At 38.6% G+C, this 224,448-nt stretch overlaps 1 protein-coding gene across 5 annotated transcripts; it reads left to right on the forward strand.

The window, feature by feature from the left end:
- Nucleotides 1-9,767: 9,767 nt before the first annotated feature.
- Arid5b (AT-rich interaction domain 5B) lies at nucleotides 9,768-184,592 on the forward strand. Of its 5 annotated transcripts, XM_074078952.1 has the most exons (10): nucleotides 9,768-9,916; nucleotides 10,352-10,606; nucleotides 39,670-39,895; nucleotides 96,257-96,487; nucleotides 142,663-142,775; nucleotides 148,586-148,790; nucleotides 150,690-150,742; nucleotides 159,869-159,966; nucleotides 174,940-175,138; nucleotides 178,499-184,592. In XM_074078952.1, exons 1-10 carry the CDS (start codon nucleotides 9,896-9,898, stop codon nucleotides 180,662-180,664), a joined length of 3,567 nt encoding a protein of 1,188 aa, XP_073935053.1. In that variant the 5' UTR covers nucleotides 9,768-9,895; the 3' UTR covers nucleotides 180,665-184,592. The 5 variants fall into 5 exon arrangements, with proteins under 5 accessions (XP_073935053.1, XP_073935054.1, XP_073935055.1 ...); XM_074078953.1 differs by lacking the exons at nucleotides 9,768-9,916; nucleotides 10,352-10,606 and adding an exon at nucleotides 11,470-11,569; XM_074078954.1 differs by lacking the exons at nucleotides 9,768-9,916; nucleotides 10,352-10,606 and adding an exon at nucleotides 11,638-11,849.
- Nucleotides 184,593-224,448: the final 39,856 nt, after the last annotated feature.

The following is a 224,448-nucleotide window of genomic DNA, read 5'->3' on the forward strand; positions in this document are numbered from 1 at the left end:
GAGGTATTTATACTAAGTAGTGGACTAAGCTAGAGATGGTTTTGACAGCGGAAACCATGATACAACTCTTATTATTTCCAATGCAAAAAGAATTGAACTATTAATGTGATGTTCTGGTTGAGAATTTAAACTCTCAAAAAATCTGGAAATTCAAAGTCATGGTACCCATAGCAACCATAACTCTGCCCCTTGCATGCCCAGTGTGGAGTATTTTGTATTGCAGTGCATGCTGTGAAATCTATGCCTAAATGTGCTATATAGCAGAGTTACAGTTGCTGTGGGAACTGTAACTTTGAATTGCCTGCCTTTTGTGTCATTAAACTTTCAGCTGAAGTATTGCATTAAAAGGAGTTTTTTTTTTCTTCCACTGCATTTCCTCATTTAAAAAAAATTGATTGGACATTTTTTTTAAAGATATAAATGATGTTAGAATCAAATGGCAGGATAATGCATTCTAGTTTCCCAGATATATGCATAGATATAGCATTAGCAAATTACCACATTTACATATTTCAACCTGCAATAACAAGTCATAAAATAATCTTCTATTTATATAGCACCTTTAATCCTGAAGGGTCCCATCACACACACAGACACACAGTAACCGAACCACATTGGACAAGAAAACTCAATAAATATTTAACAACACCCAACAAAATTATACAGTGCTTTAGGACAAGCAGCAAGGAAGAAAGGCCTTGTCATCTAGGAGCCGGAACACAGCCCAAGGAGTGAGAAATCTGGCGCTCCATCATTCCTACTTTTGTGGCAGTGTGAGCTCTCTCACTGACACTGAGCCCATGATCTGAATCTCTCTCAACTCTGGCTATTCCATTTTCTCTGTTTACTAAGGCAGTACTTCTCTGGCCAACAGCAAGAAGACTTCAGAAGGTCATTTGGTTGAGCCTACTCCTCTTAGTGAATGAATGCGCCTCTGTGTTCTGAAACAGGAGTCCACAAACTTCTACTACAAAGGGCAAGACAGTAAATATTTTAGACTTTGAGAGCCATTCACTCTCTTTTGCAACTATTCAACTCTGCCATTTCAGTGCAAACCAGCCATAGACAATACATAAATGGATAAGCATTGGTGCATTCCAATAAAACTTATTTATGGACACTGAGATTTGAATTTCATATGATTTTTATATGTCACAAAATATTATTATTCTACTGAATCTTTAATCATTTAAAACATGTTTGTAGTCCATAGGCAGCATAAAAGTAGGTAGTGGGCTATGTAGTTTACTAACCACTTCTCTACAAGTTTGGGCTGCTTGACATGCTCAAAGCTAACTTTAGACAGTGGTGGATTTATAAATATGTAACAATAGTTCCTCACCTGAAAAAGTATGCATGAATTATTTATATATGCATATGTGTGTATATATGAATGTGTACATTTGAATCTAACTAGATACATATATATACATACAGTGTGTTCATGTATATACATATAGTGTGTTCATAAGTATACATTTTGTTGATATATAGGAAGTATAGCATAAATGTACAAATGATAAAATGTACTGCAATCTTCATTGTAAGTCCATCTGGCCAATTTATTCTCATAGAATGCTTTTGTTACTCTTTGCTGGACTCTGATGTACATACCTAAACTATGAACACAATGAATAAATGAATGTAGTCCCAATATGAATGTCTGTTATTATTTTTATTTTGATTAAGGAATTCAAAACAAAAGTGAAAACACAATGTATCTAGCATTTCAATCTTTCATAAATGACACCAGCAACTTCCTTGCTGATTTTAGATGACAACTTTCAAATATATCTCCTCAATTTTTATACTAGTCACAAAAAATTGACAACAGACTTTATTATACTTTTAAGGTTTTTTTTTTTTTGTGGTATTGGTGTTTGGACTTGTGCTTGCTATGCAGGTGCTGTTACCACTTGAGTCACTCCACTAGCCCTTTTTTGTGTTGGGTTATTTTCAAGATAGGACCACACAAACTATTTTTGAGGGACTGGCTTCTAACCACAATCCTCCTGATCTCTGCTTCATGAGTAACTAGGATTATAGGTGTGAGCCACCAGTGCCCAGCTACACTTTTAAATTTAATCTGTGTATTAGTCAAGTTTCTTTGGAGAAGCAGAACCACATATATGTGAGTGTGTGTGTGTGTGTGTGTGTGTGTGTGTGTGTGTAGGGAGAGAGAGGGAGAGAGAGAGGTTTTCTTTTAGGTACTGGGATTTGAATTCAGGGTCTCACACTTGCAAAGCAAGTGCTCTAGCACTTGAGCCACGCCCCCAGTCTTTTTTGGCTTTATTTTTGCCCCAGGATGGGTCTCAGACCTCCGTCTTCCTACTTATATCTCTTACATAGCTGGGATCACAGGTATGTGCCACCTCATCCAGCTTGTTGATTGAGATGGGGTCCTGCTAACTTTTTTCCCAGGTCTACCTCAAACCATGATCCTCCCTATCTCCACTTCCCATGTATTTGAGATTACAGCAATGCACCACTGCATCCAGCCAGAGCCTGATTTTGATTTATTATTAAGAATTGGTTCCCCTGATTGACTATGGATGCCAAGAAGTTCCAACACCTACAGTCTTTAAGCTGGACACCCAGCAGAGTTGATGTGTACTTATGGTCTGAGTCCAAAGATCTTTTGAGTACCAGGGGAGCCAATGTTTCAGTTTGAATCTTAAGGTCTAAAAAGCCTGCTTCTGTTTGGGTGAGGCCCATCCCCCTTAGGGAGAAAACTCTGTTTTAGTAAGTCCACTGAATGAAATGTTAATCTCATTCAAAAACTCCTTCAAAGACACACCCGGAATAATGTTTAACCAAATACATGGGCACCCCATGACCCCAACAAGTCAACATATAAAATTATCCATCGCAATCTACAGTATTATCATTTTCTCATGACTTTCTGTGTTAGTGTTCTGTTGCCATGATAAATACAAGAGATAAACAATTTAAAGGAGGAAAATTTTGTTGTGGTTTACAGTTTCAGTCCATGGTTGCTTGATTCATTGCTTTGGGCCTGAGGTGAGGCCAAATATCATGGCGGAGAGTATGGAGTGGAGCAAAGCTTCTCACCTCATGACAACTGGGAAGCAGAGAGGGAGAGGAGCCAGGGACAAGATATGCCCTTCAAAGGCACACTCCCAGTGACCCTACTTCTCCAACAAGGCCCACCTCCTATGTCTCCATCACCTCCCCAACATGCCATCAAATTCACTCCATCAATGGACTAATCCATAGATGAAGTCAGAATCCTCACCATCCAATCACCTCCCCAAAGCCCTATCAGCTGGCATCCAAACCTTGAATGCAAGGAACTTTTTTTTTCTTTTTGGAGGGGGGTGGATTTCAGATTCAAACCACACACTTTCTTAAGTCAAAACTATCAAAGAAGCAAAAAAAATTACAGTCTGATTTGTGATGTTTGGTGAGTTGCAATGGTCTAAACACTTTCACTGCCACGAATTTTCAAGCTACCAATGTAATGTCAATGGATGCAGAAGAGCTTTGCAGGAGGAGCATGCTATTACAAGGTACTGTGAACACAAGACTACAAAAGCCGTAAATAGTCCTGACTGTAGATAACAGTAAAATGTAGCAAAATAATTAGAAAGTGATGGCTTTGAGTATGTATTACCTTTGTTTTTAATATAATTTAATTGTGAGTTCATATAATTTAATGTTTAATAATAGATGTGCTTAATAGCCTGCTTGCAAAATTCCTAAAAATACAGTAATCAGCTCTGGGAAGTCCATGGAATGAGTTCCGACATACCCTGAGAACAACCGTGTGTAAGCCCTGAGAGATTCATCTGGTCCCCGCCCTTCTTTGTGGAAACCCCACCCACTTTCATTTTGGTCAAAGCATATTGAAGATGAGGACTGAAACCTCTTCACTATTCTTCCTGGTATTATGATTTTTCTGAAGTACCCAGATCTCTTTATACTCTTAGTGAATTACCACATTTACATATTTCACCCTACAATAACAACTCATAAAATTACCGGTTTGTGACATGGCCAAATGTAGGTGGAGGTAGCCGAGGGACTTGCTGGTGCTCCCATGGGGTTTGGTCGACGACCCAACACTGGGGTGCAGCCACATGCAGATGACCAGTCTGGATAATTCTGCCACAATTATCTGAGAAATTCCAACAAAGCCAGAATTAGGGTTTGAGTTTGGCAGATAATTATAGCTATAGCTAAAGAGACATAGAAAATCAGTGAAGAATGGCTCCCTTGACTTTCAGTCTAGTGATTTACCTACAGTACCCACTCTGCTTTTAAATAATGAGTTACTTGATGCTTGTCAAGTAATTTTAAGTTGTAAATCACCAAATACAAGTCATTATTAACATCCACTTGAAACTGCACAGAGAAATTTTTACTAGGCAATATACAGTCCTCCAGTGCAGCCAAGACTTCATGTCTGTACACTTTTTTTTCTTTTTTTTTTTTACAATCAGGTATGGCAAGGTGTTTTAATAAACTTAACTGGCTGGGACCTCTGTTTTTAGTATGATCTAAGATAGCTGTTCGAGCAATTTCTTTAATGCCATACTGGGGATGAGTTTGATCAAATTATTTATTAATATGTGGATCATAAGTGAAGAAGCCTATGAGTCACAACTTCCCTTTCTGCCAGCACCCTGCCCTTTGAGATGGAATGGTGCAGAATTCCAGAAAGAGACAAGGTTACAATTTAGTTAAAAGTTGTATATGTGCCCCTGGAGTGCAGATGATTTTCTTTAAGGGGCTTAGTTATTTCCAAACTAAGTAACTCATAAATGTCAGGGACATTTAAAAGCAATGAATTGTTAAAATTAAGAGGTGTTTAGGTGTGTTTGTGACTGTGATGAGGGAGCAGGACTCAGTTTTAATTTACAAACAAATTAGAAAAAATAAACAGACTCAGCATTAGTATTGTAACTGGAAATAACTCGGGAAAATTTAATCCAACTTCCCTGAGAATACTTGATTAATCTCAGACCCAAGACGAAAATCAAGATAAGACAAGTTTCCATCTGTATTGAGGGCAGAGGAACTTGGGGTTTCCAGTGCCCACAAAGGGTATCACATGACCCTTCTCTGGGGGTTCCCTTTCTCCAAGTTTTCTGCGTCACTCTTGGGTCTGGCTCCAAGTCCATGAGAAATCTGTTCACATCCTAGTCCTTCAGAAGCTGCCAGCGTTTTCAGCGGGGACTTGGGCTAGCGTCCCCACTCCCACCACAGCCCAGGAGGCCTATAACAAATAGAAGCCCCCGATTTGAGGTGTAGCTCAACCTTTGACCACTAGAGGTCTCCTGGAAAGCAATGACCCGTGTAACCCGGTTTATCCTCTTTCAAACCAATAGACTTGTTGCACAGAGACTTGGCGAGCCTGCTCTGCGGGAGGCCGCCTTATTAATATCACCACCCACCCCCGCGATCATGATGGCGCCAGGCTTGGAGGCTTGGAACCAGGCGGTGGCTGACCCTTAGACAGCGCTGATTTTAATCCACAAATTAATCTGCGCATTCTAGGGCGACCCCCTCCAACCCTACTTCTTGACCAATCTAAAGGGGAGAACGCCCCTAACTCGAGGTTTCCAGGTGGGCAGCGCGGAGACCTTCCGACTTCCAAACCGTGACAGACTAGCCAAGGGACCAGTGTTCAGAATCGCCTAGTATCAATCAGGTCCACCAACAGGCAGAATCTACGCCCCCGCTTTGCCCCACTCATCCCCTGCTGTCCCCCACTCCTTCTTTCCCTTTTGCGTCGGGATGGTCAAAGTGGCCTGGGCTCTAACCCGTGAGAGGACATCAGAGAATCATTCCCTGTCCCTGTTCTCATCTGTGTGGTATTTTCTAGAAAAATTAGCAGCGACTAGCCGGAAGAGGGAAGAAAAAAAGGGGGGAGGGGGCAATGAGGGGGAGCACGCAAGGAAACAGCCAGGTTGAATTCCCAGTCTTTATCAAGCAATTCGTTCACCAATGAAAGAAAGCTGCAGTGGCAGATTCGAGCCACATGCGGTAGTGTGTAGCAATTAGTAGATAAAATGCTGACTAAAGTGCTAAAACATGAAGTATTACTGTAGCCAAGGTCAAAAATGCTTCAGTTGTCTTTTGCAATTTGGGGGAGGGGAGGCCCAGGGGTTCGCAGAGAGATTTGCATTTTCGAAATGGTCGCCTTCTTTCCTCAAACTATACTTTTTTTTTTTATGATCCTGTTTATTATAGTCCAAGCTGCCTAATTATGTCACTGCTGGTTTTTGCAACTAACTTAATCCTCCTGATCCTTTATGAACCGATTCACAGACACTGAATAATGTGTTTCTGCTCCTCCACCCCCTTGGATGGTTTTCCTTTTTTTTTTTTTAACCTTCTAAATATATCAGATAACTTTAAACAGAGAGTTGGATTTTTGTCTAATAAAGTAGTAAGAATATAGATGTGTAGGTATGGGTCACTATGTTTCAGCACAAGAAAGAGCCCAGAAATAGCGGGTCATATAAACAGATACTGCTTTCCCCCTCCTCTTTTATACACAGTGAGTTCCAGCTACAAGCTTTTTTATAGATAAATAAAGCAGTTGCTTTCATGATAACTGTCTTGAATGGATTGTCTTCTTACAACATTCAATCTGTTTATGAGTATTTACTTTACATTAGCCCAGGGACCCTGCACTGCAGGAGTTTGCCTCTATTCCCCTGGGTGTCGGTGTCTCAAGTCTTACATCTGCTCTGTGATTGATGGAGCCTTGAATCCACGTTATTACTCTCTCACAAGCAGAAATCAAACAGGCTATTAACTACATTACTTCAAAGAACTGTTTCAATACAATCTCCTTATCTTAATTGAAACTTTCTTTGTATGGATATTTGCTACACAGATAATTTACAGGTGCCTATCAAGCATCACATTAAAGAAGAGGTAAAATAGAGGAGGGGGGCTTGAGGGGGGAACCACTATTGTGATCTGTAAATTTAAAAGCCATTCACAGTATTGGATTGAGGTTTGATTTATTCGATTTATTATGTTCGTGGGACTGGTGCTCACAGTATTGTCAAAAAAGGGGGAAGATACCCTTGTGATTCAATTTTGAAATTTAGCATTCATCTGATTACTAAAATGCAGATATTCAAAAATATTCAGACTGACTGAGGCCCCTGCAATTGTTAACATCTCAAAAAACCTTATCTGAAAGATTAGGCAGCATACAGCCTGGTGCAGAGTCTACCTTGAAGAGACAGAAAAAGGTTTCTAATTAGAGGAAGGTGGTTACAGACACTTAAAGACTTACAGCACCAAAGACAGTAGAAGTTGCTTAAATGCTGTTAAGAGCTGTGTATTTTTTAAGAGAGAGATTTAATATCTAATCGAGGGATCCCCTCAGGCATTTTGTTGAGGTTTCCTGTAAAAATGCTACTGCATTGGTCATACAGGAAACTGACTCAGAGTCCATCTCAAATAAGATCTTGTCAAAATACTGCAACTCAAGTTTTTAAATATAAGATTTCTTGAACTGAATGTATATATTTACGCTAACAGGACAGAGATGAACAGAAGCCTGAGGCGTATATTATGTATTTTTGGAAAAAAAATGTTAAGTGCCCTTCAGTCAAGTCCATTCATATGTTAAAAATGAATAAAATGGGTTATTCTAATCAAACATCTTCAGTATACATCATAAAGTTAAAAAGAGAGAGAGAGGAGGAGGAGAGGGCTGTAATTTCTCTTTGTAACCCATGTTTATAAAATAGGAAGATCAGATGAAATTTCAAAGAAGATAATTAAAGAGTGATGTACAAGTCATAATTTGGCTAATGCAAAAGATGGGAGACTGTAAATTGTTACATTGTCCTCCTCCAAGGCGCAGAGTTGTGATATTACTTTAAATTATTAAAATAGTTTTCGACTGCTTTCAGAATACGGGTCTTTGGCATGGACTTTTATTACTTATTGTAATTGGAGGATCTGCCATTTTCTTTGGTTTATCTCTGTGTATATAGAAACGAGATAGATCTTGCCTTTTATTACTTCCCCATGTTCTGAATCAAAAATGTGGTTTAGATAATGTTAAGTGCCCTAATTCTTACTGCAGCGGACGCAGACATTATGGAAAAGCATAAAAACACACACAGGGTCTTTCCACCTCAAGTCACTGAATATGAGGCATTTGTGCTCTGCCGAGTGTATTAACTTCAGCCATGTGAATATAATTTTCATTAAAGTAATCCTGTTTCAACTAGATGCTGTGACTAGAGGTGAAACGTTGCGAAAGCGTTAAAAATAGCTTACTAGTAATTTCAACATCCTGTAATTTTATCACAGATCAAGTTTCAACTGTCATACTATACAGACCTTATTCCCCATATAGTACATGTTTACTTTTTTAGCATGCCAGACCCACTTTGGAAAGATTGGTGCCAATATAATAAAATCGCACGGGGGGGCGGGGGAGTGCTGGAAGAGTGGGAGGAGAGCGGGGAAGGGGTGGGGGAACGCGGGGGAAGCGAGTACACCATTTTACATCAACACTGCGAAAATGCAATCTAGCCTGGCGGAGGACCGGCAGCTGGGTCGGAGCGAGCGAGGGCTTTGCAGTCTGCCTGTTCCTTGTTCTGTCGCTCTTAAGTTTCTCTGTGTTTGCATAATAGCCGTGCATGCAAACCTCGCAATGCTCCAGGGCTCCAGAACAATAAATACACACATTTAAAGCCTTTATTGTCTTACGGTTCATGCCCCCGGTTTTCAACAGCTTAATTTCTGGTTGTATTTAACTAGTTTGCAAATGGATTTTTTCAGTTTCAAACTGTTATTGAGGAAGCTCCCCTCCCCTTTTTTTTTTGGGCGGGGGAGGGGTGGGGGTGGGGTAGTAGTCGGTATATTATTCCTGTAGCGCTGGGTTATATAAACACATTATCATTTGAGAGCGCCCTTGGCGTCCATCAGCAGTGTAAACACGTACTAGTGTATATACTTCAAAATTAAAGAATGCACACGCAGAACCCGGAGCCTGAATTCATATTCCGAGCAGACTCGCTGCTCGCATTTATTGATTTATCATGCATCGTTTATTGTTCCAGTCCCTAAATGCAGTCGCTGTCCGTTCAATATTATTTGCAAAATCCTGAGATGTGTGTGCTTTGCTCAGTTGTCTTTCTGTTCTTTTTTTTTTTTTGCTGAGTATTTTTTTGCGAAGCGAACAAATGCATTAATATTTATATGTTTATATAATCGATAACCCACTTTTCCTTTCCATGTAAATAGGCATCAAAAGATAATTTAACAGATTAGTTCTCGAAAACATGGCAGTGAGGAAGCGTAATTTAACTATCAAACAAATCTACATGTCTAATAACAGCAAATCTGCTAAGGAGCATTAGAGAGAGGAGCAGCGCCCCGGAATCTCTGCAGGAAATGTTCTTTATATTAGACATATACAAGCAGGTCCTGTCAGATACACAGAGGAGCTCTCTACCCCTGGTCTCCTCCAAAAATCTCATCACAGCATTCTCTTAGACAGGGGCAGTTGGAAAGAGAAACATCTCATATTTGCACACTTTCAGGGTGGATTTTATTTTTTTACAATCTTCTTATCTCTTTTTTGCCTTGATCCATTCGCTTCCCGCCGAGATTGCACGTAGCCTTTCTCCCGATTATGAATTTGATCAACCCATATTTGGAAGGAAACCCACCTAGTTTTGACAGTACTTGAAAATTGAGTGGTCAGAGAAATATTAGGACATATTTTTAATCATTTTGGTGCCGAAGGGGAAGCAAGAGCTCAGTTTTATATTGAGACATTACGGCAGCTGAAGGCAGAGAATGTTTTTCCCTGCCAGGACCTGATGCAATCCATTCAAGCCAACAAGTTTGGAGAGAATGTTGAGTTCAATCAATTCAGAACGTCGAGATGGAGCCCAACTCACTCCAGGTATTTCGCTCTCCTCCGCTCCTCCGATCCCGGCACCCACAGGCACCCCCCAGCCCTCCAGCTCATCCACACCTCAGCACCCACCCACACCTCCCACAAACTTTTCACCAAACTTTTACCCTCTGCATCCCCCCAAATAATTTTTATTGTTTAAAAATATCCCCGCACTGATCATACATACATAAATGTAATTTTACCGCCTCCGATGGGGAGGTAGGGAGGGGTGGCTGTGGGGAGGGGGACCTGGAGTTTTTTTTTTTTTTTTTTAAGGGAGGCAGAAAATTTGTGGGCTCTATGATTTTTCCACCCAGTGTTATATCTGTGGGTTCGTCTGTATTAAGAGTGTGGATGTCTGTGTGTAAATCTGTCTGGGAATAGATGTTTGTTCTGATGGCTACATTATTTATTTGGTGCCTTTTTTTTTTTCCCCTGCAGTGGGTCGGCTCACCGTGTGGCTTGCACGGACCTTACATTTTCTACAAGGCTTTTCAATTCCACCTTGAAGGCAAACCAAGAATTTTGTCCCTTGGCGACTTTTTCTTTGTAAGATGTACGCCAAAGGATCCGATTTGCATAGCGGAGCTCCAGCTGTTGTGGGAAGAAAGGACCAGCCGGCAACTTTTATCCAGCTCTAAACTTTATTTTCTCCCCGAAGACACTCCCCAGGGCAGAAATAGCGACCATGGCGAGGTGGTAAACCTATCTCTCCCTCTCTTCTTTCTTTATTATTTTTCCCCCTAGTAATGCTTATTACAGGGCAAGCTTGAAAATACTGTATTCACTTCTGCAGGCGAGCAGGATCGACTTCTTTTTTAAAGGGGTAGCGCCACTAGCTGGGGCTGGAGTATTTTGCCATTGTCAGAGTTTGGCTGTCAGCTTTACAAAGAGGATCCAACTGCTGATTTTAGTCAAGATCAAATAACTTGTTCGAGAAGGGTTTTGTTCAGGGGTGTGTGCGCGCGCGTGCGTGTGGTGTGTGTGTGTGTGTGTGTGTGTGATTGCTAGCTCTTATCCTGTTACCGCCGCTTAAACATCACATTATTTTTTATATTTTTTTGCTTTTTGAAAATTTACCTTCGTGTCTGGCTCGGTCGGGGCTGGGTGGATTTCTTTCGATGGGTTTCGATATTGTTCACGTTTTTTTTTTTTTAAGTAAGTATTTGATATGTTTAAGAGGGCGGAAATTACGAAATGGAGGCAGAATGAGATCAAAAGCTATTGAGTTGGCAAAGACGTGTTGAATAAAGTGATAAATGACAGGTACTGGAATAATACATTCAAATAACTTGCAGATCTGCCCGGGCGGATTTCAAAGCGGTCGTGTAACCGGCACAAACACGTTAAGCATTAACAACTATCTCTCGCCCACTCCCCCTCCCTCCCTCCCTCCCCCCCCCCCCAGCCATTTGATGTTCTAGTTTTCAATTACTCCACGCAAAGTGGACGTCTTCCAGCGCGATCTTCGGGGGTGTGTGGGACAGGGCGGGGGGCGGGCGGGAGGGCAGAGGGGTGTGTGCTCCCCCACTGGCCTGCGAGTCCGGGCCCTTGGTGCCCAGACGGCACTCTCGCGGAGGGCGGGGAGGGACCGAGCCTCCCGGCACGTTTCTGGGCGGCCTCGGGGGCGCTCGCCGCGCTCCCGGGAGGACGCCGGAGGTGAGCCCGCTGTCACCGGGCGCCGGGGCGGCCGCCTCCCTTAGGCTATGACATTTCATGTGTGACCGCAGTTCTGTGGGCTCCCCTTGTCAGCTGGCGGACCTCAGCGCCGTGGTACCTATCGGGGGAACTATTTTGGGGAGTCTGTGCCCAGGCGCAGCGGGGAGGGAGGGCGCACCTCCGCCTGGCAAGGCTTTGTGTTGCCAAAGCGAGAGCAGGGTAAATCAAACTGAGACTTTTGAGGGCAGCTCGCTCGGTGCCAGGCTCGCGAGCTTTCGAGGTAGGTCTAAGGATCTTTTTGTTAAATGAATGGTTCCCCCGTTTTAACTCATCCCGGGGCTGGGAGCTGCCAGTCCTTGCAGAAATCCTTGATCTGCTGATAGAGTTGATTGTACTTTTGGCCTCGCCGGCTCACTCTCACCCCCTGCCCCCCACGCCCCCAGGATCGAATTACCCATCAGTGGTCTATGCGGGTTAATTACTGGAGTTCTTCAAAACGTTAGCCCTGGAATCTGCCGTTTCGGAAATAAGCCCCTCCCACCTCCCCGCACACACCCCTCCCCCGCCCTCTCCCGGCAGCTTTGGGTTTTAAACGTTCATATTTCCCTTAGTCCGCCTGAAATTTTATAAAGGTGTTGTTTGGAAATACTGTGAAAAAAAAAAAATCCTGCAGCCTACCAACAGGTTGAGCTCTTTTCCCCTCCTAAGGTCTCTCTCGGCCCCCTCCCCCGACCCAACTTTCCTGCGCAGCTGTCTTCCTTCCCCTCCCCCTCCTGATTTCTTATTATTTGCTTTTCAAATTTATTACTTCAACATGGCCTGTGATCTGGAAAAGGGAAGGATTAAATATCCAGAAAAGAACTGGTGCCTAATAGACTTCTGACTAAACCCAGTAGGAAATTATTCAGTATTTTATGGGATATTTTGTGGTCACTTTTTTTTTAAATTAAAATTGAAATATTTTTTAAAGACCCCAAATTGACCCTACTGGGTCCAGTTGGTGTAAGTAAATAGCTAATTCTTATTTAAGAATAAAAGCTACATCCACCAAAGATTACATCTGTTAGAATTGTTGACTGAATAGATACATTGTTAAATACACGATTTCCTTTTAATTGTTCATTATGGGGAATTGGAAGTGAACCATTGTAATGATCTACGCATTTCGTCACTGCTATATGAGCCATACCTGCGAAAATTAATCTTGCCACTTAAAAGTAAACTCTAGGGGGTTTGCGGAGGTAGATGGCTCTATTTATAATCCTCAGCTGCATATACATCGTCTCATATTATGCATGATTTGTTTTTTAATGCTAACACGGATGGTAATTAGCTGTATGATTATACTTGTATATTTCATTAGGACTTTGGCTGATGTCATTGTGAATTATTCAGCCATATTAAAACAATTTTCAATTGAGATAATGACACGCCTCAAAATTATGCAAATGCAGACTGCATTGTGCAAAATAATTATGACAAATGTAAAGCAGGTAGAAAGTTTCCCAATGCAGATCGGCTTTCCATCCTAGTGATGTCATTTCCCCCCTGGCCTAAGTTAGTCATTCATTAGCAGAGTAGCAGCAGCAGGCTCCTGGAGGAGAGGCTACAGAAACCAGCATTTACTGCTGGCACCTAGAGGGGGCAACAGGGCCCTCTCATTAAGAAATTTGCTTTGTTTTCACTTACTCCATTAACTTGTTTATATACACTGAAATGGTTTTTATTATTGATTTTAAATAGTTTTGAATGATGCATTTGCCATTTGCAATATGTAACTGAAAGAGAAAGGTTTCTTGGTGATATGCACTGTTTCTTGGAGAAAATGTTCAGCACATTTAATCAGCCAATGCAGTTTATTTTAAGTAACCAAATGGAGGTTAATAATTTCGATTGAGTTGACATCAGCATCCATCTCAAAAGGACAGACAGGACTCAGTATGCTTTTTTTGGTTTAAAAGAATCAGTGTGCCTTTTTATGATGTCTTGAAATGTAAAAGACGTCATTTCTAAAAGCAGGAAAATGAGCATTGTGCAAGTTTAGAAATAGCGTCCCTGTGTGGTTTGCTGTGATTTGCAGAGGACTTTTTTTTGGAGCGTTTTCTCATTGAACCTCGTATTCATTGTATACCCATTTTATAGATAGGGACATGGAAAGGTTTTGTTGTTTGCCAAAGGTTGCCTTACTAGCACCCGGTCCTCCTTAATCTTTAAGGTTGTCCCATCTTCCACCAGTGAAACCAGAGATTGGCTGCACATTAGATTCTAGAAACATATACTGACATGGGCAGTCCCTTGTACATTTTAAAACTATGATTAGTCACTGCTTTGCCACTGTCTCCAGATACTTGGGCAGCAAAAACATTCTTATTCTATAAAGCCCAGCTAATTGTAGCCAGTGGTATACAGCAGTTATAGCTTAAGTTATTAATCATCATTAACAACTTACTATTAACTTTAATAATGATGGTGATGATTTGCATGCTTATATATACCACTGCCATCGTACATTTTCAGTGCTGGCAAGTGGTATTGGAAGTTTCCAACATGAGGTGCATTTCGAATCTACAACTTACTATTCATTTGACCTTAAACGATCATAAATACTTTGAGCCCCAGTTTTCTCAGCTGCACAATGGGAACAATAGTAAGAGGAAACTTGTGAAGATCAAGAAGTATTATGAGGGTAAAAGCGCTGTGTATATTGTAAAGTACTTAAAGAGAAAGGGGTTATGATTATAGTGGTCTTTGTTCTGGACAGTCTTACTTTTATACAAAATAACAATGCATAATAACTTCTGGGTCTACATGGAGGTCCTTGGACCTAATCATGATACTGTCTTAAATTACCATGAAAGTGCATAGCAGGGCCATGTGCAAGGAGTTAAGTGTCTTTGGTAATTACCCACAATTGCCACATTCAGTCAGTAGCTCTTGAGAGGAGAAAAATGGCAAAGTAGGCGGGTAATTGGTTCTGTTACTGGGTAACTTCTGATTACATTCATTTTCAAATTGCCAAGTGCTTAATCTATTGGCAATATGCTCTCTTAAAATAGGTGGATGTGCAAGCTTGAATTTCAGCCTGACCAGTGAAGGCTTGGGTTTTAAAGGAGAGTTTGCTGTTTACCTGGAAGTGTGGAAGTGGGTGTCTAGGAGAATGCTGCCAGGGAGTCAAGATCAAGCGTCCCCTGAGTGTTTTATTAGATTTTAGCATGCATTCAATATTTCTAACAGTATTTAGCTATTGCCATCCAGTATAAGCCATCCAGTATACCATACCAACCAGTATGAACCCTGAATAGCCACTAGTTAAAAATGGGCAAAAATGCATATTCTGGGGTCCCCTATTGAAATTAACGCAATTAGAATCTCTGGAATTTGGTCAAGGGTTCTAAATTTTAAATATTTTAGACAGTCCCACTCTAGCTCTGTGATCTTCGGCAAGTTCTGAGGCATTCTTTTTGGTGCCTCAGTTTTGTCATCTATAAAGTGGAACTACAGTATTTACTTCCAAGGATCTTTTTAAGGACTAAACAAGTTAATATGTGAAAAGTACGTACAACAAAAGTTGACATATAGTAGATACTTTCATAATGACTGTTATTAATGTTAGTATTGTTCTACTGAAGTTTGAGAACACTACTCAGACTTTCTTGCCTCTGTATGTTTGGTTTAGCTGTGTTGCCAAAATGGAAAGTTTCTTAAGAATTTTCATTTTCCTACTAAAGTATGTTGTCAACTGGATCAGCAGGATTTTTCCTTTAAAGATTGCCTAATTTGATCATATCTGGGATTAGGCAGACATATTCTGGAATCTAGTTTGGCCTTTCCCTTCTCTTTGCACAGTCCCTCAGTCTCGGTCTATCCATAAGCTGATTTTTTTGAGACTTTTCTGAGACCCTTTAACTGACCTCACTGTTTTTAAACTATAATAACTTTTCTGAGCCTCAGTTTCTTCATCTACACAATGGATTTAATGATCTCTGCTGACAAATTTGAGATAATAATGAAAAGATCCTGGTACCTACCATAGTACCTATGACAACTCAATCAATAGTTGCAGTGATATTAGTTATTATGTATTAATAATCATTTTAAACTAAGAGAAGGAACGTCTTTATCCTGTACCTGGCAAGGCCTTTAGAACTAGGATAAAAATTAAAGAATTCCATAGTAGACTATGGCAAGGGTCATAGAACTAAGACCGGAAGGCCAAGTATGACTTATTACATGTTTTTGTACATAAATTTTTATTGGAATGTAGCCACACTCATTTGTTTTGTTTATACTTCTTAGTGACAACAACAGTTAGTAAGTAGTTTTAATGGTAACCTTGTTATCAACAAAATGGAAATATTTACTATGTGGCCTGATCCTTTACAAAAAGTTTGCTGGCCTCTGGCCTCTGGCCCATAGGGCTGATCTGAAAGAAGGTACCTGGTTATGTACTTGTTTCTTTCCTCCTCCTTCTCTTCCTTCTTCTTTTTAACAGGGAATGAAGCCAAAGCCTTGCACATGCATGTGCTTTTCCACTAGCTATATACCTCAGCCCCTGCCCCTGTTTCTCTTTCTGACTTGGGTTTAGAGCAAGATCTAGTAATATAAGAACTTACCATTTATATCATATCATTAATACATACATATATATAAACTCTGTTTCAATATTAAGGCAAGGATGTTAAAATTTGAAAATGAGTACTTTGATGGCTAAGACTTAAACTCTAGCCAGTATTGGTATTGTCTAGCTTGAGTTAATCGTAAACTACTTGTTGAGTGCTAACCTACATGTTCGCACTCTGCTGGGTGAAGAGATGAATGCAAAACAGTTGGTGATTTGGCAACTTTTCTCAAGAAAAGTTTATCAATCTTAATAAAGAGATGAGATCAACACATATTTAAAAATATAAAAACAATATAAGATGCTCTGTCACATGTGAGTAAATTGTGCCAACAATACATGTAATATATGTTCAAAGGAAGGCTCATTATTGACATGTTTTTGGAAAAACAATTGATTTAATTTCTCAGATGTTGATTAAGGAGCTACACTCTGCTGCACACGTGGATACAAAGATAGAGGAGAATGGCTCTTGCCCTCAGGGAGCTCACAGGTTATTACTGGAACCTCATAGACAGACACTAGTCAGAAAAGCCACCAGACTTTCCATCTGTGCTCCTTAGTTAAAACTGAGATTAATTAAGATCACTCTTTATTTGTAATGTTTCATGATCTATGTGGAAACGAGAAAGCACTGTCTTTATGTTTGAATTCTCATTCACTGGATATACATTTATAAAGCATTTACTGTATGCCAGAGCCTGCTGTAGTCCTAGGGATACAGCATGACCAAGACAGACAAGAGTCTGTTCTCAGGAAGCCCACAGTCAAGTGGCAGCTTTTTACCTTTCATGTTCTTGGCACATCCTGCCTTATGGCATAGTTACTTGAGTTCTTTTCCTTTGCCTTTCCTTGTTCACGTAAGAGTCCCCTGCAGTATTGAGTGGAGAATGACTGAACAATGAAACTGAAAGTCTTTTTGCCCAGAGTCTGCCTTCTGTAAGCTTGGTAGAATTTCTTTCTGGCAGAGGGCCTATGATGGTTCACTCACCTCTGGGCTTAACCTAGAACCCCATCATACACTCTTCCCTTTTCTTCTAAATTTCCTAGCCATTTTGCACCATAGAATGTGAAAACATGTGAGTTAGTATTTCTAGTAGCACTCACCAAAGAAATGAGTAAGTATTTGGTAGTGAATGGTAGGCTGGAGTCACCATTTCTATCTCTTTGGGTTTTGTCCTAGTCTTCAGCAATCAGCTCATTAAAATTTTGAAGTGGCAACCTATGAAATTAAGACTCCTGGAAAGAAGATTGTGCCCTTCCTGAATGTTGGTTGACAGTTCATGGAAGCCAGCATGTTATTCAGGCTGATGATCTTAACTAGGACACATGTTTAATAGTGACTCAAAATTGTAAGCAATTAAAACCTCTCTTGACATTTAGACTGTCAGGCACATTCTGAGGAAATGTTATTTTTATGAAGTACAAGAGTCCATACGTGTAAATACTTCGTTATTAATTATTAATAAAGCACAACCATTGTTCATCGTGGCATCGAGTGATATATGACTCAAGCTCATTTATCAAAGTCTAGTTTTAACCAATATCCAGAATATAATTGCTCAAAGCAAATGCATTCACTTGTCATTTTTTATAGCCAGAGTAGTTGGATATTTGCCATCTTCTACTCAGAATAATATTGTAGCTAATGATTACTCGTTGGCTTGGCTTTTATAGGAATTTAAAACAAATTTATCGATTGTTGGCTTAAGGATTCATTTGCCTCTCAGAGATGTGCTTATGGATTCCTGCGTTTCTTAGAGCATGTGGTCCTGTGCCCTTGCACAAGGATGGAGATTTTTTCAGGCACACTGTTACCCTTGCTGTCTTGCTGGAGATTAGAACCTGGGCCTTGTCCCTCAGAGTATACGACTCCCGTCCTGGACTGTGAGCATCAGTATTGACAACACATCACAAGCATGCAGATGGTGCTGATTATTGAAAGGGTGCTTTAGCATCATGTTAATGGCATCAATCTCCCTCAGACACTTGCGAAAATTAATTCGGCTTTTAAAATCAGATGCACTGTTAGTAGCGTTAAAGATGGATATTTGACATTTCTCAAGCAGACTAGGATGGGTGGTTTAATTATGTGAATTTTCTGTAGGGTCTTTGGGGCTGTATGCAGACATAGTGGCGTATGTCCTTGTGCACATGACCGTCGAGTTTACAGTCTCATCTCTACCCCTGTGCCCCAATAAGAAAGAACAGGTGGCAAAGGCCACATGTTGCTAGTCAATCTAGTGACCCCATAAACATGCCCCCCTTCCTTTGTCATGACTGCCAGCACACCAGGGCTATGAAACACCCCTTTTCCCCATAGTTGAGTTCTAAGCCTGATCCATGGCACTAAACATTAAACTCTTGTCTTTGAGAATAATAGGCTTTGCTTTCTACACCCTCAAGCATGTTGAGCTACTGTGCAAGCTGGAAAATAAAAATGTTCTAATTGTGTCTTTTAAATAAGCATAGGAGTGAATTAATTAGACCATATTTTGTCTTTAGTTGCTTAGTTACACAATAGTATTCCTGAGCACGAGTAAGATAAATTGGCTCTTTTTGTGCTGCTTGTCCCTTAATCATAATTACTGTATTGCTTAGGAGAGTAAAGCATACATAGATTTTGAATTTTTTATTAATAGTCAAAAATATGCATATGATATATAAAGTATATGCTGTTCAACCTGTTTTCTATGCTTTTATGTGGGATGAAGTTTTATTGTGGTGGTAACATTTGCATTAGTTGCTCAAAGATGTAGTTCTGGGAAATACATAATTGAAATGTTTTTGAACTGCTTTTTCTGGCCTTTTCAATCTTATTCAAAATAATAGTGCCTCCAGTGCTAGAGCAGTCATTCTCATTTGATTTAACATCTTTCTTTGCACTGCATGCATGGCACCCAGTTTTAACCCTGCAGCGCCTAGAAGAGGTTCTGTGATTCATAGGTCTCCAGCATCAGGCCTTATGCATTTTGACTGACACTGTAGGGGTTAAGGGGCGAAGGGATCAGAAGAGCACCCACATTCTGTGGCCATCACTCCAATGCTATTAACCCTTGGCACACTTCCTTATTCCTTAGGGAAGATGCCAGGGTAAGAGATTGCAAGAATTTGTTGTAGCTTGAGTGGAACAACTGTCTCTGTGCCGGCCTTCTGGACTCTTGCAAAATGAGATAATGTTAACAAGGACTTTGAGTTTCTAACCCCAATCCCCAACCTCTGCCAAAGAGGGAAACAAGACTGAGACAGCTTGATATAGTTATTGAACAATAGGAGAGTCTGGCTTAAGATCCAGGATACAGGCTTAGTAAATGTATGTGAAAACTGACCCCATTGTTCTGTTATGTTTGAAAAGCAAGTAAATTATTTACAGATATTTGCTAATTAAAGCACATGTTGTTTCACCAGCCCTAAAGAACACAGTATAACTGGAGACAAAGAACTGAGTGCAGATAATTTAAACTCACTCATTCTGTGTATTCTTTTAAAGGGAACCAGTATATTTTTAAAATATGTTTATGTAGAGTGGGAGAAACAGAAAGATGTTGGTCAAAGAATATAGATCTTAAATCATAAAATGGATAAGGTTTGGGGTTCTCAGCCATAGCACAGTGACTATAGCTAATAATTCTGCATTAAATATTTGAAATTTGTTGAAAGAGTAGATCTTGAGCATTCTCACTGCCCCCAAAATGGTGACTATGTGAAGTGATGGCTGGTAACATTTCACATGTATGTATATATTAAATCATTGTGGCATATACCTTAAATATATATATTTATACAATTTTTATTTGACAATATACCTCAATAAATCTGGAAAAAATAATATATGCGTACACACATAATTCAGTGTGTATATGTACATTTGGTTTCTTTATCCCTTCTAGGGAAAGCTCACATGCTACAGAGGTAACAGGCCAAGTCACCATTCTGCTGTTTTGTCACTAGGCTTGCCCTAATCTCCCCATGGAATATTTTGATAGAATACTATTTCCCTTTGGTTCAACTTTTGCTTACCATTATCTAGCTGGAGTTCACCTCAAAGTACCATTGGAAATGAAGCAAATTAGCTACATACTGTATCAGCGAATAAAAATTCTTTCATTCACTCATAAAATCCTTAGACTTTCCTCCATGATAAGCTCAGTGTTTTTGTTTTCCTTTTTCTACTTCTTCTTCTTCTTTTGTGACTATCCAACTTTGGCAAGCTTTGGGTCAGGTCAGAAACTTGTGTTGTGGACAAAAAGGCTGATGATACCAGGCAACAGAAGGTCATGCAAAGAAGGTCAATAATGTTCTAAGAGACCTGGCTGGAACAATGCCTTATCCATTGGTAAAGCCCATCCCTCTGCCTGTGCCCTCTGAAGATATTTTTGGTTTTAAGCATGAGTAGCCTGAGGTCCTTTGGCCTTGTTGATCAAGTTGATCTACAAGAATTGCCATGGTTATTTAAGAAAAAAAAGCTCATGTCTAATTTGCAATGGAGATTTTAATAGAATCACAGGATATATGAGACTGAAGACAGCGAGTCCAGCTCCTTTAATTTATAGGTTCAGATCCTAAAACCTTAGGCATATGCTCAGAGCTAGCAAGTGACAGAGGTAGAGCTAGAACCTAGAAGCCTGGGGCACAACAGTCTAGTCTGTTGCTTTGGGGAAGGAGCTACTCTCTTAAAATTAGGCTCTGAAGAAATTGGGCACGTGTTTCCCATGGACGTGCTTAGGGCAGGTCATACCAGGGGATGGTGCACCAAAGGATATCACCTGATAAAACCACTATGGAGAATGTAGACTTCACTGGGGCAACAAGATATTTACCACTGGGCCAGTAGTTCCACAGAAACCAGGCTTGATATCCACGATTCCCAAATGGACTTCCCCATCCTTTCCTTCATTTCCATAATCTTTCCTGAAACCTTGATGGCCCTGGGATAGGGATATTTAGATTGACCTAGTGAAAACTTTGTGTAAAGGTGGCAATCTTGATGATGAATGAAATTGGCATTTATGTCAACAACATGTGGTACTCCTGGCTGATTCTATTCATTCAGAAACATTTATGGAGTGCCTAGTATTGGGTCCATTGTCTGCACTAGAGATATAATAGTGAACATAGTGACTAGATGGCAGACAAAGATTTTCCATTGTTATAGATCTTATTTACTGTCCACTGTAAGAGGAAAGAAGTAATTTGACTGATTTTTCCAAAGTGGATGGTAAACCATCTCCACAGATCTTAGTCTTAGAACCACATTCATGCTTCATTCTAGAATGATGTCCCTTCTCTATGTATTCACAAGCCAGAGAAAACATCCTAGCTTTCTGTTTTCCAAAACCACCTGTCAAAGTTTCACCCACAGTGCTTTCAATGAAGTCAAAGTCAAAACATTTTCATTTGTAGAGTAACTATTATGTATCAGGCATTGCATATATATTAATACATAACTTAAATATAAATAAAATCTCATTTAATCCTCAGATTTTTTGTAAGGTTGGTAGTATTCTGACAATTCCATACATTATAGGTGATGTACCTAGGGCCACGAAGGTTGTGTAACTCACTCCAGGTCACATATAGGTGAAACTTAGACCCAGGATTGAATCCTGGGTTCTCCGTGAACTTGCCAGAACCAGTGGGTGATGTTCACAGGTGTCTCCTTATTACCTCCTACAATTTTAGCATATACTGGGAACTCTGAATATTGAGACTTTCATTATACCCTGACCAACTCTTTATTTGAACCTTTAGGAACTTGCAGTCACATTGGCAGTGACTTATACAAAGATAAATCAATAGTAATACTGTGCACATGTGGAATACAATTTAAAGGGCTCTTAGATCCCAGTGGGCTCCTTTCTTAAACTGCATGCAAGAGGAGTCTTAACCTTACCCTCCTCCAGAGTGCCCACTTATGTGCAGCACAGTGCTGGGCCCTGGAAAGACAGAAGTGGGAAACCAGGCAGGTTCTGCCCCATGCAGCACACACATGGTTAGTCAAACTATTCCAAATAAAGGAAAAATTTTGCGGCATGGACAGAGGAATGAAAGGAAAAATTTTGTGGCATGGACAGAGGGATAAAGGGACAACACATGTTCCTACACAGGTATCTTTTGTCAGGAGGGTGTGAGGAGGTGTTTTCGAAGACGTCCCATTTGAATTGAGATCTAAATGGATTATGAGGTGAAGACTGGAGGTTTCTAGCCAAGGCATGGAGGTAGGAACAGCCTCCCTGCAGGATGGTTTTTGGGCTGGGCCTGGCAGTAAGTCTATGACAAGGTTGGAGATGCCCACTGATGCCCTCTGGTGATGTCTATTGTTGTCCATATCATCTAGACTCCTACATAACTTCCTCAGGGCTGATATACATTGTTTGGCTGTGGAGATGGTGGCAAACCAAGGCCCAGATACCACCAATTCTAGCTTGCTGAGTATTTTTACAAATAAAGTTTTATTAGTATACAGCTGCGCCTGCAGCTTTCACATTATCATGTTAGAGTAGTTGCAACAGAGCCTAGTTGACGCACAGAGCCTAAAATGTTTACTATTTGGCCCTTCACAGAAGACATTTGTTAACTCCTCATCTGAAATAATGTTATTAAAGTTAATAGTAAAACTAGGTGCTGACAGCTTTCTATGTGACCTTTTACTTACTCCTTACAACAACGGCACCATGAAGGTTCTAGTATCATCTTCTATTTGCAGAGGGGCATTCTGAGAAAATAGGCAAATTGTCCTGGTTTCCAACTGCATCCATCAGGTAAATGACAGAGATGCAGATGACAGAAACATTGTGCTGTCTGGTTACAAGTACAGGAAACAGGTGGCACCAGAAAAGGGCTGGTCAAATTAGTTTGGGTTTCTCTCTAGGAAGTATTCATTTTTCAAGGCCTTATTTGAAAGCCTTTTCCTATCTGGGTATGATGGTGCCGACTATAATCCCAGCATGCGCTCAGGAAGTTGAGGCAGGAGGATTGAAAGCTTGATGCCAACCTGGGTAGATAGCAAAACCTTGTCTCAAAAACTTAAAAAGAAAAAAGCCATTTCCTCCATGAGGCCTTCCATTTGCTATTTTGGGGAAAATAACTATGGGAGCACATGTGCAAGTGCACTGGGCTAGGTAGGTGGGGTCAGTGAGTGAGGCTACTCAGGTGTGGAAGACAGTATGATATTTGGGAGAACTGGGGACTACGTGACTTGCTTGAGGCAAGTCTCTAAAATGCTGCTCTGCAAGCTATGCCAGGTAGGAATGTCCCTTGACATTGCCAAATCTCTTCATTTTTTGAGAGAAGCCAGAAATCCAGATTTTTGTGTAATTTTTGTTGTCCATTCAATCCAATTCTTAAAACACTCTCCATGGTCCAAACAAAACAAGTCTTCAGTCCAAATGTAGCCCACAGGCTACTACCCTGCAGTCTCTAGAGCAAAGCTTTGGACTGTTACAATTTTTAAAATATTCTCATATTTGGCCCATTTTCTGTAATTAAAGCTGAAAGAGTGCCAGGCATGGTGGTGCATGTCTATAATCCCAGTACTCAGGAGGCAGAGGCTGGAGGATTAAGAGTTCTAGGCCACCCTGAACTACACCCAGATCCTATCTCAAAAAGCAAAGGGCTGCCTGTCACCAGTGACTCACGTCTATAATCCTAGCTACTTGGGAGGCTGAGATCAAGAGGATTGTAGTTTGGGGCCAAACTGGGCAAATAGTTCATGAGACCCCATTTCCAAAATAACCAGGGAAAAATGGCCTGAATGTGTGGCTCAAGCAGTAGAGCACCTGCTTTGCAAGTGCAGAGTCTTGAGTTCAAACCACAGTCTCACAAAAAAGAGAAAAAAAGCCCCAACAACAAGAGAACAAGGACAGGGCATGAGGATGTAACTCAGCATAGATCATTTGTCTGGCATGCATAAGGTTCTGGGTTCAATCCCCAGTACTGGGAAAAAAAGAAATGCAAAAAGAACCTGTTGACCCTAAAAGACTAGCAGAGAAAGGGGTGGGGGCAGCCGGGGAGTTTAAAGCAGTCACCATTCTCTGTAGGCAGGTTCCAGAGTTTGGAGGGACAGCAGAAGTGGATGTGGGAAGAAAAAGAAAAAGCTTGTCTTTGCTCTGAAACCCACATTTAAGAACAGAACAAGATGAGATGGGGAAAGAAAGAATATGAGTGTGTAGATGGCCTTCAGCCAACCTGGAAGATACTCTAGAGATGGGGAGTTTGGGGAAGAGAGAGCCTGTGAAATACCAGGGCTTTCAAGGGTAGAAATGTCTGATGGATTAAGTGAGAGACAGGGAAATCCTAGTCAGAAGGGAAGCCGTAGGTAAGTAGGAAGGAAGGACATATAAATGACAGATATGGTTGGATTTGGTAAGAGAACATGGCACTAGTAGGAAACAAGGTAGACTGAGGCCAGACCTCCTGGAGTCTAGAATGTTGTTTGGACTTGAATCTGAAGGCTGTGCTGATTAATATTTCACATCTGTGTTATTCAGTTCCTAGTTATAATATAAACTCATAATGTTGACACCTGTTAGAACAGAGTATGAATATTTACTCTGCCAGTCATAACTGTGTGTTATTTTGGCCAACTTGTTTCATGTCCCTGGTGCCTTAGTTTCCCATCTGTGAAATGGGTTAGTGTTGTTGGACTGAGGATGTCAAATGAGGCATATAAAAGAATGGACAACCAAACCAGGACCTGGCTTATTCCAGGCCTTCACCAGATGCTAGTTACCCATCTTCTCTTCTTGGTCAGGGATCAAATCCTAACTTTTGAAGTCTGCTGTGGTGCTAGACAACATGTTAATAGCCCCTTAATAAGTAATTTATTGGTTGAGTCATCAGACTATTGTTTGAAAAGCAGTAACTAAAAAAATTATCATTTTCAATACAGTTAAACCTGGTTCTTCATCTATTCCATGAGAGTTTTATTGGTTAGTTTCAAGTTTTCGATCCATGTTTGAGGTTTCCAGTGACTGAGATGCAAACAAACACAAACTCATTCTGTTCTGTCCCCCTGAACCACTGAGCTCTTAAAGAGTCTTTATTTTGTGGAGCCTAGGAAAGCCCCCTTTTTGTGTGTGCACTTGTACTTGCAGAGGCATGGTGGGAACAAAATACCAAGAGCCAAGGGAAATTTGGAAGGAGGGTACAAACTCAAAACATTCATGAAATTCAAACTATTGTCAGAGGAAGAGACAGCCAATCAACAAGGCCCTCAAGAAAGAAATCTCAAGTAAACTATGTGAAAACCTGTCTCAAGACCACGTACAATATTGGTGCAGCTGTGGTGCTATGCCCCCTTGCCTAGTTGCCTGCCATTTTCTTTCCTTTTAAATGGCATCCTAATAAATCTTTGTTTGTTCCTACTCTACCATCTGTGTAAATTCTTTTACCAACCTGTGGCTCCAAAATCCATGATAATCTCTGCTATTAGCCACAACAAAATAAAATAAGATGGGAGGATGATGGAGTCAGAGAGAAAACCTGCATTCCAGATGTTCCTCTTCAATTTGTCAAACATGCTTCAAACCTGTTGTTCTCAAGTCCTCCCACCCTGCCCTTTCATGATGCAACCACCAGGAAACCTGGTGCTGATCTGCTGAATGTGCAAACATTGAAATTTACTTTAAATACATCCACTTTTTCTCCCTTTGAAAAAGTCCCTCCTGTTTCCTACTCTTAAAAAATCCCTAATTTGTAAATTTGTTGCATTCCCTTACCACTTCCTCCTCCTCCTCCTCCTTTTTCTCCTCCCCTTTCCCTCCCACCCTCCTCCTCTTCTTTTTTTTGGTGGTGGTGGGGGGTATATTTCAGTCTGACTCTTTTAAAGATGCCAAAAGCATCAGAGAAAGGATGTAAAGGAAGGGTCCTAGCCAAAATGGCTGGGAGATGTTAGGAGAAGGGTCTTCAAAATAGAGACTGCCTGCTGGGCCGTTAAATCCTTTTGCTCTGGGTTAATCCCACAGTGTATATCAGATTTAGAATTCATATGAACAGTGCTGCAGTACTGTCTCCTCACCGAGTTATTCCGAAATACATGGGTTAGAAATACAGAAAGTAATTGAATTTTCTATGCCTTACGTGAAAGAATCTGTTCAATCCTTGTGTCTAGTGAATATTCTCCATAATTAGTCTAATTGTGTTGTGTGCTCTTAAGGGCTGAATATGTGTTCAGCAACAATGTGTTAGGTTGTAAAATATGGATCCCTGACTCTCTGGGCAGGCAAAACAGAAGGTTCTAGTAAAAAGGCTGTGTATGTTTTTCTATTGCAAAGTCTATGAGTCATATAAAATGGTAGTGTCTTTTAAAATTATCAACAGGCTCTGCTCCCCACCCAACACCCCACTTATACCATAGGACATTTCTCACTCCATTTTTGATGCTACTAGACCAGCAATTCAATAGACAGCAAAGCAGGTGTTCAAATCACTCCTGACATCCAGAATTCCTTAAAGGACCCCTTGGAGAAGCAGAGTGAAAACATTCTCAGCATGTCAGAATATTGAGATATATCTCAGTTGCCTTAATTTTTTTCTGTGGGGAGTGGGGGGGGTGCTTACTTTTAAAGGCTTTTCTCTCCCTTCCTCCTTCCCTCCCTCCTCCTCCTTGCCCCCCCCTCTTTTTTTTAGCTCCCCAGCCCTTTCTAGTTTATTCTTTTCATAGGGTCTTGCATTTTTGCTGAGGATTGGCCTCCCACAATCCTCATAGCTGGAATTATAGTCATGATTCACCATGCCCAGTTTATTTTTTGAGATAGTCTGACTAATTTTTTTTTGCCAAGGTTGGTCTCAAACCTCCATCCCCCCCATATCTGCTCCAGCATAACTGCGATTACAGCCATATGCCACCATGCCTGGCTCTATTTTTAAGTATGGGCCTTTTGAATGCAGGCTTTCTTTCAATTAAAGCCAACCAATATTTATTAGTATGCACTAAGATGCTATAGGGGAACATAAAGAGAGGAATGAGATTGGCGCTTTTCTCTCCTGCTGCTAATAGGAAGCAAAACATGTACACATTAACCTTATTTGCCCAAACTACATTTAGCTTTGCCCCTTCCATCTGGTAAAGTATACATTCATATTGTTAAATACTTCTTGGAAATGTCTATGGGCATCCCCAGAATAAAAAAACTCTTGAATCAAGCAGTTGATTTAGAAGTTAGGCAGATACATGAAGCATTTCTCTATTGGCTTCTTCTATTCTTGGCACAAGGTAATCTACTTTTTAGGCCTTGTTAAAACAAACTTTCATTGTCATACAGTAGTATGTAGACATGTTCCATGTTAAAGATTGGTTTATTATTAGGTATCTATTGTTGCATAACCAATCACTCCAAATTTGATGTCTTAGAACAACACTTACTCTTTTCAGTGTCTGTGGATCAAGGGTGTGAGTATGACTTGATTTGGCTTTGGTGTCCAGTGTCAGGCTGGGCTGTTGTCTTCTCAAAGCTCTTGGGGGTGGAGGGAAATCTTCCAGCTCATGATCTTGCTGGCTGACAGGTCTAGCCTTTGGAGCTGTTGGTCTGGATCTCCCTCCATCCCTGGCTGTGCCACATGTTCACCTCTTTAGGGCCACTCAGACATGGCAGCTGTCTCTCTTCAGAATGTGAGGAGCAAGATGGCAGCCACAGTCCTTGCGTAAAGTTAATCTCACAAGTGGCAGCTCATCACTTTTGCCTAATTTTGTTTGTTGAAAGTGAGACGTTGTCTCCAGCCAACACTGAAGGGAGAAAATTACACAAGGGTCTGGGGACAAGGTGGCAGGGTCCTTGGGGGTTGTCTTAGAGGTGACCTACTACCACCAGCAACAGAATCGATCACTGAAGAGCACAGCTCATCTGATGAGAGTTGAAACGTATTCTTACTCTGGCTTGCTGTTTTTTCTTCCCTTTTATTGTTATTATGCAGTCTCCTTGGGCAGTTCCTCCCCCAAGCACCTCCCCCTTCTCTGGGCATATAATTACAGATGACATACACAGTAGACAGCAGATTGCTTTAATCTTTTAAGGATTTGTTAGTCTTACAGCATGTCAACAAGCCATATTTAGTCTTTTTTAAACCTAATGTCTTGATCAATGAATTTGGAGAGTTTTGCTGGAAAGGGCATTGTGTCTGATATGATGATAAATGTGCAGAGAAAAGGGGAGGGCAGAGTCTGTAGCTGGTGTAAACAAGGCTCCTTGATGCATAAGAAAACAGAAATGTTTCATGCATAAGTAGTTGACATGGGGCATTAAATCAAGTTGGTATTTAGAGAAAATCTAAAAAAATATCAGATAAGATGGATTTTTGTTTTGATTTGTGTCTCTAATGAGTATATCTATAGGAACTAAGCATCTCATTGCCCTTCAACCTTGCTCATATGTCAGGAGAGCAGCTGGCCTGCCATCTTTTAAATTCTGTGGAAATTAGCTGTTTCATGGGAAAACTGATCTATTTCTCTTTCAGGAACGGTGCAGCTTGGTATTCAACAAAGTGTTCAAAACATACATACTAGACATTCAAGGTTTGAAGAAAAGTGGAGTTAAATAGATTCTGGTCTATTTTTAATAATGGAAATTAATTCATAGGATAGTGCCCAATGAAATTTAATGTGAACTTAGAGAAGAGGGGCACAGCTTCAAACTGAGGAAACTGCCTCAAGTATAAAATGCATGCATGGACATGTTGTTTGCTTTTCCTGTTTTTCTTTTTTGGTTCTTGAATTTGATAACGTACCACATGCCTTTGTGTGCTATGTTCCCTCCGCGAATACCTTCCCGAACTGGCCACTTAATTTAAACCATCTCTAGTTCTGTCTCTTGCTTCCTCCGTTTGCCTCTTTTAGTATTTTGAATGTTTTATTGTTGTTTTGTTTTGTTTGTTGTTTCTAGAAGTATTAATAACAAATATTAATAAATTAATAATAAATACTGAGCACCAACTATGTGCCAGGCATTGGGGCTACAGCCAGGAATAAAGGAGACAAAAATCCTTATACTCCTGGTGCTTACAATAATATTTGTGTGTGTGAACTGGGGGAGAGGGAGAGGGACAGAGAGCTGGTTTAAAAAAAAAGAACTGAAGCAAAAGAAAGCTTGGCATGGTTGCTCAAGCCTGTAATCCCAGCTACTTGGGAGGCAGAGATCAGGAGGATCATAGTTCAAGGCCAACCCAAGCAAAAAGTTTAGGCAACCCCATGTCAACCAATAAAAGCTAAGTGTGGTGACACCTCCTGTCATTCTAGTTAAGTCAGGAAGCATAAATAGAAGGATTGAGGTCCAGATCAGACTGGGCATAAAGCAAGATCCTATCTCAAAAATAACCAATGCAAAAAGAGCTGCTGGAGTGGCTCACGTGGTCCTCTGACAAAGAACTAGAAAGAGAGTAGCTTCCCAGGCAAGCAATACGAGGCTCTGGGCGCTACGTGTTTCTGAAGAGCAGTACCCGTGTCTTATTCATCTGTATCTCTCCTTGGCTGGTACTTACCCCAGTGCCTGGCACAGAGCAGAAAGTCAATACAAGTTAATTGGATCAGATTGAATTGAGTTGGGGAAAAGCTAGAGCAAAATCTCTCCTGACAATGTGGGATGAAGTGCAGTTTCAGAATGCTCCCTGAAAGGTGGCAGGGATTACATCTTGTAGATTCCCTTCTGTGACTTTTTCACAATGCCCAGTGGCATTCATTCATTCACTCATTCACTCCCAGGCTATTCCTACCTGTTGGTGTACAGAGTGTTGGACATAGGAAACCAGAGAAGTTTTCAACCCCACCTTTAGGAAGTTTATTTTAAAAAAAACTTTGGCTTTATTCTTGGATAAACCTCCCTGAAGTTGCAAAAGAGTTCGAATCAGGTGGTTGTAGTCGTTTGGGTCCATCCTTTGTGTTGGCCCCACACCACAGTCTTTGAACAGGAATAGAAAGGTCACCAACTGTGGTTGCAAATTGCCTTTTGCGTTAATCCTGGCTTATTCAAAAACACTCAATATTTTTCCAAACTGAATTTAGGACTTTTGATTGAAGCCTGAATCATTTACCATTGCAGAATATATCACTAGTATAGGAAAAACTAGAACTTAAAAATACAAAGCCCCTTTAAGCAATCCAATGTAGGATAATTGCATTATTAAATAAAGCTGTGGGTCTCCAACTAGTCCACTGCCATTGTACATGGAAGGATAATAATGTGAACTGTGCTAAGTGAACAGAGCAGGAAAACATGTCTAACAAGAGGGAGCAGGTCTAAATCATATGTTTATATTTAAACAGGCTACACAAAAAGGAAGTTTGCTTAGTTTCTACATTAAAGTGTTTTAAATGGGCTAGGCTTTCTGTGGTTCTCTGTGAAGACTGTTCTCCTCATTAAAGACAATGGTATATCAAGACTCTGTGCCAGGTCACCAATAGTCTATAATAATTCAGACAGCTTGCACTGTGATTTTCACATACCAACAAGAGCAAAGAGTTTTCTACTTCCTTTGAGTATTTTTGGAATATTGGTCCTGCTAAACTGTGTGCCTGCATAGAAGGTTAAGTGCTGCAAAGTTGTGTTTTAAAAGAAAAATTGCAAAAAAAGACCAGGAGATGTTAAAGTAATGGCTTGGAGTCATTTGGCATAATAGAACAGCTGGATTAGGTGGTGGATGAGTTTGAGTTTTATTGTTATTGTTTTTGCTTGGAGAGAGTGTTCTTATAGGTAGCTCAACTGAGCTTGAACACTGGAGTTGGGCTCATTTATCTTCTTTTGTTAATGTTTTAATAGCCGGAGCTAAGTATTTGGGTGCCAAGCTAGTTCTTATTATGGCAACCTGAATGCAGTTAAAAAAATAGACTGTGGAGTTAACACCCCATTAATTTGGCCAAAGGAAATGTAACCACACTCAGTCAGTGAATTAAGGCATCTTTTCTACATATTGAATGCTTGCTGTTCAAAGAGGAATATCTAGAATGCTAGGATACAATTTCTTGCTCTCTGTGTAAATTGTTTTTTATTTTAGGAGATAAAAGGTGCATTTGTGTTAAGTCCAAGAAGAAACAAGTGGAACTAGGAATTAATGAGAGGATAATTCTCGGGCTTTTTAGGGAGATGGTACCCTGGTCAGGGAAGTAGGCTGCAGCCTAACAGGTTTTAGATTAACATGTATTAAAAATGTATTTAGGAACATAAAATATTTAGGATTTTTGAATTACTTGTTTGATACGCAAATGCCGTTGGCTGTACCGTGAAAGATGGTCACATTACATTTGACAAATCGTGCCTCAGAGCAGTCTTCTGTTTGCTTATTCCCTTTAATTGTGCCAGGATGGATTTCCAAAATTTATTGGGCCACTGGCTTCACCCAAATGTCTGGCAAGGGGGATGGAAAAGGTTGAAGAGGAGGGGCTGGCTTGGGAAATTGGAACCCAATAAACTCATGAGTCTCCATGGCAAATCTGTTTCATCACATTAAGGAAGTCACATTAAATCAAGTATGTGCCCCATTAGCACATATTTGAGGGGCTATCTTCCCTTCACATTTTAACATTTAACCGTACCTGTAATCTTACTTTGTGAGGAAGATACTATAACAATTAAAAACCTAATCCTTTTTGTTGTGCAGTGACAAATCCCACCCATCCTATTGAATTGGGAAATGAGGAAAGGTTAATCTGCGCCCAGGATGGGACAAGGGTGGAGTATAACCTCCAAAAGGGCTTCAGAGGCTCATTTCCCAAAAAGACAATGAGATTACCAAGCAGGTATCTGGTTCCACTTCAGTTTTCTCATCTGTGAAATGGGTTAAAGAACACCTACCTCAGAGTCCTTTAGAGGATTAGATGAAATAATATCTGTTACATTATTGTCTAGCTCAAGTAAGGCATCTCAGTGTTTTCCACTACTGTGCTCTTGAGAGCTGAGGAGGGTGAGAAGCCCAGGTATTCTTAATAGTCTCTGGCCAAACTTTCCCTTGGAGATATTTTCCATTGTTATTTCTAGGCAAAGCATTAAGAATTGCTAAAAACACACACACTTAACTCAGAGGGGCCAATTGAATACCACTCTGTCCTCCACTGCACTTCCTCATTTCGCATTCGAGTGATATTATATAATAACACTGCGAGTCACTACTTATTCAGTACCTACTCTGTGTTGACCATTGTACTATAACAACCACAATACCCTAACGACCTCATGAGGTCTTTTGTTCTATGTAACTCATTTTTAGAAGAGACCTTGGAAAGTCCTAAGATTGACATGAACCTTAAATGCATTAAATTGAATTTAGGTCAAACTCAGTTATCCCTTATTATCTCCCAACTTGTAACCTCCAGAGTTGGTGAACCATTACTGTTGTATCCATTAATTAGCTCCATCGTGGTCTTTGGGTCTTTGGGAAGTACAGGGGAAAATAGAAGATAAGTAAGGGTACCTGCCCTTAAAAAGTATTTGCAGTCTGGGTGTTTATTGTGGAAAGCAGGATTATGTAATTCAGCAGCAAATACTACCAAGCGCATTCTAAAACTCTGAGATGTTCATGGAAGACTGAGGTAATTTTGCAATGCTTTCCTGTCCTCATTCCCTCCCCTCCCTGCTAATGCCTCCGGTATTGTATGTTCACTGTCCTTGGAACTCAGTTCATTGTAGCTCTGCTCAGCAATGTTCAGTTGTTGCTATTATGTGGTATGATAGTAAAGGTTCCATCCACGTTCTCTCTCCTGAGAGAAATGATGTATTAGTAAAAACATAAATTCAGCTGTGTGTAACAGAAACTGATAATTACGGTTGTTTAAACAGTTTGGGAGTTCAAAATCTCTCTCCTGTTGCAGCCTATAGGGAGATGGTTCAGAGCTAGAATGGTTGTTAGGGACCAGGTTCCTTCTATCTGTTCCTCATTTTTGTGGTCCAAAGCCATATTCATTCCATTTGAGGGCATGACCTGGAAGGTGCACATTTCACTAATACATACCATGGGTCATAACTTGGTCACAAGGCTGTATCTAGCTGTAAAGGAAGCCAAGAAATGGTGTTTTAAGTCTGTACACAGCAAGTTAGCAGTTTATCACTACAGAAGAAAGGAAGAATAGATCTTGGGAAAAGTTAGCCAAAGCTGGAGAATGTTAAATTCCTCTTAGGCCAAGTAAGTATTTTTTTTTTACAAATAGCCAAATGGTCTGTACAGTTACACAGAGTTTGCATTGACCCTGAGATGATCTAAATTGGTAAAAGGGACTGGGGTCTGGATGAAACAAACTTTGGAAGGTAGTTAGGGGCTTTAGAGGTGAGCATGAGACTCTCCACGAAGAATGATTTCTTCAAGGAGAGCTACATAGAGGAAGATGATCTAGACCTAGAGTTCATCTCAGTGTATATGAGTCACACATTTTTCCTGTTGGAGATGAAATAAGAAAGAAGACAAATTGAACAAAGCAAAGAAATGTGAAAGTGGTAGATGGTAAGTCAGTGTTCTCCAGGATCTCCTGCACATCTGAGCATCTTTTGAGAAAAGGCATTGATTCCCTTTGTTTTGGGCTATCTTTTCAAACACATTTGTATACTGAACAGCTTTGGAAGACAAAAACACTGTCTTGCTCCAGAACATAGAGCAAGTACCTATTATCTGGTCTTTAAGATTTGGGTTCCCTAAGCTCAAGGCTCTTCTCCTGTAATGCACATCAACGTATAAGCAGCCATCATCTATCTACCTTTGTGTCTTCTTTTAGGAACTGGGTATTAGAGAACCAGTACAAATGGTGGTACACTGGTCATTTATATTACTATGAGTAATAAACCCTCCTTTTTCTCTACCCAATTTGCATGGCCTCTACCAGCTCTCATAAAAACTGCAGCAGGTGAACTTGTAAGTTTGCTAGTTAGTAGAGTGAAATCACAGACCCTTCTCAGCTCTTAATAGGAGGGAGAATTTCAAGTCAAACACTACAAAGGAAAATAAGTCTTGGTTTAATCATGCAATATAGTCAGTGGTTAGCAGGGGTTCTTAAACTTTTATGGATTCAGAACACTTTATACTAAAGTTACGGAGGATTCAATAAATTTTTATTTATGTGAGTTATCTATTAGTATTTACTGTAGTAGAAATTAAAACTGAGAAAGTATTCATTTAAAATAAGCGTATGACATTCACATCTTAAAAAGTGAACCTTGTCATTACCTTAAACAAAACTAAGTCAAAATGGATCATGCTTCTAAATGTAAAAGTATAAAACTTCTGCATGAAAACACAGAAAGTGTTTGTGACTTGGGATTAGGCAGAGTCCATATATAAAAGCAAAAAAACACATATATAAAAGAAAAAAGTTGACTAAAAGGTCTTAATCAAATTGAAAACTTTTGTTTTGTGAAAGACACTGTTACAAGAATGCTACAAAGTAGGAGGATGAATTTTCAAGCCACATATCTGACAAGACTTGAATCCAGAAATTATAAGAACTCTTAAAACTCAACAGTAAGAAAACAAATAACCCAGTTTTTAAAACCGGCAAAAGATTTAAACACACAATTTATCAGAAAATATATACAGATGGCAAATTTGCACCTAATAATGCACCTTGGCATTATTGGTCGTTAGGGAAATTAAAACTAACAACATGATTAGCGTTTACTATGTATACATTAGAATGGCAACTGTTAAATAACAGTGCCAGTATCAAGTGATAACAGTGACAATATCAAGTGTTGGCAAGGATAAGGAGCAACTGAAACTCTGGCACCTTGTTGTTGGGAATATAAAATGGTACAGCCACTCCAGGAAAAAAAGTTGAACAGTTTCTATAGCATTGACTACACACCTAGCATGTGACTCAGCAGTCCTTCTTGGTGTTTAGAGAATTAAAAATGCATGTTCACACAGAAAAACTTGTTCATCGGAGTTTATAGCAGTTTGTTTGTAATCACCAAAATTGAGACAGACCAGATGTTCAGAATCATTGAAGGATAAACAAAGTATTATAGCCATCCAGACTTTGAAATACTCCTTAGCAGTAAAAAGCAACAAAACTGTTGATACATGTTATGCCCAGTGCAAGAAGCTGTTGCAAAAGGTTTCATACAGCATGATTCAATACAGCAGGAGCAAAGCAGTTGTGGGAAGTTGGTGGGGGCTGAGAGAGAGAGTGATGATTAAGAAATAATATGAGGGGCTTTAGCCAGTGAAAGACTGGTCTGTGTCTGATGATTATGGTCATAGTGGATATATGAATCTGTCTTCACATTCTATCACGGAAATGTACCAGGCATGGTGGTGCATGCCTGTAATCACAACACCTGGGAGGCTGAAGCAGGGGGATTGTGACTTCGAGAGCCTGGGCTACATAGTGAGACACCTTCCTCAAAAAATTCTGTTAATCTTAAATAAATAATGTAACAAACATATTTTTTGAGAAACAGTTCATGGAACTGTATACCAAAACTGACATGTTACTGTAAGTTAATTTTTTTAATAAAATAAAAATAACAGCATAAAAACATTATGATATGTAACACTTTTTATGAATATTAACTATATTCTCAAAACCAAAATCATTAATGAAAACAGTGGCATACTTGCATAGTTTTTGCACATTTCTTTACAGTCTAACTTAATAGAGAGTTGGAGTCTCATATCTGCTTCTGCATTTGCTCTGTTGTGATATCACATTATAGTCTCTGGAAAACCCCTCTATACACTTGAAAGAGAATGACAATGAAAAAATAAAAGCCAGTAACATATTAGTAAGATTGTCATCACTGTTTGAACTCGTGGACCACTTGAAGTGGCCTCAGGAATTTCCCAGGGTTCCTGAACTGTACTTTGAGAATCACTGATACAATGCATTACCCAATTTTCAGTCACTGTCATAGTAACTTGACCATTTTTTGTTCCACAGCCACGTTTTCTGTGTTTACTTATGACTTTGTCCAACTGATTCATTTATAAATTTTTTTCTGTATCTCTTGAAAATACAAAAGTAGTACCATTTTCCCATAAACAGAATGACCACATAAATAAACATAAATAAGCAACAAGAAAGTTAAGATACATACACACACACACACACACACACACACACACACACACTATAATTTGCCTGTGAACAATCTAAACTAATCTCTTCATGACACACTTTGGAAAACAACAATGTAGAAAAGTAATGACAGATAGCTAACTCTGATACATTACTTCATTTGTGTTAACCTGTTGAATCCTGGCAATTATTATAAGAGGTAGTTCATATCATTATCCTCTTTTGTTTTTCTTTTTACAAACATAAAATAAGTTGAAGCACGAGGATGCTGCCCAGTGGTTCTGTGGGATACAAATTCCAGTGCTGGGATTTGAACCCTGCACTCTGGCTGCAGAGTTCTAAGATACTGGGTTAGCAGATAGAAAACCTGGATTCTCATCAAACTTCTGCCATAAGTACCCCTATGACATGTCACTGAATCTCAATGCCCTTGTCAATAACACAAGAGAGGTGCTATAAATTGAAACATCTGGTGCCTATGCAGGGGCCAAGGCTGGTCACAGAAAAGTGGACTGAATATAGTGTAGTAGAGAGTGGTGGGGAGTTCACATTTTGTCTAAAAAAAGCTTCTGCTACTCAGTTTCAAGTGGTTTTTGTTGTTGGTTTTGGTTGTTCCTCTTTTTCTTTTTCTTTTATAAGAGAAGATTGAAGTCTGGTTATTTTTGTATAAAATTTCCAATTTTTACAACACTCAGAGGGGCAAGCCATCACATGGCTGGTTTGTGACTTCTTGACTAGATTATCTCCTCTGAGTTAGAGGGTTTATGACTAAATGAACAATTTTTGTACAGTGGTAGAAACAAAATCCAAATTACAGAAATACTGTAAAACAATGATGAAAGGGGATAAGGACTTAGTGTCTTAACATAGCCTACATAAATATTGATCAAAAGCTGGGTTAATTGAAAAGTCAAGGTACATTAATAGAATAACAAAGTGTATTTCTTTGTGTTCCTTTTGTGCTGTATTAAAGTAAATCAGCAATATTTATCCAGTGCTAATTCTCCGTTTGCCAAGACCCAATGTAATCTTATTGAAATTCTTTTCTTAGACATACAGACTTGCCCAAGAATGCTATGTATTAGGAATTTTGGTCAGCACTTGCTCAGAATAGTAAATACAAACATGATTTATGCCATTGTGTGTACAAAGTAATGTTTCCTGAGACATTTTCTATATATATGTTGGCTATTTTTTGGGGGGAGGGGTGGTTTGGTTTGTTGTTTCCCCTTCTTCTGCTTATCAGATTTCCTTTTAAATCCTGGTGTTTGACAATGTTCCAGGACCAATTTCTCTCCAAATCCACAGCAAAATGTATTGGTGGTTTCACAATTAATCCCAACTCACATTTTTGGTTTACATGTTTAAATGAGTTCTTGCATTTGTTTCTCTCTCTCTCTCTCTCTCTCTCTCTCTCTCTCTGTGTGTGTGTGTGTGTGTGTGTGTGTGTGTGTGTGTGTTTCAGAGAGAAGAGAAGCAAGGACAAAATCTATAGACTGAATCTTGAACGATGAGTTTATTCATCAATTACATCAGAAGGATTGTATTTTCTCTTGGTTAATAAACTATTTGTTTGGCAGATGTTGTAAGCCAGCCAGAGCTAGTCATACCATTTCTTGGAAAAGATCTGAAGCAACTGGTAATTGAAATGATAATCATTTGATCATACAGCTATTTGAAAATAACACTCATCTCCAAACTTGTCTATTCTAGGAAACTTTATTTGGTCAAAATGTTGCCAAATTCCATCTTTACTAACGTTGAGACCCATATACCATGTTACTTTATTATTTTCTAGTATATTCTAAACTGGATTTCTGGTATGCCCTGTCCAGAAGCTGCTCCCATATGCTTTGAAACAATACCCAGCCTGAATTTTTATTCTGACATTTAATAATCACCATGTAATAGCTATAAAATGCATGACAACTACAGATCTTTTATTTCAAGAGGATGGTGTGGTGAGTCTGGGTGAAATCATCCCTTGAAATGGTACTTTGTAATATGCCCCATTGTTTATAAAGTGTTGAAATTTTTTCTTGAGCAGAGGATGAAAACACATTTTCCACTGTGTTTCTCCTTTACTGGAAGATCATACTTGATCATGATAAGGATTCCATTACCAAAGTTTTAATTTTCATTTTTGATAGAGTATTTGTTATGTTGCTGCTACCTAACAAATTTTCTTCTTAGAAGCAGCTTGGAACTGGCTGAGGAAAGCTGAAATTTTAGATCCTACCTTAAAAACAAAACAAAACAAAACTAAGTCCAGGGCTTCTTGTATGAAAATTATCTTAATAAACTCTTTTTTGTTTGAATTGGAAGATTGTGTGGGAGGAGGGGTGTGAGCTTCATGTGTGTAGGTGGGGGAAAGAGGAAGGAGTCATGTTAAGTAGCAAAATTGGCCAAAATCAGTTGTTGGATTCCTTTTGTTTAATAGCTTAGGGACATCTTCCTGTTGTTGTTTTGTCAAAAATATTTCAAAGATTTTCTAAGCTTAGGGGTTTTCACAGCTAAGCTTTCTTTAGAAATGTGAAGTAAAAGAAATGAAAGAAGTCAGTTCAAGTTAAAATGTCAAATGCTTCAAATAATTTAACTTAAAACCCAGTGAGATGATCTTCGTAAACCTTTGTCCAAAGAATCTTTTTGTGAAGGGACCCTCCCTCTGTTCCACATTCAGATATCTATTAAATATCTCCCTGGATTAGTTCTGAGACAGAAAATTTGGTTGTTTCCTGGAAGCAATTAGAGATGCTTAAAATTCAAATTTATGATCCATAGGAGGAACTTAAGTTTCAACTAGTTTTCTTAGTTTCAAAGACTTTCTCCTCACTCACACTCTCACCCCCTACCCCATATGTATTAAAAGAAAAAACTAGCTCATTTCTCAACTTACAAAGTTTTTGAGAAACATGAGAATGTGAAAGTTTCTTTCAGTGGGAAGCGCATAACATTTATGAAGTATTTCTTTTGGGATTACATCACAGTTTTATTTAATTTTTAGGACAAAAGTTAAATTCAATATTTGTATATAAGCCAAGGGAAAATGTACCATAAACATAGGAATTTTGGGGTGAGTCAGAGTTCCAAGAATCCTAGATTTACTTAGGCCATTTATATGGAGACAGGCTAATCATTAGTCATCTAGCCTCGCTTATTACATCGCAATTAATTGTATCTAGAAATTAGCTTTTGCCCAAATGGTTAGATAGGTTAGAGTATGGTTTGCAACCAGCATTAAAGATTACTGTCAGAATTATTGCCCTATTTTTGGATACTTTCTAACTGTATAACAAATATGTCCTATAAATTATTCTTTAACTAACTTGCAGTGAAATGAAGTGAGTTATTGGAGATTTTCTGACCCTTATAGCCACAGACTGTCTGCTTCTAAGGTCAACCCACTCACATGGCATTTCTGCTGGGCTTTACTGAGAATGTATTATTTATCTCCAACCCATAAATAACATTTTTTGTTCATCCCACCTTTTGTAGGATGAAGTCATTGCTGTTTCTGAAAAGGTGATTGTGAAACTTGAAGACCTGGTTAAGTGGGTACATTCTGATTTCTCCAAGTGGAGATGTGGCCTTCGAGCTGGGCCAGTGAAAACTGAAGCTTTGGGAAGAAACGGACAGAAGGAAGCTCTGCTGAAGTACAGGCAGTCAACTCTCAACAGTGGACTCAACTTCAAAGATGTTCTCAAGGAAAAGGCTGACCTTGGTAAATATAATTTGTGCTTCTATATCCAATGTGTGGGCGTATGTAGTAACCCACTTCTGTTGCAGATTTTTCTGGAAACCCTGTCATTCATATATTTATATGAAATTATGTAAGGATTATATATTATATAAGGTATAATTATTTATAAGAAATTATATATTTGTATTATATATTTATATATAATTGTCCTCCTCTCAAAGGTGCCTAAGAATATGGATGAAGAGATGCCTGGGTGGGAAAAAAATAGATATTACCTGTTGGATTCACAGGGCCTTCAGTGTGATCCAACCCAGCAGAATCCTGTGCTGGGTGATCTGACATAGGCCTTAAACAACTTTCAGTGTGTTGTCAAGATATAAGACTTAATTAGGGCAACTAAAGTTGAATTAACAAAGAGTTTAAATATTTGCTCTAAGTAGACAGCACGACATCTGTTAACACCAAGCCAGAATTTCACGTTTTACATTGGGTAGAAAGCAAGGCAAGGAAGAGGGATGAGTCACTTAATGTGAAGCAAGAGAAGCTGGCAGCAGGGGAACTACAGGTTGGCAGCTATGGCATAGATTTCTAGGGCTTTTAGCATTCAGTGGTCATCATTGACTATATGGTTTTTTCCTTTCCTTCCTCCCCTCTCCCACTGTAAATTGAAAGAACTTGGGTTGTAGTATTACCCATTCTTGGGCTTTGGCTATTCTGATTAGTGTTTGAATACTAACTCTGACACTTAACTGTGAGGCATTAGGCAGATCATTTAACCTTTAAACCTCAGTTTCCACTTGTGAAAAATAGGGTCATGATAAAATAGCATCTAGCCTCATGATAGTAGCCAGGAGGGGCTCCGAAACTAATTCTGTTGCTTTAACATTTCTCCAGTGATTTTTGTGTCCTTTCCTTGTTCTTCTCCTTTTGTTTCTATCCCCCTGTGGCCTTGCCTGACTTACTCTTCTAGCATTGCTCAAGACCAAAGTTGTTGACCTCTGATTTAGACAAGTTATTTCCTCTTTAGGCAAAGAGGAACTTCACTTTTAACTTATTAAGGCATCTTTTTCTTTCATTCTAACACAATGCTGATTTTCATAGCCCTATTTTATGCCTTAATGTGACAACTTCCTGTTTTTTTAAACCTAGAACATAACTATTACAAGAAACCTAGACGATTTATTTTAATTGGCATAAAGAGACTGAATAACACCAGTGACTGACTGTGTCTTTCATGTGATTCTGGTTTGTGATGAGCTGTACTGTGTTTTGGGAATAGCATTAATATTTTCTTGCAATTTAACAGTCAACAGTTTCCTGGCTTCTTTTGGTAGATGTCAGACAGTAATATTTTGGACATGCCAGCCTGATTGTCATATGCACAATTAGAGAAAATTATTAAACTAGTGGTTTTCCTTCTAAAGCCAAGGAATTTTTTAATAGTCTCCTTATATATACTGCTGCACACCCCAATTTTGTGAACACACAATGACTACATTTATGACGTGTGAAAATACTGAATAATACATTGCATTGGTTGTATGGCTTTCCTAATGTATGTGCTCAGTTGTGTTACCGTTGTCTTATGTTTTCCTTAACAATTAAACCCTTTCTTTGTTTGATTTTTTTTTGAGTTATGGAATATACTGTTACTAATAAAAAATTAAACAGGAAATCCACAGGGGACAAAAGGATGTGTGGATGGTTAAGCTTGATGTCACACATATAAACAAGAGTATTTATAGCTGTGTTGTTTTGTATTTCAAATGGGTAGTTTATTAATGAGGACAAAAAGAAATCCAATTTCTTAATTTCATCAAAAGACTAAGAGATTTTGATCTTCTTGGATGCTAAAAGATATCTATAACTTACCTTTTTGCAATTGATTCCAGAAAACAAATGCGCTTATAATGAATATTTGAAGTATGCAGAAGTGGCTTGCCTAGAAAAATCTTGATTAGTGATTTTTAAGTCTAGTTTCTCATTAGATTTACTAGGGGAATTTACAAAACAATACTGATTACCAAAAGTCCAGCTTCCCCAGAGTCTTCTCTGTGGGACCAAGGCAAGGGCAAAGAATATCTACTGATAAAAACTTCTTGGGTGATTGGGACTTTTTTCTATTTTTGGTTTTATTTGGAAGACATCTTTACCATTAGTGCTGAGGAAGGAAAAATAATCAACAGGAGACTTGACTAGGAGGCTCTTCTTGGGCAAGAAACACACTATGTACCTTTTTCTCTTTTTTTAAATGTAAAATACCCCTTTAAGGATAGAATTGAGAGCCTCGAAATTCTACTCAGTTGGTATGAAGTGTGGGGAATTTGAGACAAATAGCTTTTGTAATTGGAATGCTCACCATGTTGTAATAATGTGGAAAGAGAAACAAAAACTTTCCTTAATGTAATGAGTTTCTATTATCTGTTTGATCTAAGGTTGGAAAATCCACATTGTCAGGATTTACATTGGGAGACAGGGGTGTCATTTGCTGTGCATGGATCCTGTCCCAGCAACTTTCTGTTCAGCCTCTTCCTTTCTCTGTGTATAACATCAAGATATTTGTTGTCTGTACTTTTCTTTCTACACAGTGGTTTTCTTATCTCTCTTTCTCTTGGTCACACTGAAACCACCTCCAATACCACATTGTTAATGGAAGTTCACACACTTATTAGGTTTTTCCTTCTGTAGAACCCTTCCAACTCTTCATTGTTCTTACCAAAGAAAGATGAACTGTGAGATTACTTAAGACCCTCCTCTTCCCCCCTCTCCCCCCGCCATGGAAGTAAGCAAAGAATGGAAAGATCTCACCTTTCTATAAAGTAAAACTTCAACATGCTATTTTTTTAAACTGACTTATTTCACTCTGCTTGAAAAAACTCACTAATAATGCAAGAATTAGATTGACTCTTAGAGATTGGATTTTAAAATATAAAAGCCAAAAGCTAATTAAAGAACTCTTCTGGCTGTGTTTGGGCAGAATAAATTCCCTTTAATCCCAGTTTGTGTCACCTCCTGTCTGTAAATAATATAAATAAATAAATAAATAATTTTTCAAAAAGAAACCAAGAATGTTCTCACAAAAGTGTGTCTGCCAATAAATTTGTACTCCACAAAGAAGAACTCTGCCCCAAATGGCAACTTCCAATAACTACTCTGATTCAAATCACAACTCTTTCCTCTCTGTGCAGTAGCACATTTGGATAATATTTGAGGATATCCTGTTTGTTTTTTAACAATATCTAGAGTTTTCATTTAATACTCTAAATGACTGCTGACTAAAACTGCAGGTTGGAATAGTGGAAAACTAATAATCTTAAAAACGCTTCTGAGATGTGACGAAGTACGTTCATTGTCTCCCTCCCTCTCTGCTCTTATTAAGAAAGTTCCATATGAAACCATGCAAATTGTGACTTCTTTGGGTGAGATGTTTTACCTTCCTTCAGACTGTTTCATAATGAAGTTTATTTTAAAGATGAAGAAAAATAACCGTGTTAAAATAGAAGGGTTAAGGACTGTATTATTCATAAGCATAATGAACACAAGAACCTGTTTTTCCAGAAGAATCGGGTTGATTAAATCATTCACTACACAAGCCTCTAGTTATTTATTTTTGTCTTTAGAATCACAGTACTTAGCTTTTGTAATAAAGTGAACTTGATACCCATATTTGATATGGCAGTTGGAAGTAGTCAAATGAAGAATTATTTCATTTTACAAAATTTTTAGCAACTAAGGAATATAATCATTATCAGTTAAACATGGCAAACTTGCATTTTTTTATTCCTTGGGCTATACTTTGAAAAAAATCAAATTATTTTCTATAACACTGCTTCTTACAGAGTTCCTTTAAGTGAAGTATGAAAGCTGCAGTGTAAGCTTTATTGGCCTATAAATATGTCATTATGTTCGGACCACATTTATATGCTTTGGATTGTTGTTTAAGCCAAGAAAATGTGTCTCTACAGGTTGGCTTTTTATTGAAACCCTTTGAGGCATACAACAAAATGCATTTTAGGCCAAGGTTATTAAAACAGCATTTTCATTTTTTTGCAGCATACTCATTGTCAATTATGCTGCCACAAACTGTCTGTGGATGGGCAGTTATGAATGGTTTCATCTTCAATGTGTCTTTAGAAAAAGAAATAAAAAGAGAGGAGTCTACACTGAAATCAAGAAGAGAGACTCAAGAGTTCCAGGGGAGGGAGGGATCTGCTTGAATTTAATAATAAACTTTCCCTAGCCCAATTCCTGTTTCTAAATCCTATCAAACAGAAAAAGTGCTTTCCTCTCTCCCTTCTGTTGCTGGGACTTTCCCTGTGCTTTTGGGAATAGACAACACAGTGGTGTTGAAAGAGCAGTGGAGGGATGTCAAGAGAATCTTTGGCCCTACCCATAGATCTGTCGCTCCCTGGATAAAGTCACTGTATATTTACACTTTCAGGTTCTTTAGTGCATGAAGTGGGCAATAATATGTACCTTGCCTTATGTCACTGGATTTTGAGGACATTAACTGAGAGTGAGTAGTTAATATTTGTGGGAGCATTTTTGATATTGAAGTCTAAGGTGGTATTTTCATTATATTATTATTATTAAAAGTATCGCAATAGAAGACAATTATTAAAGTCCTTCAAGTTCCTGTTATCTATCTAATGTATTATATGTAACTAATATATTATTTACATATTTTCAAGTAATGTATGATATATAACATTCTGTAGTATATAATTGATTATTTTATATATTTATATACATATTTATATTATATATTATATAACTTTTCTCCTAAAAACTCTATCAAAATAAGCTGATTCATATGTGGTCAGTTGTGTAAGTGACTTCTCAAGTACTCTTCATTAAAAATTGACTGTAGTCTTTGCTTAGAAATTCTTGAGGCTGTGTATCTCAAATGGTTGTTTGAGGTCACTTCTGAGTTAGACATGTCAAGCAGCTTTTTGGGGTGTGGCCAAGGAAAGATTCTCACCCTTCCTTGAACAAAACAGTATAAATGTTTCTAATAAGTGTGTTAAGATCCTGAAACATTAAAGAATTTAGTAGGATTGGAAACTGCTTCAACAATCCTTTCTTTCTTTCTTTCCTTCCTTCCCTCTTAAGTATAGTAAAGAGGTTTTTTTAAGCTTGGCATGGTTATACATGACTATAATCCCAGCACTCAGGAGGCTGAGGCAGGAAGATTATAAATTCAAGGCCAACTTAACCTACCTAAGATCCTGACTCAGAAAACAAACAGAGTCTTTTAAAAGTATTTACTGTTTATATTTTATCTTTAGTTGCTGAACTAACTAAACCATTTTCTTAACACTGAAACTTGAGAAGTTTCTTAGATGGTATATTGTTTGCAGCATTCAATTCATGAATATTTTGAGACATCCCTACAGAACAGCCTCCTCACTAAAACAAATTTATCCTCTATAATATTGTTAAGTTCAAAATTGAAAACAATTACATGTGGGGCTTATCAAAATTTTGTAAAGATGCTTTCCAAAGAACTTTCTCACAAGGTCCTCTGACAATATTTTGGTATTTATTATGATTCTTTAAAGCACAATTAACATTGGAGAAGTATGTTGTCCAGGTGCCGACATGGCACTTCAAGAGGTGACTCAGGCCATTGTGAAGTGACAACGAAGAGCATCTTAAACAGGAAAAAGTACACACTTCCAAAAATCTGCACCTGAAACATTTCAAATTTTTATAACTCCTTAGTAGCAGGGTATTTTCTAAGAACCTGGGAACCAATAGGCTTATAACTCATAAGAAATAATTCATTTTTACTTGAAAGTAAAGATTCGGCTTGGCCATTTAGTCAAATAGTTGAACATTGACCCGAAATAATGGTAGAACAAACCAGTAAAAGTGTCCCAAATAAGACATATTCATTTATGTTGTCTGCCCTTCACTATTCCTGCTACAAAGGAAGTCTTTGCAAAATATAACCCTGTCTGAACCAATCAGCAGTTGGTCATCGGCATTACTTTCCAGATATACTACCCATTTCTCCTGAAGGCTCGTTCCAGGTTGAAACCCTTTTATTTGGAATTTCTGTGAATCTGATGATTTTTCATTATTTATGGCAACAAAGAATTCTTTTTAGAATTCTAGGTTCATTTCCTCTTTTGATGACTGACTGCAGATAGACAATCAACTGATAAGTTATTTGTAGAATTTAGGAATCTATTCTTACTTTTAGAAGTAGAACGTGATAATGGAGCATTTAGAGCTGTATGTAGGTCAAGGTTATCAGTATAGAATTTAATGCATTGATAAGGAAAGAAACTCATGTTTTGGAGCTCTTCATAGAGTTACCAAGCTGGAAGTTCCCCAGGGACATTACTCCAGTTGATATTTCCTCCCTCTTTTCCTTAAAATGGTCTTCAGTTCTGTATTTGGCTTAACAATTCCAAATGTGAAAATTTTCAACTGTTCCCCAGAATGTGGTTTCAAAATCCCTCTATCATCCTGGTTCCTCATCTTAAGATATACTTTGGAAGATTTTACTGCACCAGTTTCCTTATTTATATTGTAGGGTCTCAGCTTTGTAAGAATCCTAGAACCAGAATAGGAGTAGCTTCCAGAGGAACCAGAGGTCACGGTATCCCCATCTTACATGATCAGAGCTCTAAGGAGCTGGCTTGACACATCCTTCAGATATGATGTGATACTAGCAAGCCTATTGACTCTTTCTTAGCACTGTATGGCAGAAAGGGGCAAATGTTATTTCACCACTATACCCCTTGAAGTTTAATTATCTGTTTTTGGTTTGCATTTTTGGTTTTTTGTTTGTTTTTTGCACAGCATTATTAAGTATAGACTATTATCTAGTGAACATCATTATTAATTAATATGACAGCCATCATGACTCAATATCAGTGCTGCTGTGCCTTTTAAACTCTGTAGTCTCTGTAATTGTATGATGCAGCATTTAAGGGTCAACTTGTGCAAATTGGTTTTTGCCTCAATAAAGATCCATGGTTGAGGAACAAGCTTGATGTCAAACTTGTTTAACCTACTCCAGCCAAACAAGGTGAAGATTGACAAGTCTGCACCACCTTCCCAAATGTGGTAGTTAAATCTGTACTTGAGCTGTTATTTTTTTTTTAAGTTTTTTTTTCTAGTGCTTTGTCTTGGATCAGGTACTTTATGGTCATTTCTATGATAAGACCATGACAGAGAAAGCAATCAACTCATACTTTTATTTTAGCTTCATTAATGAGAAATCTTAATTTCACACTGAACTGTCTATGGTAATATCCATCTTATGAGAAGGTAATCAATGATGAAAGAATGAATTCGGTTGTGATAGAATTCCCTTGCTATGGATGTCTTCAGTCTTTTGCTTTGTATCTTGGGTCTACTGGGAGAAAGACTTGGCTTCATACAAGCTCAGAAATTTCTGGACAAATCCCCAAATTTGGAGCAATGATTGGACTTGCCTTTGATGACAGGAATGGGTCTACTGTAAAGAATAAGTCCAGTTGGCCCACCATGATCTGTTAAATGTCTCTTGCAAAGGGCAACACTGACTGTTCAGTGTGCATCTTAATGAGATTTGACTCAACTGTTCCCCTTTCAGTTGGAGTGCCTGATATTTTTCTCCTTTTATTATAACAAAAACAAATGTTTTTGTTCACTTTCTGCCTCATTTCTAGCCACTGAATGCTTACTGAAGATAGGCCATTATTATAGCTGTTGTCATGCTAGCATCCATCACCTTGGAACGCACGGCACATACATCCTACATGTGAACTGATGTGGCTTTTCCAGAGGGTTTTGTGAGCAGATATTTGATTTGAGCATTTAGTCTTAATACTCTTTAGTATTGACACCAATTCCCCTGAACAGCTAGTTTATCTTTTACAGTACTTTAAATGTGAGGTTTTATTGCAAAACATTAATTTCCCTAAATGTCAAAGACTCAATCCTCTTCTCTCTTCCAATATTATGTGTTTTAAGTCTGTAGTTTTACAGGTCACTGCAGAGGAAAGCTGAGGTTTGGACTTTTTGCCCATTTCAATAAATATATTTATTTAGGACAGACTGGAATAATAGTGGGTTTTCAAAGGTTTGACAAAGTGCTTCATGCACAGTAGGGGCTAAGAAAGTATTGCTGCCTGTTTGGGTTTTCCTAGCTACCTAGCTCTGTGTGTTTTCATTTGGTATGCTGGCATGAAGTGATATTCTTCCCTAAAATTCCCGGGCTCTGCCTTGCCAGGAGCCCTCTTCCTTTGGATCACCTTCCTTGCATTTAAAAGTTTTAATAATTTCTACTATTTTTTCTACTTCTTACCTACTCAAAATACTGACTTTTGACTTAAAGAAACCCTCCCCCACCACACACTTTCTTTGATAATTCTCTGCCTACTGAATAAGATTACAAATGCCGTAGACAAGCATCCAGTGATCTGTGTAGTCAGTCCCAGCCACCATTTATTTTCTTTTTTATTAATAACTTTCATTGTTGTTACTTTTCTTCCTACCAAGATGATATTCATTTTGGAAATGTAGGCAATAGAGAAAAACAAAAAGCAAAATGATATAAGTTGCTTTTTTTTCCCCCTGCCTAGAAGTAAGTGCCGTTGGCATTGATACATGTGCCAGTGTGTATGTAGGCAAGAGTTCATATTCATACACTTTTTCCCCATAAAAATAAAATCTGGTTGGGAACCTGCTCCCATACCTAATTTTGTATGGATGTATTATGTTATGCCTCTAAGTTGTAAAACACTTTTTTTCTGGCTGCAGAATGTTTCACTATTGAGGTGTTTCATACTTGAACCAATTATTGTTGGACTTTTCAGTTGCTTCTGATTTCCACAAAGTCTGTGAAATTCTGGTAGCTGTAAATACATCCATGACTATTTCTTTATATGTTTGTAGGTGGAGGGATTACTAGCTCAAAGTGCACACAAAATTTGGAGACAGGCTATCCATCCTTATCCCCTGTCTCTTCTGTAAACTTTCTGTCTTAACCTAACTAGTCTGCCTGCTTAGTATTCTTTTTCTTTACCCATATACACCCACTGCCCTGCCTTCCAAACTCTCCCAGTGTGCTTTGAGTGGCTCAACTGATTCCACTCTTGGAATGCCCCTTCAAGGACTCTTACCTGTGGGAATTCTCCCTTTCCCTTAAGTCTCAGTTTAAGCTCCTGAATCCTTTCTTAGCCATGAAGCTCACAGGATTTATCCGGCTTTATTGAGCACTTATCTTATCATATGCAATGTTTCTACCACCTTGTTACTGCTATACTACTCTGTAACTACCAATACATACAGTATCTTTTTTTTTTTGATGTCTTAGTCTTATCTTCCCTGTAACAATCTTAGCTCTATAGTGTTGGTTCTCTAACTTCAAAGCTATACCTAGTAGACTAAGTAAACATGTGGCTTTTATGATCAGCCTTCTCTGAATTTTCTCACATTCTCTGTTCTTAATTTATTTGAGACACCTATGTGCATTGATGGTTGCTATGTTACTTCCTTTAGAGTACTTCCTAAGACATCTTCTAGTGGAGGGGTTGTCTCACTGGTATCTGGTGGGAAAAGTCACGTACTTGGGGTATTTGGTTGCCAGCTATGCTTAGCCTAATTAGTAGTCAAGTATCTGTCACTCATTCTGAAAAACTTTTTGGAGACATCGTTTTAAACATGCTTGAAGCTAGCTTGCTAGGCTGAGGATTGGTGTTGCTATAGAGGGGTGTGTGTGTGTGTGTGTGTGTGTGTGTGTGTGTGTGTGTACACATTTTATACATTAATACTGGCACTTGTTAATGTCTCTTTTCCTCAAGGGAATCTTTTTTCATCTTTCAGGATCATAGTAGAAGAGTAAACAAATCCAGACTGGACTTGTCCCACCTAATCTTTTTTTATTATTGACTTATTTGTAGTCTGTCTTTTTCTTAAGGTGACAGGTTGTTAAGGAGATGGTTTCAGCTCCACATCTCATGCTTTTTTTTCCAGGCAATTGTGCTGTTGTAATCCTTGCCTCCATTAAATGATTGCTTGCTAATAATGGTGGAAGATATTCTCCACCTTCCAACTACCATTCTACTTCTCTGGTTCACAAAGAAAGTATTTTATTAGGCCCTGCCAAAACAAAGCTTCATGCCTGGCCTATTCTCTCAATAAGAAATAAAACATTGTTTGCATAGTGGTTCTGATAATAAGGCAGAGTTCAAAGCATGATGAAACATATACTTTTCAAGCAGAGGAAAACCTATAGTTACCTGGATAATTACTTATCATGTGACAACTGTGTGTGTGTAGAAATACAAGCTTTTCACATGTGCAGCTTCTGTGTGGGTTTCATTTCATTCATTTATTCTTTCTTTTTTTTTTTTAAATTGAGAATGTTCATTTAGTTCCCATTGTTTTGTTTAAGTGTTTTCAAGTGAAGATTTGAAAGAATGAGCAAATATGGAAGCTCCCATTTGAAGGGAGCTTCTTTTTGACAACTGTTTTAGGCCTCACTAATCATTTTATTATAGTACAAAGATGACAGGCTTTAAAAGAAGACAGACCTGGATTCAAATCCTTGTTCCATAAAATATGTGATTTGAATGCTTTAATTCTGCTTTGATAGTTGATCTGTAAAACACACTTAGCAATATGTGTCTCACAGGAAAGGAGAGGTTAAATTTGATCATATGTGGTGGACATGAAGCACCCAGTGGGAGCACTTAGTCAACAATTTTAGTTTCCTTTTGCTTTCTTTTAGAACAGTAAACCTATAACGCTGCTTTCTTCTATCAAACTGTAATGCAGATAGTTACAAATAAAAAGAATACCAAAATACAGATAATAGTAGTATGTGATTTCTATTTAATTCATAAGCATAAGTTACCTATTATGAAGTATTGAATAATTCAGGATTAAATAAGTCACATTCTCAGTTCTCTAGACATCCAGAACACCTCCAGGGCTATTTTAAAGTGCTGTTAATGTGATTTTAAATCTTGTCTGCTAGAATTTACCTAAGTATATATGGTCTTGCAAGCCATCTGCTTTTTACTTACTCTGATCACTCTTAGATCATAATTAACAGCTGATCATAGTTGGTTAGAAATCTTTGTGCCAGAAATTCTGAGTGCACTTCAGAGGATCACATGTAAAACGTGTGTTACTGGCCTTCTCTGTTGCTTCTTTGACAATGAACTTGAAGTTCTTCCAGTTTACTGGACATGTATGGGTAGGTAATGTGAATATGCTGTGTGTTTGTGAGATGGGGTGGTTCAGACTTATCCTTGAGATGCTTAATTTTTCCAAAAGAAACCAAACCACACTGATGTGGCCATGCTTTTTGTGTTATTTCCTTTTGATGTTATAAGCAAGAATTCTCTATCTACGTTAGAATAGCTTGCACTATGCTGCAATAATAAACATCTCCAAAACCTTAATGGCCCATTTCTTGTTTAGGTACAGCTCATTTTAGTGTGCAGAATTCTACAGAAGAGACTTTTCCTTCTGTGATAGCTCTGCATTGGACCTACATGCCAACACCTGTTTCTATCCTCATGTAAAAAGAAGAGAAGAGTTGAGTACTGTTAATTAAATGTTTGTACTCACCAATAACATGCAGTAACATGCATCACTCCTACCGACATTTCATCAATCAATTAAACGGTTAATTTCATGGCCATGTCTTACTTCAAGGAGGCAGGAATATGTAATCCTGCAGCATTCTTGGAAGGAGGGGGGAATTTGATGTTAATATTAGCAATAACTGACACATGCATTTAGGATAATTATGAATATCATAGGGTCATAAAGTCTTAGAGATCAAATGAACCACAGATAATCTAGTTATAAGATTTCAATTATGACATCTTTCCTGCATTTACAGTCTTAAATGTCCTCTGCAGAAATCCTGACTTTTTTTTAACTTTAAATGATTGGGAATTCATTACTTCATGAGAAAGTCTTATTCTATCTTTGATCCATCATTTCATTAGATATTTTTACTTTTGATAAATTTGAATGCATAGTTTATATTATAAGCCATTGTATTCACAAATACAAATTCATTGTATTTTTGTTCCTCATTCTATTCTTACAGTAATACACATACAAATCAAAGTTTCCTTGCTGTTAATAACATTTCAAATATTTGAAAATATTTGGGAGGCCTTTTCACTACTCTGTCTCCATTCCCAACTTTTCCTTCTTCAGGATAAACACCAAGAGCCAAAATCCACAGTCTTTATGTGTTGTGATTTCTATTTCTATCACCTTTCTGGTGGCCCCTATTTAAAGAAACCTAAGTTTTCTCTGTCACCCTCAAAGTGTAACTGCATTTTTTTTCTATTTAAAGAAAAGATAGAGCCAGGTGTGGTGGTTCACACCTGTAATCTCAGCACTTGGGAGAAAAGGCAGAGAAGTAGGATGAAGAGTTCAAGGCCAGCTTGGCCTACATAGTGAGGTTCTATCTCAACAAAACAAAAAAATGCCCAAAAAACAGAAAAAAGAAAGTGATAATCTAATTTTTCCATTAATTTTACTTGTTATGCAATATATGTAAATTTAAGCCATGTAGAGATAAAAATACTTCTTTACCTCCTTTCCAGTTTCACTGCTCCCAACAGCTGGTGCTTATTCCTCCAGTTATCTCTCTCTGTATGTGTGTGTGAATAAATTGTGTTGCTAAGAAAGCACAATCTTTCTGTCTGAATTATTTTACAGCGTGCTTTGGTCAGTGTTTAAGAGTAGCTTTGCACTCTGCTGTCCAGTACAGTAGCCACTAGTCACTAATTAATACCTGTTGAACACTTGCAGTGTAGCTACTGGGATTGAGAATCTGAGTTTTAAATTTTATTTAACTTTAATTCAATTTAAAATTAAAAACTAAAGCAGTGTATGACCTTTTTTTATACATAACTTTATCATCTTAGTAGGACTACACATCGCTTTACTGAATATTTAGCATGCAAATTGGATGTATTGGCAGGGCAAAATATGTCCTAGAATTCAAAAATACAGTACAAAAAAGAGTAGAAATATCACTAATAATTTTTATATTGATCACATGTTGAAATATTTTATATAATTGAATGAAATAAGATATATTATTATAATAAATTTGACCTCATTATTTTTAATGTGGTTATGAGAAAACTTAAGCACATACATTTGGCTCACTTTATATTTATATTGGACACTGCTGATCTAGCAAGATTTGGACAGGTGCAATGTTCACCCTAATCATTTATTTTGAAGTGGTATCACTATTTTATACACTGAGTGCTTAATAAATAGCTAGGACATTCTATTTGGTGTGGAATGAATCCAGTACTTGTCCTTGGGACCTTACAATGTAGTAGGATGGATAGAATAAACTGTTATAAGGTAGAGTTCAGACAGTGCACAGATGATGGAATAAGTAAAGTACTCTGGGAGCCCAGATGGAGGTTCCAGAGAACTTTTCATGCCTGTGAGCAAACTAGTAAATGCTCAAAGAGCTGGAAATGTGACCCATTTCTTTGGCAGTAGTCTCATGTACCTGACTGTTGAATAAATGAGAGTCCCTATTTTGTGTGCTCTTTATATTTTGCCAGAATTTACTAGAATAGGAGAATCTCTTGGTCATCTCTGACTTAGATCTTGTTGGACAGCCTGTTCATCCCAGTAGGAACTTGGATATTGATCAAACTTGGCTTTCTAGGTGCAAGTGCTGTGCTTAATGTTAAATACTGACATTTTGTTGTCTCTGATAAAGATGTAGTGGTCCATATCAAGACTGTCAGGTTAGAAGAAATTGTGTATTATGTATTCCTTGTTGAAATCCTTACTATTCAAATTCCTAGAGCCAAAGCTTACAGCACTTCCTCCCAGAAAGTGTTCTGAGATATTGAAGGGACATAATTAAGCTTAAGTCTCTTTCTTCATTTATTTGGACTTGCAGAGTTTCATTTGTTTCAAAACTCTGAAGACATTTCATGCCTACCAATGACAGCTCTAGCAATGAAAGGCTATCAGTTGTATCTCAAAATGTTAAGTCATTTGTCTTTTCATTGCATGTCCTTGATTCATCACAGCAATATTTTCATATCATATTCTTAGGGTATAACCTACAAGCTAAGAAAAAAGTTAGCAATTTTTGATCACAAATGATAGAACTTTTCCATGAAAATGTCAACTTTCTGCCTACTTACATTATTCATGGTTGCAAATGGTGCTAGTGTGGTTAATCAAGTCAATTCATATAAAATAATTTCTCTCCAAGGCAATGTTAGTGGTTGATCTCATAAAAATCATAGAATTCAGCCTGGGAAGTACTTTCTAGCTGAGTAAGATTTCTGTCACGTCTCTGTCTTGGGAGTGAAGGTAAGGATGAAATAGAATCTAATCAATAGGCAGTGGGTTCAAGGTTTAGCAGGTAATTGTCATTCTTTCCCCACTCCCAAAAAACTACATCTTAGACTTCTTTTGGGAAATAACCTGAGTCATGGGCTCTTAATTAATAACTCGTGGGTAAATTTGCTGGAGGATGTCACACCTTCCCAAATTTGCATGCAGAATTCTTTATGTAATGTGTAAACATGTATTTCTCTTGGTAGATCGCTCATAGCATTCTTCTGACTTTAAGAGGAGTCCATAATGATAAAAAGTTTATGAAATATTTTTTAAGTATCCAAGTATCTCCCTAAGAAGCTACTCAGGCATTTCAGCTGTTTGATTTTCTGTATTTTTGTAGTCATCCATGCATGAGTGATAGTGAGGACTGTTGGCTTTACCTATTCTGTGCCTGTGGAGGGTGGCATAGACAGCTTGACGAGCTAAAGAACCGCAGAAAAATTTATATCCACAAAATTTGAATGATAGCTGAGGACATTCATGAACCCCCCTCCTTAAGTCTTTCCTTGTACTCTTGGTTAAGTACTGGTGGGTTGACTCCATTTAAGAGTACAAAACCATTATGCTATGAAGAGGAAAACCAAGGATGGTGTATGTCCACTCACAGTTGGGGAATTCTACTTTCAAGTGATAGGGTGTGTGGTTTTCATGCACAGGTGAGAAGAAAGGCATGCCTTTCTTATATTATATATTTTTCATTTATATTTTTAAATTATAAAACTTGACACCAGAAATGGACAATAGGCAGTACTTGTTTCCTACTGTCTCTATGGTCTGAGTATGCTGTGTACAAGTTATATGTTCTTATAGTTACATCCTCTTTAGAATGCTCAAAGGAGGCTTACAATCCTGGGAAGACCATGAAAATGTCTTTTCGGTAAGGTAGAACACCTTTATAATGGAAATATGTTTTCTGTGGCTTGATTTTTATATACCAGATTTCATAAAAAGAAGTCCACTTAAGGATGCTTTTGAAAGCGTGCTGCCTTTTTAAAAAACAGCAATGTGCTTATTTTGTGATCAATCATATGCTCAATATTATAAATATATATAAAACAATGAGTTTTTTTCTTTTACATGCAGAGTTTTTGGTCTGTATTTGGCCTTTTTCCTGAGAGCATGATGAAGCCTAAGAGGAAAAGCATTTTCTTTTTTTTTTCTTCTCTGATCAGGGCCCTATCTGCCATGTACTAGATTAAACTACTTGAAGGGAAAGGAATGGTGGTTTCCCCTCTTTTAATACAAAACATTATCTGGCATATTGTAGATGCTTATTACATGTATTGGATAAATGGATGGTAAGAGTCTACAAGTCTGACAGACCTGGCCTTGAAACCTGGATCCCCAAGTTCTAGCTTCTTTGGCAAGCTGCTGAATTTCAGTCTTGTCATCTCTAAAAGGCTATAAAAATTCTACCTCATGGACAAATTTTAATATTTGATAACATATTGAATTCCAGTGATTAAGACAATAGCAGGGATAGTAAAGCACTTGATAAATGATAGCATGATTAATGCTGAGACTTTAAATTAAGATACCCTAGACTTTATTCACTTATAAACCAACATGACAATATATTGGTAACTGATAATTTTATTTCCTTAGTTTTTCTTGGCATTAACAGCTTCTTTTACTTAAATAACTTTATTTTAAATAGGAAATTTTATATCACTACTGTAAATGGAAAAATCTGTATGATTTGCTATAAATAATGATGAAAATAAATACATAATTCCTAAAATTAAAAAATGTGTTTATCCATGCAGCACCTAAAATTGACTTGTGTGCTACCAGTGTATACCACACTTCAGTCACATCCTTTGAGGTTTTTCTCTTGGGCATGAGCCCAAACTAAGTTATTGATAGCAATGAGACCTTCTCAGGCCATGCAAGGCCTCAAGTCAACAGCAGGCTAGGAAGGGTTGGGTTCATTCCACTGAGTGAATGTATGGGCTCAGAATATATATTGTTTTCTGTATAATGGCCACTCAGATGTGAAGTCTGAAAACAACCCACCCTGAACCTGTCCCTTTGTGGGTCAGTCCCAGTGGACTTGGAGCACCAGGAAGTTAGACGCTATCGGTGCATTAGAATGATGACATACTTTCCTTTCCAGCCGCCTGGACTCTTGTAGATAGTTTCATACTCAGCTCCTGATTGGAGTTGGGGGCTCTATGATTCCCAGACTCTGGGAAGTTTATGAAAACTGATCATCATGGAGTGAGGAAAAGAGTAATTGTTATTACTACCTTTTATAGTTTGAATATGAAATGTCCTCCACAGGCTCATGTGTTGATTGCATGGTCCCCAGCTAGTGGTGTTATTTCAGAAAGTTCTGGAAACTTAGGAGGTGTGGCCTAGGTGGAGAAAGTAAGTCATTGGTCATGAGCCTATAAAGGTTATACCTGGTCCCTGATCCCTTCCTTACTCTCTGCTTCCTGGCTACCATGAGGTGAAGAAACTCTCCTGTCATGTGCTTCCACTGCAGTGACGTTCTGCCCAAGTGCATGTGACCAAGCAACCATGGACTAAATCCTCTGAAACCCTGAGCCAAAATAAATCCTTCCTTCCTCTTTCTGTCAAGTACTTTGGTCACAGGTATGCAAAAGTAACTAAAGCACTACCCCAAGTAGTTATTGCATAACCTTGCAAAACTGAATTCTGTTCTATAGAAATTTGCCTAGCCAAAGGTGAATCTTTCAGATTGGCTAGATTAGAACAAGTCCTTGCCTAAACACGGGGCTTTAAACTAAACAAAAGGAAATAAACACTGCTTTTAAAGGGAGTGTGCTTTAGCAGCACACAAAAAACAAAGGTGAAAACTCACATCTGTGTTGTGTTGCATAATTGATAAAAGCTGAAACCCCACTAGAACCAGCCTCATCATCCACACTACTCTCCTAATCTTTTAAACACATACAGCATGTTTGAGGAGGCTTGCTAATGACTCCGTGGGCATGTTGGTAGTCCAAATACTACATGTGGCTTGAGAAATGGGTCTGGATGCATTTGCCAGGCAATAAGATTCCAACAGTGTTTTGAAGGCTGTCTTCGATTTGACTGTGCTCCACTCTGTTAGACTGTGAAAGAAAACAATTCAGCCAAGCATTCTGCCATGGACTAGAAACACTACAGTTCTGAATACAAATATTATAAAGATAAATGAATCATTAAAACAATAGCAGCATAAAATACCTGACCCCCCCAAAAAAAACCTCAAGTTTTTACTAGAACAACTTTTTTCCCATTCATGAGCAGTAACTTAATCTATTGACTAATAGTATTCATTTATTTAAATTGCCAAAAAAAATTTTTGTCCTTAAAGGGATTGATAATTTTGATGTATAAGGTTACAAATACATGAAGAGGGGATTTGGAGATATCATAATAAACCATGAGAGATGCTAAAATGGTTTCTAATGTTAGTAGAATTTGAGAAATACTTAGAGCCATCTTTGTAGCACATCACTGGTTGGTTTTTAATTGGAGAGAATGTGTTATTGACACTTTATCAAACAAACAAACAAAAAAGGTGCAACTCCTTTCCATTAGGGCCAATGGGAGCATCCTGACTGAAAATAGGCCCTTAATTTGTATAATATATGACCATTTCAGCAAATAGGAAATATACTTAAAAATAAAACATTCCTTCCTGTCTCCTTATTAGTTCTCTGATTTCTCGTTTCTTTCCTTTGAATGAGTTTTCTGTAAGTGAAAAAAGACTGGAGATGTAGCTCAATTGGTAGAGTGCCTGCTTTGCAAGCACCTGCTTTGCAAATGCGAACCCCTGAGTTCAAACCCCAATCCCACCAAAAACAAAAAAAGAAAAAGACAACATTGAAAGGTCCTGGGTCTCTTTTCTCCTTGTCCCCAGATTGGCTGGTTTATCTCCTGTTTTCAGAGTCTGAAAAAAATAAAGCATTTTAGCCAGCATTCTGTTCCCCTCCCTATTATATCCTGGTTTGCTTATGGAGGAAAACTTGAAAGGGACACCAACCCACATGGTCCTGTGGGTTTGACTGGACCATAGCAAGAACAGCTTGTCAGGGAGGCAGCAAGAACAAGACTGAACCAGAACACAGCTTGAAGACTTCACAGCTGTGTCTCAAATGAAGATCCAGATGGACAGCTGATCTCCAGGCCAATGTCACTGCCTGCAGGACCAGGGTTGGTAGAGCATCCTATATTTGAGTAAGGAACAAGATAATTCCTTGGAAAGTTCATCATGCCCAAGAAAGCTCCACAGAAAAAGATGCATGGCGAGTGTTGGTGGAATATTGAGAACTGCTTGCTACATTTTAGCTTCACTCCTGATTTCTGAGCCTGTACTCTGGTGTCAGGAGATTCCAGTCGTCTTTGACCTCTGGCACTTCTTGAGCCCCTTCTGTTTGTACTCACTATATTGTATCTAACAAGGGACTGGGAAAGAAACGACCTGTGTGGCCAGCACACCTACAGCCTTTGGTGGTATTAACAGCAGTGAATTAAGGAGCTTACATGCAAGGATCCATGTGCCTGGGGTGAAAAACATTGCGAGCATCTCCCCAGGGTAATCGAATTTTGCACATTTCTGTAGTCCTTAAATCCTTCTTAGATTTACACCTTTCCTGATTGGTGGCAAATATAGAGTACAACTTAACGGATAATCAGATAGGGCTAGGGCAAGAGAGGCTGTGGAATCAGCACATTACCAACTGGAAGTCACAGGCAGGGACTAGTCAGAATGGACCCAGACCTCAGGGCTAGGCAGCAACTAGAGATCCCTGGTGCGTGCCAGGAGTTAGCTCTTCAGTGCCTAGACTGTGGGGTGTCCCCCATCTCTCAAAGCGGGATCCAAGAATGGGAGGAGAAACAAGAAGCCCTGGGAAAAGGAGATGGGACAGTGGCTATTTAGTAGCCAGCAGAGTCTTTGGTATTTTAACCTGGTGAGGCTGAAATGGTGTGGACTAGAGCAGGGCATCCCTCTTGTTCTGGGACAAGCAGTTAGCATGGGTTGATTTTGTTTAGATTCTGTTTGTAGCTTACTAAAATCCACTCTACAATGCTTAACTGAATAGTGCTCTTCAAAATGCACCAACTAAAAATAGTTTCATCTGCAGTGTGAGCATAGTTTCATATTTATACTAGCATATAAGGAACTGGATACTCCATTCTTTAAATAGCTTCACTCCAGCTCTGGAATACTCTGAGACGAAAATCTCTCCCAGTCAAACACCTTGTTTACATAGCCGTGTGTAAATACAAACAAGCTCCCTTTTTAAAATGCAGAAGAATATTAATTTGAGAGTTAATGGTGCTTTGGAGTAGTCTTTTTTGGGGGAGGGTGGAAGAAAAGGAGTTGAATAGGGAATAAATTTAAAATCCATTTAGTAAAAGATTTCTGAGACATCTACTGTGTTGAAATTTTTGTATTTTCCTAAATTTAATTCACACACATGGAAGTCGCGTGTGTGAATTTGGAGGGCCTTCTACCATCATATGTGAAGCCGGTTAGAATGAACGTTCTTAAGCTGAAAAATTTATGCTGCTGCAAATGCCCAACCGTAATAGAAATATAAGCCGAGATATACTTTTAACTTTTTCCACCAGCAAATGCTTTGGGGCCGGAAATAATTTGCCAGCAGGCAATGAATGTATTTTTGTTAGTCTTAGGGGGGTACTAATGGTTAGTCCCCATGAAGAAAAATGTGAAAATCACACACTAAAAGGTAAACATTACGAATGGATGGCTAATGATTAGCTGTTGCAGTCCAAAGGGGCAGGGTATTTTTTTTATAGTTTTATGACCCTTGCCCAGCCTTTATTGAAAGAACATTGTATATTCTGAGTTATATATTCCAATCTTATGCCTCCTTTGAACATCCTTCTTTAAAGGTAACAAGAAATATTCACGTTCTTTTGTACATTGTAGAAAGAGAAAGAATTTCTCACTCTAACATATACTGGTTTCAATTATATTAAAAAAGAGGGATGGTTGCTTTTAAAAATCTAGTTCATGAAGCCACTGAGTAGGAATAATAATACATCTTTAACCTTCAGCCACCTCTACTATCCTGAAAATTAGCAAATATTCAGGTCAATATGATGACTGTGGTAGGTAGAGGAATTCACATTCAGTTCATTCCTGCTATGGTATAGTCAAGATATCCTCTGAAGTGAATGGCTTTTGTGTATATAGGCTAATTCACCTATGCAAAATATTTTTTTTTCTCCTTGAAACAAAAATGGCTTTTTGGAGTTACTAGAGGCTTTAGTTTTACAGTTTAGATTAACTACTTTAGTAAATAAAAGAATGTCAATAGATCAATGGACACTAAAATGTTAACATAGGGTATGTGAGGAGCAGAAACATAAAGGCAACTTAAAATTAGATTTAAGACCATAATCTCAAAAAGGTAGGCCATGGGTTGTTTTTCATGGGCCATGAAAGTAAACGCTTTGGCTGAGCTACAGTTATGTATATTCTCTGGGAAACATTGAAAAGTCTTAATTTAAACATTACTTTCATTTTTCACCAGTGGGACTTTTCTAGATAAAAATCTAATCTCATTCTAAATCATCCTTTTAAAATGTTTTTTCCCATTACAAATGCAATATATTTTTATTGCAGAAAGTAGAGCTATGCAAAAAGAAGAAATAAAAACCGTTCATAGTCCCACTACCCAGAGGCTACCACTGCTAACAGTTTAATTCCAATTTACTGTTTTTCTTGATACTTAAATGCCCCTAGTTGTAAATATGTATCATTAAGTTCACAACAGTTTTTGGAGAACAGGAAACAATTTCATTCCAAGTATATAGATGATTTTAAGATATATACTGATTTCATAAAATTATAAAGTGGTAGATGGGGCATGGAGTGCAGGTTAGAATCTGTTTTAAAGGCCAGCCCTGAGCTTCCCTCATTGGAAACCATGTTTCTCCCTGAGTCTCAGATCCTCTAGTGTAAGACTCTCCTAGTCCGACACAATTCTTTCTAATCCCATTTTACCTCCATTGCAGTTTTCCTTCCATTGTCCTCCCAGTAATATTAAGCTTCCTTAACCTTATGCAACTATGCATTTTCTTTTTATGCTCCGAATTTTAGTAAGTTTTTTTTTAATGTTGTGCCAAATACTGTGGCTTAACCACATATATCCAAAGGGAGCAGTTCCTTTAAGGCACCCCACAAGGAAAAGGTATAGGTTCCTCTGCCACATGAAAACTTTCCAGATATCCTAAAGGCAGTTCTCTGTTGCTTTCAAGAGTTTCTGATGTCTTCTTGGCTCTTCTAACTTCTGACTTCTTAGATTTGAGCATTCTCTAACCTAGACTGTCCTTCACACCCCCCTTCTGACCACATGCATCAGTTGGTCAATATCCATTTAAAAATATCTGCAGACCATATATGTTGTCTATCCAATGTGCCATATAATGACTACTTATACATTCTTTATCATGAGCCAATATCTCTATGAATTCTGCCCTTGTTTTATTGTTGTTCACTAACAACACTCTCTATTGGCTCTATAGAAAATACTGTTAGCTAAGAAAATCAGGCCTTCTTTTTTCTTCAAAACTAAGTGTAAGACTGCATTTTCCCTTATTAGATTTAGTAGTATTAGCTTCAGGCCACATTTCAGCCTTTTAAGAGCTTTTTGCTCTTGACTTACATATACATTTGGATTTTATCTACTGTGTTGTTTGCAAGTTTGAAAAGTGTTCAATATCTTTATTCTAAAGTTGATTGAAACAGACAACCACCAAACAAATACATATCACTCTTATCATTTGGATAGTACCATATTGCCATTCGAATTTGTTTTTGAGGTATCTCTTCCTAATGTGATTCCATGCTAGGAATTATAGTTAGGAATTCCTAGTTAGTATTACAGGAAGAAGCTTATCTTGCTGGTCAATATTTGTATTATCCAGAGTTCTCAGTTCAGAGTAAATTTTTAATTGATCCATTGACCGTTAGTGAATCATCTTGCTTACCTTTCATCAACACCACAATTCTTTGTACTTGAACAAAGAGGAAATAAGTCATATGAGACACAGTAGATCCAGCTGGAGTTGGTTCACAGTGTCATGTACCTTAAAGCAAAAACTCCTTTTCTTGCACATGTGTTTTGTTATAGAATGAAAAGCAGAGCTGGTTGATGGATAAATGTTCATCTTTCAGCTAGATGATTTATACTGTGTAGACAAACTGCCCAAACATTTAACTCAGTTTTTCCCTTTCTGAGCAGATGTTTTGCTATAATATAGACACAGTCTCCACAGATACATTTCTGGCCTGAGATGTTAATGTCTCTGTTAATGTGTGTGCTGTTTACAATAGAAAGAATAATGCTGGCATTTTATTTCAACATAATGTTGGAAGTATAGCAGGATATTATAAAGGTGAGTTGGCCAGGCCTACAGAATAGTTCACCTAACCTTTAGGTTTGGACATGCTTGATGCCTGCTTGTACATTCTTATATTTATTTATTCGTTCATTGATTTATTCCATAGACAATTAAGAGACAATAATGTCCAAGCTCTATTAGACCTTAGCTCTTTAGAAAGATTATTAAAAATACTAATTTTCTTATTGTATAGCAATATTGGGGTTGACATATTCATGAAAATTACCTAGATAAGAATTAGTAGATCTGTAAATATACCTAATCTAATGTTCCACAACAATAATAAATTTAACATGGTAAGCCAGTACACACCCATTATATATATATGTATATATGTTCATGTGTGTATATACACATTTGTGTATACAAGTATATATACACAGAATGTAAACAGTAATTTCACCAAACAGTATTACTCACCCCTCTATAATTGATTCACACTGACATTCCCCTTTCCACTACAGTCTATTTCATTTTTTAAAAAATGCTAGTTGCAATTCACCTAATTGGTTTTATAATCCCACTAATGGGCCTGAAACCTCAGTTTGGAAAACACTGACCTAGAAGTAATCATTTTGAATGATGTCTTCTTTCTGGTTAAGCACACAATTTCCAAACTTAACTGTTGATGGGTCTGAATTTGGCTAATTGTTACTTAGGTTCTCCCAACCCTATAACAATCCTGACAAAATTTGTATTTCTTTTTTCCAAAGTCTAAAAGTAAACCCTTTCCATGTGTCCTATTTCTAAAGCACCACAACTGGTATGATTCTGTGCAATTTGTGGTAATCTAATATAAAATATTGTTATATGTTATTAAGCTGCTCCTGTCCAAAATGGAAGGAAAAAACCCATAAAACAAGTCCATTTATGATACAATGCCTTTGATTTTTTAAAATATATAGACAGGTTTGCTGTTCTTCCCATACACAGTATTTTTAAGGAATCCATCTTTTCGGCATTGTCTGAATCTGTGTATTACTCCTCAGTGAAGAAAGAGCAATAATTTCCTGCCTCTTCGCCCTGGACCTAAGAAAAACTGCTTTCAACATCCTAAAGACAAAGAAAAGCTTCTATTTATAGGCTTCATGTGGTTTCCAAAGTTTTAACCAAAGTGAATAGAACAATAATAAATTGCTTTCACATTTCTGCTCATAGAATTGTTTATTTAGCATTTTCTGTAAAACAAGAGACCTTCCATCCACATGAAAAGACTGTATTTTGATTGCCTAGGAGATTCAAAATGATTTCTAATCTTGCCACAACTGTCTTGTGCTGTATAAATGAAATGTTTCATTTTCAAAAAGACTGTCAGGATTTTCTGAAGACAGTTTCCTCCACTGCTCAGCAACATCCCCCCGCACCTTTAAAAATAAAGTGCTTTGCTTTGTGTTTTCCAAGAGAACAATGGCATTATTTTTTATATTGGAAGATATGATTTTCAACAACTCCTAAAATGCTTATTTGCTAGCAGTTTCTTTGTTTCATGAAGTTGCACATAGGAGTATCTTCTTTGATTCATTTATTACCAAGAGTTGCCAGTTTTGGGAGATGATCAAAGTAGATAGGAGCCCTCTGTATATGAGAATAGAATTGAACCTAAAATACATACACCATTATATTTTTTCAGGGTCAGGGTAATATCTACAAACAAGCAAACAAAATATTCCTTTCCTTCCTTGAAATAGTTCTTTTCTTAACTGGGCAAACCATACCAAGGGACCTGCTGTTTCACCAAGGTGTCAAAAAGTGAGGACCAAGTTGAGGTCACCAATCAGCCTTCCTTGACCCTGGGCTTAGCATTTTCAGATTATTTCCGTTCTCATATACCTGCATTGCCATGAAAGAGATACAGTGTTTTGTTGTTGTTTTTGTGGTGCCAGAGAGAGAACACAGGACATTGCACATGCTAGGTAAGTGCTGCACCACTGAGCTACAGCCCAACCTTGAAACTTAATTTTAAATGACATTTAACCTAACAAATTTTCACATGGGAATCATCATTTCCTATTATCTCACAATCAAAAAGTTTTGTATTTTCCCCACTCGTTTTATTCGGTGCTTTAATTTTGTTTAGGAATAGCTTTATTTTTATGATTTAAATTATTATTATTATTATTATTGATTTTTGAGACAGAGTCTCACTATGTAGCCCAGGCTGGCCCCGAACTCATGATCCTCCTGCGACAGTCTCTCAAATACTGGGATTAAAGGATTGCACTATCATGCTTGATATAGAAGCAGTTTTATGATTATTTTGGAAATATTTTTCTTTTTTGCCCTAAGGGTCATAATTTCCATGCTAAACTCTCTGAAAAGACTCCCTCTCTAACCGATAAATCCAATAAAGAGATTTTTTTCATAATTATATTTAAAGTGCAGAAAGAAGTCAAGTTTTTAAGCATATGGTGGCTTGTCACCACCAGAACAGTGACTAGCATTCCAACAGAGAAAACTATTTAGCCAGTCCATTAATTATGCTTTTATGATCAGGTCTCCAAGATGCATTTAATCAATATATTCTGCCTTGGTCAGCCATATTGAAAGAGTTGAAATCCTGAATTAAAATAGGAAATTCAAACATACTTATAAATGCCAATAACTTTTATTTAGAGTCAATAATTGATGAAAAAGCTCTTGCTTAAGTAAATTGACTTTGAGAAGAAGGATGAAAAAAGAAACATAAGTCATTCATTTTATAATTGTTCCTCCATGCTATGGACATTAGCCTTTGGCATCTGATCTTTAACCATAATGTATGGCTAGATATAGCCAGGGCCATGAGAGAATGCTAAGGTGAATTCAAATTGGGTAACACTTGAGAATTCAGTTAAAACAAAGCTGACTGTAATCTAAAACTCAACTGAAATATAGACAAAGGAATTGTTACTATAGATTAAACGTATGTCGAAGATATAGATGGATTATTGTGTCTGTTTCAGATGTAATTTCATGACTGAGAATTTACATTGAAGGAAAAATGGTCTGGATCCCATTAGCGAAGGTCCTGTTTTGCTGTCAGTTTAATTAAATGGAAACTGCTGGCAAGAGCTCTGGGGAGGTTGATAGAAGCAATACTATTTTGTATGTTGGAACAGGAAACTGTTAAGTCTTCCAGTTTGAAAAGGATACAAAAATGAAACCTGTGATTCATTTTTGTTTACAAACTCCCTCCTAGTTTACAATGACCTTAGTGATAAATTAACTGCCATAAGTTATATGTAGTGTGCAGGACAATGGCTTGATCCCAAGATATGAAATGCTAATCTCTAGTAAAGAAGTTAGAACTTATTTTTATGTGACTTTTCCCCTAAACAATGGATTCTTCAACAAAAGTAATTATTTCCTTTGGTTTATTTTTTCTGTTAGTAGATTGAGGGAGGGGGAGGTTAGTTAGTTGGCTTTTAATGTGTGTGTGTGTGTGTGTGTGTGTGTGTGTGCACGTGTGATTGCATGTGTATAAGAAAACAAAAGAAAGAAAGAAAAAAGAACAAAGAAAGAAGAGGGGGGAAAAGTAAAATAGAGACCCTGAAACAGTGATTTATCTGCTAAGTGTGTTTGGCATGCTGCCTTTTGGCTGGAGTTTTTTAGAGAAACATATTTGGTTTACTTTAATGGGCAAAAGCTCTGAACTCTATTCGTAGAAAAAAAAAGAGCATGTTTTCTTTTCCCTTTTTCAGTTCAGTTTATTATATCTTGACATTTTGTCTTGTAATTGAATAGTAATTCTGGATTTGGAGTAAAGAAGAAGGAAATTTAAGTCAGTCTTCCTCCTCCTCCTTATGTTTCAGAGAGAAGGACTAGCTGATCTCAAAGTTTTATCTCTTTGCACAGCCAGCCATTGAACTGGCACCAAAAACTAATGTTTAATTTTGCTGAAGCTCTGAAGCTGTCTTTGTACCTTGGACTGTACTGAGGCTTGTTGATCTGTTTGTTCCTCTTCTAATTATGCAAAGTCAGTAAGTGTTATTGAAAGAAAAATTTCAATCTCAGTTAAAAAATATAGGTAAGCATGAAGTGCTTACCAATATGATACTGCCAAGGTGGGTAAATGACATTATGCATTTGGCAAAACTCATGAAACTGTAAACATACAAAGTGAACCTGACATAAATTACTGACATTATTAATAATGTTTCAGTATTATTTTACCAATTATAAGAAGTGTACAAAACTAAATACATGGTGTTAATTTCAAATTGTTTTGGAAGAAGATTGAGAAGGGGGATGATGTTAGCTTGCTTTAAAAATGTGTGTGTATGTGTGTGTGTGTGTGTGTGTGTGTGTATAAGCAAAACAAGAGAGAAGGAAAAAGAAAGAAAAGAGGAATAATAAAAATAAAAAAGATTCATTAGTGGCATGTAAACCTAAATCTAATTTTTCCTTAATTTGGTGCAGCTATCTTATCATTGCTATTAATTGAGTGTATTTATTGGATTGTCATCATCTTTTGAGGTGTGTTGAGGGGAACTTGATCAGAGGTACAAAAACACAAAGTTAGGTATAGTATTTCAAAAAGGCATTAGCATATATTTGAACCATCCAACATTTGGGAGTTTATGTGGAGTTATTTTCCTTCTCTCTGTCCACATTTTTTCCTTAGTTTCTTTTAACTGTGTTTGTTTTGTTATGATAAGAGTAATGCATGCTTATCATGTTATGACAAATACAAGGCAACAGAAAGAAAAAGAAATTAAGTTAAGCCCATAATACCATCACATTGAAATAACTAGTGTTGATATTTACTATCATTCCAATTTTTTCTGCCTATATGTGAGTTTTTATTGTTTGTAAGAATATGGTGCCTCCAGTTTATATCATGCTTTAAAAAACTTAATGTGCTGCTTTAAACAACAGATATTCATTTGCAGCGTCATTTTTATTGATGGACTCCACCGTATTCCATTATGTGGAAGTATCATAATTTCATGGACTATTCTCCTATTGGACTTTGAGTTTTTCCCCAGCTTTGGATTATATAAACAGTTTGAAGTTATATCATTGTTTATATCATTAATTCTGTCCTTAAGATAAATTCCTAGAAGTGGAATTTGTAAGGTCAAAGTAGAATACTGAGGCCTCTGCTAGGTGTTGGTCAAATTGAGAACATTTTCAGTCGAATTGGGATATTGTAAATATTTAAAATCCTTCCATGCTTGGTATTGCTATAGCCATTGACATATGCATAAATTTCTCATCAAGTTTGAAAAGAAGTTGAGTGAACTTAGGTATAGGTAATCTTGGCTGACTTGTACTTTGTATGGACAACACAAAGATACACAGATACCCAGAATTCTAGCTCAAGCTTCTCAGACTATGATGAAGAAAGGCAACCCAGATCCAGCAGAACTCCTACCCTCCCTTCTTCACCTGCAAGAACCTCCCACAGTGCCTGTTTCAGAGCTCATATTTGTCCCAGGACTTCCTGTGGAGGAGACACAACCCCTGCCCTTTAGAATGTTCTAGCTCCATTCTCTCTCTGTGGGTATGGGGTGAGGGGGAGTGACTCTTATGCATTCTCCGAGTACTGACAGGTTAATATAGGGGACTCACTTTAGCAAACTGGTCAAGTGATAAGCTGGGACATCTGTGAAAGGGTTAACCTGAAAGTCTGTGCCAGCCAGTGATATCTTGATGATGTCACAATGATGACATCAGAGACTCCAGGGTGTTCATTATGAAATCACTCAAAACTGGTAATATTCATTCTGTTTTTAGGGGCTTTTGTGTGACAAAAACAAAGATAAAGTGATGTTTTAATAAAATAGGTCTACATTTGGGTTTCTGATAATCATTATTTTTAGTTATAGTTAAATTAATACACGTGTATACACACACTCACACACTCCTGCTGCCAGTGTGAAAAATGGGGGTGGGGAGCTGTTAATCATTGCTATTGATTTTCTGCTTGTACAATTTTATCTAGAAAGTATGATTTAGCAGCCATTGTGAGGCTGGGCTTTAAGGCCAATAAAAAGCTTTGGTTAGTCCTTAGAAAATAAAATGAGATGTTCAGGCAGCTAGTTTATTTTAATTTCTTTTCTTTTCCACTTCATGACAGTATTTCAAATAATTAGGTTGATTTATGATTACAGATAGCTTTAAGATGTAGGATGCTGTAACGGTGCAGGGACGGTTTATTGTATCTGGCCTTATCCAATTATAAAATTGAGTTTAGTCATGTAATGATTCTCTAACTAAAATATCAATCACAGCGAATGGACTTCGGCGATGTATATAGTGGGAGGCTATTTTGAGCTTCTCTCTTCCAGGCATCCTACATCTGAATGTGCTTACTTGGCTTTACTCCTTAGCATGTAAGAACACATGAAACTTTGGCTAAATTTAGCCTCCAAGTCTAATGCACATGCTTGGTGACAGCAAAGAGGGAGGCTTTGATGACGAGCAGGATATGATAGACTAGAGTAATTATTTCCGCAAGAAAATGAGCATCCTACATTATTTGTACAAATAACACAAAGTGATTATTTGGCTGTGCTGTTGTAATGAAACAATAAAGATCATATTTAATTTAAAACAGTATCCCCAGGGTCTTCCTTTTCTTTCAGAGCATTTTTTGGCTACTAAAACAAACTTGATTTGTTGCTACAGTTAACAACAGAATTTTAAGGGAGGAAGTAAGGGACAAAGAAGAGAAAAAGACAGAGAAAGAGAGAGAGGATGGCAGATCCCTTTCCATTAAATCTAGCATTCCAGAAATCATATGATAAAGGCATATGGGATAAAAATGTTGAAATAAGTCATATATTTCTCTTTTCTTTCCATATTGTTCACATAACCATTTATTTACAATAATTTGAGTAATCTCAGAGTTCCTCTTAAAGGCTTTTTTTGGCCTGGATAAAAAGTGCAGCTTTAAGATATTTCTCCTAAAATAAATTTGAGACGGTCTCATTTATAGTCAGCAGTGCCTTGATTACTTGCAGACACACTGGAAATTTACATGCGCTTTTCTCCTTTATAAAACACTGATCTGTTCATATCATTAGTTCCCTCATGACTAGTGCTTGGCTGCTTGCCAAGAGGTCTAAATCTGTAGTTGTAAATCGTGAGTTGAAATAGCAGAAAGTGGATTTGTAACTTAAAAAGTGTAAACAGTTTGGAAAATGAAGTAATTTTGGAGTGTGATTGATTGCCTTGTGATTGTACTTTAAATTAGCCTGGGGTCTCAGGGGCAGATATGTGCTCTAACTGCTTATTATACATTTTCAGTTTTCGAAGGAATAATAGCATTGTTGGTAGGCTTTTAAACAATGTATGCATCTCCTGGAGTGACCTTTTAGGAAATGAATAGTTTTATTGTGTGTCCATTACTTTGCCTGAAACAACATTTTTGAGTTATTAATTTGACTTGTTCTATAAATAAAGAATTCAAAATGCAAAGCAGCTGTGCAGCCAGAGCAGTCGATCACGCTTGGGCTTCAGAACCACTGTTTGAGATGGGAAATCCACAGAACAAATGGTTTTGTGGCTGATAAATTAATAATTTTTCTAAAGACTATGGTTACCAATGATTAACCCTTCGATACTGCAGAGGCCAAAAATTATTGTTAAGGAGGACAATCGATGAGTCAGCCTTCCAAAACACTGAAAGGAAATCTCAATGTGCTAAGCAACATAAATAGATAGGAAAAATAGCCCAATGGGAAGTTTGGGGACCGAATGTAGCAGCCATGACAGAGCAGAAAGACTTGGAGTTAGAAAGCCTGCGATCAGATGGCTGTTCCTCATTTACCCGCTGAATCATCCTCTGCAACTCACTGAGTCTCTGATCCTCCTTTTTCCTATCAATAAAATGGGCACAAGAATTCCAACCTCCCAAAATTGTTTTGCGATTCAAATGGAACAAAATATGAGAGGGTTTTCAAAGTATTAAATGCTCTATGTTGCATAAGTCTCCTCATTGTCACCCTCATCGTTATTACTACTATGGCTACTGTGTTGTTACAATACTGACTTTAATAACTTTGCTGGTCTATTAATATTGTGAATGGCTCATGAATGTATATTTTTGGGCAATAGTCTCATTTATTCACTCCGAACTCATAGGATCTAGAAATAATTTCTTGCATTGGCACTAGAATTTTAGTTTTTGTTTATGGAAACAATTTGCCCGATATAGCTCCTGCTTTGCATTTGTTTCTTCTTTCTTGTCTAACTCAACATTTGGGGGATATATTTTGTTCCCAGATTTAAAGATGAAAAATTTCAGTTCCTTAAGGATTATTAGAGCTTTTATTACATGTCAGGCAGAGCCTGTGTTAGACACCAGGGATACGGGGATGAAAGAGATGTAGGTCTTTGCTTTGTAAATATCTAAGCCTTTAGGTAGAACTTGCCAATATAACTTGCCTCAATTATGGAAACATTCTGTATGTATGCTTTCCAATTAAGACACAGTTACATGTGGCAATTTACCACCTGAAAAATGTCTAGGGTGGCAGAGAAACGGAATTTTTAATTTTTAATTTTTATATTTTAGTTAATCTAACTTTAAATAGTCACATACAGCTAGTCACTATTGTTCTGGACAACTCAGCTTCAGAGTAAAAATTAGCTGCCTTATTGCCAGGTTGGAAGGTAAAGCTGAGAAATTTGTTAAGCACATGCAAAAACTGTATCACCTAGGTCTCTGTTCTCTTTAGTGAAGCAGAATGCCAAAGCTCAAAAATTAGTGCTCAAACAATGCCAATGGGAAAAATACTGGGTGAATTGCTTTTTAGTGTGTATGTTGTTAAAACAAGAAATTGGTACATATTGATGAGGAAAATGAATAAAATAAACAGTGTTTAAACCCTGGTAAGTAGGCAAAGATGGTCACCCTGTTGATATAACAGTGCAGGCTGGGAGGAAGCCCCAGCCACACTAGAAGAAGAATGTTCATTTGGTGAATGGGAGGCAGTTTTATGCCCAGTGGTCACATTCATAGATTTACAGAGGTTGAGTTACAGAGTTAAATTACTCCCTAGATCTTAAATTATGTAGTACTAAATGTTTTCATTTTGAGTTATCCAAATTCATTCTTGTCCTTAGAACAGAAACTTTCAAAGGTCCTAGGCATGAAGTGTAGCCAGCCATGACTTAGAATGCTACCTGAGGCTGGAGTGGGTGTGGCCTGCTCCTAGGAGGTACTGCACCCAAATGTGTGCAAAGGGGTGAAGCATCTTTGCAAGCCATTGGGTTTCTCAAGTCCTTTCTTAGGTCCTAGTTAGTGGGTTTTCCTCTGCGAGAGGAAGCAGCTCTTGGCATTGTTATTTAAATACTTGTGGTGAAAAGTCTAATATTAGAGTGGGAAGAGAAGGACTTTGGACATCATGGAATTCAATCTCCTTACTTTGTTTTGATGTTTTAAATTCCACATTCCTGGTGAGCAATGTAGATCATCCAGAGGATTTCACAAGAGTAGATGGGAGAGATGGAGGAGGGGGTTGGTTTACATCTCACACTGCATACACACAGATGATTATCATCCTTACCACTCTTCTCTTTTCCCCTGTCTCTCCAAATGCCTACCAATTAGAGATCTCATTGCCAACCTTCTCCCTCACAGATCCCCTCTTTTCAGAAAACACTTGCTCTTCCCAGCTCTAGGTCCTCAGCAAGCAGGGGGCCCATCTTTAACCTGGTAGCCACAGCCTGCACAATCCTAGGGCCCCTGATATGTCTCCCTCTCCAACCCCATACTTTTCTATCTTTTAAAATCAGAACAAAACACAATGACCTTTTCAGTCAAAGAAAATGTCCTAAACTATTATATATATACACATATTTATTGTTAGTCTGTATCTATTACTAACTCATTCACAATTCCTTGACTTCTGGTTTGTCCTAAGTCAGACAACACTTGTCCCCAGTAATGTCTGTTGAAGTGGGTGGCCATAAAAAGTCCAGTAGCACACTCATGAGAAAGGCATTCCCCAAAAGATGATCAATTTTCTCTTTCTCCTCCGCCTCACGGTGTTTCAGGACAGTCAGCTCAACCTCCTTCCCTTTATGCCTGTCTTCTCAGGAGTGGTGAAAGACTTCTTCCTTTTCTTCCCACCACCATGGGGGTCTCAACACAGGTGAACAATGGGTTCTCATTGAGTGCTGTTCATGCCCCAGTGCTTGCCAGAAAAATTGATCTTTACTGATCAGGAAGAATTCCTTCCATATCCTGGATCTCAGTCTTGGTTTTTTATTGTATCTGAGGGTTCAACCTCTAGAGTGATGTTCTTGCTGTAAGGATTTATACAAGAATCTGCATCTTGGTGGTGGTTGCATGACAGATTTTGGGAAAGAAAGAAATCCCTACACTGACAGTGGTGTTTCTGGTGATGTCACTGAAGGTCATATGCCTTAGGCATATGACCACATAGATGCCTACTATATATTTGTCTTTCTATCAAGGTATTCTAAAATGTAATTTAAATATTTTTTTCTACACAAGAAGGGGCAAAGGTGCCTAGGGACCACCAAAAGTCACAAGTCAAGCTGACCTTACTTGGTCCCAGCTTTCCATAAGGCAAGGTCCCAGCATTGTTCAAAGCAGGAGGACCAAAGCCCAGATACCAGCAGAAGCTTGCACACCGCTGCAGGCAGTGGCAGGCTCACGGCTCCCTCCCTGTGCTGCTTCTTTCTAGGACATCACCATGATTTCTTCTTAAAACGATTTATTCTAGAGCTGATTTTTCCCAACCATAATGTAATTGTACTTTAATCAATAAAAAAATTTCCTGTGGAACAACTGGGAGGGGTAGAGAGAAGAGAGAAGCCCAGCAAATGTGAATTGTTGTTTATTTGTCTCTCTTAAACAATGTTCCACGTTAAACCAGCTGCAAATGAAATGAATTGTATTATAACCATCTTGGAAAAATAGCTGCTGATCTCATAAATTCATAGAGCTTCCTGCTTCAAGGGCCTCTCTTAAAGTAATAATAAGTGTTCACTTACGGGCAGTGTATAATTGCAAAACCAGAACGGGCCATTTTCTGCCTCCTCTGAGGTTAAAGGTTTTGTGCTGACCCTGAACAAGAATAGGGAGGGTCATGGCTACATGAACAGTGACTTGTGATCTCAGTTTCATATGGTCCCAAATCCCAGATGCCATCAGTGAGCTAATGGGTTGCTCCTCTGGGCATCTCTCCTGTCCAGAACATAGCTTGGTTCTCAGACTGGTTTTAGAGCCTCTACCCTGGCATCATGGGTTTATCTAAACAGAGTTTTCTCTATAATTTATAAGCAGTAGCTATATTCATGATCTCTTCAATCAGGCAGATCTGGGTTCCAGAGTGACCTTGAAAAAATTACACAGCCCCTCTCTCTAAGCCTCAATTTTCTCATCTTTAAAATGGAAGCAGTAAAGGATACGCCTCACATGGGCTACAGGATACGCCTCACATGGGCTACTACAGTGATGAAATAACACATTGAGGGCTTAGGGCTTGCCTGACTGTATAGTCAACAAAAGGCACTGTATTCTAGCCAGTAACTATATTCTAGTTATTAGTTAACTAATAACTGAGCACTCTGAGAAGTACCCTAAGGATTTCTGGTGGTTGTTATTTTCTGTTTTGGCACCAAGTATTATTATGACTGCAGTGTTAATAAACATCAGAAAGTGTTTGGCATTTTTCAAGCTGGACCATATCTTACCTGTCCAGGTGTGTGAGAGCTTCAGAGAAATTGTTTCCAAGTCAGTTGTGCTTAAATGTTGTCAAAAATGAAGCAAGTTCATCAAGTTCAAGATCTTGAAGCAATGTGTAGCCCTCAATGCAAGTCTCTTAACACCTGTCTGTTATATTGTGTGGGATATACTAGGATGCATTAAGCAGAAAAGAAACACCTGACCTTGAGTGTTACTAAACTCCATTATCCTTCTGTCAGATGCCCAAACAGAAGAGACGTTGGTCCCCACCAACCTGAATTTCTGAAGGCTTTCACTACCTGTCTTTTTATAGTCTTGTTGGAAACAAACAATATTTTAAACTGTTTTTCTTTTTGCAGGTTTAGAAATCTTATTTAAATCAATGTAATGAGACACTTTCAACAAAATACAATCATTCTCACTTCTCCATGTGTTGGAAGAAGCAGTATCACAGTTGGAGAGTGGGGGTTACATTGAACTAGTTATTTTCACACAAACTCACATCCTCGCTGTGTGTTCTGACTTGTCACAGTGTACCACAGAGGTGGGATGTTTTTGTGTCTGTACTAAGTAAATTATATTCTAGAAGAATTAAGAGGACTGTTATTTCAAGGTGATTTTCAAAAGAGTCAGAAACCTCAGGCCGAGCAGAATTGCTGGACTAGTTCTCTGCCCTTGTCTGAGAAAGACTGTTATCTATAACTTGAGAAAGACTGTTCTCCAGTTGTTAAGAAGGCTGCATTGACATGGAAATGTAAGTCCCCAATAAAGTGTGAGGGCTAGCAAAGCCAAGGGAGTTACCATTTTACTTTTCATAGCAAGGATGTATTATACATTAGTTCTGATCTTTTTTTTACTGAAAAGATAAAATTTATTAATAGTTTTATGACGGTTCAAGTCAGATGTTGTTACCAAATTTACATAAAAGAATGTTCCAATTTAAAACCTTTTGAATTTTGGCATTGTGGGTATGGGATTAGTGCCCTATAAATATACTCATCATAGAGTGATTCTGAGAAATAAATGACATACAAGAGGATGGATATACATGCATAAAACTAGGATGGGTTATAAATTGTTCCCCAAAATAATCTAAGTACAAGTGAGGAAAATCTTTGCTAAGCATAAATTTCCTTTCCTCATAGAGTTGTCAAGTAACCTGGAGGCACAAATGGAAAGGTGCAAAGATTCCCTGCTTCTTTCTTCCACTCAATATTCTGTTCAAATTTTTGCTCTCAGAGCCCTATGGGAGAAGCTAGGTAAGGAAGAGTGGGGGAAAGAGGTGACTATAAACAATGTTTTTTCTTAAAAAAAAAAAAAGCTCCACCTACTCTTTTTTCCCTCACTCCTTCTTCTGTCCTCTGTGCTCCCAGTGAAAAAGAAAGTGTTTTGTGTATTGCTTTCCAGGTTTTATGTATTTTTTATGATTTCATTTTATTTTATTTCGTTGTTGTTGTGCTGCATGTGAGTACATTGTAGCATGTACAAAGGTCCTTACAATGCATCAAATATATCATACTTGACTTTCCCACCTCCACTGCTCTCCTCCATCCCCCCTTCCCTAATTCCTGGAACAGTTAAAGCAGGTATCAGTTTTGCATTTACATACATGTGTATACATTGTTTGCACCATATTCATCCTCCTACCCCTTTCTCCACCATCTTTCCCCCTCCTCCCCCTGAGGTTGGTACCTGTAGTTCTGATCTTTTAAAAAGAATGTATGAACAATGTATATCTCACTTTTTTTAAAGTACGAACATCATCCCTTCATGGTTACCCATGAAGGAGTAACACCTTGATACTTAAAAAAGAGCATTCTAACCCAAGATATCACATGGAAGAAGTGTTACTAGAAGAGTCTCTTCAGCTAATCTGTGAATGACAACATTCACAGAATGACAGCATTGTCCCAGCTCTGAAGCCCCACTCTGTTAGAAGGGAGATTTGATAGGCCTTGGAAAACAGCAGCACTGGAATCTCCTTGTTTTTCAAAGCATGAACACACTTGATAAAAAGAAAGAACCACCCAAGGTGGTAAATTATATTCTTTATTAATTTAGAAACTGACTTGTTTAATGGAAAGAGCAAAGATGACTTTAAATAATCAGATAAATTGGGAGGTGGAAGGGTCTAATGGAACTCAGAGCTTCTTTCCTGGCTGCCTAAGACCATGTGTTGAGACTCCTTCAGACACTTTTAACTATGCTTGAAAGTCCTCTTAAGTTTCAAGATTTGTTACTGGAACAAAAAAGGGTGTTTTGGGTGTCCCACTTGGCTTGAAATAAGAACCTGAAAGCTTAACAGCCAGTAAAAAGAAAGGTGGGAAAGGTGAATGTTAATTTGAAGAAAACTCATAGCTCAGTGCCTGTATTTAAGTCCTTCCCTTTATTCCCCCAGGTAGACTTGAAGAATTGCAATGGCTTTGCTTTATAAGAATGAGAGAGAGGTGATTTTTCTGTCAGAGAAGGAGACAAACTTGGAATTTTTATAACATGTAATGTTTGCTGGTATTTAAGTATACTTTGGTGGTATCTTGGCTGGCGTTCAGCAACTGTTGAAATCATCCTGATTGTGAAGAGTTGCTAAATGGAGCTGTTAAATTGTGCTTTACAAATTGCATTTAGCTACAAAGTATTGGTTCAGTCTTGGCCTTGTGAATGATAACACTTATTATCTAGATGTTCTCTGTCCACATCCCACCTGAGGGAAAGTCAAATTGGGTTTGAATTTCAGTTGAGGCAAAATATATTAGTAATATCCTTCATCATTAAAAGAGACCTCAGCTGTGTACATCACCGAGTATGAAGTACTTGCCCTGTTGAAGATGTGGCAAGCCAAGTGCCAGAAATAAAAATGGAAAAGAAGCATTTAAATTGTACACAACACTGTTAATGTACTTGATTCCTTCTGCATGAACCTGGTCAAAATCCCAGTTTTTAACACTTCCTTTTGTTCTAGCTATTGCATTGACCGTAGTTTTTGGAATTTCAAAGTCAAAGATTAAATAAACATCTTTTTTTGTAATTAGGGCATAAACACTTCCAAATTGCTGAGCTTTGTGGTGTGCATGGCACTTCAATTCTTCATCCTTTGGACTCTGTAGCTCCTTTTGGGGCCACTAATCTCCTCCCCTGGAGTCTCATTGCTGTCTTCACCATCACCATATAAGATTGAGGGCTTCTTGAGGGTGGGCCCAGCCATGTTTAAGAGTGTAAATTCACAACTGAACAGTAACTGACCCTGGAAAGTTTGTTGAGTTATATTATGAAACATAGCATTATTTTTGCATATCTAGTTCATTAGATTTATGTTATCTTCCTGGGATCTTGCCTGCCAACACTGTCTGAAATGGCCTCATCATCCCTTAAAGGGACTTAATTGGGACAGTGACTGTGGTCTTCCCTAAATTTGGACCAGTGGAACTTACTCATGCTGGAGGGAGAGCTGAGGGAAGCCCCCATCAGCTGAGACAAAAGAAAAATGAAGGTCAGGGTTGAGGTCTAGCTCTCCTTCAATATATCCTCCTTTCTTAGTGCCTTCTGGATTTAATCTAAACCTTAATGCATGGCCCTGAGATCCTGTCACCTCTCCAGTGCTTAACCTGCACTGCATCCACAGCACTTTAATCCCAGCATCCTCATGGGTTCATGCCAGTATGGTCCTGGGGGACTGGAGGTGCTTCTTTCTACTTGTGAACTGTCAGCAGCAAGCAGACCTGGGCACTGGTCTGGCTCCATGCTCCAGGCTTCCGCAGAAGTGTGACTGTTGACAATTCACTTAATCTCTTTTTTGGCTTCATTTTCCCCATATGAAAAATGGAGCTAATGATAATAACCTATAATAATATCTACTGAGTGCCATTATCTAGAAGAGGAGAAGAGAATGTGTCAGTGACCAGTGACCCATACTGGGGAGGCTAGTGAGTGATGATATTTTTATTTGCCCGTATCCTTCAAAACTCACCTGTGAGCTTCATCTTCCTTAGGAAAACTTTCTTCATGCTCATTGGTACCAAGAATGACTCCTCGTTCTGACTCTTGTATACAAACAGTATACTCTTATTTGTATATTTGTTCCCATGAAAAGCTGTATATCCTGGAAGGGATGGGTGGTGGCTCTTTGGTCTTTGTCTTCCTGCCACCTGCTACCCTCTCTCCACAGGAAGTGCTCTTTTGGGTTACAGAAGTCAGTGCACGAATGGCTATTTTGACATTGAATGCTACCTTTTTGATGGTGTCAAGGGTGCAATTGTGTCATGAGAGTTGAGTGGTTTGTGGGTCTTTGTCCCAGGATCCAAAAATGAGGGTGATAGGAAGGGATAATGCTACTGGCTTCACTCAGCCTGCACTGTGCTTTTAAAGGGATTAAGAGTGGAGAGGTCTGCTGGTGAGGTGTTCTATGCCGTGCTCATTTCTGAGATTATCTTCCTTGGGAATCAGAACTAAGTCTTACTTGGGCGATGGTTTTACACATAAGGCTGGCAGAGGTTATTTAATGATAAAACCTGAAACCAGAAGTTTGCTTCTCTTTAGTTCATAAAATCACAAGGATTCTCAAAGTCACCAGTCCCCTGGAGGGTCTGTCAGAGTTGACTGGTAATAGCGTGAATCTCCCAGAGCCCTTCTCAGAGGTTTGGATTCACACAGAGGTGGCCAGAATATGATGGGAGTGTGTGGGATTTAGTGCCTGATGACCCAGCCCTGCCATCAGCTAGGTGACCTTGAAAAACACCATTCACCTACTGAGTGTTCCGTGTCCACAAGGATAAAGTGGACAGTATTCTCGACAGACCTCAGAGAGAGATTCTGGGAAGATCAAGTGATATTAAACATGTGAAGGGGCTTTTTAGATTCTGAAATGTTACATAGATGAGTGATTATATTGTACACAATAACCTATTATGGTTATACAGTGTTACACAGAGTATACACACAGGGAAGGGGATAGAAGAGAGTGGGACAGTTGCCATAATCATTTTGGTTCATATTATGTTCTCAAATGTGTTCAGAGAAACACTTACCTTGTTCAGGTGAGCTATAGAATAACAAAAATAAAAAAATGTGGTGGAAGACCTGAAAGCAGGAAGAAGAGGGTTTCATGCTAAAATGAATTCAGGAAAGGCAGCGATCCATCCCACATAGATTAAAATGATTATTAGCATGTTAAAGGGTCCAAGAACATACCTGAGTAACTTTTTGTTAAATTCAGTGCTGTCCATGCTGCAGTACCCTTTTTTCCCACATAATGCTTGGTAATATATTCTCTTTGCCCCCTAGGAGCCAATGTCCTTTGAATACTTTGGGAAGCAACCTGTAAGGCAAAAATGATAGGAAATATCTACTGAGTGTTATTATGCCCTACATTGGCCTAACTACTTTTCATTCTTTAACCCACTATTAAGTCCATTTTACAGACTAGGAACTCAAGGCTCTGACAGATGAACTTTCCCCAGGTCACATAGTTGGTTATTGGACCTTGGACTCTGCTCCCCTGTGGTTCACATATGCCTCCTTCTACACATGCTTCGACTTTGGGGCTCATGAGTTTCCAGGGTCTCAAAGCAATTGATCTTCAGGGTCATCATTATGCTGATACTGACAAGGAGCCAGACCATTAAAGCCAATATTATAGAATATGTGATTTTTATATGAGCAGCCTGCGTCAAAGAGATTTACCATACGACCAAGAGAAATGACTAATTCCCAAATTACTCTTCAGCACCTCCTGTGGCCCTATTCTAGGAGATCTGACCTCCTTTTCCACATGATCCATGTTTATACATCTTCTTTAGGACCTTTAAGATGCTCTGCAGTTGTCAACTGGTTTTCTGTTCTTGCATTATCACACTGCACCCAAAATCTGAATTTCACCATATTTTCCAATAGGTGCACTGGAACTACCTAAAGTCCTGTTGCAAAATCTGAATCCAGAGATTCAGCTCAAACATCCTTATTCAGTATGGCAGGTAGAGGACCCAGGAATCTCTACTCAGTGGTTCTGATGTGGTTGATCCACAGAAAGATGTCCTCTCTTGGTTTTCATTTAACTGCTGAGTGTGGGGACTTCTAACTGAGTTACCACTTGCCAGATGGGAACCATGGATCAGTATCACTCAAGATGGAGACAAGAAATAGATTTCCACTCAATTCAACTGAAGAGACTTTGACAACAGGAAAACTTACAGAGATAGGGTTATGTTGAAAAGAGCCAAGAAATGAATTTGAAACAAGAAGGATCAGTGACAGTTGGAAGCTGGTAGAGGAGACAGTGAAAATAAGGGCCATGGAAGAACTGCACTGGAGGGTTGAGCCATGCCTAAGCTGTGGAAGCTAAGAGGGAAGAAATCCCACACCACAACTTCTCTCTTCCCACGTCTGATTTCCTGCTGGTGTCTTCTGTTGGCTGAACCAAGCAAATGTTAGCCTGTGAGGGAGCCCAATGATACAAATTCTTCTCTTAGAGAGAATAAGTTATGGATTTGGGGGCAGGTGGACACCAAACTGAAAATCTAGAAAAAGACCAACATTAATTGAAAGTCTATCATGTGCTCCACTTGTCTCTAGGGTGTCAGGGATCCAGACACACTAAAGACTCAAATCCTGCCCTTCAAAGAACCTGTAGTCTGGAAGAGAGGACATAACATGAATAAGTAAGTCCAGTCAAATGTTAACAGAATAATCCTATCTTAAGAATTAAGCTGATACCAAAGATCTAAATAGGTTTTTGGAAGCAATAATATAGTCTCTAGAGCAAGGGCAAGCAGAGCCAGAGAGCAAATATTTTAGCCTTCTGGGTCATAAAGTGACTTTCATAAGTTCACAACTTTGTAAGTACACAACTGTGCCATTAGAGTACAAAAGCAGCCATAGACATATGTAAACGAATGGGCATGGCTGTTTTGCAATAAAACTTTATCTACAAAAACAGGCCTCAGGCTGGATTTAGCTCATAGTTTTCCAACCCTGTAATTGTAAACCATCTCACAGAAATGTCTGAGATATACCCAGAACAGGAATCGGTTACACTAGGAGCTCATGGTATAAAACCACAGAATTGTAACTGGAATTCATGTATTTGTTGCCAGCCATTTGTTTATTGTATATTTATGAGAAAAAAAGTAACTAGGCTAGACTATTAGAGATTAAGGCAAGGGGAACATTACCAGTGGAGATGATTTTCAGAGGATGACAGGTATTATGGGAATTGTGAATAAACCAGATTCATCCTCCTGCCTTACATCAGCTTATTCAGTACTAATACTGTGCAAAAAAGGAAGTCAAACAGAGCATATCCATATCATCAGCTTTCACTGATGTTCTTCCACGGTGCCCTATGAGAGCACATTAGAAGGTGCTGGAGTTTTTATATGACTGCATTGCCGTGAGATTGAATAGTGGTTTCAGTTTTCAGTAGGGTTTATAAGTATCTTTTTCAGATGTTAAACTAATTTTAGTATTGCACACACTAGAAAAAAAGAAAAAGAAAAATACCCATTCCGAACAACTGATCTTCTCCTGGCACCGTGACAAAAAACAGAGCAGATGGTTTGTGGAAATGACGCCAGATCAACTTGTAGCTAGCCAGAGCAAAATAGGTATAACCCAGAGGAGAGGACACTGACCAGATTTTATAGTGGAAGCTTTTAAAAAAAATTATTGTTTCACTTGGACTTGATTTTTGTTACAAGGTAGTAAGTAAAGATCTCTACTAATAGCAATACAGTTGCTGTCTGTTGGCCTTTGTTGGAGCCTTGGGTATCAAACTCCACTCCAGTGGCCTTTCCTCCTGTTGTAGTCTCTTCTCCTAGTTGTGTTTATCAATCTCTTTCTTCTTGAACTCCCAAACTGAAAAGCTCCTTGGGGACAGTGCCACACATCCAGGACAGCCCAATTTTTCTATTATCTAACACATAAGTCTTTAAAAAATTTCTTCTCTAGTAGACTCTCTTAAGTTTTGCTGTTCAATATGGTAGCCACTAGCCACATGTAGCTATTAAAACCTTGAACTGTAGCTTATCCAAATCAAGAGATGTTGTAAATGTCAAATGCACACTTGATTGCCAGCACTTACCTTAGCATGAAAAATAAAATGTAAGCTATATCACTAATAATTCTTTTTGCTCATCATATATTGAAATTACATTTTGGACTAGATTAAGACAAATTAATTTCACCTTTTTTTCTTTTTACTGTTTTAATGTTCTATATTTGTCTGATCATTTTTATTAAATATTAGTGCTAATCTAAAAGATTTTTGAAAACAGTATCTACACAACACTTTGCCCAATTTTCAGTGGACTTCTAATTTTTTTATCATGAGTTTGAATAAATCTCTGGTTAATAGGTAGAAAATGCTAAAGACGATAATGAATAAAATAAGATGGTGATTAGTCGTAAGTAGAGTAAACATTACATATGGTTTGATAAGATTTTAAATTTGAAAATGTGTATTTAATAAAGCATAGCAGCTCAAAAATAAATCATGTAAAACTTTTACCCATTGATTTATCCAATTTATGTCTAAAAAATCTAGTAGCTTTACAGAGCATTCTAGGTATATTTTAAGGGATCAGCATTACTAACCTATATTAGTCTGGCTTTTCTGAATTCAGAGCATCCTAGCACGGGTCAAAGTAATAATCTTACCCTTTGACAAAAATATGTGCAAGAAGAGAGATCAAAAGTCTCTGATTTGAGGCACCTCAATATATCTGTAAAAGAAGCTTCTCCAAAACGAGTGTTTTGATTTGGCTTTTGACTGGTCATAGTAAGACTAGGGATGGATGATGGGTAAAGGAGACTGAATACTGACTCATTCTTGGGCAGATAAATTAGGAATAATAAGATGCTCATTGAGGATCTGTCCCACCCCTGTGTAGGTTCCCCTCAGAATGTCTTGTGGGGTAAGGTAGGGTAGCCTCAGGGTAAGGATTCACTAGTTTGAACAGTGATTTAAGATGAGTCACTGGCAGAAGAAGGAGGCCTTTGCCCTCCCTTCCTTATTGAGCCACCCCAGAAACCTGTGATAAAATGAAAGAAAACAATGCAGTCATACCACTCTTGTCACCTTAGGGTATGAGCTCCCAGAATTCAATGCTGTTGTTTGGATATGGCTCAGAAGTTTGATGATGAGATTCAAATTCTCAAGTGGTGAGATTATGAGAGAGAGAGAGAGAGAGAGAGAGAGAGAGAGAAAGAGAAGAGTGTGAGAGTCAATAAAATGAAATGACTCCCTAAATTCATGAACTTTAATCTAAGAATGATCTAGCCATTGGGCTGTGGGGAAGATATTTTTCCTCAGATTTTTTTTTTTTTTGAGGGTTTTAGGAAGGGCTGTTGGTCCAGATCCTAGGGTGAAATAATGGCATGACTGCTCTTACTCTTTGATGGAAGGGTCGGATGTTTATTGCAACACTATATGTAGGCAATTGCATTTCTTAATTGTCTTAAAGGTCTGGGAGTGATACCAAGGAATTAGGACACTGATTCTGTACCCTCCAGGAACTTATAGTCTAGTTGCTGATTGGAGACTCCTATTTTAGTCCCAAGAAACAACAAAAGAATGCATCCACATGAAAAATACAGCACGAAATATATTTCTTCTTTCTTTATTGCATAAAATATACATGACATAGAATTAATCACTGTAGCCATTTTTAAGTATACAATTCAGTGGTGCTAAGTGCATTCATAGTATTGTGTAACTATCACCACTATCTATTTAGAGAACTTTTTCATCACTTCAAACAAAACTCTGTACCTATTAAGCAACAACTCATTCCTTCCAACACCACCCCCCACCCAGCACCTGGCGACCTCTATTCTACTTTCTGTCTCTGTGAATTCACATTCACTATTTGCCCTTCTATGTTAGGGTTATTTCACCTAAGTAACATTTTCAAGGTTTATCTATATTGTAGAGTATATCAGAATTTCATTCATTTTATGACTAAATAATATTCCTTTGTATAGATACACCACATTTTGTTTATATGTTCACCTGTTGATAGACACTTGGGTTGTTTCCACTTTTGGGCTATTGTAATAATGCTGCTATCAGCATTGGTGTATAACTGTCTGTCTTTATTTCCAGATCCTTTGGGTATATGCCTAAGAGTGGAATTACTGGCTTACATAATAAGTCAGCATTTAACTTTTTAAAAAAAATTTTAGCCAGGATTTATTTTAGTATAGCAGGATAAAATATGGGAGGGGGAGGAAAAGACGGAGAAACATTCCCCGTTTCCCATGCAGGAAATGGGAACAAAGACTCCAACATTTTACTTTTTAAGGAGATTCCAGACTCTTCCACCATGGCTAAATAATTTCATATTTTCAGCAATACATGAGGGTCCCAATTTTTCTACATCCTCACCAATACTAGGTACTTTTGGTTTGGGTTTTTATAATCACCATCCTGGTGGGCATGAACTAGTTTCTTATTGTGGTTTTGATTTGCATTTCCCTTGACCATTTTTCGTGTGCCATTTGTGTCTTTGGAGAAATCCCTAGTTTAGTCCTCTGGTATTTTTTAATTGGATTGTCTGTCTTTTTGTTATTGAGTTGCCAGACTTCGTTACATACTCTGAATATGAATTCCTTACCAGGTGTATGATTTGCAGGTATTTTCTCCTATTCTGTGTCTCTTTCCACTTTTTTGGTGGTGTCCTTTGGTGCATAGAAGTTTTAATTTTGATGAGGCTCAATTATCTATCTGTTGCTCTTACCTGTGTTTTTGTCATTAGGCCTAAGAAACCTTGTGGTAGCCAAGGTCATAAAAATGTTTCATTATCTTTTCTTTTAAGAAGTTTATTGTGTCAGCTCTTAAAATTGGGTTGTTGATTCAGTTTCAGCTAATTTTTATATATGGTATGAATAAAGGTCTACCTTCATTCTTTTTCCCAGGAATATGAATTTTCCTCAATACCATGGTACTCCTTTCAAAAGTCAATTGAACATAGATGTGAGGTGTTTCTTTTATTTTGTTTTGTTTTTTTCTGGATTCTCCATTCTTTTTCATTAGTCTATCTATATGCCACCAACATACTCTCGACACCGTAAACTTGTAGTAAGTTTTGAAATCTTGAATGGTGAGTCCTATGACTTTCTTATTTTCAGAATTGTTTTGTCTATTTGGTGGTCCCTCAAAATATGACACATATTTCCCTTCTTTTAAAAAAATTGCAGTTGAAAATACAGACAACCAAAGGAAAAAGTAAAAACTGCAGATAATCTTACAACCTAGAAGCACCCATTGTTAATTATTTTTAAGTATTTAACAGGACAGTATGGGATACCACTTCACAACCCATAGCATAGCTGTCCGAAAGACAATAATGAGTGTGGAGGAGGATGTGGAGTCATCAGAGCCCTCGTGCACTGCTGGTGGGAATCTAAATGGAATGGTTACTCCTCAAAAGAGTAGCCATAGAGTTACCACATGACCTGGCAACTCTACTCCTGGGTGTGTGCCCAAGAGAAATGAAACATGTTCTCACATGGAAACTTTTGCAGCATTATTCAGCACAGCTAAAAAGTGAAAACAACCTCACAGTCCATCAGTACATGAACAAATACATAAGGTGTTAGGTATCCATCCAAGGGAATATTATTCACTGTGGAAAAGAATAAAGCTTTCATGCATACTACAACATGGATGAACCTTGAAAACAATACACCAAGTGAACTGTGCCAGTCAGAAAAGATAATGTATGGGTAACACTAAGGGAAGGCCATGTATGGGAGGGATATGGCAAGGGAGGGAAACCAAAAACTTGTATGTGGTTGATGTGGTCATTGTACAAGAATGGATATAGAAATTTTAAACTGGCCAGGGCTACCATGGGAAAGGAACTAGGGAGAAGTGAAGAGGACTGGTAGAGATGAACTAATTGGGGTTGTAGTGCATATATGCATGGAAACAACACAAGGAATCTCCCTGCGTAGCTTTCTTTATCTCAAACTAGCAAAAACGCCATGTTTCTCTTATTATGTTTTCTCTTCTACGAAATCAGAGAACAGAAGGGTGGAACAGGTTGGGGGGTGTTGGCACCAGTGGGAGGAGGGAGATGGCAGGGAAAGGGGAGGAGGATGAATATGGTGTAAATAATGTATATACATATTTAAGTGCAAAATGATTCCATTGAAACTGTTCCAGGAATCAGGGGAGGGGGATGAAACAGAGGAGTGGAGGGGGTGAATTCAAGTAGGATATATTTGATACATTGTAAGAACCTTTGTAAATGCTACAATGTACCCCCACCCAGCACAACAATAATAAAAATCAAATAAACAAAAACATAATATACATGCATGAAAATGCCTTATAAAGAAACCCATTATTTTGTAACACTTTTAAAAATTAAAAATATGTATTTTTTAAATAATAAATGCCCATAATGAGCAAATCTATACAAACAGAAAGGAAATTATGACTGGTGGGGAATGTGGTGGCAAAAGGGTTCAGGATTACTTTTGGGGTAATAAAAATGTTCTAAGTTTGATTGTGGTGAGGGATGCACTTTAAAGGGATGAATTGTAGCTTCAGTAAGGCTATTAAAGAAAAGACATGAGTGTGAACATTTTATACCTTCCCTTTTAAAACTTAAAATGACAGGTATTTTTGCAAGACCTTAAGTGTTATTTAACTTGATTGAATTATTGTTGGTAGCTGGGCACTTTCATTGCAAGTTAGAAGTCCCTTATATTTCTACACATAGGAGTATCTGTGTGGATGTGTATGTAGGTGTTCAGGGTCCCTTCTAAGTGCTGGGCGCTGAATTGTAAACAGTCGTACATTGGCGTTTAGTTCTCTATGCACACTTCTTTCTGATATAAAAATATGTTGGTGATGATTAGATTTAGCCTAAATAGCGTTGACTATTTGTGAAATAATCATGGCCATGAAAGTCATGACAAATAGTGACTTGTCATTTTGTTAGTGCCCAAGTTTGGATCTCACATGCTGAGAAACTGATGTGTGGAAGTTAACCATTCAGCCATTGATCTGCCCAGTACGCACCTTAATTAAGTTTATTCATGAATTGGGGCTCAGGAGAATATCTCAAATGTCAAGGGTTTATATAGCTACTGCAGTAACAGAATCGTGATCCTGGCAATGATGGCAGACATAAGATACAATCTGAAAAATGAAAGCCACATAGATATTCCCCGGGCAAAGACAGCAGAAGTTATTTTAATTTTTTAAGGCTCGTACCGCTAATGATAGCCTGGTTTCTTCCTCTTACAATAACTTTGTCAAGGTAACCATAGGGACTGATTCAGGCTTACTGGTAGTTTCTTGTAAACCAAGAGGGGGCTTGAGTATAACTAAGTTCTAGCCTTACCTGAGTCACTATTAAATCAATCAGTAAAATAATCTCTGAGAAAACTTCAGAGTTTTGGAGTAGGAAAAATTTTTGTCTAGGCGCTGGCTTCCTGATATCTGTGGGTTCTTTATATTTTCTTCTGCAGCTCCTAAAACTGATTTATACTACAAATGACAACTGTAGCTTAACCTGTGTGGAGGGGAGGCAAGTTAAGGGTCAGGACTCTAGAATCACCCCTCACACGTGGATACAACTGTACCTACATGTATCAGTTTCATCATGAGGTCTCACTGTATACTTATTGCATGATTCCTGTCTTGTGTGACATCTAGATTTGAAGCAGATGAGCCATATGGAAATAAGATGCAAAATTCTCAAAATGACATCTACAGTGGCTCCTGAATGTGGCTTGTCATTCCACTGGCCTTTTGGGAGAACCTTGGAGGTGGAGCTGGCTGGCTTCCCAGTGACTTCATTTGTTACTCAGAGTGATAGCAGTGCTTAGTTTTAATTTAGTTTGTGTTGTTTTCTTTTTTGAGTGATGAAACAACAGCAAGAGCAAAGACTGATATTAACATGTCATTACATATTTTTATATTTGTGTGTCTATCTCTTTTAAGTGGCTTGCTTTTGGAAACAACTGGTTAGAACCTTGGTTTTGTATTTGAAATATTCTTTGTTCCATTTGAAACCACACACTGATATATTTTCCCACATTCTCTCTCTCTCTCTCTCTTTCTTTTTTAAGTTCTCCAGTGATGTTTTTGTTGCCCATCCTGGGAAGATCTGTGTTTCCATTTATCAAAACAAATGGCAAGCTGGGGACCATTTAAAGTAGTTTTTTTAGTTAATAAAGCCAATCTCCTTGTTCTGTTATGTTAAAAGTACATTATCTTTTTATTGCCAGTGCTGTATGGCTAGGTCTGTTTTTTGTCTTAGCAATCTCAGGCCTGCCTCGCTTGCTTACTGTGTAGAGAATTACAAAATCATTAAGGGAGGGGCAGCACCAGCTGACTTACAGTACAAACCATTTCTCAAAATAACCACAACAGTGCAATACTGATGTGTAATTTACGTCACAGTGTGTTTTCATGAAATAGTTTGTGGCATTTTCATTTCTATTCCGGATGGAATCTTGTTCTCTCTCCCTTTTAATCAGGCATTTAATTTATTTTTATTATTAATATTTTCCACTCCATGTCTTGGCATGCCTCCAATTTAACAGCTTTGATGAGGGGGGGAAAACACACACAGAAAAAATAAACCAACTTATCTTCCCCACCTGACTCTCTAACATCAGTTTAACTGCAAATGTATTTTCTTCTTTGATGTGTTCTAACTTCGAGTACTAAGTTTAATGCTTTAAGAGAGATTTAGAATAGATGGGCCACATTGCACATTTACACAGAGCTGTAACCACGAATTGATAAAGTTGATGTACAACTTTGGAATTTTAAACACTTTCAACCAATTCAAGCTATTTAGTCATATACCCTGCTGCAGTTTCCTTTTACAAATGTCTTTCTGTATAATGTCCTGTAATTAGAACAGGAAATCATTGAGTAACTGTAAGATGAATAAGAGCACTTAGACTGAAAGGAAAATTACCTTCCGAGAAATTATATTCTTTTTTTTTTCCCTGCATGTTACAATGTTGGTAATGATAGTAACAGCTGTAGCTACTCTTATCTGTAGAATTTTCATGCTTAGGTTTTCTGAAATTAAAAAAATCATTTTCAGTAATAATCAAAGATGAATGGACAGAAAGTAGGAAATGCCTAATTATGACAAATATTCAGTGTCACAACAGAGCAGCAATTAAATGGAAACTTCGGTGTAGTTGTCAATAGCAGTAAGAATTGGAATAGTGCCAGGTATATAAAGTTGATGCTTTTTCTTTGGTTGGTTGCTAGGAGCACAGTGAAAAGTATAAACCTTTGAGAAAGGAATGTCTAATGTAATAAAGTCACAGAAGGAAGCATAAATCATCATGAGAGCCTCTCATATTGACATTATTTTACTTAAATTGTTTCAAAACTAGACATCAAGTTTTATAACATGAGTAAATTCATATTTGCTTAGAAAGAAAACTAGACTGCTGTCTTTGGATCATAGGGGTCCTTATGTTTCAAACTTAGCTTTCATACATATTTGGAATCTTTTAAGTGAAAATCTTTAAATGCTTGTTTCTATTGGCATCAAAGTGCATTTACCCTAATACGATTAAGGGAACTAAAGGGCAAAATGCTTGGCAGGTTTTTCAGTTGAGGTAATTAGGTACAGGAAGGAACACGCATATTTTTTCCACCAGGTCTATAAAATCCTGGTGCGAAGGGTGTTTTAAAGAATTTTTTTTTAAGCTTACTGATGTTAGAAGTAGATTATAGTGGTTTTCAGTCAGCATAATAGTGTGATGTTTCCGAAGTAAGCCTCCCTTTCTCCCCCACCTCCCCAGAATGAAAAAGAAAGTTACATTTCTAAATTGTGTAAGAGATAAAAACAAATTTCTCCTCCAGAATTTGTGTTTTCAACCTCCTGTGCATTTGGCCACCATTAACTGTTTTTTTAAAAAAAGAAATAGCATTATGGATATTTGAAAGTCAATGCTCCATTAATTCATTGTGCTTGCTATTTCATGCATCTCTTTTTTGTACAAAGACAACTTGAGCAATGTGCTATTCAAAATGAATGCCTGCTCTTACCCTTTCCCCCATCACTACCCCACCCCCAGTCCCACTTTGAGGATTAAAGCAAGGGTATACAGTTACTGTTCAACAAGCCTGGGTGGAGGCTCATGTTATAATTACAGTTTCTCTGTGGAATTCTGTTTTGGAGTTTGAAAATATATAAATAAGTGAAAATTCGACATTAAGAGAGGTTAACAAAACGTGTAATTATGATATAAGCACAGGACTAGAGTAATTTGGGTTGAATATTAAAAGCAGTGTACTTTAGGTGTTAACTTTTAATAGGCGAAGTTCTTTCATTAAAGTTGAAATGAGTTTAGTTCTTTTGGATCTCTTATACCCTTTGAATATTTCATTTGAAAACAAGTATGTTCACATTTTTTTTGGTGGGGAGGAGGAATTGAGGAATGAGATGATTTTTAAAAGAATATCGTAGTTGTGGTTGAACATTTCAGTCTTGAGTCCCAGACTTTATTGCTGATCATTCTCAGTTGACTAAAATTGAGTCAACTGAGTACGTATAACTTGACCAACTACCACCAACTAGAGTGTATTAGAAGAATATTCCTTAGGGTAGTACTTTGATTTCTTTTCCTATGTGGGTGTGGCTGAAAGAAAATCTTTGTTTCAGGAACACTTTGTTTGTCTTTTTGCTAAACAAATGTGCAATTTATCCCTTCTTTATTCATTCTTAGATTTATCTGCTAGGCCTCTTATGAATTAGAAAGGGGAAAATGTCTGACATAGCATTTATTGGCAGCCCTTGTTTCATGGTTAACTGCGGAGGAGTATTTGTTTATGTGTACATGAAATACGGAAGGAGGAAAGGAGTAGCTGGCGAATTTAAATAAGAATTTCTGAAAAGGTTGTTTGGTTTTACTTGTTTCTCAGTGTACTAGGGCAAAATAAAACATGCCAGGTATTGAACAATTTAATATTTTGTAGCTGTGTTAGGAGGAAGTTAACTTAATGCAGAAGCTTATAGGAGGCAGTTATAGGATCATAGACATTTAGATCTGAAAAGCTTTCCACTAAGTCTTGGTTTTTTACTGTTTTATATACCTATTGCATTAAAGTGACCACACCTTGTCTTGAGAAAAAAAAAATGTCTCTGCAGTAAAATAAGCATAGCTGTCTAAACTACAGTGACTCAGAGTGTTTTTGCTCAGCGAAAATGTGACCCACACTGCCTCGTCCCTCCAGGTCTTGCCTTTCTTTTGCATCTTCTCTTTACTCTGTTACCTCATATTCTTTGTTAACTTAAATAAGAGTCCTGAGAGTCTCATGGCTTTCTCTGGTTTTGTAAATATGAAAGGCAGTTCCTCTAGGAATGGCTAATTATAAGGCTGGAATAAGGTTGGAAATGTGCCTCAGTCCAAACAATGCCAAAATTCTGGTCCAAATTGATAGTTCTGTTTATAAGCAAGAAAGTTATCATAATTTTTGTTGAGGGATCACCAAGTGTTGACACATTAGACCAGATCCCACCTAAGTATCTAGCCTCCTAATATGGGAAGAGTTTATTGAGAGGTAGGTGTACTAGGCTTGCAAAACATGAGGTTGGTGTTGTTTCCTATCACATGGGTAGAAAGTCAATACATGTGAAAAATGCATCAATAATGTTAAATCTCTATGATGAGAATTTCAGTGTTCCCCAATAATAACAAGTTTACTTAACCAGAGGAGAATAATTCTCTCTTATAACTGACTGAATTGTAGCTTTCTGTAAAACAGAAGTCTCATAGTCTCATATTTTACTTGCTCAAAGGCCATTATCCTCATTAATAATACTGTAAATTAGTTAAATCTTTATTATTATTTTTACTACTATTACTATTTGAGACATTTTGTGATAACAAAAAGTTCATCATACTTAGAGTTAAGATACTGGATTGCAGTCTTAACCTCCATCACTTTCTAGCTCTTAGAGATCTTGGACTAGTCACTTAGGTGTCTGAATTTCAGTTTTCTTACTGCTAAATTGGGGAATATTAACATGTAATGGTGCTGTGAATAGGGTTGTCATGAGGGAAAAAACATACATTTTTTGTAAAAGACCTTAGTAAACTTTACTGTTTTATTATTATCAGTACCAGAAGTAGCATTAAAACTTGCTCTGCTTTCTAAACAGGAAAATGGTTGCCCAGGAGCTGGGCAAAGGAAGGAAGTTAAGAAGGTGAAAATGGTTGATGTGCTCTCTATACAAGAATGAATATAGAATTTTTAAATCTGTTGAAATTACCATAAGTAGGAGACTAGGGTAGAAAGAAGAAAAATAGAAAAGATGAACCGATTCGGTTTATAATACATATAGACATGGAAATGTCACAAGGATGCTCCCTGTATAGCTGTCTTAAACAAACAAAAATGTCATTGTTTTCTTTTACAAAATTAGAGAACAGGAGAGCAGAACAGGGCCTACCTGGGAGTGTTAGTACCAGTGGCGGGGGGGTAGGGTGTGGGGAAAGGGTGAAGGGAGAGTGAATATAGTGCAAATACTGTATACACATGTATGTAAATGGAAAAATGATACATGTTGAAACTGTCCTAGGAATGGGGGAAGAGGGATAAAGGAAAATGGTGGATGGGGTGAATTCAAATATCATATATTTGATATATTGTAAGAACTTTTGTAAATGCTACAATGTACCCCCACCCAGTACAACAATAAAAAGAAAATGAAATTATCCAAGGAAAAACAAATAAACTTTCATAAAATTCACTGTTTTTTAATCACTAAAAAAAAGAAAATAGTCTCTCATGTTTTTAGCAGGTTTTTTTTCTTTCCATTTTCTGTCTTCTCTGACACCAGCAATAATCCTGAAAAAGTACAAGTAAAAGGAAGCTTAGTCCCGTGCTTGTTCTAGGTACTCAGGGGTTTCAAAGAGAAATACAAATAAGAAGATGTATCTGACAACTGTTTTATGTATGTCTGTATGTGTGTATATTCATATATATATATATATATATATATATATATATATATATATAAAACTATACCTGACAACTGTGTACATATATATTCACATATATATAACTGTACATTTATATATTTATGGGTATTATATAGACTATATTGTATACAATATATTACATATTGTACATAATACATATTACATGGAATATATAAATATATCTATGTGTCATGTAATATAAATATATAGTTTAAAGTATACTATATGTATATTTCAAAACCCAAGCTAAATAAGTTACTATATGTTTATGCAAAAAGCCAAACTAAGACTCAGAAATGCTGGTTTCAAAGTTTAGTGTGCATGAGCTAGCTTGGATGCTTGTTGTAAATGTAAATTGCTGACCCCCAACCTTAGAGATTCTGAGCCAGTCATCCTTGATGGCAGCCAGAGTCTGTCTTTTTAGAGGTGTTCTATGTGAGTCTGATGTAGGCAGTCCCAGGATAACTTTAGAGACACTGTATCCAGAATCAATGGATAGTGGTAGGACTCATTTCCATGACTTAGGAGTAGTGGGAACTTGCTGTCTTTCTTCCAACAAAGAGCAAAGGACTCATGATTTAGCTAGTGTTTCAAGAACTGTGTGAAGGAAAGTGGAATAAATGTTGTGAACTATGAGGAAACAAAATGAGACCATGTCTAAGTCCAAAAGATTTCCAGGGAGCTAACTCCATCCAGAGCAGAGAATTAGGAAGAGATGGTGTCATTGTGAAAAATGGTCAGAGAAAAACAGAAGAATGAAGGGACAAGGAAGAAAGTGAAGTAGATCCTAGTCCAGGTGACATCTTCTTCCATGAAACCAACTCTGTCAACTGTTCTTTCACCTTCATTCAACCCGAAAACATCATTTTCTTCCTTTTATTTTAAGAACCTTTGGAGAAACTGATGCAACTTTCCCCTTTCACAGAAAGCCAGTGGCACTCCAAAGTACAATTGTGGAATCATCAGGAATTTGCACAGCATTTACTGTGTATGGGACAGGGTATTAGGTCCTGAAGTAAGTTCTGGAAGTCCATGGTTACCTCCCTCTCCCTCAGTCATAACATCTTAAACAAATGTAGCATAGCATAGAGCCAGTGACATCGAGAACTACTTCTTGAGATAGCATTTATATACTATGGAGTTCTAACAATTGTTGGTGAACATTTCCACGAAAACTTTTTAACTAAAACAATCACAGATTTGAACCCTAAGGATCTCACATTGGTAGGTTTTGGGACATACATAAGCATCTCAAACCTATTTTTCATGTGAGGTCTTGCCTGCCATGTAAACATACTTCCTTTTCATTAAGTATGCCAGCTGATAAAGTAGCTGCCCACAAACCAGGCAGGAGTCTAAGAAATGTAAGCCATTAAAAGATACCATCTTGCAAGCAGTTAAACATCTCATTCATGGAGAAACCTCCAGCCTGAGGAACTAAGTGAACATAATTAGAAATACATCTGGGTATTGGCCCCCTATCTGAAGAGGTCACATGCACACCTTCCATTGGTACTGGTTATGTTCCATCATTATGTTCTGTCCTTACTCATTCATCTCCCACTGGTTACCAGATGGCCACGATAATGTCGGTATCCTTAACAACTGTCTTGTGCAATTCCCTGCAGCATGGGAAAGGCTCAAAATATTGAGTGGTTTCCCTTTGGATAAGCAAGTGACAAGTCTGGGAATTTCTTACAACTGTGCTGGTGATGTGGTTATGGAGAGTGATGGCAAAGTGGGTCATGGAGCCTAAATTCAGCTTGACATTGTGCAGGTGGCAGCTTACCAAGGGGGTGTTTGCCATTTCTCAGGCTTAAGATGAAGGAAAGATTTGTCTATATTGAATCTGGTTTTTGTAAATGAGCACAAAATATAGTGGGGTGTAAATAAGCATTGTGATCACTGTAAGAGGAAGGAAGATTCCCTAAATTTGCTGAAATATTTTCCTGAGTTAAGTTGGTTCTGATGGAACTCTCTCACAAGAGTGCTTGGGGAACCCTCTCAGCCTGGTTCCCTGAGATGTGCCAAGTTACCAGATGGATTCGGGGAACATTAAAAGATAGGGGGTATGGGTGTGGGGAGGGTAAAGAAGGTGGATGTATCAATCAAGTTGGAATAGATCATGCTGCAATAACAAATGGCTCCCAAATCATCATCATTAAAAGCATTAAGGTTTATTTTCTGCTTATGTGATGCATCTATTTTGGATCAACCAGGGGCCCTGCTCAATGTTATTTTTACTCCAAGACCCAGACTGGCAGAGTAGCTGCTATCTGAGCATTACAGATGGCCAGAACAAAGATAGAGAGAGACTGTGGTCGGTGGCACTCTGGCTGTTAAAGCAGCTACCACTTCTGTCATATTTCATTGGCCAAAACAAGTCATATGGCCCTTAGACTCCCAAAAGAGCATGAGCACAGCCTTTCTCAGGTCCATAAAGAGAATAGGAAATATTTGGTGAAGAGCACTAAGAATCCCCAGGGCAGGTGAAAATGCTTTTTGGATTCATGGACATCTCTTAAGGGTCAGATAACCTCTATAGAGGTCCCAAGCACTGAAAAAAGTATGAAATCTTATATAACCCAATATAAAAGCAATACAAAACTATAGAAATAAATGTGAAGAAACTCAACAATTTCTTCTTTTTCCTATTATGAAGACTTTAATGCCTAAAATAGATGTCAGATTCTCTTGAAACAGTTTTTTGTTGCTTGTTTTACTGCTCACTGGGGACACAAACATTGCTTAATATGTTTGAAGGGGATTCCTTCCCACTCCTCTTTTCTCCAAAAGGGGTTACACTGAGCCAGTAACATGAGGCTTTGGAAGGCGTGAGCTGGATTTGTGACATGGAACAGGAGGACACTTGGTGTTGTCAGACTGGAATAAAGATGAGCTGGGGTAAGGGCCTTGCTGGAGAGGACATCTTTAGTACAACACCAGAGGTGATCACTGAAAAAATGCCATTTGTTGAAGGGAATAATGGAAGTATTTTCTCATTTGTCTAGGGGAGGATGAGGAAGAATCGAACGTGATAGTTCTCAGCTATCCTCAATACTGCCGATACCGCTCTATGCTGAAGCGTATCCAGGATAAGCCATCTTCCATTCTAACAGACCAGTTTGCATTAGCCCTGGGGGGCATCGCGGTGGTCAGCAGGAACCCTCAGATCCTGTACTGTCGAGACACCTTTGATCACCCCACTCTCATAGAAAATGAGAGTATATGCGATGAATTTGGTGAGTCTTTCTTTTTCCCTACCTGAAACTTGTGCATGTGAATAGTTGTTTTCAGTTCTTATAAATAGCAGTGTGGCAGAGTGGAATTATTTTTACAAGCCTATGTGCTACCCCAGTCCTTCCATTCCCCCAAATTTCTGTACCATAAGGAGTCATTGCCTTCTTGGCAGACCCTATTTAACATTGGTAAAAGATTACTATGTAGAATTTGTTGTTCGATATAATCTGAAGCCAATTGGTTGACCTTGAAATTGAAACTTTCGTACAGGAATCCTTCATGTTCTTACTTTAGGGGCCTTAGATATACAAATAGTGATTTAAAAAAAATTTAGCGGATCACTCCATTTTATAAGGAACTGTCAAAATGCTCAGATTATAAACACTTCATTATTATAAAATGAATGGATGGATAGATAGTAGAATTTTTCACACACACACATACACACACACACACGTACATATAATGCCCACCAAAGATGGATATGTGTACACATATCCTTATCTGCATATCTGCACAGTTTAGTGGTCATGTGTCTCTAGAGACAGAAGGGCTGGGAAGAATATACCACATCTCAGTTTGGGAAACCTGGAATGGTGCAGTGTCTGATGGGAGGCAAGCCAAGACAGTTGTACTCTCATTTTCTCATCTTTGTTGAAGAGATTGTATCATATCAGTGGTTTTCCCAAACTGAGAATTCCTACACTTAACAGAGGCATGAAAAGCCCCCACCTCATGCTACCCTTTCTGGGAATCACCACCCTTGAGTAGAATGATGGACCCCTGCTGAATCCTTCATGGACACACCTGAATAAAGAAGAGGTTGAAGTTCCTTGCCTAGAATGGGCTATTTCTAGCCTGGGTCCCCAAGGATCCCTTGTTTGCAGATTATTCAAATTCTGTTTACTTTGCTCAGCCATTGTAGACCTTTGTGTGGTTTACAATGTTGCTCTCCAATTCCTTTCTTCAAGACACCAGCAACTCTGTTGGAGGGACTTTGTAAGAAGATATGTGTAAGAAGATGTGTGAGCAGAGGAGGAGCCAGGGTTGAAGGGATGGGATCTGATAACCCAAGCTGGGAAGGAAGGAGGGAAACAAAAAGATCTAAACTCCTTAGAGTCCAAAGGCCATGACTTGTGTTTTTGTTATAAATTGTTTTTTCAGATGTCTTTTACAACTTTGGCTTATCAAATGACTCAGTCTGTGAGAGGGTAATAATGTTTGTACAAGTATATTTTCCTTCTTAAAAGAAATATTTATTGTCATCTTTTTAATATTCAAATAATCTTTTTATTTTAACAGACAAATGTATCCAATTCATTTTTAAAATACCTTATCTTCAGATCAGCATTTACAGATCTCCGCTATTTAATACTTCAGTTTTTCTTCCATATCACCTACTCCCAAACTCTGTGTCCTGCTTGCTTCTCAAGAGAGCTCTAAATTCCTTACACAGAATAAAGCTAAAAGAATGCTTTCCTTCACTTAAGAATATTCAAAATTAGAGTTTCACAATGCAATATAATGAAAAAAGTGTTTTAACCTTTTGGATAATTTAAGAGTTATTAGTCATTGAGTTTCAAAGCTGTTACATCTAGAACTGGTAATAGAAAGAAGTTCCAATTCAACAATGATCACAATGGTTGTTAAGAGATACTAAATTAGTTTTAAATGTTCTCACAAACATAAGCATCTGACTTTTGAATGTTTTCTTGAACTTTCTTCTGGTATAGCTAATTCTAGTGCTGTCTTTCTTCTCCAGCCTCATACAGTGGAAGCTTTCTTTTGGAATAAAATTACCTTGAAAGAGCTTCTAGGGGGCTAGCTTAATAATTAGAATATTGAATTTTTTTAAAGTTAAATTTGTACTTCAAATAGTTTGTACTTAAAGTAGTTCATGTTAGCAAGTGAACAAACAAGCCTATTTTGACCCTATATGAGCAATTTCACCACATGCTTTTCCTACCTCCCACTTTTAGTTGAACATCTAAATTTCCAGAAAACATGCTTTTTAAACCTCCACTGGTTGCATTTGGGATCAACATGGGTTAAAGTGTTTGCTAAAAATGTGGCATTGGGTTTCTCCAATCAACTAACAGTTGGTAGAAGAACATAAATTTAATTAGTGACTAGCATTAAACAAATGTTCCTAATATTAAACACTGCCAGATGACTGAAACACTTCTGTCAGATTACCGAGAGTGCCAGGGGGCCCACAGATGAATTTTCTACACAGTATATATTCTGTACCACACGTTTGGTGACTTCAGTAATTGGTCAAATGTAATTTAGGTAACAGTATGCCTAGGCTGTAAAAATCAAATTTTATTAGCCATATCACCAGGTGGATGAATTGTAGAGCTGATGGCAAAGACTTTATGGCATCTAGCAGCTACACCTTTGACACATGAAATTCATAAATTGTCATAAAATACCTCCAAGGTCCTTCTCAAAAGGACAGTGTCTGTTTTCCTATGATTGAGCAATATTTATTTTATTAACTAATATACTTTTTGCTTTCTTCTATTAAATGGGATTATGGAGTGGGGTTGGGAGGGGTCACGTAAAAGATAAAATAAAACATGACCATTGCTTGTTTTGAGGGTTTAAATTCTAACTGGGGAAGACAGGATTAATGTACTTGAAAGGTTAACTAATGTTTCAAAAAAGTCAGTGATTGGGTATTCCGTGAGTGGCACAGAAAGCAGGTGGGGGGCGGCTAGAGACAGCAATCAGGGTAAGCAGTCAAGAAAAGCCTCATGGTAGAGTTACAACATAGAGGTTGGTTTTTTAAAAAAATTGTTGGAAAAGTGTAGATTGTTTAAAACCCATGTCCTGATTCTTCTTTTACTTGGTCAATTTTGGTTTCCACTGGGTTTGTTCTGCTTTTGGTCACTACCCTTAAGGTGGGTTTTATAAGTAGCCTGATATCCTCTCTACCAGTGGAACATGGATGTGAGCCAGTGAGCCCAGCCTGGGAGAGAATCCAGGCAGCAACTTTGAAACTGGAACTAGCTTTCTCTCTGGGATAGGGATCACCCTACAATTCGTTCTGGGTTAACTGCATTCCCTGAACTCATCTCTGAAAAGAGATTTTGCTCTTTGGGACAACCTTGCCCAACTGTCCAGACAGCTCCCTTGTCCCTGCTGTTTTTTAATGTTGTCCACTGAATAACAAGTTTAATTGAACAATAAAAGTAGACTTTTAAATCTACAACGACTCCCTGTAAATTAATTCTCCATGGAATTTTATGAAGCTGTTTAATGAAAAGTTTGATTAGAAACTATTAAAGAAAAATAGAAGAGATGAAATTTCATCATTTAATCCAATATTACAGTTGTGTCAGTTTGATTTTTATTTACATTGAAATATTCAGAATAGAGTAAATATATCCTGGTTTTAATTAACTATCCTCCTTCCTTGGGAAAGGTTATTTTAGGCTTGAAGGGTTTTGATAGCATACCATCTGCTTTCTTCACTGTATTTTATTCAAGTCTCTTCCTTGCTTGCAGCACTGTGCAATGTCTAAACCTATGACATAAGCATAAATTGAATCATATTAATGGTAGGTGATTGAAAAGCTTCAACCTCGATATCCTGTCCGCATTCTTCCATCTTGTCAGTTACACAGCTCCACAGGCAACGTGCTCTTTCTTAGCACAAGAGAATTGACTATTTTTAAAACTAAAGCATTGGATTCCCCATTAAATCATTGTGAAAACTCATTGTATTGTACGTGCAGTTAGAAAATAAGATTATAGTAACAATAAGCAGCAAGTGACATGAATGGGAATTTTTTCTTCATAAAAATCTGTACCCTATGCATAATTCCTGCCCCCTCCTGTCCTGTTAGAATCTCCTGATATTATGGTATTCTCCAACAATACTCAACCTGGCTTTTACCTCTTTTTGTAATAATTCTTCTGTAAAACACATACTGTCATTTATATTGTGTTATTGTCTTTGCTTTAGAGAAAATGCACACAGGCAAATATTTTGCCTATTTTTGCTGTTAGAACAAATACAGTGTCCACCATGTTGTAATGTGTGATGGTTACATTAATATCTCACAGACTGATTTTACAAGCGTGAGGTGTTGACAGCTAAATTCGAACAGAAGCACACGCAATGCAGTACATAAATGAATAACCTTAAGATACTGGCTCCTATTAGAGAGGTGTAAGGCCACCCAATATATGTAAGTGAGATGGAGTTGGATCTTAAAAGTAGGGGGACTAAATGGCTTAAGAAATGGTTGCCTGTTAAAAAAAGGTACATTTTATTTTGGACTGAGTTTTGAGTGGCAAGAAGATGTAAGTTGAAGTCATGCTTCTGTGTTTCTTGGAAATTGCAGGTGTCTTTGTGTGCTTTTTGCCCCAGGAATGGGATTGGGTTAAAGACAGGCTGTGTTCATTCATGGGCAAGCAGAGATGAGCTGTGCTGTCATCAGGTGTTTAGTCTATGTGGAACCACCATGAGCTCTATCTTCAGGGAGAAGGACTGGGCAATGTCAATATGAAGATATATATTCTGCTGTGGGGCTGGTAAAGAGGACAGCAGAGTGCAATAAAAAGAGTTCAGAATTCACAAACAAACAGGCCTCCTTTAAATCAGAGCTCAGCCATCCGATGATGGCTATGGACAAATGGTTTGAGGTCCCTCACTCACCCCATCTATAAAACTGGACAATCACAGCCAACTTGCAAGGCTCAGAATTTTCTGCTCCTTTGATTTAAAGAAAAATCATCTTGAGGAACAAAGATTCTCTACTGTTTCTATTGGGGTCTTAGGTTTGGGCACCTTGTATTCATTGGGAATGATTCTGTTCTTTGCATAACAAAAAAATTTAGTCCACTAAGGATCTTGGGTCCTGACCTGAAAAGCTGTCTACTTTTTACAATATGTTTTAAAGAAGCTTTTCTGACTCTACATTGAACTTTTCCTTTCTGTTTTTCATATTAGTTGAAATAATGACATTATAGACAAAAAAGGAACAAGCAAAACGGAGAAATGAGATGAGGGGACAAAACCTTGAATTTTCATGAAAGAAAACTCAAGACATACAAAATTATTTTGAAGCTTAAAGGCCGAGCTGTACTCTGCCTCTTCCCCTCTGAACATCACATGTTTTTCTGGAAATGAAAGGAAAGGCAGTTGTTTTGTTAAGGATCATGGGAATTTGTAAGTGAGTAAACATTTTTTTTTTAACCTTGCCAAAGTAGGTTTCATGGTCACTGTGGATCTTAATGATCAAATGGCTTTGTTCCTGGCTTCTGTCCATGTGCAGGCTTTCGCTACCTGTATATGGCACCCACCAATCTCCCAAGTGATAACAAGGTAGACATTTTTCTTTAATTGAAAGATAGCAGGAAAAGAGCTGTGTTTCTTGTCCATCGCTGTTTAAGCAGATGACCTTGACCTTCAGAGATCTCTTTGCCTCATCTTAGAGGTTTGCTATAAGTTTCATTTATCACTAGAGACTAGTCAAAGCAAGTCACTCTTGGTAACTGTCTCCTTGTTGCATTGTGCTAACAAAACAGCAACAAAGAGAAAGTTATGGTTGTGATACAACGTAGTGAGCCAAACCCAAATAAATCTGCTGTTAGAGGTATATCAGATGTGCTCCATGGTACTAGTGATGATTAACGTATGGGCTCAACTTCCAGGGCAGTAAGACAGAAGGAGGGCTTTAGAGCAGACTTCCTTGGATGGAGGCCTTGAAGCTTGGATACCAACTCTTTTGGAAATTAATGAAAAGAATTTTTATGTAGCCACTGTAAATTAATTTGTGGACTCATGATATATGGATTATAGGATTAGTGGACTTCTTTTCTATTTTTGGACCTTAAAAGGAGATTTTAAAATAACTCTGTACTCCTTTTGTAGCTGAGTAGACACAATGGGTTATTAAACACTCCTTGGACTTATGGGTAAAATAAACCCTTGTTCACCCCACAAGAAAGGATTTGTGTCTATATTGGCTAACATTTCACCTAGCATTCATCTAGAAAAGCAAGAAAGTCATATCCCATTACAATGACAAGATCAACATATTCCTCTCTGGTGAAACAAATATTTTTATCAATTATAAAAAAACACATATATACCATAGGAAAGAACTGAGTCATTAAAAAAATTCACAGGGTGGTGGGATGAGGTTCATGATAGGCTTGTATATTCTCCTTTTAAAAATCTTCTTCACACACAGAGATGCTCTCTGGTCTCCTTCATGCTATCTTGTCAGCAGAACTAGATTGATTCAAGTCCTTTCAACTGTGGTGAGGCTCTCTGACAATGCTCAGAGCCTAGCACAACACCTGACACAGTTATCTGCACGTGTTCATTCATTCATTCATCTATTCATTCACTTAACCAGTGTCTACTACTTACTTTTTCTGCAGTACTAGGATTTAACTCATGGCCTCATACTGGCCTACCACATGAACCACTCCACCAGCTCTATTACATACTCATTATTTGAGGCCAACTTCTGTTCTGGTCCCTCTGCACACCAGTTGTGATCAAGACAGAAATGTGCTGGCTCTTAAAGTGCTTACCTTGCAGTATGTGGAAAGGGGAAGGACAAGTATAAGATAAACCTCAACGGCACCTTAAAGAGTAGCCCTCACAAGCTTATTGTAAAGATTAAATTGGTAAGCACTGTTGGAGTACTCACTGTCAACTGAATCCTCTACCTCTTACATCACCCAATATGACTTAACTGCATATTGAGGGCTTAGTGGCTCCTCAGAAAACACCTACAAGATCAGAGCATGGTGGTTCAGTTTGAAGCCAACCCTGGCAAAAGTCAGTGACACACTATCTCATAAACAACCCAAGCAGGTACATGCCTGTAATCCCAGCTGTGCAGGAGATGGAGGTGGAGGATTCTGATCCAAGGGTGGCCAGAATAAAAATGCTAGACCCTATGTAAAAAAAACAACCTAAAGCAAAAAAAAGGACTGGGGGATTGGTTCAAGTGGTAAAGCACTTTCTTAGCAAACATGAAGCCCTGAGTTTAATTCCCAGTACTGAAAAAACGCGCACACACACACACACAAATTATTTTATACCTCTCTTCCAACTGCTGGGGAAAATGAGGTATGATTTGGTAATAAAAGTCATTGAACATCTTTTCAGCCCAGAAATCCTTGATGTCTGTCCCTCTGTGTGGAATGTGTTTCCCCTGGCTCTTTTTCATCATTTGGGCCTCAGATCAAATGTCTCCCCCCAGAGAAATGATCTCTGACCATCTCTCTTCCAAAGTCCAGCTTTATCCCATCACCCAGTGTGTTATTATCTTCTCATAACTCATCATTATCTGAAATTAGCTGTGATAATGGTTTATCTATGTGTTTACAGTCTGTCTCCCCACTCCCCCCATATACTACAACATAAACTCTTGGTAATGTAAGCAGTGAATTTTCTGTCTTGTTCATAACTGTGTGCCCAAAGGAACAGAACAGTGCTTGGCACATAGTGGATGTGTAATAAATGCTGTTTAAATGAATGACTAGATATGTGTATAGTGTGGCTATCCTTGCTCTCTCCCATGTGACAGACAGATAAGGACATTTTATCACAGCAACATGACATAATCAGTAAGTGGTCAAAGCGGGATTTGAACCCAGATTGTTTGACTCAACATCATGGTCTTGCCCCTTCCACTTGACTGCCTCTAGCTCAGATCCCACTCAGAATGAGCAGCCAGGATGCCTGACATCAGGCCAACTGGAAATGAATATCTGATCACCAGCCTTCTAAGTAAGGCGTACACAGTAGGGCCTGTGGGGTTTAATTGGACAGCTTAGTATATGTGGTTTGGTCGGGAAAGGAACTATGAAGATTCATACTCTGAAATACAACCAGTTGGAATCACGACACTGTGATGCTGGTTGCCACCCCCAACTCTCTGTTATTCTAGTCTCCTTGCTTCTGCCCTTGTCCTTTTCTCCCCACCCCTCAGCATACATTAACATTAATAGTACTAGGGGGTTTCATTGTGATCATTCCGTAGATGCATACAGTGTACTTGGAAAAAGTTCCAGCCTAACTGATCTCTTCCCTGCCCTACTTCCCATGGCTTCTTTCCCATCTAAGAAGCAGATATGAGGGAAGGGCTCTTTAAGAGCTAGAACTCTTTAGAGGGTCAGATAGTAAACAGCCCTGTGTTCCCATGGACTCTGTAAGACATGAAGTTTTCATGCTGACAGGACTTTCGTTATACACCTCTGTATAATTTTCTGCTTAGGACGCATTGGCTTTTCTAACTTTGGCATCCTTCTTTAATGAAAAAATTATAGACCTAATTTCAAAAAATGAAATGTATGCAGGCTTTCCTGCTTCTGTCACTTCTTTATTCTTGTAGCACATAAATCATTTCCCTTTTTAAAATTAAATTTTGCTTGCCATGATTTGGTAATGGGTTTTCAAAGGAGGCAGAGTAGCCAAGCTACTTGGCACAAGAGCCGGCTATACTGCCTACTCAGGAAATCTCATTGCTGGCTGGCATGGGCCATGATTCCATCATCTGGGCTTTACACACCCTTCAAAAGCTGCTTAGAGTTCTCTCTCTAACAATCTCTTCTCTGAATGGCCGTTTGGGTTGTCTAGTCACCATATTGGAGCACTAAAGAACAGATGGAATTTAGGCAGAAAAAGACAAGTACCTTCTTCTAATGCTCCTTGAGTACTTGTTCATTCATTGAGTGCTGACTGTTGAGGCAGAACTCTAGGCAGTGTTGGGATAATGGTCTAGAGACACTCAAAAATCAAGTGGTCATGGAGCAGTGGTCCACTACAAGTATTTGTGATCCTCTTCACAATCCCACATTTTACCCCTAAGTGACCTCACAAAGGTAAAGTGCTTCCACAGTGCTGCAGACCTAGCATGCTGCTGAAGTAGTTTTGCTAGACCCCCTCCACCTGCCAACACACACATTTAAGTCTGCTGACCCTAGTAGGCACAGTTTTCTGCCACAAAGTCAGAAGAGAATGGAGCCAGAAGTCTGGAGTTATTTTGAGGTTCAAAGGAGGTGAAATCTATCCAGACACCAGTGGCTTACGCCTATAATCCCAGCTACTTTCGAGGCTGAGATGGTGAGGAGTACAGTTCAAGACCAGTCTGGGCAAATAGTTTGTGAGACCCTCCCATCTCCAAAATAACTAGAGCAAAAGTGGACCAGAGATGTGACTCATGTAGTAGGGCACCTGTTTTGCAAGACTGAAGCCCTGAATTCAAACCCCAATCCCACCAAAAAAACCAAAAACAAAACAAAAAAGGAGATAATATCTGCTAAAATTTTTGAAAAGGAAAAGCTTTACCATGTTAGGGTCCCTATAAGGCATTCTGCTAAGGAAAGAGGTCAAATTAGACTTCAAGGATGCCTGAAAGAGGGTCCTGATTTCAAGGGAAGCCTCTTACGGGAAGTGGATCTCCAACTGAACCTTGAAGAATTTAAGAAGTAGGAAGTTATTTCAGGTGAGGAGGTGGAAACTACTCTAGACTTTGAAACTCAAAAGAAAGCAATTGTTTCCTCTGCCATTTTTAGATTTCAGTGTAGACAAAAAGCAGCCTCCACCTGAAAAACTTTTTTTTTTTTCTTTTCCTAGAAGATGTTACATTCCCCAGGGAGAGCATGTGCCCCTGAGTTCTTCTCTCAGGGACCCCATTGTGGTTGGGACCCAAGGGAGGCCTCCTACAAGAAAAATTAACTCGCCTCTGATTAAATTGGAGGTTTCCCTCAGGTCAGTAAGGAAGAAAAGGAGGGATGCAACCAGCTTTGCAGTAGGGGGTGAGGAGTGAAGTTCATGTTTGGTTTCCTGGCTCCACAAAGGGCAGATTATCGACTGGAAAATGGTTTCAGAATTACTATCTGTAACACGCCGCTCTTACTCATTACTCTTCTTAAATTGGGTTTGTGTGTGTATTGTTGTTCCTTCTGCCTTTATTGAAATTAACATCTTTATTTGCATTTTTCTCCCCTGAATTCTAAGCTCCTTGAAGGAGTAAGAATATGCCTTACTCATGTTTGTAACAACATATGTTTGTTGTCATGATATAAAAACTCTGCTAGATTCCAGAGGGCTTCAAACCTCCATCATCTTATCTCCTTTCTTAGATAAGTCAAGTATTTATTGACTTCAATCTTTCCACTTTAGCTCACTGTGGATTTAATTCTCAAGGGAAAGTGTCTAGCTCAAAGGGACCACGTTTTTCTCAGTACTTATATGTGTTTTCAAAACTCAGGGGCATTCTTAAATTGGTCAATATCTTTCGTGAAGACTGTTCATTTGTTATGAAACTTAAAAGACTCTGTAGGCTATACAACCTAGAAGGGTGCTCTTTTTGAGGAAGTCAAGTGGTATTCTTTTTTATTTACTTTTGTTCACTTTGTTTCTGCTTTTTGAGACAGGGTCTCAGTATGTAGACCAGGCTGGCCTCAAACTTGCAATCCTCCTACCTCAATCTCCTGAGTGCTGGGATTACAGGTGTCACCACCACCATTCTTAGTTTAGGACTAAGGGTAACCTGTGTCCAGAAGTCACCATATTGATCTTGCTGACCCTCAAGCTTACAGACATCATAATTCATTGTGGAAACCAACAATAGTGATAGGTCTACAAGTTTCAGGAACTGTCAGGTTCTAATTTAAATATGGGCCATATGAGCCAGGAACATAGGCTGGAATCATATCACTTTCTTCCTCTCAGTCCCATTGTGTCTTTTAAATAAGAGATTAAATATTTTAATAAGAATATTATATACACAGTACTGTAAACAGTACTTAATCACGTAGCAGAAACCTGCCACATTCCCAGAACATAGCCCTTTTAGAGAGAGGGCATCGGTACTGGCTGGTTCTTTTGAGTTTTTCTCAAGGTGGCAGGTTCCATGGTGTATAGAATGCATTCATCCCACAGGTCTTGAAACAAGAGAAGTTAGTATCTGTCATGATTGGAACAAACCTAAGGACTGTGGAGGAGCCTCCACTGGGTTGTACCTCTGACGCTCAGTGCCAGTGTCCTCTGCCTGAGCTCAGGATGCTGGTCTTGGTGATGCTGAGAGCTTGGTAACTGTCCCTTCCACCCTCAGCCTTGCCTTCCCCCTTCAGGGAGGAATATCCTGCAGGTGGAAGAGGCTCTGCGTACGTATCAAAGTGCCTTCTCCCATTCTTGCCCCTGCACAGCTCTGTAATAATGGGAACACAAAGGTCATCAACCCCGTTGGGCAGTTCAAGAAGATGACCAAGTGATTCAGTGGTTATATATCAGTGCAGGAATGGTCAGACCACAATGAGACTTGGGCACAACCACCTTCTTGACCTATCCTCCTAATGCCATCCCCCAAATGTGGCCCAGTACAAAAGCGCATACATGGCATCACAGCTGCCATGTGTGTTAGATTTTGTACAGCAAACCCTAGCTAACTAGACTCTTCCTTTAGCCAGATGCTCCCATTCTCATCTCCTTGGTACAATATTTCAAGAAGGATAAAAAAAGTAAACACTATAAAACAGCTCATATGTTTTGCAAAATATTTTTCTCATTATGAAATTATTTCCATCATGGAAAGTACTAGTATAATAATAATAATTGCCTCTCTTCTATGATCATGTGCCATATGTCAGGCCTTATGCTAAGCCCTATACATACATTAGCTTGCTTAATTCTTACAGCCTTACCATAAGGAAGCTCATGTTAACCAACCTCACAGGGAAGGAAAAATCAGCTAAGAAAGATTAAATAGGCCAAAAGTCACATTCGTAGAAAGTGGTCAAGCTGGATTCCAGTTGTGCTATCTGGCTTCAAAGCTGGAATGCTTATCCATTCTGATATTGTTTTCATAAATGTTATCAATAATCTCATCAATGTTAGCAATTTCCATCCAGTCTTTTTCCAAAGCATTTTTATTTGCTTGAGAACATTTATGTGAAATTTTATATCTTAAGATTTTAGTTGTTAAAAAATAAACATTTCCTCATGTTATTATAAATGTTTTCTGAATACCATTTTAATGCTTGCATAATATTGTATCAAGTGAATTTGTCAAAGTTTACATAATCTGTTTCTGGTAGTAGGTTAGATAATTTCTTTCGTCTTCTTTTTGTTACTGTTACATATGATGTATAGCTAACACTGTCATGAACATCTTTATACATAAAAGCATCCACATTTCGATGACTTCCTTAGGAAAAATTCTAGGAATCTCTTAGTGCCAGAATTACTTTCCTTTGCAGCCGCAGCAGAGCTAGCAGATTGTCAGAGCCTGCTATGGTTTTAGGTATCTCTTGAATCTTATGCAGCTATAGTGAAGACACAAGAATCCAAAAATTTGGTTCTTGGGGAAATTTGCCAGATTGCTAGAATAAGTGGGTAATGTCTTCTTACCAATATATTAATTGACAGATAAAAATTATATATTTATCAGTTTCATGTTGTTTTGAAACATCTTTACATTGTAGAAAAGCTAACACAAGCTAATTAACATATGCATTGCCTCACTTAGCAATTGCTGTTCTCCTAGCAATTTTAAAAAGTATAGTCACCATGTTGTATAATAGATCTCTTGAACTTATTCCTCCTATATGACTGAAATTTCCTATCCTTTGACCTACCTCTCTTAACCACTCCCTACCCTCATCCTTGATAATCATCATCTACTCTCTACTTAGTTTTTCTATGAGTGCAACTGTTTTAGATATGACCTAAAAGGGATATTATGTGATACTTGTCTTTCTGTGCCTGGCTTATTTCACTAACCATAATATCCCCTGGATTCATCCCTTGTTTCAAATGACAGAATTTCCTCACTTTTTTAAGACTGAATAGCATTCCATTGAGTATATGTACCATATTTTCAGTATCCATTTATTCACTAATGGACCCTTAGGTTGCTTCCATATCTTAGCTATTATGAATAATGTAGCAATGAACTTGGGAGTGTAGTTATCTCTTCAATGTAGTGATTTCATTTCCTTTGGGTATATACTCAGTGGTGGGATTGTTAGATCATATGATAACTCTATTTTAACTTTTTGAGGAGCCTGCATACTGTTTCCCATAATGATTGTACAAATTTCATCCTCTTGTCATCAATATTTTAATCATACCTTATGCACACTTAAGATTGAGACTTAGTGTGCTGCTGGAACACCTAGCACTGAAGTTGCTCATGGTAGTAATGGAGAATGAAAGCTGATAAAGTAATTTCCCCACCAACTCTTCCTTCCTTAGTTGCTTGAGCTCAGGTGTGTGGAGGAACTGTTGAGCTGCAGTGGGTGCAGACATGACTTAGAGCATGGTGAGAAGTAGCAATGGAAGGTAAGGGTCAATTCCTTAGGCAATTGCAGGCTCAGATAAAAGGCTTTGCCTTAGGTAAAAGTGTAGAACTGTGATTTTGGAGAGATATACCCTATGCCATTAATTATCGAGGAATTAAGGGGAAGAAAAACACCATGTACTAGAAAGGGCACTTGTCTGGGAGTCAGGAGAACTGAGTTCTGAATATGAACCTCATACCAAATAAGTTACTTCAACTCATTTCCTCTGTGGGTCCCATGTTAATATGGGAAATGAAATATTGGCTCGTGTTTTTGAGCATTTTGGATCTCAGGTCTCTTGAGAATCTGATGAAAGCTATGACTCTTCTCACCAAAATGTGCATGCAAACATAATCATTATAATAATGCCTTTGAACAATGTTACTAGCAAAAATTAACATATCAAGCAAATATAGACTGTTCTGCATGTATTTTTCAGGATTCACTGTGTATATGGAACCTTTGATTAAGAACCTCTGGCCGGGTGATCTTCGAGATCCTTTTCTGTTCTCAGCATTTGCATGCTGTCAGTGAAACAAGAAAAAAGGCATTTCTAATAATTCTTCATAAATGTTACACTTCGTTAAGTGTGGCTCATTTCCTGAGGATTCTGATTAATTAAAATATAATAATGACAGTAGCTCATACCTTTTATTGAGACTTTACCATGAGTCATATACTGTTAGATTCCTAAATATAGCTTTTGTTTCTAAGTTATCCAATACTGCTAGTTAAGTGCAGGAGATGGGATTGAAACCCTGACCTATGAGCTGCAAAATAGTGCTCTTAGAGCTTCTACTGTGCTGTTCTTTTTAGTACTTGGCTAACTACTAAATAGTTAACTATTAAATAGTGATTACAAGAATCTGACCTGTGTTCAAAATCTGCCCTGGGATTTTTGTAGATGTATAAAGCAATGCCCTTACAATGGAAACTGGATACATTTTCAAATTCACCTGCACACTTTTTATTTCTCCACCCCTGAAAACAGTCATTCACTTCACCTTATTGGACATCTGTGGGGCATCCACTGCTCACTGTTAGATGGAAGGCTTGGAGGATGACAAGGCTTCTGCCTTCCATAGGTTCAGCATTAGGACTGAGGTTCCATCACTGTGCATCGGGAGTCTGTTCTCCTAGGTCAGTGTGCTCTTTGCCATTATAGGGCAAACTACAACACACAGGTTGCATCAGCTCTAGACTTTTATTAGACTTTTTTTATAGACTTTCCATACTCATGTGTTTCTGTCTTATCTATGGCTGCTTTTGTGCTATGATGGCAGCTGAGTGTGACCCACACAGCTGGAAATATTTTCTCTCTCATCCTTTAGAGGATACTGTCTTGACTCCTATTGCAGACCAAAACATCATTTCTAAACATTTTTCTATGTATTTATTGTATTGCTGATACAATAAAAGTCATTGCTGATTATAATTATAAAACACCATTCTTCGCAAGATCACCAATTCTGGAGACATGAAATGTGCAAACATTGTCTTGCGATCGAAATTCCATACTTTATTCATAGTGATGTTGTAAGACACATTGTTTAAAAAACAACAAACTATAGATTGTCTCAAAGACAATTTTACTCATAAGCCACCAGTCTGTTGACTCACCATAAAATCTATAACAACAAGCCATGTGATGAGAACCAATGAATTAAAAAACAGCACTGGCGTTTTGGCATCTGTCTTCCCAAAAACTGTTGCTATTAATGTGTGGAAGAAATATTTTGGCATTGTCCTCTGATACTATTTTCAAATTCTGTTAGTATAAATATTTAGGGTGTTTCAGTACAGTGGCTTGTGTGGCACTAAAATTGTTAGTTCTTTTATCTTAGGACTGGAATATTTGAATAGTATGCCTGTTCTTAAAATGTGTTACAAGGCTGTATACAAAAGGCTTTGTCGTAGTTTGGAATGGGAAACTTCTCAGATGTTGCTTATGGTTAGATTCTCACCAGTCTGAAAAATATGCTAATTATATACAAGGCTCTGAGCAGAGAGAGTGAACTCAATATTACAGTTGTAAACTTCCTCAAAACAGAAACAGGACACCATGTAAGGGGAAGTGGCGATTAATGCGTAAACAGTATGTGCCTCACCAGTATACACAAGTTGTTTGTTATGTGTATACACAATTGTAGACTCTCATATACTGCCCAGACAGCATCTATATTCGCAAACACTAGTTATAGTGTTTTGTTTTGTTCTCTTTTTTCCCTTCAAAAATAGAAATTTAGAAATTCTAAGTCAGGTCACGTATTATTCGGCTAATTCATCTGCAGAGTAAGTTATTAATGACCCCAAATGTTGTTTATAGTGATTAGGTATTTTCAGTTGTGAAATAATATTTTCTTTTGTGTGTGTGCAAGTGATATTTCTTAATATTGCTACAGCATGTGAATAAAAGTTTGGTAGCAAAACAGTTTGCATGTCCAATGTAATTACTTCTAAGTGAGCTCTTCATTCTTCACATTTTTAGCTCTAATTGCTTTTTTTTCCCATATGTCTAAAAATAAATATTTGCAAGTTTTGCATTCTGCTACTCCTTGTAATACATAAAATATTTGTACACTGAGCAAAATTCACTGATAATGTTTGCAATGGGCTATTTAAAGAAAATAAGGTTTGTGTGGTAAGAGGAGATAAAATACCTTTTTATTAGAATAAATGCCAAAGAAAGCCATTTATCTTATTTTGAAATATTTTTAAAGGAGTGGCCAGATATTTGATCTCTGGGACAATTTAAATAGCTTCAGTTGGAAGAAAAAAATCCAGTGTCAAAAATAATGTTGTGTGACATAATGAGCGTTTAAAAAGATTTTTAGAAGATGGCAATTAATTTTTGATTATCAGGGACAGAGGCTCCACTCTGCAGATTATCCAAGTGCCTGACTTCCTGGGCAGGCCCCTTCTTCCTTCATTTGAGTTTATTCCAGCTCATTAGCACCTCCACCCCAAGGTTGGCAGAGAAAAGGAGAGGAAGAAAAAATGAAATCACTTCTGTTGCTCTTAATGGCCCTTGGAAAGTATGGATCATGAATGAAATAGAAACCAGTGGGAAGAATAGCTGTCGGACTTTCTGTGTTTTCTTTTATCCTTGTCTTCCTTCGTCAGCACAGGTAATCAATAGTTGGCTTAAAGACTTTCAAATGAACTCTATGTTGGAAAGCTTTACAGTTATAATGGCAATATCATTTATTCTCTTTACACTCGCAAAGACTGGGAAAATGCCCAAGAGGTAAATATTGCCTGGTCTCCATGTTGGCATGAGATGTGCTCCTGAGCTTTTTTTTTTTTTTTTTGTCCCAATGGCAGTTATACACAGAAGGTAACAATTTTTTTGTGCATTCAGATATAAACATCTGCTTGACCACCATATCTTGTGATTATGTCTTGTGATTCTGACCTGGTGATATTTTGCATTAATGGAAGTTGACAACTTCATTCTTCCTCATCATATTGGCGTCTACGTGTGTTGCTATATTTACAGCGCACCTAGAACAATCTGTGACCTAGGTTTGCTTTTATCGGGACAGCCGCTGGATTGATACCCCATCTCCAGGTTCTATGAGACGTGACAATAATGTAATCTTCAGTGTTTGCGGTAATCAGCCGTCTTTATGTTGTGTAGACTTTCAGGCAATCTGGCTACATGAGTCTCAAATTTCAGTCCCCCCTTTGGACCACCATGCAACCCAGAGCATTGGAGCTTTGTCTTGGAAGCTCCTTCCATCAATCAGAATACCAAATTTACATTGTTAGGGTCCCTGGAGGTGTTGGCGCTCTGGATGCAGCAATTATTGTGAATAAGAATCCTGCAGCTAGGGTGAGTGCCAACATTCCAAGTGCTAGCACAATGGAAAAGAGAAGTGGTTTATGTTAGAATATGGTCACATTCTTCTGATTAAACTCACTCAAAAAAGACAACATTGTAATATTTTCCAATGACTGTTTATCATGAATTACGTCAGCCTTCATTTAAATTGCTATTATTTCTCCTTAATGCTTCTTGGTGCCTGCGTGATTTACATTACTGGCAGTCCCGGGACTATGAAACAACCTTTCACAACCACCATACAATAGTAAAGAACATGGAGTTTTTTGTTGTTAATTATTACAGGACTCCTTTAACTTTTACAAAGTGACATAAAATATTGTTGAGGTATTTATGGTTCATGCTACTTTTACATGGATCTATTTTGCTTCTGGCTAGTTCTTAACTAAAGCAATCATTTGTGGTTATTAGGCCGCCGGAGATATTATGTCAGAACTGGTTTAAGAGTATTATTATGTATCACATGTCATACACTGCATGTCAGCACTTGAGGCTGTCTTGCAAAAAAAAAACAAATGTAATTTTAGTTTGTGCTCTTTTAGGGATTGGCGATTTGTAAGCTAACCTGAGTTCATTCGAAGGTGCCCCAAACCCTCTGGGATCCCGTCTCAGCCTTCCATCACATACTTTTAGTCTCTTTCCTGTGGATTTAAGACCTTTCCAAAGCCAACTTTTGCAAAGGTTTAATTCTGAGTGAAGATTTGCTTCAGAATTAGCAGTGACTGGTTAATTGCCCACGGCTGAGCTGGTTTTGATTTCCCCACTTTGTGGTTTTTCAGACAGGTTTTCCTAAACCTGTCCTGTAGTTCTGACCCTCTGATGGGAGGTCAGTCCCAGCTCCTAGAAAACCGTGCCTCCCATAGCCAAAGAAGACACCCCAGCCCTCTGTGGAGAAGTCTTGGGTGAAGGGAAATAGAAACACAAAGGATGGGAACATGTTTGAGTTTCCACAAAGCTACACTTCAAGCAAACTTTGTATTAATATGTCAGTTCCCTGGGTTCCAAATACTGTGCATATTTTCCAGTCCGTGCTTATTTAAAGCAAGAAAGGAAGGGCGTGCCAGAAAGTTTTACAAAGAATGAAAACACATTAATGACTCATGTGAACAATTACTGATTTTCTTACCATATAATTTCTTAATGACTATCAACCAAAATAATTTGCATGATAATATCCCCCACTCTCACCCTGAGTCTTTAAAAGCCATAAGATAGTGATCAAAGAATCTGTTTGATCAATAGTTGTTGAAATTTAACTCCTTAATTCCTAGTGGATTGATGGGACTGTATGGGATATCAGAGTAGTCACCTCAGACACCATGGCCAAAGGAGCTCTCCAGTGCAACAAGCAGCTTTGAAAAGAGCTTAGGGGCATTTTCTTTAGCTTGAATTCAAGGAGGAAATTGTGACTTTTATGAAACTTGCATAAATTTACATGTATCCTGTCAGAGTTTTAAAATTAGACAACATGCCTGAATGCCCTGGAAATGAGTCTGCCATCCAGATTTAGAGTGCTTTTAGCTTTTTTAATTAAAGACATTTCACAAGCCAACACCAGAGAAGAAGAGAATTAAGCATTACATAAGAATGTAGCAAAGTCTGAGATTTAATGAGTGAATATTATGAATTTATAAAGAAGATACAAGGTGTGAAAGGAAGAGTTATTGGGAGTTTTCTGCATTTTTCTAAAGTGGAAAAAATGGAAGAAGTGAAAAGGCCAAGCTGCCATTTGCTGTAGCCTTCGTTCTGGAACTGGTTCAAAGCTCGCAGAACTCACTGTGGGACTGTGATGCTTGTTAATGAGCGCTTGTGGCAGTGAACTGGGATCATGGGTTTGTCACATGAATATTATATATATATATATATATATATATATATATATATATATATACACATACACACACACACTCTGAAGAGAGAAGACAAGGGTTGTAAGAAACACAAAACATCATTCTCATGACCACATTTATCTAGAATTCTGTGCCAAATCCGGAAAGATTCATTTTGAATTCTTTAATAACTGCTGATAGTGAAATACAATTATTGAACATTGTTTTAGCTGCACATGTTATACCATTTAAAAAACTTAGACTAAATACTGTCAGCTCATGTTTGCTTTCCTAGCATGTTCTTCATTTATTGAGAAATTCAGAATGTAAAACATCTGGGAAAAACTTGGTGCATGCAGACATCTTTAAAATGTGTATATTTCAGAACTTCTTTCGTGTATTTATTTAGAAATATGGGGAAATTCTGTAAACATGTTCTGGAATATATGTAGCATTTGAATGTGAAAGAGAAAGTTGGCATAATTGAAAACCCAAATTTCATTTTCTATAAATATTACTGTGGCAGAGGAGTGGGTTTCTGAAATTAGAGAATCCAGATTACAGTTAGTGATATTTACTGAGAAGCATCTCCCTTTTCCCTGGACCAAATATGTGAACCAAAAAAATCCATTTTGGCCCCTTCTGGGTTGGGATGTGATGTTTGTGTCTAAATAAAGGACTTAATTTATTTCAGTATTTCAAGGCATGAGTTGGAGTTGTACAAACCCAATTGCATAGAAATAATAGAGAGCAACCAGAGGTCTATACCTTCGTGGTGTTAATAGTTCCTTGGTTCTGTTCAACAATTAGTCCATATATTTTATAGACCAGCCTTTAAGAAAGTGGCACCCATTAGCACAATCGCAGTCACTGAGAGCTGGGACAACTTAGAGAGGAACCAGAGAAGAGGAGTTACCAATGATTTACAAATGGATTCCTTTTGGGAAAAGTAGAAGACCCAGAATCACATAGCCTTTTCAGTTCTTCTAAATTTTATATTTTTGTAGGCATTTTGACAGCTGTATACCCCAGAGCTACCCTACTCTCCCATATATTAATTCACTTTATTCTTCATGATATGAGCAGAGTCTATACAATTGAATTTTCCAGTCCAGGGGCTGGACTAGAGGAGCTCTGAGATCCTTTTGACACCACTTTCTTGAGATGCAAAAAGCCTGGTTGTGGGGGAAGCTCTCTAGGTGCACATGGTTTTCCCAATAGGGGGCAGCCCTGCACTGTGTTAGCTCACTAAGGCCATGATGTCCTTAGAAATCCTCACCTCTACTTGTGTCTCCCAACTCCCATGATCCCTCACTTACCGCTTGCGTTCTGGACTTCATATGATTAGAAAACCATCATCAAAGAATTTTCATATGCTTTCTTGGACAGATATTCCCTGGGTCCTGTAAAGAACTGAAATGAAAGAACATAACTGAGAGTATATTTCCTGGCAAGCAAATTTACTCCAATTAAATGACAAACAAGCCATAGAAGTCCCTCAGTATGAACAACCTCCAGAGATCTATAACTGGAATTTAAGATTAAATTATTCATTGATTGGAGCACATGGAGCCAGTGTTACTAACTTCCCATGTTTCTCCTCCATCCTCACCCCACCCTCCTCCCCTTTCCCTCCTCCTCCTCCTCCTTCTTCAAACCTAAAGACAAATCAGAGAGACATGCTTCTGTCTCTTTCTCTGGCATGAACTTTCCATGCACAGGGACAAGTCTCCTGTACATTCTCCAGCACCTGGTTGGTATGGCAAAACCACCTGGTGGTTGAAATTAGACATTCAGAGAAAACTGTTGCACACTGTGCATTGTGGACAATTCTTACCTGTTTACCAAGGTAACATTTCTCTTTGGACATGATTTATTAGCAGATATTTGAACATTTGAAAGTAACAAAAGACTTACTAGAATACTTGGCGTTTTAATTTTTCCCCAGATTTGCTCCTTCAATTTAAGTTAGGGAATTTTTCCCTATATTCCCCTCTTCAGCCATCATTCATAGTATGTGATTGACTGGCCCCCAAAGAAGTATCACTGTCCTCAGAGATCCATGCATGTATGTATGACATAGAGTCCTTTTCAATCTTCTCACACTAAATTGACCAAATAGCATGTTTATAGACACATGGGCAGGTCATTGCCACATTTTGAGTCATATTCTTATACCAGAAGACTAAAGTAACACCGAGCTGAAAGAATTGTTATAATATAATTGTTATATTTGAAAAGGCACAGAGTCTAGGGATTTAGAGCAACTTGTCAAGTCAAGAGGCAACAGACTCTTGGTCAGATCCAGAATGAAAAGAAAAAGGAAATGAAGGATAGATAGATGCAACCCAGAACAAAAAGACAAGCAGCGACATAAGGTGTTAATCAAGAGAAGGAAAGCCTATTTATAAACTTAATAAAAATAATGCTTCTGGACAAAGTTAGGAAGGCTATTTCTGATCTCCTATTCAAGCCACAAATGTTTAATGCCCTGAACTATGTCCTAAATACATTGGAGACCACAGCCTATTAGGGATACTAAGTAAATCTATTTGAACTTCTTCATTAAAAAAATTTTGCATAGAAGAGTAAGGAGCTGACTGATGATGATTATGTGCAATTGAATAAAGATGATATTGGAGTCAGAGTGGTTAGGGCATCTTCCTGGGGAGTCATTAATTTCAAGGATGACATAGAGAGCTGAGGCATGTGTGTACTTTGGCACACTTGTCAGTAGCTTTGAACCTGATTAGACTTGAGGGGAACTGAGTCTCTCAGAGATGGCCGTCCATAGAGTTGATTTTATAGGCAGGGTGTTAGGATTAATAAAGACATGAGTTAAATGGCCTGCAGAACACAAAGCCACTGAGGTGAAACCTTTGGCTGGGAATTGCAAGGGCCTTATGGGTAATTTTTTACACCAATGCCCACTTCCATTTCAAATCACCCCAATAGCATTCAGGTGGCAAAAGCGATCCTTTTTGTTCCTCCAAGAGTCCTTAGTGGCCAGAGGGAAATGCTATTTATCACAGATGCAAAAACTGCTGTTGAAACTCATGGGAAAAAAATGTAAAGAAAGAGTCTGGAAAAAAGCAGTACCTGCTTCAACCACTGCCATTCTTCTTGCTCTCTAAGCATTGAGAGGCTAAGCTGGAGTCTTCTGGTGACCTCACAAATGAAGCCATCACTTCACCATTGCTATTATCTACTCACCTGTAAAAATAGTTTATAAGTATATACATAATTTAGGTTTTTCTGATGTTTGATCTCTTGCCTCGTTATTGTTTGAGTTACTTAACATTTTTGAGTTTTCTTATCTTATATAGAAGAATAATAACACCTGCTTCCTTATCCCATGGTTATCATAGGATTAACCAAGATTATGTGTGGAGAATGTTTGGTACTGGCCCCAATACGGTAGCCTTGAAATAATGGTAGTAATAGTTACGATCACGGTCACACAGAGATGAAACTGGTGGTATTGCTCCTCCTGCTTTTGAGTCTTCAATAAAGGTAAGAAGCTTCTTAGCACCATCTACACAAAGATATGGAAGACATCAATTGACATATCCATCCTGACTATACGAGTTTCTTCACTTTCAAGCCTTGGATTCCTTATGCCTAACATGAGGGTGACAATTCTCTCAGCACAAAGTCCCTATTCTTCCACCTCTTCTTCTTTCCGTCCCAGGCATCATTCATCATTTCAACATGTATTGAGGGAGAATTTATACATCAGGCACTGCCTTCATGAATTCTGCCATCTATTATAACTAACCATTCAGAGAGAGAGAAATGTAGAATTTAGGAGCCTTTTAATGTGACTAAAGCAGCACCACACTTGCTGGATTCGGGGCAGTCAGCTGCTATTGCACACGCACAGTGCCTGAGGTGTGACGGTGGCACCCCCACTCCTTTTTCTTTGAGGCTTTTTCAGAAAGGAGAGTGGAAGGAAACCTTTCTGTTGAGTTTATAATAGCAATTACAAGCTGATAAGGGCAAAGCATTCATCAAGCGCTCATACCTCCGGACTTTTATCTCTTTGGGTCAAATGTTTCCTGATTGATATTGACTACCATATCTTAAGCGACTTTGAGCAGATAAGAAGCTAGGAAAGAAATTCCTTTGAAGAAGATTTGACAAAATTATGCTCTCTGATTTTTTTCTTTCAGGAGAGAGATTAACTTCCCATTGTTTTTATTAAAGTGTACAAAAACTACCAAACCGTTGAATGGAAGACAGTCCACAAGGGTTCTCATGGACTGATACTGACTACATTCTAACCATATAGTAGCATTTATTTTGCTATTTGTTCCTGTTCTGCAACTGTTTTGAAAGAACTCTCAAAATACTGAGAATGACATGGCACCAAGATACTTAGGAATAGACAATTACCTAAAGAAAAGATAGCCATTGGTTACTATATATGAATGCCCTACTGGAAATAGTGTTGTAAGTGAAAGTCTTATGGGTTAAGTATAATTTATTCTCATAGACCATTATTTGTAGAGGCAATGTTTTAAATGTAGGGAGGGGAGGTTTCTGACCAAGGACCCAATATTCAGCCTTCAATTGAAATGACCATAAACATTGCGATTAATCAACTATGTACTCAATTATAAAGTGTATAATTACATTCTGAACAGTAAAAAGCTTCCTAAAGTGTATATAAATCAATTAAACTGGCAATACAGTAACCGATCACATAAAATTATATTTAATGAGATGTGTCATCTATCACAGTGTTTTCCACACACAGTTCTTATCTTACATCTTTGTGATTCATGCCTGCCTTATTTTTACTGCAACAAATTTCACAGTAAAGGAACCTCTTTATCTTAGCCATAGCATTCTATGACAATATTTTGGGCAGATTCACATGGGTATTTTTTAAAGAGAGTTTGGAGAGGGGAGATTTAGAGTCACCTCTAATGGCTTTTTGGAAAGGAGCTCTGGATTTGTCTGTCTGCCTTTATTTGGTATAAATTTCCCCACAACATGCTTGGACATTTGTACTTAAGTTATGGTCTTCCTGCTGTATCCACAGTTGGCAACTATTGCCTCAAAAGTAGCTAGATGACCTATGTTCACTTGTGTGCTTCCTGCAATAGCTGCTGGATGTTACAACAGAGGTGTAATTAGAAAAACATGCTAAATACAAATTACTCTTGATCAAGTAGCTGCATGTTGAGAAGTAGGAATAACTTGTGGCCATAATGTAGCTCCTGTATTTATACAAATCCTTCAAGTTTTATATGCATAGTCAAGTCATTCCATGAAAGCAGACCCAAGGTCAGTGGAACTGAAGCAAACAAAAAGCTCATTTGCATTTTTAACTCTGGCAAATTGGAGGAATTTCTAATATATTTTATATATTCCCAAATTGTATGACTTTCATTGAATGGAAGAGCAAGAGGAAGCTGAAGGTGTATCAAAAGACACACCAAAGACAATACTTTGGCCTTGAAAATTCCCATATGTGCCTGGGGATGGATGATAAGGAAGTAGCTGAGTAACTGCTAAGAGCTGGCTTTCTAATACAGTGGTGATGCCATTCGTGTACTGTCTTCTCTCACCACTTCAGTTGGGGTCAGATTCCAAGTGGCTTTTCATAAGCAGAATTAGACACATGGTGAATACTTACACCCAACTCCCAACAAAACCATGTAGAACAACTGCTGATTGGAGTGACCAGAAGGCCTTCTCCTCAGTGTCACTAGAGGTCCTGTGGTTTTTTGATCTTTCAGTTTTCTGTGTTACCTATTAGGGGATATGTGTGATAGGGACAATCAGTCTGTTCATTTATTTGTGTATCCAACTGACATTTGTTGATTACCAGCTACGTAATTGTGTGTAACCCCACATAAGGAAATAGGACTAGTATAGTAAAGAACACAACACAGTCACCCACATTCTAGTGTGGAGACCCTTGAATTACACAATTATAATAGCAAGTAAATCTGATGATATAGCTAAATGACTTCTTCATGTCAGATTTAGCAGACAGAGATAATATTCTTTAAATTTTTTGATTATTCCCTTGAACATTTTACTGGAACTAATGTAATTGAGGGACTGGCGAATTTTACAAGTGACTAATATATTAATCCCATTCTTCCCTTCTGCCTTGTGGGATTGTCAGTTCTGAGTCAGGGCTTAAAAATGGAGCTCGATGAGATTTGCTCTAAATACATTGACTAATACCAATTAAACCCCTAAACATCACACTCAAATTGATTGTGTCTCTTTCACTCCTTTTAAAGAACCAAAGATGTACCCAGTTAATAACCAGCTCCATGTCCTTAATAAAGAGCAGGCTAATTAAAAATTGTTTACTGGCTGAAAATGAATAAATGAAGAATCATATATTAAAATAAGCAACTTCAGTAGAAGGAGCTGAACATAGACTAGTGGAAATGAAAAGAGCAATTGTGAGCCTTTTGTCACCAAGGATGACACATACAAATGAAGAGTGGTGTCACAGTGACAAGATGATAAGGTAAGGAAGCTCTTGGCAGGGTGGACAACAAGGGTTAATGTCCATAATATAGAAGGAAAAACCAGGGAAGGAAGCAGCCTGTATTTCTTGTCTTTCTCCCTCCATCTGTCCTGGTCCTGCCTATCCATCAAGCCCCATCTTGCCCCCAGTCCTATGCCAGCCCCCTTGGATCTATCTCCTGAAGGCCTGAATATGAAGGGCCTTGCGGTGATACTGTGTGTGTCTCACAGTGTCTCCTAGAGGTTAATAGTCCCTTCCTTAGGTTCTGACAGCTTATCAATGTGGAACTTTTTTTTAGTTCCTGAACTCATTTTTCTCACCCTTGAATCTAAACCTCTGTCTGTATCTTTCTTGGAAAAGAAACCCACTCTATTGCCCCTGGATCTGGCAAATTCTCCTTCTTTCTTATAGATCACAACTTAAACATCACTATCTCAGAGACATCTTTTCTGATGTTTCACCCCGAGCTCTTACATTTGCCCTTGTATACCACCTCTCTATCATGCCTCCTCTCTCTCTCTCTCTCTCTCTCACTCTCTCTCTCTCTTCCATGTTCAATATTGTGAGAGTAAAGGCGAGGACATCTTGGAAACCACTGTGTCCCCTGTGTGTAGCCTGCTCATTCCAGGTAACAGTGAATATTGAAGGGATGTGTCAGCTTTGACTTCTAGCAAACATCCCTGAAAAACAAAAATCTTGTTTCTTTGGTGACCCAAAAGATATTTGGTGCCCAAGAAATATTTGTTGAAAATAATTCTTAACTCTGCTATTTTATTTACCCTTAGGTAAGAGTGAGATGAGTTTCCTTTAAGGATGTGGGGAACAGGGAAAAGAGTTAAACAAGCTTGGGCTTGTGTCTTTCTTAGTTTGAAGGAGTGATGTAAGTGCTCAAATGGTAGCTTCTAGTGTTGAATGCGCAATCGTGCGTGAAGTGTGCCCTGGTCTTCACTACATTCTGCTTTACAATCTCTGTCCTCCTTGGCCACCTTGGTTTAGGGAACCACAAAGTATTGAGGCAGGCAGCTCTCTCGAGGCAAGAAACATAGAGCTAAGCAAATAAATTATGAAGACACATGGTCTGGGTTTCGGTATCCACTCACTGTAACTTACTGTCCTTAAGGCAGTAATTACTCAACTTGTCTGTTTCTCAGTTTTCTCATCTATAATTGGCAATAATGATACTGCCCATCTCAAGGGGATGTTATATGAGGAATGCACAGTGCCTAACATAGAACACTTGCAAGAGATGTACATTACATACCACAGCTAACATAAACCAACAGGACTGTTTGTGAGATTTTTTTTTTGGTGACAATAGGCACATAAGAGAAGCCTAGGCTTTACCTAACCAGAATATTCCAGAGCTCCCATTTTCATTCTCTTCCTCCACTCCTACCTCCCTAACTCTTGCACACGTCACTATTCTGCTCTTGGTTCCAAGTATGTCATGTCCTCTTTTATCACTATGGCTTTCTAAAAGTAAGCTTGAAAGCTGATAATCATACTATTTATTGGATGTATTTACTTCTCTGATAACAACCTCTTTTTTGTGGCAAGTTCAATTATCTTCTGTATTTTTTCAAACTAATTTCATAGGGAAGACATAATCTTCGTTTAAAATTAACCAAAATGAGACTGCATAGCCAAGAAATTGTTGGAACACAAATGTCAGCTCTAAGGCCCAGAAGTAACAATAATAATAGTAGTAGTAGTAGCTAGTGCTTCTGTACCGGTAACCATGAGTCAGGCATTTATCTGGCCCTGAATCATTTCCCCTAGTTTACAGATGAGGAAACTGGATGTCCATGTGAACCAGACAGTGGAAAGACTATTGGAATAGTATTGTTTGCCCTTAGGAACTTCATCCTGATGGCAATTAGTGTCTCTCCACTTAATATTAACAAAAAAGGGAGATCACCTATTACACGTTCTGCCCTTGTTTAGCTCAGACGTTTGACACCACTTATCAAAGCCTTTGTCTTTATAGCTGAGCATGATATTGGAATGTCAAAAAAAAAAGTGCGGGGTGAAATACACTATAAAATCAAATGTACATTTACTGGTAAGAAGCACAGAACATTTGGCATCAGCGGAAAGCTTAGTCTTTGATGTGGAATATAGAAAAGTTCTTGTTGTTTCCATTTGGGTCAGAGAAAGAGATGATCACCCCATGATAAGTTTAGTGGGTTCTGAAGCTTGGTGCAATAATTGACAAGCCACAAGTTTTCCTGCCCAAAGAATATGTGAGTATGAAATACATACATGTCAGGAAAAATATGGGTAGAGAAGAACCATAGCACAGGAAAAAACAAAATGTTTACTAAGTCCCAGTTATCTTGGGCATAAGGATTTGTTATATAGTGAGGCTACTCACATATTTGAGTGAGGGCTGAAAAGGAAATATAGAAGACAAAGAAATACAGATGAATAATTTGTGGTGAATCATTCTCCCTATGCAATACTGAAGCCAGCAATCTGTAGCTGCCCTCTTTCAGACAGTGGCCTAACAAGGAAATATTTTTATTTTAAGTATAGCAGGGTCCTCAGTTTTAAATAATTTTTCCTTTTTTAAAAAATATTCACATGATTAATGCCTCTTGCATGTACTCAACAATAGTTGCTTAGCAACCATCAAGAAGAATTTTTGGAGCGCAATGGGTCTAAAAATGAATGAAGAGCAAATACAGTTCAAGTTGCAGCTGAGATGACCGATTTCTGATACCAGTTTCAAAGCATTTTCCCTGGGAGCCAGGCAGGGCCATGCAACTTTCAGAGTAGAGAGATGTGGTCTGGCATCCTTTCAGACACACTGACATGTCCTATTCATCTTGGACACTTACAAAGAGGAAAAATGTAAGCTACAAGTGGGACCTCTGTGTGGCTTGGTACACTCTTCTGCCTTCAAGCAGGATTGCTTCTTATGTAGTCCCAAGTAGATACTTAGCTACCGGAGTTTTAGGAAACTCCTAAGAAGAAGGATTATCACATATCCTTTGGGAACTCAGTTTAGGATCTTGCAGCCTTTGGACTGAGCCCTCTAGGTAAAGAACATGAGTTAATCAAAGAATTAACCTCATCTCTGCATGTAAGTGATTTATAGCATTCATTGGCTCTCACAATCTTACCTTATTTGAAATGAAAAGATCCTAAGAAAACTTCCGGAGCAGAGGTCACAAACTCAGATGTTTAAACGCACCCACAGGGAACCTACAGGGCAAAGGACAGGTGGAACTTGTAAGAAATCAGGAAGTAAAGGACACCCACATCCTCTGAAGGTACAGCTGCTCTTCAGCTCCAGTCTTCTGTTGTGTTGTAGGAATATGAGCCCAGAATTATCAGATTCAACTTGTTAAGAAAAGCCAGACATCTCAAAAATGATTTTTTTAATTGTGCAAGTGGAATAAACTATGCCACTGAACAGATTTGGTATGTAGACTGCCAGTTCATGATTTCCTTTCTTGTGTAAAGAACCCTTAATTTTGCAGACAGGAGAACTGAGGACTGGTCCAGAAGGATACTTAATCAAAATTGATGAAAATGTTAACTCCTTAAAGTTGGGAACTATTTTTTTTATAGCCAACTGAACTAGCACCAAGTCAGGTATACAATGTAATTCAATAAATAAATGTTGAACCAATGAATATTGGAAGTTACAAGCAATATCAGTACCTGGTTTGGCCAAGAAGTATCTTAAATGTTTCCTTTTTTTTCCCTTTTCCTATATGACTCATTCTAACTTCTGCACAGGTTGAATTTTTTGTTTTCTTTTGCCATTGGTAGGGCTTGTTTAAAGTGTAATTTGATTTCATAGGAATGTTGTAATGAAAATCCCAGAAGAAGAGCCTTGAACCATAGTTGGAGAGCAATCTTTCTGAAAGATTGGTTTGTTTTACTGGGACCCCCTACAACTAGCAGGTTGCCTTTCTTCTTGGCATACTATACTCAGCTCTGTTCAACTTGTTGAACTGGGAGACCTGGGCATTGAGTGGGCTTCTCCAAGTATCTTTCAGAAACATTCAATGATTAATTTAGAGAATGATTCTTGGTTCTCTCTCTCTCTTTCTGTCTCTTATCGCTCCATTTTAGTTAGGCAACCCTTTACTGTGTGATCATCACCTTTCTGTACACAGTATGCTGTGCCCTTTCACCAACCCAGTTACTACCTCTGTATTACTGGCATACACAGATTTCCAGCTCCAGGAAGGCCTGCCAGATGTTTGAGTCAAATGGTCCTGAATTTTTGTGCACTTATTCTTTCTTCTTGGATTCTGCCAAGGTTCTTACCTCTGTGCTGAGGATTCAGATGTTTCCAGAGTGTCCATATCTTCTACCAGTCAACTACTTGCTTCTTGAAATGCTTGACATAATGTCCTATTGTATATAAAATGATAATAATGGCACCACCGTTTTTTGGTATCTTAAGTGTGTTGAATAGTGTGCTAGGCACTAGGCATGCTGTCTAATGTTGCCTCATTTGTATTTTTTGTACATCATAATCTGTCAAGACAGAGATATAATCTTCTTTTGATAAATGGGTAAATCTAGCCCCAGAGAGAGAAGATGACTTATCCAGGATCATGTAGTTGCCCAATCTACAAAGCAAGTGCAGAGGCACCTGGCCTCAAACCTGTGCCCTCTCTTCTTCCCTGTGAAACTTGGGTAGCTAGCAGCAATTTTACTAACATCACCACTGTGGTAGAGATGGAAAAAAAAAAAAGAAAAAACATGATGTATCTTTGTTTTCAAAAGCTAACTCCAGGGGCCATTTTAAACGAAGTGAATAGTTTAGCATGAAGCTATGTTTAATTTCAGAAAGGTGTCTTTGCTGGTGAAGCTCATCAGATGTAATGTCATCTTCAACTTTCTACATGTGTGATTTCATAAAATCAGTGTAGCAGTTTATTATTATAAAATTAGTATAGCACAGAACAAACCTGGGATGCAAGCCAGATGAAGTAGACAATGAATAGTTATATAAGGTTTTGGAAGCACATGTAGTAAGTAGAACACAAGCTCACTGTATTTTCTTCTCAATTGTCTGCTGTTTGTTAATGTTTCCTTTTCAACATGATTGCATCTCAACTTAATAGCATTTGCCATCTAGGCATTATGGTGCCAGGCCTGACATAGTTACATCCCCTCTGTGCTAAAAATATTACATGTATATATTCAACTGCAGCCCGACATGTTTAGCTAATGGGTTACTCAGGACCTATGTGCTTATATAATTAAGTGATGTATGTAATTTTGTGTTAACACATTTGCAATGTGTGTTTCCCTGGAGATTGTAACACTTTATTCTGCGTAAAGTGTGACATTCTAATTCCCACTGAACAGTTTCCTACCTTGATTCGCCTTGTTTTTGTGGCAGGGGGTTATTTTGCAATCAAGATAAAAGCATTATTTATGAAATTTCTACTCTATCCCATTATCAGGAACTTTTAACTGCAGATCAATCTCCTATTTTATTGATCTTTGTTAAAAAAAATCTTTATTGGAATTTAAATTTTATCTCTACATTATAGATTTGCCCAGACTTTCATCTGCAGGCACATTTTATTAGGCAGCTTTTGAAGAGATGGAGTTCCCTAAAAAAAGACTTTTTTTTGTTGACTTTTTCCTGGGAAAAGGGGCGAGGATAGCCAGCATCCCTGTGAGTTTGAAAGTCTTGTTGTATCCACAGACAGGACAGGTTTCTGCTAAGTATTTAAATGGTTGAAAATAGCCAGGAATCAGAGTTATGTAGTGGAAATTACAATGTGTGTGTACATGTCTCCCCGTTATTGATAGCAATTGTGGGCAAGGGAAAGTGCTATAGGTAGGAAGGTGAGTCTCCAAGGACAGCCCAGCCATCTTGCCCTCTTCACAGATATCTGCTTTCCCAGTGGGCCCAGCATCTGTGTAGTTTAACAAACATTTGCTATCCTCTGATTTCAAAACATGAGATAGAGTACCTACATTGACAGTGCTATACTGACCAAAACAGGCATAACCTCTTTAGTGTCTGCAGGGGCAGAGAAGTGGACAGACACCATTTGCACACACAGTGTTGGGTGCTTGGACAGAGGCATACTTTATCTAGAAGCTACAGACAAAGGTATCCTCGCTCATCTGGAGATGAAGGACTCTAAGAAGCTTTTTAGGGGATGTGATGCTCAATGCAAGATTAGGACAAGTAGGTGTTGGGAAAGGAGGGAAGAAAGCTGAAAAAGCAAAGGTATTGTTTTTAGAGGAGGCCCGGGAACACAGGTCCACAGGTGTGAAGCCATGGGATGTACTTGAGACTTCCAAGACCTTCTTACTGCTGGCTGGTAACAATGAGTCCATATCCAGATAGGCTGTGAACCACTTCTTCTTGTCCCAGAGTTCCTGGACTCCCAAATCCTTGTCTTCCTTCCAGGAGGGCTCCTTCATTTTTTTTTCAACCCAGCCTAACAAAAGCAAGCAGGTGGCAGTCCTTGACACCAAATTCCAAGAGTACTGTCCTGATGGCTTCCCAAGAGTGCTTTTCTCTCAGTCCCTCCCACTTGGGGCACAGCAAACAGCTGGGAGTGTGGGACACAGAAGTCCTGCCAGAAGGACCCATGGTCTGTGTGCTCCAAGGGAGCTTTCTTGGTTGTGTGTTTTGGCATTTGAATAGAGTGGGAATGTCCTTGTCAGCTCCCATTTGACTTTACTAATTGCAGTTCCTTGGAAAGTGTGTTTCAGGAACATGGTATTGGCATGACAGAGCTTGCCCTACAGAGACCCAAATGCAGGTATTCAGCACCCATTGTGATGCAATCTGCTACCAAGGCACAGCTGCTGGGCCCATGTGGCCAGCAGAAACCAGTCAGTCTCATCACAGCTCAGCCGCTGGGTGTGACTTTGGGACAAACTCTCTGGGCCTGTCTTTTCTAATGTGTACGATGAGAGTTTGGACTAGATAGTTTAAGCTGTAAAATTCCATCATTCTATAAATTACTCAAATGAAGAATTCCACTGTCATCATGTCTCGGATTCCCCAACTTCTAACAGTGGTCTTTGGTTCTAAAGCATTTGAAAAGCCAAGAACCACTTCCCACAATTCATGTCTTGTCATGACTCCCTGGCACTGCATTTTAGAAAGCCATCTATAATAGCCCTCAAATCTAGATTCTGATATTTTAAGATACAGAGGCATTGCTAAGCCTCTGAATATTCCTGGAATAAATGGCAGCACCAATCCAAGTAATCCAATTATTAGCAATGTCGCGCGAGAGGCTGTCACCTAGCAGCTCTGTATTATGTTTCCAAGCCCCGCCCCCCACCCCCACTTCCCTGAGTCCTGAGGCTGTGGTTAATAATGTCAAAAGAATGTTTTAAATTGCTCTTCTGCTGTTGATTCCAAAGAGCCAGGGACCTCACGTGGTCAGAGTCCTGGGCCAGGAGTCAAATTCTAAATTTAATTCCAGCCTTTATGAACAGCTTTGTTCTGTACTTCCTCACCATTTAGTGATGTTTCAGTTTTCCCATCTGCAAAATAGGCCGAAGATACCTCGCTCCACAAAAATACTTACAGCTCTATTCTATACAGGATTGGCATTATATTGGGTCAGAATATCATTTTTCATTCCATAACAGGAATTAAACAAAAGCCTTTTGCGTATGTACCTTGTGTAAATGCCTGTGCTTAAAAGCAGATGAATTTCAGAGGTCAGCAAATACCACCCCCTTTATTATTTTTTTTTAAGCTAAACAAGACTAACTAGGGAATTCATTTTGGAATAAAAAGACATGAAAGAAAGGGTATTTCAGCTTGCACAATAGTACAAAGGAGAACAAGACTCGTCATGTTTTGCTAAAGAACTCGCAGCTGTTTAATTTTATAGTAAAATTACTTTAAGAACTTTGGTAATTCAAAGACAAAACCAAACAACTGTTGTTGCAAAACTGAACTTCCACGTGTGAGTGGAAAAGCCAAGTTAAGATGAATCTGCCCCTAAGATCATACTGAAAATATGGACTATTTTTGTTCATGCTGTGTGGGGGAGTGCCTTTTATATAAAGTCACATAAAAGAAAGGAATGGTACATTTACTGGTAACAAGATGAAAAATAGTTTATATTCTCGTGTACTTTGCTGCGACTTCTCCCCCAGATTCTTAAACTGCTCAGTTTGTTTTAATACCAAGTTTGTTTGCTTTTTTGGGATGGGCCTGTTAGGCAGGAAATTGTCCAAAAGCATACAACAGAAATTTTAAGTGGTGTTTAAAAAAATTAAATTAAATATCAAATTGCATAACTGATTATTAAATTTGGAGTTCAGAATTTTATAAAATTTTATTTTTAGAGTATATGGAAAGATAAATTCAATATCTACATTTGGTCTTAGAATTTCCAAGTTTCCATATGTTGACTATTGTGAGAAACAAGTAAACTGCTCTTTTTTTAAAAATGGTTTTTCTTCCATATTAGGGAATTATTCAGACTTCTTTCCTTGGTTCCTATAATTCCAAACCAGTTGGAACATCAGTCTATTTTTGGTTATGAAGGAACTTTTAAAATGTGGGCATGATTTTTTAAGGTTCTAAATCTCATAAAAATCAATTTGCCACATATATCAGAGCTATAATTGTAAATATAGTGAAGTTGTTGTATTCCAGAAAGACAAAGTTCTAATTTCCATATTACAAGCCCCACCCACTCTCACCCCCCCAACATCTATTACCACGTAGGAGGGCTGTTAAATGTAAATTCTAAAACATATAAAACAGCATATGGTTATGATTTATGACTGTTTCTAGCCACGATAAATGTTCTTACCTGTATTTGATTAAACTCTCTTGTTAGTTTCTGGGTTTTTATGTTCGCTCCCTTGCATCCCACAGATTCACCACAAGAGGGAGATGGAGAGATTGCTTATGGCTAACAAAGCTAGAAATGGTTTTAATATCAGCTAAGTGTTTTAACTTGCTAAGGATTTATTTATCCGCCTTTCAGTTGCCACACATGCAGCCTCTGAGTTTCCACTAACAGCAAGTAATAATCCAAATAAAGTTCTTCTGAAGGAAAATACAGACAGAGTGGTGCAGACAAGAGCTTTTGCCCAAATAAGGATCCCTTTTGTGGAGACCCCATGTGTTAGATAACCATCAACTGACAGTTGGTCATGAGTTAATAATGTTGGATGCTGAAATATGCATACCATGTGCTATAAAAGAGTTTGGAGGACAAAAATACTTCTACAGTTAAGATATCAGAAACATACCAGAGGTGTACAAACTGCTTCACTGGATGTTGGTTGAACCCACCAAATAATTTCACAAAAATTATCACCTTATAAGTATTATAAGTAGAATGTATAATATTTGTTGCATGCTTTGTTGATGTTGCAGAGATTTTAGTCTTAATCTCTCTGTTACAGCCTTAAGTGCTATAGTAACTCTTGCCTTCTAAGAAAAGAAAATATTTCACTGCTACCTTTTGTTTTACAATCAGAGCCATGCTAAGGGAAGTAAGTGGAAGAGGTTCCATGAGAGACTACAGGAGGGTGTGTGGCCCTTTGTTGGCATAATGTACTTGGAGGTTGTTAAGGGATAATCATGTTTTTGCGTTGCAGCCTCAGCAATCCAAGGTGACGGGGTGTATGGAAAGAGCTCTGATTTCAGCTCTTGTGACCAGATATTTGGAAGTATAGGCCATTGGGTCAGCCGGATATTGGGCAGCCACTTTCTCCCAGAGATGCCTCATGGTCTTTTGGTGCCAAGAGTGATTAGGGAAAAAAATGGGTCTCCCCCTATCCCCAGGTTCAAGCCATTTTGTTCTGTTTAGCTTTTCTGGGTTTACAGGAATGCCTGTCCTCAATGCATAATTTCACTTTCTGTCTTATAAAACAATGGGATCTGGGGCAGCTTGGCCAAGCTAAGAAGGCTTTGCCCTTGCCCTTGGGCCTGACTATATCTGACCTCTCTACTTATTTTCAAATGAAATCTCCAAAAGGCAAACACAGTCAGACTATGAACTTATTCAACAATTTGTGGTCAGGAAGTTTCTATTTAGGACTTGCTCAATTCTCCCTTATTCGGCTCACATTGAATGATGAAAATAGCTTACATTATACCCTACTTATTACTTACTCTCTCTCTCTTTCTCTTCCCCAACCTGCCCTTTTCTCCTCCCACCACACCAGCCAGCAGGTCTATTGTCACAGCTTATACTTTGCTTTGACATCTTTCTTCAGGAACTCAATGAAGTAACATCCTCATCGGGGTACCCCTGAATCAATAATTACCAGATTTGAATTTTGAATTTTACAGGAGACCTTGACTTCAGCTACTAACATCTTCACATGACTATCCTCCATAACTGTGAATAAAATTCTAAACTGTATTGAAACTTTGAGTCATGATTATGCTAAATTCAGATGTTAATCTTGTTCTGTCTGTCCTTTAGCATGTATTTCCAAGGACACATCTACAATCATAACATTGAATTGTTGACCAAACCAGCATCACCCTAGGGAAAGATAACGCAACCCACATGTGATTTAAAATACTCTAGTAACCACATTGTAAAAGGCAACAAGAAACATGTGCGATTAATTTAATAATATATTTTATTTTATACACTGTCTCCAAAATATTATCAGTTCAATATGTAATTGATATAAATTGTTATTAATGAGACATTTTACTTTGGTTATACTAAGTCTCGGATACACTTAGGGTGCATCTCAATTTGGATTTGACATTTCAAGTGCTCAGTAGACACCTGTGGCTAGTGGTGACTCTATTGGACACAGCAACTCTAAATAGTGAGAAATAGTGCTTTATCTTATACTGAGAAGAATGTGAAATTCTAACCTCTTCTGTGTTCATCCTGAGATTTATGTTAGATAGTACCTGCCTGTTGTTCCTCTGCAGTGTGACAAACTCTCTTTGTCGTTAACTGCACTGTAGCTGGTCCTGCAGAGTACAGAGTCTCAATCACCCATGCTTAGTTAATACATCACCTGGCATTATGGACCTTGTGCTGCCTTCCAAGTACTTCCCATCTCCTTTTGGACCCTCACTTTGCCCCGCTCCAATTTACTCTTCTATGCGATCTGTGAGACCCATGGTACCACAGAAAGGGTGCCACGTCACTTTCCAGGATCATGGCTTCTGTACCTTCATAGGCAGATGGAACTCAGAAACCTCGAAGGTGCTCTGTCAGAGGCAGTAGTAGAACCTCGTGAGGAGGACAGGTGAGAGGGATTTACCTGAACAAAGAAATATATCTCAGAACCTCAGCAACCAAGAATAATCATCTTTGCATTTTTAAGTAAGAAATGATCCTTCTTTTTAAAGGGCAAAAAAAATCTGCTTTTAGTACAAGTTCTTTTTGGATCCTGTCAAAAGAAATGAGAAGCCTATATTTACTTAATGGCCTTTTACTTTTTCTGATGTGTATGTGTTTTAAATATACTTGATCTTAGCCAAAAGGCTGAGAAGCGATATGTGTATGTGTTTTAAAAACTAAAATCTCCAGCTGGGCGCCAGTGGCTCACACCTGTAATCCTAGCAGGAGGCAGAGATCAGGAGGATCACATTTTGAAGCCAGGCTGGGCAAATAGTTCTCAAGAACTTATCTTGAAAAAACCCTTCACGAAAAAAGGGCTGGTGGAGTGGCTCAAGGTGTAGGCCCTGAGTTCAAACTCCAGTGCCAGAAAACAAACAAACAAACTAACTAACTAAAATGTCTCATAATATATTCATCTAAGTCTATAATAAGTTAAATATCTCCATGTTAATTCACATACACAAATACGAAAAAACAAAACAAAACAAAAAACTCTTATTTTCAAGTGGGGAATGTTTTCTTTACAAATGTAGCAAATCAGTTATCCTCATTTCCAAATCTGAAGTAACAGATACAAATGTCTTGTTTATACATGAGCTTAAAAGTTGTTTTAATATTTGCTGTTCTTGCAGGAGTCTTCAATACAGAAATGTAGCTTTCACTTCTGTACAGTCATGTACAAAATAGTAACATCACCAAACATAGTCATCACAGGCTGGATAAGCTGGTTTATTGATTGTAACAAAAAGAAAAAAAACTCTTTATATTTAATAAGTCCTATCTTTATGACATTCTGAAATTGTGGAAATGAAAATGTCTTTCAAAGGCATTGGTAGATCCTTAAAGAGACTTAAACAAAACAAAGACAATTATATTAAGCTAATGTTCTATTCTTACTATATAGTAACATACTAAAAAAATACTAAACCTGCGTTCATTGAATGGTTTTTAAAAGATGTATACAGGAGCTGGGTTCTGGTGGCTTTCGCCTGTAATCCTAGCTAGCTACTTGGGAAGGGGGGACCTTGGCTGGATGCCAGCCTGGGCAAAAAAAGTTTGTGACCCCATCTCTATGGAAAAAAGTTGGATGTTGTGGTACATGCCTGTCATCCCAGTGATGGGGAAGCTTAAAATAGGAGAATTGCCTTTTAGGCTTGCCTGGGCAAAAAGCTAGACCCTATCTCCAAAATAATAAGACCAAAAAGGACTGGAAGTATGGTTTAAGCAGTCATGGATATAGTGGATTCCAAGGTAATACAGAAATGTTCTAGAAATCTAGAAGAAATGTTCACAAGGACACGGGCAAAGAAAAGGCTACCTGGCACCTGATGTATCACAGGAGAGAGGATTTGCCAAGTAAATGTGAAAGTGAAGGATTAAGCCACTGTGGCATTTTTAGAGGCCCGTTTGGTTTTGTTGGGTTTGTACCTTCATGACAAGGCCCATAGCTGGAGGTCAGGTGAGGGAAGCAATCAGAAACAATATTCAGTATGAGCACCTGAATGGAGCTGACCCCTACCCAGTACCCTTAAGGACCCAGCTAAGTCTGCAGGTGGCTTCTTTGCCCTGATGTCTCTTGAGAGACTATGTGACATTCTAAGTCATTCCATAGGCTTCTGAGCCTCAGGAAAACCCAGGCCATGGTCCTATCCAGGCCATGATATATGGACCCGAAGTTGAATATATTTTCTACAAGCAGCTATGGGCCATCACCTCCGCTCCTTAGAAGTGGTAAAGGGGGTCCTTGCCCAGGGATGGGTTCCCCTTGAGATACTGTGGGTGGCCAGAACAGAGCAGAACGTAAGAGTTTGCAAGGTCTGGCATGGGTTTCAGTCTCCTTCCTGTTTCCAGGATTCTCCCCTCAGAAACTATTCTCTGAAAATCCAGAATCTCTCCTTATTCCACACCTAGACACAGCTCTGAGTTTCTGGGTAATCCTCAAATGTTTGTGAAAAGCTTCTGTGATCCTTTTCTTCTTTGCCAGTGTCCTTGTGAACATTTCTTCTAGACTTCCACAACATCTCTGTATTGTCTTTGAATTCGCTATAGATAGATAGACAGATAGATTTTGGAATATTATCTAGATAATGTTTGACCATTTTTATTTGTCTCTCTCCTCAAGACATAGAAGGAAACAAGGAAAGAAATCTGCTTATCTCTGCTAATAAAACCTGACTACAAAAGAGGTTTGCTTGTCTTTTAATGCAGGAATGCATGAAGTCACATGCTTTCAAACCAATTAGCAACACAGATGAGCTAGCAAGTCTTGTTCCATTTATGGGGTGGGGGAAGGGCAGAAGTGAAATAATCTGTGTTTTTAAGTGTTTCTGAGAAATGAAGACCTCCAGGGCAGAGAGAGAGGGTGTATCAGGAAATAGCTATGCAAATCACATGCCTATGAAATTACTAAAACTTTGATCAGGGCATTAACAATGCTCCAGCATTCACAAGTATGAAACAGGAGTGAGTAAGACTGGGCATGTTTTTGTAAGCGATTGTAAGAGTGTTTACTTACATGGTTTGTTGAGCAGTCAATGAAGTCCATGGCTGTTTTGAACTGAAACTGCCCAACAGTCCAGGTGTGACCAGTGTGCTAATACATTCCACTCTCATTTGGTGACTTTTGGGGATCTCACTGGTTTTGACAACAAGCCAAAATGACTGGACCTCAGATAAAGCCAGCTTCTTTTTTTTTTTTTTTTTTTTCATCCTCTTTGTAACAACATTACTACTCACCCTTTCCAGGAGGTAGAATGGGAACTGGGTTCTGTGAGCACATAGTTCACTGGAAATGCTAAATTGTAGTGAGTAATTCAAACAACATGGGCCATAGCAAACGTGGAATTCATAGCCCAGGTCTTCACATGGCCCATGATATGCAGGGTGACAAGTGTGATCATTCCATATATCCATCAGTGGCTCTTCAGGGCTGTGTAGTCTTGGTGGCATTTGAAAGTGAAGGCATTTAAAAATGGCTCCAGAATCTGGATTTGCAACTCTGGGCTCATCTTTTTTTAAAGTCTTTATTCAAGGAAAAAATCTTTAAAAGTGAGCTGGCAGAACAATTACCAAGTAATAATGCTCTTACAACATTGTTTTGCCATGTCCATTGCTTAAAATTCATGATTTAAAGTTAGAATGCCCCACAAGATCAAGATGTGCTTGTCAATGGCCCTGCATGTTCTTATCTCAGACAATACAGTTGTTTTTCAAGCATTTCTGTTGGGTGTGGAACTGTTTTATAATAAAACAGAATAATTAACTTGAATATTCTTAATTCTATCTGTAATTAATATTTTATGAATTAACAGAAAGATTTTGCTGTTTAATTAGACAGTGAGTACCAACAGACACTATGTGGAATAAAATCAGATTTGAAATAAAAATTTCAAGGAATCACTTATGAATTCTTAAGTTAAAATGCTGGTTTTAAGTTAAAGCCAAAAGGAAGGCTAAGAGCCTTTGTGTCCCTGTTCCTCACCCCCAAGTATTTGAAAACTGAAATTCTGTAAGAGATTATCTGTGAAATGCCTTTCTTTTATTACACTCATAAATTTTAGGAGTGGCTTTGATCAAGCATTCTGTCATTCTTGGTTTCTAAATCTTTTACTCATACATTAATAACTTTAAAAACATTCACCCTATTTTTGTTATAGTGAAAGAGGAAGTTTCTAAATAGTCAAAAGGGAAACATTGAAAATAGAGCACAGTAAGTGATAACTAAATTAAGGTAAGCTTTTTTTTTCCGTAAGAGCAATGCTCCATGCTGAAACTTGCCAGAGTATTTTAGGATTATTGTCTCTAAAGAAAATGTACCAGAGAGTTGCCATCCTCAGAAGAAAGGCATTACAGAAATGCAAAGTATTATCAGGAAGACTGACTATACATAGAATAATGTTTGTCAATACTTAATACTTCAATCAGTTGACTTTTGTTTCTGGCTCATGTTTAAAACACATACATGTGTACACACGAGTGGGCAGTACACTCACTTACACAGGACTTGCAAATTAATTGAGTTAACGCTCTGCCGACTTCCTGTAGACATTGACCCCTGGGGTCAAATCTTAGGAAAATTCTGCCTGGCTTTCTTTCCATTCCTCTGATTCCAGTCCATACCAACAAGCAAGCCCTATTTCTGAGTGGAACCTGACAAAGAACTCTCCCGAGAACAGGTACTGCACCGGGAACAAAACCCACTAGGAACTGGGAAGAAAGGGTCGCTAACTGATGAGTCAGAGCAGCTTTTACAGCAGTTTGTCTTCATGGTATTTCCAAGAGCATAAATGTTGTTAAAAAAAGAGAGAGAGAGACGGTCATGACAGGAAGAACACAGTAGAAAAGAACAGGAACATTTAAGCCAAAAGCAATTTACTTTGCCAGTAACTGGTTACATTTCCTTTGTTTTATTATTATTATTGCAAGAGTTAGGGCTGAGATGAAAGTTTCCCACACCTGCACTGAGGGACACACCTTGTCTAAACCCATAGTGAAATAAATATATAAACACATGCCTGTATTTGAGCTAATAGACCCTTTAGGAAAAGAAAAAGAAAAAAAAACAGCAACAACGCACTGTATTCCTGTGTTGTCAAGAAAACAAACTGTAATTCACTAATATTTGAAAGAGTTAAAAAAGGAAAACAGTAGCACAAACATGGATGAGATGTTGAAGTGCCCTGGATCACTGGAGGTAGCTTGATTCTCTGGGGATTAACACATATAGAAATAGCAGTGACTTCACAAAGGTGAATACATGTTAATTTCTTGGCACAGAGTAAGAGGAACAGATGGTCAGTCAGAGAGGAAAAAAATGTCTTTAAAAACCACAGAGCTCTTTCACAGATGAGGCAGAAGAGTCAGAGGAGGCCCACTGTGAAGGGGTAATGTGCTCTGTGCTCTGATGAAGTTTTATTGGCTCTGATGGCTTTAGTGAAGGTCCTGTCACCTACAGCTGAGACAGGCCTAAAGGAGACCCTGCTCTCTGTCAGGTCTGTGGAATGCTGGATGCTTGCTAGAATGTGCACTATATAGTATTTGAGAGTGATGAGTGTTTTTATTTGGGAAAAGCACCCTGGTGATTGCCAGGCTGAATTACTATGAATACCTAATTATGAAGCGCTCTGTGTGTGTGTGTGTGTGTGTGTGTGTGTGTGTGTGTGTGTGTTGGAGAGAAGTTGATAACAACAGGGGTTCTGGATAAAACCTAGTTGCCTGGGTTACTGTAATGCTACCAATAATCGATTGTACTATTTGAGACAGGGAATTTCATCTCAACCTCAGTTTCCTGTTCTATAGCTTGGGTATAACAATTGTAGCAACCCCATTGGTTTGTTGTGAGCTTTAAGTGAGTTCAAAGCACTCAAGATAATGATTAGCATGGAGAAAGTATCCAGTAAGCATTAGCTACTATTGCTATGCACGTGTCATATTGAAAACATTCATGCAAAGATCGAGGCCAGGGCTGAGCAATGGATTATATATATAGTGCAAGTAAAAGTAACTGCATTTTTTGCTTTGCAGTGCTATTTGTTTAAAGTAGATGACAGGAGCCAGGTATGCCTCAGTGAGTCTACTCACTCTGGCTTCTGAACAGAGCTTTGTCTGGAGAGATCAGTCTTACCAAATGATCCCAGCTGCTCCAATTCTGGGGTCTTAAGGACCTTGGCTTTCTCAATAGGTGCATAGCCTTTAACTTTGGAGAAGAGAGTCCAGGGTGGCTGGAATGTGTGGGGTTGTTGCTTATGGAAATGAATTAAAATACAGAGTCCTAAAGAAAAAAAAAATCCACTGTTAGGTCTGGTGAAGTGGCTCAAGTGCTAAGAGCACCTGCCCAGTGAACGTGAAGCCCTGAGTTCAAATCCCAGTGCCACAAAAAAAAAAAAAATCCCAAGCCCTGCCCCACCCCTGACCACCACACTATAGTCCATTTATACTTAAGTCACTGGCCTAGCAAATGATTTGTTTCACTGCTTAGTGGAAAATAGACATAGCCTGGGAATTAGAAATTTTACTGTCCCCAAAAGCCAGCCTGTCAATCCCAAAGCTTCACCTGGGGTCTTACAAATCTAAATGGCCTCCAGTTGCATGATGGGGACTCCTACCCAGTTCTTCACACTCCATTGCCTCTGGGACATTGAATATCGGTACTCTTCTGGGCATTTGTGTGGGACAAGGTTGAGGTCCTATCTACTCAATGACTTAACAGTAATCAGAAACCAATGGCCTTAGGCAGAACAGCCTAATTCCTACTGGAACCACAAGGCACTAACTAACTTATGTTTTCAGAGCACAGGTGTCAGTTGTAAAGGAGAATGCATTTTTTTATGGGTACCTAGAGTGACAATTCTACCACATGGTCAAGTTGGCAAGTCCAACTCATGAGGATGGGAAGAATATGTGGGCATCTTTGTTTCCATGAGTCACTTGTTCATTCAATAAATTCATGTTACGCAATGCTGCCTCCTGAGTGCTGTGCTGGGGCAGATGAGAGATGAACCGATATGATCCTGCCCTGAAGGACTGTCGGGTCCAGTATAATAATAAGCCAAAAGCTACAGCCCAAGTCCAAGGAATACAGTGATGTGTTCCACCAGAGAAGGGCACAGGCTGGGTGTGGTGGTACATGTCTGTAATTCCAGCTGCTTGGGAGGCAGAGGAAGATCACAAGTTTGAGAGCAGTCCAGGCAAAGATTAGAGAGACCCTCTCTCAGAACAAAAAGTACAAAACCAAAAGGACTGGGGGTGTGGCTCAAGTGACAGAGCTCTTTCCTAGTGCAGGCAGAGCCTGGGTTCAGTCCTGTGGGGAAAAAGGAGGGGGAGAGAGAGAGAGAGATAGAGTTTAGAGGGGAGACTAAAAGAGGGATTTGAGTGGGAGCCCTGTGGAACTGGTGTGGCTTACATAACCATACCTGAAATATCCTGTATTTACCCTAGTAGCCAAAGGCCTTTTCTCTTCATCAAATCCCACTTAGATTTGTATGATCAGAAGAGGCGCTAGTCTATTCTAAATTTGTAATTCTCAGAATTTGCTGGGGACAGACATGTGCTTATCTGGCTTCTGAAAACAGCTCAAAGAAAGGAGAAAATCGACCAAGTTTGGAGGTGACTTCTGGTCGGTTCCTGGAACCTCTGCCTTAGTATTTAAAGCAACATGTTCAACCAAGTTCTCTCTTTAGAAAAGGCCTTTGGGGATTTGAAAGCTTTTCTGGAAATAAATGCCTTTTAGGTTTAAGTGCTTTTCACCCAAGTGCTAGGAGGGGAATTTCACAGTGACAAGTCTTAGAACAGAGGCAATATTGTTCTGTTTCTTCTGAGGAAATGTCTGGGACCTACTCTCTCAAGTTCTGTTTGTTTCTGTCAACTTTCTGCTCGCCTGTTATTTTGATAAGGGACATGAAAGTGCATATACTTCCCTTCTGGTCATTTAAGTCTTAGCACTTGGGTCAGTTGTAGAAACACTTCTGTGCTACACAGTCTTCTAAACAACAGAGTCCACGCCCTGGCTCCAGGCTGGGGACTCAGTCAGATTCATGGAACATGGCATCACGTTTAGAGAGAGGAGCAAGAGGTCAGGGTCCACAAAACAGACCTGATGAAATTACTAACCCCGTGCAGGGAGTGGGGAGAGCAGAGCCCTCCCTACCAGTCTGGCAGCTCTTGCAAAGAGCACAGAGCTCATCCCACTCTGGTGCTAGTCACTGCGAGTGTTTACATGACTAATGGAGTGCGGGGGAGGGGAGTTGTAAGCAGAGCGCTCAGCCTGGCAGCTTGCATTCAGAGGGAAGCTGACATCCACACCAAGTCAAGACTTCCAGGGATGTGGCCGGGAAGCAGTCACATGCTGTAGCTTCCATGAGCACAGACATCAATCAGGCAGATGTTTGTCGACTGGAATGGGTAATCACTACTTTCTCTTTGCTTGAGTTTGTTTGTGAGCTTGTTTACCTTTGATAATTCCAGGTTGGCTTTCTGGGATGGACTTTGAGCAATGTTTTGAGGACTGGGATTGGGAAGGGGCGCCTGAGCCCCTGGGAGGTGTTTTTTAAAACTTTTTTTGCCTCTCTAATTGTAAAGGCAGCGCTCTCTTTCTCTTTCTCGTGCTCTCTCTCTCTGTCTCTTTCTTTCTCTCTCTCTCTTTCTCTCCCCTCTCTCTGTGCTTTACTGAGCTTCACCAACAGCAAAACTCTTATCCGTAGCAGAAAATCAAATTAGTAGGATTAATTGTGTCTATAAAAGGAGTACAATGTAAAATGTCCTAAAACCACTGGTTTAACTGCATGTCATAAGTAAGATTAGTAACAATTAAGAGGGCTTACATTGTTCAGATTTGATTTTGTCATAATCATCCCTTAAAGTAATAAAAAGCGTAGGTATCTTGAAAGGTCTGGAAGAAATTGTTTGGGGTAGAATTCATTCGTTTGGAATTGTTTGAGAGCTGCTTGGTAATAGTTGGCTGGTTTTAATTTTACTGGACTTGGGTGACTGATGAAGTTAAATGTGAATGCCTGGGCCGGACAGTCATAGACTCAATAAACAGCAGCCTTTTCCACCTCGACTTTCTACACAGACCTCGTACAGATCTAAAAAGGAACCAGACTGAACTTCAAGTATGAAATGTAACTTTGATTTGTATCATTTGTAACTGTGGCTTTTAAAAAAGTGTAATCCCAAAAGAATGAGCCTAACCCTATAGTAATCTTAGGAATTTATTTTAAATAACCCTACAGATCGTCATAAAAAATATATTAAGAAAGAAAAGAGAGCATGCTGATTTAAATGTTTCTGCCAGATTTGTTGAGACTTGAAGCATGCGGGTCGCAATGTTATTGGGAAATACATGTAATACACTACTTAGCTGCTTGTTACTGTGAATGCCTCTCTCTATAGCTGTTTTTCTCTTTAAGCTGCATTTTTTGTATAATTTGAGAAAATGCTCATGCCTCCAAGCCGTTTCGAATAGAGATGTTTTCAAATGTTACATTGCTATGATACCATGATTTGCTGGCATAGTACCTTAGGTTTCTGGAAACAAGATACAAAACAAAATACAAAGAACGATCTCGAAGCCTGGCTCGGGGTTGTCTTTCAACTCAAAATGATTCTTTTCTTACAGTGGGGAAGTCATCGTCCTTTAGGCTTCATTTTATTTCTATTAATTAGACATGTAAAGTGTGACAGCTTAGATGTAGGAAACATGTACAGAAAGCATAGAGTCCAACCAGGTGCATTCTTTTAAAGAGAGAAGCGTCTGATGACAGTCAGCTGCTCATATGGACATTTCTCTGAACAATCAGAGACCATTGTAATGAGAGTCTGGGTTTTTACTAAGGAAACCCACACAACTGAAAATGTATAACAATTCTTCTCCATTTGTTTTCAGCGCCAAATCTTAAAGGCAGACCACGCAAAAAGAAACCATGCCCACAAAGAAGAGACTCATTCAGTGGAGCTAAGGATTCCAACAATAATTCCGATGGTAAAGCCGTTGCCAAGGTACAGTCATTCACTCCACAGTATTCATTTTGCTGCATCTTTTTATTATTCCTTTTTCTTTTCATCTTTTTGCTCTTGTATCTTGGTGGCTGTTTTCAATTAAAAAATCTGACTTTGGAATTCAAAGCTTTTGAAAGTCTATGCCATCTCTGTTTTTCCCCTACTCTCTGTGGCTGGGTGGGGGGGAGGAGTGGGGGAGGGGGGCCAAGCTTTCTGATGTCAACAGAAAGACTTCCCACCTCCCAGTTTGGCTTGTTGGGTAAAGGACAGATGATTAAGCACCCACGTCATTGAGGCTGAGATTTCATAGTCGGTGACACAATGACATAGTTTAATCTGCCCCTATCAAAAATAGACCAGCTGAGCCATCCTCTTTCTGAATGTGTTCATCTAAATATGTTTCAGAGATTTAACAGGATGAAATTAGAAGTGGCCAGAATTAACCTTTCTATGTACTTTTTATGTACTATTCAAAGTCATTTCTAATTTGCATTAGACTAAGAGATACACAGTGAAATATTTATAGGTATTCATAAATTCATCTATACACTTATATGTTTTTAATGATCTTTATTAATGCAGAATGAAAATTTCAATTGTAGACTACTTCTGGCCCATGTCCATTTTAGACTTGTGTGTTCTTTGGAATCTGTGAAGCACATACCTGAAGTATTTGGTACTGTGAAAAGTGAAGTGTCACTTCATACTCTTAGACTTATCTTTTTGACTTTTGTGAACTTGGGTCCAATTTCCACATTCTGGTTACTGAGTGTTTATGTGTAGATTTTGTTTCTGAGCCAAAGACAGCAGTAGTCCATTTAAGATCAGACTCAAAGACCAGATTTTAACTGATTACCAGATCCAATAACTAAACCTGTGAAAATGGGAGCATTTTGATTATTAGTGAATTCAGAAGATTGCAATGTAGTAAAAGAAATTAATTCAGTTCTGTGTTGACAATCTACTATTCATCTGCCATGTACTCCACCCTCTTCCCAGTGCAATCCTAGCTATTCAATTCTATAAATCATATCTTCAAGAATGATTGTTTCATCAAGAAGTTCTGAAGACTTTTTGGTTAGGACTTTTTCATACTTCCAAGATTCCAAATGGTTAAAAAGAACCCAGTGAGGAAAAATATGTATTTTTCATTTTATGGCTAAAAACAAATCTTACCTTTCCTTAAATTACTTCTATTCTGCTCATTTCACCTTCTGCAAGGGAGTACACATGGATACCACGTAGGACATTTTCCTGTGAATTGGACATCTCAGCCATGGAACCACCTACCTAGGACTTTAGTTTCCTTGGTCTTGAAGGATGTCTACAGGAACAGTTATATTCCCTGGGATGTAGTTTTATAAGTTCCTGCAAAATACTAAAGATGGAGCAAGAAAGTTTTAGGAAGGTAACATTCCACAGAGATTGTGCTGCCTGTGCTTATACTGGTGCTGGTCAATACCTCTCGGGTGGCATCTGTTTATTCCCACATATTCCATATCTGAGTCCAGCAGAATGAAGTTCCTTGTTATTTGGAGTCACTACCAACATATGTCTCTGGGGATTTTATAAACCTCATTCATCTGATCTGAAAAAAACACTACCAATGTTTCACTCGGGCTCATAAACCTGAGGAAACAGGGGCCTGCTCTACAGGTGGGCTGTGTCAGATGCCCACTGACTTAACCCCCTTAGGAGGGATGGAAGTTCAGGTTGAGTTTTCTAAGTGATCCCTTCACCACAACCACCCACCAGTGCTGCCATGTAGAATCTTCACAAGGAGTCAAATCATCCTTCTGTGTTCACATTCAGTAGAGAATGGATGTCATGCTGCAGTCAGTTCCTGAGGGCTGGTCTAACTGATTGGCTCGTTTTGGAGTCTCGGATTATAGTCCTGCTTTGGACACTTCCAGTTCTGTTGGCACCTGTCTGAAAAATCCTACAGTACAAACAAGCCATATCTGGGACCAGGACAGCCACTAAAAAGGCATTTGTGTCGTAAAGTTATCTTTTCCCATCAAATGATACAGAAGAGATTGTAAGCCTGTGGCTTTCCATCATTTCCTGAACTAGAACCATCATTTTAGGTTACAGTGAGCAGTTTGGCTTTAGCACCTGTGTGACTTTATTTATTCAAAAGTGTCTCAGACTATTTCTACTTATGGATAAATAGCAGCCTCCTGCAGCTTTACATAGCAAGACTCCTAGAGTGGGACCCACTGGGTTTGTCATATGTTCCTGACTTGTAATTTGCCTGTGACCATCAAAAGGTCACCCTCTTTCAATGAGAACAAACACCATGTTGTCCCAAGAAGAGGGATTTTCATGGCTTCCCAAAGACAGCAAAAGTTACATGGGGAGAAAACTACCTGCTCTCTGAAGATGTCATGAATGCATTCGGTTGAAATCCTAACGTTTTCCTAAAAGCGGTGGATCTGCAGGCCAAACTTGGTCATAGGATGATCTGTACTAGAGAAGTCTTCTTGGCCCATGTTTCTAGTGACAGACCTCTACTGATAGAAGGCAAATGATTTCTTGTACCTTAAAAGCATTTTCAAAGATCAGAAGTGGGTAACAGGTGGTTTACATACTAAAAGGAATGTAAAAAAAGGAAACTATGGCATACAATATGTTCTTTCATTTAAATCACAAATGTATTTTGATATTTCACAAATGTGTGATACTTTTATGATTTTCAGTATCTTTCATCTCATTTGGTCCTCTGAACTATTCCAGAACTTCTATCCTTCTTACTTTACCAAGGGAGAAACTGAGAATCACCTAGCAAGTTAGTGACCAAACCAAGATTAGAACTCTAGTTTGTTAATTGCTGGTTTAACATATCTGGTTGCCGCATTTGAAGGCTAGGTTATGTACCACTTGATCCCCTTGAAGGGGGTTCATTGAAAACATTAAATGTTGATTCTCTAATTAACACTTTCTCAATCACTTTGGAAAACCCAGAGCTCTTAGTAAACTCAATAGGTGTATAGTGTTCAGGTCAGGAAAAACAGATCTAGTAATTAGCTGTCACCATGAAAAGGTTGGGCTTCCTCAAGGGCAATGTGAAAACTTAGCTCCCATTTCCATTAGCACCAGTCCTCTAATCAGTAAATTAAAACACTGAGAATGTTTTGGGTAAATGTGAAAAATGTAGAAAAGAACTTGATTTGATCCTACCATAATCAGAAGGAGCTCACTTATGTTAACTGGAAGAAAATGCATCGAGCTAGGTGGAGAAAGGGAGCCCCCCCCCCCCGCTCACTTCTTCACTCCTTACCAGGCACTCAGCCTCCCTGGGAAGCCCACTAACAGAATGGGGTTCAGTAGGTGGAGCCTTTTCCTTGAATGGGGAGTCTGAATTACTTTGGGCCTGTGCTTTCCTTCTGTTTCTGAGTATTTCTCTACAGATGAGCCAGAGGGTTAAGTGGCTATCTAGACATTAAAGAGAAACCTCAAACTTCTTAACAGTGGTGCATCTGACCTAATAACAGAGACAACGGGCCCTTTACCACGCACACCTAAGCCTCAGTCTGCTTTATACACGCCTTTGGCTCTATTCATAATTATAGGAGATTGGGGTTTGGAGTGAGTTCCAGTCCCAGACATCTTCCCTCACTAGTCAAATGACAAGACATGTGATCTCACTGAGCTTCAGTCTCCTCCACTGTAAAATGCAGTAAACAGCTCCCTTGCACAATTCTTACAGACATTAAATTAGAGTATGTGAAGCCCACAGCACAGCATTTAACTCATTGTAGGCACTCAGTTGGTATCAGTTTCTTTCCTTTGGTTGGCACAATATATAAAAGAAGGAAAGAAGCACTTTTATAATTTAGAAAGCACCTTGTTTTGTCTTTTATGTCTCATTTGATAAGTCTAAGAGTAGTGTTCGTAATGGCTATTCATAAGATAGGCTTTTTAGTTGAAAGCTTGTTTTGACTACCAATTTAATATTTTTATTAAGAGTGTCAATAAGGCATAGTGCTTAAAACTTCAAGCCTAGAGTAAGGCTACCTGAATTCAATCCCAGAGTCACCATTTATGCGAATTTGTACACGATCTTATTCATTCTATCTGTACCTCACTTTGCACATTTCTAATATGACAATAATAATCTCCCTCATCAGGGTTGTGAGCATATGAAATAAAGTAATCAGTACCTAAATAGTGTTTTCAATAGAGTCTGACCACCTAGTAAGCCCGCAAGAAGGACTGGAAGGCAATACAGATTAAAACTGGAGTCATTTAATGATTTCAAGAAGCTACTAAATTATAAATTTCATCAGAACCTTAGATTTGAATATCTAAAATTTAGCAGTGAAAGACGACAGCATAAAATTTCACAGGGTATCACAAAATACTAAAGTATGAGACGATTGCAAGTGAAAAATTTTACATGGGAAAAAAATGCTTTAATCTTATTTCCACAACCCCTTAAAACTTAAAATCTTATCTGGAGACCCTGCTGAATGAGTTGTGCAGGAAGTTTTATTTTTCCAGAACCAGTCTAAAGATATTAAACTAGTGTGTTCATTTGAAAGAATACGCAATAAAGAAATCCTTCCAAAAGATGTGCTTCCCTTTAGTAAATAAGCAGTCTTTTATGTTCTTAATGCTTGCAAGGAGGATCTGCGGTAAAAGAAAAGGGGTGCAGAAGTCCGAGATGGAGAACACTGTAGAACCTGTGGGACATTTTTATTCATAGCATTTCCTTGGCACTTGCCCTCTTCCTGCCTGATGTTAGATATGGAGATGTAAAGAATATTGGAATGTACACATTCCCCATGGGTGCACTTGAACTCCAAGTCTGACCCTTTGTACTTCCCCCTTTTACAATTAAAATAGCTCAGCAACTTAGCATTATATTTAACAAGCATCAAAGGCCTCTTGTACAACATGGCAGCGAGGAGGGAACATTAGGTTAGCTGCTCTGTGTGCCCAGTTCCTTCTCTGCCTGTAGTGAGGAAGGAAGAACATCTGGAGCATTTACTTCCATTTCTTTCTTAATTATGGGGCTTCTAACTTACTTTTCTTGGGTTTTTAGCTGACCTCTACTCTTTCGTTTGAGGCAAGTGAACATCTATTATATTCTCAGAGCTGACTGGAAAGCGAGAAGTCCTCATTAAAGAGTGGGATCTTTGGTTTCCTACTGAGGGCATATGTGGGCATTACCCTCAGATGACAGACAGCAGAGACCTTGCTGGCATTCCAGGTATCAGATCTCTGGCATTGACATGGTTTTCCAGGTTGCTGGCAAGAGTACAAACAAAAGTAGTTTACTATGAAGACATACACTTGTCTTTTATTAACATAAAATGTGCTATATAGGACTATTTAAAAAACAAGGTGTATTCAAGGGCATTAACTAATATTGCCTCTCAAGAAAATAAAATACATTAAGAGCAAGGCAATGTTCCTATCAGATGCAAACACTACTTCTGGTTTGACATCAACATACTTGTAAGAAGTCTAAGAGAAGCTGACATTGTTGTTAAAGTATGGCCCAACTGTTTCTGTCAATAAAGTTTTATCGGGACATACCATTACATAGCACTCTCATGCTAAGAAGTTGCAAGGGACGATAGGCCCCAAAGCCTATGTTTTTTTACGATGTAGCCCTTTATAGAAAGCTGCCACCCCCTGGTCTAAGACAGTCCATATTCAGTGATGCCTCTAAAAGGCTGTCTCTGGGCAGGTATGACTGGCTGGTTCATCCTTCCCACTCTGTGGAAAACATCACTAGCCATGTCTTTATAAGACTTCCGGGGCTGGCCATGTTTTGATGTGGTGTATTTTCTATCTTCCAGGTGAAATGTGAAGCCAGGTCAGCTTTGACCAAGCCGAAGAATAACCATAACAACTGTAAAAAAGTCTCAAATGAAGAAAAACCAAAGCTGGCTATTGGTGAAGAGTGCAGGGCAGATGAGCAGGCCTTCTTGGTGGCACTTTATAAGTACATGAAAGAAAGGAAAACACCGATAGAACGAATACCCTATTTAGGTTTCAAACAGAGTAAGTATACTTGTTTTCATTTCTGAAATACCAGAATTGTTCAAATTCTTTGAATTGGAAAAAAAATTTGACTAGGGATTATGTTGAAATGCTAATCTGGGGAGGGTGTTCTCTGTTTATAAGAAATCTACAAATGTCCAAGCCAAGAATTTTTTCCCTGCCTTTTTCCGCTACATTGTTCTCTTCTGGGACAGTTGCAGTGAGATATTTATAGGCCTGAATCCACCGATTATGACTGGAAATAGACATGTTGAAAGTTTCTCATTTTCTGTTTTGTCAATCTTGAGTGTCTGTAACGCCTTTCTTGTGAGATAATAATATGACATAGCCTTATCTGGCACAGATGTTGCCGGTGAAAAGACAGCTTTTAAAAGAAAGACTTTTAAAGGTGGACAAAACAACCACAAAGAGAAAACACATTTCCTAAACCCAAATTTGTTAAAAGATAACAAAAATCTGACTTTGGAGGAAACAAGAAATATATCTATTTGAACAGAAGTCCCAATTTTGAATAACTTTGAGATTCTCATTAAAGTATCACTGAGTATAAGTAGAGCAAGGAACTCAGAGCTGAGCAGAATTCCATACAAAAAAAGAAGAAAGTCAGATCTTGCCCTGAGTTCACAACTGAATATATATTTTGCCTCTGTCTGGATTTACTGGTACATGTAGTGATGAGCCTCTGGCTTGAAACAGTATTTTCTCCAAACACATCTTCCTAGATTAAAACCATGTGTCATTTTGATGAAGAATGTCAAACCTGTATGTTTTACATAACAATTTACATACCTAATAGCAATTGGCAGTGATTGCAGGAGAACACTCTCAGCCATTATAAACTTATATAACTACGAATGATTACAATGTTTGTCTGAAAACTGGTTGCTTGAAATAGAAGTAAAATTAATGTACTATGAACAGCTTTGTTGCATTATGCATTGGTTCAGATTAAATCAAGGCCGAGGCAGGGCTCTTGATAGCTTTGAAATAGTGCAAGGTTCAATGAGGCTTTACGAACATGTTGTGTCAAAGAGCCTTTTTTTTTTTTTAATTTTCATTTTATTCAGTTCCCTTACCAAGGAATTACTTGAAGTTCCATTTCCCCCTCTTAGAAAAGAATCAAATCCATTGCAGTCACATTCCATGGTATTTGATACAAATGAACAAGGCTGCTGTCATTCAGGCGTAGTTGTTTAACAGCATAAACAGATGCAAACCCTACAAAGAGAATCTGTTTGAAAAAATACATTTGCAACATCACATAGGCAAGTTATGGAACTCAGTGCCCTCATGACTCAATTCCTCTGTGAATGAATGTCTTCTTTCCCATAAATTTGCTATCTGGCATGTGAAGTGCTTGTTTTCTTATTTGTGGCCAGGCACACATGCTACTGAAATATGGCATGAGACTTTCATATAGTGTTGCCATCAGACAGTCTATAAAGAAGGTAATCATTAAAATGGCTGTTGTTTATTGATCATGGAGAGAGCTCATCTGAGAGAAGCTTTACATATTACCGTTGAGTCAATGGCTTCTTTCTAAGGACAGACCAACCTTAATTTTGAGTTCCCACACATTTTCCCAAGGTCAGTTTAATTTAGCTTCTCTTGCTCTGATGGCAACAGGAATAAAACCAAGTTGTTCTTTATCCTAAAAGTAGAGCTATCTTGTGCTTTCGGAACTGTTTCTTAAGAAATATTTTAAGTGGTAATAATAGCTCCTGTTGTTGGATGCTCTTTGGCAAATCATTTCCTAAGAATTTAGCTCTCTGGGGTATATTAGTATTTCTTTTTTCTCTTTCTCAGTGAAAAACAAAACAAGACAAAATGTTTTAATTGACATTTCTTGGAAATATGTTAATGCAATGCTTATCTAAATACTTATTGTCCCTCTAACAGTTAACCTTTGGACTATGTTTCAAGCTGCTCAAAAACTGGGAGGATATGAAACAGTAAGTGTTTAAGCAACTTAAATGAAATAATTTTGCAATCTAACTTTTCCCCTCTCTTTGGCCAAAATGGAGGACACACAGAAAACCAAACCACCATTGACTGCCTTTTCAAATGGCTCTACACTTTTGGGGGTTTATTAGGCTGCTTTTGGAAAACATCCCAATTAGTTCCAGGTTTGGCAAAATTGTAAACTTGTCGTAAAAACTACAAGTGGAAAACATATGTAACTCTCCCCTGTCAGGGAAATTAGTTGGGTCTGTAATTTTTTCCCATGTTGAGAAAGGGCTATTATTGTACAACAAGCCAAGATTGCATAAAAGAAATTTCCCTTGGCAGCATACCTGACATCTGTTCATGTCTAATATGGGAAATGTATTAAAGGCTTTCAAAAGTAATCAGGATTGGCCATTAAGGAATAGAATGCAGCAGAATCTCCTCTCATTCTAGGGCAAAGAAGCTTTATTAGACAAGGGTCAGTGCTGCATAAACAGGAAGTTATCAAACTTATTCAGAACAGGCCCTGATACTCTTTATCAGCTAATTCTAACTGACAGGAATGGGTTATTTTTAGCCCAAGGGAAAATTTGATGGCCATGGATTTTTACAGTGTGTATTCTGAACCAATAAAATGTTAGAGCAACAAACTAAGATTAAGATCTTGAAATAAGAAAAAAGAGCTGTATTAATATAGCACACAGAGATGACATCTGTAATAAAATCAATTGACATAGGAAGATGTCGTCACTGGAAATATTTTCTCCTCCACACAATGATCAGATTAAGTTGTGTAGTTTCTTCTGCAATTGAGTAAGAAATTATTTTTTTCTTTCCTTAAGAAGTAATCTGGGATATCTCTGTACCATAGTAAAGTGACTGTAAGAGACACAAAGTCAAGAAAATGAAATTTATTTTAGCTCAAATGCAATAACCAGTGTTTCTTGTCAGATAAAGCATATTGTTCCATAAAGTAATATAATGGTTTGATGTCAGGGGCTTGGGTTGCAAAAAAGATGGCAAACGCTATGTAAGTTAGACAATCTGGTATTTACTGTAAAGATATCTGCTATGAATTCTGACTAAATATGCTTTGATGTGAGTATATGTGCATGTAGAATGTTTATTTAATATATAAAGTGTATATATGTGCTTATAAAGAAATATAATCCTTACAAGAACTATATATAAAATGTGTATTTCATAGGCATGAATGTACTTGAAATATTTGTTTTATTAAGTGCCTATGAAAAAATAAATACTACCATTTTTTCACTTGGTTGAGCTTGTTGATGGGACCAGAATATGGACTCTTTGTTGCTGAGCTAATTACAGCATTCATCCATGTGAAAAAGATGGTAACTTTGTCTCATAAGCATAGAGGTCAATCTCATAGCCTAGACGTTTAGTCTTAACTTTTAATGTTCAGAATAGGAATACACATTTTTTTGAACTGTAACTTCACATAGTTACATGATATTGCAGAATATTTTGAAATATCTTTTTAAACTCAGGAACTTTTTGTTATTCACTGATAGGAAGGGTGCTAGCAAATTTCACAGAATCAGTTTTTCCTGCTTTTGCATCTTCTGTATCTTTATAAAGATTTTTGTCCATGCACAGCAAGTTGGTATAGAATGTACAGAAGAAACTTCTCTGATAAGTCTCAGGACATTAGCAGTGTTTTGAACAAATAGTATTTATCATTTTGTTGAGTGAATGAATGAATGAATGACTATATAATTAGCAAAGGACCTTACCACATATTTGCTGAATACTATATGTGAATAAGATATGCATTAGCTATTGTGGGACAAGCGAAATATCTAGGCAAGTGGTTCTAATCCTTACATTGCTAACCATTCAGAAGAGATGGTCACTATGTTTATAAGACAAAGTGGCAAACAATGAGTGTCCTATAGAAGTAAAGTACTATGAGGGAAGGAAAACTTAATGATTATGATACATTTCAGAAAATTTTGGGAGATTGGATGAGATTTAGACATGACTGGTCATGGCCTTCCAGAAAGAGAAACTGAATCAAGTGGAAGAAAACATTTGGAGGTAGAGCCAAGTTTAGCATAGAGAGTTCAGGTAACTTAAAATAGAGTGATCTTGGGGTAGTGGAGTTGCTCAAGTTACGGTATGCCTGCTTAGCAAGTGTGAGGTCCTGAGTTCAAACCCCAGTACTGCCAAAAAGAAAGAAATTCAAAAAACAAAAGTAGAAAAATAGAGTGGCTAGGTGACTGGATCAAGTGACCAGCAAGAAGATTCTTGAAAGAGAAGAATAGAAAGAAGATGGAGCCAAATGAAAAAGCTCCCAGGATGCTAGGCCTCAGAGTTATTTAGTAGGCTGTATGTTGGAAGGGAGGCAGGGAGCACAAAAGGTTATTGACATTCATCTCTGGTGATAAGAATCACTGTTCTTTCTCTGGTACTGTGACACACTGGGTGTGTATGGGGAGTCTTTAAAAAGGGAACTTTATGCCTCTTTTAGGTAAATTAAGGGGACAACAGAGAACTCTACTTGCATCTCTTGATTCCCAATTGTTCAAGTAATCCTTATGCCAAAATAGCATATTTAGGGGATATCATAGTCTGTTTTCCTCTATGCAGTGGGGGAATAAGGAAGACCAGATTGGTATCTGCACTCCATGGGATTATGAACAGAATTTTTGTTTGATTTTTGTTTTTAAGACAGAGTCTTGCTATGTAACCTAAACTGGCCTCAACTTGCCATCCTCCTGCCTCAGCCTCCTGAGTGCTAGAATTACAGATGTGCCCAGCGTAAACAGAATTTTAAAAAAAATTTCTCCCTCCATCCTTCTGTCCCTTCCTCCTTCCCTCTTCCTTTCCTTCCTTCATTCCCTCTTTCCTTGCTCCCTTCTGGTTTCCTGCTTCCTATTAGCCCCATAGGCATTTAAGTTTTCTACTACCATTCTACATTTAAGCTTTTGGACTCCTAGGTACAGAATACATTTTTCTTTTGCATATTTTCATTAATAAAACTGTGAAATGTTCCGTGAGAATTCAATTTGGAAGTCAGTCCTCATATCATTTAGAGCTCAAGTCTTCTAGATCAGTGGCTCCCAGTGGCTACTTGAGAACTGGGACTCAAGTTTTCAGCAGGGAACTTTGAAGTATAGGTAGTTGTCTAGACCCCTACCACAAGATACAAGCTCTGTAGTGGGCCTGGCCTTGAGAAACAGATAATCCTTCTCTTTCACACTGCCCAGATGATGTTAGGTCAAAACTGATGGCAGCGGTGATTATCAACACTCAGCCCACTGTTCCCCACTGCACCTAAGTCAAAGATTAGAAATCTGTCTTTATGCAATTGTTATAGAAACATGGAGAATACTAATGTTTCCTTGGCTCAAGAGTAGCACAGAGTTTCTGATAAGTATTTTTCCGTTCTAGGAAGTGGTAGTCTAAATTGAGGCTCAACTTAGAACTGTTTTCACGTTGAATAAGGGAAAGTATGGCACTCAAAGGCATTTACTTTTTTTCCTTCAAATTGGTCTTTATACAAAAAAGATTCTTGTTGTGTTTCAGTTCATATACTCATTTTAGAAATGAGGAAACTGAAGTATGGGGAGATAAACTGAGTTGCAGGGGGTTATCGTGGTGTTCCTCAAATTCTGACTTGCTGAGAACGTTGTGCATGGTTTTCCCAGTCTCCAACAGCATCACTGAGGAGGAAGAGATTCATAAACAAACAGTGCTTGTACCTTCCATTCCCAGAAATCTCTTATATATCTAGAATGCTCTCTACATACCTGGGGTGATGTTATGGAAAAAGGATCTAACGACCTGCTTTTGTTAACCCCCATCTTTAAGTCCATTCTTTGTACCTAACATGAGTTTTACCAGATGTACTAGCTGAGATTTTATCTGACTCTTAAGAAAAATGTGTGATTTTAGGAGGTGGGTCAAGAAATCTGGATAATGTAAATATTCAATAATATTCAAAAAGTGCAAGTATAAAGTTTTAGATGCATTGCTTCTGCTGTTAACTTGTGATTGGATAAAGACATCTCTCTGGAATTCTTTCTGGTTATAAAAAGAGGCCATCTTAATTGGCTTGTTTTTGTTTGTGGTTATAAACTATTCCAAACCTTCTGGTTTGAATTGTGGATTATGGATTATTTCATTTCAGTACTTCACAGCCCTCAAATTGAATTTAAAAAAAAAAAAGAGGAGCTGAAGTTTTATTTTAAGCCTTTATAGAGTTTGACTAATGACTATACACAATTCTCTCAGCCTCCTCTGCTTTTGCTAGAAATGTATAAAGTATCTCTTCATTTTTAAGTTTATAGCTCTTAACTTTCTTGAACAGATTTGATGTCCTAAAAAAAAACTATATTCTGGCATTTTGATTGATTAGCAGTGAAGACTCTTCCTTTGCAGTTGTCAACTCAACTTTTCCTTCCAAACATATTAGAGTATGGATCACTGAAGAGGGGGAATGGGAGGAAGCTTTGAACATGAGCTGAAAAGGTCCTTCATTGCAATGTCTGCAGAAGCAGTGACTACTGGGAGAGTTAGCTTGGGGTATTACCAGGATGCAGCATATGGAGGGTGGTTTCCTAAAGTGATTTCCATTTGGCTAACCATTTGATAGCAATCCAGGTACAATGTTTTGAAAGAAGGTAGAATAGGGAAATAGGTGTCAAGGAAATCTGATAGAGACAGAGGCAGACACACAGGTACCTTCTAAGAGTGTTGATTATGAGCCCCTTCCCTTCCCACCAGTGTCACAGAAGTGTGATTTTTCATCTGGAAGAAGATGTCACTTGTCTTCTTGTGGGATGGATTATGCTTTGACATCAAATACTGGCTTTGACATCATTTGACATCCTCTGAATCTAACCCTAGTTTTCTGGAGACAAAGCCTCTGACTTAATTCAAAATTGTTGAGGCCAAAGATGATGTCATGCAGTTTTGAAAAGCTCCAGTTCCTGGAGTACTACCAGGAAAAAAAAATCATCTTCCTTGAATTCAGTCCGCCCTCAAGGTGTCCTGAGAAAGAGACTGTTTCTCAGAGCAGCCCAGGCAACGCTGTGTGCAGGCAAATGCTTCTCTTGAATTCATATTTCCTACCCATTCTTAAGCCATTGGAAGAATTTAAGTCTAAAGAATTTAAGTATTCTGATTGCTGCTTTCTCACCATGTTCCCAAAATAACAGCATTATTTCATCCCTGCAACCTCAAAGGTAGAGAAATAAAGGCTCCAAGAGTCTTGTATTAAAATAATGTATTCCCAAAACATTTTTAAAAATAAAAAAAAGATTTTAAAAAAAGTAATGGACTCTTTTCACCAAATAAAATTGTGGAAGAATGGATCCCTTTTCCACTCATGAGGCTTGTTATCTTAGCCAGGACTTGGGGTACAGAGAGTTAGTTTCAGCTACCTTTAAAACATCACTTAGGTTTAAAAGTTTGGTTTGAAAACTTTATGAGCATAACAGATATAGAGTGTGTTTCACAGAGTTCCTTAGATGGTACCTACACTAAGGAAAGAAGTAACTTCCAAGTATCTTCAAAATAAGATTAAGGGTCACATGCATTCTGATTGTTTTTATTTCATTTGGATATGATCTGCTCAGGGGCTTTTTTTATCCTGTTTTGTAATTAATTGTGTAGAGTTGTACTTCCTACACAATAATGAACCCTAAAGACAGAAAAATTTCCTTTCTTTTCCTAGTAGCTCCCAATCTCCACCCTATCCCCTCCTGTTTCCATGCCTCTCTGTCCGCAGCATCATGCCCTAATATAGTAAGCAGCAGTAGATAGTGATGTCATGAATCCTTGTCATCCAAGTGAGGATCTTGAAGAAGTGACAGGAGAAACACAATCCAAGATAAATAACTGCTTGGATGGATTTGGCCATTTTCTTTCAGAAATGAAAAGCTAGAATTTCTTTGTACCCTTAAAACCTAATAGAATAGAAAACCAGGTTATGGGCCAGATGTAGTGACTCATGCCTGTAATACCAGCTACCTGGAAGGTAGAGGTCAAGAGGATTGCAGTTTGAGGCCATCCTGAGCAAAAAGTGAGACAGAGGTGTGGTGGTATGTGCCTGTTATCCAAGATCTGAGGAGGTTTAGGTAGGAGTTCAGGTCTGAGGCTGGCCTGGGCAAAAAATACAAGACCCAACATGGAAAGCAGCTAAAAGAAAAAGGGATGGGAGAGCTTAGTTCAAGTGGTAGAGCACCTGTCTAATAAATGCAGGCCTTGAGTTCAAACCCCAGTACCACTAAAAATATAAAATAAAATAAAATGTACATGTGGAGATAAAAATATAGAGCTGTGTACTCAGGACCACTGTGTACTTGAGAGTACTTAGCAGTTGGAAAGGGCCATCCAACAGAAACTCCATGAGCAAAGAGACCACTTTCTGGAAGCAGCCCTGACTTTACTCCAGGTGAACCCTCTCATTAAAAACTGTATTGGAGCACCAGAACCCACTAGCGGGTGGTGGTGGGGATGGCTAACACAGACACCCAGCTGGCAGCATAGGGCTTATTAATATCCAATATTGCCTGATACTGGCTTTTGGCCACCATAGCTTCAAACCTAGTGTTAAGTTGATTTGCTTCCCTTTTGGTAATGCATTATTCTCTCTTAAAACATGTCTGTCATTCCTGTGATAGCAGGTGTTCCATAGAGCATTCTCTTGTCAGGAAGTAGGTTGTGGGAGGGAGACTAGGTCAGTTATCACACATTTAGTGTCCCTATCAGCAGTAGTCTCTCTTACCTATCACCTTTTTCATACTCTATGCTATGTCCACTTACTGATTTTGGGTATCCTCCAATAGAATGTGTCATCTTGAGTCTGTTTTTCATTGTTGCATTCTAGTCATTGGGACAGTACCTAACAAGTGAGAGAAGGCCCACAGACTTTTGGTGAATGAATGGATGAGCAAGTGGATGGTCTAACTGGGACTTTTCTGGGTCTCGGTAGTGAACATAATGCAAGTCCTCTGTTCTAACTGGAGAAACAAGTAGACAGTGAACCATAGTTTACTTCAGACAAGAGTAAAATCTGAGAGCATAATAATACTTAGAGTTGTCCTGTCCTCTTACGTGCATTTCTTGAGAAGTCATATCAAAAGCCTAGAATCCCACAATCATCTGCCTCATTCAAAGGAAAGTTCCCCCAAGAGAATTGTGTTATCACCTTGCTATAAGCATGGGCTTTCTTCATGTTGTTCTGATTTGTAGGCTGCTTTGATGCAGTCTATGTTTTTGGTACCCTAAGACTGGGTCTTATCACTCAGCTGATATGTGTACTTGGGCAAATTACACAACCTTTCTGAGGCTCACTTCCTTTATGTATGGATGAAACCCCAAAAATCTGTCTCACAGACTATGGGAAAATTAAATGGAAGTGCAAATCCTTTAAGAGATATAAAATATGGTGTACACAAGAGTCACAAAATGAGAAGACCAATGGTTTCTTTTGAAGGGATTTCAAGGACACATCCTGGCTGTTCCCTGGCCCTTCTGTGTTCCTCTCACCTCATTTGACTGGGGCAAAAAGGGAGGTATGTTTCAAGGGCCTCAGTATTGAGGACTTTTGAGGAAAAACATACATACTTAGGAAGGGATCACATTTCTTCTCCCTTGGTAGACAGCCCTAGAAGAGATCAGCCCAAGATTGATGGAGGTTTATTTAAATATATATCTATTATTTATAAATATAGACTAATTGGCAAAATATGTACTTTGAAAAGGGTTTCAAACCAGTTATTGGAATCTAAGCCAAAACTATAAATATGGAAGATTTCATTTTTGGTTATCTCTGCTCTTAGATGGAAGTGATGGTTCTAATGACATCTATTGAAACCAATTGATTCAAGAATGTTTCATGGGAAATTGAACTTAACATTGTCTCAAGGTCCTACATGGGCCTGTTGAGCAGGGTTTATGGAAATGAAATGGAAATGGTCCATTTACCCTATGATATTTCACCACCCATCTCTTCCTTAGATTATAATTACAAAGCCCCATCCATTGCAAGTTGAGATTGTATCATGCCTCCTCCCCAATGCCGCCTGTGGCCCCCTTTGTGTACTCCTCCTGCCCTCATTGTATTAAATGCACTGGCATCTTTGCCACACCTTGTCCCCCACACATTCCCGTAACAGTTTTCCTGTAACCCTATTTAGAAATGTGCACAAAGAGTTTAGCACTTGTCTTGCCTTCCTAGTTTCAAGGAAACCCTAGACTTGCTCAGATGTAGTAAATGATATGGTTTCCCCCAAATAATCAATTGCCAGATCTTCCATCTGTTATTTTCCAAAATCTTAATCTAGGTACAGAAATGAAATTTAAGAAAAAATAAAACAAGACCATAGCGTGCAGTTCAGTATATTACAAGCTGTTGATTTTTACTCACCCAATTCAATATCATTCATTATGAATATGTTAACTTTAGATTACATTGGTTTTCATGGAATTTGATCAATACCTCACTTTCCTGACCTAAGTGAATAAAAATAAACAGCTTGTGACATACAGTTTCAGAGACTGGTTTTATTTTAGTGGTTAGAGGAGCTGGCATAAAAATGTAGCCTGAGATGACTATAAATTCCTCAATTTGATTATTTTTGTTAACTTATGTGGTAATTTTATTTATTTATTTTTAAAGTAGATAACTCTTTACCTGGTTCAAAAATCAGAAGATACAAAAGCATGTTTAGTGAACAATCCTTTCTTTAACCTATGTACCTCACCACTCACCACCAGCCTCAGGCAGCCAGTGTTAATTGTGATTGATTTAAGCTAGTGATCTAAGAAGTAGTTGAGCTGAAATGTGGTTTTATTTTTGCTGTGCTTTATCACATCACATAAAGGAACAAGTTTGGGATGATGGGGGCAAATAGCTACATGAATAGCCAGGGAGATGTCGCAAAGGGTGACACAATATAGAGCCAAAAGTTAGATTCCATTTTTACTGTAAAGTGAGATCTTACTATAAAACTATAAGTCTCCCCTTATACACATTTGGACTTCTCTGTTTCTGGATTTCCAGAACAGACTGTTCCCTTCTGACTGTTGCATATGTATCAAAGCCTAACACTGTGAATCTCTCATGATTGAATTTCTCATTGCCATTTTTTCAGATAACAGCCCGTCGTCAATGGAAACATATTTATGATGAATTAGGGGGTAATCCTGGGAGCACCAGCGCTGCCACCTGTACCCGCAGACACTATGAAAGGTAAGAAACCACTTTGGAAAGCCTTTGCTTAATTAAAAAGCATGTTAATTAGAAAAAGCTTCTGATCAAAGACAAGGCAGCAGAGGTCTAAAGGACCTTTTAGAAAACAGAAAATATCCCTCTAGCATTATCTCTTTGCAACTATCCCTTTGCATAATGCCTTGTGATTTTTAGGCAACGTGGCCTTTTCTGGTTACGGAGACTAAAGTCAGATAGATGTTCTTTTAGTTAGGTTTTATACTTTGACCACCTGTCTGACAATGGCCACCCACTTCCATAAGCTTAGATTGCTCAGGATTTATTTACCATGAGATCTTTCAGCTTCTGGAAAACAAAGATCTACAATGTTACTATGAAGTTGCCACATAACTGTATTAACATTGAAAAGTAAGCATTTCATACAATAACAGCACTGACCCAGATAAAGTCTGGGTTTTTTTTTTTTTTTCCTATCTTGGTATTTTTCTCTCTTACATCTATGTGTTTGGCCCAGGAAATCTTCTTGAGCCACACTCTGTGTTGTTTAGTTTTCTAACAATTTTTGCCTACTTCAGAAAAATGATGAGGATACAACCAAGAAGGAATGCAAAAGTAGCCTCCTATGAAAGTCTTAATCACAAGAGTCTTTCCCTTTGCATTAGGACCTTATTACATACACCACTGAAAATGGATTAGCAAATTCATTTGTTATCCTCGCTCTATGCTTCAAGCCCATATTTAATTTATACCAGAGCTTGGGAGATCAAGCAGAAGTGTGTGTGTGTGAACAGTGGCCACACAGAATGAAGTCAAGACACAGCTAGTTAACTGAACAAACAGACCAGTTCTTTTGGTAGTTTGGAAAGTAAAATGCAATTATAAATTTACTGGTTGTTCTTCTTATAGTTAGTTGCCATTCATTCCAGCTTCAGTCTAGACCCATGACACCTGTTTTTGAGTCACATAAGTGCACGTTCAGGTTATGCCACATACCACACCAGTTCGTAGTCATTTTTCAATGGAGCTTTCATCTATCCTGCATTTAAACTAGAGCCCCAAAAGAATATGGTGATTCAGCAAAAATTAGAATGCTTTTGTAAGAATAATTGGAGTAAACTGAGTTGGGTTTACTATCTCATGAAAAATTCCCACAGAGAATTCCCCAAGAGATTGCCTTGGCAGTGATATGATCCAGAAGGATTTTTAAAAGGTAGCATGGTTTTTATATAGTACATCAATTATTTTTCGTGTGACTGCTATTTCACTCAGTATTTAATACAAAAGCCCACACATTCTTACTGTATGTAAAAGATACACTGCTGACGTCCTTGTACAATGTCTCCTCAGGTGAGTGTTCTCTAAATACCATCTGAGGATACCAAAGTTGTCTTGTTTTTTGATTTATAAGTCAAAGATTTAAATCAAAACATTTTCATTGGAAATAATGTCTCCACTTTCAAGTTGCTTCAATTTTGAGAGTGAATGTCCCTTTCTTCTATGTGCAAATGTTCTCAAAATCTGAGCTACCAAACTTAAAGGACACACAGCAAATAAAATTTGATAAAGGAATGTATCTCAGCTACTAGCTAGCTCACCTAGTTGAAAAGTGAACATGTTAATCAAATGAATTTTTACAAAGCATTCAAGGGTCAAAAAAATAAAGAGAAAGGCTGGAGGTGTGGCTCAAGTGGTAGAATGTGAGGCCCCAAGTTCAAGACCAGGCACCACCAAAAACAAACAAACAAGCAAAAATACCAGACAAGGTTTGAGATGGAGAGGATTGAAATAAATAGTACGATGTGTGCGTGCGTGCGTGTGTGTGTGTGTGTGTGTGTACATGTATGTTTAATTTACTCAAGAAGTTTTGGGAACAAAAACAGTCTCAATCTTAAATGAAACGCCAACATACATCTTTTGAAGATGGTGTTCCCTGTTTTGTGATCTAACTCTTCCTGGAGTAGCAAATTCCCAGAAGCTTCTTTTCAGTCAAAATGGAAAAATCTAGTAGAGATACCACAAGCTTTAGCAACTACAAAGCATTATTAAATGGTTTTTTTTTTAAACTTCTCTTCCAAATTCTCAGAATAAGACTAAATATTTCACAAAGATTTGGTTCTTCTATTGAATTAAAAATTTTGAAGAACCATGTTATTTTTCCAAATCTAGAATTTGTTTAGTCAGTGTATCAGTCAGGGTGCAGTGAGGAAAATGGAAAGCACACTAGGTATTCAGCAAAGAGAATTTATTATAGGGAACTGCCAAGCAAGTGTTGTGTGAAACACTGAGTCAACACAGGTAAGTCAACTACATGCTCCCTCAGGCTGAGAATAGAAAGAAAGTTGGGATTGAGAGGGAGCCACCCCAGCAGTGTTGGTCCTTCAGGAGCACAAAGGAGGAGCTCTGGGGAGCTGGGCTCAGAATGAAGAAAGGTTGCTTGCTGGCTGCCGCTAGACCTCAGAGGACAGGATGTACATTGAACTGTTCTGGGATTGTTGAAAAGAAAACTAGAGAGTGGAACCAACTTCTGTAAGGAAAATAGGAAAAAAAGAGGTCCCTTCTCCCTTCCTCCTGTTTTCAGAACCTCATCAGGGAGACAGCTGATAAAAGGGACATGTCATTTAAGAATTCATCTCCTAGCATCACCAAGCAGGATGTATTTGAAGTTGAGACAGTAATAGCCCAGCTGCTACACAGGAACTCCAACATGGAGAGCCCTGCCTTATGTGTAACTCTATCAGCAATTATGGTGCAGAGCCTACAAGGCTTGGGTTAGAGCATTGCTTTCCTAGAGCGATTTGTAAGCCCTTAGCATTTACCCAGCTTTGGTTTTTGTCATCTACTTTTGTCAAGTAGACCACTGTCAACTTGTAATCAGATGCAAAGGGTGCCATGAATACTTAGTAATTAATAATAATTATCTTCCAAAATTTGAGGATCACTTATTTTTTTTAATCAGACTATAATTAAAATAATGCTACTTTCTCTTGAGCCAATCATAGTCTTTTAAGGAATTACCCATAATCTCATGTGTTATGATGGGGATAAGAGCTTGGGAGTCACTGCTGTGGACATCTTCTCTTTAAATGGTTCCACCAGAGAAGGGCAGAGGACACTCAGATCTGTCCAGGGACTTTGACCAAATAAGAGGCTGAACTTTTTAATAAAACCACACAATATGGTGAATTTCATGCTAGTCACCACCTTCACAAACACAGATAAAATAGAGAAGACAAGATTGGTGAAGGGCTGTCATTTTCAAGAAGACTCAAGGAATTGAGAAGAGTCAGGACTTTGTGGACAAATATCTGATCTGGAAGTGCCCAGATCAGAATCATTGGAATCCCTCCTTGGCTCCTGGCTCATCTGGGTTCTCCTTTTTACTCTGATTTAGAGACTTGCTCCTTTTCCTAGTTCCCTCCCTCCAGCTTTGCTTTCCTAGAAGATGAAAAAGAAATGAGCGATCCACAATGCATTATCCACTGATGTATTTTTTATCCAGTGTGGTTCAGGATTCCAGTAAACGTTTTCATTTTACTACATGAAAAAAAAAAAAAGCCAGATCCTTAGTTAATGTTACTTGTATATTAGTTGGGCACTCTGGGTTTATTAATGAGTGTAATAATGAAAGTGTGGACTCTTGAAAAGAATCAATGGATGTTTTTATTTAAGGCATAGCAGAAATGGTACAATGCCTGTGAATGCATCTTTGTCGCTGAAGGCCTGACTCGTCCAAACTTGCTTCTGATTGGTTTAAATCAAATAGGTCCAAGCACTTCATAAAAATGTCTTTGTCAGCCTGGTTTTGCTTCCAAACCTATTCATCTCTGTCAGTTTTTAATATTAGTACTAGGCTCCTGGCCATAGTCCATTAGTACTGTACTTAATTGCTCATGTTACAGATGATTACCAATATAAAAAGCACTAATGCTTTCCCATCGCAAGGCTGTTGCTACATACATGTCTCAAACTCAGCAAAGCTTATGAAATGTGGTTATTCTGGACATTTTTTGCTCAAGATTTGTAGGTAAAGTTACTGTAGACTATGATGCAAAGAAAACTGCCCATCTCCCCCTGGCAAAGGACCCTTTTAAGTGGAACATTTTCTTTCTTGCCCAACTCTTTACTTAAGGTGCCCCAAATCACTTTCTTTTATCAGTAAAGGAACAAAAAGGAAAATGGCTACTTTTATGGAATTTTCTTAGCTTGATTTTCTGAAATAGTAATTCACTTTCAAGGCTTTGTTTTCACATGCAGATTTCATCTCTTTTTCTATAAAAAAATGTTTTTGAAGCACAAGAAGGAGGGAAAATCTTTATACAGAATACCAGATTACTGGTTTTAATTTTCCTGAATAAATTACATGGTCTGTTTCTGTGGAGCACATGAAGTTGTTATTAAGGATTTTAAAAGGAGTATTAAGGCAAAAGTACTTTGTGATGTGCCTTTCTGAGCATTTAAGAAATCAAAATCATAAACAAATGTATTTGTTTGTGAGGGAAATGAGCAATTATGCTTCATCTTCTTGCATACGTAATACCTAATTTCAAATTCTAACCTTCTGGTTTTCCCATAAGCATTCCTTGGACAAGGCTGTCACACTGTGTCGCTTCCTTCACAGTGACTTAGGGTGAGCCATACCCAAGCCAGATGCACTTGGACAGAAACTAAGTGACAGACAGCTGAAGGGTCAGCTTTTTTTTTTTTTCTAAAGGTGGTAGGCAAGGTGGGGGAAGCTTCATGTTCCAAGTAAGATAAGTATGTGCTTAAAATAAAGACCAAAAATCTCTCAGGTTCTAAGGAACTCAGCTAATCATACCATAGCAAAAGGCCAAGGAAAGTCAAGGTGAGTTATAGTTCTGTTCGTGTCCAGGACATGATTCCATGTAGTCTTGTTCATTTTGACACTCTTGAAGTTAATCAATACACAATGAGAAAGTCACAGGCAGGATCCCGGAATTTTATATTTCAGAGGTTCCTTAGCACCCCTCTTATACCAGTGTTACCCAAATGAGGTTTCCTGACCTGTTCGTGAACTATTTGCTACTAGCCTATCAAGAGCTTTATAAGGACAGCAATTGTGAATCAGCATTGATAAATTTGCCAGAATAACTCTATGTCCACTGAATCTAATAAAAATTGGGGCTTGTATTTTTTGTATGCCTCTTTTTAAATTTCATTTTTCTAGGAACTCATTTTTTGTGGTATTTTACAAAAATATCAGTCAGCAACAGATGGAGAATTCAAAAGACTAGGTACTCACTCAGGTACTGGGAGAAGTGCTGCTCCACATTATGGTGACAAACCCAGATGTTTATGAAGGCAGGTGGCAAAGGTGGGAGCAGGAAAGGAGAGAGGGAAACCATCCCATTTACCCTGGATCAAAGAGGCCCAGTGGGACCAGACATCACTGTTGCTATAGTCAGGTATAGTCTCTGTGGTTTCCAGCCTTCCATGTTCTTGAGTTTGTGTTGATGTGAAATCACCTAGCTTTACAAATATTGCCACTAATATTTCTGAAAATATTTCACCTAAGCTAAACCAACCATGCATAGGCAAAATATAGCCTACAGCTTTAGGTTCACTGAGACTGAACTGTATTTGACAGAGAAGGTAGAGGCTCTCCACCTTCTGCTTTAGCACCTGTGATGGGAGATCCTGGAGAGGAAGCCTCACTGTCGAAGGTTCTCTTCCTCACAAAACTCTTGCATATGCTAAACGCCTTTGGTGGCTGCCCATTGGCCCTTCTTTGCTTTCTGGAACTAGCTTGTATGTGTGCTCCCTTTTCTCTGTGAACCTGGCAAAGTTCCTCTCTCACTCCAAGTCTTCCTATTCCATTCAACCAAGCTATTATGGCCTTTCCTACCTTGGCTGGCTCTCTGTTGCTGCCTCTACTTCGTCACTCAGAATACTCACAGCTACTCCAGATGTGGCATAGTACTTCCTGAGAAGTGGGCAGCATCCATCTGTCAACACAACCTAAGATTGCATTTGAAATTGGTTAAAGGAGAATGACAGAGGGGGTGAATTCAACTATGATATATTGTAAGAACTTTTGTAAATGTCATAATATACCCCCAGTACAACAATTTAAAAAATAAAAGATTCAAAAGATAAAAAAAAATTCTAATTGAAATTCTCTAAATTTCAATTTCAGTTTTCTAAGTTGAAAAAAAAATGATACTGACTAAGAAACCTTCTCCTAGGGCCTGTTTCTTTTGTTTGGTTAGGAGATTTGCCATTCAAGAATTGCCTTTTTGCCTCTGCTACTGCTCTCAGGAGCCAGTTGGTGTTTTGGGAACATCTGCCTTATACAAAGCACTCTTAGGGGTAACGAGAGAGTATGAACCAGAGTTTAGAACAGGACTGTTGAGCAATGAGGAGGTGCCCATGCTACCACAGTCATGGCAAAGACTGCTAAGGAAATGTGGTGCTGCTTCCTGTCAGCCCAGTTCGGCCTCAAAATTCTTCTTAGTATGGTAGTACCAGGTAACCACTGCTGGCTCAATAGAGCTAGAAAACCTGTGACTCATGGTTTATCTAAGTTATCACAAGACCTGACTCATTGGCCATACACATATGCAAGAGAGTTAAATTAAAAAAAAAAAAAAAACAAAAAGCTATATGCTATAAAACCTAGATATGTAATAGATACAAATAACAAGTTCAACAGGGTTCAAAGAAGGAAGAAAGATTTCCCAGCTGAAATGAGAATAGTTTTCCTGGAGGATCTGGAATTAGAACTGGATCTTTAAGAGGTAGGTTTAGAACTTAGGATAAATCATCACACATTCCCCAAATAATTCGGTTGTAGAATGGAAGAACAATAGAGAGAGCAAGGACCATACAATGTTGCCTTCCTCAAAATATTTCCAGGGCACCCAGTGCAGTGTCATGAACATGGCAGGAAACAGGAGTTGAATGAGCTACATTAAATCCTCACAAACAGAAAATGTTTATAAACAGGTAGGGAGTGAAATATGGGAAGGGGCTGTTAGGTTAAGAGATTTCTAAGGCTGAACATCCAAATCAAAACAAATCAAACACACCAAAGGCAGGCATTGTCGCTTTTTCAGTCACTGTCTATTAACTCTCTTGCCCTGAGTCCCACTGAGTAGACTATGTCCATCGTGGTCCCAGGTGGTATTGGCCACTCTGGGAATTTGTATCTCTTTTCCAAGCACTGTCTCACTAATGGGTGTACTGGCCAGTGGCCACTCTGTTGTTCCTCTCTCTATGACACTGCCACCAGGCACTCTTTTCCTTTTCCCATCCCAACCCCACAGAGTCCTTTATCAACAGTCAGGAGCCTGGGAAGCCAAACCCAGTTGCTCTGGATTGGGTGGACTAAGGCTGTGCCTTTGCCTGTGCCCCACCACGCTTGTTCTTATAAAGACCCTGAATCTGGTCAATGTAAGCACTCTTCACCAGGGCAGCTTCTTCTCCTTATCATCTGTGAAGAATTTCTCCCCACATGATGGTCAGGTAATTTCATACACGAGAGCCTCACACTCCGTACCACTTAGCATGCCTACAGTGCTCTGAAAACTTTCCAATGCCTAGATATTTCCAGAAACTTTGAAAAAGGAAAACAAAACTCTAGCCAGGCCCTAGAGTAGAAAAACTGGTTTGGTTTTTTTTTTTTTTTTTTTTAAATAAACAACAGCCTTTGAAAAATCTTTACTTAAAAATTCTTAAATTTGCCTCTAAATGCAAGTTGTAATTAATAGAAGTTGGAGTTTACACTGTTGAGTGTAAAAACACCCTTAGGCACAAACTAATCAAGTGTGTCTGTCATGCTGTAAACTACAGCAAGTTCTTTGTTTGACCCAAAAAAAAAAAAAAAAGCTTGCCAAACAGCAGTTTTTCTTTGTCAGGCAACTTGTCTCGTTTTTGTTTTCACCCTTTCCTCCACTTCCACACCCCCTTTGGATCTAACTATAGTATTTAAGAAACTTACAGGTTCCATGTTTTGTTGATAGTTTTCATCAGGCATGAATTTAAATCTGAGAATAGATTAGGTGTCACCCCTTTTCTTTTTTGATTAATAACAAGAGGTTTCTACTTATGATCCTCTGTCCTCTGGGCTTTATCATTAAGATTAAATCACTGTACTCTCAAGCAGGCCACTGCACAAACATCTTTTCAATTATGTGAGTAACAGATGCCTTCACAAAGGAACTATTGAAAAATTCAGAAAGCATGTTTCCAAAAAGGAAGGGGGGGGAAAAAAGTATCAGATGACAGAAGAATGTAATTGTTTACCATTAAAATATATCTTTAACTCATCCACTGAAAACCTCTTGGAACATTTTGTTTTTGTACAAGTTATTACAAAGTTTGGCCAAAGTCCTAAGTGTTGTGGGGAATTGCTGAACATTTCAGAAGCTCTGGAACCAGTGGCTTCTAACACACATAGGACTTAAATGCCATAGCTGTTGGCCTATTTTTACATACGGACATGCCTTCCTTCATTTGTGGGGTGCACATCACGTTGGAAACACTATAGTTATGTCTGTTTATTATTCTTGAGATAATGTTTGTCTGCTCTTGAAATGAATCCATGGAACTCCATTAGTCATTGTTTTCTCATTGGGAAGAATAATTGCTGCCATCTTTTGCTGGCTGGCACTGTGGAGGACTGGGTGTCATGTACGGTCGTTGTAAGCACGTATTTTAATCCCTAAGACATAAAACTCAGCTTCTGTAAGCCCATTCCAGCTTTCTTCAATGTGATCTTCCTTCAAAAGGCAGGGGAATAACATCAAACTAGATACTCTAGGAAGTGGAAGGAGGTCTCACCAAAGCAGAGTCTCTGAACAGCTCTGTTAGGGAGGTCATGGGAAACTCAGACATGGCATGATTATGTCTAAAAGGGGAATTCCATGGAAGACATGATTCTTTTTTTTTTTTAGTCATCTTGGGCCTTGCACTTGCTAGTCAGATGTTCTACCACTTGAGCCACACAGCCAGTCCCTTTTACTTTAGTTATCAAGGCCAGCCTAGACCGTAATCCTGTTTGTGCTTCCCCACATAGCTGCGATGACAGACCACCACATCCAGCTATTAGTTGAGATGAAGGGCCTCATGAATTTTTTGCCTGGGCTGGCCTCATAATTCAATCCTCTTGATCTCTACCTTCTGCACAGCTGGTATTAACAGAAATGCACCACCATGCCCGGTTTGTTGAGATGGGAGGCATCACTAACTTTTCCTCCAGGCCAACTTCTAATGGTAATCTCCCCACTCATTCTCCTGCTGCCAAGTAGCTAGGATAACAGGTATGAGCCACAGGCCTTGGCCCTTCCTGTTCAACTTCTCCTGTCCTTAGAGTAGGTAATGTAGCTCCTAGCGAGCAGATGGTTTTCCCAGGGAACGGAGCCATTCTCACAAGAGGCCATGTTTGTTTCTTGATTTTAATGGACCATGTACCTTTTTGGTGTCTTGGCACAGAATATAAATGATGTCACTTATATTTCCTTTATAAAATACATAGTACAGTTTACCCATGGTGACTTAAGGCAAGCTAAGTCAACCATGTTGCACTCTGCTACCATTTTCTTGGTTCAGTGGCTCCTACCATAGGCTCGTGCTTCACGATGCTGCAAATCAGCATGGGAAGAAAGCAACACAGTGGCTGTTGTGCTCAAGAGAGCTGTGCCTACTGAGGAGGAAAACATTCCCATCCCCACACATCCACAGAGCACACTTGTGTATTTATTTGGCTTTTGGTTTGGTTCCCTTCTGCCAAAATGCTCCTTTGCCATTTGCACAGTCAGGGTCTAGAACGTTGAGACGTGAGACTAGAAACTTTCTATGCTCCCTGGAACGTTAACAGATATGTACTTTATCTTGAGGAAAGAAAAATATACCTTCTATTGGCTCCACATTTGGTTAAATACTGTTTCCCACACTTCACAATGAAGTTGTGTTTTCAATTTCTGCCTGTGAAGGGAAATATCTGGCCAAGCCTTAGAATTTATCAACCCTGGAATGAACTTGGAGATGTAATAAGTCCATTTGGGATCACATCAGGTCCAAAGCCCCAGTAGAACCAGTATGTCGTTTCTTCTCTACTGCCACTCACACAAAAAAATTCTAATAGTATAAAAACAGTAGTAACGTTTTTGGCCTAACATGTCCATTCAATTTTATTTTCCTCTGCCCCTAAAATATTCTGCTTTGAAGATACTAGCAAATATTTAGACCTGGAAGTTTTCACTGATTTAATGTCGTGAAGGTGACTACAAAGGACTGGGATGGACTCGAGATTCAAATACAACCCTAAAGATGCCCCACCTCTTTCCCCCACTCTCTAAATTGAATTTGTTCCAGAGATTATCGTAATATCATTTTTCAGAGCTCTATAAATAGATGGATTCTCATTTCTCCTCTTAAGCACTGTTTGCTAAATGTTTTGGCCCCGAAGTTCAGTCATTCCATGCAAGCATTAATCAATACAGGAGACATTAGTGTTACTCGTTCAGATGAGATTTGACGTTATTTTTCCTCTGCTTATGGGGAGGGGATGGGAGTGTTGCTTAATAAAGATGAAGAGTCTTTTCTTCTTTTGTATGAAATGGAAACGATGAGGACATGTGTAATATACATTTCTCTAATATCAGGCTGCTGCCTTTTGTTGAGAAAGAGAGGCAAGGCCCTGGAGGATTTTCGACTTTGTAAATATGAAATTATCTGCCTTGGTGTTTAAAAAAATAAAAAAAGGGAGAAAGAGTTGGCAGGTTGCCAGATTACTTACATTACAGTAATAGATTTGCTGACCCCTGACTTCTGCTGTAGAGAAATGTATTGAATTTTTTATAATATCAGATGAGGCAGATCTAAAAACCTAGTGTACCAAGCACCATTATTTAACTTCAGATTTAGCAAAGCTCAAATCTTTTCAAACCAGCAATTTCTTATATGATGATAATTTACTGGCTCAGACACTAATAAATCAAAGTTATAATGCCATTGATTTGTTAATTTTAACTTGGGTTGATTTTTAAGTCTTCTTTATTTAAAAAGAAGAAGAAGAATGAGATGGAAAAAAAAATCTTGCTTTTCACAGTGACTGAATTTAATAAGAATCTCCGTGATAGCAAAAGGATCCCCTACTGTTTCTGCTTTGGGGTGGAAAATGTTATTCTTGTATTATTCCTAGTGAAAAATAAAATCTCATGCTGCTACAAATCTTATGCCTATGAAAAGATGTTATTTTTTAATACATGATGGCTTACCTATTTCAGATCCATTAATGGCACCATAAATAAGCATTTTGCTAATCTGAAATGTGAAATCTGGGTAATAATAAAGACTCATTTATCTATCCAGCTTTCAATCCCCAGACCTGATGTAGATCAAGAGGGGGAAATTTTTCTCTGGATTTACTAATGGATATATTACTTCTTTTCCCCACTACTTCCGCCCACCTAATACCCAGTCTGCGTTCCTAAGAGTTGCAGCCCATTGAAAAATATTTTTCCTGTGTAATGAATTCTTGGGAGCTGGGTACATTTTTGCTTTTTATCTGTACAGTCTAGAAACTGATTAAATCTTTGTTGTACTACAAATATTTGAGGAATAATCACTCACAAGGCATGGGCATGTTGCATTATACAAATTCTTTATGTAATGCAAGCCTACTCAGCTTCCTGCACTGGGCAACGCTGACCTTCTATTAGCTAACCTGTTTTTAATGGTACCACATGTACACTGAACATTGAAACGTTCAGAAACCTGTAATAGCATTCGTCCTCTTGTACTGTAAAACTTCTAATAATCAAATGATAAGATCATATCCTGTAGGGTAATTGTGTTGTACCGTGGCAGGATAACTGAAAAAACATTCAGTGAAAATTGCACCAAACGGAAATCACTCTATGAAACAGCAATTGTTTCTGCCCTGTTCTTCAGAGCTTAGCTGGTCATAGTTCTATTTGTTTCCTTTTAACTGCTGCCTTTCTTGTTTTATTTTGGGAGTCTTTTTTTCCTTAGCCACTATAATTATCTTTCAATGATTTAGCAGGGAAAAAAATATTCAGTTGACCTTTATACTCTCTCTCTCTCTCTCTCTCTCTCTCTCTCTCTCTCTGTCTCTCTGTCTCTCTCTCAGCTTTGAACAAGCAGGGCTTATGTTTGGATTCAGTTTTACCTTAGTCATGCCTCTTTCCAGATACAAGAAACATTTAATTCCAGATTTCCTGCTTCTGGCTTTAGGCCTTTGACCAGCAAAGTGAAATGCATTTTTTTTTATTACTATCGCCCGCCAGCTGCTGAGTTGAGTGAAAAGGAGAAAGAGAAAAAGAAAGAAAAGAAGAAAAGGGGGTGGGGGTGGAAGAACTAAAATGAAAATGTTGCCCTGCCTCATGAACTTACAAAATTTAAGATTCTTTGGTACCCATCTAAAGAACTGAGTTGACCCAAGCGTTTCAGATCGCAGGGTGAGGGCTCCTCTGGGGCCCATTTGGTATCTCCCCAACCCAGTTCTCTGCTTTTCCTCGTACCCTCCCCACACTCCTCCTTCTAAGGAAAGAGGGTCTGTCATGATGTCACTATCTCAATTAGAGAATGGAGCTGGGGGAAGGGTGGTACCAACAATGGGTAATAGTTGGAATGCCCAGGCTTCTGAGCTCCTTAGGTTTCCATGGCAGCAAAACAAAAGTAAAACAAAACTATCTGTCCCAACAATAAAATATGTTTTCATTAAAATCAATTTAAAATATTTTTCCAGTTTAAAATATTCAATGCATTTTTGCTCCTAGACAAAATTCCCCAACCTGCCGATACTGAAGGGGATAAACTCCTTGGCAGAACAACGCAGATAAAAGGAATTGGGGGAGAAAGTCAGGGACTTTACACATGAGACAGAATAAATTCAAGTATGAGCAAGATTGCTTTTTTCTCTCTTCTGCTTAGTTATGCTTTTTATTATCTAAACATTAACTGTAATATTACGGTGGGAAGCAGGTATTTGGCAGCCGTCTATTATTTCAGTGCGTCTACATAGAGAGCACAGTTTCCAGTTTTAGCAGCTGTAACATGTTTAAACTCAGTTTGTAATGGGATCTGAAGATGACTATTCCCCATGGGCTATGTTGATCTTCATGGCTGGCCCACTGCCAGAAACAGGGCTCGAAAGCATTATTCATGCCTCTTTTCGTGTACCTTGTCTGAGCATGCTCAGTGAGTGGATTTTGTTTCTAATATACTATAAACTGGGATTTGATTTTCCCCCCAATTTACTGTGTATGTTATTAAAGAATAAAACATTAGGGTCACAAAAGTCCTCATGGCCTTTCTTTCAAACCTGAATGGTTGTTGTTTTAATTAGCTGAGATACAAATTATATAGTTGGAGACCAATTTTAGGATAACTAACAAATATTCTAAATCAAGGAAGCTTTTGTCTGGGTGTCTCAGTTTAAAAAGAATAAGGATTCCCAATATTTGAACAGATTTTTGTTGTCTATATGCCAAGTACATTTTCTTCATTGAGTCAACTTGTCTTACTTTAAACAAATTATGTTTGCTGTATTAAAGTTCATATTTTTAAGGCTGAGTCTTGTATTAATCCCACAGTGAGTCATTAATCATACCAACTGCATTATAAAAACTTTAATCACTGAAGTTGAAACTGAGATTGTAATGCAATCCATGCCTTTTAATTACATCAGCCCTTTTTCCCGTTCAGATCAAGAGCTGCGTCGCAAAGGGAAAACAGATTAAAACCAGAATTGTTTGATGTTTCTCTTTTTAGAGCAATTTTATGCACTTTGTTTAAAAAGTTATGTAATTAAAATGCTTGAATTTTTCAGTCCTCTGATTTTTGTGGCTTCAGTGGTTGGTCTGCTTCCTTCTTCCTGGGGCCCTGTTTTATTTGGTACCCCAAAACAGACCTTGTCATGCGGGCATTACCTGCCCCCTTGAGTGTGGCCATGCTCAGCTTGCCTCTTCTTGACTGTTTGATCTTAAGTGTTGGGTGGATGTGTCAAGATGAGTAAAAACTAAAACTTTGGAGATCTGGCAACCAGGTTCAAATTCCAACTCTATCAAATGGTGTGACCCATAGGAAAATTATTTAAACTTTTGGGATCTCATACCTGTTATACCTGTTATAAAGAGGTTAATAATAATACTCCATTGGGATGTGATAGAGATTATAGGAAGTAATCTCCATGATATATCTGATCTATCCTTGTCCCTCATAAATACAAGATTAATGTGGTTAGAGGCTTTGAATGTCTTGTTCACTGCTGTATCTCAAGTACCTAGAAAACTGCCTGGCACTTAGTAGCTGCTCCATAGATGAGATGGTAAATAAACAGGCTACCATTACTTTCATGATATTGTTGGCACTTGGCCAAGTGGTGTGGGCATTGATGATAGTGTTGTCAACCTTGGGTGCTTCCATTGCTATCCATGGTGTAGAGACCCACAAAAACAAAAAGTGTGTCTTGCAGGAAAGCACTTAAGTGACCAGATACTGATTTTCATTAACAAAGTAGATCAGTAAACTGTAGAGTAAGTTTCTAGAATGCATCAGTGTCACTGGCAATGAAGTCATTCAACAAGTTGCTCCTACAGTAGTCCTCCTTTTTTCCGTGGTTTTGCTTTCCATGGTTTCAGTTACCCAAGGTCCACCACAGTCGGAAAATATTTGTCTTGACTCGTTCAAGAGAAAGGGACCACATTTACCTAACTTTTATCTAGTATATTGTTATAATTGTTTTATTTTCTTATTCTTTATGGTGGTTAATCTCTTACTATGTCTAGGTTATAAATTAAAATATCAGGTATGTATGTGTAGGAAAAATATAGTGTATGTATAGAGAGAGAGAGAGAGTTTGGTACTATCACAGGCATCCACTGTGGGTCTTGGAACACATCCCCTGCTGATAAGGGAGCAACTCTACTGAGAAAAGAAAGAAAACTTTCATAGTGTTGATATGACTGGAATTGGCCAACTGACTTATCATCTCTTTTTCTCTTCTTTTAGATTAATTCTACCATATGAAAGGTTTATTAAGGGAGAGGAAGATAAGCCTTTGCCTCCAATCAAACCTCGGAAACAGGAGAACAGTTCACAGGAAAGTGAGAATAAAACAAAAGTATCAGGAACCAAACGCATGAAACATGAAATGCCTAAGAGCAAGAAGGAGAAAGAGAGTGCCTCGAAGCCCCAGGATGCACCTGAGGTGAGTTGCTGTGCTCACCTCCTCCAGGTCTCCTAGAACCCATAACCCACAGCTGGGTTCCTGCATAGCTCATACTAGACTGAGAAATCAAAAGAACATACTTTCTGATTCCCCAAACAGTTCCCCAGTTCCTGAAAACTCTTCCTTTTGCTTGGAAGCTGAAATGCAATGCATCATGGTACAGAATGAGATAGGCCAAGAATAGAATCTAGAAAGACGAGAACATCCTGTAGGAAACTGATAGCAAAAGCTTTGCCTTTAAGATAGAAGGAGTCAGAGCTGCAGCTCTTTGAAACCAAGGCATTCTATTGTGAAGATGTGGCTTCTTGGCCATTTCACAGTTTATCTGAGGAGTCACCATAACTTTCCAGGATCCAGGGTGGAGGGTCATTGAAATCGCCATTGCTGTGTCCCTATAGGACTCTCCAGAAAGTTTTAGAGATGAGTTTCCCTCCTATAATTGACCTCTGTGCAACAGTCCTGGGTTGAGACCAATTTTGCAAGATCTTAAGTACATAGTGTTTATGGGGAAATTTTGAAGTGGTTGCTCTGAAGCCATTATTATCTCTCATATTAACAGGTAGTTTTTGAACCTTTTAAACAAGCCTCAGATACCCATAGCCCCCAACAGCTTTTTGGTAGAAACCATTACTGTCAGTGTATAGCCAGTCATGGAGGCTGATCTGGGCTTTGTTTCAACATGAATAATAAAAAACCCCGCTGCCCATTAAAGAAAAAAAAAAAAAACTTAGCAGCCACATTTGGAGACAGCATATTGTAGGATCCAACCCCTGAGGGACTTTTGGTACTGATATTAAACACCCTCTAAAAATCAAGTTTATAATGAACACATAAGAGACTTCCTAATTAAACACTGGTTTAACACACACACACACACACACAAACCCTAACTAGATATTAACTCACCCATCTGACTCCTCTGTAAGGAGATAATGTTAATAACAGGAGAAATTTGTTTTTATGATTATTTTTTAAGTTTTGTAAATAATTTAAGCTCTAGTAATTTAAAAAGGAAGAAAAAATGGTGATGCAGACTTCTAAACATCTGCAGTTTGCAACATAAATGGCCAAAAGCAAGGAAATTCCAAGTTAAGGCTTACATTCCATTCTTCCTTTATCCTGTTGACCTGGTGATTTATTAAAGGGCTTCAGATCAGTAAGTTCTGTTAGATAACATATGTAAAATGCTGCCAAAGCACCAGTGGACAAACGGAGGACCAAGGGGCCAGCTGACCTTTGAATGGCTCTAATGGGGGGATGAAGTTTGAAGTGGTTAGTTTGTGAGTTTGGGAGGGATCCTTGGCCCATGTGTCAAGACCCTCAATTTGGGAAATGACCATTCCCAAGAGTGGAGTTTTGCTCCCCAGAGTCCAGAGAAGTCCTGATAGCTCTTAGATCCTCTGATTCCTATAGGCCCCAACTGTTTCCTTTCAGGAAATGAGTTGTAAGTATCTGGGGTTTCAAAGTCTGTCATGTGAGGTTATCTAAACTGCATGAAATGTCCACCAGGAGGACATTCAAGATTGTCCTTATACTAAGAATCACTCCACACCTCCAACATAGACCCATTTTATTAATTAGATAGATTTCTTCTTGTGATTGTGTTTGGGGATTGGGATTTGTACTTAATTGTCACTTTGTTTTCGTTGTTGATGTTTGGAGTATGCAACACTGAGCTCAATAGAGATAGTAGGGGTGATAAACTCCTTCTAGTCAAATCTACAGTCTTCACCTAGTTGAATCTCAAGTTGCATAATTAAGAAGGTATTGCTTAACATTTAACATACGAACAGAGTGCCATCTTTAAAAGGTGGCCTTTTGCTTTTTTTTTTTTTTTTTTTGCTTTCACAGCCCCCTAAACCTGTTTTATAGGCAGAAGCATGAGACTCCAGTGTACTTGATAGCCTAGGTCACAGAAACTTCAGTGTGGCTGAGTATCCCCCAGAGCCCCACTTCAAACTACAGCCCCATCAGAAACTAATAATTAAATGCAATTTGCCTTTTGCACTTACTCATTTTTCTGTACTTTCATGTAATGTAGAAGCTCAAGAGACCAATGATGAGTTTTAACATAGAACAAGTGGTGATATTTGTACTAGAAAAGGCAACTGTTAGTGAGAAAAAGGATGAGGGATAAGCAAAGCTCTTAGGAATAACACATCTCTACAAAGCAGCAATATATTTAAGTGGGTTTGAGGACAAACATCTGTGAAATTGGTGTGATTTCTTAAAATTATTGTTCCTATGTATCCCTAAACTAGTATCTTCCATCTTTCTCAGAATGCTAATATGATTGGCATTTCTTTCTTGGCAGAGAAGAACAAAGTTATAGAGATGAGATTAAGACAGGAGTTGGGGGACCACTTCAATACAACTGTTTGCGACTGTTCCACTAAGACAAGTCAGAATGGACTGACAGCCATTTTTGAAAAGGCTTGTCAGTCAGCTGGGTCACATATGCAAAGTTAAAATGACCTTTTAAGGTCAAAGCTTGCATGACTGAATAATGGAGTAAAGGGGTCGAATTGTGCCCACAACTTCTGTGAATAGAGACACATAGAAAGCATCCGTCTCATTGAGTATAATTTATTTCAATGAAGAGAAAAGCTATGTTTGTAGTGGCACTCAATATATGAAGTTTGACAATTTCAATTCTGGCTTTTAATAGCAATGTAGTTTGCTATACGGTAGAAGGACTTAGAATATCTGTGTATCAGGTAGATAGGTTCCATCCGCATCCTTTTTCAGTGTCTTAACTAATTATCTGCATGTCATGTGGCACTAAGTAGAAATTGTTAATGTTTAAACATCACTAATTTTTAATGCATCTATCCTACTGAACCCATTAGGAAGGGGTTTGATCTCTCAAAGAAAGGCAAGGAGTAAGTTTGTTTGTTGTTGACGTGGGTTTGGTTAGATTTTTGAAAGAGAGGTACATCAAAAAAAAATCTTTCTCAGAAGTGTCATAGAACACAACATGTAATTTAAAACCCATTTGGATAATTGACTGATTTGACAAGAAGACAACCCTAGAATTAAACTATATATTAGAATCAAGGAGTGATGTGATTGTATATGATCAGTATATAACAGTTCACTATTTTGATAGGTGTCTCTTAAGGGACTGGAGTGAATATGCAAATTTCTACTAATGTTTTTGTAATTTAGATTTCTTTGTTTAGAGCTGTGATTGGAGACTGATAAAGCCTTACAGAAACTCAGTGAGCTGATTGACAAGTCTGTTTTCAAGAAAAACTGCTGTGTCTGATACTTTATTTCAGAGCAGAGTGTATCAGTGTATTTGATTTTGTTCTGACTGTCTTTGAAATATTTTATCAGGTGTCATTGGAGCAAGAAAAGGAACAAGAGACTTTAAACCAGAAAAATGTCACTGAGCCTCTCCCAGCAGCAGACATGAAGAAAAAAACAGATGGGTACCAGGATGTAGCAGTGAGGTCCCTGGCGTCCAGAGCAGACCCAGAAAAGGACAGTGAAACTGACCAAAGTTCCAATAGTGAGAAGGAGGCCGAGGAGGCAGGAGAGAAGGGTCCTGCTCCTCTGCTCCCGAGCACTCCCTTGGCTCCTGAAAGGGATCCAGTCCCAACCCCTGGTGCTGGCAAACAGTCCCTTGCCTCTCCCAGTGCCCTGATGGACTCAAAACAAGAAGCCAAAACCTGCTGTTTTAGAGAGAACCCTGAAAATGAGCTCCAAGATGCACCATTCCCCAGCTTCCCAACCACGCAGCCACCACTGGCAAACCAGAATGAGGTAGAGGAGGACAAGCTGCCTGCAATGGCTGATTACATTGCCAACTGCACTGTGAAGGTGGACCAGCTGGGCAGTGATGACATCCACAATGCACTCAAGCAGACCCCAAAGGTCCTTGTGGTCCAGTCATTTGACATGTTCAAAGACAAAGACTTGACTGGGCCCATGAATGAGAACCACGGACTCAATTACACACCTCTGCTATACTCTAGGGGCAATCCAGGCATCATGTCCCCACTGGCCAAGAAAAAGCTTTTGTCCCAAGTGAGTGGGGCGAGCCTCTCCAGCAGCTACCCTTATGGCTCGCCACCCCCTTTGATCAGCAAAAAGAAACTGATTGCCAGGGATGACTTATGTTCTGGTTTGTCCCAGGCTCACCACAGCCAAAACACTGACCACATGGCAGTCAGCCGGCCATCAGTGATTCAGCACGTCCAGAGCTTCAAAGGCAAGTCCTCGGAGGACAGAAAGAGCATCAATGACATCTTTAAGCATGACAAACTGAGTCGATCAGATGCCCATCGCTGCAGCTTCTCCAAACATCACCTCAACTCCCTGGCTGACTCTTACGTCCTGAAGCAAGAAATTCAGGAGGGCAAGGAGAAACTTCTAGAGAAAAGGGCACTCCCCCATTCCCACATGCCTAGCTTCCTGGCAGATTTCTACTCCTCCCCACATCTTCACAGCCTCTATCGTCACACCGAACACCATCTTCATAACGAACAGACATCCAAGTACCCTTCCAGGGATATGTACAGGGAATCAGAGAACGGTTCTTTTCCTTCCCACAAACACCAGGAAAAGCTCCATGTAAATTATCTTGCATCTCTCCATCTGCAAGACAAAAAGTTGGCCTCAGCAGAAGCCTCCACAGATGATCAGCCAACGGATTTAAGCCTTCCCAAGAACCTGCACAAGCCTACTGGCAAGGTCCTGGGCCTGGCCCACTCAGCCACAGGACCCCAAGAGAGCAAAGGCAGCTCCCAGTTCCAGGTCATCAGCAGCCAGAGTCGAGACTGTCACCCCAAAGCCTGCCGAGTGTCACCTATGACCATGTCGGCCCCTAAAAAATACCCAGAATCACTTTCCAGATCGGGCAAACCTCACCATGTGAGACTGGAGAATTTCAGAAAAATGGAAGGCATGGTCCATCCCATCCTGCACCGGAAAATGAGCCCTCAGAACATTGGTGCAGCACGTCCCATCAAGCGCAGCTTAGAGGACTTGGACCTGGTGATTGCAGGGAAAAAGGCCCGGGCAGTGTCCCCCCTGGACCCGTCCAAGGAGGTGTCTGGGAAGGACAAGTCCTCAGAACAGGAGAGCGAGGGCAGCAAGGTAGCCTATGGCGGGCATTCCGGGGGAGGATCTGAGAGCCACAAGCTTCCCCTGTCCTCCCCTATCTTCCCAGGTTTGTATTCTGGGAGCCTGTGTAACTCGAGCCTCAACTCCCGGCTCCCAGCCGGGTATTCTCATTCTCTTCAGTACTTGAAAAACCAGACAGTGCTCTCCCCACTCATGCAGCCCCTGGCTTTCCACTCGCTCGTGATGCAAAGAGGAATTTTTACATCGCCAACAAATTCTCAGCAGCTCTACAGACACTTGGCTGCGGCCACACCTGTAGGAAGTTCGTACGGGGACCTTTTGCACAACAGCATTTACCCTTTAGCTGCTATCAATCCTCAAGCTGCCTTTCCGTCTTCCCAGCTGTCATCTGTACATCCCAGTACAAAACTGTAAGCCCAGCTCTACCCAGCATCTCAAAACAGCAGAGCTGACAGAGCTTCACTCTCACCTTGGGGTGCTGGCTTGCAGAGTTTAGAAGTCAGTATTCCTTCTAATCTTGGGGTACTATTAGTCCCAGCCAGAGAGGCCGAGAGGAAAGGTGAACACACCTGATTTTTCTGGGACAACTGCAACCTGGCTGGTCCATCTTGACTCCCTTCCAACATCAATGCCCTGGCATCCCAGATCATTTGTTTTGCAAATGTGTCTTGTGAAGGGATTTCTGTATATCTGGGAAGAACTTAGAGGGCCCCATCTGAGCTCGAATGGTCAGGAAACAATCTGAGTCAAACGGGGCAGGCTTTTCAAAGGAAGGGGCAAAAACAGACTGGCAAACGTAGCCAACAGATACCCCTCTTTTCATAAAAAAAAAAAAAAACTCTCCAAGTTCAATCAATGCAATGTATAGTGAAACTTCAATAGATCTTTCATTTTGACACTATTAAACAATCCAGAGAAGTAAACACTGTTAAATTAACTGTATATATTTGCTTCTTGAAACTTCCCGTATCACTGTTTGCTCACCTAATTTATACACAGGCAGTTCATTTTCTCCCAGTTCCTTCTTGCTCCCCCCTTTTTTAATTAAACAATATTGCTTTTATTTGCAGGTTCTTTGTTTTTGTTTTATCTTTTTTTTTTTGTTTGTTTGTGTTAAAGGCTGACTGACTGTCCTAGTTGTTGATGCGTGTTTGTAATTTTTCCACATTTTATCATTTTGAGCAGCTTTTGGTGGTAAAGTTATTGTTTACAAATTGAAGCAACTGATTCTAGTGGAACAAATGAGAAAGAAACAGTCGAGCACACCTAAGTGCAAAGAAGGTTCCTTTGCAGCTCCGCACCTTGCGGGTTTTGTTCCTCGTAAATGGCATAGTTCAAAGAGCTTACACACTGCTTACTCGCCACATGCTTTGCTTTGAAGTATTGGGTTATGTGAAAATATTGAGCATTGTACTTACCTTATCTAGGCTGTGAAACTGTCCTACATACCAGAGGAATCATAAAAACAAAAACCTCACTGGCAGAAACTGATGAATAACAACAGAATCTAGAAGACATATTTGTGGGCTGCACAGATATTTTAGGAATTTCAGAAATTAGAACAGGAGCCAGAATGACTTTCATTGGTGTTGACACTGCTCCCTTTATACGGTCTGGGAAAAGAGGGTTGGGGAAAGGATGGAGCTCAACTGTCCAACGGAGGAGGAACGGCTGCAGGCCTGACCATTTGACCATCAGGCAGCTTCCCTAGGCAGCAGCCTTTTGAGTCCTAGGCAGTCACTGTCTTCATCAACTGGTTTCTTGGCATTCCCAAGAAGATTCTCCCAGGTTCCATCTTTGGGAATAATTGCCATAATGGATTACTCATTTCAAAAGAAAGTTATGTTCTTTGGGTTTTTGGGGCATGAGTTTTGTGTGCATTTGCACACATAAAGCAGTTTGGGGTTTTTAATCACCTGGCAATACTGTCCACTTTACAGTTTCTTGTGTATTTGGAAGTGAATGGTCAACCTGGTTAAACACTCAGAAGATGTGGAGTATGCCTATTGTCATTCTTGACCCTTTATTTCATTTGCTCCTCAGATGTAAAATCAAGGTGGACATATTTTCTAAGTGTATTTTAAGAGTCGATTAATAGTGGAATTTCTTCCCCATCCCCACCCGCCCCTGCTGAAGACTGCTTTGATGAAGTCCCCAGCCCATTCTCCCCTCCCCCAACACTACTAGTAGACTTTAGAATCATAGTTAACCAAGCCTTTTACCTCTGAGATATTTAAGTCTATGAAAATTGATGACAATTTTCAACCTCTAAATAGATAACGCAACTGCAAAATAATCAAAGCCAATAACAGTGAAACTGCGGCTCTTACACAAAGCCATGCATGCCGTGCATTTGTATTGAAATGTCTCCATAATATGAAGCCAAATATTCCATGTAACATACTTAATATCCAAAGGTGGAAACAAGAGAATGTAGAGATCCAGTGTTAAGAGTTCCATTTGCTTCAATTAATTATTTACCTTCCTGTGGAATAATATATATATATATATTTAATAGAATCATAGATAGACTAGTAGAATTTAGATTATAAATGTGTGAATGCAGATTATCCTGCTATTGCACAAGAATGAGGGGGGGAAATCTCAATTCCAGCTGGCAAAATGCTGGCCAGGACACATACAAGAAAGTTGCACTAGATTGAATGGTCACAGAATCAGACGACATGGAAGAAAAACGCTGGTGATTCTGCTGCCGACTTGGGCTAGATCGTATGTAGTTTCTGTGAGTTCACTTCTCAAAGAGAATGAGGGCTTTTTGTCCCCGGTGGAGCTCACCTATCCATTTGGAATATGGGGCATTTGTTTTCCCCACTGCAATGATTTCAGTCTGGTTTCATCATGTTGGAATTCGATCTCACCATTTTCAAACAATGTTAACATAGTCCAGCTTTTGTTTTTCTCATCTATTCTGAGAGGAGACCCACTGTTTCTGCCTGAGGAGTCTCATACCCTCAGCAAAACATCAGGACTAGTAAAGAGAGATGGGGGATATATTCTGAACAGAAGCAGTGTGTTATTTGTTTTAAAACTCTAAGCAGAGATCTTGGAAATCTTTCAAAAAAAACCATTGAATTCTTCATTGGCTGAGAACCACATTTTTAAAAGTCTTAAATAGGACTTTGTTTGCATTGTTTGAGTTCAAGGGGCCTTATTATTGAAGGGCATTGCACAAGCCTTTCTTTGTGCAATCGAACCATTGTTATTGGTAGTTCTGTAAAGGAAACTGTGGAATCTAATTGGCATTGGAGTCATAAATCTATTTACTGAGTATGGCTTCCAAGAAATGTTGCAATTCAAAATGCACTAAGTCTATGATTTATTGGAGATTTGGAGAATCCAAATAATATTTTTAAAAAACCTTTCCATACAACTTCTGGTCTAACTTTTGGCAACTTAATATAAAAAAAAATTTTTTTTAAAAAAAGAAGCCCAACAAAGTTCTAGAATTAAGTGTTCTCCTAGTGAATGATTTGAACTTGTAGTATTTGCCACAGGACTGACTTATTTATTTACTAGTGAGAAGCTCTTAAGTTCGCTTGCTTATCAGGGCATATACAGAAGGGTTTGTTCAAACTCAATGTTGACTTCACAACTTTCTGACCTGGTGCATGAATTCTCAAGTACTGTATTTCACTGTGTTGGTGTGTGTCTGATGGAAATTTTGAGGTGGTCCCACAAAAATATTTTATGTAGTGTGCCTTCAAAGAGAACCATTTATTCCTCTTCTCTTGTTGTAACACAAAGTCACATTTGGTGGTGGTCAGCCAAGTCCCATCTGGTCTAGTTTTACTCTTGTCCCAATTTTAGAGAGAAATGGGTATGATTTTGCGCTAGTGAGACCCACACCATTACAATGATGACCTTGAGCACTTAAACTCCAGTGTTGGCTGTTGATGTATTTGATATTCCGCTTGTCTCCCCATGGTTGAAATATGTCTGAAGAATAGCAGCGTAATCTCTTGGCTGTTTATACTTTTTTAAACTTTCCTGTGTTGTAAATATTGTATACTTTTTGGTGATTCCAGCTATGTAACCTCTATGCTCTGTTCAGTGGTTATTTGTATATAGTACCATGGCCCAGTGATATTATATAGTTTCCCAATGGAGAGGTTATTGAGTAACCTTTGCATTAGTTTAAACACTACCAGAAGAATGCTGAGCCAACTATAAACACTCAATTTTGTATGTTTTCCAAATTGTACTTATTACTGCTTTTGATACTGTATTACGTGCCAATAGTTTCCCAATCACATAGCAGGCAAGAGATATTTTGTACTTTTTGATCCACTGTAATATTTAATAAAAAATGTTACTATCTGTTTCCTTTTGGCTGTCTTTCACTTCTTCCTGGGGGGCTTTCTGGGAGCTATCCACGTGCTGGTCTCTAAATTGGATGATGACGAAGTCTGTAGTTTATTGAGATCCAACTGGATGTTCAATTAGTGTAAGTTATCTCTTATCTTCACAACCTCATGTAAACATGGTTGTGCTGTTTTAGTCATGAAGAAACAAAAGCTTGCAGGGGTATGTTATTTTGCCCAAACTACCTAACAAATGACAGCGTCAAGATTTGAACTCAGGGCTTTTAAATCTGTATACTTCCTTTGTAGATTTTGTTCATTTGTTGGCAGATTGCAAAAGTTATTATGTATTTGTTCAATCAACAAAGATTTACTCATGCCTCAATTGCCAGGTATACTGTTAGAAGCTGGAAATACAATGGTAAGTAAAAGATAAATATTGTCACTGGGGCTTATATGAAAGAGTTCATCAAATAGTCACTCCTATAAATGCAAAGCTTCAACATGACCTAGTTGGGTGGGAGAGGCATGTAATGACTAAAGTAACACATGAAGAGGAAGTGGTGATTAAACTGATACGTGAAGGATGAGCACAAGTTAACTAGGCCAGAGGGAATTGGGAAAGGAGTAATTCAAGCACAAGTTACCATGTGTGCAAAGGCCCCAAGGCAGGAACCAGTTTGGCTTCTTATAGGAATTTAGGGGGGAAAAAAGCCTATGTGGCATGATTATAATCTTAAGGGAATGAGGTTAGGTGAGGTTAGAGTGCAGCAGAGGCCATCCAAGTAGGCCCCAAGAGACCAGATGGAGCATTTTGTTCTTTATCTTAAGCAGGGAGGTGACATGTTCAGATGTGTCTTCCCAGCCTTCACTCCCAGAGCACCGCTGCCTGAGGACAGATTGAGAGCAACCTAACATCAAGGCGGTGATCATTCTGACTTGGATGATGGAAGAGATGTATAGACAGACACATTTCAAAGATACTTAGAAGAGTGAACAGAGCTTGGTGATGGAGTAAATGAGACAATTGATGCTGGGATATTCAGGAAAGGTTGAAAATCTAGGAAAATACTCTAGGTTCTGAGGTCTGTGTCTTTTATTCACAGACCTAGTGGTGATGGACCAAGATTTCTAGTATTTCTTTGATCCTCTGCCTTCAGGCTTCCCCCTGGCCATGCTCAGCTCAGCTTATTATTAGTTGAAATGAGGCATTTACAAAGTAGCATGCTATAAGCTCCTTTCTTAATGAACCCCAGAAATGGGAAAGAAGGGAAAAGGAGGGTCGCTTAAGACCCCACCACCTGGTCAAAATGCGCTTAGAATAGACAGAAGAGAGAAGCTGGTAGCAAGCATGTCGCCTCAACTCTGGGGGAGAAATGAACATACATTTTGCTAACAGACACAAGTCCCTTCACCTCGTCAAGGTTGACTTGCTGAAGGACCCCACAGGGCCCTCTGGTCTCAGCAGAAACTGCAGTGACATGTTGGGAGCCTTGCCCTGCTTTCTACTTATTGGCTATCATCCCCTTGCTAATCCAGCACCCAACACGCACGAGAGGAGTCCCAGCCCCACAGTTCCCCGGCCCTCATTCTGATTCATGTGCATTTTACCATCTCATATGAATCACTATGAGAACACCAAAAGAAATCCTCCCATCCCTGACACACTGGCGTTTGTAGATTTGATACTTGGTTCGTAAACAACAGGAAACAAGATGAGTTATCTATTTTTACCAGGCCTGATTGGCAAATACTGTTGGGAAGGGACAGTGCTTTTGGTAAAGATGTTTCTTACCGAGTAGAAGCAATGAAAACATGCAATGTTATATTCCAGGAAAGTGGCCAAAGTGGACAAATGTTTTGGGGCTGATAGTGACCAGGAAATAATTATTTATATCAATAAGTATGTAAGTGGCAGGAGTGGAGTAGGGTTAGAAGTGACCTCTGGCCAGGAATAGTGTTAAAAAGTATATTAAAGATTGTTCTAAAGAATACAATAAGTCATATTAATTTGAGCTCTAATTCATAATTCCTGAGTTTTAGAATCTCCAGGGATATTCCCAGGAAATATAACATTCCAAAGCATTTGTTTAACCTATTTCAAAGAATAAAGTTTTTAATCATGCTGGCCGTAACCATAGACATTTAGCCAGCCACCTCTGGTAGCCAGCTTATCTGTTTTCTCGAATTACTACTACTACTTTAATTACTGTTGAAATTCTAGAGCACAGCTGTCCAATAGAACTTTTTAGGATGGTGGAAATGTTCAAGAATTCAGTTTTCCAATGTTGTAGCTAATAGCCAGTGTGGTTGCTGAGTCCTTGAAATGTGTCCAGTGTGATAGAGGGACTGACTTCAGTCAATTTAGTTTTCCTTCATTAAAAATTAAAGTCACATTTGCTAGCAGATTCTTTATAGGACAATACTATATTAAACCCAGAAGATCCAATTGGCCAATGTGCACATATGGTTAGGCTCAATTACAGATAGGTCAATATCTGCACATTAAATACTGAAGCAGGTTACGTTGTGCTTGAAAACTTTGTTAATTAAGGGTGACAGTGAATTTAACACTTTTTTGTTCAGGATTTGCACATCACAGGCATTTAAATAGTTACTAAATGGTCAAATAAATCATTGAACATTAAGAAAAGTCTGCAATTATGGCATCTTGTAATCCAGCCCTGCCTTTTATGTTAAATCTGATTGTATGAGGTTTGAATGCAACTTTCAGAAAGTGTGAAATGTTAGTCACTCCACTTCACTCCATGGTCAAAATAAGCAGTTACCTGTCCTTAGTACCAGAGAATTCATTCTTGCCTAAGTTTGATCTTATCCCGTCATCTACGCTCTTTTCATTCCAACTCTGAAATTCCAGTAATGAGTCAAAAGCACTGAGTCACAACACCGTAGGATAGTTTGTAAATTTATGGGTAAAAAAAAAAAGGAAAGAAAAAAGAAAAAAATTGAGCGCAAACATCAATAAATAGGAAGGAAAAATGGATACAATGTTTTTTTATTAGAAAATGAAAGATAGGAAAACTTGGATGAAAGAAAATGTTTTCTAAAAAAAAAGAAATTAAAATTTTCTCAAGAAAAAAATACATAGTTTGTATAATTAAAGCTTTGATAGGTAGTCAAGTATTTCCTCACCAAAAAGCACCAGATCCAGATGGTTTTAGTACTTTTTCAGAGAATTAAAGAAGAGGAAAAGTTTCCCATATCTTTCTATGAGTTTATTGTGACCTAATTGCCAAAAACTCAAAATGGACAGTGAAAGAAAGATAAAATAGAAACCAATCTCACTTGTAAACCAGATACATAAATCATAATTAAATAGTAGCAAATTATACAAGCCTATGTTTATATATGTACTTACAAAAATACAAATGCACACCTATACATATATTAAAATAACATATTTTAAATATATTAAAATAATATTACATCATAAACAAGAAGCACTTATTGCAGAAATACAAAGATGATGAACATTGGAAATTCTACTTATGAAATGCCATTTTATGTATTTATTTATTTTTCCTTCATGGGGACTTTTACTGTACTATGGTAGGCAGACATTGAGCATCAGTTCCCACAATTAAACACAGAATCATAAACTCTAGCAAGCATCACAGGCAATTTTGTATGGAAGTTCTGGGGCTGAGGGACTGATGTTGATCAGATGGGGCTGGTTTTGGGCAGGGAGGGGGGCTCCTTGAAGTCCATGATAACTAGGAATGGTTGAAAACAATGGAGAAAATTAACACCACAATGACTAAAATCAAGACATCAAAATAGACATTCTACTAAGAATTTTTTAAATGGGGAACACAAAGATATTTTACCATCACATTATTGTTTTTATTTAAGCTAGCTCTGTAGGTCCGCTGCAGTGTAATATGACTGTAATAGGAAATAAAAGATGTAAAGTTTAGAAAGGAAGAAACAAAATTGACATTTTTGTAAACAGTATGATTATTCATCTGTAAAATCCAGGAGAATTTACAGATAAATCATTACAATGAATGAGAGAGAGCTTAGCACATTTGCTGGATACATGATTAAAACACCAAAGTCTGTAACATTTTTATCTGCCAGCAACAACTGAAATGATATTTTAAAGCTTTTTTTTCCCCATTCAAAACAGCAATAAAACCAAAATGTACCTATGAGTTAGCTCAAAAAAAATAATTTGGACAACAATTTGTCAAAATCCAGCAAAGTTGCAAATTGCTGGCTTTTATTATAACCTCAGCAAGAACACGTGTAGGTCTGCACTAAGTGTCTTCAGACTCTTGTGAGAAGGAGTGGGTGTGGGGCACCCATTGTGGGATCCATTCTCGTTACACTCTGGGAAACCCACAGATACAGAAGAACATAGAATCTGTGTGTCAGTGCAGAATGCTTACATCAGTAAATGGAATCATATGTATCAATATAAAGAAGTCAAAAAGTGTTTAGTGAAAAAACACATTGCAAAAAAGGTACACAGCATAAGAATTAAAAACATAAATAAGGTATGCTATTTATAAATATATGTAACAAATATATAAAATATAAACAGCAACACATAGTTAGCTCCTAAAGGAAGGAAGGAGAGTCCGATGGGGAGAAGGTGGCCATTAATGACATGTTTTTTAAAAATCTAGAGCAAAATATTAACATTTATTGAATTTGGGTAGAAGGAATATGGTGATACATTATGACATAGTTTCTTATAGTTGAAATTGCTCCTACTTTATAAAACAGTTGACATGTGATTGTTGACATGGAGTAAGACATGTCAGTTCACATCCTCCAAGACTCAGTTAACTCATGGAAAGTTTGGGGGTGAAAAACCCCTGGCCAGACTCCTCTCAGTGGTGTTTGTCAGGACAAGAAAGCATTTATGAACAGTGAAGCCCAGAAAGCCAAGGCTGTCGGTAATGCCGATGCTAAGGGACTCAACACTGTACAACTCCCAGAGGCTCCGTTCCCAAGGAATGCGTCCATTCCCCGCCACCAACCCACCCACCTCATGAGATAGGGACCGCACCATTCTCACAACTCAGTACATGAAGGCTTAGAAAGACTAAGTGCATGACCCAAGGTCCTGGGGAAGTGAGTGGAAGAAACAAAGTGTGACCCAAGAGCATCCCGTCCCGAAAGATCCGATCCTGATCACCAGGTGGTTGTTCCCAAGCCGATGCTTCCCAGTACTCTGATTCTACCCACCTCATCTGTTCTTCCTTCTCTCCCACCTGACTTCAGGCTGCGGGACTCCTTCTTGGCTGCCTAATGCAGAAGAGGACGAGGGTCTGATTCCTGCAATTTCATGAGAAGGCTCTGCTATTAGCCTACACCTTAGCCCTGCCCCAGACCCCTCACAGCTCAGGGCCTCAACAGGATGGCCTTGGTCTTGAAGCAGGTAGGGCTGGGAAGCCATTATTGCTGAAGTGCCCAAAAATTGAAGAGACCTTTTGTATTTCTTATTTCTTTCCCTCCCTCCCTTCCTTCATTCCTTCCTTCCTTCCATCCGTCTGTCCTTCCTTCCTTCCTTCTTTTCTTTTTCATTCTTTCTTCCTCTCTCTTTCTTTCCTTCCTTCCTTTCTTCTTCTTTCTCTCTTTCTTCCTTTCTTCCTTCCTCCTTTTCTTCCTTCCTTCCTTCTTCCTTCCTTCCTTCCTTTCTTCTTATAGTTGTAGAGTTTGCACTCAGGGTACTTTCTTGGCAAGAGCTCTACCACTGTAGCTTTTAATTTGTTTTTCAGACAGGATCTCTCACTAACTTTCCCTGGCCAGCCTCAAACTACAGTCCTCTTACCTCTCCCAAGTAGCTGAGATTACAAACGTGTACCACTGCACCTAAATTTACATTTCTTTTGTAGCAAAATGTTGCATATTTCAAGAACATATCAGGAATGATCTCCAAGTCAAGCGGAATAATGCCGCTATGCCTGGGGGAGCAACGGATCTGCCCAGAGTAGAGGATCTGGGGAAGAAGAGGGGTCTGAGAAACTGAGGTTGCAAAGTAATGGGACTGGTTTCCTTGAGCCATGAGGATTCACTTACAATTCCTTCTCCAAATATGTGTATGTGTGCTCGTGTGCATGTATACTTGTGTGTGTGTGTGTGTGTGTGTGTGTGTGTGTGTATACAGGTACTTACTGTGCTAAGTGCCTCTTATAAGAACCTTCTGAGGCTGGGTTGTCATTTCTTCTTTACAGGTGTGGGGACAGGAGCTTATAGAGAGGCTACATCACTTGCCAAACATCATCTGGAACATTTACGGAAAAACTGGAATTGAAACCCAGACCCTCTGTTTCTAAGAGCATGTCTTAGTTCATCATCTCTTCTATGTCACAGAGGCCCCAATAGCTAAAGAAGATTTGCTGGATAGAAGAAAAATGTCCTGTTGACTCCTTGGATCCCTGAGCACTGGGGTCCTTCCCCTTGTTACCTATCTTTACCATAATATCAAATTCCTAGAAGGCACTCCATCGATGTGTGCAAACTAAGTCATCTTCAGGAAGCAAATCAAAGGGCACATGCTACTTGTAGGCAAAGGTCTTTACCAGATCGGGCATCTTCTTAAGTCAATAACCAGCTCAGATCTGGATCTGGGAAGTCAATGTCTAGGAATGGAAAATGGGCTGTTTTGAATGCTCTGATTTGGTGATCAGTAACAGTGATACTTGTTTATTGCAGTACAAGCAAGGCAGTAAGTTCTTCATGAATAGTATTTTGTGTTTCCCCTCATAGATGAGGAAGCTGGACTTAGAAAAAGCAACTCATCCATAGTTACCTAACCAGTGTTGGCACTGTGACATTGAATGTGGAAGATCTGGTCCTGTGTCTATATGTCCACCTCTACCCAGAAGGAATTCCCTCCTGGAGATTTCACCTCTCCTGCCAGATTCTGGGTAACGGTGAGGTCTTATGCACACTTTCTTGGTGTCATAACTGCTCTCTTTTCAGCTCTACTGAGTCTGTCATTCAAATATTGGGAGGTTCATCTTTGGGAAATTCATTTTTCAGCCATCAAATGTTCTCCTCAGATCGACACATGTAGTTTGAGGCATGTTTGTGCTGGGCTGTAGCCCACCTGGAGATTCTTAATTGTTTCTCATGGGGGTGGCATGGAATAGCTCTTAGTAAAGTATGAATGGTAAGGTTCTTTCACCCATCTCAAACCTGGATATGTTAACTTCCACAGCAAATATTTTGAAAATAATAATCATCTCCATCATTTTAGAATGTTATAACAACAAAAATACCATCTTCTGGGTATCTTAAACAGCAAGCATTTCTTGCAGTACTGGTGGCTATGAAGTCTAAGGTTAAGATGCTGGCAAATCTGCTCCACTGTTTTTTGCACCGTTTTTTTGTCTGTACTTATGTTTGGCCATTTTTTCAGTGAATATATGTTGAATTGGGTTCCTGTGACCTCACCTTTGTCCTTATAGACTAATATTTTTCAAAGTGAATTTGTTAATGGAATAATAGTAAGTTCAGTATTCTGGTCACCCATATACTGTGTTAGATTAACAGTAAGTATCTTATTGAGAATTTCCCATTTTATCTTTGGATAAAATGAGCCCGTGGTATCCACATGTTATTATGCATGTGCTTTTAGAAGCTTGCAGCTCTGTGGATCTGTAGATTCACTGTTAATAAGAACTCGTTTCTAGGTTTGCAGGTGACCATATTCTTATATCTTCACCTGCCAGAGAAAGACAGCTCATCTCTATCTCTTCTTACAGAGGTACGAACCCCATTCATGGAGATTTTGCCCTTGTGATCTAATTCTCTCCCAAAGACTGCACCTACAAACATCATTTCACTGGAGATTAGACTTGAACGTGAATGTGGTGGAATACAAACACTCTGGTCCTAACAATAGCATAATTCCATTAGGAATCTAAGTCAACATTGACCTTCTAAGTTAAAGATGGAGAGTTTAAATTGCTAGAAGTTCACAAAGTCATAGGAAAACCACGATCATCTCTGGCTATGTTCATCTACTCTACCATTAAAAAGCAACATTATTTTTATATTGAAAATAACATGTACGATGTAATAGAAAACAAAATTCTTCTGAGTTTTAAGATAAAAAAGACCTCAAAAATTTCATATCTGTAGCAAGGTGCTTTAAGCTGCAATCCAACAAATGTCCATTGGCCACCTCCTATATTATAGGCAGAGTGAGAGAGCTGGTTACAGCACTGAGCAGGCAGCGCTCCTCTGTCTCTCCTAGAGCCTGAGGCCTAGAGAGGACAGTAGCACTTCTATGTAAGTAGAATGTGACAAAAGACCACAGTCAGTATGCTACGAAAGCATAGAGCAAGGAGGACACCAATGTCAGCTAGGGCTCAGGGAGGGCTTTTGAAGGAAGTGACTGTTGAGCAGAACTCCAGGAAGTGACAAATAGAAAAGATATATGAAATCTCACAAGCAAGAGTGATCACGGGGTGTTGAGGAACTGAGAGAGCAGAGGGGCTGTGGTTGAGGTGGGGCAGGCAGACTTTAGGGGAAGCACCTAAGAAGGGAAAAATGAGAAGTGTGGACTTCCTGGGCCTATGCTCAACTGGAGCATGACCGCACACAAGCAGCACTAGTCAATACCGGTTCAATAAATGAGACTTGACAAATATTACCCCTGAGGAATAATTTACATTCAAAAGAGAATGCTAAGCTCAGAAAGCCCAAGAGAACCAATTGAGAAACACTAAGAAAAAAATGAGAAAATTCAGAGAAGAGATGACTAGAAGGTATACAAATATAAAATCAATAGCTCTTCCTAAATGATAATTTGCTAGAAATTGTAGTAAAAGAAAAGATCTCATTTAAAATAAGAGCCCAGAGGATCTGAGGGATAAATGTAATAACTAATTTTCAGGATCTTTATTAAAAATACTCTAATAATCTATGAAGAGACTCCAAAATGACTAAAATTGAAAGACAAACTGTAGTCTTTGACAGGAAATTATCATTTTCTCCTAAATTAATTTATAAATTGAATGAAATCCCAATTGAAATAGCAATTTTAATACATTAGTGTAAGTTAAAATAATATTAAAGTTCATTTATAAAACTAATTACAAAGATTAATCAGAAAAATTCTTGAAAATGAAAAGCAATATGAAGAATTAGCACACTGATAACTAAAATTCTTTTAAAACTATTATAATTAAAATAGTTTGGTATTATGACAAAATAAGTCAAGAAATAAAAATGAAGGCTGGGCATGGTGGTTCATTGCTATAATCCCATCACTTGGAAAGCAGAGGCAAAAGGATCATGGGTTCAAAGCCAGTGTGGGCTATTCTGTCAGAGGGAGGAAGGAAGGAGAGAGGGAGGGAGGAGGGGGAAGGAGGGAGGATAAAAAAGAAATAAGAGTAAAGAATCCATACATGAAACTAAATTCGTATAAGAAGTTAATATAAGAAATGGTGACACTTCAAAACAGTAAGGGAAAGGTGATTAGTCAATTAATGGGATTGGATCAATAATTGGTTGGAGGAAAAAAGTAAAGCCAGATCCCTGCTTCACTTAATTTGCTATATTGATTCCAGGCAGATCAAAGGTTTAAATGCAAAAACAGAAACTATGAAAATTCTAGAAATCAATCCTCAGCACTGTGAAAAAGCTTAAAATTTTTTTTTAAGTTCTAGAACAATAAATAAGTAAGTTTATGCTCCTGGAATAGGTAAGACCAAGCCAGGTACGTCTACAGCGCTGGCTGCTTGGGAGACAGACCAGGAGGGCTATGGTTCTAGGCCAGACTGGGAAACGTTCCCAAGACCCCATCTCAACCAATAAAAACTGGTTGTGGTAATGTGCATCTGTCATCCCTGCCATGTGAGAAGCATAAATGGGAGGATCACTGTCCAAGCCATCAGAGGCATAAATGAAAGATCCTATGTGAAAAATAAAAAGAACTAAAGCAAAAAGGCCTAGGGGTATGGTTCAAGTGGTAGAGAGCCTGCCCAGCAAACATGAGGCACTGTTTCAAATCCCAGTACTGCCAAAAAGCAAAAGAACTCAAAACCCAGAGACCACAAAAAAAAAAAAAAGATTCATGATATCCATATTTGACTATATAAAAATTACAACTGGGAGCTGGGGAAATACAAAATATGCCATGAAACAAGAGGAAAGAGAAGTGATGAGTTGGGAAAATATTTATAATTCATGTGACAGGAAAAGGGCTAATTTCTTTCATTTTCAAAAAGCACATGTGAATAAAACAAGAGAAATGACAAACAATCCAACAGGAAAAAAAATGGACAAAGCATATAAGTAAGCCACGACTAAAAAGTGAAAACAAAAAGTAGTGAGTAAATATGAAACTGTGCTCCATATTACTCATAAAATGTAAATTGAACAGCAAGTACAGACTATTTTTAACAGGAAGTGCAAGAAGCTAGAGTATGAGGCTCTATACTGAGAAGGCTACAGAGGACAAACATGAGACACTGTGCTGAGGCATGGGCTTGAGAACTGGCTCATTGCTGCAAGAAAACTTGCAAAACTGATCTAATTATAAAGGTGCATGTCATTTTACATAACAGTTTCTCTGCTATCCATTTTACTGTATAAATATGCCTACAGATGTTGGTCAATATATAGATACAAACATGATCACCATGGCATTGTTTGTGATAGCAAAACAAAACAAAACAAAAATAAAGGAGTCTGGTCACTGTGGCTTGTGCCTATAATCCCAGCTACTCAGGACATCAGTGTGATCTCAGTATGAGACCAGACTAGGCAAGCCTAGTGTAGTTGTAGGTGCCTGTCATCTCAGCTACTTGGAAAGCCACAGGCAGGAGGTCATGGTCTGAGGCTAGCCCTGTGCAAAAACGTGAGAACCTACCTGAAAAAAATTACAAAAGTTAAAAGGGCTGGAGGGCTTAAGTTGTGGGAAAAGGCTTTGAGTTCAAACCCCAGTATTGCCAGAGAGAGAGAGAGAGAGAGAAGAAAAAGTAACCCATTAATAAATGAGTTGTTGTAATACAATGGATTAGTATGAAGTTGCTACAAAGAATGAAATAGGGGATTGTGTGTAGAATTATAATCCCTTTACTTCAATTTTAGAGGACTAAGTACACAGACATTCACACTGGTATAGACATAGACAAATTTTCTGAAAACAATTAAAAAATCTGTGGCTACTTTGGGCAGAGGCATAGAGCAGAAGGATGAAACTTTTACATTTCATACTATTCTCACTATTGGATTTTTTAAATATATAAATTATTTATTTATTACAACATGAAAATAGATAACCTAGATCGTGAGATGGTGAACTTTTTTTCCTCTTTAAATGAGTGCAGCTTTTTTTTTTTTTTTGAAAAAGTAGAGCATAGGGAATGACAAAGAAAAAGATATCAAAAGGAATGAAGCTCAAAGGGTGGCCCATGGGACACCACTCGGGTCCCAGTTCACTGTCTCTGGGGCATGAAACTTTCCAGCCCCTCCCATATAGATGGTACCCCATATGTAACAATTAGAGAATCTGCTTCAGCATCAAGAGAGTTAAAATAAATGAAAGGAAATCAGATTTTAGAAAGAATGTCATTATCATCTGTGCAAGCATTTCCTCTCTATAGATAAAATTGAGATGACAAAAACAGATACTGTCTCACCTCTTGCCTTTCCTTCCCCTCCTCTTACTTAGGAAGACTAAGATGGCTCAAACCCATCCAACCCTATGACGGGCCTGTATTCTTCAGTGGCCTGACCATCAGACAGCCCTGGCTGGATACCAGAACACCAGGAACACGTCCTGTGATGCTGACTGAGTCTTCTCCCCTCCATCATCCACTTCTGATTGTTGATCAATCAATACTGGTTGTGCTCTGAGTCCAGCTCTGTGCACTATGTGGAGTGCAAGAGATGGTGAATTTTGGTCTTTACACTTAAAGAGCTGCTGGATGCTTCCAAGGGGCCTCAGAAAAAAAGTGGGCAGCCTTAGAAAAGGATGGAACTGAGAAAAGAATTTCAGTCAAGAACTTGAGATGGAGAAGATGCTACTTAACTAACTCAATGTCCCCCTAACTTCCTCTCTACTCAAACAGCAAGGGCCATTCCTGGGATGACTTGCGTGCAATGAGATAGAAGCAGGGATCTCTGTGTAAGGTTTGTACACAGGATTTGTGAAAAGGATAGATCTAGATGGCATGGCACTTTAGCCTTTGTTTCTTCTCCCTTTTTCTTCTTTAGGGGAGATGACTGTGAGGCTGCAGGTGGAGATGCCATTGTTACAGCCAGGGGTAAAGACAGAAAGAAAGTGTGAAGACAGAAAGAAAGACAGATAGAAAGAACCTTCACTGACAGCTTTGGGCCAGACTTGATAACCCACATCCAGATTTTTCTTTATGCGAAGAAAAGTGAGCCTCCTACTTGCTTAAGCTGTCACTCTTCGGGTGTTCTGTTACTAGCAGCCAAATCTATTATTAACAGGTTCATCTGGCCTTAAGAGGAAGTAGCTCTGCTACAGTGGAAAGCACAGTGGTCTTGGAATTGACCTTGGAATCGAGGATTTGGCTTTACCTTCTAGTACTTCAGCTTGCATACCAGGGTAAATTATTACTTAACTTTCTGGGTGTTTGTTTCCATAATTTAAAAAATGGGGTTAAATAAACTTCTCACACACATGGGGTCTCCAGGAAAATAGGAAGTGAAAGTATCTTTATAGAGTAAGTCTCAGCTCAGTAAATATCTGAGAAATCTATTGTTTTGAGAACACAGAAGGACATTGAGGAAGTGGAGCCCACCAGGAAGATAAACTGAGCAAGGAGAGATGGAATGTAATTTAGAAACAGATGTGGGATCATCAAGAAATACCACACAAAGGGAGAGTGGGCAAAACATCCTGCCTCTGACAGGGACCTGAATCTGGTCTCTTGTGGAAACCTCAGAGCAAAATGGGATTGTGGCCTAAGGGATCCTGTACTCAAGGACTATAGACCTTCCAGAGAATTCCCAACACCAAAAGGAAAGAAGCGTCTTCCTTATTAACATTTCCCTCCTCTCTCTCTCTCTTTTTTTAAACTTTTCCTCCTTTCCTTCCTTTCTTTGCAAAGAACAAAATCATTTCAAAACCATGCAAGACAGGTACAATTTTTTCTGACTTGCAGAAGTCCTTCAAACTTCTAATCTATTAAGCCTATAAAGAAAATAACCTGCCTTCTCGCTTTCCCTCCCAAAGGAAAAGAGCATCCACCCTACACTAAGCATCCTTTAACTACTGGAAATATCATGATGAATGAACTAGAAGACATCCAATATCCTGATGCAGGAGATAGACAATAAATGAGAAAACAAATTGGACAATGTCAGAAAATGAGAGGAGCTGCAAAGAAGACAATACAAGTAGGTAAAGGAACAGAGCAATAGTTGGGTGTGGTGGTATGTATCTGTAATCCCAGTTACTCAGAAGGTGGAGATAGGAGGATTAGACTGAAGCCCACCCTGGGCAAAAGTCTGAGACCTTGCCTAAAAAATAACTAAAAGGGATGGGGGTATGGCTCAAGTGACAAAAGTGCCTGGCACAAAGTCCTGAGTTAAAATCCGCGTATGAGGAGAAGGAGAAAGAGAAAGAGGAGGGGGAGGAAGGGGAAGGAGGAGAAGGAGGAAGAGAAATGGGAGGAAGAGGAGTGGGAGGAAGAAGAGGAGGAAGAGAAAAAGAAGAGGAGGAGGAGGAGGAGGGAAAATGAAAGAGAGAGAGAGGGAAGGAGAAAGAAAGAAAGAAAAAGAAAGGGAGAGAGGGAAGGAAGGGAAGGAAGGACATAAGGGAGGGAGAAAGGGAGGGAGGAAAGATGTACATTGAACCTGATGTGCAGAGGTTAAGTGAAAAGGGAGGATCCAAGGAAAGCTCCATGCAGTGGAACATTCATGCTGGGCCAGAAAGAGGATCCAGCCTCTCTCTCCCTGCAGGACTCCTGACATCATTATTTGATGGACTCTCAGACTCTCCTTCACTGCAAATGTATTTCCTAGAGTCTCTTGGGTCCTGATTTAGCCCAAAATCCATGGTTGCATCCTAATGGGCCCCACTGTGGGTCTTCACGGCTCATCAGAACCACAAATGCAGGAAGAGACAACCCTCACCATGGTGAAAGAAGAGTACAAGGGAGCTGGGGCTGGGCAAGCCAAGCCAGGAAGGCAGGCAGCAAATAAATCACTTCCATTTGCTATTTCTTATCTCATCCTTTTCGTGGGATTTTTTTGGGGGTATTCTTTATCACAAATATGATATGTTGCTTGGAAAACAATAACAGTGAATACTTAACCATGATTGCTTTGAGCATAGACGTTGTTTAAAGTGTTCACATGTAGGAATTCAGGTAATTTGCATGACAACTTCGTGCTGACATTATCCCCACGTGCTCGATGAATGGTTTGCCTGGTTTGTGAGTGGCAGGGATGAAGCCAGGCAGTCTGAAACTGTAATGATTTCTTTTAACCTTTACATTGTACACCTTTCATGCACACTTGTTTACTTTTAAGTATTTATGTGTTTTGTTTTGTTTTTGCAGTACTGGGGTTTGAACTAAGGGCTTCCCACTTATGAGGCAGGCACTCTACTGCTTGAGCCATGCCTCCAGCCCTACTTTTAAGTATTTATGATTTATTGGACATTCAAGTTTAAATTGTTATAGATGAATGGTGATGGTGGAAAAATTCCACAGATGGATGGTTTGGATAATGTCACTGAACTATACACTTAAAAATGGCTAAAGTGATAGATTTTATGGTATATGTATTTTATCCCACACAAAACATAACACAATAAAGATCAGGTGAAAATGTTTTAAAATTTAATTAAATAACCTGGTTTCTTCACTGAAATATAAAACTTTTAAATACCATTATTATTGTTATTATTTTAGAAAGGAGTTCTAGTTATATTGCCCAGGCTAGTCTCAAACTTCCGAGCATAAATGATCCTCCTGCCTCAGCTTCCCAAGTAGCTGGAACTATAGGCAGTAGCCGCCATTCTCAGCTTACTGAACTTTTTAGGCAATGAAATGGAAGATGGTAGGAACTCTCTCATGGTCAGAGAGAACATGGATGTGTACTCTCTCTCCTTGAGCTGAGAAACTATCCTTTCAAAATCCTCTTTTGCCCAGGTCTTAGATGGATCTATGTGTGGATGTCACCTGTTGCCTTGGACCATGAAGATTAAATGTTTCTTTTTACTTTGTATTCCTCTCTTCTGAATGAGACAAAAGGCATGTTAATTTATTGATGCAGCAAGATTTTTTTTTTTTTTTGCATAGTGTAGGGATGGCCTATCCATGGCCTCTACATCTATCTCCTTCCTACCATTACCAAAGCTAATCTATCACATATTCTTCATGGAGATCAGATGCACATTCAGAATCTCTCTAGACACATCTCCGAAATCACCATACAAGTAAATGGAGGTAAGCATGAGTTAAACTGTAATTTGCCATCACTAGGGATGGAAGACATCTCTCAGAGCTGGCAGGCAGCTGACATCACATTTAAACCCAGGCCAGATTTGATATGGAAGTTGTGGCCTACTAAGAAAGAGGGGTGAATGCCATTCATCATGTTCAGTAAGTAAATGATGTGTGTGGCCTCCAAAGAATCCAAACCCAGGCTGAGCCATGAGCCAGCAATTTGAATAAGTTTTAGGCAAGTACCAGTAAATAAGTAAAGGTGTAAACAAAAATCAACATGAACTGATTTCCCTCTGCAGGTTGTATAGGATTGTAGAACATAGGACTTGAAAAAGAAAAACAAAACCCACACATGTTGGTGTCAGCTTTCTTTGCCAGCATTTCTAAGGTCTGTACTAGAAGGCAGAGGGCTCTTATTAGAACTTCCATCTTCATGGTTATTGAATTCTTTTTCTTTCAGTCTGGTTCTGAAGGCCACATCAGCTCTCACCTCTCTGTCTTTCTTGTCATTCTGGCCCTTATGGAAAGAAGCTCTTCTTCTCCTTTGCAGTTTCCCTGGGTCTCATCCCTATTATAGATGACTCTCTGGGTAAATAGGCCTATGTAGATGTTGATTCCTAAGATACTCATAGATTCCACTTCCTGATCCCTCTGCCTACCCATCTTGGAACAGGGGATTTGGTCTACAAAAGAGAATCCAAGTTCTCACTTCTCCTCCTCCACTAAGTGATTCAGTTATATGATCCTATTCTTCATCTTACTAATTGTATAAGGTAGATATTATTATCTCTGCTTTACTTAGCCTCCAAGAAGGTAAGTACCTAACACAGAGTCACCTAAAAAGCATGTGGTGAGGCTCTAATGGCCTTTGAAGCCTTTGCCCGACAACTCCTTAACCCTTTAGCAGAACTCCTGCCTGGATTTCCTCTATGCCTTGGCCTGAGTGACTCCTGTGATCTTTCAAAAGTGTCTGACTTAAAGGAGTAAAAGTATAATATTGTTTCTGACAGCTGGAGGAGATCTTTGTGGGCACACAACTCTTACCTAATTAGAAGGCTTTTCCCTAGAAGATGCATGGATTCAAACTTTCTCAGGTAGGATAGCACATGCCAGAGAGTCCCACAGAAGGAATTAAGAAACTCCAGCTGAAGGTAGAAGAGAGGCAAGAGACTCAGAATAACTAAAACAATCTTGAAAAAGAAGAACAAAGTTTGAGAACTCATACTGCCCAATTTCAAAACTAATACAAAGCTACAGTATCAGCAGAGTGAGGTATTGACATACAGATAGCCATTTAGAAATCAATGGAATAGAATTTGAGAGTTCAGCAATAAACCCGTACATCTATAGTCAATTGATTTTTGACAAGGATGCTAAAACTATTCAATGGGAAAATAACAGTCTTTTCAACAAATGTTGCTAGGAAAAATAAACGTTCACATGCAAAACAATGAAGTTTGACTCCTACCTCACATCATATGTAAAAATTAACACAAAATAGATCAAAGACCTAAATGTAGAACTAAAACTATAGAACCCTTAGAAGAAAATATAAGAAACTACCAAGAAAGCAAAAGGACAACTCAAAGAATGGGAGAAAATATTGGCAAATAAAAATATCTAATAAGTGTCTAGCATCCAGAATATATAAAGAACTCTTAGAACACAATAATAAGCAGATATCTCAATTTAAAAATGAGCAAAAGTTTTGAATAGACATTTCTTCAAAAAAAGATATGCAAATGGACAATAAAAACTTGGGAAAATGCTTAATGTCATTAGTCATTAGGTAAATGAAAACAACAATGAGATATCACTTCATAACTACAAGTGTGGTTACAACTTTATAAAACAAAACCAAGAAAAATTGAAAGTAAGTGTTGGTAAGAACGCAAAAAATTTGAACCCTCATACATTGCTGGTGGGGATGTCTGGTGGTACGGCTACTTTGGAAAACACTCTAGAAGTTCCTCAAAAAGTTAACCAGAGTGTTACCTTATAATCTAGCAATTCCACTCCTAGGTATATACGCCAGAAAGAAGAAAACAGGTGTTCAAACAAACATTTGTATGGGAATGTTTACAACATTCATTATTCTTAATAATCCAAGAGTGGAAACAGCCCAATGTATATCAACTGACAAATGGACAATATAGTTCGTAATGAAGTTATTATTCAGCCATAAAGAGGAATAAAGTACTATACATGCTACATTTCAGAACCTTGAAAACATTATGCTAAGTGAAAGAAGGCTGACACAAAAGACCATATATTGGATAATTTCATTTATAAACATAAACTGTGCAGAACAGGCAAATCCACATAGACAAAATTTAGGTTACTAGTTGCCAGAGGCTGAGGCAAGAGGAAATGAGAGCAACTACTAATAGGTGTGGGTTTTCTTTTGGTGTGATGAAAATGTTTTGGAATTAATATGGTGGTGATGGTTGCACAACTTTGTGAATAAGACCACGAAATTACACATCTTAACATGATGACTTTTGTAGTATACAAGTTATGTCTAAATCAGAAAGGCCAGTTAGAAAAATAATTCCTAATTAATATCAAAGGAAGTTAAAGGAGTAGAAATTTGACTAGTTTCTTTTTCTCTTTCCTTTTTTTTTAAAATTTATACATTGTGGACAAGAGAAAACCAATATTAAGATCACACCCAATGACTAAACCGGCAGTGATAATGAGTGCTAGCAAATTCAGGAAACACTGTTTCCAAGAAACTCAATTGTCTTAGAGTTCCCCCAGAAACCAACCCTAGGACAAGCACTGAAGTGCAAATGGCATCTATTTGGGAGGTGAAGGAAACATGGTAGAGGAGCAGGAAAGTGAGTCAGGGAAGGGAAGGCAGCCAAAAAAGTGTGCCTCACCACGCAAGTCACCAGTGAGGGAAGCTCGCATTTGAGCCATTGGGAGCCAGGATTAGAAAGCACTACAGGGTTACCCTCATCCCCAGGTGCAAGAAAATTGGCTGTTTATACTACAACTATTGTCTCAGAAGTTGATGTCTCCTATAACCTCAAGCGAAAGCAAAGAGAGGCAGTTTCTGGTAGCTGGAAACTGGGCAGACTTATACTGAAATAGAATGACCTAAAGAAAGATGAGGGGGACCCTGAGAGTCAATATCTAGTCACAAGAATTCTCTACAGATGGTTAGAGATCACAGACTCTGAGATAAAAAGATCTGAATTCAAGTTCTAGCTTCACCTTTTGAGGCAAGCTACTCAACTTTCTAAGATTTGCTTATTTATATGCAAAATATAGGAGGGACAGAATAAATACCCAAGAGTCATTCTAGTGAAGTATGAACCTAAGGGAACCCGTGGATTTGTAGCCAGTTGGTAGGAAGCATGAGTGGCCTAAGAATGCTGGAGTCTGTGGCTGGTGCTGACATGAAGGGAGGTTTGTGAAGGACTCAACCCTTAGCCTATTAAGTCTGAACTAATTCTGAGTCGTCATTGCAGACACTTCACATTAAGGATTGAAATGTGTTCTTGAAGAGTTTGACCCTCTAACATTATACAATGCCCCTGTCTATCTCTGATAATTTTCTTTGTTTTTTTCTCAAATTTATACAGCTACTCCAGATTTCTTGACTAGTGTTAGTATGGCCTATCTTTTTATATCTTTTACTTTTGGTCTGTGACTTTAAGTTGAAAGTGGTGTTCTTATTGACAGCAGCTTATAGTTCGTTGGGTCTTATTTTTTATCCACTCTGAGAATTTCTGATGTTTAAACTTCTGACATTTAAAGTGATTATTGACAAAGTTGGATTAATGTCTACCATATTTATAAATGTTTTGTCATTGCCCTTATTTATTTACTTTTTGCATTTTCTACTCTTTTTCTGGTTTTAATTGAGCATTTTATATCGTTCCATTTTCTCTTCTGACTTAGCATATCAGTAATATTTAAATATATGTTTAGTGACTGGGCATGCTAGTGCATGCTTGTAGTCCCAGCTATTCAGAGGGCTGAAGCAGGAAGATTGCTTGAGCCTAGTAGTTCAAGACCAGTCTCAGCAACATAGTAAGACCCCATCTGAAAAAACTTAACATATTGAGTCCATTTGTTTACAGTAGCAGGAAACAGAATATCTTTATCTTGGAAACCCCTAAATACCATCCTGGAACCCCAGCACTTATTTAGTCTGCTCAATCTACTCTGTTGAACATCGAAATACCCTATGGGAGGAGCTGTAGAATCTGACCAGTCCACTTATCCACCTCCCTTTTCCTCCCTTGTTTCTATTACTGCAGGGACTACATGGCACCACTGAAAAGACATGGTCTCCCTCAGCCCAAGGAGTCCTTGCCAAGCACTACCATAATGTCACTCTCAGGTCAGCTGCTATCTTAGTGTCATGTTCATCTGTGTGGCTCCACCCTTAGCCTCCCGAGGTTGTACTGCCCCTTTCTATATTCAGTCAATATCCTAAAGTAAACCCACCAAGCATCTACAAGCTCAAATCTTCAGTGAGAATTCTCTCTCATATGAGCAGGCTTTATTCAGGGTCACTTCAGCTCCTCAAATCCTGCAAATGGAAGGGTGCCAAGGCAAGGTCTGTTGGAATGCCTGCTTGCTGCCCAGTTCTGTATTTCAAAGAGTAGAGAAGGTTCTGGGGGTCTTCAAAGGACACCCTGAGGCTGGAGCCACTTTGTTTACATTGGTACAGAACATGCTTGCATTGGAAGTGATTGGGAATTGACACCCAGCATCCCTCATCAAAAGCAGTCTTTTACCAATGTAGAAAACCCAGTTCCCTCACGTCAGGTTGGACAACTATGAGGTGTAAGTAGCACTCCAAATTTCCCATGTGGTATTGAGTAAAGCAACTCTATATCCTTGTTTAGCTTCTATTCTTGTTCTACTTTCTCCATACCCTTACCCATCTCCCCTGGAAGCACATCCTTAATCATGACCTTCATCTCAAAGTCTGCTACTGAGAAACTCAAGACCCCGCTCAAAAGGGATCAGGGTAGTGAATGCATTCTGGTCTTACATTTTCGCAGACAACCCAATCAATTCCAAAGTGACTTGGTTCCTCCAAGTAGAACAGCCAACACTGGTTAAATGGCAGATACTCTTACAAATAATTACAATTTTCTATTTCTACACAATAAATCTGTATAATATTGGTCATTTCTGGTATTTACTTAATATTCTTCTTGTGTTCAGAGGCCTGAAAATGGCCAGGGGTCACAATAGCCAAACAATTCATTTGATTGCTTTATATTTTATATTTTATTTATATTCAAGGAAACTCACTTTAATATTTACCCTGATGTCAAAGACTTTCCAACTCTTCCTTTCTCAATCTAGAGAAACTGTCTTCAGGTCCCTTCAGTCAGGTAAAAATGACACCTATATCCCTCCCTCTTGCCCAATCAAAGCCTATTTACAGGAAATGATCAAATGAGTGAGTGGCTGAAATGTATAGTTTCTACTTTTCTTCTCTCAGTAGGAGATAGGGAGGGTGCTGGTAAAGGTATTTCAGAGACCAGAACATAAGTTTGAGGAGAATTTTGGAACACATGGACCTTTGTAGATATACTCTGGCATCTGTCCCTGGTCAATGGAAGTTGGTTTTAGATGTTTCCTTACTTTCCAAATTTGTATATTAATCATAGTGGAAGGAGCACAGACCTTCCTCTCTACCACTGTCTGTAGTCATCTCGTGCAGGTGAGAACTCAGGTGGCCAGGGCATGGCTACGTGGCATGATCAAAGCATCAAGTTCTGCAGAAGATAGCCTTGGGTCAAATTCTGGTTCTATACTTGCTAGCTCTGTGGCCTTAAGAAAATCCCTTAACCTCTCTGTAGCTCCATTTCCCAGGATGTAACCTGAAGATAAGCGTTGTTCTAAAGCATAGAGATGAGATCAACATGTATGATAACTGGTACCAAGTAAATACCTGAAAAATATGAATCCCTTCCTCTCTACCTATCCCACAAGGCTCAGTAAGTGATGCTGGCTTTAAGAGTAATCAGTCTGCTTCCCTGGCTCAGAAAATGGAGACCTCACCTAATTAACCACCCAAATTAACATTCTAGAACATTGAAATTAGAAGATACCTTTCTTTGCACCTTGCTTTAACCTACCCGTTTTGTAAATTTTGAAACTGAGGCCTAGAGCATAGGGACGGGGCTTCTTCAAAGCCTGATGTTTCTCTTCTATTGCTCCTTGCCTTGCACCTTGTGGTCACTCTTTTGACGTCTGTATTTACATGTCCTGGCTTACGTTTAACTACCTGCGCCTTCAGTATTCTTTTACAGGTGTTTCCCTGTGGGCTTATTCCAGGTCTTTTATAATGCTCTTCCAAAAGATCAATGCCATGGACTCCTCAAGTTCCCCAAAGGTGCCACACTGGTGACTGGCCATTGGCTGTGGATTCCAGACACTTCCTTCCAGAAAGAAGGCTTCCATTCTTCCTGGACACATGGGTTCCTCTGTGCTGTAGCCTCATCTGTGTGGATGAGCTACAAAAGTCATGAAAACAGACCAATCAGACACAATCAGGAGAGGCACAACTTCTAGGAGAATTGTCCTCATAGGGTCAAATGTCCACCAGTGAGAGCAGGCCCCACATGAAGGATATACCCTTGGAACCTGTCAGCGCCCAGCCCCAGTGCTGCACACTACCCACTGCAATGCTGCCCTTGGCCTTTAGCATCTGGATAGTCCAAAGGTTGGCAGGCAGCTGGTAGACACATAAGAATTGAGTGAGGTAGGCAGCAGAGGTTAGATTTAAAAACTCCCCAATGATGCTGAGGAGCTGCATCCCCTTCTAGAGTTGCCAGATTCAGGCTGGCCAGATTTAGCAAAATCAAAACAAAATGAGATACCACAGAACAGTCTGAATTTCATATAACAATGAATACCAAAAAATAAGTATGTCCTTTGTCATAACTGGGGGCATACTTGCACTAAAATTAATGCTATGTAACTGAAATTCACATTGAATAGAGCATGATGTATTTTATATGGCAACTCCCCCACCCTCTCCACCCTCAAACAGGAAATGACATTTTAAAATATCATTCTAAAAAAAACATACACTCACTGTCAACAACATACAGAAGTATGGAAAATAAAAATAAAAAACATCCGTAATTTTGCCATCCAGAGTTGTTAACCAGTGTTAACATTTTGGTCTATTCCTTGCGATTCTCTCTTTCTCATTCGCTCTGTGTGTGTATGTGTGTGTGTGTATCTATATGGTGTGTGTGTGTGTGTGTGTGTGTGTGTGTGTGTGTGGGCAGGCATAGTTTATTGTGACTCATATATTTATTTTTAAATTTTGGGTTAAACCAAACATATGCTTTTATATTATTTCCCTCTATAACATTACGTATAAGATAACGTGTGATATTAAACATGTATAATGAGAGATGTCTTTATTTCACATATCATCCTTTATATTTAATGCTATGATTTTTCTATGTCTTTAAATAGCCTACCTGAGCATGTTTTTTAATGGCTGGAAATACCCACTCTTTTTCCACCTCAGGCATGTAGGGGAGTGAGAAGAACAGAGCTCAGACACCTCCATTTTTGCAGATGGCAGTTAGCTATCAGATGTTTCATATGGTGAACACCCAGCACCATGCCAGACCCATTTGAAGGGCTCATGAAACATAGGTTGCTTAAGTGAATAAGTGAACAGACACACCTCTTTAGACCTGGAGCACCTGGGCTCAAGCACAATACCGACTTTCCCACCATGCAGGTTCCTAGCGAACAGAAGAGTTGCTGCTTGAATCTCAACAAGAAATTGATTGCATAGCATTCTGGACTCTGGTGTTGAACATAGGCAAAGTCCTGATTTTACTTTAAATTTCATAAATACTAGTATCCATTAAATTTTATAAATACCCATTAGAGGTACCCTGGGCACAGAACTGAACAAGACAGAGGAATGGAGTAACTACATACATATGAAATTACATTTGTGTGTGGTGGTAATCATAGATAATAGTAGATAATAAGGGAGTAACTGCATAAGCATAATAACTTCATGCAGCGGTTAATGAGACTTGAAACCATTACAGCTACACGGCTTACTATCTATGCTAACATGACCCAACTATTTGACTCTCAGAGTTAACATGATTACGCTACTCCACAAAATTCTAGTCCTAAAAAGATGAAGTTGCAAATAATGTCACTGTTCTCTCAGGAACTTCCTGAAAACCCACATATTTGAATAGCAGTCTCTTCAACTAGTGATCAGGTCAGTCTGTTCCTTCTCAGAACAAGCTGACCATTCTGCACTTTCTTTAAGGCTCCATAAGAAGCCTTCACCTCTTGAGCTATGTTCATCAGTTCTAAACTAGAACTTTATATTTAATGCTATGATTTTTGCAGTTGAGTTGAGATGAGCAATGTGAAGCAGAAGAGGCAGTGCCACTGGATCCATAGCGTAGGGGCAGTTGGTTGGGGGGGCGGGGCTGGTAGTGCTGGTGCTTCTGATTGGATGGCAGCCTGTCAAAAGTGGTGACATTTGAGCTGAGACGCCAATGAAGGCTTGAAGCTGAGCCCTTGCAATATTCCAGGTACAACAATTTTCAAGACTGGGAATAACAAAAGAAGGAAGGTTAGTAGCAAAACAAAGGAAGTCAGGGAAGGATATGTGGTTGCCAGAGGGATAGTTTTTTAAAGGCCAACGTGAGGAATTTGGATTGTATGTTAAATGTGATTTTTAAAACCAGAAGCTCTAAGCAAGGAAGTGACAACCCTTTACCCATCCATTCAGTCAAGAATTGAGACCCTTCTCTTGCCCATTGTTTGTGGGAATGAACTGTGGCTGGGGATCCAGCATTCTAGAGGAAAGAGAGACAACAGCCAGCATATGAAGCAGACCAACCACATACATTGCAGGAAGTATGGGAAGGAAAAAGGATGACTATCCCATGAGCCACACAACCAGAGTAATTGGCCCTGTCTTGTCATGGCTTTGACTTCCATGTCTCCAGAGTTTCAGGCAGAAGCATGGTGGTACTTTCATCTCTGAGGTCCACAGGGCATGGCAGACTCCCCAGAGCAGCCTTTCTGCATTATGTTTATCAAAGTCCTTCACCACCAAGCACAGTACCCGGTAGGGAGAAAGTGCATAATAAACGTTAGGGTAGATGGTCTGCTTCTTAGGAACTTATTGTCCAACTTGTTTCAAACTTTTTTTTGCAGTACAGGAAATCAAACTCAGAGCCTCACTCTTGGTAGGCAAGCACTTGAGCCACTCTCAGTCCTTTTGCTTTTAGCTGGTTTTTGGTAGTTTGTTTCCACATAGGGTCTCACGCTAACTTTGTCTCATTTGGCCTTGGACCATGATCCTCCTACCTCTACCTCCCCAATTACTGGGATTACAGGTATGTGCTACCAAACTTGGTAGTTTGAAAATGTTTTGAAATTGAGCACAGAGCTACACACATTATTAAAACACAAAAATAAGTGATGAGGCTGGTTAAGGGAATTAGGAAATAAGACAAAATTCAGGATTCAAGATGGTAGCTAAATTCTTTAGGAATAGTTTTGTGTTAAGGTGAATTATAAAGTCTTCTAGCAATCAGTGAACATAGAGCAAAGGCCACTGATAGATTCACAGGAAAATAAAAAAGAACAAAGAGTCATTGATTCAGGAAAGCTTAGCTTTTTCCAGTATCATATCAAAGAAAATTTTTATGGTCCTCAGAAAGGGATTTTCTGTGAGGTAGTAAATAAGGACATCCCTGGAATAAATATAGCTGTGGATTTCAAGTGGCTCTTTCTTGAAACACCACATGGGAGCATTATCCAGGCACATGTGAGCATCATTCCAGCAGGCACTGGGCTGGGGAGGAGGTAGAGTACGAGGTCTGATCTCCAGCTTGCTGGCGACTATGGTGCAGAACAGTAGAGGGAGTGAGATGGATGTTGGGGAGGATGAAGTTGACAGGACTCAATGGTATTTGAGCGTGGTTGAAGCTGTTGTATGAATGCATCTTAGACACCTTCGGAGAAAAGCAACTTGGAATGCTGGAGGTATCTTCTATTTACACTCCATGTAGAGCAACTTGAGGCCCTCCTGGAACAAAGTGTGGGGGACTCATAGAAGCATTTGTGGAAAGGGAATCTTCATGAAGTGCTATAGTAAACACTTCATATTTTAAATCTGTGAAGAAAGCATCTCTTGCAAGCAGGCTTACAAAATATGTGCAGTTAGTGGTGGGGTCATCCAGGGCCTGTCTACAGCTCTATTGGGGTGCCCCATTTCCTGGTTTTCCAACAGCGCCATAAACTCCTACTCTTGACTGATGGCTGACATATGAGGTGACAAGGGAGGAAATGGTTTCCTTTGGCTGTATGTGTGTGTCCCAATTTACAGCTCCTCTGGAATTAGCAGGGCAGATGATTCTACTGCTATTGACTCTCTTAGAGAACACGTGTTTAGAAAATCATTGTGAATTCCATAAAAAAAAACATCTCTCTTTCATTATTGTTATGGCTGAATGACTTTCAGCATTTTTTTAATTCCCTGAATTTTCTACCCATATCTGTGTGCGTAAACATAATCTGTACAGTGCCCTAAGGCTGTGGAGCACTCTAGATGTGAAAGCTTTATATGTTGCCAAGTGCATTGTCTTGTTGGAGACTGACATTGCTCCTAGATGGGAAAATGGAGACCCAATGAGTTACATGACTTCTCTCTAAGGGCACACATAGTTGCTTCTAAATCCCCAGTTTCTTAACTCGTAGTTGATGGCTCTTTTCAAGAGATGATGTTGAGTCTGGATTTAGTGCCTGGGACTAGCAGGCACTAGTTTCCCCTACTCTTGGCTTCCTCTTTTCCATTTTCCTGATATAGAGATACTCTTAGATTAGGGAATAAAGGTACCGCTACTCCCATTGTCCTACCTCCTATTGCCACCTTGCCTGCACATTTGCTTTTCCACCAGTGCTACGTGGAAATGCTCTAAACACATTTTCTTCATTAAATATCTGAGAAACCACCCAGGATTGTGGAAGGTTGTCTGGCCTCAGATCTACAAGGTTGGTTTTAGAATACCCTCATGCTTGTCACTGACTCTGTGGCTCCAGACCTGTTACCATGTACCTCTTTTCCAAACAGAATTATCAACAATCAGTGTTCTGTGAGTGCCCATATCTGAACCCAGCATGAGGAAAACAGTCAAGCAGGATGGAGCCATGGGCATCCACAGAACAGAAGAGGATGGAAGTGTAACTACAAACCACAGGCTGCACATTGTGGCAAAGAGTATGAAGCAAGAAGGAAATCCATAAATTCTCAGACAATAAGGTCAAGGAAATAAATTCTTTGGATGACAATGGTGGTGGTAGAATTTATTAGTGTGATTATAGTTCTGGATTTGTGCTGATTTCAACTTAGACTGGAACGTCAACAACATGCACAGCTTGGAGTACTCTATAATCATTTTCCTTCCATGAGGTATACAATTGTAAAATTATTTCCAGGTGTCAGAATGCATTCAGATTTCATACTACACACATATTTATTTTAGGTGCTATTTTGGGGGAGGAGGAGAGGAAGAAAGGGAGTGAGAATGGAGGAGGAGTAAGACACAGTGTCTACTGTGCTGATCCTAAAGACTGTTCTCTAAGCAAATGCCTTCTGAAGGCCTAATTGCTGAATAGACAGACATAATAGAAGGAAGATTGCCTGGTCCTACAAAGAACTAAGGAAGAAGTATTTATAGCCATTTTTTCCTTTTTTTATAATTTAGATTCAACACTCCTTTCTAAATTAGTAAATTTGTTGTGCAATATTACTTTGTCTTATGACTGAAGCTGCAATATAAAGGTTGTATTATCCTGGTTTGTGTGTGTATAGGTTTCTATTTGGTACCTTTGGATATGCTATGTGTTGTACTTACATAATAAAGTGTCCCTCCAAAGGGTTCTATTTGAATTGGCTAATAAATGACTGCTCATGTAAAATTAGTCCAAATTCCTTTTAGTTTATAGTGTTACCAGATTCTGGTTACTATCTCCAGGGGACAGAAAGTCAGGGTCTCGTTGGAGAAAGAATTCAAAGATGGGCGTAGAGGAGATTAAGCAGGAGCACATTTATTGTTGCAAAGCAAAGTGAAAGCAAAGCAAAAATACACCCTCTAGAGGGAGGGTGGGCAGGCTCAAGAAGGAGCACTGAACTGAGGGTCACAAGACCTCCAGCTTTTATTTGAGCATGGGAGTTATCAGTCCTGGAAATGGGTTAATATGTCATGAACTTCCAGAGATTAGGTTAACATTATCAACTATGTCTCATGGGGGAGTTCTTGGCTTTGGGTAGTCAGTTTGGAGCAGTCATTTTCTGTGTTATAGCCTTTTTTTTTTTTAATGACAAAGGAAAAATACAAGTATCTGTAAGGAACTTAAGCCAAATAAGAAGGGAAAATAAATGTAAATGATTACTATCCCAAGTATAGGAAAAGAGACTGAGGAAGTTTCAAAGGATTTTGACATCAAGGGTTGGAACAAAGAAGGTTTTGCTTTCTAGTATTCAGAATCCTTTATGAACCAGGATGGGATATTCCTTGACATTTGTCCTGAATGCAGACTCTGAGCTCAATGTCTTCTTTTAGTCAGCAAGTTTCCTAACTATGATTACCTCCAATATATGAGCTCATTTCTCTGCACTTATTCCCAAATGGTCGCCATCGATTTGCGACGTTAATGAAGTAAGGACCTAGCTATCCTTGTTCATGAGCTATTACCTCAGTATGGATTGTAGCCTTAATTGACAATTACTTCAATGGGCTGGGCTACACTGAGCTTTTATTAATTTCCATTGTGATGCTCATTACTAAACTTCATTGCAATTGTGTAACAAACAATAGAAACTCCCCACTGTGGCTAATTGAAGTGGAAAATTCCACTGGCCATTTCCCAAACCTATTTATCCTGGAAAAAAAAAGAATTTGGTACTGTTAAATTCGATATCAGGAATCGAATCAGCCTTGTGAAAATAAATAGAATTCACTAAATTATTTTTTATTCACTGTTATTTCGGAAGACATGTGGTACCTAGGGACTTGATATCCCCCTCCCTGTTTAGAGAAACAGTGTAGTCCATGGTAAGGTTAAATTACATTTGCCATCCCCCACACCTGTTTATTGGTTGATTTTAATAAGAGGTGGGAAAGGGACAGAGAGAAAGAGAAGATTATATGGCCTTAGGAATTTCATTTCCTTCAGCTATGCCTTGTAAATAGATAATTTTTTTGCCACTCTTGCCAACAACGACAAAAACATTTGATTTTTAAATACTCGGATAGTAAGCAAAACATATGAGAAATATCAAGACCCTGTTAAAAATGAAAGTTGAAGCTTTTAGGAAGGGAATGGACTCGCTCAGCCATATAGCTCCCAGAGACACATTGAGAAATCACTTGCATCTGTCTTCTGGACCTCAGAGTCAGTGACAACTCTGGCTCTCCCCTCTTGGTCAGCCTCATCCTGGCTTCCATCTACAACCCCACTGTGCCCCTGACTGTGTCTACCAACATGGTAGACACATGTGCAAGTTAGGCTGACTCTCAGCCACATTTGGAAAATGGGAAAATGTAATTGTAGGACCACAGTTTTGATTTATAAATGACTTTGGCTGAGTTTGGGGTAAATGATGGGAGAAGCTGACCTGGAAATGTGACTTACGACATCTAAGTAAGCCAGAACAACTAGATGTGGCGGGCCATAAAACTGATTAGAGCTGAAACTCACTGTTATGTGCTACTTAGGTGGAATCCCTCCTGAGGTCTTTTGATGAGACAGTGGTGGTAGCAGAAAGGGAAGAAGACAAGAATTTATCCATAAAGAAACTGCTTCATTCTTGGTGTTGCTGCTGTAGAAATATGGCCAATATTTCTACATGAAATACCCAGGAAAAATTCAAGAAGAACATTGAATGGCACCCAACTAACTCAACTTTTAATTAATCACATTGGTTTTATTTTGTTGACGATTACACACTCATGAGAAGTCAATGATAAGGAAGCTAGCTCCTATGAGAAAAGATGTATCTAAAAAATGAACATAGCCCAGTTCAGGTACAGTTATCTCTACCTGCTCTTTCCTGGGAATCACAAGTCTCCTGGCTTCATGTCGCTAGACAGCATTGTAAAATGACAGAGCTGTCCCATATAACCTCTCAGGGACTTTCTGTGCTTTAAAGCACCATGATTTTGGTCTTCAGACATTGAATTGCATGAGGATAAAGTAGTGGAAAGTGTATTGCACTGGGAGGCCAGAGCATTGCTTTGAATTTTCATTTTCCTGGTTCACTGTGTGATCCTCATGTTACCTGGCCTCACTTTCCTCCTTGGTACTGTGAGGTGCTATTAAGCCAGGCAACCCAGATGGTCCCTCCCACTTCTCAACTTCCTTGACAAAGTGAGGAACAACTCTTGTGACGGTTACTTGTACTGAGTACTCAGTACTATAGTACTCAGTTATTTAATTAAACACTAAACTAGGTGTTGCCAAGAAGATTATTTTGCAAATGTAGTTAATATCTATATTCGGCTTACTCTAAGTCAAGATTACTCTCAAAACATCGGGCAGGCCTTTTCCAGTTAGTTGAACGATCTTAAGAACATAAACTGAGATTTCCAGGAGGAAGAATTCTGACTCAAGACTGTAGTGTTAATTCCTGCCTTTTTCCATCTTTCCTGGCTGCCCTACACAGCTCACAAACTGTGTGAGCTGATTGCTTAAATCTCTCTATGTACACATGGATCCTATTAGCTCCATTTTTCTGGAGAATTCTGACTGATAGCTTTCCAGGTGAGATGGTACAGGAAGATGAATTTCTTCTTCCATTTAAAAATAAGGAGATATTATTTATTAGAAATATTAGAATTAAAATTAGAATATTAGAATTAGAAAGATTTTCTAATTCGCTTCTTTTGCTTTTACACAAATAGTAGTATGCTATACATACTGATTTGTAGATTCTTTTTTTTTTTGGCAGTTCTGGGTTGGAACTCAGGGCCTCATGCTTGCTAGGTGGGCACTCTTACTGCTTGAGCCACTCCACCAGCCCTAATTCTCTTGACTAGTTGGAGATCTAGCAAGCTGAAGTCAGCATTCCTTCAACTACATCCTCACATTGGGTTACCTGTCACTCAGAGGCTTTCTAGAAGTAGCAATTTCCACAACTGGTCTGCTCGGCAGCCTTGCATGCCTCTGAGCTTCACACTTGGCCTGTGTTTCTCAGCTTGCTTTTACAGTCACCCTTTCCCTACTTTAACAGTGTGGTGGAAATGGGATGTGCGGTCAACAAAGGACTTGCTGCCTGTCGTGGGTTGAATGGTGACCCTGCAAAAGACATGGTCCATCTGGGCCTCAGAATGTTACCTGACTGGAATAAGGGTCTTTACAGGTATGATTAAGATAGGGATCTTGAGATGAGGACATCCTGGATTACAGGGGGCTCCAAATCCCTTATGAGACTGAAAAGAGGTAGGCCAAGAGGTACAGAAGCCAACAGAAACTGACAGGTGGGCATGAAACAGATTTCTCCTCGATGCCTCTTGGACTTTGGGCCTCAGATCCATGGGAACATAAGTCTCTGTTGCTTTAGTTACAGGTGTGTACTAATTGGTTATGGCAGCCTTAGGAAACACATCCATGTGGAGCGTGTGGTCAGCAGATGGCTCCCAAAGGTGGGCTCCCTCCAGGCCTGCTTCAGCTGCAGCTGCTGCCCTGCCTGAGACTGCACCTTTCCCAGGACATCCATACTTGGTGACTGAGCACGTGGGGTATCGTGTGGGGGCATAGAAGCCTGTCACCAAGACAATTCTACAAGGCAACACTTGCTTCAGAGCAGGCCTCCAGGTTGTCCAGGCATCACCAGGCCCTTCTGTACTCCAGCTGCCTCCTTCCCTTGCCTTCCACCCATTTGATCTTAATAAACATCATTCCCCCACATTCTGCTTCCCAATAACCCAACCCACCACGCAAAGGAAGTGCAAACCCTTCACCTTTCTCAAACCTTACTATGGTGCATTGCCTCACGTTGCTTTAATGTTGTGAGTGACAATAGGCAATTCAAAATACTGATGTTAGCCAGGTGTGGTGGTGTATATCTGTAGTTCCAGCACTTGGAAAATAGAGGCAGGAGGATTGAGAGTTGGAGGCCAGCCTGGGCCAACAGGCTGAGAACAAACCCTTGTCTTGAAACAAGCAAAACATTGACATTTATGTAATAACAGTACTTTCCTATACACTCTTTTTTTTCTTGGCAGTACTGGGATTTGAACTCAAGGCCTTATGCTTATGAGGCAGGCACTCTACCACTTGACCACATCCCTAGCCCTTTTGGCTTTAGGTTATTTGTACTTTTTGCTTAGGGCCTGTCTGGGACCTTGATCCTCCTATCTATGCCTCCCATGTAGCTGGATTATAGATTGCATCACCATATACACTCAGCTTGTTGTTTGAGATAGGGGTCTTGCCAACTTTTTGCTCAGGCTGACCTTGAACTGCAATCCTCCAGATCTATACTTCCTGACTAGCTGGGATTATAGAAGTGAGTCATTATGACTGGCCCTATGCACTTAATTTTATGAACAGGTTTTATAGACTTTATATCTATAAATGCACAAAATAGGAGTTGGTGCTAAACCCCCATCCTATTGCAGCATTAGGTAATATTCATGCACACATGAATTAATTGAAAAAATAAAATCCCATTCATTTCATACAGGTATTCAGTTTAATAAAATTCTAATTGTATGTTTAATAATTAATTCAGAGAAATGTTAAAGGTATATTTAGGTTGTTGATCAGTTTTTCCAGAAGATAAATTTTGTGAACATCTATAGCCTTACAGTCACAGGGAATAAAATTTCAATTTGCATTTTTATTTATAGCACCAAGAAGTCATAGGATGATTTTGAAAACAAACACTTTATACTGGAATAAAATTTTGTGGGGTAAGAGAAATTAAAATATGAGTTCACAGAGAAAAAAAAAGTAAAATTCCTGTATGTCAAATAAAAACTTGTTTGTTTATATATGTGTTTTTTAATGGTTGATGGTGATATCAAATTGTTGTCTGTTTAAATTTGATTAGAATAATTTGAACTGTTCCTTTAAAATGTCACCATTTACTGTATACCGCTAATTACCTTTAAAAGAATCACTATTAACTGGGCACCAGTGTCTCACGCCTCTAATCCTAGCTACTTGGGAGATTGGGAGATTGGGAGGATCAAAGTTCAAGACTAGCCTAAAGCAAATAGGTCTTGAGACCCCATTTCCAAATAACCAGAGCAAAATGGACTGGAAGTGTGGGCTCAAGGGGTAGGATGCCTCCTTTGCAAGTGAGAAGCCCTAGACTCAAACCTTAATCTCTCACCAAAAAAAAAAAAAGAATCATTATAAGATTAGGATTAAAAATTTTAGATCCTGACTTGAAAAACTAACAAGAGGTACAAGGTTTATCAAAAACATTGTAGGTTATTCCTAAGCAAAAAGTTCAATGATGAGTGATATATATTGTCTGCTGGTCCCTGTGGACTTTGGCTAGACAACCGAATGCCTACCTCCATGTGACCCTAAATGCAGGTGTTTGAGCATTTTTCTCTGCAGACCTGTGGGTGCCTGGCTGCCATACAGACATGGGTGGCTTCCTCAACTTCCCACTGCAGCTGGGGAAAGACAGAGCCCCAGGAAAGAGCTGGGACCCTCCAGCAACTGACTTATAACCCTCCCCACCCCCAGTTTTCTTGTTTCTTCCAGGAGAATGAGTATGTGAGGAGCATGAATTAACTGCATGACTGCTGCGTCTTCCAAAATAATGCTTATAACTAGAAGAATGATCATCCTGTGTTGAATGCCTGCTCTGTGCCAGGTGAGAAAAATTAGTTCTCTCCACAGCTGCCATTGGTGATCCTCACAGGAAGAGGGCTATGTGTGGGAAAGTCTTTCATAGGAATTCTTGTAAAACTCCCCCAGAAGATGTGTGAGGACAGCAAGAAAATTTGTGGGGAAAGTTATGACTATGAAGATAATAGTTGACATCTTTATAAATCCCTATGAGCTAGGCACTGTTTTAACCATAGTACATAGAGAAGCCCATTAAATCTTCAGTCACTCTATTATCATCCCCATTTTATAGATGGGAAAACTGAGGTATAGAGTCACTAAGCAGCCATTCTCAGGCCTGAAAGTGATAAAAGTTTAGCTTGGCTCCACACTCTAATTCTCTTTTCTACTGTGCTGTCAACTACTATGCTGTATTATATCAGGGACACTTTAAACGAAAAGGTAATTATTTAAGCCCATGTTGTGTCTTATCATAGAGCAAGGAAATAGAATAGGAGCCAAAAGTAGATCCAGATATAGAAGATTAACATATGATAATTAGGCATTTCAAATCACTAGCAGAAATGAAAATAAATTTCTACTTCTACTTAAGCCAAATTATATTCCAGATGGAGCAAAATGTACATAAAAGTAGAAGTATCAAAAATTTTAAGTGCTAGGACAAAATATTGGAATTTTTTTTATAATTTTGGCATTTCCTTCCAGGCAGATGAAGCCTAGAATTAAAATTTGTACCTATAGTTACACAAACATAAAATTTCAATATGGAAAAAATACTCTATCCAAGTTATAAGACATACAAGATTCTGAAAAAACTGAAAATATATTATAAACAAAGAGAGAGAACCCATAATATAGAAAAAGTTTCTATGGTAACAGAAAAACAAGTGCCAGATCCTGTGATACACTTCAGTTATCCCAACTACTCAAGAGGTGGAAATTGGGAGGATCACAGTTCAAGATCAGGTTGGGCAAAAATTAGTGAGCTCCCATCTCAATAAACAAGTCAGGTGTATGATACCCCTCTGTAATCTCAGTTATGAGAGGCATAGGTAGGAAGATTGTGGTCCCAGGCCAGCTTGGGCAAAAATAAAACACCCAGACTGGAAAAAATAACTAAAGTCCAAAAGGACTGGGAGCATGGCTCAAGTAGTAGAGCACCTGCCTAGCAGGTGTTAGGCTCTGAATTCAAACCCCAGTACCATGAACAAACAAGCAAAAAAGGCAAACTAACAATTAGAATTTTAAAAAGCAACACAAATATGCAACACATGGAAAAACGCATGCAAATGGACCGTGAACATGTAAGCAGCTCCAAAAGCTAAAGGATGTCATATTTAAAGAAAAAGTTATCAAACTTTCAAACGTTTGAAAATGTAGATGGTAAGAAAATTCTTCAGACACTGTTGACATATTGGTGTTGATGTATGCGTTAAGCCTTTTAGGAGATCATTGGCCATAGCTATTTGAACAGGTGATGCATATTCCCCCAGACCCAGCAATTACAGGGAAATGATCAGGTCTCCAGGACTCAGGGTGAGTCTACATTTCCCTTCTGGGCCAATTCTGCATCTCAGTCTGGTGTGCAGAGTCCTCCATTTGGGATCAGGGCCCACCTACACATTGAGTTCCACTCCTCAACAATGACCCTTTACTCCAGCCTGTCAAGCTCCAAGCAGTACCTCCCCTCTCTGTAAGGCCTCTGCTTATGCTATTGTGTCTTCTCCAGAGACCCTGCCTCCTTGCTTCCCTCTTTACTCCCCTGCTTTAAGGCCCAGCCAAGCTTCCTCCTTTACACTGAGTTCTTAGCACAGTCCCGACACCAAGCAAGGGCTCCATAAACACAAGCTTTCATTGCTTTAATTTCATTAACACTTGCACATCTACTCTCTTAGGTAGGCCCCTGATACTGTTGAGTATATTTTCTTTACAATGAGGCTAACACACTTTGGATGTCACATGTAAACGCAGTGCAGTTTAGAAGGTTTTAATATCAGACAGACCTGGGCTGGACTTTGATCTGCCATTTTCTACCTGTGTTTTGAGTTACTTCATCTGTAACTCTGGCCCATAATGCCTGCTAAATCCATTGTTACTAAAATGATGACAGTCATTCATTTACCTCTGCTTGTCATTAAAATTACTGAAGTCCATCAAAACAGATGTTAGCCCATGGACGGTGTTCAGTAAATGCTTCTTGTAAGTCGATTAGGTAGAGGTTCAAATTGTCATGTATTTTATCAAATACACTCTAAATGACATTTCGTGTATGCATGTGTATTCATTCATTCATTCATTGCTCTCTTTAAGAACTACTCTTGGCTTTTAAATGAGCTAGTAACTATTCTTAGTTTAGAACTAGCCAAAGAATCAATCTTGATCCAGTTGCTAGGATACTGTGTCTTTGGAGTAGAAGTTAAGAATCAATTTCCCCATGCTTTAAAGAACATGTATTTAAGTAAATTACTTCCTCAGAAATATTGATTCATTCCCAAAGCATTTAAATAATATGGAAAACAAAATTTTTACATAGAAGCTGAATCTTGACAGCGAAGTAGATGTGCACTTTAGAGAAATATATTTACACAGATCTACATCTTGCTCAAGAGAGAAAATAGACTTTAATGTAGTAATGGGGCTATTTATGTAATGAACTCTCCAGGGCTGCTGCATAAATAACGACTCCTGAATTGTGTGAATGTTTTTATGTGAAAACAGGCTTTGTGAACTTTCCTAAGAATTTGGTTCTGTGATTACATCAAAGGCTGATTTAGATTAGCAAATGAAGCATTGTGAAGACATTTTCTAATGGAAACATCATAACTCGAAGCACATTTTCTTAAAAGATGTTTTGAAAATGCTTAAGCATCTTAATGGCTTCAAAGTCTAGAGACGAGTTCTGTTGATCGGCCACAGGCTTCCCGGGGATGCTCGGACATCCGCTCGCCCTGCTCCATCCAGAAAGGGATGCCAGCCAGCCTGTGAAATGTTACTGCAGGAACTTTTGGCTGTCTTACTGCCTAAAGCAAATGTTTGTTTGCTGCAGTACGGAATCAAATGCTTTTGTGTGAAAACACTTACTAGAGAAACAAATGTTTGTTTTCGTAATTGACATTTGGACTGTTGGAACATTACCACTCAAGATATTGGTTTGAGAAATATACATTTAATTTTGAAAACACCAGTTAAGATCGAGCACCAGTCAGGATACACAGGGAGGTTGTCAAGTAATGAGATTAAAATTGGACCCAAAATTTTTACTTCCCCTTGTCAGAACTGACTAGAAAATGGTGCCTTGTTTTGCATGTTGCTGTATAACATTACTGAGCAACAGTATAAAAGAGTGATTTACTTCCTTTGTGAAGTGTATGACTTATAAATTATCAAAGATAGCAGGAAGAGTGTATTTATCTACTATTAATATTTAAATGCCATTTTCCTGTTGAATGTGCCACATGCTCCATATTAATCTTTTAGATTAGACTTAGTCCAAATTGATGTTTCTTAAATGGAAGATTTTTCTTAGAGTTCACTTTTGATTATCAATGCTAACTGGCAGGAAGAAATGTACAGATACTCCAAAACAGCAGGAGTTGCAGAAATAAGATTTGGCTTCTGAAAGCATTAAATTTTTTAGTAGCAGAAAGAAACTAATTACATTTTAAGGGACAGAGATATTTAGAAAGGAGTTTGGATGATAAGAGGGTCATTCATATATTGAACATGTCATATTTGGCCACCAATAATCTATAAGTATAAAGTCAAATTAAAGTATTCTGAGCTCAAGACTAAAGGCTCGAGAGCGAGGCATTTTTATTAAGACATTTTATTTATCTCCTGTACATTTAAGCTATATTTTTAGTTAAAAAGCCAGGACTCAATGTAAATGCATTTGATTTTGTACCATTATGTTTAGTTTTTCATTTATATAAAAACAAAGTGCAAGATCCAAGCTCATCTGAAAATTTATGTTGAAATCTATAATCAAATCACTATCTACTTAATAATACAATAAAATTATAGAGCAAATTCTTTGCTGCTGGTCTTAGCCCTATTTGATCTTTAGCTAGTATGCATATTATATCATATCTTGAAATAGAAAAGTAAGCCAGTATCAGTTTGCAATAGCCAAATGGAAGAATTATTCATTAGAACTTCAAGAAACATGACTTTGTATCCTGAATCCACCCATTACTAACTGTTTCCATTTGTAAATTTCATGAGAAAGATAAGTGATATAATGCATGTATATTTGAAGTACTTTGAGCTCCCCAGAACTTAATAATTCAAAGTATTACAGTAAATTCCCACTTATTCTAAATCCAAACTACCAGAAAGCTGAAATAATGAGAATTTTCTGTGCAATTTATAAAATGGTAATGTCCCTGGAGCATTACAAGATTCTAAATTCCTTTGAACAGCCACAGAAAGATTAAATTTTGTTCAGTATAATTTTGTGGTAAGAATGTTTGATAGAGTTCTAATTCTTTGAAGATAGTAATTAATCCATGTGTCACCGATAATAATTCTTTTTAACTTCAATATAGAAATAGTATCTTTGCATTTCCAAGAAATGCTTACTTTGTATTTCTAGTCTAATCCAACCCTAAAATATACAGCACATCATAAACCTTACAAAGTTTGATAATGGATCACATATGTCCTACTTTATTAACTATAAATGATTCAGTGTGGTTGCAAGTAAAAGAAACCCAGTCACACACGTTAAAGGAAACAATAGTTTTTAGTACTCTGATCCTAGGCTCTCTCAGAGAACCCACACCTGTGCTCAGGCACACTGGAGCCAAGGGATGGAGGTATGTGGGAATCTTGGAATTTTAGGGAGGCTGCCTCTCATTTCTTCCCTCCTTTGCATATCTGCTTTATTCTCTTCTCAATCTACAAACCAGCTTCTCCCTTTGTTCTCTCCACATCCTGTATCATGGGGTCAGGCTCTGGAGGGAACCCAACACTCTTGATTCTACTTGAATTCTAAGAGGAGAATAAGACAGGCCTCCCTGGAGTCAAAATCCTGCCCACACAGCCCATTAACACTTCTTCCTCAGTTCACTGATTCGGGGCTGGGGTGGGGGGGAACCAGAAGGTAGGGAGATCAATAACCACCATGGACAGAAGGAAGGGGCAGATAACCAGGGAAGAGGGTTGGATGTGAGCCAGAAGATCTACATCAGTAGTCTTAAACTTACTGGTCTCAGAATCCCTTTAACATCTTAAATTCTAAAATCATCTTAAATGAGTTTGAGGATACCAAATATCACTTGTTTATCTGGGTTATTGTCAACATTCACTATATTGGGCACTAAAACACAGACCTCTAAAAGTTTTTATTAATTCATTAAAAAATAACAAGTCCATTCTATGTTAGTATCGTAGACCCTTGTTATGCATGGGTATATGATTCCAAGGAAACAGCCATGAGGGAAAAATTGTGACTGCTCAGGATGCATAGAGCTTAAACACAGCTGAAGATAAGTTGGGATTGACTGAGAACTTATCTCCATCAACTGAACTGTATAACCACGTGTAGGAATTGTTTTTTGAACAGTGCTTAGTCAAAATGGCAAGCAATAAATCCACAAAGAAGACAGGCTTATTGCACTGATAATATTGTATATTAAAATGACTATATTTTCCAAAAGAAAAGAATTAGTAAGAAAAGTAGCATTGTTTTACATTTTTTTTTGCAATCTTTTTAATTTCTAGCTTGATAAAAACCAGCTGGGTTCTCTGATTTTTGCCCTTAATCCTTTTTGATGTTATTTTGGCTGAAGTGTATGTGGCCTTACACAGGTATGTATTTGGGAAAGGAAGGAGTAGTTTAGTAGCTTTTTAATATAATCATGGATATTGTTGTTTGATACTACACCAAAACCTGACAAGTGACAGTTGCAATGTAGAACAGGAAACCATACCAGTGAACATTTTATACTGTTAGTATTGATTAGCTCGTTTGGAGGTTTTACTCATGAACAATTCTGTAACATCATGTATTGGCCATTGGGAAAGTATTGGTTGACTGAGTTATATGGGTTTTCAAAATGTTGATACATTTCATTATGTAATATAAAATACCACATTTTCTAATATAATTACCTATCCATCAGAAGGATTTTTAAGTGTTCAGAAGCTGTCATTTTCATGGCAACAGATACAAGTTTTCCAAAGTTCTAATTTTCACTGGGAAGTTTAAATTTTAGCATAAGCAACAAATACCTTGTCAATTTTCTGTCTTGTAGTGACAGGCTGACCTGGTCCATTTTTATGAAAATGTTTGCCAAATATGTAAGTATAAATCACCATTGTTTATCTGCCAGTTGTTCTAAGTTTTTTGTTTTTAAAGGAGTCTAGTTACATTCACAACTCAAGCAACCAGATAAGTAAGTACTTTACCTTTAAACAATCACCATACTTTGGCATGCAGAAGTGCTTAATACATACATCCTCTTTATCACATAGAACATTTAAAACCCATGCATTCAAGGGCCACTTTTAATAAAAGAAATAATTGTTAACTGCTTCATCAAGGACATTAAATGAAACTGTCTTTTTTTTCTCCTCTTGTGGATGCACTGTGGTGAAA

This window comes from Castor canadensis, chromosome 7 (assembly GCF_047511655.1).
Source record: "Castor canadensis chromosome 7, mCasCan1.hap1v2, whole genome shotgun sequence".
Taxonomy (NCBI): Eukaryota; Metazoa; Chordata; class Mammalia; order Rodentia; family Castoridae; genus Castor; species Castor canadensis.

Coding starts and splice junctions, on each gene's coding strand:
- Arid5b (XM_074078952.1), top strand. CDS start 9,896: ATGGAGCCCAACTCACTCCAG. Junction 159,967..174,939: donor ACCCGCAGACACTATGAAAG/GTAAGAAACCAC, acceptor CTCTTCTTTTAG/ATTAATTCTACCATATGAAA. Junction 175,139..178,498: donor AGCCCCAGGATGCACCTGAG/GTGAGTTGCTGT, acceptor ATATTTTATCAG/GTGTCATTGGAGCAAGAAAA.